Below are 288358 nucleotides of genomic sequence, written 5' to 3'. Positions count from 1 at the left end.
TCTGATTTCCAGCACCTGACCCTGCCTTGGCATTTGACTCCTGACTTGTGGCTTCCAACCCCTACCTGCTTCTGCAGCCCCCAGTTCCACATCTGACTCTACTCACTAGGCTGGCCTGGTGGACCATGATATTTAGTGTTTAGCTAACCTATGATTTTTTTCTTCCTGCACTCACCTTTTGAAGTTGTGTTTGGTAGATTTCCCTTGACTGTGAGGATAATAAGTGGTTACTCTATGAAAAAAATGTGCTCCTACTGACTGTAATGATGTAAGCATAAAATGAATTAGGAGAACTAAGCAATCTTTATTTATGGAGCAGTGGGCAAGCTCTGTAGTCCCTCAGGGAGCAGCTAGCTAGCAAGTTAGACAGATAAAGGGTCTATCTCCCACTGTCCAACTCCCTCAGTCTCCTGTTAGGGAGCCTCTCTAAATTATAACTTCTCTCATTACACTGATGTTTGTGGTCTTTGCCCTTTATACTTTTTCTCTTAGAATTCATACTGCTGCATAGTTTCTGTTTAGCTTTACCCATATAGGCTGCTTACAGACATAAAAAAATGGCTCTTTAATTTAACTTTGACATGCTCCTGCATCGAGGCTAGCACATGCCCAGAAAAGGCATTGTGTTAGTTTGACCTGACTTGCCCAACATCTGAATGGATTCGGTGCTTCAGTGGGGCTTTTTGGCACTGAATGGCTGATTGATTCAATCAGCTATTAGATAAAGGTGCCAAAAAGCCCCGCTGAAGCATGAGATCTATATAGATGTGGCAGAGCTGGGTCGAACTAACATGCTTATTATTCCAGTAAAGCATGTTTGTTTGTTTTTTCATGACTGTCAGCAGCCATAATTACCAGAAGGACATGTGAGATATTGAGTCAGGTATACTGTATTTTTGGGAAAGGCACATGTAGGATTCATGGATTTGGATGAGTTTGTTGTGGGAGGTGTTGCTTGTAGTAGCAGTGGCGATGTGTTTACAGATTCAGCCTTTATTGTTAAGATAGATTATGTCCCGTTTGATATCTACTGAACAGTAGGAAGCTTGCTTCCAATGATAAGTTGGGCAAGGTCAGGGGGTTGTTTGAAAGCCTGGAATGGAGAGGCTGGAAATTATTTTTCTCAAGGTCTGGTATTTGTCAAGTATATGTTGCAGTTATTTGACACTTCTAATCAGTTACAGTGTGGGCTGGTAGATGACTATCAAGGGTGTTTAATCACCTTTTTTTTTTAATTGCAAGAGGTTACTGAAGGGTATATTCTGTATTGAACTATGCATTCTTGAATAGACTGCATAATCCAATGCTCAGAGTGTCAGATGTTCTTCCCAAAAAAATCCTTGAAAATTTTAAAATCATCATGAGATACTTTATCTATTACTTTATCTAAGAAGGATGAAGATGGGTCCTTCATTATAGTATCAAGATCAGCTAGAAGAAATTAAGAAGTTTCTTGGGCATATCAGCAAAGATCACCCCTGTCTCCTTTTGTCACTCATGCAATCTTGCTCCCTAGAATGAGCTACTTCATTTATTGTACCTACTTACTGGTCCATTTATTGTATAGGACCTAACTGGAGAGGAAGATCTAGGTCACTTAATTTGGGGGGGTGGGGAGAAGCAAGAATGAAGGCATGCTCCTAAAGCATTCAATAGGGAGAATGCCCAATAAAGTTAGAGAGAAAGGCTAAAGGGATGAGATTAAGGTGCTGAGGCCAAAGGAAAGGAATCCTAGAAAGCCTCAGATACCAAATGGTCAGGAAACCAGGAGCCTAGTTGTTCCTGGAGCCCCAACTCAGGGAATGTCTGTTCAGTAGACTGCATCAGAACCAAAGACACTAAGTAGTGCAGACTGGGAAAAACAAGGCAGTCAAGCTTGGCAGGTTTCCCTACAGGATGCTGTAAACCACAATTCAGGGACAGTCCATCTGGAAGCCTGTGCCATAGCTGAGGAGCTTAAAAGAATGGGGAATCCTGGTTCTGAGGTTCTGAAGTAGTGGGAGCCCTTGTAGCCGTATTTCTGAGAGAGTCCCCTCTGTTGGCCTGCGCCATGGCTGGGAACACAATGAGTTCTACCAAGGGAGGTGGGGAGTGGGGCCTCAAATAATCTATAAAGGGGCCTCAAATACTCTACCCTGCCTTCTGACTAACAGGGTTAACTATCTTTCTCTGCCCACAAATCTTTCCAACCTGCTATAAGGGCTGTTAAGAAACTCAGTGTCTGGTAACATAGGTTTTCAGCAATCCATATGGTAGACTGCAGGTAAGCCAGCAGGGAGCCAAGCTGGCTTCTTTCAAGATGTCATTAAAATTCACTCTTTTTGATTTCCAAACTTTCTAATGGGAAAATGTAATCATAAGTCACAGATTTGCCAACATCAATAAGGTTTATGATACTGGTAGGTCCAGGATATTGCTGCCATTGAATTTTGCCAGTCCTAAATTTTGATGCTCAAATTTAGCACTTTCGAAGTTAAGATAGGTAAAGAATAGGCCCCTCCAGTCTACCCAAGGCAATTGGGCCTTTGGCTTGTGGTTTGGAAGAGTTAGTGGATCCATAAATATGTTTGATCACTTTCACTTCAAAAAATATTGGGGTTGTGTTCACCCTAAAGCAGAGTTCAGATTTTTCATGTCTTGCCTCAGTAGAAGATTCACTGCCAATCTGGCTAGCGTGCAACTCAGCTCATAGGATTAAGGGTGCCTGATTAGAAACACAGCAGGCCCTTCTTTGGTACCAATAACTGGGTCCCTGTGGCATATAGCAGGTTACCCCAGGTGGGATAGAGGAGGCTGGGACCAGCATTGGGCTGGCCCCAGCAGCCTTACCTGGGGGTCCTGGGTCTCCTGGAGATGTACCAGCAGCGATCCTGCCATGCAGAGCCTGGCCAGCAGCCAGAGTATGGGTCCAGCTGGCCAGGCTCCTGTTTTGGGCACAGCACACTCCTCCCGTGTGTGCCAGTCTGCTGTTGGGGGGGGGGGGGGGGTTGCACATTTTTTTTTACCTTGGGAACTCCTGGGGTCGACTGTGCCCTCCCCAGCACTGCTACTTTGCAGTGTGGAGAACAGCTGAATGTGTGATACATAGCACCGCAGACACACCTACACTCGTCTGGACAAGGTCATTGAATTTTTTCTTGATGCTATGGACACCGAGAAAATAGAAAGGCAAATCAGGGCCACTTTTCTTGGAAGGCATGGACAAGGAGAATGTAGGTATCCCCTACAGACACGGCTGGACAAAAAAAAAGTTCCATCTTCACTCTTAAGCTTTCTTACATTGTAAATGCTATCCATACAGGCAAATATTCAAATAAATGTCTGGCATTCTTGCTACCCTGAAGTTGGAGCTTACTCCAGTTCATTTTAAATACAGAGTAGTTCTAGTTCAAACAGCTGGATCAGTCCCAAAACTGCAGGGGCACCAGAAAGCACTACGTTTTGTAACTCACAAGGACATTTGCACTAAAAAATCTTATTTCAGTAATGTCTATTTGTTTGTAGCAATATGCTTGATTGTCAATAGTTGTGTTGGCTTGAATAGCTATTAAAGAGTTTCAAATTGCTTACCTGTATTATGCCATTTCCAAATAGAATGACTAGTATCTATACATGATTTATTCCATAACTGTCAGTCACAGGAAGCAATTTAATGTTGTTGTTGTTCTCCAATTAAGCTGTATTGCAGTATTTTGACACAGAATATGATATCATGTAATGTATCTAGATACTTTGAGTCACAAATAACAAATTAAGGTGCTACTACAAAAGAATAAAATTCAGGAAGAACAATGCCAGGAGGCACACATTTCTATAAGCCTATACCAAGACCTCTCAAATTGTATTTTATCCACCAAAACATTAGGATTTTGGAAAAGGAAGTCATTAAGATAGTTGTGGATACATTTGTTACTCATTTTTCTTACAGGAAACTACATACAGTAGGAAGAAAAAATGACCTTTTAGTAGGATTCTATAAAATATTTCCAAAACTCATTTTGTGGTTGAGACATTAAAGCAACTTTGCTTTTATGAAAGAGCCAACTGAAAGTTTTCTAATATGGCTGGGAGATAGTTTATTATGAAAAAAATGCAAACATGTTGATTGCTGACCATATAGCAGAACAGGAAATATTGAAAAAATATGATCATGGACTGCAACTGGATAATAATCACTATCTGGAGCTTGAGCCAGCTTGCTAACTTTTTTCCCCCCATAAATTAATTGGAAGTTAGAAGGCAAAATTTAATTCAATTTGATCGTTTTATGGCAAACTGTCATTGCTTCTTATGTGTCACCAAACTTAACCAAAGTGCCCTTTAGGTGAACACTCCCCAGTAAGTTACTTGCCTGGGCTCCAAGAGAAATGAGTGAATCACATTATAAGATGACCTGTTTGGATCATGAAATGTTTTCAGGTTATTTTTAAAAATATTTAAATGGAATCCTGGGTTCACCTTCCCAACTACTTTATCTTACTTATTGTGCCTTTCTTCCTCCAACCCAACATTGTCCACCTTCCTCCCTTCCTAACCAATTCAACCCAGTAATACCTCTTAGCTCAACAGTGATTCGTGTCCCCAAAAATATTCATTTCAAAGAGCCTTTTCCTTCTTTCCCAAACTAGTACCCTCATGCCTTGACTCCCTGAGACACTCTCCACCTGCCAACCCAGTCTTTTTAGCAAATTTTTTCAACAGTATTTTGACTTTGTTGGAAACTGCCTCCGAGGAAAGGATGGATTTTATGTAATACTCTGGGTACAGGATTTAAGGATCTACAAAGGAAAAGATACAATACCTATATCACCTTTTCAAAAACTTAATCCCAAGTATGTTAAACTAGTCCCATATCCATGGTATTTTATTTAAAACAGTCATACAAAAGAGAATTTTAAACAAATTATTTATTTATTTGATGTGTATGCCACCCCTCCCAACGAAGGCTCTGTGTAGCTTACAAAAAGAGACCAGAATAACTTGTATAGAAAGAGCATGGACAAGAGAACAAAACAACATAAGTATTAACATAAAACAGAACCCCTGTAAACAATATCCTAGCTTAGGATGCCTGCCCAAATAGGACTAAATGCCTGCCCAAATAGGAAGATCTTAAAGATGCCCAAGCTTAGGTTCTGGCAGGCCGTGAGGACAGGCGTTCCAGAGCTGAGGAGTGACTGCTGAGAACAACCTCCCACGTGTTTTCACCCAGCAGACTTGGTGTACTGATGATACTTGCAGGAGGTTGCTCTCAATAGTCCTAAGTGTCTGGATTTTTCATTGTATCTTAAATATTTGCCCAGGGAGGCACTTAAATATTGTCTTATCTTTACATACACAGGCTGTCCCACTGCAATCACTCAGGTGCTTACAAGGTTAAGTGCATGCTAAAAGCTTTCCCTGTATAAGGCTCTGACAGTTCTTTAGAAGAAAAGATTAATCTCATTTGTATTCATTATAAAACATAATTATGTCTTGCATACTAAGGTAGTTACTGATTCCCAAAAAGGGAAATGGAAGACTTTTTTGACAATATCAGCAGGAAAAAAATGCATTAAAATCTATTGTCAAAGAAGGCAAAATTATTTTAAATACAAGGTATATGTTTATTTGAATTTTCATAACAGTTAAAAGACCAACAGAAGTATCATGGAAAACAGTGCTATTATTTTTAATTGCTTAGTTAAGAGTTGAAAATCATAACTGAATCTCATTTTCTCTACTCAGCCTTTAAAACTAAGAGAAAAAAATACTCTTATGTCTTCTTTCAAGACTTAACAGAGAGCATTTTAAGTTTGGTCAGTGGAAGACTGATGAACAAATGCATAAGTTTGAGTTAAAAATAAAATGGGAAAAAGAAGAGTAAAAATATAGAGCAGCAAGGAAGAAACTTGAAAAAATATGATCATCTAATCAGGCTGGGTCCTGGTCTTGGGTGTCAGTCCAACAAACGTTTCATCAGTTCAAGATATTGATATTTATTTAAAACGAAATAGGATAAAACTAATCAGGATATCTTGTTGTCCAGCGAACAAGGTTTTTTAAACTGTCAGTTAGAAAAAAGACTTAAACTCTGTAGCATAGTGATGGCTTGGAGAATTCTCCCTGGCCGCAGGAGGTCCCCAGGCTTTGGTGGTGGAAGCTGGTGAGCCTTAGAGGTGATCCTAAACTACTGTGGTGTCCAAGGAGTTTGCAGCTTACATTGGGATGAAGCAGTCCTAATTTAGCCAACTGAAGATGTATTCCAAGTTTTATCTAACCTGACTGGGCTGGTTTGGGGTAGCACTGCAACCTAGAGCTATCTGGAATGGCCCTGACTGTGGCTTCCTAAACACGGTCTTGCTCTCTTCTGCTTTACTCCCTGCCTCAGCACATCTCCTACATTATGGGTTTGTAACAGTGCCTGCTTAGCACATCTTAACAAAGCTATACAATGCCTACACCCAAATCTTTCTCCAGGCAGAGAGCATTTCAGAGCCAGCAGTGTTCAGGACCTGTAGCATAAGAAAGAATTTCTTTCTATAAGTTCTAAGCATTTAGCTAAAGGCATTTGGGAAATGTAGGTGAATTAAAGAAAAAAGTTATTTCAAATGCCACCAGTTAAATATCTTCCACTTGAATCTGTAAATTTCTGCACTTCCTCCACTGCGTAAAAGCCCTGTTTTGTTGATAAGAGCAAATATCCATTTCACTGAAGATGAAGGAAAACATGTCAGCTGTTCTGAATCAGGGCCATTTCTGTACAAAGACATCAGAGGACATGGGTAGCTAAGAAATGCTCATAAGAAAGTAAAAAAATCTGAAGTGACAGATGCATTTTTGTTCATACTTCATTCATCCTCATATATTTGAAATGGAAGACTTCAAATTGGACAGTCCCATTACTAATAATGATTTCTCCATTCATGCCTCATTATATTAGTGTGACCAGTCATTAGCATGGTATATGACAACCTGAGACAGATGAATGAATTAAATTTGGCTTTAAGAATTCATACCTTTACAAACATGAGTGACTGGTGCCTCCTGAATCTTGGGGGGCAACCTCAGAAGCTGCTGATGGCAGCGGTCCTGTCGGGGGGGGGGGGGGGGGGGATCAGCCCTACCAACAGCATCAGTGTCAGCCGTCAGGGGGGCACTCTCCCCATCAGGGGGGCACATGCACCCCCTACTAGTCACCTATGTATACAAATATTTTTTTTTTTAAGTAATTTATTTTAAGGAGTCTTTCTAATCCATCTGGACAGTATTTGTATTTAAATTTAGTAGATGGTAAATAAAATGTGGCTGGACAGCATATGCTTTTAAAATGCACTACTGCACCAGTATAGTGTGTCCTTGATAATTCAGGAAAATGTAATGAGAGAATGATAAACAGGACTACAGATAAGAAAGTGAGCTGAACTGTTTGGTCCCTGTCACATGATATATGTGGTGGTGACATGCATCTGTCAAATGTCAAGGTTTAGTACCCACCACCATCACCTGCAATTATCAGTATTTAATTTTTTTAACTGCCAAAGATGGTGACAACATGTCAAAAATTAAAAGAAAACAAAATAAAAATCCTTGCTTTCTCTTTTTCTACATTCCTTCAAGCAACTGCTACTGAGCTTTTAGTTCCATGAAGTTATTAGGAGTGACATGCAATTTCATTCATTCTTGCACTGAATTCTTTTTTTTTTATCAATCTGCCATAGAGGGTAAGCAGGTGTCTAGTCTAAGTGGAATTGCAAGAGTCAACTCACAGAAGATTTCTGAAATGTGTTTTATATAATCTCATGCTTTACCTTGACCTACACTGTCTAGATAATGGTCACACAGTAAATTCTGTCTCCTTGTCATAGTAAACAGGCCTCACCTGAAAATTAGAAGTGTCATAATATTTCAGGATTCCCCCCCAAAATTGCTCTCTGTGCAACCAGTCCTTATGCAATCAAAATTCTCATTGCCATCAATGGGAGAGTTGCTTAAATACTTCAGGATTATTCCTTTTTTAACTGCTACAGGGCATGTCTACATGAGACATTAGAAGCACAGTAGACCAATTCTACTGCACATTAGTGCATCATGTCAAAAACCATGCTAATGCACAGTAGAATTAGTCTACTGCACATTAGCATCACTTAAAATACATGTGCTGGTGCTACTGCATGGTAGCACCAATTACAACGCTTTACGATAGTACTCGTTATTACAGGTACTAAAATTAATGTGCCATAATTACAGCACATAAATGCACATGTAGATGTGCCCATATAAATGTTCCTCAGGATACCTCACAGACCTTGTCACTCTGCCCCCCAAATCCCCACCTGGTACACATGCATTTATTCCAACAAACAATCTTCTACCACTGCTCTTATCTCATACAATCTGGTTTGTCTTGAAGTAAGAACTTCTTTTATATCTCAGAACTTTGGAACCGCCTACCTATCTATTTCTGTCTCATCGTCTCTCTGTGGCAGAACTATCAATCTCAGGTCAATGGAGATCTGGCAATTTATACTATCTGAGGATTTATCTCTTCTCAGATATATTCAGAGAATGTAATATTTTGCCTATAATTCTGTTGTTATTTTTCATCTAATATTATAAAGCATTTTGGTACAAAATAGGAAAACCATAGTCACAAACACCTAATGAAATTTACCATCAAGTTCCTCAAGGAACTAGCCAACGTAATCTCTGAACCATAATGATTAAATCCAAGTATTTGTGAAGGACAGCAGAGGATTGAAGAATAGAAGACATAGTTTTATATTCTAAAAAAGGATGATATGAGGAATTGTAAACCAGTTAGCTTAACTCTAAAAAAAATCTTTGAAAAGATTTTTGAAAATCTTTGCGGAGAAGATCCCTAAACTCCTCCAGCCCACTGACCACTATCCCATTCTCCTTATCCATGTGAGCAGCAATGACATGGCTCAGAGCACTTCCATCCAGGTCATGAGGCGCTACAGGGATTTGGGAGCAGGGCTTAAGGGTCTGGGGGTGCAGGTGGTGTTTTCTTCAATCCTCCCTGTCTCGGGCTACAGGCTGAAGAGGGAGAGGAGGATCCGGGTAGTTAACCAAAGACTGCAACTCTGGTGTCATCAGGAAGGCTTTGGCTTCCATGACCACAGTCTGCTCTTTGGTGAGAGAGGCAGCGAGCTGCTGGGAAGTGACACCCTCCACCTCTTTCTGCTGGGGAGAAGGTTCTTCTCAGCCAGACTGGCTGACCTGCTCCACCGGGCTTTAAACTAAGCCCCCCGGGGGATGGGGGGACTACCACCACTGCTGGCCCACTGTGCAACCCTTGCAAAGCTAGCAGGCCAAGGCATTTAAGGGAACCCACCCCTGCCTTAGCCCTGGAACAATCTGTATGCAAGGCAAGGGCCCCCAAGGGGACACTTGCGTGCCTATACACAAATGCCAGGAGCTTTGGGAATGAACAGGAGGAACTTGTCCTCCTGCTAAATGCAAAAAACTATGATGTCATAGGGATAACGGAGACCTGGTGGGACTCCACCCATGATTGGGCCACAGGTATAGACAGCTATACCCTGTACAGGAGAGATCAAGTGGATAAAAGGGGCAGGATGTAGCTCTCTATGTCAAGGAAAGCTACGCGTCCCTGCAAGCCAACATTGGCACCCACGGTGGATGACTTCAGAACCTCTGGGTTAAAATCCATGGGGAACATGGCACAGGGGATACTATGGTGGAAGTCTACTACGGACCCCCTACCCAGGGTCAAGACCTTGATCAGGAGTTTGCCAGGGAATTGGCTGAGGCCGCACGCTCTTGGTGCATGATTGTCATGGGAGACTTTAACTACCCAGACATCTCATGGGAGGAGCGCTCAGTCAAATCCGAGCGATTGCAAAGCTTTCTCTCATGTGTGGATGACCTCTATCTGATACAGAAAGTCTATGGGCTGACGAGAGGTAAAGCACTGCTCATCCTCGTACTGGCAACTGGGGATGACCTAATCAGTGACCTAACAATCAAAGGGAAGCTGGGTGACAGTGACCACAAGCTGATCACCTTCACCATCTGCCATAAAGCTGGCAAGTCAGTCAGTAATACAGAAGTCCTTGACTTCAGGAAAGCTAACTTTGACAAGCTAAGGAGGCTTGTCAGTGAGGCCCTAAAGGGCCACAACCCAAAGGGAAGGGGAGTTCAGGACAAGTGGTTGATCCTCAAGGGAGCAATCCTGAATGCGCAAGCAAAGTCCATCCTGTCTCAGAGGAAAGGCAGCAAAAGGGCACAGCAGCCCCCTTGGCTCTCCAGGGAACTGGAAGACCTCCTGCATCTTAAAAGGAAGACCTACAAAAGATGGAGGGCTGGAATCACCACCAAGGATGAATTCTCTGCTCTGGTCTGGACCTTCAGAGGGAAACAGGAAAGCCAAGGCTGTAATGGAACTCCAGCTAGCTACAAATATCAAGGATAATAGAAAGTCCCTTTTTAGATATATAGGGAGCTGGAGGAAAAGCAAGGGCAACGTTGGACCCCTGCTAAACCAGATGGGACAACAGACAACCAATGCCCATGAAAAAGCAAACTTGCTAAATGGGTACTTTGCATCAGTTTTTCACCAGTCCCATGGGACGCCCCTGCCCACTGTGGTACAGGGAGGTCAGGGTGAGAGAGATTCCTTATCCTCCATTGAAGCTGACTTCATGAAGGAATACCTTGACAGGCTGGATACCTTCAAGTCAGCCAGCCCTGACAGTTTACACCCAAGGGTACTCAAGGAGCTAGCAAGCATCATAGCTCAGCCCCTGGCATGGATCTTCGAGAACTCCTGGTGCTCTGGTGAAGTGCCCGAAGATTGGAAGAAGGCCAATGTCATGCCAATCTTCAAGAAAGGGAGGAATGTAGATTCAGCAAACTACAGGCCCATCAGCCTCACCTCTATCCTGGGGAAGGTCTTGGAAAATACTATGAAAGAGGCCATCCTTAACAGACAAGCTGACGGCAATACCCTGAGGGATACCCAGCATGGGTTTGTTGTGGGTAGGTCTTGCTTGACCAATCTCATTTCCTTTATGACCAGATGACCTATCACCTGGACAAGGGAGAAGAGATTGATGTCATATATCTTGAATTTTAAAAAGCTTTCTATCTGGTATCCCATGATCACCTCTTGGCAAAACTGGCTAACTGCAGCCTCAAACTCACCATGATCTGCTGGCTGGGGAATTGGCTCCATGATCGGACCCAGAGGGTGGTGGTTGGTGGAAGCCAATCGTCTTGGTGCACGGTCACCAATGGGGTCCCTCAAGGCTCTGTCCTAGGGCCTATACTGTTTAACATCTTCATCAATGATGTGGACATTGGTGTCAGAAGAGTACTGGCCAAGTTTGCCTATGACACCATACTCTGGGGTAAAGCGTCCACACCTGAAGACAGGTGGGTGATCCAGGCAGTTCTTGACAGGCTCATGAAATGGGCAGATGAGAACCTGATGGTGTTCAACACCAAAAAATGTAAGGTTCTCCACCTTGGGAGGAAAAACCTGCAGCATGCTTATAGGCTTAGCAGTGCTACACTGGTTACCACTAAAAATGAAAGGGACTTGGGGGTCATGATTGACCACAAGATGAACATGAGCCTTCAATGTGATGCTGCAGCTAGTAAAGCGAGCAAAATGCTGGCTTGCATCCATAGATGCTTCTCAAGCAAATCCCAGGACGTCATTCTGCCATTGTACTTGGCCTTGGTGAAGCCACAGCTGGAGTACTGCATCCAGTTTTGGGCTGCAGAATTCAAAAAGGATGTAGAGAAGCTTGAGAGAGTGCAAAGGAGAGCCATGTGCATGATCAGAGGTCAGAAAAACAGACCTTACGATGAGAGGCTGAGAGCCATGGGACTCTTCAGCCTAGTAAAGCGCAGACTCAGGGATGATCTGATGGCCACCTATATGTTTATCAGGGGTGCTCATCAGGATCTGGGGGAACGTATGTTCACCAGAGTGCCCCAAGGGATGACAAGATCGAACAGTCACAAACTCCTCCGCAACCGGTTCAGGCTGGACATAAGGAAGAACTTCTTTACTGTCCGAGCCCCCAAGGTTTGGAATAGACTGCCACCGGAGGCAGTTCAAGCACCCACTTTGAACGCCTTCAAGACACATTTGGGTGCTTATCTTGCTGGGATCCTATGATCCCTGCTGACTTTGGAGTACTGTGTCCAGTACTGGGTGCTGCACTTTAAAAAGTATGTGGCCAGCCTGGAGAGAGTTCAGAGGAGGGCCACCCTTTTGGTGAGAGGGCAGCAGGACAGGCCCTATGAGGAAAGACTGAGGGACCTGAACCTGTTCAGCCTCGGCAAAAGGAGGCTGAGGGGGGACCTGGTGGCTGCCTACGAACTCATCAGGGGAGATCATCAGCAAATAGGAAGAGCCCTTTTCTCCCCAGCACCACCTGGGGTGATGAGGAACAACGGTAATAAGCTGATGGAGAATAGATTTAAGTTAGCGATCAGGAGGCAATATTTTACAGTTAGGGTGGCCAGAATCTGGAACCAACTTCCCAGGGAAGTGGTCCTCGCCCCTACCTTGGGTAAATTCAAAAAGATGTTAGATGATCACCTGTCTGGGGTCTTGTGAACCCAGCATTCATTCCTGCCTGTGGCAGGGGTTCAGGCTAGATGATCTGTTCAGGTCTCTCCTGACCCTAGCTACTATGAAACTATGACTTCCTGCCCATGAGGAGGGGGCTGGACTCAATGATCCCCCGGAATCCCTTCCAGCCCAAATGTCTATGATATCTATGAAAATTAATTAGGCAATCAATTTGTAAATAGCTAGAAGGCAATGATAAAAAAAAAATTAAAAATCAGTATTAATCTGTCATGAACAAATCACACATTTTTTCTGACAGGGTGACCACCCTAGTGAATAAGAAGGAAGCAGGAGATGTGCTGTATTTTGACTTCAGTAAAATTTTCTATACACCCCGCATGATAGTCTCATAAGCAAGTACCATCAGGTGAGATAACAGGTACAACCCAGATATGGAGATCAGGGTTCAGGGACCAAAGGGCGACAATACTAAGAGTCCAGAAGCTGAAGCTGAGGGTCGCAATGCCAGGTATCAATCTAAGTCCGTATCACATGGGGGATTAAGATAGGTCTATAGTCAAGGCCAAGCCAGAACGTTGGAGCTAGAGAAATCGGAACACACAGGAGGGGAATCAAGAACAAAGTAATGGAATCCAAGGCAATGGGCAAACTGGGAACAAGTCACAGGGGTCAAAGGCAGGGGAGTGAAACAGGAACAAGGCAGGAGGGTTCAAGGCAGAGGTGAGACAGGAGTAAGGTAGTAGGCTTCCAAATAGCAGGGTTACAAACATTGTTGCTAGGCCAAAGCCTAGGGCAAGTGGGAGGGTTTTTATAGCTCTCACATCTAGGGTTTGGGAGTCCCCTGAATACCATGGCTCCTCATTGGGACTCTCACAGGAAGGCCCAGACTGGGCTGGTTTCAAAAACAGCTCTCAGAGAGTAATTATTCCCTGCCTCCCTGCAAGTGATTCTCAGCCAAACAGTGAGGATATCTTACATAGGGTTTTACAGGGTTGGTCCTGCACACAGTACATGCCTACACGTGAGTTCTACCGTGGAGTTGACTAATTAGCTCTGCATCTACTTGTGTGATGGTATTAGGGCACAGTAAATTAATTAACTCTGGTGAATGCCTGTGTAGTCAGTGACAAGGCTGGCTGGGACACTAAGAGGGTGCTAAAGTGCAGGGGCTGCCTGCTGCCTAGCCCCACACTTTAGCATCCTCATGCCCCTGCCAGCCCCTCTGCCACCTGATGGCGCCACCACCCAGGGCTGATGCCAAAAGCCTGTTGCCAGTCCAGGGCTGCTCTACCCCAGCTCAAAGTGCTGCTCTCCTGGGCACATGTGCTCTCCTGGGCACCTGAGAGCAGCTGGCTCCATCTGAAACAGCTCCACAGTTTATTGCTGCGTATTAATATCACACATAGATACACCCAGTTTCAGTTTCAGTTAATATTTTCACTGCCTGATGGAATAAAGTTTTTGTTTATAAAATCTGCAGATGACACCAGCTGGAGCAGAGGACCCTGCAAGCATTTTAGAGGACAGGATAGGATCAGTATTCAAAATATGAGCTTTTGTAGGCAACAACCACAACCTACTTTATCAGATACTACGAATGGACATATCAGGTGCATCCCTATAAGCATGCACATGTGGTTTGCAGCTCCTCAAGGTAGTTTGAGGCACCACAAACTGCACACAGCACATGTGCACCCGTTTGACACTGGGAGATACTAGTATTAAAAAAAAGTCACTGAAAAAAGCAGTGTGGTGCACATGACATCAGTTTGTGCCACCAGAAAGGGAGCCTGGCTAACCAGAGCCAGGATCTGACTGCCAGCCAGGCTGTGAGTGGCCAGATCACTGCCACTGCTGCCCCAGGGGCTCCCAGGATCCCCGGTAAGGCTGCTGGGGCCAGCACAAGTGCTGGGCTCAGCTTTCCCTACCCGACCTAGGGACAATTTGCCCTGCACCAACCCCACAAATGTGTGCCACGGCTATTTTTGCTGTGGCAAGCACATGCCCCTGCTTATGGGAATGTGCCCATAAAGGAGTAATCAAATGCACAAATACAAAATGGGTAATGTCTAGCTAGGCAGAACAATGATAGATACAAATCTGGAGATTACAGTGGATCACAAACTAAATCTAAGTAAACAAAGATGCTGTTGAAACAAATCCCAAATTTTATTCTGGGGTATATTAATGGAAATGTCATATGTAAGGCCTGGGAGGTAATTTTTCCACAGTGCTTGGTGTAGACAAATCTTTAGCTAGAATACTTTGTCCAGTTCTGGTCACTTTAAGAAAGATATCAGTATAGTAGAAGACTGATTAAGTTTGTGAGTCACATTCATCCCACATGGAATCTCCTTTACTATGGTATATTGTTTTTCATTAAATGGATATATAAATTAAAACATATTATCTTTGTTGCGCTTTCCAAGAAGACTAAAGAATGTTTGGTGGAGTGGTTTTAATTAAAACGTGAGTTTCTGTTAAAATCTTATTATTTCCTTTAAATATAAGAAAATGTAGGAAAATTAAGTGGAGAAGGTTAAGGAGCAGGAACAGCAACAATGACATATTTCTATATTAAGTAAAAGTACAGTGAATTTCACATGAATGGATTTTAATTTTAATGTTGTTTATGGTTTTTAAAAGCAGTGCAAGAAATACCTGCAAGATGCGGCAAGAAAAGAGAAAAACTGAAATTAAAAGATCTGCAAAAGCTGATGAAAACACAAGTTAAACATTAATGCCAAAGTCTGATATTTGTCAGGTGAGATTACAAGGAAACTAATTTTCTGAGTTTGTGAAAGTGTGCTTCTTTGTGACTATAAGGGGGCTGTTTGAGTGAACAAATCTAGAGAGAGACTACGTTTTACAAAAAAATGGGAGGAAAAGCTACATAGATTAAAATGTAAACATCTAAGTTTTTACAAAAAGAAAGACGTGCCGTGATCTTTTGCTTCTAATCGTTTTCTAAAAATAAAAAGAACAGAAAAGAAAACATGACTAGAATACTGTGATATCTCTGCATAGATATAGGTCTAAACCTACCCACTCAATGCAGAATTTTTTTTGAAGGCCTAATAACCATTCTACTGACCAATACTTCAACAGGAGAGGTAAGAGAATTGTACTAGAAAATAAGCCAAGACTTTTCAACTTTAGAAAGAGTGCCTAGTTCAGAGATGAGGTAAATCAGAATTGTCCCATTGACTACACAATAGAGAGGCAATCGGAGAGCTTTGACCAGGGACCTCACTACCCATTCGCTCAGTTAAGCAAGGACCTAGTGTCAAAGCAAACTCCCATTTCTGCCACTAAGGCAAATTAATGTCCTTCTGCTAACAGAAAGGCTTCTGTGAAAGTCAGGGAATTCAGAAATGAAGACTGTCAGGGCCCTGCTACAGAACCCAGGGCTATGGGGCCCCATTAAACATAGCCATCAGCAGCACAGGAATGAGCAAGAGCCATTTACCCCATGACTGACCACGCTGCTGAGCCCACCAACGCAGCCACTAATTCCACCACTGCAGTTGCTTCCCCCACAGCTGCCTGGCTTAAATCCAGATCAGAAAGTCCTGTATTAGTGGATAAAGCAAGGTCCAAAAACCAAAAGCACGGGAATAACTGAGATTGATCATCCACTCCTCCCAGAGAGGAAGACTGAGGGATTCCTATTATCAACTAAAACTCATTCAAAAGATAGGGAAAAAAAACATTGTTTCTAAATATGCCCTTTATCTGACACAAGGAATACATTTTTCCCAATAACATTCAAGTTCATTCAGACATTTCTTTTCAGTTGAATAAAAGATTTAATTTGAAATTATATATTTTGTTTCAGTCTTGGTGTTATGTTTTACTTTCACTTAGGTAACTAGATTTAAGTAACTGCAGCCACAAAATTACTTTTGAAAATGAAGGGCCAAAATACTTTATTTAGAAAATGTCAAAATGTAATGTTTTGACTTTTCCAGATTTTTATCAATTTTTGAGGGAGATTTTACCAGAGTCAATCCAAATGCACAAATTGTTTCAGGCAACCTAAAATCACATTTTTTGGTGAATAAATTATTCAGGCAAAATATTTCACCCAGGTCTAGTGATAGTATGTTATTGTTGACATTGTTACTGTAGTCATTGTCATTCTCTGCATTTATTAATTTTGCTTAACACATAATTTGGAAAACTTTGCACAGAATCAATGGTCTGCTATAGCATAACAGGCCCGTGGTCAAACTAGACTGTCTTTCTAGTCCATCTAACTTGTTTCTAAATAGGGATGGCCAGGCACATTAAAAGAGAACTTAAATTTCTCTTCATTTCCATAATGCAATTGTTTGCCTTTTTTCCATACAAATTATTTGAAGCAACAAGCATAATAAAAGCAACACAAAATGCCAACATAGTTAATCATTCCAAATAAGCTAAGTCAAGTGCATCACATTCTTAAATGTAGATGTGGGTTCACAAAAGCATTTTCACAGTCTTACAATGTGTTTTTTCCTTAAGCAAATTTAAATGTTTAGTAATGTGAACCCTTGGAGATTATATATCAGGAAAGGTCATGACAGAATACAATGCACACTTCCACAATGTGCTCACACAGAACCTTTCACCTAGAGATATACTTCAACAGGAAATACAAGAAATTTTTCGGTACATTTCATATAGAAATCATCACTTCAATAACTACAGCATATCAAAGAACTGCCTAAACAATTTCCTTTTTCTGATAATAGAAATGCTACCGAACTGAAAAAAAATGCATATGTAGGTCATTAATGGTACCTTTAATCTTTCATGTTTTTAAAAGGGTTTTATTTTCCTCTTGAAAACAGACAGGTCAAAAATATTAGACATGGCTGTTAGAACCCAGCAAGTTTTTAAAAAGCACTCTTAAAACCAAGTATAAAAAGTCTTCCGTGGGGGTGGCTCACCACTTCCTGTGGCTGCCATGCAGGAACTCATTTAGCTGAGAACAGAAAAACAAGAGCTATGCGAAACACCAAAAAAATTAGTCATTAGAGATAATTTGGGGTCAGTGTTTTATTGACACTACTTATTAGAGGCAAGACGCACATTATCAGATCATCATGCAAGAGGCTCCCTACAGACATTCATTTTATTAATTGTGCTTTTAGTGTCTTTTTTTTCTTTCGCTTATTATTGCATTTGGATTGTTTCTGGTTTAAGTTAGCAATTTTCTTGGTTTCCAAAAAAAAAAATTATACTTTAAGAGAAAGAGCATTTAAATAAATAAAAAACCAAACCTTTGAAAATGACTTGCTTCTGAATAGATAGACTAGAGATTAGAAAAAATAGTTCATGTTTAAAATAAAGAAAACCACCTACAAAAATATTTGTCCTAACCAAAATCTAACCTTCCCACTTTATATGCTGTGGTTAATATTTTAGTGTCTATTTGGTTATTTTTAAATCTTTATACTTCCTGGTAAGTAAAAGTCTTTTAGCATTTCTTTACCAGTACTAACAGACATCACATGGTCATGTGAGTCTCAAGAGTTGCATAAAAAGGCTTGGCTTTTAATACATTTTATAGTCTGTGGCTGTGTCTACATGAGACACTGACTGCACAGTAACCTGAGACTACTGTGCATTAGCGTCACTTGGAAGAAACCGTGACATGACACTACTGCTCAGTAGTCTTGGCCTACTGTGCAGTCAACATCACAAAAATGTTGTTTGTTGGCACTGCTGTGCACTAACTTGGGTTACCGCATAGCCGTTCAGTGCTTGTTTATACAAGTTCTAAATGACTGTGCAGTAATGACTGCACAGCCACCATCTTGTGTAGACACAGCCTGTAAAAGCTAAGTGTTGATGGATAAATCACAATAAATCATTGCTTCATAATGAGATTAGCATTAGCCTATGTGGTATTTGGACAGTTCATCGAAAAGTTGCTAAATGTTAAGTGTCAGCAAAAGCCTGTACAGTCTGTACTAGTCAATTTCTGTAGAAACTGTCATGGGGGATGAGTGCTGGCAATGTTTATCGGTAGAGTTCCCACTGTCTGTTTTGCAGTTTCTGTGGAGATGAATGAGCGAAGAAATCTCCAAATGATTCTTTTCCCCACCAGAGCTGGGCCAGAGCTGGGCCCCTGACTGTCCTGGGTCCCTATACTAAAATCTAAGATAAAGCTTTTTATTCCTTGTGATGACTGGTAGGGCCTCATCTTCTGAGTCTAGGTATGAGAACATGGGTAAAATCCTCCCATATTTTATGCTTTTTGGGCCTCAGCCTTTTCGTGTTCTATTTCCTAAGTGGAAAAAAATCTACCTGCTATGATTAAACCAAAATGTCAGTCCAATAAATAAGTGCCACAAAACCTCAAATCTGGTACATGGATCCTGCTTTTCCTTTAAATTCAGTGATTTATAATTATAAAAAAAAAATGAGTTTAGATAGAAAGACTTGAAAAAGAAAGTTAATTGCTTTATTTTTGCTGCCTTTAAGGACGTGGCAAATATATTTTTAATTGGCAGCTTAGAGGCATTTCTTTGTTTACTTCTGATTTCATTTGTTCATGACGAATGACTTTGAAAAGTCATGGAGGATATGAGTATCTCTGTATATATTTGAAAATTTGTGGATGCAAATTATACTCATATGCATCCAAGTCTTGGGTCTTAGCTATTTTCCTGAAAATATATGCATCAATTTTCCAGGATTACCACCATGCAGTTCTTCAGGTTCTGTTCTATTTATATGTGTTCACACACTAGGAATCTTCAGTGCAAATTTTTGGATGGAAATTTGTAATAATCCAGGCACATGCTGCAAACTGATACAGATTTCAAATATAGCACAAGAGAGATTAAAAGGATACACTTTCAAAGCAGTGCACAGCATATAAAAGTGCTTGCATTCTGTAAACATATACAAAAGTTATGCACACACCCCTTGCAGACTGCTTTGAAAATTCAGCTCTTAAGAGTACTTTTCATCACCTGTCTAGGTTCATTTCTAGTTTATAGCTAGCAATATTCACAGAACGTCTGAAAAGAAGTCCCCCCTTGCCGCTGAATTTTAGCACTTGATCTAGCAGTAGAAACCACATTGTTTCCGCTTCTTACACGGGGACATGAATAGAATAACCTATGTCTTTTTTTTTTTTTTTGTCTCCTGTGGTGGAAGCTAAATTCAAATGTTTCCAAACAGCCTTAGAGTTATCTATCCTGTATTTAGATTTGAATTGTTCATCCTTCCTAAAGAGTGTTTTGTAAATTGTGATAGGATAAGCTCTTTCTGATCACAAATCCTTTAAGAAACATATTACATTTCCTTTTCAATGACTGCAATTTGTTATAGCAGCAAGAAGTGTGTCTATGAATATTTACTTACTAGAATTTTATATAACTTAAAAATTCTATTTTACTAGCAATTTACTGGCACAGCACACAGCACTGCTCATATTGGAACTATAAAGTTTAGACTTACAATGCTGCAATAATGTTTTTATGTGATAACTTTAAGTGTACTCCCGAGTGCATAAGCAGCAGCCTAATCCACAACCTTTTTTCTGTGAAAAGGCCAGTGCTTTACCTACTGTGACCTCATCTTAACACTGCAAAGCTACGTAGAGACAAAAGACAACGTGTGGTTGTCAACTGGCAATATGCATACCCCTTTTTAAGCAGGGGTACTTAAAAAGGTCCTAGAGGGTACTCAGATCTAATGTGGCCAATAAATGTCATGTGCGTGTGCACAGCTGCAGCGCAGCACACAGGTGGCCAGGAGAACAGCCAGGTCCAGCTGATAAGTATGTTGTGAAGGAAGGGGCTGGAGGAGGGGTGATAGAGCAGTTCGAGGCCCCAGCAGTGGGGGATGGAATGGGGCTGGGGCAGAGGCTGCCCACCCAGGGCAGGGAACTGGACTGAGCTGCACAGGGAGTGGCTCCTAGCACTGCATGCACCCTGAGAGGGCATGGGGGGCTGTCACAGAGCACTGAGGTGCCCTGTGCCTAAAGAGGGGGAAAGACTGCTAGGGAAGGAGCCCTAACAGTGATTAGGGAGCACAGCTGTGGGTTGCTGGGGCAACCAATGAAGGCCAGCTGACCAGAAGGGGCCGGGCCTGGCTCTTATAAAGCCCAGGAGCTGAGGCCAGAGAGAGTTCCCTGCCAGCAGCCAGAGAGGCAGGAGCCTGGAGTAATGGTGCGGGTAGAAGCCTAACAGCAGGTACTGCTTGACTGGAGTTGACCAATGTTGTTGTAGCCAGGCGGTTTATGTTTGAATTATAGCCAGGAGGCTCAAGTTTGTGTTTGCTGTTTGTTAAGACCGGTGGTTTGGGTGAGGCTATAAGGGGTTGGAGGAGGCCTCATAGGAGACCCACAGTAGCATGGGGATCCCGGTGCCAGTAAGGGCACAGGTTATGGGGTGCTTAGACCCCAGCCCCAGAGAGGGGCATTTGAAGAGCCCAACTGTGAGCCCCAGAAAGGGGCCATTTTATTGAGAAGCCCAAGTTTGGGCACTGGGAGCCCCTGATAGGGGGCCGCATTTATTAGGAAGCCCAAGTGTGGGCACAGTGAGCCCCAGGAAGGGGGCAACATTGAAAAGCCCAAGTGTGGGTGCAGAGAGCCCCAGAGAAGAGGGGCAGCACTTTTAAGAAGCCCAAGTTGGGCATGGCGAGCCCAGGAGGGGGGTTGCATGACTGGGAAGCCCAAGTTGGGCACAGCGAGCCCCAGATAGGGGCCAGTATTATTGAGAAGCCCAAGTTGGGCACGGCGAGCCCCAGAAAGGGAGCAGCAAAGGAAGGAAGGCCTGGGGAGAACAGTAAGGGGCTGACTAGTGTCGAGACAATGGTGATTACATCGGCGAGGTTTGGACTGCGGTGTAGGGGAGGAAACGGGGACGCAGATATCGCCCCCTAGTGGTGGGGCAGACTAAGGGCAGCCTCCCGCTGATTAAAACTAATTATTCAATTAAGATCAAAGGCATGGCAGGCGAGACAAGGGGGGTGGTTGCCCCAGAGACAGGTGTGTGGGCCAAATTGAGGGCGGCCCAGCGAGACGACCTGTCACAGGGGCATGTGTGTGGATCTGCATGGGGCAGGGCAGGATGCCACTGTGGGCTGGTGACGGGGCTGCACCAGGCTCTTCCCAGCAGGGGCTGAGCTGGGCTGCACTCTGGCTGGGCAGCAGCAGTGCTGGGAGGGGGCTATGGGAGGGGCTGCAGCCACCCCAAAATTCATTGTTGCCCCCTAGATTGGCCCCTCCCAGCACTGCCACCACCCGCCTCCAGCACAGCCTGGCCTAGCCCCCACCAAGAACAGCTCAGCGCCAGTCCCCGCTCACAGCGACAGCCTGACCCACCCCACCCTGCATGCAGATCCAGGGGCACATGCCCCCCATGCCCACCCTGGGGTGTGTACAGTGGTGGGAGACAGGGCAGAGCATGGGACAGAGCCATGGCTCATCCGGGGGTGGAGGGAGTGGAGGGGGTGGCAGCTCCTGCCACTATGTGTACCCCGGAGGGTACTGGGGAGGGGCATGTGCCCCCAAGTCTGCACAGGACAGGGTGGGATGCCGCTGCAGGCTGGGGCCAGTGCTGCACCAGGCTTTTCCCAGTGGGGGCTGAGCCATGCTGTGCTTGGGGCTGGTGGTGGTGGTGCTGGGAGGGAGGTGGAGGGGGGCTGCAGCCACTCCAGAATTCACTGTAGCCCCCCCCCATAGCCCTCTCCTAGCACCACCACTGCCTGCAGTGAGCACAAAGCAGCCCAGCCCCTGCCAAGAACACCTTGGCGCCAGCCCCAGCCCACAGTGGCATCCTGCCCTCCTGTGTAGAAATCCGGGGGCACGTGCACCGTGCCCTTCCAGGGGTACACATAGCTGCGGGACCCACCCCCCCGTGCATCCTGTGCCCCGCCTTGATTGGGCAGCCCCTGCCCCTGCTCCAGCCCCACTCCCTCTCCCACTGCTGGGCCAGCCCGCCCTCACCCCATGGGAAGATCCAGGGGCACATGCCCCCATGTCCTCCTGGGGTGTATGCAGCGGTGGGAGCCACCATCCCCCTCCCCATGCCCCCGGACAAGCTTCTTGTGGCTCTGTCCTGCACTGTGTCCTGGCTGTGCAGCCCCAGCCCCACTCCCTCCCTCACCACAGAGGCCTTGATTTGCTACCCCGCCTTAAAAACAAGATAAAAAATAGAAAGGGGTACCTGAGTTGGATCTTTGAGAGAGAAGGGGTACATGTGTTAAAACAGGTTGGAAACCCCTAGTCTAGACCATTAGTAGCTTCAGATTAAAAATCCTTAGTTTCACGTCTGTGATGTAACTGCATAGCAACCCAGGTATAACTTTCACTTCACACATTCGGCACATGACCCAAACAGGTCCAGTTCATTTTCCAAGGATATTTAATTAATTCATATCTAGCAACTACTACTTTTGTTCTTTACAAAGATTCAAAAGGTTGTGTTTGTTATTTTAACTGAGATTTTTTTGTAGTTGTTTATCTTTTGACAAGTTATATCAAGTTATATGTTGTTTTGTGCAATCAAAAGGTTCAGTATGTATGTATGGTTCTACAGCATGAGAAAGACGGAGACTAGGGAGTGTACACAAAAGAACAATAAAATCAAGCATTGATGAACTCATCCTACTAAAACAAGAACTTTTCTTGTTTTCATAGTTAGGCAGTTGTGGTTCTTATCAAACGCTACAGTGGAAATGCTAAAATTCAAACTAAATGGAAGCAGAAAGAACATGAAAGGCTTTCCTCAAGAGATTTCCTGGCTGGTTTTGTAGACTGAAGAATTTAATTGGCCAAATTTTCCCCTGATTTTCCAACCTGACTCAAGCATCACATAGCATTTGCTCATCACATTTAAAAAAAAATACTGATGCCCAAATCCTCAAAGGTGTTTTACTTCAAAAGGAATTAAGTACCTAATACCTTTGAGGATCTGGATGAGTGATTAGTTTTTGCAGCAAACTATTCATTCAACAGATTTAGCTTCTTTCTTGAGGAATATGTTTGCAGATCATAACGACCTAAAAATGTACTGATTGTTTAAAATGTCTTAGTATTTAAAAGTAACCATTGGTGGTGCACTGATTGCATGTATCTGAAACTGAAACATTATCTGTTGAGGGCCACATAAGTATCATACATTCTTTTTCTTAACTGACCTGAAGAACACAGACCACATCCAGAATGAATATTTGTATGAGAACGATATTTTCCATGAATGTTTATGCATCTCATTTTGAAATGTGTTCTCCTCAAATACTGGTGACAATAAAGCTGTTTCAACTGTTTGAGGGTGCAAGCATGAGCAAAGCAAAGTATTTAGAAAAACAAATGAATATTCTGAGGATTCCCCAGCTGGATTTCTCTAGTTCTTTAATGTGCGACTGGGTATCAAATCCCACACAATGTGTAATGGGATAGGAGTTAAAATCCCTTTCCATATGTAGGGAAGGAAAAAGTTCACTTCCACTAAGTTTTTCTCAGCTGCCAGGGAAGGATGCCTTGTCTTTAAGATAAGAAGGTAATTGTTCAAGAGACAGCCCAGCAATAGAATACTATCTTCAAACTAGTATAATAATTTATAATTAACATGACACAATATAATTAGTGAAAGGAGACTGTTTCCCATCTGCTATTTATGGGTGGTTATAGACATGCTCTGAGAAGCAGCGGAGGGGTGGGAGGAGTTAATTAGCAAGCTGTGATAATTAAAAGCACCTGAGCATCACTTGTATCAGTGTCTCCACGCTGTAAAATGGCAGCGGGGCACTTTAAACTAAAGCTCATTTGATGAGCTTTAGTTCAAAGTGCCCAGCCACCATTTTTTACTGTGAGGACATTGCTACACATGATGCTGGAACCTGCTGGAGTGCATTAATTTCCACACTCTAGCAGACTCAATTAATCGAGTCTGCTCCAACATGCTGGATTTACAGCACATTGGAACAGCCTTCCTGCACATGCATGTGTCCTACATGTTTTATTTCCTAGAATTCTGGCTGAACTCCCTAGAGATTTGGCTAGGTTTGCACAGAGATCTTTTCTGAGGCTGGACAGCTTGTTCAAGACAAAAAATATCTGGACTTGCTTACATACAGAAATAACCATGACACTTTCTCTCTCAGGCCACTAGCATGTTACATTTGTTGTGTGTTATTATGTGAATATTGCATAACAAATCATAACACACCAACTGGCCACGCACAAATTATTGCAGGATATTTCTACACCACAGAAATTTGCTATTTCAATGAGAAACTTCTTTATGGCTGATCTGCCATTTTTCTCCTGGGTTAAACTGGTTCAATCTCTGGCATATTACAACTGTCACATGATACTTAACATAGAATATGCAACAAATATAACATCTTCCAGGGGGCTTATTTTGACCTGACTCAAATGTGTGAAGTGGAAACAACAGTCCACCAGAGAAGATAATGTCACTAAGACAAGCATTAAGAGAAGCTGGTGAGATTAAATGTACCAAAGTCTCTAAGAAAATAGAAGACTCAGGGGCTGCTTACAGATGTGGTGGAAAAAAACAGTCTTTTACTTTCAGCTCTGCTGAAAGGTGGGGCTTTTTGGCACTTTTATCTAATAGAATAAATCAGCTACTAGATAAAAGCATCAAAAAGCCCTGCTGAAGCATGTGGTCTATACAGATGCTGGGGAACCAAGTCAAATTGATGCGATTCTGCTTCCAGTAAAGCATTGGGGTTTTTTGTTTTTCAAGTCTATCAGGAGCCAATGTGATTCACTTATAATTGACATGTAAATATTTTCAAGGTAGCTATGATGGTTATATAACAACTCAAGTTTTTAATCTTTATGTTGAAGTAAAAATCCCAGGATTCAGTGTTACAGATGAAAGGCTGTGGAAGATTAACTACATTTGAGTACTGCAAGAAAGAGGATTATAATATGTTGGATTAATGGGGTATATTTGAAGATTGAGGCCAGGTATAGACATTACGCTTTTAATGGTATAAGTGATTGGAAATGAATCTATACCCATAACAGAACAGAAGTTCAGCACACATGACTGGTTTAAAAATGGTGGAACCCAGTCAAAGATTTGCCCCTCTCACCAAAAGGCAAATGTGTATTCTGTTCTCTACTGATCTAAACTATGCTGTTTACAGAAAACTGAGTAACTTAGATTGATTCTGCCTCAGGCTTTTTAAATGTCTGTACCTAGCCTGAGATATAATGGAAAAGCTCTATTAAGACAATGAAGAATGAGCAGATTTTATACCTCTTGCACTACGGCCACTTGCCTTGCTTTTATCACAAGAAAGACCTCAATATTTAACTGTCATGCTGCCCATTTATCTAGCTTTGTTAGGTCCTACTGAAGTCCCTCACAGTTGTCTCTAGTCTTAATTATTGCCATCTCAGTCTGTGCCTCTTTTTTTTTTTCCCAGATAATTAAACCAACAATAGTCTTAGTACAAGATACAGAGGTTCCCCAAAATTAAACTATCAAAATTTGCAATTTATTCCCATTCTTTACTTGTTGACCTTGAACCAGTTTCTAAGATGTAGTAGTACGTTACTAGTCACAGGGCACATCTACACGAGATGCTTACTGCGTATTAGCCTAATAACACTGCACAGTAGCATGGTGATTAAAAACCATGCTAATAGCCTACTGTGCAGTGTTATTAGGCTAATGCCCAGTAAGCATCACAAAATAACCAGGCACCAGCACTACTGCACAGTAACTCTAGTTACTGTGCATTTATTTAGTACTTTATTAAGCAAGTACTAAACTAAATGTGTAGTATCTAAGGCATGGTAATGAACATGCAGATGTACCCACATTTTACTTTAATGTATAGATTTACTTTATTCACTATAAAGAGCCAGCTTTACTATTGATTTTATTTTTTAAATTATTCCAGCAGGCAAACTGTGCTAAGGTTTTATTTGAAAATATACAATCATTGACTCTTTAAGCCAGGACAACAAAGTCCCTAGTGATAATAGTGTATTTAATGTAAATATGATGCATAGTTTTCACAAAAAAAAAAGTGGTCAATGACTAAGGTTTTTAGTCTAAATATGTCCTAATGTAGGAAAGCAGAATGCTGTTCTTTTATTCTCCTCCAGCTCTGTTTTCTACCATTTACTAACCTTTCACAGGAAATTAATTTGACTTTAAGGTAACCTTCCTACCACAACATGAATAAACTTTAAAACATGAATAAACTTTAAAATTATTTGGAACTTAAGTCTCCATTATTTTATACTACTGATAAAAATGGAGATGGAATTTAACTTAATTCCTTTATTAATTTATCTAAAATAAGATAAATCTGTAAATAACTGTAAGAGGGCCCAGCTAGGACCCTCTTCTTTTGCCAAATTAATTAACCTGCTTTGTGGTTCCTTTGGGGTATCGATCTCTAAAATAAAATTTAAAAATTGGATTCATATTGGAATGAAATACAGTTATTCCGAAAACAATGCTATCCACAAGACAATTATGTGGACAATTCCCAAATGCAAACTAGAGATCACTTGAATGCTTCATGTTGGAAACTGTCAAAAACATTGAAATTTTGAAACGGATCGCACAGCAATGCATCCATAAAAATAACATCATACGGTGTTATATTTATATCCTTAATACAGCTCCAGTAGAACATGTTTTGTTCACTCCACTTATAATGATCTTTAAGTTATTACTGATTCAGCCCACAAGCCCTTGACATAGACTAATTTAACAGAAAGAAATGACAGATTTCATTTGTGATATTGTAAGAGTGTGAATATGGTTTTGAACAGTGAAGCAACTATTTATATGTTTGAGCTTCTTTCCTACTTCTAAGCAGGCAATATTAAAAGGGGGAATATGTCCAATGAAACGTTTCTTTTAATTACATTTTGCAAGAATAGATCCTTGTGATGGTACCTTAGTTTCTGCCTCATAAACAGTACTAGTATCACAGCTACAGTGCAATATATTATATTATATCCAAATTTTGAAGAGTGATTATTTTGCTTTTCATAATTAGGGGGGGGAGGATTCCTTGCAATCCAAATCCTATTTACTTTAGCCATGGAAAAATTTCTGTCACATATAACCAACCTTGAGCTAGCAGATACAACTTTAGAAAATATTTTTAACTAAAAAAGGAGTATTTTTTTCAGACATGCCAATTAAAAATCTAAATTATTTTGCCTCCCCAATTTACCAAATACCTTGAAACAAATATTCTGTAAAACTAAGGAGCTATGTATAACTTTGAAATGACACTTTTCCCCACACAGAAAGAGTTCCCCAGTTCATGTCAATAAAAGCGACAGAGGAGTCAATTAACAGCAGCACTTCTTTGCGTACACTGTCACTGGAATCAACAGATGAAGTGGGCTGTAGCCTACAAAAGCTTGTGCCCCTCTGAACAAATTAGTCTGTAAGGTGCCACACTGACCTGTCTTCTGTAAGGCCTAAGTAATTATTACTGGAAGGTTTTCCCTTTGTAATGTTCTCCCAGAATGAGGTCCTAATCTGGAAACATAATGGAAGAAGAGGAATCTGAGATTTTGAACTGCAAGTAGTTTCTTTAGTTATTACTGGAGCTGCATTAAGGATATAAATATAACACTGTATGATGTTATTTTTAAGGATGCATTGCTGTATGATCAGAGTTTCAAAATTTAAATATTTTTGACAGTTTCCAATATGAAGCAATCAAGTGATCTCAAGTTTGCATTTGGGAATTGTGGACTATATACTGTGGCCTGTGTTTCTGAAAACTGTGAGGTTAAACACCTAAATCCAGATGTAGGAAATGATCTGATTTTTCAGAGATACTACATATCTATCAGTCCTATTTTGGTGAATGAATATTATTATTTTATATGCCTTTGCTTTTCTAATGTTGCTTGGTGGGAGTGGAGCGGAGTGGAGCGTCACATCACAGAAGCCACCATCAGAACTGATTAGTAAGTATCAAAGATTAATAAAAACATAATGACACAGATTGGAAGTAGATGATATCTGAAATAAGAAGAAAAACAGTGAGCTCTTGAATAAAGTGATACTGAGAAAAATGTCCAAAACACTCCTTCACCATTTGAGAAATGTTTAGTATCTGTAGACTTTTTTTCTAGTTGATCACAGAAGATAATTCCAAAACGATTTGTCTTTGAAGTAGAATAGTGAGCTGTGATAAATCCATGACTTGTTTTGGCACAACTGCATTCAAGCACCATCTACAAGATGTGAATAAATACCAAATTACAACTAGTTCCCAGTCCTTGCAAACCACTGCTAGTGTAAATTAATGTCAATGTACTGCATCTACTCACTGTCTCTTTCTTTTACTGCTTCATTGAACAAAGTGATAAAAATGTAGGCCTGCTGTATGGCTGACAGGAAGTAAAGAATATGCATCAGCACTGATGCCCATTATATTCCAGCTCAAATCTATGTCTCAGTTCAGGAGATGTAAATTACTCAAATTTGAGAACAAAGAAGAGTTGTAATTCTGGATCAAACTCATGTCCTGTTCCAAAGGAAGGTTGTTATAATGAGTCAGAGAGACATGACCTATTCATTATTTTTATTTTACCATTCCCCCATTCTACTCTCAACTTCAAACAAAACAAAACTGGCTTCTTGTTGGATTACCGGAGTACAGAGCTTGGCCTACCTACTGAATCAGAATCCTTCCCACACCCTCATATGTTTGTCAGGACACAAACAAGGCTCTGCCCACCCTGCTTACTCTGAACTATTTTTTGCGTGTCCTCTCTTACTGAAATCCTACTTCATTACTAGATCAAGGTGTAGTAGAATTAAAGCTTCAAATCCCACCCCTTTCCCACCCTCCTTCCATCCCCTCCTCCACTTCTCCTTGGTGCCTGATCTAGTTTAAAGTTCCATTTGACGCAATCTGGAGATTTGTAAGTATGGACCAGAATTAAGTTACAAACAGCAACTTAAGCTAAGAACAGGGTGAAGAAGACATACCCTATGTTGTTACCTATAATAATTACCTCTCTAGGCAATGTTCATCAGGAAGATTTCTTCAGGCAGCCCTTTTTGTGGGGGATGTTATATCATAAGCAAATGTCATCTACACTGACATTTACCAGAAAAATAAATAACAAAACCACAGATCAGGATTTTGTTAATTAAGCCTTTATCCCATAGTTCTTCAACAAATCTCCCACAGAAAACACCCAAAGTTACTGGTTTACAATTAAGAAGAGAGTGGTCTTAGAAGCAAAATGCTAAATCAAATGAAATCCTATAGAAAAATATGGACTTTACAATTCAGTCAGATATTTTAGAATTGTCTTTATTTCATATTATACGAACTTCCTAATGAAAATCGAGACATTACAATTTTAGAAAGTATAGTTGGAAGGTATGAAATAGAAATCATAAGATTTAAGGAATTGTAGGACTATTATGGTTCAGAATAGTGTTGCTTAATAATACATCCAATAGACTACTGTGTGTTTCATTCAGTCTGAGAAGGCAAAAAGGGCAAATGAGTTAAAGGCAATATGTTTGTGTGTCACAACAAGTGAAAAACCGAAGCAGAATCCCAATAAATATAGCACAAAAAGAGTAAACCAAGCAGATGACAAGCCTGCAGTGGAGATGACATTGAATATGAGGAATGAAGACTAGCAGAATAATCCAGAAAGCAATCCAAGGCTGCATGTCATTCATGTGACAAATATAAAGACAATCCTTCTTCTTTTATTTCTAGAGAAAATGAAAGTAAGTTAAAGAAGATTCAATGCAGAAGATGGCACTGCATACCAATGAGGATGATAGTATTCCTGAATATCCTTACTTTTTTAAAATAGAAATATTTCTATTGCTTTTCCTTCATCAAAAGAGGTAAAAGAGATGCTTTGCTTTCAATTTTTTACTAGTTTCTATCTCAAACAAAGAATTATCTGTTCTGAACCCAGACAGCTCTTTGGTGACAAACACAGACACATGAGTTGATTCACTCTCACCCACAGGAACATTTTCTCATTTGCTGTAATGTGACATTTAATGTTCAAGAGAGCTCACCCACCAAAACACAAAGTCTCAGAGACAAATGTTCTTCTGAAATGAAGTTCTCAACACCCATGAGTAGAACGTGTCAATATATGACACCAGGAAGGAATCATATTATCCTTCCCTAAAAATCTGAGTGTCAAATCCAAAAAAAACACTGAAGTTAATTAATAGACTCTCATTCATTTCAGTGGGTTTTGTATCAGGCTCTAAATGACTAAGGCTGAGATACAGAGATGACCAATATTGTTGCTACAAACATTTCATTTATTAACATCATGTCAAAAATTGAAGATTTAAATTTAGCTACTCCACATGGGTTTTTTTGTTTTTTATGCAAAACATATGCCTGGAAGTGAAATCTGAAATTCAGATCATTAAAGAGGGAAGGTAGGTGAAAAATTGATGCTGTTGCTATGCATCATTTTGTTGGTTCAATTTAATTTACATTTGTACTATATTGCTTAGTGTCATTGCTGTGCATTTTATATTGTAGTTGTAAAATCCTAATACATAGATTTGAAGAAAAAAGAAAAGAACCTATCATCAAAACATCACATCAAAAGACAGGATACTACCTATAAATTGCCACTAGCAATGAAGGAGAAGAGAAAGCTTAGATTAGAGTGAATGACAGATTTATTTTAAGTACGATTTTAACATGTTCCCTGAAAAATGAGACAGAAAACATTTGTCACCACACCAGGGAAAGGCCAATTCCAACATGAAGCACTATCAGGTGGAAATCTGATGTCTGGTAGTAGTCACTTGTACATTGTAAAATTTGAATGTCACAAATAAGTTTGAACTGCAATCTGAAGCTCTTTAAAGCTTGTGTAAATGACATGTCAATTCTAATGTGCCACTGTTGGGTGAGAGACCAAAACAAAATGATACAACCAATTACTACCTGATGTAGTACAAGAAGATACTTTTAAAATAAGATAAAATCAGTATGGAAAATGTCATGATTTGCATTAGGAAGTCTGTATAATATGAAATAAAGAAAACCTCATTTAAACTCATTTCTTTCTTAGTGGCTTTTAAATTACTTTATTATTTTAACACAGACTTTCTGCTCTATGTTGCAGAATTCCATATTCATTCCTTCTATATAAATGATTCTATATGACGTGGATTTTGTACGATGATTTATAATGGTTGAAGAAGACTCTTAATCTGCAGATGCTCTTAAAGAGTCACAAAATTAACAGGTTTTTAAGAGTCTCTTACTATTTTTATATTGGTTTAACTCATTTGCTTTATGCTAATATTTAAGCTTTTCAGTTCTACTACAAACCCAGTTCACTTGGACTGCAAGGCCTTTGGCCCAGGTCACCTGTGTATTGTCAGAAATTTGAGGAACATTGTAATGTCATAAAATGATGGCATTTTTAGAGCACTCTCAGGTGAAGGCCTCATGTTGTTTCACACCTGCACAACTGTGACTTACCACTAGAGGGCTAGAGAACAGAGGAATGGACTGGAGCCCAGGGCATGTGTAGATGGAATGAGGGCCCTAAATTGAAGCAGTGGGTTTTTAAAAATACTGCTTCGATTTAGGGTCTTTAAGTGGGTGTGTGCAGGACATGGGGGGTTTATGTGCCTCTCCTGCGGTGGGGAGGAAAGGGCAAGCTGCCAGTGGGCAGAGCGGTCCCAGGGCTATGTGGGGGGAGGCTGGTGCTTCCCTCTATGGCTGTGGCGGCCCCCCCAGGCAGCATCAGCCTGCAGGTACCCAAGGGGGCACTGCAGCTACAGAAGGAAGCACCAGGCTCAGGAAGGCCGGCAGGCTCCAGGAAAAAAAAAAAAGATTGTCATTTTTTTTCTTGGGCAGAGCTTGCTTTCCCAGGCTGCTGCCAGGCTGCCTGCATAGGCTTCCTGCAGAACCCCTGAGCTGCATGGAGCCTGGTGCTTCACTCTGCAGCTGTAGGGAAGCAAACTAAAACTCTTCAAATGAGTTTTACTTTGCTGTACCCCAAGTCATTTAAAGCACATTATGCCACCGAATTTGCTACAGTGGCTGGAATTAATATGCCGCAAACACCATCACAATTAAAGTGGTGCAAAAGTATTTAATCCACTTTAAAAAGTATTGTGCACACATGCCCCTCAATTTGTCTACACACGGCCCCAGATTCTATTCCTCCCCTCTGGTGGAAGAGGAATAGGAAAGGTAGCATGTTACTGGGAGGAAGACTAACCTGCATGGGGTATTTTCTCCCTCCACATTGAGCAGGAAGCCAGCCAGAGCAGAGGGTAGAAGGGAAGAAATCTTGAAAAACTGTGTTAAGTGAGGTGTGGGAGGGGAAAATAAAGAAAAAGAAGTGAAAAAAAGATCTTAAAAAATTGAAAGGATTAAAATCTTGCATGGCGACAACCCCCATCTTGCTGGGGTCGTCTGATCCCAGCAGTCTTTCCTGCCCAAGTGCAGGGGGGCTAGACTGGATGATCTGTAAGGTCCCTTCCAGCCCCTAAAAACTATCAAACTATGAAACCACGTGTCTCAGGGAATTGGGTTTGGGTAGGAGTAGGGAGTGGGGTTACGGGCAGCAGGGGCTATGCTGGCTAGAAGCGGGGAGCTGTTCTGGCCTGAGTGGTGAGACCCTAGGGCTGGGAAAAGCATACTTTCCCTGGCTCTGGGGTCTTGCAGTGTTAAGCCATTCTCAGCAAGTCAGCCTGAGCACAGAGCCCCAGAGAAGTAGCCTCTCTGGTGCCTTGTGCTTAGGCTGAAAATCACCTGGCCACTCTGCTTTCAGCCTGGAGTACCTGGGGTTCACCAGAGGACAGAGCCCCAGAGAAGAAACCTGAAATTGAGCTTTCTGTAGCCATAGCATGCAACTGTGGGAAGCAGGCTTCCTGACTCCATGGTCTCTCTACAATTAAGCTCAGAGAAATTGCTCTGAGCAGGAAGTGGGGATAGGTGGGGAACCACTAGAGTTTTGGGAGGTTGGAAGGGGTAGAGCAGCTGGGTGCTATGCATGCTGGGATGCTGGAGGAATGAAAGTAAAGTATTTTACCTCCCTGACCATTCAAACAATACCTTGGAATAGCATAAGTAAAATGTTTCCAAGATAAACCTCCTTTGCGCGGCTTATCTTTAAAACGTGTAGAGGGTACTTATGATGGTTTAACACACATTAACTAATAGCTGCTCTCATTTTAAGTGCCTTTATGCTGGTTTTAAGGTAACCTGTGCCAGGCCCCTAACTGACTTCTTTTTTGACATTCTAGTAACTGAGCCCATTGAATTTAACCTAGATAGGCCTTTATTCAGCAAGGTATATAAGCACATTACCTTTTTATTAGGATTCATTTGCACAGTGCACAACAGTGTTTGTACATGTTGAAAATATAATTCTGTATATTAGAATGTGTGTGTTGAAAATATAATTCACAAATCGTATTTCGCTTAAGAATATTTTTTATCAAGATCTGGAAAATGACTGAATTTAGCAAAGACAGGTCTGTCTAATTTATTTTCATAGATTTCATAGACATTAGGGCTGGAAGGGACCTCGGAAGATCATCGAGTCCAGCCCCCCGCCCAAAGGGCAGGAAGTCAACTGGGGTCATAGGATCCCAGCAAGATAAGCATCCAGTTTCATCTTGAAGGTGTTCAATGAAGGCGCTTGAACAACCTCCGGCGGCAGGCTGTTCCAGACCTTGGGGGCTCGGACAGTAAAGAAATTCTTCCTTATGTCCAGCCTGAAACGATCTTGTAGTAGTTTGTGACCATTCGACCTCGTCATCCCTTGGGGTGCTCTGGTGAACAAACGTTCCCCCAGATACTGGTGGTCACCCCTGATAAACTTGTAGGTGGCCATCACATCACCCCTGAGCCTGCGCTTTTCCAGGCTAAAGAGCCCCAGGGCTCTCAGCCTGTCATCGTAGGGTCTGCTTTCCTGACCTCTGATCATGCGCGCGGCTCTTCTCTGGACTCTCTCAAGCTTCTCCGCATCCTTTTTGAATTGTGGAGCCCAAAACTGGATGCAGTACTCCAGCTGCGGCCTCACTAAGGCTGAGTACAGGGGGAGAATGACGTCCCGGGATTTGCTTGAGAAGCATCTATGGATGCAAGCCAGCGTTTTGGTCACTTTACTAGCCTCAGCATCGCATTGCAGGCTCATGTTCATCTTGTGGTCAATGATGACCCCCAAGTCTCTTTCTTCCATAGTGCTAGCCAACATAGCACTGCCGAGCCTATAAGGATGCTGCAGGTTTTTTTTCCCAAGGTGGAGAACCTTGCATTTATCAGCATTGAACACCATCAGATTCTCGTCCTCCCACTTGCTGAGCCTGTCCAGGTCAGCCTGGATCATCCACCTGTCTTCTGGTGTGGATGCTTTGCCCCAAAGTTTGGTGTCATCTGTGAACTTGGCTAGTCCGCTTCTGATTCCAGTGTCCACATCATTAATGAAGATGTTGAACAGTATTGGTCCAAGGACAGAGCCCTGGGGGACCCCACTGGTCACAAGACACCACGATGAGTGACTTCCATCAATTACTACCCTCTGGGTCCGACCCCGGAGCCAATTTTCCAGCCAGTGGATCGTGGAGGACCCAAGGCGACAATTGGCCAGTTTCTCCAAGAGACGATCATGGGACACCAGTTTAGCTAATTTTTTTTAACTTTAGCATGTAAAATAAACAATAATTCTAAATAGTATAAAGCATGAACATCAAATTAAACCAGTAATAAGGTAACTGGAGCAAAGATGGTTAAATACTTGTAATTTTTTTAAAGCCTACCTGAAGGTATCTGTTTAAATTTTTATCATTCACTTTCAGTATATAAAATAGTTGCTGTCAGAACCCACTGACTAAATGCCTCTGGCACAGTGGAAAGTCCCAGCACAGCAAAAAGCCCCGCCAAGTCCAACGGCTGCAATCGTTAAAGTTTCAACAAGTCCTCATGACTGGCTGACCATGCGCGCCACCCATTGGCCGGTTACAAATTAATCCCACTTGGCAACTAGTAATTGGCTTACTAGCTATATAAAAGTAAAAGCAGTTTCCGCCCTCATTGGAGAACTCCGCACGCATCTCGGAGTAAACTTGGCAGACTGATCACCCACCAACAACTCCCTGTCACCAACTTTCCTGACGTACCCCTTCCCTGGTACCACGATAAGCCGATTGCGAACGTCTCATCTCGTCTCGCCTCGATACCCTCTCGCGTTCCAGAGAGCACTCGCTACGTTTGTAACTGCAACCAAAGTCAGCTTTCTGCCTGCGCTGCGTGCATCAGCGGAGTAAGTAAACAATCTATTTTTACCAATACGCATCTGTGCCTAATTCCGCTCCATTCACTGAAGTACCCACCTGGCACTCCGGGCTACCGGCCATAGCCCGGCAAGTCGGCCGGCCACCACAGTTGCCTCCAAAAAGAGAAACATTTTGTGAGTGAACCCTCAGAACAATGCATAATTCAAATATCTTGAGATTAGATTTCATATTTTTATCAGTGACCTGGAAGAAAACATAAAATCATTACTGATAAAATATGCAGACAACAAAGTTTTGGGGGCTGGTAAATAATGAACAGGTCACTGATACAGCCAAATGTGTATAACAATTTGGGAAACAAGAAACTGCTCATTTCAATATAGTCAAATATAAGCTTAGACCTCTAGGAACAACATATATATCTGCATGATGGGATATCCTATCCTGGGACCAGGCGCTCTGAAAAAGGCATGGTGGTTCTAGTGGCTAACCAAGTCAACATGACCTGTGGCAGTGCATAGTGTAGGGGCAGCAGCTAGAGGTTTGCTATTGCTGATGAACATATCACCTCCTTTTTTTTTTTTTTTTGGTTTGTTTTTTTTTTGGCTGACATTTAAGCATTGGTTTTCAGCAGCAAATTAATGAGATGACATTTCTCCCAGCAGCAGGAAACCACCAGTTGCTGCTCCTGCATGCTGCCACTGCTCTGCCCTCCCCATTGCTGGAGCCAGAGCTGGAGCTGCTGCCTAAAAAGAGGTGGTTTGGAGGGAAGGAACAAGGTACAGGAACATGAAGCACACTTTAGCTGCATTTTGGTGCCTGTGGTTTAATGCCCTGCTTGCTCACCTATATGCTAATGGTGTTCCCAACTCATCAAGAAAGATGTTAAAATTGGAGCAGATTCACAGAAGAATCGCAAGAATTAGAAAACTACAAAAAAAAAAAACCTCAGAGCCAAACAAAATGCTAAGGGTGTAGCTGTTAATACTTTGTAAGTACTGTATTTAGCTCTGAAGCAGAAACTTGGTAATAGAAGGAACTTTAATCTAGCAGACTAAGACCTAAGATCCAGTAGCTGACGTTAGACAACTTCGTACTAGAAGGCAATGTGAGTGACTAACTGTTGAAATTGTCATGACCCAAAGGTCTGATTTTTTTTGTGTGTGCTTCGGCACTAAGAATTATCCCCGTGGGTATACCGCTTCGTTGCACGGAGGAGTTCTGCTGCGCAGAGAACCCGCATGCAGGGAAGTTTTCCCGCCACTTTGCAGCGATCTTTGCAGGGTGCATTTCCTTTGCAGCACAGAAATGCACGGTGCAAAGTTTTCCCGCTCGTCGTATGCAAATTCATGCCCCGCAATTGGCTAGTTCTAAATTATTCACACGTGGCGGCTAGCGATTGGCCTGCTAGCCGTATAAGAGGCTTGAGCAGTTTCCGCCCAAGCCGAAGAGGACTCCGCATCCATCTCGTGGGGACTCTGGGTGTGCGCGGCAGGGTAATAGAAACCCTGTGTGTCGCTCAGAGGAGTTTGGCGGCCTGATCCACCGCCCACCTCTTCCCGTCTTCGAACGGAGCCTACTATAAGACGTAACGACGAGTTTAATGTGCGCTTGTCCTGGACATCTGGAGTTTGTCTGCGTGGAGCCTAGCAACCTCCATGTGATTGTTCATGTTCTGTCTGCGTGGAGCCTTGCAACCTTCACGTGTGTTCGTGTTTTTTGTTGTAACCGCAACTCAAGCAAGTTCTCAGCCTACACCACGACCATCTCGGTGTAAGTAAAATAATCTTAAAATCAACCGTTACGTGTCTGTGCCTAATTCTAGCTCGGCGCCCGCCTTCTCAGATCCGGCCTGCCCGGGCTGCTGGCCACAGCCCGCGTGCAGAGCGACGAAAGCGACCCGGGGTCAGACCCGGGGCACAAATGGTGACGAGAGATGGGATCGGGATCACCGCGACCCATGATGGGATCGGGATCACCGCGACCCATGATGGGATCGGGATCACCGCGACCCATGATGGGATCGGGATCACCGCAACCCATGATGGGATCGGGATCACCGTGGCACATGCTGATGGGATTAGGAGTGGGCTCGCTAGAGTTAGAATTAGTTGAGAACTGCCCTTGGAGAAGTGGGAGATGCAGCGTAGCAAGCGTCGGAGAATTGGAGGCGCACCTCGCGTACCACCAGGCGGGCAGAACGGGCCAGAGATGTGTCCGTGGACACCTTTCGTTAAGGGGAGAAGAGGGAACTCCAGAAGTCGGAGCCCTGGAAGGGAAAGAGATATATCTTCACCCCGCGGTGTTCGGGTGTATCATGGGCAATGAGCGGGTCCTGTATAGGCCCCTCGAGGCTGTGACCCTTGCCGAAGTCGACCCGGCGAGCGCAGTAAGCCCGACCCCCACCCGGGAGTGTGTCCGTTGCTCACGGTGTGCCCGAGAGATGGGAGAGACGATGCCAATCGGCTGGTTTTCCCCGTGTATGGTGGTGCCTAGACTGAGGGGTCGTGAGCATCCGTCCGAGCTCCGCGAAGACCCGGAGACGGAGGACCACGCTGTAAATGAGAGAATGGTCCTACGGTGCGACAAGGGGGGAAAACTGAATGCAGCCTTTCAAACTATGGCTGATTTAATGACTGAAACTTTAAGTTTAAAGACCCAGCTGCATATGGCCATTCGAGCGGTCGGAGAAGCGGCTGAGAAAGGGGATCTTGAAAAGCCCCAACAAGATGGCGCCGAGCAGAGGGAAGACAGCGTGAAGGAGCCGGAAGTGAGGGATGGAGCTTCGGGAGAGCCCGCGAGGGTTTGGCCGGTAACTCCGCCCAGCGACGCAGCGTCGGTTCTGCCGACCACGCCCCTTTGCCGAAGGGAGGGGGAGTCAAGCGGAGGAGTGCATCCGCCCCTCCCGCCTGAGACAGCAACGACTCCCACTGTAACAATGACTGCAGCTCCGACAGAAACAGCAACAGCAACGACAACTCATGAGGAAACTGATCAGCCTGCAGTATCAAGCAGCCCAGTCATCGGTCCGCAGAGTGCAGTTCAAGCTACCACCTATTACGCTCGATCCAGAGCCGAACTGCAGAATTTGTGTAGGGAATCCAGGATCCGATCCGACGAAACTCTGGCTGTGTGGTTGGGACGTCTGGTCGTGGAACTTGGGTCCGACCTCCTGGACCAGGAAGAAGCGAGCTTCTTGGTGAGACAAGCTTCATGGAGTAGGGGACATGTCACCGACATCGACATGGTGGCGTTTAGCGTCCACTGGCCTATTCCGATTCCAGCGCTTGTGGCAGAAGTGATTGAACAGAAGGCCCACGCATGGCACGACGGACGACCAGAGCACACTGGTGCAGAACAGCTTGTACTGGCTATTATCGGAGTTTCGTACTGCACCTGGAACCCAAGAGAATGCACGTTGGGACTAACACCGCTCCAACGAATGCGACCGTGGCCTCATCGTCACCTGCGAGACCCTGGAACCATTCCAGTGACCCTCGACAGCATAGATAGTTGTCTTAAAGTTTACAGGCAAAGAAACATCGTGGTTCTGCGAATTGTGCTGAACCCACTGGTCGATCATCCTGTGACTAGTCTCCTTCATCAGTTGTCAAGACTGCGCGTCCTAATGGAGCCAAGACTATCCAGTGATCGGGAGTGTCAACGCCCGACTGAGACTGAGGCTCAGAACACGAAACACCGCGAATCTGAGCGTCCAGTATTACACCAGAGAACACAGGAGGAAAGATATATGTTTGGATACCTCCTGCAGCGTTCTGGACTTAATAAGAGACAGCTTCGGATTTTAGGAGACGCGGGACAATGGCAGCTAGCCTACGAGTTAGGTTTTCATTATCTAGAAGAAGGTGATGATGACTCATCGACGATTTCGTCGAGTTGCTGAGTTGGGAAAAGAAAGAGAGCTGTCTAGTATAAAATCGTGTTTATGTATTTGTATTTAATAGTACTGATAAGTTTAATTGACTGCATTATCATGCGGTCCTGTGTGATTTTATAGATAGTATTGAATAACCATTTTAAGAGAGTTCTTTTACAGATCTGGGATTCGGAGTGCGTGGTGGAGAGAGGCCCCGAGAGGGACAACATCACCGAGAGGAACGAAGGCCTGACGCGCGATTCCACCATGACGCCCACCGAAGTCATGATCGTTCAGTTTTTTGTTATGAATGTGATTTTATGTATATGTGTGTGTGCCAGCTATTATTTGATTTGATCCCTTGAGGACGAACTTTTATTGTCGACTGATTTTGTTTTTGCTCGTTTAGTTTCGCGAACCATTGACAGAGCTATGAATAACCCGGATGATAGGTTTGAAGTATAATTCTATTGTGCCTTCAGCAAGGGGGGATGTCATGACCCAAAGGTCTGATTTTTTTTGTGTGTGCTTCGGCACTAAGAATTATCCCCGTGGGTATACAGCTTCGTTGCACGGAGGAGTTCTGCTGCGCAGAGAACCCGCGTGCAGGGAAGTGTTCCCGCCACTTTGCAGCGATCTTTGCAGGGTGCATTTCCTTTGCAGCACAGAAATGCACAGTGCAAAGGTTTCCCGCTCGTCGTATGCAAATTCGTGCCCCGCAATTGGCTAGTTCTAAATTATTCACACGTGGTGGCTAGCGATTGGCCTGCTAGCCGTATAAGAGGCTTGAGCAGTTTCCGCCCAAGCCGAAGAGGACTCTGCATCCATCTCGTGGGGACTCTGGGTGTGCGCGGCAGGGTAATAGAAACCCTGTGTGTCGCTCAGAGGAGTTTGGCGGCCTGATCCAACGCCCACCTCTTCCCGTCTTCGAACGGAGCCTACTATAAGATGTAACGACGAGTTTAATGCGCGCTTGTCCTGGACATCTGGAGTTTGTCTGCGTGGAGCCTAGCAACCTCCACGTGATTGTTCATGTTCTGTCTGCGTGGAGCCTTGCAACCTCCACGTGTGTTCGTGTTTTTTGTTGTAACCGCAACTCAAGCAAGTTCTCAGCCTATACCACGACCATCTCGGTGTAAGTAAAATAATCTTAAAATCAACTGTTACGTGTCTGTGCCTAATTCTAGCTCGGCGCCCGCCCTCTCCGATCCGGCCTGCCCGGGCTGCTGGCCACAGCCTGCGTGCAGAGCGACGAAAGCGACCCGGGGTCAGACCCGGCGCGCACAGAAATAACTTTGTAAAGGTTGTGGTAAATTCTCCAGCACTGGAAATTTTAGACCTGAAGCCAGAATTAATGCAGGTCCTATGGTCCGTGTTATTCAGCAGGGAAATACAATCCTAATGGTTCTTTCTGTTCTTAAAATCTATGCAGGTGGAACTAAACAGCAACTGTGCACCAAAATGAACTCTCACATAAAAATATAGACTACGAATACCAGTGGGAGCAGATTTTCACAGAACAGCCACTCCCTTCCTGACCCCAGTATCCTTGTGCTCACAGGAAATCTACAAAACACCTTTAAAAGGTGAATTTGGGAACAACAATTCATAAGGGGGCTGGACACTAGGAATCAAGGACTGAAAACTGATACTGATGTTATGTCATACCTGATTCCTGAAATTCTGCCTTCACACTGCAAGTGACACTGACCCGCCTCCCTTTTGATAAGTCTTAATCCTCCATTAATGAGGCTTCTTTTCTTCTGCTACTTGTTTGTCTACTACCCCTGGAAATGTCTCTCCTTTCACAGCCCTACCCACTGTTTTAAAATATTTCTGTGCCTGTTTCTTTCATTGGACCTAATGAAGGATGCCTTGCATTTGAAAGCTTGTCTAACTTTAGCCCAACCATGCAGTTGGTCCAGTGAAAAATACAACCCACAAAAATCCTGACCTCTCTCATAAATAAGCTATGAATTTATAAGAATCCCTGAAAGGAAGTTCTCAGAGTCACAGTAATCACTATGCTGCGGGGTATTGGTTCATCTACCTAAGCACCCAGGTGGCCCCATCAACTCAGTATCTCTTTTGAACATAAACTGAGGGTACTATTACAGGTTACCTTTAAAACATTTTAATATTATGTTGTCATAAAGCTAGAATATTTTCCTAGCAGTCACAGGTTAACAATGCCATCTCAGATTTGCATAATTCTGATTTGCCGCTAAAGGGTCTGGAAAGCAGGAGCATAAACAGAAGCCATGACTCTATCCCTCCTCTGGTGTGGGGCAGGAGGGGGAAGGTGACATGTAGCTTGGAGGCAGAGAAACCACCATGGAGGATGTGGCTTCTTCACTTTGTGGCCAGAAGGAGACAGCTGGAGCTGTGGGTGAGGGGGAAAAAATGTGTGGGGAAATAAACCTCTTTGAAGTGAATGGGCTGGGGTGAGAAGTAGAGAGAAAGGAGTGATTATTTATTTTTATTTTTTTAAGGGGCCAAAATCCTGCACATGTTTCATTGAACTGCGATTGGGATTGGTGTTGGCTTAGGGCCAGCACCACCTCCTTCATCAGTAGAGTTCAAGAAGGTTGAAAGTTTGCCCATGGATCACAGAAGTGGGAAGGGCTGGGAATAGTGCCTCCTGGGTTGCTGTGGAGGAATGAAAATAGAGTATTTTTAGCTCACTCGAGCAGACTAACAATACCCTGGAATGACCTGGGTAAAATGAATCAAACATAAATAACCCTCACCTGAGGTGGCATAACTCTAAAATGTTTAGAGGGTACTTATCCCAGGCTAACACCCTTTAACACCCTTTAACTCAGAGGCGGGCAATTATTTTGGGCAGAGGGCCACTTACCAAGTTCTGGGAAGCTGTCGAGGGCTGCATGGGTAGCCCCGCCCCTTGACAGTTGCCCCGCCCCTGGTCGCCATTTTGGGACCAGAAGTCCGACCTCCTAGCCCCTGACCTTTGCCATTGGAAGTCCCTCTCCTTGCCCTGGAAGTACTCCTTTTGGGAGGAAGGGTGCTGTGATCTGGAAACAGTGAAAAATGTATATATATATGTACACACACACATCTACTATAACCTATTTTAATTTTATTTAAAAATATTTATCTATTGATTTCTGTGTTTACAAAAAGTGTATCTAGAGGTGGCTGCATAATAGCTTAAAATACAGTCCTACTGTGTGTTTTGTGTGGGCAGCAAGCGGGTATAAGAGGCAGTGTGTGTGTGTGTGTGTGTGTGTGTGTGTGTGCGCGGGGTGTGGTAGCTAGGTGTGTGCTGAGAGAGAGAGCCAGGGCCAGGCTGCCAGTTCCATAGCGTGCAGCTCTAACACATTGCATGCGAGCCGCACACGATGCAGCCAGGCAGACCCCATGCCCAGGCTCTGCTTCTACAACCCCACCCTGGGTCTCTGCCAGTCCCAGGGCACTTGCACAGGCTCCGTGTTTCTGCCTGCCACCACCATTCTCTACATTCCCTCCTGCAGGCTTGCCCACTGCTCCTTGCAGCCCCCCACTTCCTGCACTGCTCCCCATGGCCCGTGCCAGGGCCCACCACCTGCTGCAGCCCTGCTGTGACTCCGCCACCTGCCACAACCCCACCACTCACTGTGGCTCCACCATCTGCTGGAGCGCCCCACGGCTCTGCTGCCCACTGAGGCCCAGTGCACCTACGCCGCCACCCACGGGAGCTCTGCTGCCCACTGGGTCTTGCCTTGGCCTGGCCGCGGCTCTGCCACGCACCAGGGCCCGCCTGCTGCTGTGGCTCTGCTGCCTGCCCACTGGGGCCTGGCTGCGGCTCTGCTGCCTGCAGGGGCCTGCTGTGGCCCCACTGCCCACTGGGGCTCTGCTGCCTACTGGGTCCCACTGTGACTCTGCTGCCCACTGACTTCCACCGCTTTCTGGGGCCCAGCTATAGCTCTGCCACCCACTGTAACCCCACCAACTTTCGGGGCTCTGCTGCCCACTGCAGCATCACCACCCTCTGGGGCCCTGCCGCGGCTCCACCACCTGCCGGGGCCCACTGTGCTGCCTGCTGAGGCCTGCCATGGCTCCACTGCCTGCTGGGGCTCCACTGCCTGCTGCGCACCACATGGGTCCTGCTGCTCCCCGCTGCTCCCCACAGCCCCCCTGCCACCATGCTGCTCCATGCAGCTCCCACCGCTCCCTACAGCCACCACTTTCAGTCAATCTAACCCTATTTTCCACTCAGATGGAGGGAGGGGAAACAGCTCCAGGGGCAGGGAGCCAGAAGCCACAGAGGCTTCTGGTTGGGGGCTGAGGGCGGGAAGGGGGTGGGGGCTGGGTGGAGCCAGGCTAGCCTTGTTGCTCAGCCACAGGCTCCTGCTGGGTCCTGCTGCTACTGGCCACATGTTATCTTTGACAGGCAGCCATGGGCAAATATAAATTAATTTTCTAATTTTTTTTTTAAGGCCCTGCAGGCCAGATAGAATGGGCTGGTGGGCCGGATCTGGGCCATGGGCCATATTTTGGCCACCCCTGCTTTAACAGGTGAATGCTCCTGTTTTAAGTGTTTTTATCATGGTTTAAAGGTGACCTATAACACCATCCTAACTTCTAACTTTCCACACATGACTAGAATAGACAATTTAGGGAATCCAGAGAAAGAAGATTCTTTCTCCTTGACTCTTTTCCACCCAATGTAGTCCTAGTTTCTGCTCTGAGGACAGTAGGTATCATGATGACAAGCTATTTAAATCAAAGCTGCATATACTGTCAATGTTGCATTATCTCTTTGTGTTGTTTGTGACAATATGCTATAATGCCAGTCCCAATGGAGAATTTTGTATGAATACGTACAACGACCTATAAAAATTAGGTCATCTTCCATTCAGATGAAATGAGCTCACCATGGCATAATTGCCTTTCCTTTATAAATTAAAACTGGTAACAATTTTAAATAAACCAGTTTGTTTTAGATCATGCCAAGAAAAAAATGACATTGTAGCAAAATCTCTTAAAATGCCAGCAATATATGTATAATGTCACTTTTCATAATGCTTATGAGGATGAGATAATTTTTCTGGAGCATTCATGATTTCATCCCTTTAAATGAGAGATCATCATTTTTTAATTCCTAAATGAACAAACGTTAGTAGAAAGGTGACACACATGAATTCTCTGTAGCTCCTGCTTTTAAGCCACTATTTAATTCATGGCTTTGCTATTATTCTTGTCTACTTGCATTTCCTCATAGCATTCCATTTCATTAATAATAGAAAAATCTCCACTCTTAATATACTTCATTTTTATGCAGTAAAGTTCTTGTGGTTGACATTCCTTAATGTCCTTTACACAGTTGTTTCTATTTACATATTTTAAGCCACTGAAGCCTAACGTAATGCATGCTGGAAGATTTAAAAAGATACTATCAGTTTAGGCTCTAATCTCTCAATATGACTTTCAGATTCTTATCAGCCTTTTTGTGGCAAGTCTACATTACCTCCATGCTACACCCAAGAGCACTGCTATTAAATGAGACAATAAAGCCACCCTAGAGTAGCAGTGAGTACATGTCCAGCATTGCTTTTCAGTCCTCTGACTTGGGAGTATTTCCAGTCCTGTTCCAAGGCTACCACCTTGCTTCATATCCTGGATTTGGCACCTGTGCAGACTAGGGTTCAGGAGGAGACAGACACTGGGAAAACAGGGCACAGCAGGGTTAGATCCTCCCCCTACCCCCTTAAGTGGCACCAGCTAGATCAGTGATTCTCAACATTTTTAGCTTCAAGGCCTTTCCCCATATCTTCTTTGAATTTAGATCTATTTGAAAATTACACACACCCCTTTTTGTGTGTAGGAGTGAAGCATATCACCAATTTTAATCCAGCAAAAGAGTTTGCCACAGGTAACAAAAGTCTGGGAAACACTAGGCTATACACACAAGGCAGCACAACACAGAGCTATGCTGGGACACCCCGTGTTAGCACTGCTCATATTAGTTCCAGAACTAGAAGTACTAGAGGCATGCTAATGAGGTGCTGTGCATGGGCCAAACATGCACCACAGGAGTCACTGTGCACAGAGATATTGCAGCATATCTCAAGATGGTGCTACCTGTATTATGGAGACATAACCTTACAGTCAAAACAGACTAGACTGGCAAAGGGTGAGGGGAGAAACAAAGACTCAGAGTGTTGGAAGTCATTTCTTCAAGGTCACAGTAGATCATCAGAAAAGCCAAGAACAGCTTTTCTGAGGTTTCCTGTCTATAGATCTAATGCTTTCTGTTGGATTATAATGCTCCTCTCTGTTTCTGCTGATCAGAACAGTAGTACTTTGTGCTCACTTTGCATTGTTGTAAATAATTACACTATGTGCAGGGCAACATATGCTACGGCCAGAGAATCCATAAAAATATCCCTTATATTAGCCTTAACAGTCAGTGAGAAGCAGATTCCTAATTCTTGTCAGCTCAGTCTCTTTTAACACCTTTGCCTAGGATGATGACCTTAAATGTAGGACTGTCCTAATATTCATTCACTTAAAGGCAATATTCTAAGTACTAAACAATAGCATAACTAGAAGGGAGAAAGCAAGGCATCAGATTCTCCCCTGAAAACTCCCCCTGCAGGAGTCTTTTCCACAGCAGGCACATCCCTGTGCCCAGTAATTTATTAGTAGAGGGAGGGAAGATGTGACTAGGGTGAGCAGAATAGCCCCCTCCCATCCTGTCTTTGCCACAGGAGGTGCAGCCCCATACCCCATGGCCATTGGATCCTGGCAGATACAGCCTCAGACCCAGTAGCATATCTGGGAGGGGTGAATGGGGCACCAGGAGCTGCTGCAGCTGATGTGCAGCATATTTATGCCCCGATACAACAACTTATTATCCGGGTGGATGCTACTGCACCCAGAGGGTGCAAGGTCTGCCCAGAACCCCTGGTTTCATGAAGCTCCAGAGCCCAAAGAATGAGGTACACTGCTATTTATCTCCCCTGTAGTGATGGAAGTTATAATTTAGAAAGGCTCTTTAACAGGAGACTGAGAGAATTGGGAAATGGGAAATGGTCCATCAAGAAGCAGGTACCTAGGGAATTAGTAAGACAAACAAAGGGTCTGCAGATGTTGCCCACTGCTCCTTGGCTCTTCTCATTGATTGTATGCCTATATTTATTGAACCTGGGGCTCTGAAGACCCATGAAAGCAACCTGGGCTCTGGGCAATCCTTACCCTGATCAGCTGATGAGCTCAGAGCTTACTGATAATGTGGATAGGATTTCCAACTATCTATATGAACAGTCAGTAAAATTCAGGCTAAAAATGCCTGCCCATTAAGTCAATAAATAAATGTAAACACTCCATAAAACAATTAAACAATGACTGCTTTATGACTGCTTCACAAGAAGTTGGACAGCCAGCACATCATTGATGCACAGTCAGCAGACAAGCACTACCTGGTGTCCGATCAGAAGTGCAGTACCCTTCGGGAAGTCTTCTCTCAGTGCTTTGTAGACTCCTCCCCCTCCAAACACGTGCTGCTGCTGCTCCCCATCCTGTTGTATTGTAATGCTTCCTGTCACAGATAAGCTTCTTTGTGGGTCTGTGCTGGGATGGGGGAAACAGAACTGGTGGCGATAAGGCTGGGCTGTGGGTTAGGGGGTGGCATGGTGTGAGGTACTGTTGGCGGCAGGGTGTGGGGTGAGTAGGGGACTCCTGTTGTGAGGGCATCAGGGTATAAAACCATTGCTGCAGTCATACAAAGCTGCCAATCAATGGTCTTTTTTAATGACAGGAAAAACATGTGTCAGGAAAAATAGTTACCTATCAGTAAAGGCTTTTCAGATTGCTGGTAAAAAAATGTCTTGGAACAGCAACCCTGCAGGCAGAGCTCTAGTAGGAGTGTGCATTGACTTGGCAGTGAGCTCAGAGCTCACTGCACAGGAGGGCCACTGCCAAAGTGAAGGTCTGCACCTCTCTGCCCCATTCCTAGGTTGGCTACTGCATGATGCCACAGCAGGAGCCACAGCAGTAGCAGCTATTGCCAGAATGTGGATTTGGAACATTCCCCTTCCCTCCTCCCAATTTTCCAGTGGTCATCAGACTTTTCTTCCCTCCCCACCACTCCAGGATGCTAAAGGAGCTCACTACAGCTCTGGTACTAAACATTTATTTCTGTTGGAGTAGCCCAGATTCATTATATCATTTATAAGTATTGGTGACTCTTAAGCAATGAGCTATAAGGATCTGTGGCAGAGTAAAGTTTATTACCATTGATTCACAGGTGTGAATAACAAGTAATAGAGTGTTTCCATACTGTTCCACCTAATGTTTTCCTCTGCCATGATATCCACAAAGAATAGCTTTTTGAAAGACTTCAAAAAAAATGGACAAGTAAAACTAATGAAACCTGTGATGTATGGCCTTGATTTTTTTTTTTTTAGATAATCTTCTACTATATAACGCTTTCTCACCTTACATGATATTTCTTTAGCAGATTTTAAGAAGAGAACTATTATTTTTTAACCCAATGCAGCCACAAAATATTAAGTTTGCAGAATGAGAATGGTGAAAGCCGCCACTGCTGATCTTCTTTCATATAGCCAAGGGACACATCCATTTGGTTTATTGTTTTTGTTGGTTCCTCACTTGGAAAAGTGCAGTCTTATTTGTTCTGTTACTAGTACTTTGTAGATTCAAACTACATGAGTTATTGCCCATGATATACTCAGGGATATTGGCATTATGTTATACAATTAGCTCATGCATCCAAGTGGGTAAAATAAGCTGCAACCATATTTCAAGTCCAATCTGAAGTTCCAAATGAGATGGTGTTAGTTGGCAAATAGCTGGAATGTGTCAGATGGATCTCAGAAGGAGTTCAGGCCTGACATGATAAGTGATATAATTTACAATCCACAGGATGGAGGTTGAAAATTTCCCATGCGGAATGTGTATGCACTGAACTCTAAGTCTCTCTTTCTGCTACTTTAGAAATTTTAAGAGGTTTGAAAACAAACAGCAGAGTTTCTCCTATCCAGCTTCACACAGAGATTTCTTCATTAGGATATGAAGATACATTATACCAAAATACCCAAAAAGCAGGGTAAATTAGCCTGTGTTGCTGCATCTGCACTGCCTTTGATACCCAAACTAGCTTTTTTCTAAACCTAGCTCAGATATCTCTCCACTGCTGTCAACTGCACCTACAGTGTAAACAGACCCTACTGATCTTTCCTACAGATCTTCATTGCCTGGACAACATTTCTAATCCAAAACCCACTATTCATTTCAGTGGGTTTTGGATTAGGCCTCAGATGGTGAGAAGAAATCATGGTGACATATAGATCTACCAAGTACCAGTTAAATTCTAACCCTTGTCAGAAATAATAATATTATCTAAATGTAACTGCTAGCATTGGCGATGCATAGAGGGTGCACGCAGGTGCACGTGCACCCCCTGAGATTGGCCGTGCAACCTCTGGAAGCACCAGCTGCGAAACCAGAAGTGCCACCAGAAGTGCACTTCTAGTTTCGCCAGTTTTGCCACTGGCTCAGCAATCAGCCGCTGGGTAATTGTGCCAGAGTTTATTCAGTTGCATTAATTACACATGTAGACACGCCCAATAGTTCAAGTAGCACATTTTCTTCATCTTTTTTTTTTTTTTTTTGAAGGCGAGGTATGTGTATGGAACAGAGATGCAGAGAGAGATAAAGATTGCTTCTGTGGTAAACATACCACAGGTGTCATAACATGATGGAAATCACATTCTGAAACCCTTAATGACAGCGATATTCTGAATTACTTTTAAAAAGGAAGTGGTTATTTTTGTATGGGAGGGATAGGATACCAAGTGTCAGATGACATTTCTTGAATGCATTTGCAGAGTCATTTAGCATTGCCAGAGTGGCACGGTTTTCTCAAAACTGCCACTACAGGAGATCCTGAGTTAGTATAAGGCTGCTTTAGGCAAGCCCCTTCTAGCACAAGGGCTTGTTGAGGGCAATTGGAGGCAGAAAGGAGGAACTGCAAGGGCAGAAGGGATTACAAGAAAGTTGCACAGACTCACTGTTCAAAGCAACCTGACATAGGACAGTCTCTGGCTGGTCTGGATATCCAGCAAAGCAAAGAGGTGAAAAAGTAGCTTTTTTGTCTAACTCCATCAGCTGCATCAAGGGGTTCAACATAGCCAAGGATTTATTTCTGAGACGGTAATCATAATCCCCATTTCAGATCCACACTCCCTCTTTAAAGTAACTTGAGTAACATGAATTAAGGATGAGGAAGCTGTCACTTTACCAAGAAGAATTGGCCTGTTATAATGACAGATGATGCCAGATTCCAGGCAAAAAACTGATTTATCTAAATTGAAACTGGAACAGCAGAAATGGTACTGGGAACAGAGTCCACCTTTTTTTACTAATGTCTCCTGAGTTCTGTGACTTCATGGTTACAGAAGTCTTTCACTGCTGCTTGGAGTAGCACAGGTGGCCAGAGCTAAATAACTCAGGGTAAGAGGGGCTGGTGGGAGTGTGGTGGGGGAGTGTCTGGCAGGTCTGTGGAGGGGGTTTCCACAACAGGGTTGCTCAGTCCAGAAAGGGGAGGTAGACAGAAGGCTAAAATTAGCCTGGTCAGGGTTGGGGAGGTAGGAATAGCACAGTCATGGGGCTCATGCACATGAATGTGTATAGGTATTCACAAGACTGGATTTACCCATTTTAGAGCAGGTTAATCCAGGTCAATCTAAAGTTAGTTCACCTCTGACGTATATTAACTTTCTACTGGGCACACCATTTTTAGAACAATGTAAGCCCTGTGAATGCCTGTACACTTGGCCATTTAGATCGACCTAATTTGATTAGGTCGATCTAAATGTAATGTTTGCATGTATCCTTACCAATTACATTGCAGAATTCAGTTGGGCTGAAGGCTTGCTGTAGACCATCTAGCACATAGAATTGGAAAATGACAGCTGTTTCAGTTGAACCATTCTGAAATGCACGGGACTTTGGAGAATATAAAAAGACAACCATAATGAGTGACTTTGTGCTATGTGGACACCTGAATATTCTCTCACTAAACGCAATGTCAAGACCCCCATAATTACAGGTTTTATGTTACAGCACATTAATACCTTACCTCTTCCCAAGAACAGAGCAAAGCTTAGTTCAATGCTGATCAACTCTCTTTCATTACATATGGCTTTTGATAAAGAAAATACTTTGGATCTGTAAATAAAATACGTAAATTAGCAGGGTAGTTCAAACACTGTGTGTAAACTGGGGAATATTCCAAAGATGGACCACAATGCTGCCTCTCATTATTGTATAGTACAAACAAAAAACTATAGGGAAAGGCATTAAGGTTGCAAATTCAAGTCCTCAGAAGCTAAGAAATGCCAGAATTAAGGCTCCCTGCGCAACTTAAATTGCACCCCTACAATCCTTGGGAATTTCTGTAGTGTATCAACGGCAGGTCTGCAAGAGAATCTGTCCCCACTTCAGTCTGCTCTAGAGCCAGAAGTTTGTATGTGAGGCTACTCTTGACTCATCCCTGGCACCTACTCACAGGCCTATTGGAGATAGAGAGCTCAGGAGTAGATACTGAGAATAATTCCAAAATAGTCTCATGAGTGAACTTCTGCCCCAGGGAGCAAGGAAAAGATTCAGGTAGGTGAACAATGCTCAGTCCCATCCTCCCTGACATCTATCATTGTCATAGTATAGACAAGCTCTTTGTTTGTATGCATTATGAGTCAACCTAAATTCAGAATTACCTTTTTTTTCTCTTCTCGGAAGAGCTTTGCTTTATTCAGTTGATAGGATGAGTGATTCTCATTGAGTGAGCAGCAATTCATTATTTTTTTCTTTTTGCTGGTCTGTGGATGGTACTTTTGCCTTACTTATTACATACCTCTCAAAACATAATTACTAACTTTCGCATAGGCTTTTTGATGGCTCACTCACTCCCATATGTCATTTTTTCACCAGTGTTAACTAATTTGAATACTTAAACAGAAATACCTAAGACCTGATTTTTCAGAGTACTTAGCATTAGACATAGCACTTAATATGCTCAAAGCACAGGAAGTGAATTTAGGTACCACTGTGAGCGCTAGTAACTTCTGCAGATGTGGTCCCAGGTGTCAAATAAGATACAAAGAAAATGAGAAGCATACAATTAGTGCTCATCTGTTAAAAGTTTAGTATAATTAACTTGCCCAGCATCACACAGAGCACATGAATTAAGGTGTATTTTCTAACGTGCATTAAATTTAGTACCTTCAATAGCCCAGTCCCTAGCACGGATCTCTGCAAACTCCTAGTGCTCTGGTGAAGCGCCCGAAGATTGGAAGAAGGCCAATGCGGTGCCTATCTTCAAGAACAGGAGGAAAGTGGATCCGGCAAACTACAGGCTCATCAGCCTGACCTCTATCCTGGGCAAGGTCCTGGAAAAGATTATCAAAGAGGCCATCCTCAACAGACTAGCTGACGGCAATATCCTGAGGAATACCCAGCATGGGTTTGTTGCGGGTAGGTCATGCTTGACCAATCTCATTTCCTTCTATGACCAGGTGACCTATCACCAGGGCAAGGGAGAGGAGATTGATGTCATATATCTTGACTTCAAAAAAGCCTTCGATCTGGTATCCCATAATCACCTCTTGGCAAAACTGGCCAACTGCAGCCTTGGAACCACCACGATCTGTTGGCTGGAGAATTAGCTGAAAAAATGCAAGGTTCTCCACCTTGGGAGGAAAAACCTGCAGCATGTCTATAGGCTCAGCAGTGCTACTCTGTCTAGCACTACGGATGAAAGGACTTGGGGGTCATGATTGACCACAAGATGAACATGAGCCTTCAATGTGATGCTGTGGCTAGTAAAGTGAGCAAAACACTGGCTTGCCACCATAGATGCTTCTCAAGTAAATCCTGGGATGTCATTCTCCCATTGTACTCGGCCTTGGTGAGGCTGCAGCTGGAGTATTGTGTCCAGTTTTGGGCTTCACAATTGAAAAAGGATGTGGAGAAGCTTGAGAGAGTCTAGTGTAGAGCCACGCACATGATCAGAGGTCAGTAAAACAGACCTTATGATGAGAGGCTGAGAGCTATGGGGCTCCTTAGCCTAGAAAAGCGCAGGTTCAGGGGTGATCTGATGGCCACCTATACGTTTATCAGGGGTGTTTTCCATGATCTGGGGGAACGATTGTTCACCAGAGCACCCCAAGGGATAACAAGGCCGAATGGTTATAAACTCCAGCAAGACTGTTTCAGGCTGGACATGAGGAAGAATTTCTTTACTGTCCAAGCCCCCAAGGTTTGGAATAGCCTGCCATTGGAGGTGGTTCAAGCACCCACATTGAACCCCTTCAAGAGAAATTTGGCTGTTCATCTTGCTGAGATCCTATGACCTCAGCTGACTTCCTGCCCCTTGGGCAGGGGGCTGGACTCAATGTTTTCCGAGGTCCCTTCCAGCCCTAATGTCTATAAAATCTATGAATCAATGAAAGAAATGCATGTTAGATTGCCTTAATGTGCAGTAATGAATGTGCACAGTTTTTAAGTGACACTGAATGTGCAGTAGCCTATATTACTGCACATTAGTGTAATTGCACTTTGTTTTATGTGACACTTTAATACATAGTAAAAGAAGCTACTGCATGTTAAAGCACACATGTAGATGTGCCCACAGAGTCTTTTTGACAAAGGGATAGAATCCAGTTCCTGAACACAGCATGTAACTATTTTAACTAAAACCATTACTTCCCTTCCTGCAGTCCATTCTCTTGTTCATCCCATCTTTTCCAACTGCAGTCATTCCACTTCACAACTCAGATTTATTCCCAGAGCACTAGCCACCTTTGTACTAACTGGCAGATAAGCACCAATTTTTACAAGCATCCAATAGCAAACTTTATACCACAAACTCCTCCAACTGTGCCAGAAATTATCCATATATCGTTTATATGGTTCAGGAATAGAAAAGAATTATATGATCATAATTTAATCCTCATGACATGTGGAAGATTAGACACATTTGTAGTGATTTACAAGGTGAAAATCAGAAATTTTGTATTAGTGTTAAGGAACATAGCATAACGTGATAATACTTTTGGTTTTGTGACTATTTGACAGAATGTCATTTGTGTTATCAGTATAAATACTTGTGTAGCAATTGTTCTGATATGTTATTATTTATGTTTACATTCCTGTTTATTTTATACCTCTCTTTCAAAAAATAAGGAAGACAGTTTGACAGACCTAGATGTCAGCAAAGAATCTTCTGAGAACACAGAATGTCTTGTGTGATTTGACATCTGGATTTTATGAAGGTCAGTAGTTCATGGAGATGCAGTCATGGATGGTAACTGAAGCCCCTCTGCTGTGAAACAGACAAGAATCTGAGTAAAAACATGTGTTCCTTCTACTAGAAAGGGACTAAATGAAAAATAGATTTTTTTTCTAACATTGGCATTCAATTTGTCTTCTTTATATTTATTTTAGTTGATATTTTTGCTTAAATAACACCTTTAAAATTATGAAAATAGTAATTACAAAATAAGGATTTTATAAATTAGTATTCTAAGTGTCTGTCTCTGGCAAGTAAGAGTAAGGAAACTGAAAGCTGATCAAAAATCTATGATCAAATCCTCAATGAACTACCAAACATAGCAGTTCATTAGTATATGAATTAATGCAATTAGTATAAATTGTAAATGTGATTATCACCTCCTTCTACCTAAGAAAAATTAGAAAAAAGCTTCTCCTTGATTTACAGGTTTCACAAAAGGGCTTGATTTTAACTTCATTCATATTTCTCTCTGTGTGTATGTTATTCCTTGTACAAACGTTTCAAGCACTGATACCAGACCAGACAGCTTGTCATGCAGGAGTGTTATGCAGCTTAATTTTACTTACTTATCTTTATATGGTACACCTAAAGTACCTATCATTTCAGTAGTTAAATACTACTGTACCTCGGTATCTAATGCTAGAACACTTGTAAAATGCATCAAAACAAGAAGAAATGTGGTACTGAAGTGGAAAGTATTGTAGCACTCTATTGCCTGCCTGTATAAGAACAGACAAGGTCCTTTGGGTAAATCCAATATCTTTTATTAGACCAACTCAAATAGTTGGAAAAATTCTTCTTAGCAAGCTTTTGGGCACAGACACCCTTCGTCAGGCTGAGGAAGTGTCTGCAGATGGTCTGTGATATTACGAATGCAAGAAAACCCACCAGTTAAAATGTAAATTGAGGTGGTCAGTAGGTGAGAGACAAGTTGGGGGTGGGGGAAGTATTTTAACTGGCTGGCATAAGTTCTGGCCTCTGGTTGCTTTAACACTCCATCCAGGAAGAGCACAGACCATCTGCATACACTTCCTCAGCCTGATGAAGGGTGTTTGTACCCAAAAGCTTGCTAAGAAGAATTTCTCCAACTACTTGAGTTGATCTAATAAAAGATATTGGATTTACCCAAAAAACTATGTCTACCTATGTCCTTAGACCAACATAGCTACAACCTACACCCTTGGTGCATGTATAAGAGGTATTACCTGAACAGTCAGCTCACAGGTCTTTCAAAGGGCAACTTTGAGCACACTTACAGAAAAGGAAATAAGCATTTGAAAAATAAGTCCATAGTTGTTACAGTTTTTTTCCTCATTTATAACAGGATCATATATAAAGACATAAGTTATGGGCAAGGTGCTAAATGAGAGCATTTGCATGATACTTAGAGCCAGTCATATAACTCAGCAGCAAGAATGTTTCTCATACTACATCATACAATACTACAGTTGTGACAAGCGATAACAGAGATAACAGATTAAAAAGGAAAGCAAACCAATGAAAAGGGCTTTCACCTCCGTTTTCTTGTGCAGAGACCGGGACTCCCCCACCGTGTTTCAAGACGGACTCAAGGGGAGCGCGTCAGGACCTAAGGTTGAGGAGGACTGGGTTAGAGTGCTTCTGGAGGGGCTGGACATGTTCAAGTCAGCAGGTCCAGATGCTCTCCACCTCAGGGTGTTGAGGGAGCTAGCAGGGATTATTGCTGGGCCCTTGGCATGGCTTTATGAGCGCTGATGGTGCTCGGGCCAGGTGCCAGATGATTGGAAGATAGCCAACGTGGTCCCCATCTTTAAGAAAGGGAGGAGGGAGGACCCGGGCAACTATAGGCCCGTCACTCTTACCTCAATCCTGGGGAAACTCTTTGAGAAGATCATCAAGGAGCACATATGTGATGGGCTGGCATCGGGGATGATGCTCAGGGACAACCAGCACGGTTTCATTAGGGGCAGGTCATGTCAGACCAACCTGATTGCCTTTTACAATCAGGTCACAAAAGCATTGGCTGCAGGTGTCGCCATGGATGTAGTCTTTCTGGACTTCAGCAAGGCATTTGACACTGTCTCCCACCCCATCCTCATTAAAAAACTAGGTGGCTGTGGCATCGATGCCTACAGTCAGATGGATTGCTAATTGGCTGAAGGGTCGTATTCAGACGGTGATGGTGGACGGGTCATATTCAACCTGGGGGGAAGTGGGCAGTGGGGTTCCCCAGGGCTCGGTCCTTGGGCTCGCACTGTTCAATTTCTTTATCAGGGATTTGGATGATGGGGTGAAAAGCAACCTGTTCAAATTTGCTGATGATACCAAAATTTGGGGTGAGGTGGACACGCTAGTAGGGAGGGAAAGACTGCAGAAACACCTGGATAGGTTGCAGGGGTGGGCTAACAAAAACAGGATGCGTTTCAATACGGAGAAGTGCAGGGTGCTGCACTTGGGCAGTAGTAACCGGCAGCACACTTATAAGATGGGAAACTCCCTTCTTGAGAGCACGGAGGCAGAAAGGGATCTTGGAGTCATCATTGACTCCAAGATGAACATGGGCCGACTATGTGAGGTCATGGTTGGCAGGGCTAACCGGACCCTATGTGCATCCACAGGTGCATCTCAAGTAGGGCCAAGGAGGTGATCCTCCCCCTCTATGCGACACTGGTCAGGCCACAGCTGGAGTACTGCGTCCAGTTCTGGGCACCCCACTACAAGAAGGATGTGGACAACATTGAGAGGGTCCAGAGGAAGGCCACCCACTTGATCCGGGGACAGCAGGGCAGACCCTACAATGAGAGACTATGGGACCTGAACCTGTTCAGCCTTCACAAGAGAAGGCTGAGGGGGGACCTTGTGACAATCTATAAACTCACTAGGGGGGACCAGAAGGGTTTGGGGGAGACCTTGTTTCCCCTAGCACCCCCCGGGATAACAAGGAATAACGACCACAAGTTGTTGGAAAGTAGGTTTAGATTAGACATCCGTAGGAACTACTTCACAGTTAGGGCAGCTAGGATCTGGAACCGACTTCCAAAGGAAGTGGTGCTAGCTCCTACCCTGGGGGTCTTTAAGAATCAGCTTGATGCCTACCTTGCTGGGGTCACTTGAGCCCAGTTTCCCTCCTGCCCAGGCAGGGGGTCAGACTTGAAGATCTACAAGGTCCCTTCCGACCCTACTTCTATGATTCTATGAAAACCACATTGGAATGTTCTGTCCTGCATCACTGTATTTGCCCATAACATTTGAAACAATCAAACATTTTGAATTAATAGTTGTCAACACAACCAGGGGTATAAGGACTTTAAAAGGGTTTGTAGGGAAAGGAAGTATGTTTGTGCTTTTTTTGAAATGGTGAAAGGTTGGTTTATTTTTAAGCTCTTTCCTATCTTTCCACTCTGACCTCAACCCCAGAAAAATCAAGAGAAAGAGAATTTTCCACCTAAGAGTACAAAGAACCTTGTCCACCTAAGAGTAGAGAGCTATGAGTGAAATTTGACCACCAGCCATTAGGCCAGTGTGAAGCGGCTAGTATTCGCTTTGGATTCGGATTCAGCCAAGTTGGGGGATAGTGATTCAGTGATTCGATTCACTATCCCAAATCAATTTGTCCAAATTTGATTTGGATATTCAGCCACTGCCGAATCAGCTGAATCTCTGAATCGAACAGGCCCCATCCCATGTCCGCTTTCCCAGCCCTATTAGTGGCTGCTCCGCCCGGCCCCAGCATATCGGCACTGGAAAAAAAAAATAGCCTGCACTCACTGGCTCCTGCCAGGCAGGGAGGGCCATCCCCACTGCCCCCTACTGCTCCACACTGCCATGAGCCCTGAGAAGCCCAGAAGCTGCTGCAGAAGCTGGTGAGTGCGGGACTTTTTTTTTTTTTAAGTGCCAGGACCCTGGGGCTAGGCAAGGCAGCCATTGATGGGACTAGGAGAACGGATGGGGGTCAGGGGGGCTGGAGGAGAATGCAAGAGATGGAGTCTGGCAGGGGTCCCCCCCATGGTCCCCTCCCCCCTGCTCTAGCCTCCCCCCCGCCCCCCCCACACACACATACTTACCAGCATGGAATCCAGGTCCAGCTCCTTGCTGGATAATAACAGCTTCTTTGGTGTGCTTGTCAGCAAAAAGAGATTTATAACTGTGACACTAACTAGAAATGAAACTTAGCCTTCTGTGCTGTACATAAATCATTATAATTGGTCAGAGTAAAAAAGAGGAGTAGCCCTATCATAACACCCTAGCGAAAACTGCTATATAATTGGCGATTCTAATTAAATTTATGACGTGGCGAAAAGCAATTGGCTATTATACAAATAAAACCCACATACACTTCCGCAAAGAGGAAGAAGAAGGGGGACCTCCGTACGCACCTTGGAGACCTCTGAACATACGTGTCAGAATAACTGGCAATTTGATCACTTGTCAGTGCCCCCCACCGTCTCAACCCAATCTCAGACATAAATCAACGACCTGCCGGCCCGACCTTTTCTGCCCGACCACCGAACTCTTATGCAGACCGACCTACGAACCCTAAGCTGTAACTAACCAAGTATCTCTAACCTCCACTATTCACCACCTTGATGGTGTGATTAAACAATCTTGCTTTGCAACCGATAAGCGTCTGCCTAATTAATTCCACTCCAAGCGTCACAAGTACCTACCTGACAGCTTCTAAGGTCCCCCCCCCCCCCCCCCCCGGCTGCAGTGCAAGGCAGCGACACATAAAATTCAGTGCTTTTGTTTGTTTTTCTGAAACCTCTGATACTTGGGAGACTGAACATGTTTTCCTTTCTAAGTGAACTCCAATTCTTTTTCTTTGGTTCTTAAAGAAACAAATCAAGGGAAGTCAAGACCTCATTTCTCTGAAGTGAAATTCTGGGTAAAACACTTGCTGTGGGAAATAAATGTTTCCAGCTTTCTTTCTACATCAAAAAGAACCAAAAGGAGACAAATACTTTTTTCCCTGTTTTCAGATCATCTTTAAAGTGAACAGATAGATTGACCAAGTCAATGCAATGCCATGCAATATTAAGTGAGCAAATAAAGCTATTTTTTAAATCACTGCATTCAGCAACCAAAAATACCATTTCAAAATGCACAGGTCTGAAGCAGCCTTACCTGTTTGTTCAGTATAAGGTTTTAATAGATAAGTTATCCAATAAGGAATGACAATAATCTGATCTTGTGGTACAAAAAGCATGTGCAGTATAAATAAGCATGGCAGGATTTGATTTTTATTGATAGCCATCAATAAACATCAATTTCACCCAACACTCACAGACTGATGGAAAAATATTTCCACTGGTAATCATTGAAATTTACATAAAGGAGATGTAAAAAACCCCCCTCAAATCTGGGACAGGGGGCACAGTGCACACACACACACACACACACACACCAGTTGCTGCTGGAGCTGGAGGCCATGCCAATAAGTCTGTTCTGGGAGAGCGGGGCTAAAGGTAGCAGTGAGGAGCTCAGTGCCACCAGCTGCTCACTCTGCCCAGGTCCCAGCCTGGTCCAGGCCCTGCATGACTGAGGCAGGGGCCAAACTCCCATGAAAGCCTGTCCAGCCCAGCCTGCCCTGGCCCCTGTGTGATTGGGGCAAGGGCCAAACTCCTGCAGAGGCCGGGCTGGGCCGGGCTTCATGGAAATTTGGCCCCTGCCTTAGCTGGGACCTGGGCAGAGTGAAGGCCAGTGGCACCGGGCTCCCCAGCACCACCAGCCCTGCCCCCCAAACTGTCCCTCCCAGCACAGCCTTACTGGCACAGCCCCCAACTCCTGCAATGGCCACTACCTATGTGTGCATGTGTGCGTGTGTATGCTAAATCAATAACAATCAAAAACCACTCTTAATTTTGCACAACCCTGAAAATTTCAATTAATAAAGATGGAAAAAATGCTTAAAAATAAACATTGATTTTAGCTGTCAGAATAAAAAAAAAATCAAATTTTGCCTAGCCTAAGCATATGCAAATGATGCTAAAAGGGAAGAGTGAACAGAAAAGAAGAATAAGTTTAAAAACAGTTATGTGAAAGATGGTATATAGGTTCCCTCTTGCAAGCCATTAAAAAACTGAATGATTCTGGTGAAGAAAAGGGATAAAGTAGAAAATAAAATTAGTAAGATATTACATGAAAAAAGTTTTATTTGATTATATAGCAAGTATGAATGAAAACTATGAATAATGTTATTGAAAGACTGAATCTTTCCTAACAACTGCAATGATGATATAAGATAGTTACAGAGAAGGGAACAAGAGTAGACAATAATTCCAGTGGCATGTCAAAGGTGGACATCTGAAAAAGGTGTTATATCAGAGAAGATAATGAATCCTATGTCAAGAAGAAATATTTAATAAATATCTTACAATTAGTTACTATACAAAGGCCTCGTATCAACATTTTTTAAAATGAATTGTGTATAGCAGTTACCAATTCCTTCTCTATTTTATTTGTTCATTAGGACTATGGAAGCATATACTGGCAAGTGCATGACTGGGAAATTCAGGAAGTGCCATGAAAACTCTTTTTTTGAGCACTTAAAGTGACAGTATTTTTAAAATCTAAGCATTTCTGGAGTACGGATAAGCTGTCTTCACTTTTGTGGTTTACACAAATCCTGTCTTTTCCTTGGCATAGAGAATTAATTTCCCTACTTAGTGTTGAAGCTGCGATGTTTGTTGCCTCTGTAAGAAATTATCTACACTGAAACATCTTCTTAAAATATTGTGCACAAGAAAGGAAACAGCTATACTGAAAACTTGGTTGTAGTATAGCAAGAGACTAAAGAGAAACAGATGTAAAATATTCTTTCTTCTTTCCCTGAAATGCCTGGTTTCTTGAGAGAGAACCAGTGAAAGTTAGATTATACCCCAGAAGGCTAGAAAACAGCTTCCAAATGGAAGCTAGTCACCAAAGATTGTGCAAAGATTCAAGGAGATGCATATTAACTTCTGAAGAGTCGCACGTGGCTCTAGGAGCTACAGGTTGGCCACCCCTGGCCTAGAACCTGTGGTCTCAGTCTGCCTGACACAACTCATCCTGGCCTGCCATCTCTCTGGCTGACAATTCAGTTTGAGCAAGCTGGCCAGAAACCTCCAACTGGCTCTAGTCATCTGCCTGCTCCTTGACACTGGAGTGACTGGCCAAGGTCAGCTGACCCATCATCCCTTCTCATATAAATCCTTGACCCAGAAAAGGAAGTGTCTGGGCACCAGGACTTTGACTCATACCCTAGTTGCTATGCCCTTGACTTAAGTCTCTATTGGCTTGCTGACAGATCCCTTGGCTACTGTCCTGGCTCGCCCTTGGACTCCATGTTCCACTAGAACCTTCAGCCTCTTAATCCAACTGCTGGCTTGATCTCCTGGATGAATGACCCAACTTGCTTTCTGACTCTGCTTGCTGCCCAACCTTCTGGCTTCCTGAGCTGACTTCAGAGACTGACCTTCCAACTTCCTGACCCGACACATACCTAGATTCCATTCACTCTTCCTGACTCAGGGTGATCCCTTATCCCCTGTATGGCCCCCAACCTGGCCGTCCATGATCTAGCACAGTGTTTTTCAACCTGTAGGTTGCTAAGCAAAAGTGGGTCACAAGAATATATGACAGGGTTGCAAAAACTTTAGAAATGGATGTACAAACTTTAAAAATAGATTCTCCTTTAAAGGAGAAAAATGTGGGAAACCAGGAGTTTTTCCTTGCACGCTGGCAGAGTTCCAATTTTAGCCCCCCATGGCCCCATGTAGCCCCCCCATGCCCCACACATCCACCCCCTGCCCCACACACTGGGGGGGGCAGGGGGCAGTGGATCAGGAGTGAGGGGCACCAACAGGGCCAGGGGGCTGTTTTCCCCCTTGTATTTAGATGTTATGGTGTTAAAAGATATTAACAAGTCTAACAGGTCTATAAACCAGGAGATCCTGAATTCTTCAGTAACACCACAGTTACTCATCCAGAAGTCTGTGAATGACAGTGTTTACATGAATATGTTAATTGACACAGAATTGGTGACTACTAAAATCTTCACAAATGCTTGCCTTTTGTAAGACACAAAGAACTAGTGTTTATAATATATGACATGAAGATCATAGGAGTTGCATTCATTAAACTAAACCTTTGAAACACAGATGTTTCTTTTTTCTTGTATTTTCCTGTACAACACTATGATTTGGGCTCTCTTTCTTCATCCTATTCTTTTGTTCTGATGCAAATTTAGGGCAATTTGCCATGTGTACAGAATACTGGGTGGCATATTACCAGAAGTTTGTGTTCTTTGAGTAAGAGGCACATTGAGCTTGATTTTTCATAAAAATGTCAGAGACACAATTATACATGCAGAGGTCACATGCAGTTGGGTGACATGAGGTTTCTTCGACTGTGTGCACAATCGGGCATTCTTATCAGCTGATCATAACCATGAAAGATATAAATGATCATTTAGGTATATATTTATTCATTTGTGCACACATATTTGAATTCCTAATTATATAGCTAACTTATTTAAATCTGGGTCCATTATTCCACTTCTGTGGCTTCAGCTGTTTGGAGGTTAAGATATCAAATTTGAAATCTGGCTTGATTCTTAATCAGAGCAAAAATTGAACCTATCTAAATTATCTATCTTTCTTTAAAATCATGCTGGGTTTGTCAAATATTTTATTTTGACAGACCTTTTGGTTAGTATTTTCTTGTATTGTATTCATAATAAAAAATCAAAATTGTCACTATTAAAATGTCAAGATGGGATGAAATATTGTTCTGTCAAAGCTGCTCCAAGCAAGATTAATATGATTTATAATCTACTATATCCAGCAGAGTATAAATGTGATGACACGCTCTTTAAAGTTACTCAGCATACACAGATTTGCTAAAATCAGATATCAGATTGGGGTGACCCTTTCAAATTAAATGGAGTTGCACCAATGATAATGAGAATAGAATTTGCCCCTTATATGTTGTGTAAGTGTTAAGTTCCTGATCTGAAAAAAGATATTTTCTCATGTCAGCTTTGGTATGGTACTGTCTATATGTTATCACAGAATGAACAGAATAGTTCTCCAGAGTCTGTACAGTTGAACCACAGGTCACAGGTGACGTGGCCACAGGTGATGACCTGGTGAGGGGACTCCAGGTTCTTGACCACCTGGGCGACAGTGATCATTGCCTGCTGGAATTCACCATACAGCGCAGGGTGACAAGGGCCTGCAGTAAGGCAGTAGCCCTTGACTTCGAGAGGGCCAACTTCAATGAGTTGAGGAGATTGGTAGAAGAGGCACTAGGGTCCTGGAGAGTAGGGGAACTGGGTGCCCAAGATAAGTGGTCGTTCCTTAAGGAGACGATACTCAGAGCCCAAGGGGTAACAATCCCAATTAAAATCAAAGGGGGCAAGAGTGCTCAAAAGCCCCCCTGGCTCACCAAGGGCATTCAGGAATGCCTGATTGCCAAAAAGGAGGCATACACCCAAAAGAAGGGAGGGGCTATCACCAAAGAGGAGTATACCTCCATCGTTCTGGTCTGTAGGGGAGCTGTTAGGAAAGCTAAGGCAGATACGGAACTAGGGCTAGCATCAAGGATCAAGGACAACAAAAAGTCATTTTTTAAATACTTAGGGAATATGAAGAAGGCACTGGGTAATGTGGGGCCCCTGCAGGATATGCTAGGCAATCTGGTGGTTGCACCAGTGAAAAAAGCAGACCTTTTTAACAATTTCTTTGCCTCCATTTTCTTGTGCTGGGACTGGGACTCCCCCACCGAGATTTGGGATGGACTCAGGAGAGACTCCACCAGGCTTAGGGTCAGGAAGAACCGAGTTAGAGAACTTCTGGAGGGGCTGGACGTGTTCAAATCAGCAGGTCCAGATGCTCTTCATCCCAGGGTGTTGAGGGAATTAGCAGGGGTTATTGTAGGATCCCTGGCACAGCTTTACAAGCACTCGTAGTGCTCTGGCCAGGTGCTGGATGACTGGAAGAGGGCCAATGTGGTCCTCATCTTAAAAAAAGGGAAGAGGGAGGACCTGGAAAACTATAGGCCCATTAGTCTTAATTTGATCCTGGTGAAGCTCTTTGAGAAGATTATTGTGGCAGAGCACAGGGTGTCTCTGCCACTTTAAGGGCCTGGAGCTGGCAGCCTCCAGGTGCCTGATTAGGGCAGCCATTTTGGGGCTTATATAAACCCGGCAGTTTGGCTGCAGGAGGTCAGGCAGCAACATTGTCTGGCTGTAGGGCTGCTGTGAATGACCCAGAGGTAAGGGGGAGCTGCAAGGGGTTGGCAGGAGGCTCCTGGTCCTGGGCATGACCTGAAACTGCACCCTGCTGGGAGTGGGTGGTCTGGTGGGGCTCTCAGTGGCGCGGGAGCCCCCAGGAAATGCCAGGCCAGTTATCACCCCGGTGAAAGGTGAGTCGGGGCGCCTTAACCCCTAGCTCCCACCACCACCGGGTGGGTGACCCCTGAGTGTTATGAGGGCCGAGAGGGCCAGTGTTTGTGAGGGGCCCAGAGAGGGCGGACCCCGAGAGTGGGAGTAAGGTGGGCGAGGTGCCGCGGTTGCTCCTAGGAGGAAGGGAGTAGTGGCACGGTGAGGCCTAGTGTTAGTGAGTGGCTAGAGAGACCCAGCCCGAAGGGGAGAGTCCCCTTGGCTGGCCCATGCTGGGGCCAGGACCAGTGAGGGTCAAAAGGGCCGGGGGCCCACCGCGAGGGACGCCCAAGAGCCGGGGGCCTGGGGTGCCAGCTGGCCTTGAGGTGGGCCAGGGCTAGGTAGCCGAAGGTTCCGGGGGAACCACACCCAAGAGGGGAACAAGGCTTTGGGAGGGTGAGGTAGCCCAGATGACGGCGGAGTGGCTGCCTGAGCAGAGAAGACCATAGTGGGGTCTTGCATAGAAGATTCTGGGGCCCAGTGCGGGGGCCCGGTGAGGAAGAACACCGTGATGCCATCTGCGAGGCTTGGGCTGCGGTATTAGGGGAGGTCGGAGCCGCAGAGCGCCCCTGGGCATCGGGGCAGTCGAAGGGCAGCCTCCCGCTTAATTATCATCTTAATTGAACTAATTATCATCAAAGGCGTGGCGGGCGAGATGAGCGGGCAGTTGCCCAGAGACAGGCGGGTGGGCCACGAAGAGCTCGGCCCTGAGTAGGCCTGCTGTCACGGTGACAGGCGGGCGGGCCACAGAGTTCGGCCCCGGGAGATCCCCCTGTCACAATTATCAAGGAGCACATCTGTGAAGGGCCAGCAGCAGGGATGATGCTCAGGGGCAACCAGCATCGATTCATTAGGGGCAGGTCCTGTCAGACCAACCTGATTGCCTTCTATGATCAGGTCACAAAATCATTGGATGCAGGTGTCGCGGTGGATGTAGTCTTTCTGGACTTCAGAAAGGCCATTGACACTGTTTCCCACACCAGTCTCATTAAAAAGCTAGGTGACTGTGGCATTGATGCCTACACAGTCAGATGGATAGCAAATTGGCTGAGGGGCCGCACTCAGAGTGGTGGTGGACAGGTCATATTTGACCTGGAGGGATGTGAGCAGTGGAGTCCCCCAGGGCTCGGTCCTTGGGCCCGCACTGTTCAATTTCTTTATTAGTGACTTGGATAAGGGGGTGAAAAGCACCCTGTTTAAATTCATGGATGACACCAAGATTTGGGATGAGGTAGGCACGCTAGAAGGGAGGTACATGATACAGCTGGACCTGGACAGGTTACAAGGGTGGGCAAATGAGAATAGGATGGAAGTCAATACTGACAAGTTCAGGCTGCTGCACTTGGGCAGTAAGAACCAGCAGCATACTTACAGGCTGGGGAACTCCCTTCTCATCAGCACAGAGGCAGAAAAGGATCTTGGAGTCACTATCAATTCCAAGATGAACATGGGCTGCCAATGCGAGGACATGGTCAGTAGGGCTAACCGCACCTTGTCGTGCATCCACAGATGCATCACAAGCAGGGCTAAGGAGGTGAACCTCCCACTCTATGCGACACTGGTCAGGCCACAGTTGGAGTACTACATCCAGTTCTGGGTACCACACTTCAGGAGGGATGTGGCCAGCATTGAGAGGGTCCAAAGGAGGGCCACTCACATGATCTGGGGACAGCAGGGCAGACCCTATGAGGTGAGGCTACAGGACCTTAATCTGTTCAGCCTTCACAAGAGAAGGCTGAGAGGGGACCTGGTGGCTGTCTATAAACTTACTAGGGGGATCAGTGGGGAATGGAGGAGACCTTGTTCCCCTGAGTGCCTCCCTGGGTAACAAGAATAACGGCCATAAGTTGTTAGAGAGCAGGTTCAGACTGGACATTAGAAGGCACTACTTCACAGTCAGGGTGGCTAGGATCTGGAACCAACTTCCAAGGGAAGTGGTGCTGGCTTCTACCTTGGGGGTCTTTAAGAGGAGGCTTGATGATTACCTAGCTTGGGTCATTTGAGCCCAGTTTTCTTTCCTGCCCAGGGCAGGGAGTCGGACTAGAAGATCTGCAAGGTCCCTTCCAACCCTGTATCTATGAATCTATGAAGCTGATGAACCTTGCAACTGCTGTGTATGCAGTGAGGTACCAAAGGAGAAGGAGATAAAAGGCCTGCAGCAGTGTTGACAGAGTGCTCTTGTCCCTAGCCCCCATACTTCTCATTGACTTTCACCAGTTCCCCAAACATTTCCTTCTGTGTTCTCTCTCTCTCTCTCTGTTTAACATTTGGCAGTGTTAATGGGAGTCTTTGTGGGCCTGGATGTTAGATGTTCTAATCTTGTAAATTAAAGAATAGTAGCAAGCAGCATTTTCCTTTGTTCAGTATCCCCAGTAGTTAATATAAAAACTTTTTTACTTCACAATTTTGGGATACCTTCTTTGGCACCTCTTCCCAGTCATGAGAGACTTTAGAGATAAGTTCTTTTCCAACTTTCTTAAGGACCCTACCTAGCCATAGAGATTGTTACTAGAGGGTAGCTGTCTGACTATACATGGTACAGGGCATGCTGTGCTGTTGCTGTATTATATTTCATTTCATGCTAGGGAGATTGCATGGGGCTGGAGGCCAGAGGATCAGGTTTCAAATGAACAAAATAATCAGGGTGTTACATGGAGGTTCTTGCAGAGGCCAGGCTAGTGCACTTCAGCAGGCAGGCCTAACACTGGAAGATATGCTATGTTATGTGTAATGAAACAGCATAGAAACTACCTATTTACAAAGGCTACAGGTCACCCACCAAAATACACATAGCTGTTATCCATCAGAACAGTACTTTCTGACGTGCTGCATGGTTGGAATGGCATGTTCATGAACTTTGCGAGGTCAGAGCTTTACTAGAGCACCTTCTATATTTAAATTCCATTTTATGACCCCAGTGGACATGCTCAGAGTTCTATGTACTGTTAATACTGTTTTGCAATGAGTTTTAGTCTCTTGGGAGTTAGCAGTAAATTGAGCTGTATGATGCGTTGCCTACATGTGGTTTGCATATTGTTGCACTGTGGCTTTTCTTAGCAGCTTAAGAAAATGCTTTGACAAAACTTTCATTGATAAAAAAATAACCATTCTAAGATTTATGTTAATAAATTAATCAACTTGCTAAGGTTTAACAGATAAAAAACACCTTGATGTTATTTGTACTAATAACACTAATCATACTAATGTCAGTCTCTCTGTTCAGCCTCCACAAGAGAAGGGTGAGGGAGGATCTTGTGGCCATTTACAAAGTAGTCAGAGGGGACCAGTAGGCACTGGGGGAGTCTCTGTTCCCCCGAGCACCACCAGGAATGATTAGAAATAACAGTTACAAGCTGGCAGAGGGTAGATTCAGGCTAGACATCAGGAGACACTACTTCACTGTCAGGGCGGCTAGGATCTGGAACCAACTTCCAAGAGAAATGGTGCTGGCTCCTACCCTGGGGGTCTTTCAGAGGAGGCTAGATGAACACCTTGTCGGGTTCGTTTGACCCCAGTACTTTTACCTGCCATGGCAGGGGGTCGGACTTGGTGATCTGCTCAAGTCCCTTCCGACCCTACCAACTATGAAACACAAATTATACAAAATGTTTTCTTAACAGCCTGCGATGATGAACTGAATTAATTTCCTGTGTGGTCAAAATGCAAGATGTACTTTGTATTAAAACTTTAGAAAGCTTGATTCTCAGTAAACACATATCTATAATAAGATGTCCCTTTCTGAGTGTGGCATAGTAGAGAGATAAGTATGTGGTATGGTGGGAGGCATGAAGAAACTAACAAGCCAAGTATGATGGAGTAAGAATCTGGCCTGACTATGATAGAGTTGCACTTTGAGCACAGGGTTGGAAACTGTGGGGGAAAAGGTATCCGGACAGAAAAAGGGGGCAATGTTAAGACTGGCATTTCAGAACAGGTTTAATAGTTTCTAGGGTCAGAAGGGACCTGAACAGATCATCAAGTCCAACCCCCTGCCCTGGGCAAGAACGAGTGTTAAGATCGTAATACCCCAGCCAGATATCTATCCAACCTCTTCTTGAAGACCCCCAAGGTAGGGGAGAGCCCCACTTCCCTTCGGAGCCCCATTCCAGAGCCTGACATCCCTAACCATAAAGTAATGCCTCCTGATATCAAGCCTGATCCTGCTCTCAATCAATCTGTGGCTGTTTTTTCCTTGTTATCCCAGGTGGTGCCTGGGGCAACAGAACCTCACCTATTTGCCTCTGGTCCCCCCTGGTATGTTTATAGACAGCCACCAGACCCCCTCTCAGTCTTCTCTTGTGGAGACTGAATAGATTCAGGCCCTTTAGTCTATCTTTGTAGGGCCTGGCCTGATGTCCCCTGACCATGTGAGTGGCCCTCCTCTAGACCTTCTCAAGGTTAGCCACATCCCTCTTGAAGTGCGGCGCCCAGAACTGGACGCAGTCCTCCAACTGCAGCCTGACCAACGCCGCATAGAGGGGAAGGATCACCTCCCTGGACCTGCTTGTGATGCATCTGTAGATGCATGACAAGGTGAGGTTAGCCTTACTGACCACTTCCTTGCATTGACGGCACATGTCCATCCTGGAGCGGCTCATGTCCATCCTAGGATAGCCAGGATGGGATAGCCCTAGCATACTTGACACCTGTGACCACTATTTTAAGCACTTGGAGAATGGCTATAACTCAATAGGAAAAACAGATCTTAGAAAAGGCACTAGGTCATGACCAGCCAAGAAGGTAACAGTACTAGAAATAAAGATCAGTTGTATATCTCAGGAAGTAATACTAACAGCTTATAATAAAAACAAAGATAATGGTGCTTACTGATCTCCTGTGCAGTGTTGCTGGCAGCCTGCATGTTCTTAGAAACAGTAGGCTGACCAGCAATAATGATACAGAGTTGGGTGCCCAAATCTGTTGGTACAAGTTCTTACAACAGAAGAAGTCATGGCTGTCAGGTTTCTCTGGAAGGAAGTAGTCAATCCAGCATTCTGAGTTGAACTCACACTCTGAGTCCTTTTGTCCACAGGCTGTGTCCAAAACCACCTGTGGGTTCTATAGCAGTGGTTCTCAAACTTTTTAGATTCAAAGCACCCCTCACAAAATTCCAGCTCTTAGCTTTCATTCATTTTTGACTACAGAAAAAATAATAAAGCAATTCTTCCATTGCAAAGAACTCAGAAATACCACAACAGGACACATTGGTTTTGATATTATAGCTTTCCATTTGAGATCGTTAGGTTTTTCTTGTGAATAAGGTGTAAGTGTTTGCACACCTAACAATACCAATACTGCAAACACCCTATGACACCCTTTAAAAGATTACATGGCATCCCAAGTTACCATGGCACTGTGGTTGAGAATCACTGGTCTATGGTGGCATCTTGCACTAAAGTCCTACCAGCTGTTCATAATAGGGACAAGTGCCCATACTGCTAGGGGTCTTTTGTCTTTATGCCTCCAGTAAGCTACTTTTAAATCCTTGGTTTTAATCTTGGCCCTTCACATTGTTTGTTTGTGGGTGGGGAGGAGCCAAAGGAAGGAACAAAAATTTAAAGCATAGACAGTAAGCTCACAAAGGCTATGCGCATGTGAAGACATGGGTTCCTTCCTTAGCTAGCTCCAGTCCCAATAAGAAGCTACACTTGAGCCTTTGGGTGAGGTTAGTCTGCTTGAACTTATTTCCTTTTGATGTTGCTGACTCTTCACCTTGCATAAACTTCAACCGCACCCAAGTTCCCTTTATTCCAGTGGTTTTAAATTGTGTTTTGCAGATCCCTGGATTTCCATGATAGGTCATCAGGGGTTCCACAAAGAGATTGGGAGTAATGGTGGAGCAGGCTGGGAGGCGGTACACTGTCATAGCTGGGCTAGGTTGCCAGGCTCCATGTCAGCTCTCACATGTCAGCTCACAGAGCCAGGGGTAGGGGTTCTGTGGCACAAGAAGTGATACAAAAAGGTTTCATGACTTTTTTTTTTTTTTTTTTTTTTAGGAAGTTTGAAAACCACTGCTTTATTCTATAGAGGGAAAGTACCTTGTGGCTTTGTGCAACTCTGTTCCAAATAAACACAGTATTTTCTTTTAATCAATCCCTGAAGGAAAACCCTTGATTTCTACCAGAGATGTACCCATTGCCCCCTGAAGACACCATCAACCACCTAAAACACCAAATCCAATTCACCTTAAATTCACAAAGCACTGTTTTCAGAGGTCATTTAATTTCCCTTAAATTTAATCTCCTGTCCTCAAAAAAGCAGTCTTTTATAGCAACTGTATCAGTGCATGTTCTTGCTGATGGCTGATGTTCTTCCTCCACATTTTGAATTGTTAACCCTTTTTCTGCTTTAATAGTTATAAGGAATACACATAATTTCATATAACCTTGGTGGCTCTTAAATGTAAACACTGTGATTGTGCCCTTTACTTGTGCATCGAATTTAGGAAGAGATTCCTGAATCCCCTCTTTGCCCACATAGAGCCAAACACATGTTAAGAGAAACAGATTTTAAACTCTCAGCAGACCGCATCTTGATCTCCAATATAATACAGACCATACAATTTATTATAATTTACTTTCTTTTTAACAGGAATTAATCTCTTTTTTGGGAGGGAGAAGGAAAGGGTGAGGGTGTTGGGGGGAGGGGAGGGAAGCAGAGGCAGGGACAGATGGACAAATTCTCAATGATGAAGAGTCTACTGCTGCTCTTGGTAAATTATTTACACTCACTATTACCCCTACAAAATGATTTGGGTTCTCAAACTTTTTGTATAGCAATCATTCTTTATTTGAAACAGCCTAAAAGTTATATTTAAAATGTATTTACCACAGCACCAGGAAGGTTCAGTGGTCTGCCCACAGGAAACAGTTTTCAAGATAGAAACTGTAGTTTTCAGCATTCATATGAAAGCTGTATGACTAATGTATTTGATGCACTAATACTGTTTTTCATACTTATACACACATCAATGCAAAACTGTTGCTTTAGTGACAATTCATATTATTTACAAATGGTGTTATGTCACTAAGTTGCAAGCACATTGGTGGAAGCTGAATGCAGCAAACAAACTAACTGTATAACGGGTGCATCTTGGCAAAACGTCAGAAATCTTAGATTAAATACAAATTGTGCTTGGAACTTACAATATAAATGTCAAATATAATTAACTTTATTTTTAAATGTGATACAGCTAACTGCTGTTAAAATAATTTGCTGCATGTACCAGATGCTATATATCAGATGCTCTTTGAATATCTATCTCTAATCAGTAAGAGTGTTGTTGTGTTGAGCCATATATAGTAGACTTTTACATTTTTAAACTAAATACCTTCAGCACTGATTTCACTATTGTCATTAGTTCTTTAGGGATCTCTCATTAAAAGTCAAAAGTGTTAGTGCATTGGTAAAATGATAGTTGGTGTTTTCATTATAATATCTCTTGTTAGCATAGGCTTGGCAATTTATCTACTATGAAGGCAGTTCTTACATAAATCCTACAGGGTTTTTTTTTTGTTTACTCTGGTTTAAGTCATGCTACACAGCAGATATCTGGATCACTGGGTCCCAATTCTGAAGTTTGCTACCACATGTTTTTTCCATGGAATCCATACTCGGTGAGTGTGTCTGCACAAGATGCTGACTGTGTAGTAGCCAAACATACTGCACAGTAGTGCATCACAGCATAGACAGCACTAATACACTACTGCATAGTATTATTAGGCTACTGTGCAGTAGTGTCACCTAAAAGACATTCGCTGGTACTACTGCACAATAACTCTGGTTAAGGCACATTTATTTAGTACTTGCTAATACAAGTACTAAATAAATATGCAGTAATGATTGTGCAGCAGCGTGTCATATAGGTGCACCCTGTGAGTCATATGGGAAAATCTTTAATACCAAGACAATATTCAACCCAAAGTTAAACTGTAGTTGAGGCCAGAAATATTTATTTATAAATAAGAAATATAACATTAATAAGGAACATTCTACTAATAGATTTTAGGATCAGCAAGGACCTTAGTTTGACCACCTACATTAAACAGCCATAGAATTTCACCAAGTAATTCCGGCATCTGGTGCACTACACTGTTTCTTAACTAAATTGTACTGAGGTCCCTGCTTTCTAAAAAGAAATACAATCATAAGTCGATCTTATCATGCCAGCTGAATAAGGATTTTCTCACTAGTACCAGTCCTCCTTAGCCTTCCTAACAGCCCCCCTACAGTCTCGAGCTGTGGAGGTGTAATCCTCCTTGGTGATGGCCCCTCCCTTCCACTGGGTGTACACCTCCTTTTTAGCTTTCAGACAATCCTGAATGTCTTTGGTGAGCCACGGGGGCTTTTGATCCTTGACTGGAAGGATCCATGAGAACACAACCTGAGCCCCAGACCCACTCACCCTTGCACCCAGAGCCCTGTAGCCATTTTTTATATGCTCAGGGTCTCCCTTGGCAGTGTCACTGGTGCTCACATGGATGAGCAGCATGGGGTAGTAGTCATAGGGCTGGATAAGCCCCTGTGAGCCCCTCAGTTCTGGGGTCTGGTCAAGCAGCAGACTTCCCGAGTTAATAGGTCAAGTCAGCAGATGGCTCCCTCTCTCCCCCTCAGAACGGAGTCTCCAACCATCACCACCACCTGTCGCTTCATCTTGGTGGTGGTCATCTCGATCCCTCCCACTGTGGTGAGGCCTGGCCTGTCCTTCTCCACCAATGGAACGTGCTCCTTCCTCTCGGCTGCTGGGACTGCATATCTGTTCTCCAGATGAACCACTGTACGTGGAGGTGAAGATCTGTGCTTGCTGCCAGAAGTCACAAGCCTCCAGCTTTCACCCTCTTGGGTGTCCATGCCCTCTCTTTTCTCTAGCACTGCCTTTGGCATTTCTTCCTCCACATTCCTAGAGGTCTCCTCCAGCATCAAATTGATGAACTTTTTATGGAAAAGGATGCTTCAGAGCCTCGCCACCTCCTCCTGTAGGTCTTTTGCCTGTTCCCTGAGAGACACCACCAGGGGGCATCACTAATACCACAGGCACTCCCTAATCTGGCCATCACTGGAAGGAACCTGCAAGCTGCCGTCCCCACACCGCCAAACCTGGACCTGGGTGGAAGCATTGATGGTGAGCGGTCCTGCCTGGACAGAAACCACACAGGTGCAAGCAGATGCAGTGGCAGTGGCTCTGGCATTACAATGTCTTCCATTCATTTCCCTGGATCTCTTAATCTGCCTTCTCTCTCTTAGTCCTTTTCATCCAAGCACACCTTCCCCAGCAAACTTGCCTAGAAGCTGGCCTATTTATTGTTCGTTGGCCCCACAGGGTTCCTGTTTTTCCTGCTTCCTGATGCCAAGCTGAAAAAGGGGTGGGGGTGGCCAGGAACTGGCCTGTGAACTGCCTGCAAACTGCTTACCCTGTTTGCAGCCCCCTGTTCACTGTCTCCCTGATCACTGGCCATGATCATAAAACTCTTCCTGAAAAATAGAATTATTACATACTGTTAAAAGACTTGTGTACAGTTTTATTTGCCCACATATCTGTCTGCCAGAATTTCCCAATTTACTACAGAAGCTCCAAGACATTTAAGTCATTGCAACTAACAGCTACCAGCCTGAAAGCTGAGTTCTTAAAATGAACACAAATGATACGCTTCTGTAACCTTAATAGTATATCTACACTCTGATTAACATTTTCTAACTGAACATCATGACGAATTACCACATTTTGAAACAGCTGAAAGCCAGTCTTCCACACAAAGGCCAAAATTATCTTCTGTGATCCTTCTGTGATTCTCATGACAGGTTTCTATTGATTCGCAAAACAAATACTGTAAATAGCATGACAGCAATTATGTTTTCATCTTTTAAATGTTTTCCTCCCCTTTACTTGTTGTAGGAGCACACAAACATGCAAGGGGAAACAGAGTAGCTAATATTGCAGAGGTTTATACCCATGTGTAGCTTTGTCCATCAACAGTTCCAATGAAGTCAATGGGACTGAATGTAGGTCTACTGTCATTCATTAGCATAAATCTTCAAAGGAGTTTTTTATCAGCAAATCATATTATATATACATTTCTGTCAAATTCATAAAGTAAAAATAAGTTCACTACAACTGTTTCAATTACAATTTTCAGAGAGAAGTGTTATTTCTATATTGTATTTTATCTACATTTTTGGCTCGTAAGATGGAAATAATTAAAAAATGCAAAAGCAGCTTTATAAAACTGGGACGGTTACTATTGTTAAAAAAAAAATAAATTCCATATGTCCATAAAGAGAATAATTCCAAGCAATGTGCATTCAGTATGGGATCCATACTGGGTTTCATACTCATCCATGTTGGTCCTGCAAACGATAAATTCTATGCACAGACTATTTTCACTGACAAATACATACAATGTTCTGTAAATAAACTGCAAGAAAGACACTACCTAAAATTCCACAGAATGGGACAAAAAAAATGGAAATTAAAGGATTTAGGGATAAGACTTACTGGGTTTAGTTTTCCTGGGCACCACGTTTACATGTGCACCTGGGTGGCAGGGGCCCCAGGGGTCAGCATGCCAGCTCAGGGCTGCTCTGACCCATCTCAACATGCTGTGGAGGGTCTGGCTTGGGACAAGGGTGCTCCAGTGTGGGGCTAGCTGGCAAGCAACCCCCATGCCCCAGCCAGCCCCATCTGCATCTACACGTGCATTGCTGTGCAGTGGGGCTGTGCAAAGCACCACCGTTTCGTTTTGACTTCTGTTTCACTGTTTTGATGGGACAGTATTTCATTTCACGTTTCATTTTGTTTCGAGGCACTGTTCTGTTTCATTTTGTCGAAACTGTGTCGCTATTTTGACACTGTTTTCACGTTTCACCCTCAGGCTATAATGGGGAAGCATAAAACTGCCTATAACTTTGACATTTTTTGGCAGAATTGGATGAAAACAGCAGGGATGGTAGACTCTTCTGTGGGCATGAAGCCTGCCAAGTGTCAAGGAGATAGGTGCAGGGGTTTCTGGGAAACTACACCTCAAGCTGCTGACAAGCAAAACTTGTGACATGTGTGACTGTGTGTGTGTGTGTGTGTGTGTGTGTGTGTTAAGGTTCGCCCTCACTGGTGTTGAAGCCTCTACATGACATGGTAGTGTGCCCCAATGAGGTCTCCTCCTCCCCTACAGCCTCAGTCCAGTCCACCACTTTAAATGACAACAGGTAATAACTTAGTCAGCAGCACAGTAGCACCAGCAGCATCTCAGGCAGTCAAACAGCCACAGTCAATATCAGGGCAGTCCTTCCTCCCTCTTCCCCCACCTCCCTGTACTTTCTGTTTCAGTGCAGGCAAGCCCAGCTTCAGCTTCGAAACTCAAAACGTTTCAAAACTTTCAAAATGTTTCGACTGCCTCCATTTTGTTTTGAGGCTGTTTCGAAGCTCTTTGTTTAATTTTGATGTTGCTGTTTTGAGCTTGAAATGAGTCGAAACAACATCAAAACAAAACAGCCAGTGAAATTTTGCACAGCCCTACTATGCACTAAAGAACTCAGCCATAGGATAGTACTTGTATTTACAAGTACTAACTTATGGTGGAATAAATTAGTTTCCTGAGGCATAATAGGACCACATGTGTAGAAGCAGTGATTTTACTGTACAACTAATTAGGCATCTCTGCAATAAATGTCTTGTATAGATGCACTCACTAAATATTAATATAGAGCCTGATCAAGCAACACTGAAGTCAATAGATATTTTGCTACTGATTTAAATAGAAGTAGGATCAGGTTCCTAATGATCAAGTAAAATATGCGTAGTGTAAAATGAAAAATAGAACTATTATGTACTACAGTTACTCAATCTATATGTCAAATAGGATTTGGATGAAGGCAAATATATAATACAAGAAAAATCATATGGTGTAGTAAATGGTGGACATTTTTTTCAAAGTAAAATAAATGTTCCTAAATGCACCTTTGTTTTCAGTTTATTGCTATGATTTGACTCTTTCTCCAAGATTTTTCTTTGGGAAAAATACACCATCTGCCTAGTTAGTCTGTTTTCTTGGTAGGTTGCCCATTTAAGATCTTCTCATATCTGCTTTATTTCAAGTAATATAGTCATTAGGGACAGTCACATCTGCCATGCAGTATTATTTGAAAAGAAGTATTCTCTTGCTACCTTCTGTGCACTGAGATAATATACTGTCACCTTCATGACTGATAATTAATCTCTCTCCCCTAACATTTATCTTCCTTCATCAACATCACACTTATGGCTAAGGGGAGATAGGTGCCTATAAGTACCCTCAAGGCTTTTGAAATTTGTAGTCATCTGAAGCAGGGGGGCAGGGGAATTATATCATGGTCATTAAAGAGTTGTATATTTTCTAAGTTATATACAAAGGATATAGAGGACTTTTTTTTACTAATGGAATTCAGAGCTGCTTAGCTGTAGCCACAGCAATAGAATACACAGGAAGTCACATAGTTGTTCACATACTGTGGTATTTTGATGCAGTAAGGTTTTGCATTCTGTCAAGATAAATATGCTTTTAACAATATAAACATTAACAGATAAATTTCTAAGATCCTTAGTCTGGACTTGGTAATAATGATTCCTTACTTTCTTGTTTTTATAGATTTAAAAGACCTTCAAAAATAGAACGTTGTTGTTGTAGCTTAAAAATAGCTTCTCATGAAGAATTTATTTCCTCTGGTACTGTATTTTATACTACCTGAGTAGACTACTCAGACACATGGCATTATACTCATGTGTAGGGCAACCACATGTACAGGAGTGGCCAGGACAGTCCCAGATTTTGCAGGCCATCAGGGTGTCCCAAGCATTAGTGTAAACTGAAGCAAAAGTCCCAGATTTGGCTGCTACAGTCAGATGCCTGCAGTGCCCAGCTAGGCTCCTGATAAATAGAGGCTGGAGGTGGGAAGGGGTGGGGAGGGGGGCAAGCTGGACACTGCTCCTCCTGCTTGGGGTGGGGGATCAGCCAAGGTGAGATGGGCCAGGGGAGGAGCTGGGGCTGGAGCTTGGGCACTGTGCAAGCGAGCCAGGATAGTCACCCACTGTCAAGGCCTGGGCTGCACATGTTGGCTCCAGGCAGCTGATGGCAACAGGGAGGAGGGGCCACTCCCAACCAGATCTAGCCTGTCTACACAGGGAATGGAGCTCAGCTCTGGGCCTCTGTGCTGTCATGCCCCCACTGCCATCTGGGCTCCTGGGAGCTGTGCACTCAAGCAGGGTGTGCACGCACATGTTGGCACACCCTCCTTGGGAGCCACAGGGTAAGGGTGTGTGTCCATTTGTGTGTGTGTGCTGTCCTGACCAGCCCCACTCCTGGGAACTGTGCCAAGGCTGTGTGCACACGTGTGTGTGTGTGTGTGTGTGTGTGTGTGTGTCCACCATGTTTTCCTGCCTGGCCCTGCTCCTGGGAGCCATGCAGCGAGGTGGGGGGCAGTGCACATGTGCACATGCTGTCCTAATTTGCCCTGCCATCGCGGCTTCCAGGAGCCATGGGATTGGTGGTGGGTGGGGAGTGTGTATGAACACACACATGTGCTGTCCCGCCTCACTTCTGGGAGCTGCAGGGTCGGGGCTGTGTGTGCGCATATGTGTGCATGCATGCCATCCCCTCCAGCCCTGCTCCTAGGATGGTGGGTGGGTGGGTGGGTGGGTGTGTGTGTGTGTGTGTACACGCATGCCATGCTTTTCCACCTGGACCCACTCCTGGGGGCCCCCCGTCCTAGATTTCCCTGAAATTATTATGGTATGGTCACCCTACTCATTTTCTCCTACTCTGGAGAAAAGTAACTGGACTAATACTAAAACTGTAACAGAATGAAAAATATTCCACAAATATTCAGTTTTTTAAAAGTTTAAAAGTAAAGTAGGAGTGATTAAATATGACAACACATATATCAGCATAAATATTTTACACTAAAAGAAAGAAAAGGTTAGAAATTCTATGGTCTAATATTTTTTTCTGCATAAGAAAGATTGGTTACACTAAGCTCTGGGTGTTGTTAACTTGACAAGACAGAAAAAAATGTATATCTTCCAAGGCCAGTTCTCAAGAAAAGTGAAGCCAAACTAGCTTTGAACAACATACAGTTGGTGTGAAATGATAATAAATGTAGCAGGAACAATATCAACCATAACCAAGAACTCAACCTTTCAGAAAACTAAAAAAAAAACTGATTAAAAAAAAATGGAAGTAACAAACATACTGAGTGAAATTCTAGCCCCATTGAGGTCAGTCATATAAAAATATTTGTCAGAAAAGGAGGGTTTTGATACCCACTCCAGCACAAATCTGTAATCCAGGCTCAGAGAAGAGTCATATCAAGATTGCACACCAAACTTCAATTTCTGTATGTTCATCAGAGATAAGGATTTGCCATATTAATTGAGGGTATATAATAAGGAAGTTGAGTCCCACATTCCTTGTGAATAGCAGCAAATTTGTGAAGTATATGCTTTTAGGAAGTGGGTATACCTCTGGTATGGAAGCTACAGGCAAGGAAGACAAAAAAAAAAGACCCATTCCACTGGGTGGAAAACTCTTAAAAGAAAGGGGCATGTTGGAAAACAAAGAGAGAAACAGATAAAGCAAACGGAAAAAACAGAAAAACTTTAACACCTTTACATTTTGATTTAAGAGCTGAAGTAGATCACTTTGCTATGGAGCCAAAAGGAAAACAAAGAAATCATGAATTTTCACCTTTAATGACTTATCCCACATATTTAGTAAGTGTTTAGATATATTCTTCATCTTCGCTTTGTATTTGAAATGAAAGTAGAAATGACTAGAAATGGAAGTATTACATTAATATTATGTCCTTTATGGACTTGAATTTCTATACCTCTTTGATTCAATATATATGTAATCATCTTATTATTACTGTATTTTAAAGAATTACAGTCTCTTCAACTAAAAACCAGTTTATACAAGCTATTAATTGAAAAATCAACCAGTAGGAATATGATTAACAAAAATGGGGAAAAGTTCAGAATTTAGCAGAGGTTATTTTTCATATTGCAAAAATATTCTAGAAAAATTAAACCAACATCTGGAATTTAGTTAACTGGCATCTCAAAATTTGTGAGATTTGAAAATCAGGAAAACCAGAGTTGAAAATTGGGTCATCAGTGTGCATATTCTGAGATTGGTTATGAACAAAACTTTCTACTTTGTAGCACAAAAATATTAGGGTAGAGAGAGCTAGGTATATAGCTCATAAATGGCAGTTAGCCAAATAGTCTCACAATAACCACATTGCAGAAGAACATTGCTTTATTCAGGCGAAGGAAAGACATAAAGCTATAGCAATTATGTATATATCAATGCTTAGATTCCTGTATCCATTATGTCGCCTTTCTTTCTCTGGCAATGTGCAGGGACTGTAAAGGAACCACATTAAATCCCAGGTGTATTCCCTCAGTAATGGAACAATTGGAGTTGGCACGCATATCTGTATAGTGTGATCACACATGGCAGCTAGAATCCTGGGGGACCAGTATGATAGGAGGAGAAGTGGGGGTTTCTATATATGCTCCTGGGTGGTAATTTGATTTCCTCATCAATCCATCATGTAGCTGCATGACTGAAAACCCTCTCTTGTTGTTACTTTGGTTGTTTAAACCCTAGAATCTGAAAAAAGTCTTAGCAAATGTAGTACCATTGGGAATATAAGAAGATTCCATGCTCTCCTGCAGAACAAAAAAGCTGAATCATACTTCACCCTTCCTTGCTTAAGTGGCAGTTGTGTTGAGTTGTTGGATTCTACTTACGCTTGCAAGCTACATTTGTGCTGTGCTTCCTGTCTGAGCTCAGAAAGTTTCTCTATGGATACATACGCTGTAAGGCAGATGAGAATCACTTGGGAATGTATGAAACCCCATGTAAGTCCCAAAACTTTATAGAATCATAGAAAATTAGGGTTGGAAGGAACTTCAGGTGGTCACCTAGTTCAGCCCCCTGTTCAAAGCAGGACCATCCCCAACTGGATCATCCCAGCAAAGGCTTTGTCTAACCAGGTCTTAAAAACTTTAAAGGATGAAGATTCCACCACCTCCCCGGGTAACCTGCTCCAGTGTTTTACTACCCTCCTAGTCAGAAAGTGTTTCCTAATATATAACCTAAACTTCCCTTGCTGCAACTTGAGACCATTACTCCATCTTCTGTCATTTACTACCACTGAGAACAGTTTAGCTCCAGCCTCTTTGGAACCACCCTTCAGGTAACAGAAGGCTGTTCTTAGATTTCCACGCCCCCCGCCCCAGTCTTTTCTTCTTCAGACTAAATTAGCCCAGTTCCCTCAGCCTCTCCTCCTAAGTCATGTGCCACAACTCCCTCACCATTTTTGTTGCTCTCTACTAGACTTTCTCCAATTTGCCCACATCCTTTCTTGTAGTTGGCGGAAATGGGGCCTTGGGGTGGGGACTGGACACAGTACTCCAGATAATGGCCTCACCAGTGCTGAATACAGGGGAAGGGCAGGCAAGGTTCTTTAGGTGAATCTGATATCTTTTATTAGACCAACTTAAATAGATGGAAAAAAAAATTTAAGCAAGCTTTTGGGTTTAAAAACCCTTTGTCAAGCTGAGGAAGTTTCTGTAGTTGGTGTGTGGATGGAATGAAAAGTAAAGAAGCCAGAGGCTGGGCTGGTATGCATACAAGATAGGCAGTCAGTGAAGATGTAAATTGAGGAGTCAGTGGGTGAGAGACAGGTTGGGTGAGGGGGAGAGAAGGGGGGTGAAGAGTGGAGAGGTACCTGGGGAGTCAGATGTCAGGCAGGTGTGTCATAAATCCAATGTCTATATTTAGTCCATGATTTTTAGTATCCAGGGGGTGAAGAAGAGTTCATAGTCTCATCTCTCAGAAGTGTTTTGTAAGTTCCCTTTCAGGATTAGAACTGAGAGATTGGAGAGAGTGGTTTTCTTGTGAGGAGAAGAATCACATCCTTCAATCTGCTGGCAATGTTCCTACTAACGCAGTCCAGTATGCTGTTAGCCTTCTTTGCAACAAGGACATGCTGTTGGTTCATATTCAGCTTATTGTCCACTGTAACCCCTAGGTTCCTTTCTGCAGAGCTGCTGCCCATCCACTAAGTTCCTAGCCTGTACGGGTGCATGGGATTGTTCTGCCCTAAGTGTAAGACTTTGCACTTTCCCTGATGAATTGCAGAAACACCTGGCCCTCGACCTCAGTGGAGCAGAAACTATTCAACTGATGTTTATCCACTTTGTCCAATGTGTATTAAATGCAAGGTGAAGAAAATCCACCAGGAAAGCAGAAGCTAAAATATTTGGCCCCTCCTTGTCAGGGTATATCTGTCTTATTGAACTACCTTCTTTTTAATTTGCTTTCCTTTTGGTCCTAGCAGACTAGCTTCAAGAGTAGGGCTACAAAGTACCCTAGGCAATGTTCAGCCCATGGCCTAGAAATAAGAGTTATTTGCTTGAAAATGGGAGACTGCAGACTCTATGACTTCATGAGTGAAGGTGAGATCTAGAACTTGGGTCATCACATTCTCTGGAAAAATACCTAACTATGAGGTTATTGGGTTAAAAGGTAACATATGACTTGTACACTGAGTTTTCGCCACTGCTTTATGCAATACCAATACCTAGTATTAAACAGCTACAAGGTTTCATAGTTTCATAGTTGGTAGGGTTTCATAGTTGGAAGGGACCTGAGCAGATCATCAAGTCCAACCCCCTGCCATGGCAGGAAAAAGTACTGGGGTCAAACGACCCCAGCAAGGTGTTCGTCTGACCTCCTCTTAAAGACCCCCCAGGGTAGGAGCCAGCACCACTTCGCTTGGAAGTTGGCTCCAGGTCCTAGCCACCCTGACTGAAGTAGCGCCTCCTGATGTCTAGTCTGAATCTACCCTCTGCCAGCTTGTGACTTATTTCTAGTCACTCCTGGTAGTGCTCGGGGGAACAGGGACTCCCTCAATGCCTGCTGGTGTCCTCTGACTAGTTTGTCACAAGCCACTAGATCCCCCCCCTCAGCCTTCTCTTGTGAAGGCTGAACAGGTTCAGGTTCCTTAGCCTCTCCTCACAGGGCCTGACCTGCTGCCCCCTGATCATGTGGGTGGCCCTCCTCTGGACCCTCTTGATGCTGTCCACATCCCTCCAGAAGTGCGGCATCCAAAACTGGATGCAGTCCTCCAACTGTGGCCTGACCAGTGCCGCATAGAGGGGGAGGATCACCTCCTTGGACCTGCTCGAGATGCTTATAAGGTGTTATAAGATAGTAATTAATTCTTATAATACCCTGTGAAATTCACATTAGTATGCTTAGAAAGTTAAGTGATTTGCCCAAAGCTACCCTGGTTAATGATAGATTCAGGATGAGATCTCATGTGTTCTTAGTCCTTTATTCAGTTCATCAGAACATACTACCACACTCATCTAACCTTCATACACTCATGCAAATTCCAAATACTTAGTGAGAATAACCTATATAAACCAGTCTTAAAAAGCTTTATCAGAATGGACCAATTTATGTTATTGGGGTTTCTAAAAGGCACTGAAATCCATTATGGATCATAAGAAGGTGGACTGGAAGAGACCTCATGAGATCACGTAGGCCAGCCCCCTGCTCAACGCAGGATCCTCCCTGAGTAGACCATCCCAGCTAAGTGTTTGTCCAATTCAGCAGTTCACAAACCCTGACAGATTGTGCACCACCAATTTACAACCTTAAGTACCACCAGCAAATGTTTCAGTTTAACCTTAAGTGCCAACAGCAAATTTTTGTCATAGTCATTATAATAAATCTGTTAATGCGTACCACTGACAGGGTGTCTGCATACCACTGGTGGTATGTGTACCACAGATTGGGAACCACTGATGCTCTTGAAACTTCCAAGGATGAAGATTTTACAGTTTCTCTAGATAACCCGTTCCAATGCCTGACTACCCTCATAGTCAGAAAGTTCCTCTTAATCTCCAACCTAAATTTTCCCTGCTGAGGCCATTGCTCCCAGTGCTGTTTTCTATAGCCACAGAGCAAAATCCATCTCCATCTTGTCTTTAATTACCCGTTAGGTATTTGAAGGCCGTTATCAAACGCACCTGAGTCTTTTCTTCTGCAGAGTATATAACCCTGGTTCTTTCAGTCTTTCCTCATACATCATGCTTCTCAGGCTCCTCATCATGTTTTTCTGTGCTGCACTCTTTCCAAACTGTCCACATCCTTCTTGAATTGTGCGACCCAGAACTAGACACAGTAGTCCAGGTGAGGCCTCACCAGTGCTGAGCAGATGGGAAGAATTACTTTCCTTGATTTGTAAATGACATGCCTGTTAATACAACCCAGCATACTTTTGGCTGCTTTTTTTTTTTTTTGCAACAAGAGCACACTTTGGTTCATATTCAGTTTATGGACTACGGTAATTGCCTGGTCCTTCTCTGCAGTACTAGCCTAGCCAGTAATTCCCTGGTCTGTATTTGTGCATGCAATTGTTCTGTCCCAAGTGTAGGGGTTCTTATTGATTGTGGACCATATTTCCATTCTATTCAAGTAATTGTGGGTCCTAGCCCTATGATGCAGCGTATAGCTCCATCCAACACCACCCATTGGAGGACATTGCTTTAAATTATAAACTATTTGCAATTAGGACATGATCCTCATACTATTTCTAAAGGGCTTAGTATACTTTTGACACTGTTTGTAGAATAATAATGTTCTTCTGGCTAAGTACAGATAGTCAAAAAGCCTGAGGCTGAATCAATTCCATTTTTTGCAGATTAGTCTAAGCTGCATAGATCAAACCAATAAGCAAGTGAACAGACATTCGCTTTTGATTCCAGAAATGCAGCCACATGCCTGCAGTGGCTCAGGCCAGAAGCTAGGGGGTGCTAGAGCAGACAGCTTGGGCCAAAGGTGACCCCCCCCACCTGCAAGGGGGACAGGGGTTGTGGGGGAGGCGCAAAGCATCCTGGGATGCTGGGTGATTGAGTTAACTTGAATCTGGAGGGGATCTAGGACGTAAGTTCAATAAACCAGTGAAGTCTGATACTACAGCTATTCGGGTTTATCTTAAATCAGTTTCGGCCATTTTGAAAGCAGTTTATGTGCGCAGAACTTCTGTCATGTTACAGATTTGAACTGGTTTCACATCACTTATGTAAGTTTATGAGTAATTTGTGTCCCTAGTCATAATGGTCAAGTCTATAATAAGCTAAGCCCACTTCTGTTTGTTTTTATCTGAACTAATCAGTCATGGGAAAAGTTTATGAAAAATATAACTAGTTAAAGTTAAAAGTTAGCAGCCTTTAAAATTAACTTGAGTTAAGTTAAAAGTTAAATATTTCTACTTTCAGCTGGTTAAAAGGTAAGTTAAAAAGAGAGTAACTAATTAAGTTGATTCATGAGAAATGTGTGGAACATGGTGAATTGCCTTTTAGCATCATTTTCATTTTCAAATGCAATGAGTGGGTTTCTTTTCCATAAGCCCACAGAAGTGCACTAATTTACTCAGAACTCACCCTGCTTTACCTGCAAACAATGTTATACTTGTCATACAGTTTTCAGAATAACAATTTACCAATACCTATGTAATGCTAGAACTTTCTCACCCTCTCCATGTGAAGTACTTTGTAGAAGTCAATGCATCATATAGGTATACCAAAATAACAGAAAGGAGATATTCAAAGCCAGATAACAAATGAAAGCTGTTTCCACAGACAACCTCTGTTGCTACAATTTTTATTGCTCAAAAGGTAACAAAAGGGTATGAAATACATCTGAATTAGAAATAATGAAAGTGTCTGAAAATCAAAATTAGGCTCAAATGAGAAAAAGAATGTTCAGTTGCATAGCAAAACTGTTTAAACATGCTTATTGAACTTCAGCAAAAGCTTCAAAACGTACATCTGACAATTTTCCTTTTCTGTCTTGCAAAACTAAGCCCCCACTACTAAACAATCACTCTACAGGGGTAGATGAGGGAATGCTTGTGTTATAACAGATGAGTAGTTTTTTCATAGTAGGTGACATCTCAGATAAGTTTCTCACAGATGAGAAGTAATGCTCAACTTCTTGGGCCCTGGGCTGCTGGTTCTAATCTTCATTAAAACTAAAAAAAGTCATCATCTGCTTCACCCTCACTATTCGCTCCCACTCTTACTGGGATCAATGTCTCTGCTTGCTTGTGCTTGTTCCCTCCTGCAGCCAACTGGCTGCCCTGTTGACTTCTGCAAATGCACAGAAAAATGCCAGCATGAACTAAGGAACTCTGAGACTTACAGTTCTTAAGAGACCATATTTCATAGGAAGGCATCCTACTCTCTCTCTCTCTCTCTCAAACAAGAAGTCCTAGAGTTTCAATAAAGAACTATCATTCCATTTAAGTCCTAGGAGTAGCTGTCAGAAAAAACTCTGGGAAAGCCAGATTTCAATTTTTTTAACTTTTAACTTATACTTTAAAAAAAGTTAAAGTTAACCTTTTTTTTAACAAGTTAAAGTTAAAAGTTGACAGCTGAAAAATTTAACTAGTTACAGTTAAAAATTAGCCATTTCTTTAATTTTTTAACTAGTTAATTAACTAGTTAATTCCCATGGCTGGAACAGATCATTAAAAAGAAAGACCAGAACTGACAACAGCAATAAATGTGATATAACATATTTTATATGGAATAGACATGCATGTTCTATACAGAAAATATTTCCTTCTTTCTACAGATTATTCAAATATAACTAAAGCATGTTGAAATGAGAACAGCAGTAGTTTTCTGTCACGTGAAATTTCAATGTGGCCATGGGGAAGGGCCATTAGAACTACTGGCCACCAATGAAAGCTCCTATAGATTTTCAAACATTCCAGACTTGCCCAGGAGTCCACCTTGTAGACTTGCTTCAGCACAGGTCTACATGCATTCATCAATGAATTTAAGCGACCGCATGAGGAACAAACTTGGGAAAGGGTAAGGAAGGAACGAACCTTCTGCAGTTGTGTCCAGGATATTCAATAAAAAGGTATTTTTGCAGATGTATGGCAGATGTCCAGAAAATATGGTTCCATTTGGTAGACTTGGTTTGCTTTTGATGATGACGACAATGATTATGTTTTCTCCCCAGGTACGAAGCTCATTTCTGTAATTATGAAAGTGTGGGTAATGGACCCTAAATGGTAGATTTCTATTGTTGGAAAATCTAACCAGAGTAGAAACATGGGGATGAAAGCACCAGCAAGGCCAAGGGGTTTAAACAAATTCTGTCCACAATATGTCCCCTTGGTACAGTGCTCATTCAGAGCAGGTTCGAGGACTGATGGAGCAACATACTGACATTAGCTCACTGTTCTACATGGGCCATACTTCTTGGTGTGGCTAATTAGCGCAGGCACCATGCTAATTCAGCCAGACCACTTCTATAGCTTTTATTGTTTGGGTATCTCTGCCAGTCTGCTGCATGGGTAGGTCAGACCTGGGAGAGTGGCATGGTTTGCCACATTAGAGAAGCACTGATTTAGCAAGCCTCACAGGAAGCCTCTTGTGGAGACCACATCAAAATTTGCATTTGCCCTCCCCATGCAAAACCCATGAGCTGTGCAGCCCTCCCCTGGACTGAATTCTCAGCACAGCACCCTTATTATGTCCCTAAGTTATCAGAAGAGGAGAATCTCAAAGAAGAGAGTCCTACAAATATTTATAGTGCATTAAAGTATCTAGGAATGACACTCCTACAAACACAACAACAGTGGATTTAAATAATTACATTTGAAAATCTGAGAGGGAAAATGAACAGTAAATAGAAACCCACAGAGAGACAATTGCAAGAAGATTATTTGAAATTACATGTACAATAATGGAACGTGTAACTATGGAAATTAGACTTGTAAAGGACTGCTACCGAGGCTGAAATTTTTTAAACACAAAAACAGCAGGACACACACGTTATAATCCTATAAATTCAGGACTGGAGCCAAATTCTGCTTTCATTTACACTGGCACAAATCCAGAGTAAATCCTGAGATTTTAATGGTGCAACAAGGAGAAGAATTTTGCTTTTGGAAGGAAAGATAAGAGAGTTCAGTGCAGCAGATAAAACGATGTTGGCTGGAGAGCTGTGGAAGGAGTATCAATTTGTTTCAGTTGCCTCAGGAGAAATTCACTTAATACTTTTGGGTAATGCAAAGCTTTGAAAACCTGAATGTTTAGATGCCTTTTAAGAACACTTGAGACACATGCAAGTGTCAAGGTGCTACTATTTGTCAGCTATTTTAATATTGCAAGTCAAAAGGTATCTACACACTATTTTGCCTGGAAATAGGTTTGTCACATTGGTCCTGATCTTGGAAGTACTTACATCTGTACACAGCTTAACTCATGAATAGTTCTACTGCATTCAATGGAATTCCTGGAGAACATAAAATTAAGTTTGGGAGTTAGTGGCTGAGGCTCAGAGCAATAAGTGAACAAAAGGATACATTTTTTTCAGACCGGTACCAAGGGAAAAGCTATTATTAATTAGGATAGTTGTGCATGCACCTCTCAGAGCACTGTGAGGACTACGATCCTGTCAGTCAAAAACCCACCACAACCTTGCTGTCGCTTTATGCATATTATGTTTACAGCAGGTATAGACCCTTTTGTGATATTTGCAGAAGAAAAAAGGAGTTGAACTTAACAAGCATTCATTTCCCCCAGGGGAGCACAGCTCCTCAACCTCAGTACTAGTTTGCTATTTGGTAGGCATGTCTACATGAGATGCTACTGTGCAGTGGTTACTGCGCATTTATTTAGTACTCATATAATCAAGTACTAAATAAGAGCATTTATACACATCCTTTTTTTCCAGTGATATGCCAGAGATCTGCTGCTTTTCCCAATGCTGACGCACATTTTGCTGCTCATACAATTGTATGCGTCACAGCGCTAGGCGCTTGCCCAGCGTTGCGATGCATGCATGCTTAAAAGTGCCCTAAATGTGCAGCAATGGGAGTTACTGTGTAGTAGTACCAGTGAACATCTGTGATGCTACTGTGCAGTAGCCTAATAATACTGCACTGTAGCATATTAGCATTGTTGGCACTGTGATGTGCTACTGTGCAGTATGATTTGACTACTGCACAGCCAGCGTCTCATGTAGCTGTGCCCACTGCCTGCCTCTACACAAGCTCTTTAGTGCAGGGTAGAGTAATTAGCTGTGGAGTAAAGCATCACCGTCTACAGGTGTGAGGGTAGCAGGCTGCAGTAAACTAATTTATGCTGTTCTAAAATAGTACTATCCAGGAATGTACTATCTTACACCAGGGTAATTCACTCTGATTAAGCACATGTAACCAGGGGCAAGAACTGCACCCTGCCAGGCCAGCTTGCTGGGGGCCAGGCTGCTGCCTGTCACCCTGCCAGAGGCTCTGCACTTCCAGCACCCCTCAGGAACCCAGAGCTGATGCCCTTCAGCACCCTGCTAGCGTGGGCCTGCTCTGCCATGCCTCAATGTGCTGCTGTCCTGGGCACACATGCAGACACTATACCCAGGAGTAGTTTACTCCAGCTCAAACTGCTCCGGAGTTTATTGCTTTGCATTAATTGCAGGTCTAGAGCACCCAGAGGGAACAGAACTACAGCCTGAAATGCAGAGGAAACAGCTGAATCCTACTAATTTGGGGCCTCAAAAAAACAACCTGGGGGCAAGCTGGATCTAGGGCAACCCAAATCCCAATTCAAAGGCACTTAAGAAACACGAGAGTCTGCCAGACCCAGTCAGAGTTTAGCCTCAGAAACCTCCCCCGCCGCCCCGCCTCTTCTCAGCCCTGCCAGGTGTGGACGCGCCCCCCAGGCCATGCTGCTGCGACGAGGGCGCAGCCCGGCCGGACACAAAGGGGCTGAGCCCGGATCCAGCCGCGCCTGGCGCGGGAGGGGACGGGGCTCGCGGCTCAGCTGTGCCGGCCCCACTCCTGGGGACTCCCCTGGCGCACTGCCCCTCTGCGGACGGGGGGAGCAGAGAGGCTCCAGGCAGAGCTGCCCCCACCCCAGCGCTGCGGGCGGCAGCGGAAGCCAGCGGCAGAGCGGGAGCCAGCGGCAGCGGCGACCGCTCGGCCTCGCCTCACGAGCCGCAGCGCATGCGCAGTCCGCCAGGGCTGCCGCCCCCTCCCCTCCCCTCCCCTCCCCCGCTGCGGTCCCGGAGCTGTGCTCGCTGCGGGCGGGCGGGGCGGGGCGGGGCCGGGCCGCTCTCTCCCGGCCGCTGGGGCAGGAGGCGGAGGCAGAGGCAGCCGCGCCGGGGCCCTGCGGAGCGGCGCTGCCCCCAGCCGGCCCGGGAAGCTGCCCCCGCCAGTCCCGGCTGCGGCTCGGCTCGGCTCGGCGCGGGGCGGGGCGGGGCGGGGCGGGGGTCGGCCCCTTTGTCACCTCCTCCCCGCGCGGCCGAGGGGGAGGGGGCGAGGCTCACCATGATGGCGGCCGAGGCTGGGGGTGAGGAGGGCGGCTCGGCTCCCGCCGCCGGGACACCCGCCGCCGCCGCCGAGCCGGGCCACTGCGCTGCCCCGTGCCGGGCCCGCCCGCCGGGCTCTCCCGCCTCCTTCCCCGCGCCCCCGGGACTTGCCCCGCCGCCGGCCGCCGGCCACGAGATGCCCAGGGCGGCGCCCCCCGCCCCGGAGACGGCAGCCGCCGGGCCGGGCTCCGGCTTCCCGCCGCTGCCACCGCCGCCGCCGCTGGGCGCCGCGGACGAGGGCGACTCGCTGGACGGGCCCGAGTACGAGGAGGAGGAGGTGGCCATCCCGCTCACCGCGCCCCCCACCAACCAGTGAGTGCCGCCCGCCCGGGGGAAGTGCGTGGCAGCGCCCGCGCCGGGTTGCAAGTTTTGCCCCCCCTCCGCGCCCGGATCCCGGGGAAATCCGCGGTCCCGGCGCCAACAATGGGCCCGCGGGGTGCGGGAGCCGGCCGCGCCCGGCCACGAGGGACGCCCGTCCCAGCCGCGGGCGGGATGAGCTCTCGGGAAGTTCCTCCTCTTCCCAGGGTTTTTGGGCCGAGCAGCTCCCTGCCTCTATGCGCCTCGGCAGAGCTGGGTGCTCCCGGGACAAAGCTCCGATGTGGCCGAATGGCTCTTTCGTGACACCCCCCCCCCCCCCTTTTTTTTTTTTCTTAAACAAAAAAGAAAATCTGCGGGTGACTTTAGTTTTCCTGAAGCAGGTGGGTGGCCTGCTGTCCTGCTTGGGGTCCCCCCCCCTGCAGCCAGTCTTCCTGGGGGCTTTAAAGGCAGGTAATAATGTGTAGCTTTTCAGCACTTGGAGGCAATTTTTTTGTAAATGAAGGCTTCTGTAGCCTGGCTGATTTGGAAGAAGTTCATATGCAGTTAGGTCATTTTTGAAAAGAACTGGGCTTCAGTAAAAAAAAAAACAACCCCAACCTCCTCCCTGCCCTCTAACCTGCCCCCCCCCTCCCAAAAACCAACCCCAAACAAGTGGTGGTTTGTAGTAGGATTTCACTATGTTTGCCTTTTCATTAGCTTACCATGGATTCCTTCAGTGCTGATGACATAAAGGACATCCCGGACAGTTGTTACAGGTGTCACTTATGTTCGATTTCCCGCTGCCTGTGTGCTTACACTTGGACATACAGTCAGAACTCGAAACGGGCACACAGGCAAAAAGCTTCTGGGTGTACTAATAACTTATCTGTAGGGCAACAGCTACCTTGGGGCACACAATGCCCTACAGAAAGACAAGTCTTTCAGGGACTGAAATAGTAAAGTTGGTATTTGGGTATATAAATGGATGCCTAAGTTAGGGTGAAGCCTCATATATCAGATGCATTAGAGGGGCAAGATGTAAAATGGGAATGCAGATTTGCAATGGCAAGTATTATTTAGATGGGTTCTGGCTGGATTTCTTATCCTGTGTGTTAATGGGATCTGGGAAGTGGTTTGGTTTCAGTGTTGTGTGTTATGTTCTCACAGTAGTTCAGTGTAAAATTCTTCTTGCATGTTTATGGGCTTTCATATTTTTAAAAGCTTTTTCCCATCCCCATTACTCCCCACTTCCCTGTCAAATGAGTGCAAAAAGGCACCCCCTTACTGATGTTGTTTTGTCTAGAAATAACATAATGTTTTCATAGCCTTAAAAAAAAATTACCTATTCATAGTCTGTTTTTCTTGCTAGCTCTGTAAGACTGTGTGTACTTTTGGGAGGGTTCGTGTCTAATGTTAATACAAAGTGGGGAAGGTGCTCCATCTCTTCAGAGGCAGCTTAAACTTTCCATGTTGCGAGTTTCTTCTTCCCAAGCTCAGGATGATAGCAGAGCTGCTGTACAAAAAAGGAGGGCAAAGATATGTTTTCACACACAGCTCTTTAACCTTTCCAGTCATCCTTGATTATGTTTTCTGTTTTTTATGACTCGATTCCTAAGAATAACGTCCTTAATGAAATAGAGACTGTTCAAATGTTTATGAAAAGCTATCCTATTCCTCAGACAGATCAAAATGTGAAGGAACAGGAGGGACAAAAAATGAGGGGAAATAGAGGCACTGGCAGGTGAGGTGACTTATGCAAGAGGACATAGCAAGTTAGTGACAGAGGTCTTGATTTCCTTTCCACAAGACCAAACTTCCTCTCTTCTGCTGCAAGAACTAAATATTGCATACTTCTCACATGGATGCCCAACAGATCTGTAACAATGGTTGATTGGGTGATTGTTTAGGTCAGTGACTACTCATGTTTCTAAATACATTTTATTGTGACTTATAAATGTGAATACTTTTTAAAATTCCGGTTGGAACACCAAATGTATATGCTAGCAGCGCAATTTTTATGCAAAGCCTTACATACTTTTAAACTACTTCAAAACAGTGAAGTGTCTGGCTTTTTATAAATGGATCTTATTGGAGGACTACAATAGCCACAATCTTGCCGTCTTTAAGCGCATACTTCAGTTGCATTCTTTTGTTAGATTACTCACATGATTAAAGCAAAGCATGTGGCCCTGATCTTTGCAGGATCAGGGCCAACATGTTGGGGTAGAAATGTTTAAGGTACTCGAAACATTTCTTTAAAGTATAAAAAAGGGATAGCTATTGAAAATGGGATAAATTTCCAGAGAGGTATTTCAGGAGTGATACCTGCCTCTGAATCTAACTTCATAATCATATTCCTGTTGTGTTTATTTTTTCCTGCTGCTGTGAGTGACTTGCAAGCTTGATTGTACAGGGGAAACCAGTGACACTGACATTTCACTAAAGAAATGGGCCAGACAAAAACTTTTTTGATTTGTTTCTGATTTTTTTTCAGTGTTTAGCTGCTTAAGTTTAACAGTAACTTTTATCCTTTCCATTTTGTTCTTTTTTTGTTTTGCAAGTGTTCTTCCCTGCAGTTTAATCGCTCATTTTTTTGAGTATGCGTCTTTGTTCTGACTCATGTATGTCAGACTATACGACTAGCCCTTACAAGACTGGTGTTTAGCATGTTCCTGAAGACATTTTAAATCATAAGGTTATAAGTAAACAATGTCTTGCATAGTGGCTACCTTCTTAAACTGTGACATTTAAGGGAGAAGACAATCTATATTCTTTTACAGCAGTAATAATAAAGCAGGACCAGTATGAGGTCTAAATTACCGTTCTTTTACACTTTGCCTTTTAAATTATGACTTTACCGACATAATGACCCTCTAGTTTAAAGATGACTGTGGGGTCTTCCCTTTTCCACTTCTCTTCAGATTAATTTAGATGCTTTTGCAGTGCAGTGTACTTTCTATATAATTCACTTATGGGGTCATACCAACAAAATGTAATTTTTTAATTCCTTAACTACAAATATTCTGCATACATATGAGAGGTTGGAGGTGTTTTCCATGCTGAACCTGTTTGGCCATATTTACCCCAGACTGTGAAGGGAGAGACGAAGAGGAGGAAAAGGCAGTAGATCTTTCATATCCCAAAGGCTTCTAAGTACTCTCTTTCCACTCCCTTTTATAAGCATCTTAGTTGACCTTTGAATTAGGTGGAGCTGGCAGCCTGCTTATTCAGGGACTACCACAAGGGGCACTGCAGCCCATGGTTGGAGCTTCTGGTTATTGAACCTTACAATGAGTCTACTCTGAAAATTAATGTGTGTTAGCATTCCTGGACTTCATATTAGAGTTATTTTTTTCCTCATTTTGTATATGAAAGATGACTGTCTTAACTCCTAGTCTGGAGTAGAAAACTATGCCTGAAATCTAAAAGCCAGATGTGTTCTTCCCAGTTTGTACATGGTTACTAGTAAATACTCTCTAAGGTACATTTTTAGTTTTCAGATCTACCAGGCACTATGAAGCTAGGTGTTAGAGTGGGAGGGAAGTACAAGCCTTACACTTCCTATCAAGCTATAAATGTACTCTGCTAGGAATCAGGCTGTGTTGGAAGCTGCAAGTATTCCTTGCACTTGGAGAAATAGGGAATATGGTTCTTTCAGCTTTCTTGGCTGTTAGAAACAGGAAAGTCTCTCTTATCATGCTGAAGGATTGGGTTAATGTCACAGCTTCCTTTGCTTTCTTACCATAGCCAGAGTGGGCATGTCCAGATGAGCCTGCACATACCTCTTGCCATGTCTCAAAGCCATTTGAGACGTGTCAAGATAGCCGGGAACAAAAAAATGTTCTCTGCACTGCATATTTGCAGCATGGACTCTAAAGTTGATACCTGAATATTCAGGTATCAAAAAAGCCCAAACAAAACCCGCAGACAAAACATGGGGCAGGGTACGGTCCAGATCCATGCCCTGAGGCAACTGGAGGCTGGGATCCTCTAAAGAGACACTTTGGTACCTGGCCAGAGCATCTCTATGGCTGCTGGTTGACCTGGTGCTGCAGCATGGAGCAGTACGGGCTGCAGCGACCTGGACCCGGGCCCTGTCCCCAGGTAAGTAGGGACTGGAGCCAGGGCTGTGTGGGTGCAGGGGACTGGGGGAGGGGACCTGCTTGGGAGGGTGGGTCCCTCACCTGCCCCCTGCAGGGCTCACAGCCCCCCCTCCTGGGGCTATAGCTCCCCTGCAGGGCCCACAGCTCACTCCCGCAGTAGCTGTTGGGGCGCTTAGGGCCCTCCTGGCACCCTGCTCCCCCCACCAGTGCAGGACAGTGCTGCTCGGCCCGGGCTGTCTGGCACCCGGGGCTGTGCGCTGCATCATGCGGGCCCAGCACGGCTTTAAGTGGTTCTGCGCCACTTGAGCTGTCACCCGGGGCCCTGTGCCACTCGTGGGGACTGTATGTTGCACCGGGCTGGGTCCTGCCTGCGTTGAGAACATCTAGGTGATAGCCAGGCGGTGGCGCACATGACCACTAGTGCTGCACAAAGGCCAGCTGTGCAGCCACAGCCTCCTGGCAGCTGGCCCATAGGTGCAGATGGCTCTGTTGCAGCCATGCAGTCCCTGCCTGGGTCTGGCAGGCTTGCAGCCTTGGGACCACATGCTGTCCTAGGTGGCGGCAGGTTGTAGCCAGGCAGCAGCCCCCACTGCCAGTGGGTGGAGGGAACTCTGTTAGGGCTGCTTCAGGAGTCCAGCTGGCACAAGGGGTAGTGTCCCCAGATACTTATTGGCTGGGAAGCTCCTGAGACCAAGTAGCCCTGAGCTGCTTGCCAGGGTAGCTTTTAATACTGCTGGGGCCAGCACAGGTGCTGGCCCCAGGCTCTAGCTTCCCATGCCTGTAGATCTGGGAAGAATTGGGCAGGGTTATTTTGCCCCAAGTGACATAGCTTGCCACACACCAAAATGCACATCTGGGCACATGCAATGAGGCAAAAATCCCCAGCTCAAATTTGTGCTGGTCCTGTTTGAGCTGCTGCAAGCATATGTACCTGCATGGGCAGATGTGCCAAGTGAGATTAACTTTAGCCTTGTAGGTTTCAGTATTTTTTGCTCTAGAATTTTTAATAGAAAATATGTACCGTCCTTTATTACTGGATGGTGGGAACAGGGTGTTTAGAAAAGAAAACTGCCTTTCCTCTTTTCCTTCCTCACAATGTCCTACCACTGCCTTCTAGTCCCTGTCCCTTAATTTTTTTCTTTTTTCTTTAAATTTATGAAGGACTGATCTCTAGTCTAATACTGAGTCTTGTGAAAATCACAAGAACTGTTTCATATGGTCAGTTCCTTACTAAAATAAAAACAAATGTAAAATAAATGAAATCTAAAATAATCTTGTTAGGTTTATGGTGTTTCTTTTAACTGTGTCAGTGGCATTGGCAGCAGAAATTGCAGTATTTTCCAAGAAATTTTCATTTTCATATGGTACATTTTGTAAGCAGTGACCATAAAAGATGCTTATATCAAACTGAATTGGGGAGACAAAAGTTTTGGAATATAATTGCTTGTCATAATACTGGGTTCAAATAATTCTCCAAATTGAGGAACCATGGCAATTTTTAGTATCTAATTTATGTTTAATATTAGACAAGAAAGATAAAACATTAGAATGCACAGCATAGGAGAATGTTATTAAATCAAAAGACATTGGCTATATTAATTGGCACAGTATGAATATTTTGGGCAGATCTCATGATTTGTGTGTGCGTGTGCAGAGCAGTATCATGAAACTATTTATTTGTCACTTGATTCACTGCAACAGAAATGAGATGTTAACTACTTAGTGTTTAACACGGCTATTCTGCTATTTAAAACATTCTGTCAGCAAAACAATGCGATGCCAGTTACATTTTCTAAGGTGCTAATTACATTTGCAGTTCACCCTTGAAAAATGTAAGAACGAAAGTCAGTCTAAAAATAAAAAGAATTCAGCATTTGATTGTCTGAAAATCTGCAGGTTTTTGTTTAAAGAATAAACATTTAACATCAGTGAAGTGGCACTTGATCTTAACTGTGAATGGAGACTTATTTAAAAAACTCCTGAATTCCTGTTTTGTATTTTAAAGCATTCTTACATAATATATACACCCAGAATTTAACAATTTAATCTGTTAGCTATATCCTTTTGAGCAGCCCAGTGTGTCATGTCTTTAGGCCTCCCTTTGTTTCAGCCTCCCTCTCTTTCTTTCTCTGTAAACCAGGTGCGTTCTCCTCAGTTGCCCATGGAAGCCCTGCTCATACGTACATCTGTTCCTACTTCCTTCTTGCCTTGGGAAAGTTTTCAAAATTCTTTCATCCCATCTGTATAGATTTCCTTTTATCTCCTCCTTTGCTGTTTATCTCACTGGTGTAGTGAGGTTTGGGGGAAAAGTTCTTGATTTACAATATTTCCATCCCAGATTAGCAACATGAAACCAAATCCCATCATTTTTCTTGTTGTTCAACTATATGAGCAAGAACTGTGAAACTTAACTGCATGCTTGCCTACTCTTATTTTCCATGTACTTGGAATTGCTCTTCATAAATATTGGATTCTTTTTGTGCAAAACATCTGCTCTGCAAATTCTATACTAGAAGAGGGCTCATTGTTCTTCCAGAGCTCTGTTTTTAAAATGAGTTGTATTGAGGATTGTTACTGGGAGCATGTCATACTTAGACTTGTCAGGTTAGTTCTCACTGGTCAATCTGTTACCAGAGACTTCGGAAGAAGGTAGAAGTTTCCATGAAGTGGCTGGTTATGGAATAATTTATTGGGGAAATATATATATTTTAGTCCCTGTTAGTGTTTTTCTTTATGCACCAAGGCCTAAACACGTCTCTCTTGATCTGATATTAGTATCTAGTATTATATATTTGTATTAATATGTTTAAGGAGCTTCTTGTAGAGATTTTTGAAGTTCGCATAAATTTCTCCTTCCAGTTTAGGGAGCCTTTTCTGAACTTTTGTAGCTGAATTCAACAGGGTTTGATTTCTGCTATAGAAGAGATGGATGCATTCAAACCATTCCTGCAACAGATGCATTAATGGCAAATAAGTTGTAAAGTTCTGTTACTCCATGGTTCAATAATGACTTCTGTAGCTTACAAAGCCTAGTCTACACTGTTTTTTGTGCCAGTATCTCTCTGTTTTTTACTCAGGAAAAAGCTGGTAGTGAGATGACACCTTTATACAGATATCAGACTGCATCACATAGCTTATTCCCATTCCCTTTGACTAGGTTGGATAGAGTGGTATAAAACATCTCTGACTACATCCACGCTGTTTTAGTCTCATTAATATATTGTGGAACAGTTTTGCTGGAGAACCTAAAATCTTCAGGCCTGCTGATGATTAGGACTTTTATGGTTATCTGGCTAAATTTTCTTTTCCCTGACAATAGCTAGTTACTTTTGCATTTTGTTTTCTGTGTCCAGTTTCCTTGAAAGTTAACTGCTTTCTTTGTGAAGCATTTTCCAAAAAAACCATAAGGAAGTTGGCAACGGCTCTTTATCTGGATTTCAAATTAACCAGCCATGTCTGCCAAACTGTTTTCCATATACTTTGGCAAAGCAGTTTTTTCTTCAAAAGTTCAATCAGCAAGCTTATTTTAGGTGTTCCTCTCCTGGTCTTTTTTATTTTATTACTATTTTGTGTTAATACCAAAAGTTATTTAAGGTAACTGTGGGTAAGGTTGGCCAGAGCTTAAGCCTCATGCCTACTTTGTAGGGAGACAGCCTGCTCTCTCCTTTTCATACTGTACCTCCTTAATAGTCATTACATTATCACTTGTATGCTTAGCCACTGCTTGGTTCTCGCATCTTATTAAGGGTGGTTAGTAAGCCTTATTGCTGGTAGCACTCTTAGTCTTTTTCTGGGCTGCAAATAACAAAGCACTGACAGCAATTAAGATAGACTAGAAAGATGAAACTGCCCATCCCATAGACCAGTAAGTCGTCTTCTTGCTAAACAAGTCTAGAGTATGCATCTTAAAATGTGTGCCCAAGCACAAATAATTAAGTGATAACAGGTTCAGTGGCTTACACCCTAGATTTACAGAGCCATCTTATGAGTAGCATTCCATATACTTATGAAGTAAGAGGTTGTTGCTATTTAAGGACCTGAAAACCAATTAGTTCTCTTCCTCTGTCCCTATCTGTTAGGGAATAAATCATGCTTAAACGACTCTTCAAAATTCTTCACCATCCATTGAATCTTAGGGATGTGTGGTCTAATGGAAACCATTGCCAAATTTTTACTTCCCCTCCTTAGTTCTCTATCAGAGATTTACTTCTTCCAGGTAGCTGCCAAGACAAGATTGCTCTACCTTCCTAATCGTGGTTGTAATCAAATGAACAGTGATTTTTTTTTTTTCTTCTGTGAACAGTGGATGTGTCTGTCTTTTCATCCCAAAAGAGGGAATTAGTTTTCTTTCACTTTCTACTCAGAAAACATATTACTGAATTAAAAAGTAACTTTTGGCCAGCATCCTTAGGATATATATAATCACTTACCTACATTCCAGAACTTGTTTGAATTTTTTTACTTGACTTCTTTAGCTGTCTCTCCATGCTGAGAGGTTAGTTACTCTGTTTCAAGCAGCTCTTACCAGTTCACAGATGCTGTCTTTTATACTTTCTGAAGCTTTACATATGGTCAGGTAGTGAGTAATACTTTTTCTTACCATGTATAAATTAATTATTTTGATAGCTGCTCTAGAAACATATACATTATTTGGACTCTGTTGAAAACACAATTATTGACTTCTTAAAAACTTTCTTACGTAGTGTGTCACAATAATGTCCAAGTTTCACAAATATTCATGAATGTTATATTTATACCTTGCAGTGGTCTTTTTCCTTCTTTCTCTTCCCTCAGCTCCCAAGTATATTTTTCTTTTTACTTCTTTCTTGAGCTAAAGCTGTTTCCTCTGTGATTCTAGGGCACTAAGGGAGTTGCTCTTGTCTTCTTTCTCCTCACTTTATAGCTCATACTTTAAGCCAATATTAGCTGCAGGAAAAGAAAGTGTGGAAAATTTTGTGTGCAGCTCCATATCCCTGAGATAGAGTACTCCAAGCAGAGTCAGAATTTTTGCTGAAAACTTTTTCTGATGACCATAAGCAAAACCACATCTTTTTCAGAAGCTCATAACTTGACCAGATGTGTTTGGTTTTCTCCATGGGACAGCAAAAGGTTATGGAGATTTAAAAAAAAAAAAAAAAAAAAAAGAGAGAAAAGACCATTCCCATCACATTTCAAGTCCTGTTCTAAAGCATAAGTGCTGTAACTTCTTCATAGATACAGACAAACACCTGCAACAAGTTAACAGGGACTTCTTGAATGTCAGTTGCTCTGCAACAACTGTCCTCTTTTAAGTTATGGGAAGCAATAGCTAAACTGAAGTAGCTTAGGCCTTAATGCTTGAGTAGTGTTCTGCATTCTCGATTTTTTTTTTTTGTTTAAAAAAAAAAAAAAATCCAGGAATTTTTCAGGGTTTATATTGGAAACAAAAAGTGGGATAAAATCAGGATTAAAGGAAGAAGGGGGAAAAATCAGTTTAAATTGGGGGGGGGGGGGATTTGGCGGTGAGGGGGGGAGGAAGGCTGGGATGAGGGAAGGGGCAGGGGAGGGGTGCAGCGGAGCCTGTCTGCTGCTCCCAGGCCTGCAGCAGGGAGCGAAGGGGGAGCTGTGGGTAGGTGGGAAGGGGAGGCATGGGTATTGCCCCCCGTGAGGTCTGTGGGCTGGGGGACTGTGCCGGTAGTGGCACCAGGCTCTTTGTGGTGCTCTGGGCAGCCAGCGGCCTGGTTTTGTCCTGCACGCAGATCGGGGGGCCTGCATCCCTCGGGGAGAGCCCAGCACAGCTCCATATACCTCCTAAGAGACACAGGCCCCCGGATTTGTGCACAGGACAAAAGCAGGCTGCCGTCCACGCAGAGTGCTGGGAAGATCCTGATGCCACCACCAGCCCCAGCCTGCAGTGGCAGCTGGCCCTTATTGTGCGCACAGATCTGGGGGCATGTGCCCCCTGGGAAGAGCCCAGCACAGTCCCCCAGCCTGCAGCCCTCTTGGGATGTGCATAGCAACAAGAGCCTTGCCCTGCACCCACTGACAGGTCCACTCGATGGCTTTGGCTGTGGCCCTGCCTGGGCACTGGGAGCTATGATCCCGGCGGGGGGCGGTGGGGGGTGCAAGCAGGACAGCCCAGCCTCAGTCCCTGCAGTGGGCATTGCATCTGGCTACTCCGCAGGGCTGGAGTTGCTGCCTGGGGGTGTAAAGCTCCCAGCTCTGACCCCGGGAAGGGTGGATGGTGCTGGGGTTGGGTCATCCCCACCCCTGCATCCAGCCATGTGCCACTCCCCCATCCGCCCAAACCCCAGGGCAGCCGGCAGCAGGCTGCTGCAGCAGCGGGGAGGGGGCGAAAGTGCCGGAAGAAAGGCAGGCCAAGATGCCATGTGTTTCCTGCTACTGAAATTCCAGTTAATAGTTTTCCAGTTAATAAAATCCTGGATAACAGGGATTAATCCTCAATAACAGGTGTTAATGTATTTGTGAATGCTGCTTGTTTTGCTGGGCAACCACTGTTTCTCACGGAGGAACCGATTGGTGACTTTGTGCGGGAGTACTGTCTAGCAGCAAAAACTCTTCCTAATGCAGGCAACCTCACTCTTAAGTACCTCAGAAAATAATGAATCTCTAGTATCTAAAGTGTTTGAAAGAGTTAATGGAAATGTGGTGTCTAGTTTGATTTTTGATGAATCCCCTGATGCTTTGGACTGCCTGATTCTCTGGTTTTTGTTTTCATTTTTTGATTTCAAAGCCAAAAATTCAGAATATTTTTGTGCTGATGTGACATTCATTCCATTTACCGTGACAGCCCAAGCATCCATGCAGCAAGTAAATGCAATGTTAGAGATGTATCAACTGATTTGGGAAAATGTGGCCACCACTAACACGGATTCTGCCTTCTGTATGGCTTAATTTTTCAGGGGAGATAAAACTCAATCACAGACCGAAGTTATTACGAGTTACTTTTCCCGCTTATTTAATTCATGTTGCATTATCATCAGCCACAGCTTTTGAAGAAATGAGAGAAATGAAATTTCTCGTTGTTGGATTTGGGGCTTTTTTCAAGCATGCAAACAAGCTGAAGGCTTTGTTTTATAAAGTGCGAGACAGTTGCAAACTTGACTACCGATTATCAACTCCTGCTGTGCCACATCAGTGGATGAGTTTTTACCTGGCGGCATGTCATATAAATAAGGCATGCACTATGCTAATGCATCTTTTAGATCACCCTGAGTTGTCAGTGCTAAAGCAGAAACTCTAAAGAAACAGGCAAATAAACTCAGTGACCACCAGATTCTGTGTACCAAGGTCATATGATGTTATTGTTGAGAACTTGGATTCACTGTCTTTTTCAATGCAAAAAGCACTGGAGTTCTCCCCTTCTGCAGCCAACACAACATTTTCTAATACAGAAGTTCACCACATACTGATAATGAAAATATCATATAAATTGAACACAAAAGCTGCAACAGAAATGTATGGCGACAAAACACAACTGTTTATTGAAGTCCTGATCTTGGAATATGAAAGAACCAAAACAAGCTTTCAAAGACTTAAACACTATCCTCTGCGAAAAATGGCAGGCAACTTGTAACACGTAATTTGAACCCAGAAGTGTTTGGCACCACAGATTCTTTTTGGAATGTCATCCAGGTGTTGAACCCCTTCCTCAAGGTGAATTTTGCAGCAGACTACAACCGCATGTCAGAGTGTTTCAACCACTTGCCACCAAAGATGAAATTTTGCATCTTAAAAGTGGATACACTACCTACATGAACATGTCTGTCAGTGACGATGTGGAACTGGATGTGCTGGCTTTGTGGAATACCCACCAAGACGCACTTCCCAACTTTAGTAAAGTTGCACAATGAGCTTTGAGTGTACCCCCTGGATCAGTGGATGCAGAATGCTTATTTTCAAAACTGGACTACGTTCAAGAGAGCAAGAGGCTCAACATGAGTGAGGATACCCTTAAGAAAACCATGCGATCCTATGCAAACCAGAATTTCTGGAAAAATTACTAGTTTCGATGAGACACAAAAATTACATTTGTATGTAAAAAGTTTAGCCTAAACTTACTGTTCTTTGCTTTCTCTAATAATTAAAAATCAGTTTATGAAAACCTGATTTTTTTTACACAAAAAACTTAAGAAAAATAAATATTGTTGGACAAAAGTTGGTCTTTTTTTTTTCTTTTTTTAAATCCTTGTTCATGAATACTACCATAGGGAGTTACGACAGTAGGATGATGGTACTTCTGGTGAGTACAACTGTTTCTTGCTGTAATACAAATGTAAAAACCGTTAAACGTGTATGAATTGTCAGCATACTAAAATGTATACAGGTTTCACTTGACTTATGCGGGTTCTGCATGGGCCATTCGTGCCAGTTAACAGGGATTTGAACTGAAAAACAGGTGTAAATCATTTAAAAAACTGAATGACTTAAAAAAAAAAAATTGGGGAATTTATCAGTGAAAATCAGTAAAAACTGAGCATGTGGAACACTATGCATGAAGGCTGAGCACTACAGTTCATCTTTCACTTACTTCCACATAAGAGTTGGCACATGGATAATTACTAGTGATTAATTGATGCACAGTATGCGCTTGCCATTTGTTAACTTGCCGAAATCAGGTTGTGCATAGCCAGTGAAACAGTTGTAGGAGTTTTAAAAGCAAAAATGACAGGTTTTTTGCCTTTTTAAAAATGACTAAATCATTTTTGGTAAAGCTTTCAGGAAAAAAAAAATTGTCCCAAGGGAGGCATTTGGCATAGAGAAATTCAGACCAGAAGGCTAAAGTTTGACAAAATTACAAGTAACAGCAGGGGAGCAGGGTGGGGAAAGAGGTTTGTAATGGGAAGTTTGAGCAACCACAAATATAGACAGAGCTACCTTCTTTGCCTGTAATTATACAACAAAATATGATCTATTATATATTCTGTGTCTTTCCCCCCAAAACCAGCTGGGGAAAACTGAAGTGTGTAATATATGTAAGGAAAAGGGATTATGGTTTTAGAAACTTGTAGGGGGAGGGGACGGGTGGTAGCATTCATCGTTGTGGCTCCCAGAATCATGAGAATACTGCTGCATCCCCCTTCCCCACCATGCTCTGTATCTTGCTGGCGTATGGGACTGGTTTGTGGCTGGACCCAGGACATGGAGTTTAACCTGGCACATAGCCCTGGACCTGGCATGCTGGGTCAGACTGGGCCAGGAGTCGTGTGCTGAGTTGAACCCGGTGTGCTGAGTTCTGGACAGTGGGCTGGCTCAAGGGCTGCATACTGGTCTGTTTCCAGTGCAGCTGGCTCCAGAGCCACATGCTGCATCTAGAGCTAGCTTGTGGGCTTGGACCTGGCATGCCACATCTGGGCCCATATGTCAGGTTTGGACTTCGCATACCGGGTCAAATGCAGCACATAGCTCTGGTGCCAGTGCACCGGATCAGATGCAGCATGTGGCCCTGGAGCTGGCATGTTGAGTAAGTTTGTGGGCCACATCCAGTGAATGGGGCTGGCAACAGACTGGAAGCAGTCTCTGCTCCGTAGCTGCTGCCACTCAGTTACCTTGAAGAGCTCTTTTTTTTTCTACTGGCTCCCCTTCAAAATCAAGATGAGTACTATATATGGGGGCATACTATATGTGAGAAGAGGCGGTATCAAGAGCTGAAATGTAGAGCTTCCATATTACCTGTTCTCTCTTCTAGGATCAGAGGGTGAAGGTGGACATGACTGCCAGAATTTCATTTGCTTCAAAAGTTGACATACGGAATCTCCACATTTGCAGAAGAGCATTGGCACTGTTTCTTTAAGGGCAGTTCTGCATGCTTCAGAAATCAGTAAAGATAATGAATCTTTACCTTTGGGCACAAGGCTGAAACCATCTATTCATATTAGGATGTTTCTTGGCATTCATATGAATGCTTTTGCAGGTTTTTGTTTTCTCAACTTCTGAGCTTGGCTCATTTCCTGAGGATAGCTTGTAATTAAATCTTCAGCACTTCCCAGCTACCAGAACGAGTATATTGGGAGAAAGCAAATAAATGAAAAGGGACATTTCCTTCCTATTTTAGTCCTTTAGATCATGATGTCCTAGAGAAATGAAATACAGTGATTACTGATCTTTTATTCTCTGTACACTGAGCATGTGTTAAGCTGTAAAGCTGTATTGTTTTGTTCGGGGTTTTATGGTACTGATTTTCAGGGTAGTTTATTTTCTTCTACCTGTTCTGTGTATGCTTTCCTTGGTATATGTTTATAGTGCTTCTCTTGAAAGGGGATGTGGATGTTATATGCATTGGAAGACTAACCCTGAGGTTATGCGATGCACTTTTTAAGAACAGTTTAGAACACTGTCTTTTGTGCTGTGTAGTTAGGAAACCATGAGGCACCTGTGGAACTATAGAGTAATGTTCGGGGTTTGAGAATGATTAAAAATTACAAGTTAGGACAGTAGTTCTCAACCAGGGTGCCTTGGGATCCTTTCAAGGGTGCCACATGTTGTTAGTACTATTAGATGTGCAAACATGATTCACAGGATAAACACATATATATAGTTGGAGTGAGTGAGCGGGCATCCATCATAGTGGGCCCTTCCAGGTCAACACTGAGGCAGTTGTAGCCGTACCTTAAATTACAATGCAGTTAAACAAAAATTTCTGGAAGGTGTACAATTCTCCATGTTCAAGGGATCAAGTAACAGTCTAATGGGGTTCAAAAGAAGTTTTATCTCTGCAGATAAGATATTGCATAACTTTCTGTTGTAGGGTTTCTTGCACAGTTCTTTATAGGACCTGATGAAGCTTGCTGTCACCAAGAGGATATTAGACAGGGGAATTACGTGATGCAGGATTTATGTACAGGCACTCCTCACTTAATGACCGAGTTCCATTCCTGCAACTAGGTCGTTAAGCGAATTGCTCGATAAGCGAGGAGCCGCCCCTTGATACTGCGTGCCTTGGCTTGAGACGCCGCGCTGTCGTTTCCACGACCAAAGTTCTCGTACTTACGACCAGTTCTCGCTGGTCGTAAGTCTGCGCGGTCGTTAAACAGGTAGGTCGTTAAGTGAGGAGTACCTGTATTGGTATGTTCCTTTTGAATTAAGGTATAGTACAGGGAATGGGAAATAGCTAAATCGATTGTAGTATCACAAATAGACTAGTTTCTATCATAGCTTGTTAAGTAAATACTGGAAACTAAACAGTAGTATGAGAGAGAACTAAGCCAAGAACTGGAAGTCAGTAGAACACTAAAACTACTCGCAGAGCAGCAACCTACTTGGCCGCTATGCAGGAGAGTGGAAATGGGTCTAAAACTGGCTTTTATGATAACACTTGCCTGGTGGGAAGTGACCACTGGCAAAGTAGCACTTAAAAAAAATTACGGACAGCTGTGAGATTTTACCTTTTTTCTTTCTGTGTGGGCCTTGCAGTTGTCATAGTGCATTTCTCCCCATGAGTTGAGGCTGCTGCATTGTATTCTGTATCTTAAAGCTATTCAGGAATTACAGCTGGTGCAGTCTGAGCCTGCTTATTAAGCCTTATTTGTATGATTATTTGTATGGTCATTAAAAATCTTTGTCTGCCTTGTCTTTTAAGATGTTAATTTTTTACATAAAGCTTTAAATAGATCTCCCTAAAAATCAATCTCAATCTCATCTCCCCCTCCCTTCCCCTTCCCCCCCCCCCCCTTTCTCCTCACTTCTTTTCTGGTCATGAGAAAATGGTATTGGCTAGGACTGATTCTGGTATTATGGCCTCTGGCATTTGTTTTGGAGTCCATTAACTTGTATTGTGCTTACTTTTGTGCTGTGTTTACTTTTGCAAAGGCAGGTTGGCAGGTTCTTAGTGTATACTTAAGTTTGTAAATGATGAACCAAGCACTGGATAGCTAGCTAGCAAACACAGGGACAGCCTAGAGTAATGGCAGAGCAGATTACTGTAGAGAAGCTGCTTCTGAGTTGGCAGGGCCAAACGAGATGCATCCTAGGGTACTGAAGGAATTGGTTATCATGTTTGAGACCTCATGGAGGTCAGCTAAGGTCTTAGATGACTGGGAAAGGGCAAATATAGTGCTCATCTTTAAAAAGGGAAGGAGGAGAATCCAGGAAACTACAGACCAGTCTGCTGACTTTGATACCCAGAAAGATATGGAGCAGGTCTTCCATTGTGAAGCACCTAGAGGAGAACAAGGTGATTGGGAACAGACAGCATGGACTTGCCAAGAGCAAGTCATGCCAGGCCAATGATAAAGTGACAGGCTCTGTTGCCAAGGGGAGAGCAGTGGATGTAGTATAACTTGACTTTAGCAAGGCTTTTGACAGTCTCTCTTGATATTCTCATTAACAAGCTAAGGAAATACAGACTAGATGAAAGTACTGTAAAACGGATATGTAACTGGTTGGATTATTATGCTCAGTGAATAGTCCTCAATGTTGTCATGTTTAGCTGGGAGGAGGTTTCAAGTGGGGTTCCCCTGGATCTAGTATTGTTTAATATCTTGGATTGTGTGCACACTTAGCAAATTTGCAGGTAACACTAAATTGGATAGAATTGCAGACAGTCTGGAAGGGAGAGAGAGGATCTAGAATGATCTGAATAGACTGAAGAAATGGTCCACAACCAATCAGATGAGATTCAATAAAGACAAGTGCAAAGTCCTGCACTTGGGACGGAATAGTTACATGCACAAATACAGCCTGGGGAATGATTGGCTAGGTTGCAGTACTGCAGAGACGGGTTACAGTGGACCATAACCTGAATACAAGCCAACATTGTGCTCTTGCAAAAAATAAAAATAAAAAAAAAGCCACCAGCATGCTGGGTTATATTAATAGAAGTGTCACTTGAAACTCAAGGGAAGTGATTCTTCTGCTCCTATTCAGCACTGGCGTGGCCTCACTGGAGTACTTTGTTCAGTTTAGGGTGCCACACTTCCAGGAAGATGTGGACAGTTTGGAAAGAGTCCAGCACAAAAATGATTAGTGGCCTGGGAAGCAAGACTCATGAGGAGAGACTGAAAGAACTAGGGTTTTGTAGTCTGGAGAAGAAAGGATTGAGAAGAGGGGGAGTGGGATTTGATAAGAATCTTCAAATACCCGATGGGCAATGGCATTAGAGGGGACAGGACTAGGAACAATGGCCTTAAGTTGCAGCAGGGGACATTTAGGATGGAGATTAGAAGGAACTTTTTGACGACAAGGGTGGTCAAGTATTGGAACAGGATACCTGGAGAAATTGTGGAATCTACATCCTTGGAAATTTTCAAGAGCTGGGGTGGTCTAGTCAGGGATGATGATCCTGTCTTGAGTAGGGGCCTGGATTAGATGACATTGTATGGTCTCTTCCAGCCCTGCTTTCCTAGATATTCTATTCTTTATACCCTGTTAAAATCCAAATACTTTTTTCCTTTCCTAGATTTGCCATTATAAATGTTAGCAGCAGTATGAGTTTCCCCTCTACTTTTAAAAATATCATGACTTGATTGATCATCATCACTTTGAGTAGGCAAGATTGAGCTGATTTCTGCACGTACTTTTCAGTTAAAATGTGTATGATGATATATAATGATAACACGTGTCATTGCTTTTGTAAAAGTATATCGGAGTACTTCCATACATAACTTTTCATCTGATGTGTTTAGAAAAGATTTTGAACACTGTGTGTCACTTTGAATTCAGTTTATTGCCTTGCTTTCTTAAAACAATAATGATGCATTATGAACCAGTAATTTCTTCAGCTAACCCACAGATTGAAAGACGGGAGGGGGATTAAAAATTATGGTTAACTGTTTGGCTGTATATCCTTTATGCAATGAGTCACTACTGTATAATGGTAAAACTGCACTTTCTCTGAAAGGAGAATACAGCTATTTCCCGAAAAGCATTTTTGCTTACTATATATAATGATATCTTAAAGGCTTATACTTCAGTGTGTATCCTGTTTTCTAAAGATGCTTGCTATCTACAGGGGTTTCCTGAGGATATTCACTTGAACTGTTTTCTGCCACCATCTCTGAATATATACTACTATTATGGTCTCTTTCCTATCTGTTGTAGTTGCATAAAGCAAATGCTGGATCTTATTTTTATAGTTATTCAGGTTATACACATGCCATGCTGAAAAAATACAAGATGATATATTGGCTATTAGGACATTAAACGCAATCAATTCATACATTTTTCTGTTTTGAATTTATACTATTCCAAACTAAACAATTATTTGTCAGTTATTTATCACATGTTTCACGTGGGAGTAATCGCCTACTATTCTGAATGCAATAAAATAAAGTTAGATGAGAGAGGACAAGTAGATCCTGTTCATTGTCAGAGGACATAATCTGCAGTACATGGAATATACACATATGCCTATTATTGACAAGACAATTTTTTTTTTTTTCAATTTGGTTATAAAAGCTTACTCTGCTTACTAAATCTTGATTTACCCTGAATGTATTTTATAGTATTGCTTATTCACAATCTGGAAAACCTGCTCTCTTGTGCATATATTTGAAGACTGTTTTCTTTATAGCCAGATTTGTCTGTCACTTTTATTTTTACTAAACACATTGAGCCATTTGCATCTTCAAGTTTTTCCCATTTTGAAGGGAAGGGGGGAGTCTCTTACCTGTCTATTTGTAACCTAATTTGCATGAGTTGCATTAGAATATTCCTTCGGGATTGTGGGGTGGGAAATGAAATAGACAGAATTTTAATGATTTTTTCCAAGGAGGTTTTGAGGTATACTTTAAAATAACTTCTTTATGAATTTCATGGATTATTGAAGTAAAGCACATTTATGATCAATTTGCAAAAGTTTTCCATTGGGGCAAGCAGAATTGGGATCAGAGCCCAGGATTTCCAGTACAGTTCTCAAGTCTAGCTGTTGACTGGAAATGATACAGAAACTGCAGTGACTTTAAATTATTTCATTTTTGTCATTAGTTAGCAAGCTTTTTAAAGCAGGGCTCGGCAGCGTTTTTGGGCAGAATGCCAAAAACACCCATAACCTCACTTTGTAAGTGTTCGTGTGCCAGGGACAGATGGCAGGGGAATCATGAGGGGCCTGATCTGTGTTGTGGCAGCGCAGCCCTGGCCTCTTCCCTGAGGCGTGTGCGCCAAGCAAAATGCCTTAGCATGCCACACTCTGGCATGTATGCCTAGGGTTGACTACCCATATTTAAAGGTTGTTGGAAGGAAAAATGCACCTTATTTGTCTCTTTCCTTCTGTTCTGATCGCTACCTTTACTGAATAACCAGCTACCTTTTTACCTCCTGGGGTGACTAGTTCCCCAGTTATGTAATTTTACAACTTCCTTCATCTGGGGTGGTAGGCTGGATTTGTGTACCTGTGTCCTCTTAAAGGGTCTGCTGCCCTTGTGACAAAGCCTAAAGCAGTGGTTCTCAACTGAGGTGCTGCAAGACTACCACAGGGTGCCACAGTGCAGGTGTTGCCACCAGTGGCAGCCAGATAAAACTGCCCCACACCACAGGGTTGTGGCACATGCTTACTCTTGCATTAAAGTTCTCTGATAACCCTAAAGCAAGGAGAAGAGCCAGCTCATGCTATAGTCCCTCCTGGAAATGGGCATGCAGGACAGCTGTTCTGTATGCCTTTGTTTTTGGGAGATGCTGTGCAGGGTTGGACCACGAAGGCCTGCAGCACCAGCCACCTCTCCTACCTGCTTTAGGGTTATCAAAGAACCCTACTGTAGGAGGAGTGTGTGAATGTGCTACAGCCCTTGCTGGTTTGGTTGGGCAGGAAGTGCACAGGGAAGCTGGTAGTTTTAGTTGGTTGAGAGCCACTGAGGTGTAAGTTGACTGCACTAGTGGTTCTCAACTGGGGAATGCCACCACATTCAGAAAAGTTGTGGAGGGAGGGGTGCTGTGATTCTCAAAAGAATGAAACCCACCGGTCCAAAGGGTTCATTTTGTTGTCTTATCTGGTTTTGCTGGAATACTTTTTGATGGTTCTTAGGACGTACATTGTGATATTTCACTTTATTCCAAGGGGCAGGAGGTTTTCAAATGGAGCATCTTTTCTTCAGTCAGAAAGTTCTTCCTAATCCCCAATCTGACTACTAAGGGTCAAGCTTTGGAATAGGTTAGATAGATTGTGGATAGAGGTGCACTGCTATATTGACTGCTTATCAGCTCAGCACCAGTAAAAGAGAAATTTTCATTATTGGCTATTGGCTTTTTTTGGCTGTTGTAGCTGATAATGTTCTCCGATACTTATGCCTTCTGGCTGGGGCTCCCAGATGCCAGGGTTCTTCTTGCCTGTGGGGCTCCCAGATGCCAGGGTTCCTCTTGCCTATGGGGCTGGTACCCCCAGAAGCCTGGGTTTTCTGCCACGAGCCAGGTTGACCTCAGATACAACACCCCCACTCCTCACCGGTAGGCTGGAGTGGAGCAGCTGCCATGGTGTCCTGGGTGCTGGTGTGCTGAGGTATGGGCTGCAGGCTGGGGCCAGGGCAGGAGCTGTAAAAGACGCTGAATGCCACAGATGTGACTGGGGCGGGCAGAGCTGAGCTCCACAGCCCAGCACAGCATGACTTAACCTGCAATGCCCAGGGATCTGTTCCTCAGGGGCTGGGGACAAAGTTTGGCAGGGGTCAAGGCAGCTCCTCCCCCCTGTTGTGTGCAGTAGAGTCCTTCTCCTGGCCCCTCAGCCCAGCTGGGTCCTGCCCTTCCCAGGACTGGGTCCATTTGGTCCCATGGTCCTGCCCTGGGCAGAGGGAAGAGAATGGGGAGCCTGGCCCAGAGACCAACTAGTCCTGGGCAGCCAGGCAGGCTCAGGCAGCTGCCCCCAAGCTGGTGTTGAAGGGCAGGGGCTGAAGAGCTCTGCACAACCTGTTGCAAGCACTGCTAGGCTAGTCCCACCTGCTGCAACTGGCACGGGCACTTTTACATGTGTTCCAGGAGTGGAGGGATGGCACTTTAGAGCTGCTGTAATTGAAGTGCCACTGTTTGTCTTATATCAGTGTCCCCATGCTTAAAAATGGAGTTAAATATACTAAATATAGGTTATCAGATTGGTATTGGCCAATATGGCTGGTTAATAATCAGCTATTGGTATTGGCCAAGAAAATCCTTATCAGTGCACCCCTAATTGTGGAATCTCTGTCCTTGGAAGTTTTCAAGAGCAGGTTACACAAACACTTAGCTGGGATGTCTAGTAAGGGACAGCCCTGCCTTGAGCAGGCGGCTAGACTAGATAACCTCATGAGGCCCCTTCCAGCCCTACTTTCCTATGATCCATAGTTCTGTTTATTTAAAAAGTAAAAAAAAGGGGGGGGAAAAAATTTACTCACTGTCTTTATAAATAGGATCCATATATAGTAGCATTTTCAGTAAGGTTGAGATGGTATATACCAAGACAAATGAATAATTGAAACCATGCTGAAAAGAGTTCTTAAATAAAGCAGTTCACTTTAAACATGGTTGCAAGAAATTGGCTTTTATAAAATAACCAAGCTACTAAAATAATCACATTTTAAAAATAATTAACCTTTTAAAGTAATAATAGAAAGACGAGTAACTCTTTGCCGGGCTGATGGAAACTTGGAGTTTAAAATTTGTTTGATAGCTATATTTAACATTTTAAAACCTCCACAATAACTCCGTGTTCCTAATGTAAGCATACTTCACTCGCTCATGCGTGTATGTGCTTTATCTTCCCCCTCCCCTTTATATTTGTTTTTAATTCTAAAGCCATTTCTCTCATACCTCTCTTTTCCAGATGGTATCATGGAAAACTTGACAGAACCATTGCAGAAGAACGTCTTAGGCAAGCAGGAAAGCCTGGTTGTTACCTTATTCGAGAGAGTGACCGAAGGCCAGGGTCATTTGTGCTTTCATTCCTTAGTAAAACAAATGTGGTCAATCACTTTAGGTGAGTACTCGGTGTTGTTTTCCTTGAAAATTGGTAAGCGTAAGTGTTCTCTCCTTCTCCCAGCAGTGCCTGATGGACCTGGTTCTTTGCCACAGCCCAGCTCACTGCCCCCCTCCTCTCCCCAGTTGGTGATGTTACTTCTTGTGAGTAACCACCCTTCAGGGTGATGTCCAGTTCCTGATAGTGTCAGTGGGCCTACAAGTGCACCTCCCCAGCCTATATCAACTGGGCCAAAAGCAATATATTTGTTCTAGGCTGATGTTCACTCCCCAGACCTGCCTAAGGGCCTGTCTTGGTACTGTGATAGTTTCAAAGCCGTGGGCCTTTTCAAAACCTTGCTGACCTATCTAGCAAAGAACTCAGAAGGCTTTGGTGGGGGGGTTGACGCACAGGTACAGCAGTGGTGCTGGTACTTGCCCACTCTCTCCTACTGTGGCTGGGCCCTGTTCATCAACAACCTAGCAGGTGCTACTCTGTGGCATCGTGGACCCACTGGTAACTCCGCTCAGAAGCCTCCAAAAGCTCCTTGTGGTACAAACAGGATTACTGGTGGGTCCATGATCAGTTCCTGTTGGGCCAGGCCAAGGTGGTGTCCCTGAATAGCCACAGAATCCAGGTCTCAGAGGCTGGCTCTGACAACTCTCTTCAACTCTTCCACTTCTTGGTCTGGATGCACAATGCATTCGAGTTTAGAGGCTTCATTTTGCAATAATGTGGACCAGTTTGTGTTGCATTAGGCCACCAAGGGGACATTCTGCAGGGTGGAAGATGGACAGTCTTAAATGTGGAACCACATGCAGGGTGGAAGGTGGGGATGGTTAAAAGGGGGTTTCTGTCTCTGGTGATACTGCGTTTTTGTTGCTGACAAGCGTTTCACACTTGGCCCTTGGGAGTGCTGCATATTTATACATTTTTTTTTTTTTTAAACCTTTATTATAAAAATTTATTAAAGTCAAAAAGCCTCCCTGGTGTACAGGTTCACTCGCTCATGCGTGTATGTGCTTTATCTTCCCCCTCCCCTTTATATTTGTTTTGAGTGTCTTACAGTATATAAAAGAAAACCTAAATGTATGTATTATAATTCATCTGAATGATCAGTTTTAAGTTGTTCTGAATATCTGTTTCTCAAGGTTGTATTTTGCTGTTGTTTACCTGCATTTACTTAATTACTTTAAAATAAATATACTACTTTAGAACACTCTTTTATATCTCTTTCTGCTGAACAAATTGAACAGAGAAGCTTGAGGAAACCTACAGAGCTTCAGAGTGAGAACTTGCTGACAGTTAATTCCTTTAAATTATTTTGAATAAGCTTACAACTAACAGTATGCAAGTCTCTTATTTGTTAGATTCACTTTTAAGTGGATTAATTTGCATCTGTTGCCTGCCAAAAACTGCAGTTCAAAGGCCATAGTATATGTATGGATGTCTGCATTTTATCCTTTGTGTTCAGGAAAAAAATGGAGAAGAATACAGTTTTTAAAGTTTGTATGTATTTTAATAACTTCAGGAATTGCTGAAACCATTCAGTGCTTTTGTTGCTCTTAGTACAAATAATCTTTTGCCCATTCTCTTAAGTTGTCACTAATGTTAATTTAGTTATTCCCATGTGGTTTTAAGTTTAAGAAAGCTGCCTTTGGCACGGATAAGAATTTTTTCTCCATTCTCCTGGATCCCCATACAGTTATTCAGTCTTCACAAAAAAAAGGTATCTTTGGAATGGGATCTCTTCAGTCTAGCAGCTATCAAAGTGGCAAGAAAGGAATTCCACTGCAAATTATATAGGATACAACTGAATTTTAAACTTTGGGAAGTGACTTGGGCAAGTTCTAATCTGTCAAGTTTGAAGCAGCACCACAGCTGGATGTAACAGTCTTATGAGGAAAAATGCTTTTGGTTTTTGTAGGGTTCAAGTTGTTCAGGTCAAGCAGAAACAAGTACACAAGCAATGTATTCGATATTTAATGTAGAGCAGCAGAGACCAATCCTTTTGGCAGGCATGCCACACTTGAGCCACACACCTTCCCTGAGTGCCACTCTGATATCCTTCCTTTGCTCAATGTATTGTTCAACTTTCTGCTTCTAGCCCTGTTCTTTTCGCTTGATTGTCTGCTTTGCTTCCTGCTTCCTTCCCTGTGCTCCCTGCCTGATCTGTTACTTTGTTTTCTGGCTCTGCCCTATCTGTTGTGTGCCACACACACAAGCTACCCGTGCCACAGATTGGTCACCTCTATCAAAAGTTTGTCTAGTTCTCTTCAGATCCTGGTGTGCTGGGGTCTGTAAGAGTTGTAAGTCCTATGGATCCTTTATATTTACAGCCAGAGTTTTAAAGAGTGTGGTATCTAGAACTTCTTTCTTAGTTTGATCAGGCTCTTGGTAGCAGAAAGCCTTCTATATGGAGATTGTCAGTTCCTTGAAGACTTAGGAGTGCTTTTAGTTTGATTTGTTGAGACCTGAGGAAGAGAATTCTTTAGATAAGGCAGTATTGAGAATGTAGTACAAAAATCTTTCAGCTTTTGAGTGCAGTTTTCCAAATTCTCAATGCGCACATCAGGGAGAGAAAGGACTGGTATTAATACTCTACATTATTTTCTTCTTGACTTCTTTCATGTCAATACACTAAGACAGGGATTTCAAAATCGAGTGGCACTGTGGTCTGGATGAGAGGTGCGGCGCTTGTCTGTGGGCTGGACCAGGCACATATGCCAGATCCAGCATGCAGGGCTGGTCTAGCATGGACACCATGGCCAGGGACAGACATTACACATAAACCCGTTTAAGTGATCAGAAACTGGTTTAAACCTGTAACAGAAAGACATACAGTGTACATAAACCAGTTTGAAAATGGCTGAAACCAGTTTGAGATCAACCTAGTTGAATGTCGTGTCAGACTTAATTGATTTGGCTCAAAATGGTTTATGCACTGTCTGTCCCAGACCCTTTGCTGGTTTGAGTTAAATTGGAGACCCCCAGCATGCTCTCTGGGCTGGGCTCTCTGCTCCTCAGCCCAAGCAGGGACTGGCAGGGGCAGGGGTCTGGCCAAAGAGGGGTTTAATTCCCCTCCCAGTGCCACCAGCAGGGACCTGAGCCTGATCTGCCTGTACTCCCCCTTTGCTGTTACAGCAGGGGGGCACCATGGCCCCTGAGGCACAGAGGGGGGCAGGGAGCAGAGTTAGTTTCCCCTCTACTCTGGCAGTACTATTTGCCACCCACTGGCAGCCAGGTGGCTCCCTGCCCGGAATAGGCCTCTGGCTGTCCCCTGGCCAGAGGCCGGAGGAATAACCCTGCCCATGCCTTCCTCCCCCCCAGGGCCCTGCCTGGCTGTGCCCCCTCCCTGCCACTGTGGCGGGTAGGGAAGAGCCCTTACTGGGGGCAGCAGCCCTTGTCACACTGTTGGGGAGAGCGAGCTCCTTCCCAACAAGGGGCTGTGCTGTGGGCTTAGGCTGCACGCGGCAGTGCCGGGGTGTGGAGCGGACCAGAGCCTTGTAAGCCCCTGCAGCGCTGCTGCGCTCCAAAGCCGCTCTGTCAGCCCCACAGCACAGCCCTGCTGGGAGCAAACCTAATTTGTTATACCGGTCCAAATCTGTTATAGCTAGCTTCCATATTTGTAAGATTTATCTAACAAGAGAGTTAAACCTGAATCTTAAAGCCCAATTCTCTGGTGTCTTAAACTGCTTTCAGAGGTGCAATTGTACTAGATCAAGTGCACCGATGTCAAGAGGAACTATATTGAAGGATAAACAAAGGGTAAATAGATCAGTATTTTTCTTTCTTGGGTCTAACCCTTTCTGATTAGGATAACTGTACTCGTACAGTATCATATTGCTAGGGTATGTTCACCATGTTCATAATCACTGTTTTTCCTTCCTTTCTTTTTTTAAAGGTTGCCTTTTCCAGGCACATGCACACACAAATAGTACTGTGAAAGAATGTAAGCATTCCATGTATTAATGCTGATAGGAGAATGTAATCTATTTTGACACTGCAGCTACTTTTGATACCACTAGTTTTGCATTCGTGGGCAGTTTAGCTAGCAAAAACTGAAAATTCTCTTGTATGGCAATCAGCATGTGCAGTGCTTAAGAAACATCACTCCAATTTCCATTACAACATATACATAGTTAAGCTTTGACCTTCTTTCTTAATGTTTTACTTTATGGGGTTTAGGTTAAAATTTTAACACGTTTAATTTAATTCCTTTAGTAATCAAAACGCATTAATTAGATTACATGTAAATAATAACAACCAATGGAAGCTTTAGTAATGTTTAATAACTTTTTTTGTCAAAATGTTTAGGCATTTCTGGGAAGTTGCCTTTATCTTTTCATCCGTTAGCACACTCTAAATTAAATCCAAAGTCGTGTAAAACAGAAAATGGTTTGTTTTGACAGCTTTAATGTACTCTTGCCATTCACTAAAAATCTAATGGGCTAAATCATTTTAAGAAAGAAATGAGATGTTCTTTAGTCTTGGAGCTCTGCAGGTATGCAATCAACAATGTAGCTTTTCCATAATAATGAAATATTTAGACATTTCTGTGTCATAAATTTGTTAAATCAGCTTGTAATTCAGAGTTTTCATTTTATAGGAAGATATCCCATTAGATTATCAAATCTAGTTCTCAGATGTAAGCTTTCTCTCTCAAGAGCATTTTAGTTTGATATTTTGACTGTTTTAAATTGAAATGTTCCACATCTTAGAGCTCCTAATTCACTGCTTCTCAGAAAACTTTCTGATGGTTATCTTGATGTCTGCTTTTAATTCCATCACTTTCCTTTAGGTAATTACATCTGTTCTGAACATTTTTTAGTGTTAAATATTTTTAAAGTTATTTTGCTATGCCACCCACAAATCTTTAAATATAGTTCGGGTAAGATGTGTATACTTCTGTTTCAACATGTATTTTTTTTTAGAAGTCTATTCTGTTAGGTGTAAACTTGAAAATTATGTTTTCAAAAATGAATATAGCAGTTTTCTACTTTTACGTAAGCTATTTGTGTAGTTTTGTAGAAGATTTTTTTTCTATTAAATCTTGTTTCTTTACCTAACAGGATTATTGCCATGTGTGGAGATTATTATATTGGTGGACGACGCTTTTCTTCACTCTCAGACCTTATAGGTTATTATAGTCATGTGTCTTGTTTGCTTAAGGGGGAGAAATTACTTTTTCCTGTAGCACCTCCAGAGGCAAGTAATAACTTTTAAAGGTTATAATTTTTTAATAACACTTATCTTTGTAGTGATACAAATTATTTTCTACTAGGAGGGAAAAATTGTTGTAGTCAGTCTCCTAACTTTATGGTAACATTTTCACTATATAGCAAATTATAAGGACCAGTAAGATAGATGCTCTTTTTTATGAAAAAAGCTTGTAGATCTTAAGTGTTTTTTTTTCTCTTAATTACAACATAAGGTACTGTGGCTATCTCTAAACGCTAGATAAAGAAGAAATAAGAGAATTTATATATATATAGCCAGAAAGAGGTAAGACAGCCCATTATAGAATAGTAAAATTAATATGAAAATTTAGAGAAAATGGAATAGAATTGCTCCATGATACTTAGCAGAGTTTTCATATAATCTAGTTTAAATGTAAAAAACTGAGTTTCTGAAAATTTAAGCTCCTTCTGAAGTTTCTCTGGAACCATCAAAAGAGGGTTCCAGAAAAAGGCACCCAAAATCAATGTTCGGTTTTGAAAATGTCATGAATAGAAATCTCAAAGTGGGGTGGGAAGTCTTACCTATGCAGATGTATTTGAAGGGCATAGGCTAAGCTTGTCTTTTCATGGGATTTGCCTTTATTGGTAACTTAAGCGTAGACCCCATAATTATCAGTGTAAATTAATTAAAACGTCAGGATTCTAATATAATAAATATCTAGTTAGAAACTAGGGCTAAAATCAAATGGCAGTCTTTAGCTAATTGTGTACATCATCCATTTCTATCTCTTATCAATCTTGAGTTACAGAAACTTAAAACAGTAAGGGGTAAATGACACAATTTTAACAGTCCTATACCTCAGGCTGGCTTAATGTTGGAGGCCATTGGAGAGAGATAATTACATCTTTTTTTCTCCCTCTTCCTCTAAATTATAGCCAGTGGAAGACAGAAGGAGAGTTCGAGCCATTCTGCCATACACTAAAGTGCCAGACACAGACGAAATAAGGTATGCTTTATTAATGGGTAAAAGCATTTGAGTTACCCCTAGATTATTATAAATACTAACAAGTAGTTTTAATATAGCTTTTAATAACTAGACAGTTTTCATTTATATGCGACTTTTCCTGCAAGTCAAAATATTAGGGTTTATTTATCAAATGTAAAGATAATAGTATTAAATTCAGGGTTCTTAATGATTAATGCTAACCATGAAGGCATATATAATTATAAGGGGGAGCTATTTGTTTTAGTTCTCTTGAAATTCATTGTAACCTAATGAAACCATTTAACTTTGAAGGCAAATTTCTTCAAGCTTGAGAGTTGTCCCATAGGTAAATGGGGATGTCTGGGTATAGGTGTGATAAGTTTGACAAAAATGTTTGTGTTTTTTGGGTGGGCAGGAAGGTGAGGATGGTAAGGGCAGTGTGTTAGTGGATGAAATAAGTGAAGAATAATTTTGTTCAAGATAATGGGAAGTTGAAATAACCACAGAATGGATTGTGACATTGTAGAAAATTGTTTTTTATGAGAGTCCCTCATTGAGGCATTGGAGTCAGTAGCTAACTATGATTCTTATTTTCAGAAAGCAAGTATGCCAATTCTGACTGCTCAATGGAGATAGTGATCTGTCTGCGGCACCACAAACCTCAAATCCAGGCATTTCCTGAGCTGCTACCTTGCAGTGTGTGTGGGGGCTGACCCAGGAGATCCTGGGGTCAAAAAAAACCTGCGTGGAAAAAAGGCGGAGCAGCACGCTTGGCAACATTGTGCTGCTCAAAACTGGAGTCTGACTGGCCAGAGCCATGCTTGGGCTCCTGGCCAGACTTCCTGACATGGCTGCAGCCCTGGGAGGCCCCCAGGACCCCAGATGAGGCTGCTGGGACTAGCATAGTTGCTGGCCCCAGCCTCCCCTACCTACCTGGAGTAACCTGCTGCACATGCCAGAGCAGGTGACATAGGCATTCCCTGGGGACAAGTAGCAGTGGCACAGGGTGGGCTGCTGCTACTCATCCGTGAGAAAACGAACATTTGCACTCGTCTGGATGTGTCCAATGAGATGATTGAGTCATCATATCAAATATAGTCCCTTAGATAAGTTTAAGATTGCATTTTTGGGTCCTTCCTTAAAATAAGAGACGTTGTTGACAGGATTTATGAGGGGATGACACGATCCAGGACTGTTTTATCACTGCTGTATAGAAATGTGGTGACTTTTGTCCCTTGTTGGCGTCTCAGGAGAATCCTGGAAATTTAAACAGGGAATGTGGTTGGGAGTAAGAAAAAAGCATGACCTTAAATAAAGTGGAGAGTGTAACCAGCCCATTTCCTTAACTTCTGGAACTTTCTAATATATTTATTTATAGAGTCACTTGTTTTGTTTTAGATGATTTTCAGTTAGAAAAAACAGGAAAAAATTGTTCAGTGCTACAGTGTTTGGTCTATAGATAGACAAGTAGGCAGTTTAGCAGGGACAGGGAACAACCATTGAATTAGCTGTAGAAAGAAAATGCAACAAATAGTCCAGAAGGAAGGAATATATGCTGTTTGCCTAGTTTCATGGTACTTTTTTTTTTTTTAATGTTGCTGCTTTCCAAAATAAAAATGGGAAGGATCTACAAGTTTGTTGTCTAGGCTTGATTATTTCGAAGTCATAGGCAGGGACTTTTGGAGGAGTGACAACTGTACCAAGATGAGACTGTTGATAGTAATACTGCCTCTGATACCTAGAGTAAATGGTACGAGAACTGGAGTTAAAATAATCTTTCAAGTTTCCAGTGCAGTTTCCCATATCTGGTTTAACACACGCAGGGCACGTTATGAGAATCTTTTTCTTCTTTGAGAGAAATTTAATTTTCTTAGCCAGATTGATAGGAGGAGGCAGAAAAGAAGAAAATTTAGTAGTGTTGCAAATAAAGCCTTGTATGTCAGGTAAAGGAGGATAGAAAAAGTCATGGGTTAATGTGGGGACCTTAATTGCTATATATAATTTACATGGGTTGTACTAATGAATCTATTTGGACACCACACTAGAGAAAGCTAAAGACACTTTCTTTTGCATAGTGGCAGTTCTTATTTCCTTTAATGTACTCCAATTTGGCAGAAGTCTTATGGTTGAAGAGGCCTTGTAAAGACCAAGTCCTAGTAGTTTTTAATATCTTAGGATATCTCCAGCGTGGAACTAGCCTATTAAATCTGGTACCTTGTCTGCCCTAGACTTTGAAGAGCTGCTTACAAAATAGCTGTTTCTAACATAACTGGCATTAAAGTTCTTGGAATTCTCCAGTTTGAAAGTCTGAAGCTGAAAATATGTGATCCAAGTGCAAAATTAAAAGGATATTCTTGTAATAGAGACTAAGTATAATAGAGACTAAGTATAATGATGCATCTCATCAATCTGTTATTCTTAGATGGCATAAATGTAACCTTTTAAAATATTTATACTTACATTTGGAAGAGTTTTTTTTAGGTATATACCTATTGGATAAACCTAAGCACTGCATAGTTAATGTTTACTATGCCCTTGGTAAGGGGGCTTAAGGAAGTACAATCACCTTCCTGATTCAGAGTATGTATATAGTCCAGAAGTTTATCTCCTTTCTGGCATGTTTCCTGTGCAAAAACTGAGAAATTTCTAGTGTCATACATGTCCCCCCTCTTCCAAAAATATCAGCTGGCCTATTAAAGGTGTTTGAAAATTTAGGTACACACAAATCTAGTGAGAAGTATGCAACAGGCACTTATACCATAACATGTGTGATATAAAGGCTGGAATGGTAGCAAATATAATCTATTTTTTCATGCTCAAGTCATTTTAAAAAAATTGTTAAAATGATGTTCAGTAACTCATCTTGATAGCAGTTCTGGTTTAATCATACTGTAACTCTCTTTAGTTTCCTTAAAGGAGACATGTTTATTGTCCACAATGAACTGGAAGACGGCTGGATGTGGGTTACAAATCTACGGACAGATGAACAAGGCCTTATTGTAGAGGACCTAGTGGAAGAAGTGGTAAGTTTAATTTAAAATACATAAATTTGTCCCTAAATATGGGTTCCCTAAGCACATAAATAATCAAGAAAGAAATGCAAAACTCTAGAACTGTTGGTTCAGAGATGATACCTTTTATTGGACCAACTAAGAAATTGCAAAAAAACCCATCTTTTTCTGCTAATACACCCCTAAATAACCAAGGGGCATAGTATTTATTCTGCCAGACTTTAGATTTTGTTTTAAATTGGAATAACTCATTCTTGATGCATCAAAATATAGCTTCTCTTTGAGTCTAGTTTCTGCCAAATTGTCTCTTGGCAAACAAGTTAATCCTTGAGATATAGTTGTCTGTCTGTCTGTCTGTCTGTCTGTCTGTCTGTCTGTCTGTCTGTCTGTCTGTCTGTCTGTCTGTCTGTCTGTCTGTCTGTCTGTCTGTCTGTCTGTCGATACTGTGGTACCAAATCTCTCTCTCTCCCCCTTCCCCTTCTGCCCCCTCCCTCCTTCCTTCTCTTTTTCAATATAGATAGATATATATATAGGTGCCTGGCATTGTAAATGTGTTCATAGACAGTTCTCTAAACTCAGGCAGTCCAAGCAATAGAAGAGCATCTGTCAGTCATTTTTATTGTATTGTGGTATTATTTGGTACCACAGTACCACTCCTTTTGAAAGATGCAAGCTTATCAAGTGTTTAAAAAGGGTCAGTTTTCCCCCTGCTCCGAACTCCAGTTTGGGACAGTTTGTCAAGGGAGTATTTCAAATGGAGAGTGAATTGCCATTTTCTAATTAAACACCAGCCTATTCTAGCCTTAGCATTAGTTAGGGCTCTGAAGTTGACTTGAAGGGACCAGCTGCCAATGGAGAATTGTCTAACTGAAACTCCCTTGGACTACTGTCAGCTTGGCCTCGTTACTAAGGGTGTACCAATAGAGATTTTTTGGGCTGATGGCCGATTTTTAGCAAGCTGTATTGGCCAATACTGATCCAATTCTGATATGCAGCTGGACAGCATGGAGAGCAGCATCTGGCTGGCAAGTCTGTTGTGAGGGGAGAAAAGGGGCATGGGGGGGTGCAGATAGAGGCCCCCACGGTGAGGGAGGAAATGGTGCTGGGGCAGGCACTGCACAACTAGGGTGGAGTGTGGGACCGGGGTGGCTCCTGCTGCTGCACACACACTGGGAGGGCATGGGGGTCATGTGCCCCCAGATCTGTGTGCGGGGTGAGGGCGGGCTGCCACTGCAGGCTGGGACCAGGCTCCTGTCAGTGGGGGGCCTGGGCCAGGCTGTGATCAGGGCAGGCAGCAGTGGTGCTGGGAGAGGGCTACTGGGGGGACTGCAGCCACCCCAAATTCGCAGTAGCCCAGCCCAGCAATGTCCCTGGCTTCAGCTCACAACGGCAGTCCACCCTCACCCCATTTGCAGACCCAGGACTGTGTGCCCCCCCCCACGCCCTCCCAGGGAGTGTACAGCTGTGGGAGCCGCCCCCTCTCTCCCCCGGCTCCCCAGACAAGCTGCTTACAGCTCCGTCCTGTGCCCTGCCCCTGGCTATGCAGCACCTGCCCCAGCACCACTCCCTCCTTTACCACAGGGGTCTTGATCTGGTTCCCCCCCGTCCCTTCACTCACAACAGACTTACCAGCTGGACCCCACTGCTCACCATGCTGCCGTGCTGTGCTCTTCGCCACCTGCGTGCTGCACTGTGGCTGTGTGCATGCATAGGGCGTTTATTGGCCACATTATCGGCCACACCAGCCAAAATAAGCCAATTGCCAATACTGTCACTTTTCCTTATATCAGTGCCAATCTGATATGGGACCAATGCATCGGTTTACCTCTAGTTACGTAACTTCTCTCTTTTGTCTATCTCATTTGCCAGTAAGTAAATTTTACTGCCCTGCCAGCTTGACGCTACTCAGCAGCTGAGTGGCACCAAGCAAATTGATTGTATTGAAAATTCTGGGCTGTGGACTTTTGCTTCAAGGTCAGCAGTTCAGATAGATCTCAGATAAGTAGGTTTTTTTGGTTATGTGATGTTGCTTAATTTCCAGTTGCTAGTTAGCAGATATCTACTTTGCCAAAACTAATTGCCCTACCTTCAACATCAGGAATTGGTGTCAGCGGGTGTCCAGAACATGGGCATGGATACTGAACGGTGTTCTCCTTGTTAAGAGAGTTAAATAAGCCTTACATTTGTAGTCTGATGGGGAAAAACGTGTGATGCTTCTGCTATTGTTTTTGTTCTGGATTTTTCCCCCCTGTGGATAAATATATTTCAGTCTACAGAACTGTCGGTCTGGCAATCTTTTGCGAGTATTATATCAATGCAAATAAGTAATTGATAAGGACAATTAATTTCTCATGTATAATTTTTGTGGAGTACCTTTTTGTAATATTAATGCAAAGGATGAAAAGTTTGTTGCAGCCTCCTATTGTGATTTATTTAAGTGACGGCGCATATAATCTGACCTGAGGAAGCTGATAGCCTGCATTGTGCTAGCCAAGCCATGTCTCCACTGCTTGCATCATCTCTTGTTCTCCCAAGGTAGATGCAATACATATACTATGATTTTTAATATAGTTGATGCAGCACATTTAATTTTTAGGAGACTGTTTTAGAGTGAAGGCACAGTCTGCCAGAAGTAAGCCATTGTTATAGATGTGCGACAGTGGCAGATGGTGGAACTGTGCTTGGGTGACTTTATGCAGTGGACTGTTGCAAAATCTGCTTAGTGTGAGTTTACCAGTTTTACAGAAGATGTCTGCACTGGTTTAACTCTACCAGTGTAGCTAAACTAATCCAAATTTATTTTATAAAGCAAAACTCTTTAATAAACACAACAATAAATTTCCTGTGATTATAAGAAATGTTGCCCTATCTTCTTTTTTTCTTAAGTTTAGCCATACCCTTTTGCTGTCTCTATGTATCAGATGGTCAGTTTTCTTCCTAGAGCTGTGTAATAGCCATGTTAGCTGAAGAAGGGTCAATTTCAAAGTACTGTAATTCTTAAAGCATTTTTCATCCATACAGATAATCTAAATTTAGAAAATAGACTGCATGACAGTGATTACATGATTCGTTACTTCATGAACTTAGTGTGTGAATTCTCTTATTAGGGACGAGAAGAAGACCCGCATGAAGGCAAAATGTAAGCATTTTAATTTTGTTCTTAAATATATATTGTGGAATGACTAATTTGAAACTTCAGTCTTGAAGCAGCCTGCCTTTTGGAAAGCCAAATCTAATAGTTCTTTCTGGATTTAAGATTTTTTTGTATATTCTTTGCTAAGGATGACATTCTCTGTAAAGAAGTTTTGTGTCTTTAAATGGCACTTACACTTCTTATTAGTTCGTGTTATGGTGGATGAACCTGTATGAGCCCTGTGGAAATGGGTGAAAATCACTCCAAAAACTCATTAGGGATTATCATTTGAACATAGAAGTTGACATACTAGAGCAAATCTTTTACTTAAATCCCCTTCAAATTCTTTTGGTCTTGGAAAGAGAACAATTTCCATCACTAGAAAAATATGGTTTTGAATTTTCTAGCCTGGTACTTTAATTGCATTTGAGTAGGGTTAGTTTCTTAGTTAGTTTCTTGTGATGACGATTAGCATTATAGCAATTGGGTTTCTTTTTTAAATTACTTGTTCATTTAACAGTTATAGGTAAAAATCAAAAAAGTCAAGTAATCTATTTTTATCAAGAATCTTAAACCTATTGTGGCAAAAATTGTGTATTCTGTCATACAAAGAACCACTCAGAGGGACAACTAAATTTTGCAGCAACATTTTCAAATACTTAGTTCCTTTGATTAGCTTCGGGATCATTTGTCACTATTGCAAGTGCTGTGGCCTGGAGCATCACCAGATTTAATATTTGAAAGGCTAATGCTTAAAGGCATTTCTAGTTGTCTTAGGAGATGAGAAGGAATTGCTGTTGTGAGGTTGTAGCTGTTTGAACTCTGCTGGCAGTTCTTTTAGCCATTTTGTCTTTAATGCTTCAGTACTTTCAGGGGTGTAGCTTGTAGTTTCAGCATCTTTATTTATAGAGATAATCCCATTCACCTATACCGTTCATGGAAGGTGCCTCAAGCCTTGCCACCTTCAGGTGACATATCTGATGCTCATGCTGTCTATAGGTTTCTTTTGAAAAGGATTCCAGTAACAACAGGCTGTCCATTTAAAAGATGACCTGGAAAGGAAAATACCAATAAAGTTTATTTTATTTTTATCAAACTCTCTTTAGAGAGAGAACAAATATACAAGAATTGTTTTTATTAGCATTAGGGACCTTGTCTATGCACAGACAAATTTTTCCGCCTCCTTACATGAGTGCTAGAAACGCTGTATGCGTAGAAAAGGGTAGGTTTTGAGAACCTACCCTTGTTTGACCCACAAAAAGTCAGTACCCTTCTCCATGTGGGTTTTCTGTATACCCACATGTTGTCAGTTTCAGAACTCTGGATAAAGGCACTTGGATTTGTTGTGATGCTGTTTTGCCATACACAAGGCTGTACAGATTAGGTAGCAATTATGGAATTGTTCTGAAGTTCTTCTGTAGCTTGCTTCATGATGCTTTCTCTAACTTTCGGGGAAAATCACAATGCCAATTCAGCCATGGACCAGTCCACTTTCATGCATCTTATTACAAATTTTTAGTTTCACTTGCATGTAACTTTAGATGTTTAAGTATTATCAAAGAGCTGTATCATTGAGTAGCATACTTTTGTGGGTGACTTGATCTATTTAGGTCTTTAAATAGAGATTAATTCATAGCAGCAATCATCACAGAAACAAAAAAGAGCTCCAACAATCTTGCTTATTACACTCTTTTTTTTCTTAAGATGGTTCCATGGGAAGATCTCCAAACAAGAAGCTTACAGTTTGCTGATGACAGGTACTTGTCTTTATTGATGGGGTTAGGATTTTAAGGTGTTTGGAGTAGGGTTATCTGTGAACAGCATTCAGCAGAAGGAACTCAAGATCCTGACTAGGGACTTTGGTGGCTGGTACAATAAATGCATGTTAAATGATCTAAATATTAGGATTGCTATTTATTAATATTTTAAAACAGTTACGCTATCAGATGCTGTTGATTTTATACTTTGTGTGACTGTGAATCAGTATTCTTGCTAATTAATACATTTGATAATTGCTTAAGAAAAGCAATTACTGAGTAGCTCAAATAATGGGGAAAACAGCTATTGTTTCCCAAATTGAGAGAATTATTTAAACATTTTAGGATTTCTCTTTTAGATGACAATTGTTACATTTCTTTTGAACTTAAAACATCAGGCTTTCTGATGCACTTAATGGAGGAATATAAAAACAATAAAATAAATTTTCAAGTAATATTTACCAGTATTTGAATATTCTTTTCAGTTGGTCAAGTGTGCAGTTTTCTTTTGAGGCCTTCAGATAATACACCTGGTGATTATTCACTTTATTTTCGGACCAATGAAAATATTCAGCGTTTCAAAATTTGCCCAACTCCAAACAATCAGTTTATGATGGGAGGCAGATACTATAACAGGTAAGTTGTAGACAGTTATTAACACTTCATATGTTTTTTGTGTGTGTGTGTGTGTGTGTGTGTGTGTATATATATATATATATATATATATATATATATATATATATATATATATATATATATATATATATATAGGAAGAAAAACTAAATTTAATCTGTCATTTGATTATGTACTAGTAGGCTTCTAACAATATGCAAGAAATAATTTTAAGAATTTAATCTTAATTCTCTAATGGGTATGTGAAAGGAGTGAACAGTTCTAAAAATGTTTTTAACCCTTAACAAAACAGTTGTTGTTTGTTCTAAGTATCTGACTCTTTCTTTCATAAACTAGTTTCTTGAGATTACAGATTGTGGATCATGCATGATTTAAAATTTAAGAAGAGTCTGTTGGAACAGTTGGAACAGAGGTTCTCATACCTATTGACCAGATTTATTTTTCCTTTCTATAATGTCTTTGGAGAAAAAAAATACATTACTAACAGAAGTGGAGTGTTTTATAAAAATAAGAAAATAACTTCATGGTAACAACAACTTGCTCATATTAAACTATATTCAGTCAAGAAGGGCAAATCAGAGTGAGGTAACTTAAAGTGAATCTGTTTTTGCTGTTTGTTTGAACAGGAGAGTGGTAATATATTCTGTACAAAAAACAAGAAGATGGTAAAATAGCTATATTTTCCTTTCATGATGATGCTCTGACCTGTGCCTTTCCCCATATAAATGCATCTTATTTTCAGGGTCCAAAAAGTCACAAGAATGTTAGGATTTCTGTATTTCAGCACCTATTTTTTTTCTTTTTTAGTGGTGACTAGCTTAGATCCTTCTTCCAATGGAGAGTTCTAGAGCCCATAGACTGAAGTATTTGCCAGGTTCAGAACCAAGGCATTCTTCTTCATCCCAACCTAGAATTTCTTTCCCTTCCAGCTTGGCTTCTGAATCGGTAGAGATCCAGCAGCTTGTGTGTCTAAGCAAGTATGAAGTTTTCCTAGCTGAAAAGTTCAGTGGATGGTCATATGATTTCAAATGGAAGATGGTATAAGGCTAAGCAGTTGGATCCTTTTGCATATCCCATACTTGAATATCTTCTACATGAGTCAGTCAGGCATTCAGACATCCTTTGTGAAAATTAAGCTAGCTACAATTTCAGCCTTTCATGAAGGTAATGAGGCATGCTTTTGGCCGTTTTGAAGCATTCCGTAGGTGAGGCTGCTTATCTGCACAGTGTTGAAGTGCCACAAATTTGAACAACTCTGGGATTTGGAGCCCTTCAAATGTACATCTGTCTATGGCCTTAATATGGAGAAGAGAAGACTTGAGGGGTGATTTATTAACACTTATAGGATTGTTCTAAAAAGGTTGTTGATCTGATATTCTCTGTGTTTAGGATAGGATAAGAAGTAACAGTCTTAAATTACACCAAGGAAATTTAGATTGGATTTTAGGAAGATCTTTCCAGCTAGGAGAGTGTTTAAGCACTGGAACAGATTACTTGGAGAGATTGTGGAATCTCCATTGCTGGAAGTATTTAATTGCAGGTTGGACAAACCCATGTCTGGGATGATCTGCCCTGAGCAGGAATGTTAGACTAGATGATTGTCTAAGGTTCCTTCCAGTCATATTTTTCTATGATACTATAAAAATAGAAATGGAGGAGACTAGAAACAAACCATAGTGAGGAGAATTTATCAAATTAGGCCTTGAGATTTGGTACAGTTCATTACTTAGTGAAGTGGGAGCCAACTTTTTTGGGAGGCATGCCATACATTAAACCTGATGCCTTCCCTGAGCACCACTTGGATCCCCTTCCCCTGCCTGATCTGCTGCTTTGCCTTCTGCCTCCTGCCCAGTGCTTGCTACCTGCTTTGTACCCGCACTCCCTATCTGCCACATACTGTACACGGAGGCTGCCCATCCCACTTGTGGCATGGGCATCTCAGGTTGACTTATGGAATAATGAGCGAGTACCTTTGTGCTCTTAGCCCTACTCCCTACCAAAATAAAACTGCTCTCTGTCTCCACATTTTAAGCAGATGCCTGTTCGCTGCATTTTTAACTGAGACACAAGGAGCGGTGACACTTGAATAACAGTTTACTATCAAATTATGGTTGGAAACAGTTTATTTTTATTTGGTCTGATGGATTAATAATGTTATTTGATAGAAGGGTATTAAGTCTGTAGTTCCAATTTAATAACTGAACTATTTCTTGTAAAATACTGGCTCTACAAGTATCAGGTTGGGTTGAGTAGTCCTTTTTTGGTGCTGATCCATTGCAGAAGACTTCTTTATCCCATGGTACAAATAGCAATCTAACATTAAAATTTATCAGGTATACTTCAATCTTTGGTGTGGTCACCAGGTCTTCGACATCACTTTTTTTAGCACTCTATTTTGTGCATTTCGGTTAATTTTTATCAGTTAATTACTGATTTAATTCTGTGAGCTTAACTAGTATTTTTTTCCAATAAATTCAGGTATCAGTAACATGCTAATCTGATTCCAGCTGGAGAAGCAGCTTTCATAACAGAAAATAGATGGTACGACATAATTTAGCAGTACTAGGGCAGAGAAGGGCAGGGTTCTTTGAAGACCATGGCAGGTGGTGGGGGGAGCTTTAATCCATGCTAAGTAATCTGATGGGAATCTCTAAGTATGAAGTATATTGCATAATTTGTTCCATTAATTCTTGAATTATTAAACATTCTATACTAAATGAAGACACTAAAGGCCATATCCTACTTCAGCTATTAGGTGACAAAGTACAGTCTTATTCCATGATTCTTAAGTCTGTAAAAAATCATTAATCCATCTATTTTGTTATATGCTTTGCCTTAAAACTGTCACAAAAAGCAGCAAAGAGGAGGTGGTTCCATCCACCTTTTGCATTAGCAGTTTTTCAGGGACCAGAGCAAGGTGGCATAGAATCGCACTTAGTGGGTGCATCTACACATGTACTTTACTGTGGAGCAGACTAATTAGTAAAGCATCACAGTAAAGCGTCGCAGTCTACACGTGTACCAGTATTCGGGTTTAGTAAATTAACTCAGTCATAAGATAGTGTGGTCTGGGACAGTACTATCTTACAGCAGAGTAATTATGTGCGATCAAATGCATATTTAGATGGTGACAGGGTGGCTGGGGCATGAGGGTGCTAAAATGGTGGGGGGGGTCTGCCTTCCACTTATTCCAATATTCTGTTACCCTCACTCTCATTATAGTAGTTGAATTCAGCAGAAATTATGTATAGTTACAGCTGAGAAACTGATTATAATGTATGGCTTGTTTGACTGGTGTATTTTCACACTTCTGTATTAAGTGAGCAAATATATTGTCTTTCCTACTTTAAATTATAGTTTTTATTTTCAGGTTGTGTATAATAAAAGAATTAGTTAAGGATCATTATATACTGTTCATATTCCAATGTAAATCAAGTACCTTTTGATGGTAATTCTACAGAAATAAGTGGAAGGAACTCCAAAGGAATGCCCTTTAGTTTGTATATATCGCCACTTCTCAATCCTAGGTACTTCAAAATGTAATTTCAATTTAGCTCCATCTAGTAATTAGAATGCAACCTTTCCTTGTTGAAGAGTTCTAGTGATAAAGTATTTAATTTAATATGATAGCTCAGTGACTTCTAACTATAATCTGCATAATCTGCGTTACAGACGTCTTCTATTTCCTATTCCCACCCTCCTAAAAAGAAATTGCTTTGCACAGTGAAGTGTCTCCCATTCCTCTTCCCTTGTTATGGTGAGACTTGGAAAATTATTGCTAATAAAATAATTTGCAGCCTGGCTGGAGAGCTGGGAATGTACTTGCCCTTACTTGAATATAAAAAATTCTGTCCTCAATGTCCATATATCATTTAGCATTTTGAGCATCTCACTAAACTCACTAAAAATATTTTAGAATGCATACATTCTTTATTATTGATATATTTTAAATTTTTGCTGACTTGTAGTTTGTTATTGAATTCTAATGAATACAAATGAATTCTTATCCTTAGCATTTTATAAAAGTATTTCTTTATAAATGTAATGTCTAATATTACTGTATTTTCTTCTATATAACATTGTCCCCTAAATATCATATGCCCCCACTTTTTGAAAGGCAGAATCAAGGAAAAATACTTTCCCCAGTTATGGCTGCATAGAGCAGAGTCAGAACATAACCTTCAGTTGATTCAATCACCCTTTCCTGCATAAGTAAAGCTGAGTTCCTGCCTGCTGGGGCTTTGATTTTGAAAAGAGCTAACGAGGTGGAGCTAATGAAGCTATGAAATAGAGACCAGGAACAGTTAGCAGACAGCAAAACTCCCCTAAAAACACTTGTTTGATTAGTGGAACATCAAGACCATTAAAAAAAGAGAGAGAGCCTTAACACCTGTAGAGTAAAGATCAATGAGCTATTAAGTCAATCTTCTTCCACTTCGTGAACAGTAATATCACAGCTCCTGTACAGTGGAGCGGGACTCAAATTTGGGTGTTCTCAAACTTGGACAGAAAATCAGCTGCTTTGCATAATAAATGTACTCCAGTTTGGCTGGTGGGAGAGAGGGGCTGATTTGGGGGGAAAAGATGTGTGTTGTGTGTGAGAAAATATGGTATTCCACGTTGGAGTGAGGAGAAACCCCTTATTCAGATTAAAAACATTTTTTTTTTTAATTTGCACAGTATTGCTGACATCATTGAACACTACAGAAAGGAACAGATTGTTGAAGGATATTACCTTAAAGACCCTGTCCCGATGCAGGTGAGACCTTTTATGCTCTGAAGAACATATATGTTTAAAGACTTCATTTGATATCAAATAGAATTATAATTTACTTGGAATATTTATTTCGAATGGCAAAGGCAATAAATAGTAAAGTCCTAGTAAAGAGAGAATGAATATTTTCTCTGATACTATTTACTGCCAGACATCCAAAACAGCTATGCCAAAAGGAGAAAAAAACCCAAACATGGGATATTTTCACTGCTTTTTTTTCCCTCTACTGTTCTAGCCTCATTTCTTATCAGTGAATTTATATTTGTTCCTTTGTTCCACTGCATGAGATACTGGACTGTATAGGGCTTTCTCATCATCCTTACTTCATAATAACTGATATGCTTGGTATTTTTTTGCCCTCATTTCTCTAGTTAAAGACTTTTTTATTTATTTTTCTATTTTTGTCTGATTTGTCTGTATGAATGGTATAAACCCATTTGTTCTTTTGTCAGTCTTTATTAAGTTATTGTATTTGCCCAAATCGAAGATGGCTTTGAATTTGACCTCCCTCCCCAAATTAGATTCTGCTCATTGAAAACTATAAATCTGTTATCATTTTCCATGTATAGAATTTAATTATTGGAGGATCATTTTAAATGTGTGCTCCTCACCATGGTGGTGGGAAAAAGCAGACCCCCATACCTTTCACTTGCTGCTCCCCCCACCCCTCCCACCTGTCTCTTCATTTACCCCAGATCTGTTACTGCTACTAGAGCCACCGTGTGCTCTGTGCCCTTGACCAGAGCCAGGGCTGCCTTACAGGGTAAGTGGGGGTGGGGAGGAGTCAGGCAGCAGCCATCTGCCCTAGGCTGGTATTTGAATCTAAGATGGGGTTTCTTTCCCCTCATGTTTAATGAGGGAAAAACCTCCATCTTCAATGTGAGTAAATATGGTAATTCTCCCTTTCTTTTGGTTTGGTCTCCTTTATATATTTTTTGAAATTAGGCATTCCAGTTTTTGGCCTTCATGGAGCTAAGCTAAAGAACACAAGTTCTTTTAGTATTATTTTAAAGTAGCCCTTCTGTTCATCTGTTGCAATTTGAATTCATCTGTCTTCAACATGAGCAACCAGAATTTAGTCGCTGAAAGTAGTAGTAGTAGTCATTGGCAGTGGTGGTGCTGTTCAAGGCACTGGTAAGGCCTCACCTAGAATACTGTGTAGAATTCTGGACTCGCATGTTCAAGACAAATGAATTCAAATGCATTCTATTAGTAGTAATAATGATATTTATATTTTTATTTACCCTATCCAGAAAGGTTTGGGGCTTGCCTGTAATATTTTCCTATAACTAATGGAAATACCATATTTGATTCATGCTGGAATAAATTTTGCCTTTTTATGACTATGTTGCATTGGATAATGGGATCATAGGTCATCTAGTCCAGCCTCTGGCTCAAGGCAGAATCACCCCTGACTAAACTGCCTCAGCCAAGTTACTTAACCTGCTCTTGAAAAACTTCTAAGGATGAAGATTCTAGAGTTACTCTAGATAGCCTCTTTCAATACTTGACTGCTCTCATACTCAACCTTCTTCCTAATCTCCAACCTAAATTAACCCTGCTTCAGTTTGAGGATGTTGCTTCTAGTCCTAGTAGCTCATAGTCCACTTCCTAGTCTATTGGTAACTTCTGGTGATTAATATACAATGGTGTTGATTCTCTGCTGTTTCTAGCTCATCACAAAAATTTTTATTAGTCCCTTTGTCGGTAACCTGGTTCTCCATTTTTTAAAAATTTGTCTTTATTATCAGTTTTCTAGGTCATCCGGTATGATATTCTAATGCTGCTTGTGTTTCCCACTTTGTTGCATGCAGATTTCATTTGTTCGTTCTTATTTTTATGCCAAGACCATTAATGAAAATATTTAACAAGGTTAGTCATAAGATCAGCCCTTAGAAATTTCCACAAATAATCTGCCCCCTGCCTGATAGTGTGCCCTCAGAGTAGTCTATGATTGTCTCCCAATTAGTTAGTTCCTTGCCCATATTATAATTTTTGCACTAATCCCCATATTCTCCATTTTAGCCTACATTTTCCTATTGGCTTTACTAAACATGGACTAACCTGCCACATTTCCAATGTCTAAGCAAATTGCATCAGAGAAATACTGTATGTTAATATAGCACAATCTGCCTTCAGTAAAGTAGTTTTTAATCCCATTTTTAATTATCTCCACATCTTTATTATTCTTCTCTTCAAAATTTATTATAATACCGTACATACTGTTGACATCAGAGTAATGGGCCTATAGTTGGCAAGTCAACTTTTTCCCTTCCTTTAAATATATGTACTGTATTTTTTTATGTTTTTCACTGCTACAATATTGACTCTAACTTAACTCTTTTTTTCTTACCATACCTCTGATTGTCATCTGTCCAGTTTATTCCAAAATTTGGAAAGGAGAATTCCTGATCTTTCTGAGTAGAGTTAATTCATGTCTTTTTTGCATTTATTTCCACCTCAGTTATGATTATTTTCAAACACTTATAACCATTAGCCTTTCAGCTTTTGCTGCTCAATTGAATTTCAAAAACCTTTTGGAAAAATAATCATTTAGTTTTTTATCAGTATATAGATTATCTTTAGTCTTTCCCCTTCCTAATTGCATGGCTATCCAGCTTCTTTTTTTTCTTTTCTCTCCTTTGTATGGTTAAATCTTTTTACTATTTTGATTTCTTTTCAGTGTTGTATTTTGACTTGAGAAAAGCTGGGCTCTTGGGAATTTTTGATCCTTACATTCTTGACCTGAAAAGCACAGATTTTGTTGTTTATCAGTATTTCTTTCTGTTTCTTGTACATTGTTTCCTTATTCTTAATATCCTTTTTGAGGTTTAATTCATCCAGCATGAATGAGTGCAACTTTGAGTGAAGGAGAAATAGCCCTGTTTTTAAACAGACATAGTACAGAGAGGACGTGCGTAAGTTTCCTCATGTGCCTCAGTCAGTACACTTTTATTCTGACCTGTGCCACACTTGCTTTTCTTGTTGTTGGGCTGCTTACTAGTTCTCCCTGAAATATTAAGGCTCCACTGGCATCAGTAAACCGTAAGCAGCAGTAACTAGAAATGTTACTAAGGTTATACAGAATGGTTCTCTCAGATATTAACACTAGATAAAATAACTATGCATCTATTTTTTGTTTCTTTACTCATATTCTTTATTCAGAAGACCATATATAGAAGATGTTTATTTTTCAGTAGGCAGAAACAGACCACCTCCATTGTGCATCATAATTAACAGATAACAAATAATCTAAGATAATCAGTTGCAATATTGCAAATCAGAGGAAGAAGTTAGAGGCATCATAAAAACTTATTCGTCTTTTTATGACATTGCATCAAAGAATTAGGAAGAGTTTTTAAAATAAAGGGGTTTTTTTATAAATAATTCCAGTTTCAATATAATAGAGAATCTGTGAAATTGTTTAATAGTATTTTAAAACTACAAAATGTTGATAGATGTGATTTATTTTCTTTTTTTACCAGCATCAAGAACAAGTACTTAATGATACAGTGGACGGAAAAGAAATCTACAATACTATTCGCCGGAAAACAAAGGATGCTTTTTATAAAAATATTGTCAAAAAAGGCTATCTTCTGAAAAAAAGTAAGAGCTTTCTTTTAAAAGTTTTCCTTTAAATACTTAACTCCTATTTTAATTGTTTGTTCTGTAAATGTCTAATGCAAGTTAATTAATCAGAAGCTTTATCATTATGATAGATATAATTAAACTTGAGAAATCACTTAAGTTACAAAACTACATAAAATTTGCCTACTTGTTGGAGAACCTACTGTACTGATTTTACTTTTATATAGATATTTTCAAGAGAAACATCATTTGGAAGATAGAGAGATTTTCCACGAAAGTCAGCCCTCAAAGCCGAGAAACATCATTTGGAAAATATAGATATTTAAGTGATTTTTCTATTTTTCAGGCAAAGGAAAGCGGTGGAAGAACTTGTATTTTATTTTAGAGGGAAATGATGCCCAGCTTATTTATTTTGAAAGTGAAAAAAGAGCCACAAAACCCAAAGGATTAATAGATCTCAGTGTGTGTTCTGTCTATGGAGTACATGACAGTCTGTTTGGCAGGTATGATAATACCTTTCTTATCCGTGCAGTTGAACACTGTTTAACTTATTTTAGGCATACACCTATATTTATTTTCATGCATTCCGTTAAACTCATTTAAGGAAAATAGTAATTACGTTGGAAATTTAAAATTCGTGTCAGTTTATAGCATGAAATAATGGACAAAAATTACTTAGGTTTTTTTTATTAATATATTTGCTCTGCTTTTGAGTACATTGTTTGTCCCATCCCTTATAAATGGAAGTCACCTTTGAATAAGTAAGTTTTTCCATATTTTAAAACTTTGCTGAGAAATCAGTCACTTTTCAGTTTTTCAAAGAAACACATGCTCCCTTGTTCATTTATCCATTGGTTAGGTTCAGTTGGTCAGAAACATTTTCACAATTGAAATTCCATCAATTTCAAGTATGGAAGCACTTTGATATTAGAGGAGCATGGAAATTAATTCATATAAGCAAACATGGATAGCAATCCTTTTGGTGGAGAGATTAAAAAACAACCAGCCTTCCCTCTGTTTAATTTCCTAGATTCATAGGGACCTACCAAATTCACAGTTTCTTGGGTTTCACAGATTTCTGGCATTGCCCACAAAATCCAGGCAATGCCTGTGAAATCCATGGGGTATGGGGGAGTACGGAAACTTAAAATGCTGGCTTCCCAGGGGAAGCCAACAGTTTTCAGTGCACTGTGGCAGCCTGCTGGTCAGGGAAGGGGCGAGAAGGGCTGCTTGCCTGAAGAGCTGCTGGTAAGATGGGTACTGTCCCTCACCATTGATTGGCTTTGAGGACTGCCTTTCATGTGGTCCAGCCCCTCTTCACCAATTGGCAGCAAGGGGCGGAGCTTAATGACAGACAGGCCTCACAGCCAGTCAGTGGTGAGGAGCAGAGCCACATGACAGGCAGCCCTCATAGGCAACCAGCGGTGAGGGGTGGGGCCACTGGGGCCTCGGCCAATTCCAGGCATGGGGGCCTATTGTGCTCCACCTACAAAATGAATGCCCATGCTTGCATTCTGCCCGTGAAATTGGGCGGCGGCCCCTGCAAATTAGGTAAGTCCCTAATAATACAAAGCAGAGAGGTACTATTAAGACCCTATTTAGCACATCCATCTTGAAGTATTCGTGTTCAAAAGCTACCATTAATAGGAGTTGTGGTGATTTGTCGGTAATAAGTGAATTCAGTTGTTTAACTTCTAGACAGAATTTGTACATAGCTAAAAATACTTCTCAACACCTTTATGTTCATTGGGAATTAAAAAAAATGTTTTCAGGACCCTGTGATAAAACAATGAATTAGAGTAAATACTTATCCAGCTCTTTTTTTTTTTTTTTTTAAATGTAAGGGATTTCATTGTGACATGAATGGAAAACCACTACAATCAAATGGATTATTTTTCATTATTTTTTAAATCCTAGTCAAGACTTGTAGAATAAATAGAATACCCATGATTGAAAAACAGAAAAGAACAGTCTGGGGAAAGTCCAATATTAATATTTATTGGCCAGGAGGAGGACAAAATCTTAGTGAGTTCTCTGTGGCGAAACTGCGAAACCTTGAAGTCAGTCGTCCTTAAGTAGATATTTCTGGCTACTTCACTCATTTAAGGTGCAGTTTACTCATGCATTTACACCAGGGGCAGGCAGTTATTTTGGGCAGGCCTGGGTGGGCCTTGCTACTGGGTCCTGCTGCTGGCTTCCCCTGGGTCCTACTACCCTTGGCTCCTGTCATGTTTGACAGGCAACAAGGAGCGAAAAAATATTAATATTATAATTTTTTTAGGGGCCCTGTGGATCAGGTAGAATGGCCTGGCAGGCTGGATCTGGCCCCTGGGCCGTATTTTGCCTGCCTCTGACATAGACACTGCCACTGGCTGGCTTTGTCCTTTCCCTAACTACATGCTCATCTGGTGAATATTCAGTTATATACCTTATTTCCTGACACTTTAGACTTCAGTTATAAATGGAGCATGGTCATTTGACCACATATTGGCTATACTGTGTGATTTATTTGTTTGGGTTTTTTTGTATGTTGGGGGTGCATTCTTACTCTAAATTGAACGCATGCCTTAAATGAAAACTTAAGTCTATCTAAAAGATATTAGATCACTGTGACAAAAGAAATAGTGTAAATAGAGAAGATATTTGAAGTGTATCTGAGGCTGTAGAAATTGTACAGTACTGTATGTGAGAATTAGTATATGACAGTATATAAAAATTGTGTTAATGTCACAGCAGTAGAATTAAAGTTGTGTATGTTGCAATCTAGCTTTTATTGCCTTAAAGCAATTTCCTGGGTATTTTGAAAGAAAAAAAAATTATGTGGAACTATTTGGTGATCCCATGCACCTTTAAAACATCTGTCAGTAATGTTCAAGATTGGGGAACCTTAGCACGTTGCTTTTACTTTTCAAGATATCATCTTTACTGTGCTTAGCATTATATAACTAAGTCAAGCATACCCACAGTTCAGCCTTTGTTATTAAATGTTTTTGTAACATAATAGTTTTACCAAACATGGATGAAGTATGGTTTATTCCCAAATGCTCATAATTCAGTTGCATCAGTTTTCACCAGAACACTCTAAAGAGATTTTTTTTCTCAAAAACTTCCCATCACAATTCATTTTCCTGTTCCTGTTCACTTCAACACTGCAAAAAGGGTTATTGTTTTAAAAAATAATGTTTCATTTTAATTCTTTATATTCAAACAGCTGAACTGTGATGGCTCAGACTTTCCAAAAATATTTGGATTTTGGCAAAGATCAACAAGAAAAACAGATGGTGAGGCATATGAAGATGTTAATGTCCATTACTAAAACTCTTGTTTATGTTTTTTTAAAGGCCAAACTGTTTTCAGATAGTAGTTCAGCACTTTAGTGAAGAGCATTACATCTTTTACTTTGCAGGAGAAACTCCAGAACAAGCCCAGGTGAGAGCCTTTGTTATAAAATACTATGATTTTTTTTTTTGTCTGTTTTGATGCGAATGAAATAAAGGTTTGCTGTGAGAAAAATATGTGCCACAAGTAGACAGTTACCAGTATAAAGCTTTCAAGCCTTGTGCACTTCAGCTACTTATCCAACCTACTGTAGCCTTTCAGCTCAGTAAATCACCTGTGTTTGGTGGGGAAAGCTTTCTTTCCATATACTTCATGTATTTGGGGTGGATAGCAGTTCTTTTGAACTTTACGGAGAAATATTAACCCTAGGATACTGGGGTATGTTATTTTTCCTTTGGTTTCCCAGTGTTGCAAGCCATCTCAGTGAAAATAAGAAAGTAGAGGCTCTGAAAGAAGGCCCAGTTTCTGATTTTTTGGGGAGGGGGGGGCTTTTCGGAGTAAATGCTAACGAGTCAGGAAGGAAACCCTCTTAGAGCAAAAGGAGGAAGAAGAAATGACAGGCAAAAAAGCTCTTAATCCACTTCTCAAAATACAGGAGGAGTATTAATTTTTCCCTGCAGCGTCCTGTACATTTTGCCCTGCAGTGCAACTCTCCATGTACTAGGACAGTGATTCTTAATCAGGATGCCATCAGGTGCTGGTCAAGATTAACAATGTTAGGTGTGCACACTTAAACATGAATTGCAAGGTAAATTCATAGTATTAAAATAGGAAATTCATAATGTCAAAAACATTTTGAGTTCTTTTACAACAGAAGAATTTTGTTGTTGTTTTTCTGTAGGTAAAAAAAGAGTAAAAACTTAAGACCTGCTGGCATTTTCTGAGGGGTGCCTTGAATCTAACAAGGTTGAGAACCACTTGACTAGAACTTCTACAGCTAATAGTCTTGAAGTACTACATGGTTCTTTTGTTAGATTCCCCTCTTCTTCCACTGTATTTAAAATTTTAAAAGTTAGTGTGCAACTCCTTGGGGGTCATGTGGCAGTTTTATTTATTGTACTGTTTTCACTTATTCTGTTTCTTACAGAAGGCCTGCTCAGTCTAAAAAAGCAGCAAATTCACAAAACAAAATAAAGAAAAAGTGACTTAAATATTAATGAAGTGCAGAACAAGCTTAGTACTTTTTATAAAGACTTTTTTTGCTAACGGTACTTTAGAATGAGCTGCCTTGTTCAGAAAGTTCTTCATTGTAAGTTAGTGTTATGTGACACATTCATCCAGTGTCTTGCTAGTCAGAGGTCCATTTTCTTGTCAAAAATTGACTGACCAGTATAGCATATTTTAGCATAGGGTAAATGACCACATTTGTTAGGTCACTTGTTTGCAACCCCAGACTCTGATAATGTATCTGTATCAGGACTTGTGCCTTAATGTCATTTTTAAAAAATTACTCTTGAGAACACTAGTGATACCCATGTAAGTCCCAAAATTCAGGAAATGTTATAATTAAGCTTTTACCTATAGGAGTTACTCTGTCTCTCTTTGTGAAGACCAAATTCTCTTATTAGGTTTATGCAATCTAATGGACTTTCATGACTTTACAGCAGTATAAAATTGAGAATAGCATTTGTCACGTAGCCTCTAAGTACAATACCACATGCTGCTTCTCTAAAATGATATACAATTATACAGTATTTTCTATAAGCTTGGATACATTTTACATGATCTTGTAATACTCTAGTATTGAATTTATTAGAATATACAGTATTATATTATCAATTAGAATATGTAAAAGTGATTTTATATAAAAATACACATTGATTAAGCTAAATAATTATGCAGAGCTCTGCCTTATTCCCTTGACACATGTAATGTAACCCACTTCTGGGTAAAAGTTGCTAAATGTCGTACTATTTGTAATGTGCATATGGAAAATCCAGTTTCTAAAGACCTCATTTGAACAAATTGAATCTATAAGAACTTCATCTAAAACCATGGAGACTTATCAAATAAAAATTGATTTTTTTTTTTTTTTTGCAAAACTTCAGCTTTTAACCCCTCTTTTACCCTATCACTCTTTTAATGATATAGTAACTGTTTAGGAATGAAGTCTTGAGCTTCTAGAGAGAGTATAATTTTATAGACTTCCAATGTTTTGACATTGCATCTATTGTCTGAGCCTTTTAAGTTATAACAGAATCATTCCTCTAAATTTCTTTACTGTATTTTCAAAAACAACTAGAGTACGAATTTTTGAATTGAAACAGAAGTGAAGTGGTTGAAGTAAGGTCCTCTGCATAGACTTTATACTGATTTAAATTTTCTGAGTCTCTTTTCTTTTTTTAAACCATGTAAGTTTTAAACAGGTGTCAGTGGAAGCTACTACCCCCTAAAACTCTTAAATGGCAAAAATTCTGCCCCTTAAAAATAAGAGTCTGGAAATACAAAGAAATGTAATCCCTTATTTAACATCATATGGTCTTTTATCTGCTTGTTTCCATCCCACTCATTTCATACCAATTCCCCAAAACTTAACTGCCCCTGAAATCTGAAAAAAAATGTAAGCAAGTTAAACTGTTAGGAGATTAATGTAATAATACAAAAATGATATTGGTTTCTGATTTCATAAAACTTATCAAATAGCTGTAACCTGTAGTGCTCGATGTTTTGGCTCTGCAGGCCAGTTGAGTGGCTTGGGACCCATCTTGGGGCTGGATCAGACCCTAAGGGCTGGATTACCCCTTTTTGCCCCTGTGTATTGGAATTTAGGTCCCAGAGAGGCCTATATTAGGTACCAGATCCAGCACACAGGGCCTGGGGCTCCCGTAGGTCTGGAGGTTTGGCAGTTGGGGAGCAGTGCAGCCTCCTCCCTGCCCGCCAAATTTCCGGACCCACGGGGAACCGTGCAGACTGGATGACAGGGCACTGTGGGCCGGATCTAGCCCATAGGCTGGAGGTTGAGACTCCTGCTGTAAACTAATTGTGTATAAATACAATAGTAATTCTTTCCTTTAAATAAAGAGTTGGCATTTCAATAAAAGTATTGAGTTGGCATTTCAATAAAAGTATTTTTCTGTGAACCTATATGTTTCAGTAAGGGCATAGACCTAGATAGTATTTGCAGTTGTTTAAATATAAGTTAAAACTGAAGCAGACTTGCATAAGCTTGTTTAAAAAGGTTTAAATCTTCCTGAAATGGTTCAAAAGTATTTTAAAATGGGACTTCTGGAAAATCAAGTACAGTAAAAGCTGTGTTAACTGACACTTTATTAGCCAGAAAACTTTATTAACTGGCATTCGAGTGATGCGGCAAAAGCGAAACTGGAAGTACCACTTCCAGGGGACTTCCCGTTTCGCCACCACGAGCTGAGTTTTTCGCCACTTTTTCGGCCCATGACCCAGGGTAAAGCAGCCTGCGCAGGGCCCCCTCCTTGTCCCCTGGCACACTGACACCAGGGAGTGCACCAGATGGTGTACATTTGATTAGCTGGAATATTTGATTGACTGGCATCCCCCATTCCCAGGGGATGCCAGATAACAGAGCTTTTACTGTACTATTTTGGACCATTTTTGTATGTGAACACTAAGTGTTCTGTGGCACTGGTCTGGTTGGTCCTCCAGGTATCCTCACTGCGTTGTTCCTCACTCTCCAGTACATTGCTGTAATTGACTTCTTGGGCATGCACCTATAACTCTACTGGCCCCTTTTTTTCCTTTTGTTTATACTTATTGTCAGCAAGCTCCTTTGCACTGCTTGTTCAGTAAAAGCTATCTTTCAGACAACCAGCTGTGTCCTTACTCCCTGTTCAACTATTCTCACTCCCTACTTCTTGCCTCATCATGCCCCTGTAGCTCTAGGAGCCCAAAAGAATGGGTCCAAGCGCTGCCTTGTCCTCTCCAGTCCTCCTTCCCTTAAGTCAGGCAAACACACCACAGTCTTTGGTTGCTTTCAGGCTTTTGAAGTTTATTTATCTCATGTTTAGGAAAATGTCCCTAATCACAGGTCAGCTACTCCCTAGGTCCCTCAAATTGTAGGTTCAAACACTATCTCCAGTTGCCCATTACGAGCGTCCCCTTCCTGGTGTCAGAGCCCAAGCACTTCATACTATTGTGAACACACCTTACTGTGTGTGGAACCCTGGTTGAAGTGGTAATTCTTTAGTACTGTGTCATTTTTGGCACTTATGCATAGGTAGCAGTTCTGTTTTCTGATAGCATGTGTATATGCACCCCACATGCAGGCTGAACATGTGCAGTAGGCCACTTGCTGGCCAGACATATCCCCACCCCTTGTGGATACATACTGGCATCTGCAGCCCAAATGTAGGTGGTCCAAATCCTAGGATTAATGTGGGAGCGGCCCTCGCGTGTTTTAACTCCAATAACAGAGCTATTAGGGGATTTGTCTTGGAAGCTGGATATCTAGGTCTCCCTTGCCTGGGGTGGGAGCGAAGGTTTGAACCACCATCTTTCTGAGATCCTACTATAGTGCGCCAAACACCATGCCACAGGTCGGGTACTAGCCAAATCCTCTCTGGTGCTCCTTTTGAATGTGACCCCATGTGCAACTGAGAATGGCAGACGTGGGGACAAGAGAGAAAGTGAGGTGTGGCTTAGTGAGATGGTTACTCCCTTGGAATGATGGGATGCCTGAGTTCTAAGCTGAGCTGTGCTCTTGGTGAAGCAGAAACTGCTGCACTGCAGTGTTCTCCATCTGTTCTTTGTAATGCCTAATAGGTAAACAACTGCACCTATTAAATATAAGGTGCAGTGGCTCAACTTTCAAAGGAGTGCCAGAGAGAGACCTGGATAGCTTGCCTGTGGTCTGGAGGCTAGACTGCTGTACAAGGAAATCATAAAGATAAAATGCGGAAACCTGGGTCTCTGGCTTCCTAAGCAAGTTCTGTAGCCACACAGTATTGGGATTGAAGACAGCATGGGCTCTTTTTTTTTTTCTGTGTCTTATACTCAGGTGCACATTACATTGTTGTTTATACACAGGGTTTTACTTCTGGGAAACAGAACCTTTACGTAAGTGCCGAAATGCCACTTTCTTGACTTAAAAATTGCCATTTAGATCAGGGGCTGACAACCTGTGGCCCACTAAAGTCACTAGTGGCATTTGGGGGGGGGGGGGGCAGGGAAATCAGTATTTTGGGCTAAAATCAATGAACTATGGAAAAATTAGGCTATAATGTGAATTGTTCTGCAAGTTGGACTTCCAAGTCCCTTTTAGCATTGAAAAGTTACGAATTTTAATGCTGCTGTTATGATGGTTGATGAAGAAAAATGATACCAAAATGTGTGCTTACTCTAGTTACAATCCAAGTAAACAAGCAAACTAACACTTAACGGTAACACATTTTATTTGCTTCCAGGATTGATAGGGTAGCAATCTAGTACCTCCACTCCTCTTTATGATGTGTGTGTGTGTGTGTGTATATATATATATATATATATATATATAGTGTTGGTGAATTTGACTTATTTAATTTGCCCTGGAAAAGGCAGTTTTTAAAACTAAGAAATGTGGGTTTTTTTTCTTTTTAGTAATTGTCCACTTTTTGTATTGGGAAGAACGGATACAACATAAAGAATATTCATTTTTAGAAAAATACTTAATGAAATTCCATCAGCCTTGTATAAGTTTCCTTTTCCAGGCTTAATCACAAAGGCTACAGCATTATGAAAGACAGACAAATGATAGTTAAGTTGGACAGACTTCCTGTGGAGTCCTAGTCTAAAAGCTTTTTGTCCTATTATGGAGTATTTAAAAGATATTATAACATTTTAAAAGACCTTATTTAAAAGATTGTATTCTCCAACTTGTTTGCTTGAGAAAAGTTTAAAAGAATGTTGTGGCTGAATCTTACGGCATTGCTTTATTCTAATATAGCTTCTGCCTATTGTGTGCGTCATTATGTTGAACACACAGGATAATCAAGTGGGGTAAAATTTTTGGATACATTTGAAACTTTTATAGGAGTGTTGTGACTAACATGATATAGCCTACTAATGCAGGTTGAATGCTTGTTAGCCTGAAGCTTAACTATCAGCTGTACTAAAGCTCTGTGCGTATTGAGCAGATATGAGAGGGAGACTCTGACACATTTTCCACCTTCTGCTGTCCTGTCTGGGAACCAAACTGATCCCAGCTCAGCTTAGCACTTAGAAGCCTGAAATCTGCTTTGACTCTTGCTGTGTTCCAGTAGCCTGTCATGAGTTATCGTGCTGAGGAGAACTGACTTCTCTAGTAATACAGTTTCCAGGGAAATCAGGAATATAAGACATACAGCTTGGTTTGTAGCTTTGTACACAACCTGTTAATTCTACTGTACAAAAGGAAACCTTACATAAAGGACAACTTTATGGTTTCCTGAGCAGCTAGAAGGGGGATTAAAGATGCCACCTTTAATCTTTCTTCATACCCGTTTGTTTTGTTTTTTGCTAAATTTGCACCTAGAAATGAGTCAAAAATACTTCAGCAGTGGGGGTGGGGAGAATGGAGCATTAAGTAGCGTGATTTACTCAGAAATAACCAAGTCTCGCTTCATTGTATATACTATATGTAGTTTAAAACAATATCATTAGGGTGGAAAATTGGTAAAGGTCACACTGTATTAGTAATACTTGATGTTTCTAGAAAAAAATCCTCTGTTTGCAGAGACCAATAATCAGTTCCACTGAATAAGGAATAACATTGTTTTCTATCCTTTAGAATTCTACATAACATTTATAAAGAAAAAGTCTAGAAATATTGATTGAGATGTTTAAAAAGTTAAAGATTTTGAAAAGGTTGTATCTATCATACAGTATGTAATATGAGACTTGTTTTAGTTTAAACCACTGTTGTGTGTCTTTTATAGGACTGGATGAAAGCTCTGCAAATGTTTTGCAATTTACGAAAAACCAGTCCAGGGACATCCAATAAACGTCTGCGTCAGGTAAAATTGTTATGGATATTTTTCAGAGTTCTGAAAGTTTATTAAGCTGAAAACTTTACTCTGAAACCTTCTTAAACACTGAATATATATTTTATAGGTTTAAACTTCCTGAATAAATTGCATCACAAGAACTGGTTGCAGCATAGAATAAGACTCTCATGTGGGCATGTTTTAGATCCATTGCTAGGCATCGCTTTCTGGGTACCTAAAACAATTGATTCAAAATTTCAGAAGTGACCGGGTACTTTTGTAAATGTTACTAGCTTTGTTTGCCATTTGCTGTTAAAAGTTAAGTTTTCTGCTACATGCCACCAATTCTTCTGTTTCATTGGACTTCAGGGCAGATAGACTTTGAACCAGGATATCTTGGCATTTCTCTTTTCATCTTCAATTTATTTGTCATTTAATTAGAACTGTCATAGGCCAAAATTGGCTCAAAGCTAGAAGACTAATAGGAATAAATGGATACAGTAAATGCTCATTAATTCACCAGTCTAAAGGGGATCTAAATTGTAGCAAATTATGCAACAGGACTAATTATCAGAAATTGATGATTGGCCAGTGAGGGGAATTGGAGGAGCAGCAGGAAATTAAAATATATCCCTTAGGAAAATTAACTAGAGTCTACTGTGACTTTTTTCATGGAAGATTGACACTGAGATATCATAAGGTTTTTCCATACTTGGATTGATATTGTTTTAAGATACTATAACAATTTGCTTTAAAGAGATGAGGCTTGAGGTATGCAATACAATACTTCTTTTTTTAAAGAGAATGTTAATTTAATTTTTGAAGATCCTAATTCTAACAAGTGGGCAGCGTGATGACAAATCAAATTCAAGGCTGTCAAAAATAATATAACGTACAATGGAAGTATAAGTTGAACTACTCATATACTTTAGTGAGCTCTAAAACGGTAACAATTTGGGGACGGGGGGAGAGACATGGCCATCATTATTTGGTAGCAGTCAAAAAACAAAAATGATGGATATTAGGATACATAGAGGAATAGGGAAAACACTGAAAATGCTACGTTATTTTGTATAGCAGCTTACTCTCACTTAGACCACTATGTTTTACTTTTAATCACCTTGTCTCAAAAAGGTTAAAGGATAAAGCAGAAAAAGATGGGGTTTCAAGATGGGAGATAATAATGTCTGAAGTAAAAGTTTCATACAGTGTTTAAAAAGGATGGGAGTGTTTTTAGAGAGGAGAAAATTAAAAGGACATGATAAAGGTTTGCAAAATAACAAATGATGTAGATATAATAGATCAGGCACTTAATTACTGTAAAAAAAACCAAATTAATGAGTTTAAAAGGCAGCAGATTTTAAAACCGAGAGAGAAATGTGTTTATATAGCAAATCAGTTAAGTTATGGGACTGTGGTCTACATACGATCATTGAAGGCATTAGTGAATGCTTGGTCCATGGCATAAGTTGGCCTCTAACTGGGGAGGGCCTAGGGGAAGGAACTTTTCTGTTAGCTGCTTGTTCCATGACTTCCCTTCAAATGTTTCTTGAACCTCTCTCTGAAGCTGCTGTTCCCAATTCAAATGAAACTACTTGCTTTCTGTGTTTATTGTCTAAACTAATTCCCGTGGCTTATTTGTTAAACAAACAAACAAACAAAATTGTATCTTTTCTGTAGGTCAGCAGTCTTATTTTACATGTGGAAGAAGCTCATACGCTCCCAGTCAAACACTTCACCAATCCTTATTGCAATATTTACCTGAACAGTGTCCAGGTAGCAAAAACGCATATCAGGGAAGGCCAGAACCCCGTATGGTCAGAGGAATTTGTCTTTGAGTAAGTCTGGCTCTTTTTGAATTACTGAGTTTCATTTTAAATTTGCATGTGAATTTGAATTGCATTTAAAACATAATGGTTCCTTAATATGAACATCCTGTTTAGGAACCTTTGAATTTTCATGTCTGTCTTCTTTAAATTACCAGTTGTCTAAGGTCTATCCTTTTCAGTTATAAATGCAGGGCAGTTCATGGGCAAAATTTTCAGTTGTCTTAAGTTTTTGTGTTACTATAACTAAGTGCATATTTATGGCTGCTAGTTAACTCTGGATGGTGAAATTAAGATCTAGAAAAAAAGCAATTGAACACTTAGCAAATAATTTTAAAATACCACACGCACAGTATTAATCACAATTTTTCCAATTGTTTCCTTCAGTGACCTTTCATCTGATATCAACAGATTTGAGATAAGTCTTAGTAACAAAACAAAGAAAAGCAAAGATCCAGATATATGTAAGTCTTTTCTCATATAAGTATGTCTTTATATTACAGAAAGCCAAAAGAGTTGTGTCCTTCTCCAAACCCTTTCCACAATTTGTCAGTTTTGACAAAACTGTTCAACAATATGCATTTCTCTAATGGCTGTTGACAACTTCTCTATCAGAATATTTATGCTGATATTCTTATAAGTTTCTTACTAGCATATTTTAAATGATTTAGGAATCGGCAAGTGTTCCCACATTAACTGCAATTAAACTGGACAGTAGCTTGATCAAAATGATATTTTGTATCCTCTGTGTTTCCTCAAATCTATCACAGAATAACCTTTCTTATAGTTTGCTGCCTACCAAAAAAGCAAGAAAAAATAGTTGATCTTATCCTGATCTTCAAAACAAAAAACTAGGTGTCATTTAGATTAACTTCCGTTTATTTTTCTCATCTCTCCAAACCTGGTAGTATGGTGAATTGCTTAGTTCTCTAAAGCATTTTGCTATTTCTAGTGGAACAAAGAGAATAACAGGTGACTTGAAAAGGAGAGAGATCTTTCGGGAAAGCTGAGAAAGTAGGTGCTTTAGGCCAGTGGCAGATATTAATGTAATCTCATGATTGGGACCTGAGTTGTTTTATGCCTGATCCCCAAAATAGCATGTGCTGCCAATGCCAGACATGCATAACAAAATGCACGGTTTTTGAGATGAGCATAAATTTCTCAGAACACTGTTGTGCAGCTAGATATCGGGGAGCTCCCCAGTCCTTAGGTGATTGCCCCATGGCCCTTTAAAAATTGTGCAGAGTTGAGGATTGGGGAGCTCTGTGATCTGTAGCTGTTTGTGCTGTTTGAAGGTCCTCATTGCCTTTTCAAGTTGCTGGTGTGTGGGGAACTGATTCTTCACTGCTAGGTTTCACTGGTGTGCCTTTCAGTGGACAGGAGGCAGCTGTGTCCTGGGTACAGGTTCAGTATCTGGGGCTGCCCCCCCACCCCCCCAATCATAGGATTAGGTATGGGGCAGCTATGTCCTAGGCACAGGGGTTGCACCCTCTTCAGTTCCAGAGATCTGTTGATTTTGGCAAGGGGCAGCTGTGTCCTAGCCCCTGGGGACCTCCCCCAACCAATCCCAACGTTCAGCTGATTGTTGGGTTTGTAGGGGGGAAGCAGCAAGTCTAGGATATATGCCACACCCAGTGCCATGTGTTCTTTGTCTGCTGTCCTCACCTGCTATTTCTCTGTATGCTGTTCACTGCCTTCACTTATTTTCTGGGAGTCAATGCAAACCACTCTTAAAAAGTTGCACTGAGTTTATTTCTGTTTGGGTATGTTCAAATCAATGCTTCCCACAGTCTTCATATCTGCTTCACTGAACAAAAAGGTTTGTTTTCTGCAGAACTAGCTTTCTGCTGTGCAGAAAACACAAGCATCTCCTTTGGTCCTGTTCCCCACACTTTCAATTCTTACCAGCATTTTAACCTTACCTTTGCACTGCCTTGAGTAATTGGAAATAGCAATAGAAAATCTCTGTGTTGGCAGTAGGACATCCTCAGGTGAACATAGGGGATGATCCTTTATGACCTGAATCTCACCTGCCATAATTCAGGTTCTGGAGGAATTTCTTTGTCTCTTTTATTGGGGCTTTAGTCTGTTGTCCATGGTTGTGTTGTTGACAGATTGTTGTTAGCTTCAATATTACCCCCTGTATTAAGATAAGAAACTATTTGTGGCAAAGCCTTGATGTGAAGTCATATTATTCTGCCTCAAATGAATTATCTGCTCCAGAGTTTATATCATCTGCTCTTCTTCTGGAAAGCATAATTTGTTTACTGACCTTTTCCTTCTCCATGTTTCTTGTGACAAAGATTAGTTTTAATAGTGACTGAGAGATGGCTTCTATTTCAGTAGCCCATTCAAACCAAATTATTTATTATTTAGACCAAAGCCTTGAAATTTAGCTGAGGGAAATTTGAGGTCTTTTTAGTAATCTCCATCTTTTTAGGGTAAAGAGAATATATTAACTGGAGGAAAATGGATAATCCTTACCTAAGACAGAATGCTTAGCACGCTTTCTTGTTTCCTGGTGGGTGGACTCTTTCATAGTATAACATAATGGTACTTTTATTGTAGGATGGAAAATAGGGGATTATACCTCAAAATTAACAAGTAAGAATTTTTCACTCATTTAAACTCTGTTAAGCCTTCAGAAGTATGTGATCTGATGTGCTAGCAGTGTAGAATTATAATTCTTTTTATTCAGATCAATAATGGTGACACATACACTAAAATGAAATGTGTTTAATACTAGTATCATCCTTCCTAAGAATAACTTATGCAGGACTGTTTTGTTTTTTTCCAAGTGTTTATGCGCTGCCAGTTAAACCGGTTACAAAAAGGACACGCAACAGATGAATGGTTTCAGCTCAGTTCTCACATACCATTAAAAGGCATTGAACCAGGATCTTTGCGAGTTCGAGCACGATATTCAATGGAGAAAATCATGCCAGAAGAGGAGTACAGTGAATTTAAAGAGGTATGTACTTTGACAGTTTAAAAAAATCACTAATTTAAAAAGTATTAATGCCCTGCCTACTTGATTTATTAATGTCACTTGAGGATTGATCTTGTTTGGCCTTTTAAAACAGAATATGTGTTACACCTCTTTTATGAACTTAACATGCTACTCACCAAGCAATACATAAAGAAATCTTAATAGCAATAAACTCCTGTTAATTTTTCTGAAGCAGTGGTGCTAGGAGAATTCTTAATGTTGAGAGAGAGAATTTTTCTTTTTTAGCTTATACTACAGAAGGAGCTGCATGTAGTTTACGCCTTATCAAATGTATGTGGACAGGACCGAACACTATTGGCCAGCATTTTACTGAGAATTTTTCTTCACGAAAAACTTGAGTCATTGCTCTTACGAACACTAAATGATAGGGAAATCAGCATGGAAGGTACAGTACAAATGTCTACATGCTATATGTAGTTTTCCTAAAATGTCCTTGAAAATTTGTAATTGAAAGACAGTGTGTATCCCCCTTTCCACCCCTTTTGAATACACATGCTACTAGGAGCTTAATTCTTGCTTCTGGTTGCTCGTTTCCTCTTCTCTGTCCTTTTGAAATGATGGTTGTATATTTGTTCAGATGAAGCTACAACCCTATTTCGTGCTACCACACTTGCAAGCACCCTTATGGAGCAGTATATGAAAGCTACAGCAACGCGTTTTGTTCATCATGCGCTGAAAGACTCTATTTTAAAGATAATGGAAAGCAAGCAGTCATGTGAGGTGGGAACTTTGATATATATATACTTTCTGTAATGCTTTAATTTGTGAAAGAAAAGGTTATACAGCAGTTCAGTTCCATATTTTGTATCGTTTATTAGCTTTAAGATAATATATTAACTTTTCTGAAAATAAATTTTCATTACTTTAAAAATGCCATGGATTAGAAGTTCAAAGTAAAATTCTTTGAATTTGATAAAGACTGTCTAGAACTTAATACAAAAATATACATAGCTCTGTTTCTAATGTACATTTTAAAGAAATCTGTTATGAAAATTGAATCATGATAGCCAGTTGGTAAATTTCTTTCATAGTCCTTCATTAGATTGCATATGCCCAAAAGGATAACTGATTCAAAGACTATAGAGCTACAATTACTGGAGATATTTTCTTTTTTTAAATGTCAGGGGATCAATTCACGATTTGCTTATTATTATTATTATTATTATTATTATTATTATTACTAGGGACCTCCACAAGTCGAGGAGGGCAGGTATAACCAATTTCTTGGGCAGATTGTGGGGCCAGCCACCATTTTAATGGGCTTATCACAGCACCCTCTCCTCCCCACCCCCACACACGTACCCCTCTGGCTGAGGGGCTCCCAATGGCCCTACCCCTCACCACTGATTGGTTGAAGGCTGTCTGTCATATAGCCGTGCCCATCATCTCTGACTGGCCGAGAGGGTCCATCATGCAGCCCCGCCTTCGCTGCTGGTTGGTGAAGAAGGGTGGGGGCTGCATGATAGGCAACCCTCAGCCAATCAGTAACGAGTGGTGGGGGTGGCCACCATGTTGGTTGCTCCCCATCCCTTGCTCCCCTGGCCATGCAGCCACCAGGTCACAGCAGTCGCATGTACCGTTGGCTCCCCTTGGGGAGCCAGTATTTTAATTTTAGTAAGTTGTTTGTTTTGTTTTACCCCCCACTAATTTCACAGACACTGCTCAATCTCACTGACAATGCCTAATTTTGCAGTTTCCACAAAATCGCAAATTTCATGGTCCCTAATTTATTATCGGTAGGCTTAATTATTATTTCACCTGTATTACTGCTAGTTTATTTTAGAGGGATGGAGAATCTCAGAAGCCTAAATTGTAAGTAATATAAAACACCAAGCACTTGTAACAGTCTAAGAATGACTTGTTCTGTTAAAATATGCTCCTCTGCTTTTGTTTCCCCACTGCTACTGAAGCTAGCGTGGGGCATGCTCCACAACTTGAGGCTCATGTTCTGTTGCTCACTTCACTATTGTTTTCAAGACATCTACAGAATACAATTTGAATGTAATGTTTAATAAATCTTGCAGCTGCATAAACATGTTCAATATTTTGGAAAAGGAACTTTTACTTAACTTGCTGTGTTTTTCTTTTATTAGCTAAATCCCTCAAAGTTAGAAAAAAATGAAGATGTGAACACTAACTTAACACATCTGCTGAGTATACTTTCAGAATTAGTGGAGAAAATATTCATGGCTGCAGAGATATTGCCTCCGTAAGTTAGTGGTTTTTTGTTCAGATTCTATTCAGAAATTCCCTTTTTTCATAAGTGATGTTTTCCTACAAAAAATGCCCTCTGCTGTTGTTGTTAGGGCTGTATGGATGCTTAAGATGCATCTATATAATGGGGGAAAAACAAAAGTCTATATGCAAAGGATTGAATTCTCTTTTGCACATATGCCTTCTGACAGCATATGCATAAAATGGCATTTCAACAGGGATGGTTCTTCCTCTCTGAACAAAGTATACTACAATCCTGACTATTAGAAAAAACGCCAGAGCAGTAAAACTAAGTGGGGAAAATTGTCAAATAGCTCAGCTCCTTACAACTTTTCTCCTGGCTTCTCCCATTGAAAAGGGAACATGGTATCACTTTGTAGTAAGACTGTATTGAGCCTCATGAGTCCATCAGGCTCAATGTTGAGAATTTAAGTGGGGTTGTATATTTTTGGTCTTTTAATACTGGTAATATAAAAATGTGATAGTCCCAGCACAAGTTGCATTTAAAATCTGAAATTTTGTATTTCTCCTTTCATTGTCTATACTTGAATCTTCACTGTGGAGTGTGCATATGCCACAAGCAGGTCTGGCTTGGAGACTTTTAGCCCCTAGCAGTACTTGTAGTGTGTCCTTTGTTTCTATTTCTCCTCATGCTCTGTGCCTAGGGTTAAAATATGTGGTGTTTGCTTCCTGTGCTTCATATCATCTTAACTACTTTGGTTGAAGAAGTCTGCTGGTTTGTGCTCAGTGTAGCCTGCAAATCTGATTTGGAGTCCTTCATTCAAAGAGTTTCTGCCTTTCTCTCTCTCTCTTGCTTTTTTAGCAAAACAGTACAAATAAATTCTTTTAGTTGGGCCTACCTTCTTTGTTAGGGACGATACAGCTTTGTATCTCAGTCTCCCTCCTACCTTGGAGTCATTATTTTTAGGATATTGCACCGCTCTGTTCTTTTTCTTTTTCTAGTTTCTGTCCTCTTTTTGTTTTCTTCTTGTTTGAGAGAACATATGCCCCGGACAATTGACTCCGGCTTATCCCTGCTCACTGGGATTTAAATTGATGTCCATCTTGCAACAGTGCCAGTTTCATATCTTACAGGCAATTCAAATGTTAATACTATCTTTCTGACCTTCTGAAAGGATTCATTCAGTGTATAGGAAGGAGTGCTTTTATTTTCTCATCTTATGCTGGCCTGTGATTGTTTTGACGGTTGCATCTATTAGGCTGGAGAACGTTTACTGATGACCTTCAGGCACAGGGTGTCAGTGCCCAAGGAGATAAGGCTGTATCGCTATGCCGGAAGTCAAAGCCATTCATTCAGAGAGTGTACTGAATGCAAGCGACTTTGTGTACATATTATGATGGACAATACTGATGTGATGTTTTCTGTCAAGAAGCAGGACAGTGGAACAGATCTTTCCCTTTAAGCAGCCCACCTAAAACACTTGAGTACATTTGCCGTCAAATACACATAGGTTGTACAGATTGTTGGCCTCCAGAACAGAAGAACAAACTGTCCCAGAGATTCAAGTTCCTACATTGGAAGTGGGAGGTCAAGGACTTTGTTTTCTAATTTTATTTTATTTTTTATAGACTGAGGTTGTCTAAAATATGTATGGATGTCAACAATATTCAGTCCTACTTCAGGGGAACCTCTGCTTGGGATCCCTCTCTAGTGTCGTCTGTACTCTGGGATGCTCCTTGTTTCCCTCTGTCTGCCCATGTCCTGATTCTTCAGGTACTCTGCGAAGTGTCAGGCAAGATTTGACTCCAAATTTCTTTCAGACCCCTGCATGTCCAAGACAGTTCTGGCTTCAGCATTTTATGCTAGCAACATGTGAGAAAACATGTTGCCTCTGGTTCTTGACCTTCTCACTCAGGACAAAGGAAGATTGCTTCATCCCATCCCAAATCTTACAGCTTTAGGGCTTTTTTTGGCTCTTGGAGATTAAGTAGAAATGCTCTGTCCAATTCAGAGGCATCCTTATTCACAAAAGAAAAGTTCATTTAGTGGAGTTCTGTCTGGCCAAGTGGAACGCATTCTTGACCTCTGGTGCCAGGTAAGAACTCTTTTCCTGGAGAGTTCCCAATTCCTATGGGAATCTAAACATTTGAATCCTACAGTACCTGCTAGGATTCAGATGTTTGGTCTTATCTGTCAGTTTAGTCAAAGGGCAACTTCTGGCCTTCGTGGCTTACAGTTCTTCAGTTCCAAGAATTATAGAAAAGTAGAGCCAGAAGGGACCTCTGGAGTTTGTCTAGTCCAATCCCTTGCTCAAGGCAGGATCAACCCTATCTAAAACATCTCATGGAAGAATGTGTCTAACATAACCAGCTGTATTGCACAACTAAAAAGCATATTGCCTAAAGATGCCAAAAGCACCTTAACCTGCTGGGGTAAAGCAAGGGGATGAAAGTTGTTCCACCACTGCAAGAGTTGTTAAAATGCACCTTAAAGATCCAGGAGGTTGGTGGGGAGGGGGGGAAGGCGTGTCATCCTCCAGTACAGAGGAAGTAAAAAACCCACTCAGTCTGTAACAACGTGATCATGGGTACAATTACTTCCTGATCCCAAAGGTTGGGGACCTGTCTGACCCTGAGTAGAGGGGCAAGACCCTCCAACCAGGAACCTGTAGGTTAAAGTCCCAGCAGGAGCATTGTGATACCTCGGTCAAAAATCTCCAGCCTTAGCAAAAAAAACCCCTTAATCTGACCCCTGTAGCAACACAAAGAGAAGAAATTCCTTCCCAGCCCCATATGGCAACTGGCAAAGGTCAGAAGCCTGGTAAAACCAAACACCTGTTGTTCTGCACTGCAACCTGGGGGGATAGCAAGCATAACTCCATATATCGTATAGTCTGAGTTCCAAGTGTTCACTCTGAGATGGTTTCTGAGAACCAAGAAAAGAGCCAGTCCTGCCATAATTAAATATATATAAATTTGAATATTAAAATCAATAATGGAATACAATAAAGATGTAAGTGATTAAACAGTACAGAAAAGATATATCAAGCAAATAATTAAAACTTATAAAATGCACATTTATCTAAATTCTAAACACAACAATTTTATCAGTATTTGACAGCAATTTACTCTTAAAATTTCTAATTCCTAAAGTCTTTAAAAACTTCTAACAGATGGCCAGCCCTTTAGGGAAAGGACCATCTTACCTAGGTTTCAAAAGTAAAGTTGCTAAATAGCATTAGCTAGGTACTCTAACAGTTGGGTAATTCAGTAAGAACTGTAGTTCAAAACTGAAAAGCAAAAATTCCGAAGTGGACACAGATTTTTATATTTTATTGTTTGGCTAAAATGTGTAAAAGCTTACTAGGTAAGGTAAATAAAATATAAATGTTCCTAATAGATACAACTCTAATAATATTTATCTGCCTATTCTTATTCATTATATAAGCTTTACCTTGTCTAAAATTGGACCACTAAATGTACTTGAGGTGACCTTGCAACATTTTACCCAGTTTTTCTCAATCCATCTTTCTTGGGTTTTCTAACAGGGTTCATACCTTGTGACATTCTCTCATCTGAGCTTTTCTCTTGCCTGTTCTTTGCTTGACCAAACTAAGCCAGACAAATATAAGCAACTCTTTACAATTCTGTCCTTAAACGGCTAAAGGCCTGTTATAGTCTACACAAGTCAGAACTCTAGTTTCTGTGTCCCCTCTATAAATTTATCCTATCTTCTTTCATAACTAAGCCAGTTGTGGAGCTTTGGTTAATTCTGCTGCTAAGCATGGTCCTCCCCAATGTCTGCCTGCTCTGGGCTGCAGAGCTGTTCTTATGATTTCCTGGCAATCCATGGGGGTGGGTAAGAGGCAAGGGCTTCTAACTGTTGCTCTTTATGGAGAATGTGCATAGCTACTCCTAGATCATCTCTTCAGTGCTTATCCAATCTCTTCTTGATAACTGCCTATGATGGAGAGTCCATAACTTCCCTAGGCCATTTATTGCACTGACTCACAAAAGTAAAGACCATTTTTCCTTAAACTTTGCTGCAACTTCAAGCCATTGGTGTAACTCCTGCTCAGTTGAAAAAAGATGTTCTCTATCTTCATGGTAGCTTTTCAGATATTTGAAGACTTCAATCATATCCCCCCCTTGTCTTCTCTGTAGGCTGAACATACCTTTCAACCTTTTCTTTGTGGCTTGCCTTTCTTGCCATTTATAATTTTTTGTCACCTGCTTCTGGACCCTCTCAAATTTTCCATGTTCTTTAAAAATGTGGAACCTAAAACTGCACACAATCTAAATGAGGCCTAACCAGCTCTTAGTAGAGGTGCTATTACCCGCTGCGCCTTGTACCTAATTATCCTATTGATGCTCCTGTTGATGCAGCACAAAAAACATTTACTTCTTTTGCAGTTGCATCACACTGCAGACTGATTGAGTCTGTGATCCACTAAGACTCCTATATCCTTCTCTGCAGGGCTGCCGTCCAGCCAGTTGTCATACAAGCTCTACATACTTGTATGGCAGTCTTGAGATTCTGTAAGGGCCTGACCAAGGTAAATCAGATCCACAACAAGATCTGAATGTGGTTCTTCTGTGTCTGATAGGGGTGTGTGAAATGGGCCATATTTGATTCGGATTTGGCCTGAGTCGGGGACAGTGATTTGATTTGTTGATTCTGATTGCTGTCCCTGATTAAATTCTGCTGAATCTGAAGATTCAGTGCTGATTCAGAGAATCAGCAATTCAGCCACGGACACAGCTTTAAATTGTTTTTTCTATATACCTCAAGGTACCAGGTGCAGCTCGTGAATGCTGTGATGGTGGGGTGGATGGAGCGTCCCACAGGAGTGGGGAGGGGGCCCCACACACCCCACAGTGGACCCAGAAGTGGACTGGAAGTGCTTCTGGGTCTTCTGCCGAGCATGCTGGGGACCTCCTCGTGCTCCTGTGGGACGCTCCATCCGCCCCACCATCTCAGCATTCACAAGTCGCCTGATACCTTGAGGTATGTAGAAAAAGCATTTAAAGCTGTCTGTGCCTGAATCATCGAATCTTTCCGAATCTATTGGGAGGGTTCCGATTCAATTCAGAGAGATTAAAGGGTCTCTTGATTCGATTCGGCTATTCAGCCACTGAATCGGGCTGAATCTCCGCCGAATCGAATTGGGGACTGAAGCTTCGCACAGCCCTAGTGTCTGATGGGACTGGGAACCCACGAGAGCATGTGTTCTTTTTAACTATGCAAGAGAAAACCTTCAGAAATGCAAGAGAAAACCTTCAGAAAGTCTCCACAATTGTGTTTTGACTGGTAGATCCAAGGGCTCAGTGTTATTTGCTCAAAGATTTCCAGTAATTGGAATTCTTTAAGAAGTTATCCATGTGTACATATCATCCTGACTTTCTCCTCCTCTTCCTCTGAGTTAGATGCAACATTAAACTCCAACATATGAAAGGCAACTGAAAAGTAGGAAGGACATATCATCCTTTATCACCTTGGCATGGAGCATGAGAGGGAAGGCTGGGGCATGTTCTGCTGGTACTTCTAACACGATAGTCTTCAAGCTCGAATGTTTGTGGTACATTCATACGCTACAGTAAGAGAGTCCATATGTGCAACATATGTTAAAGAATTCCAGTCGCCAATAAATAATTTCTCTTCCCAGGTTCCTATGTGGTTTAAATTGTGAAGTGCATATCTGTATTTGTTAGCATTCTGTGATGGTTCTCCCTTCTTCCGTCAATTTGTTAGTTTATGTCATTACTAGCTTTTGATATAATCAAAACTCTGTGTTTATCAATGGCCATCTACCATAAAAGCTGTGTTGGTGACTCTTTCAGCTGTTGCCTTGTGCTATGTACCTCTTCCAGGGTTGGTAACAGGCATTGTATTCCTGCAAATTTCATGCAACTGCTGGCAGTATTTGCCTGAAAAATCCCACCATGATTTTTGAACACCTATCTGGGTCCCATACACTCAATGAAACGTTTCACTGTATCAGGTTTAAGAATTGCAGAAGAGACCAGTTGAGAATATAAAATACAGGCTCTAATTAAACATTTTTTGTAAAAGAAGACACTGATAGCCATAATACAAATGTCAATGAAATATCTATGCACTATGCAAACAAATGTACTTTTCTGTTGGTGAAAGACTCTGCTCTTTCTTGTAACAGTATGTAAGATTTCTTACTGTGATGAGATAGTTAACTGTATTATTTTGACAGGACATTAAGATACATTTATGGATGTTTGCAGAAGTCTGTCCAAAACAAGTGGCCAACCAATACCACTATGAGAACTAGAGTTGTTAGGTAAGTTGCTTGCCATTTCATATATATCTTGTAAGGATAAGTACAGACAGTCAAAAAGCTGGAGGCTGAATCGACTTAATCTTCACACGTTAGTCTAAGCAACATAGATTGACCCAATAACCAAGTGAACAGACATTCAGTTTTGATTTTGGAAATGCAGCCACATGACTGCAGTGGCCCAGGCTAGAAGCTCGGGGGTGGTGTGTCCTACAGTTTGCCTCCTGCTTGACTGGAGCAGGCAGCTTGAGCTAAGGCTAGCCTACCTACCCTGCAGTGGTGGGATGGGGTTTGTGGAGGAGGTGCAAAGCATTGCGGGATGCTGTGAGACTATGACTTAACTTGAATCTGAAAGGGATCTGGAACAGAAGTTCAATAAACCAATTTAACCTAAGTTAGTTAAGTCTGATACTACATCCATCCAGGTTTATCTTAAACCAGTTTCATTTTGAAAGAGGTTTATGTGCACTGAACTTCTGTGGTATTACAGATTTGAAACTGGTTTCTGATCACTTATACTAGCGTATGTGTAATTTCTGTTTATTGCCTAAAAGTCTGTAAGTTTTATTTCAGATATGACATGATGACTTACAGTACTAAGAAGTTACACCACACAGAATATTGTGTGTAAGAAAACAAAACAAAACTCCCCTTACTGTATATAAGCACAAGTTCTAGATGAAATCATTGGAATTCCCCACGTGCAGTATTCCTGTTAGTAGATACAGAGTTGCTTACTCCACTTCCATTGAAGACTGTCTGTATGTTAGACTCTGTCTCACTTACCGTACAAGAAGAGCATGCATGTGGACAGTATCTGCAGAGTAGTTGTGAATTTGTAAGCACATCCTTGTTTACTGTGTGGTAACTTGTTCATTAGTCATAGTATTACCGTACTTTCACTAACCAACCAAAAATGTAATGGGAGAAGGTCTTAAGTATACTAAAAAGATGTTTTGTATTGCAAAGGAGCAATGTATGTTTACCATCTTCCGGCTCCTGAGGCAGTTCTCAGAGACCATAAAAGCTAAAGAGGCGGTAGTCATGGGGGACCTAAACTACCCGGACATCTGCTGGGAGACACAGATGGCAAAGTCCCACCGCTCACACAGGTTTCTAACCTGTGTACAGGACCTCCACCTGACACAGGAGGTACACGGTCCCACTAGGGGGAATGCCATACTGGACCTGGTATTGGCAACGGGGGATGACATGGTAGGAGACCTACAGATGGGTAGCCATCTGGGGGACAGTGATCACCTAATAATAGAATTCACCATAAGACGTCGAGTGGGTAAGGTAACTAGTAGGGTGAAACTGCTAGACTTTAGGAAAGCTGATTTCAATGAACTCAGGCGATTAGTCAAGGATGCACTGCAGAGTAGGAGTTTTGAAGTGATGGGAGCCCAAGAAGGGTGGCTGTGCCTTAAGGAAACAATCCTTTGGGCACAAAGTAAGATGATCCCCGTGCGAGGTAAAAGAGGGAAAGGGGCCAGGAGGTTTCCCTGGCTGACCACAGAAATCCAGGGCAGCCTAAGGGCCAAAAGGGGAGCACGTGAAAAGTGGAAACAGGGTAAGATCACCAAAGACGAATATACCTCCTGTGCTCGTGCTTGTAGGGAGGAATTTAGACGGGCCAAAGCTACCATGGAGCTGAGGATGGCATCCCAAGTAAAAGACAACAAGAAATTGTTTTTTAGATATATAGGGAGTAAAAGGAAGGCCCAGGGAGGAATAGGACCCCTGCTAAATGGACAGAAACAATTGGTGACAGACAGGGAGAACAAGGCTGAACTCCTCAACGAGTTCTTTGCCTCAGTGTTCCTAAGCAAGGGGCACGACAAGTCTCTCGCTGGGGTTGTAGAGAGGCAGCAGCCAAGGTGCCAGACTTCCATGCGTAGACCCTGAGATGGTGCATAGTCACTTGGAAGAACTGGATGCCTTTAAGTCGGCAGGCCCGGATGAGCTCCATCCGAGGGTGCTGAAGGCACTGGCCAACATCATTGCAGAGCCACTGGCGGGAATATTTAAACGCTCGTGGCGGACAGGCCAAGTCCCGGAGGACTGGAAAAGGGCCAATGTGGTCCCCATTTTCAAGAAGGGGAGGAAGGAGGATCCGGGGAACTATAGGCCAGTCAGCCTCACCTCCATCCTTGGCAAAGTCTTTGAAAAAATTATCAAGGCTCACATTTGCAAGAGCCCAGCAGGACAAATTATGCTGAGGGGAAACCAGCACGGGTTCGTGGCAGGCAGATCGTGCCTGACCAATCTAGTCTCTTTTTATGACCAGGTTACGAAATGTCTGGACACAGGAGGAGGGGTGGATGTTGTATACTTAGACTTCAGGAAGGCCTTCGATACGGTATCCCACCCCATACTGGTGAACAAGTTAAGAGGCTGTGACTTGGATGACTACACAGTCTGGTGGGTGGCGAATTGGCTAGAGGGTCGCACCCAGAGAGTTGTGGTGGATGGGTCAGTCTCGACCTGGAAGGGTGTGGGCAGTGGGGTCCCGCAGGGCTTGGTCCTTGGACCGATACTCTTTAATGTCTTCATCAGCGACTTGGACGAGGGAGTGAAATGTACTCTGTCCAAATTTGCAGATGACACAAAGCTATGGGGAGAAGTGGACACACCGGAGGGCAGGGAACAGCTGCAGGCAGACCTGGATAGGTTGGACAAGTGGGCAGAAAACAACAGAATGCAGTTCAACAAGGAGAAATGCAAACTGCTGTACCTAGGGAGGAAAAATGTCCAGCACACCTACAGCCTAGGAAATGACCTGCTGGGTGGCACGGAAGTGGAAAGGGATCTTGGAGTCCTAGTGGACTCCAAGATGAACATGAGACAGCAGTGTGACGAAGCCATCAGAAAAGCTAATGGCAGTTTATCGTGCATCAGCAGATGCATGACAAATAGGTCCAAGGAGGTGATACTTCCCCTCTATCGGGCACTGGTCAGACCGCAGTTGGAGTACTGCGTGCAATTCTGGGCACTGCACTTCAAGAGGGATGCGGATAACCTGGAGAGGGTCCAGAGAAGGGCCGCTCATATGGTTAAGGGCCTGCAGACCAAGCCCTACGAGGAGAGGCTAGAGAAACGACCTTTTCAGCCTCCGCAAGAGAAGGTTGAGAGGTGACCTTGTGGCTGCCTATAAGTTCATCACGGGGGCACAGAAGGGAATTGGCGAAGTTTTATTCACCAAGGCCCCCCGGGGGTTACAAGAAATAATGGCCACAAGCTAGCAGAGAGCAGATTTAGATTGAACATTAGGAAGAACTTCTTCACAGTTCGAGTGGCCAAGGTCTGGAACGGGCTCCCAAGGGAGGTGGTGCTCTCTCCTACCCTGGGGGTCTTCAAGAGGAGGTTAGATAGGCATCTAGCTGGGGTCATCTAGACCCAGCACTCTTTCCTGCATATGCAGGGGGTCGGACTCGATGATCTATTGAGGTCCCTTCCGACCCTAACATCTATGAATCTATGAATTTGAAGAAAACTACAGCAGCTGATTGTAGCACAGAAAAGATTCTCCTTTGCTAGATACTGGATGCAAAGCTGCTAATCTCTACCATTTTTATAGAGATACCATATTTTCTCACATACACCTTCACCTTTCCATCCTCTTCCCTTCCCCCTTCTCCCCCCCCAGAAAAAAAAATTGGGGTACATATTTTAAGTGGAGAAGCTGTTTTCTTTGCTGGAAAGGAAGCAACATTGTACATGCTGTGCAGGTGCCAAGATGACTGCCAAGACAGTGGAGTCCTGTGTTAACCATCTCAGAGCTGTTGGCTTAGCACTGTAGCTTATGCCTGAAGCAGCAAGTGAACTACGAATAGTCTTGATGATGCTTTTGATGTGGAAACAACAATTTATTTACAGGAACTTCTATAAAGAACTACTTGCAGTATTTACAGAGTTAAGTCTTACTACTGCCTTTGCATGGGTCTGGAGTGTAACTGTGTGTGAGATTAATTCCTCCTGGGAATATGGATGCCACATTTTCTGGACACTCTTGGGGTACAACCTAGGTGAGGCAGCTGGAACCAGAAACTTCCTGGTGCCGTATTTTCTGGATACTCTGTTCCCACGAGGACTTACTCTGTGTTACAGAGTCAGCCATGACTCTGGACATTTTTTTTTCTTCTCTACATTCTTCCTTCTGAAACAAGGTGGGCTTTTTATTTGGGGGTATATTGCAGTTGAGAAAATATAGAAAGTGCATGCAAGTGTTGATTAGAAGCTGTTCTGTTTTCTAGTTTAATACTTAAGACTGAAAGAGTGCCTCTTCACTGCTGCATCATTTAGAATTTAAGTTGAAGAAATGGATAGCAGGGCAGAAAGTAGACGGAGAAAGGCTTTCAGTGCTGTATTGCTACATCAAGAACCGAGCTTGGAAATGCAGCTCAGCTTCTAGTTGGAAGATATACTGATCCAGCTACTTTAGAGGAACTTAACTATTTGCTTGTAATTTTTTAAAAAAAGAAGCTAACTGGCATAGATAACAGCAGAAACGTTCCGAGTGGCTGAAAATTCAAATGGGAAAGTCCTTTTCTTTTAGATAATTTACTTCAATAAGCATCGTATAATAGAGAAAATAGGAACATAACCTTAGCATTTTTGTTCGCTACTGTTACTTTGCTTGATCAATTGACTTTTGAGCTGCAAAGTGGAGATGGGAGGATCACCTCAATATGAATGGTTATCTGATGAGAGTTTTGCCTAGTGGTTTCTTCTACCCTTTAAACAAGAGCATATGATTTAGAAGCAGAGATGCCTAGAAGAAGGACCTATATGGTCCTTAAAATTTTATATCACAGAACTCTACCCTTCAACAGCCTGATCAATTTTAGTGCTGAGTTATAGCCAGACTATTTAGTTTTGGATAACCAGGCTATTATGCCAAAAGTGCCATGTGTTGTTTTCATCATGAGGATGTGAGAGCATAGGGTGGCATAGTGGAAGAATAAGTGGCATTAAAGGTAATACCATGTATTAAAGGTAAAACCATAGTAAGAGGTTAAATGACCACATTCTCTGTGTTCAAGGTAAGTTACATGTCTGTCTCAGAGTCTATTTCCACAGTCTTGAAGCTTAAATGGTCATATGGGTTTTACATTAAATACTAGAATTTTGTTATTGAATAAAACGTTTTCCTTCCTTTTTCAGTGGCTTTGTTTTTCTCCGACTGATTTGTCCTGCCATCCTGAATCCAAGGATGTTTAATATCATCTCAGGTGATTATGCATTCCAGAATCTGAATATAAGTACAGTAAATGGAATAGGTTGTAGTTGCCTCATACTCACCAGATCCATTGGTCTGAGTTATAGACTTAGCAAACATGCTTCAACAGGAAAGATAAAGAGTACTTGTTTCTGGTTTATACCACATGCACCACAGTGTTTTAATGACAGATCTGTAAATTCTAGTAGGTTACAACAACTTTTATTTTTGCCTTCAGATAATACATTAGTTAAATATTAAATGCCAAAGTCTTATTTAAAGTTGCCCACTTGGACTTCATGCCCTTCTCAAATGGGGAAAGTCCCTGAATTTTAAACCTTTGAAAGCTAGAACTTAAAAGTTAAGTTTATATGCTATCCTCAGAACACAGCCTTAACTCTGTTCCTTGTTGCTGACAGTAATTACTGAAAATGGTTGAAAAGGATTACTGTAAAAAACAGATGCAGGGAAGAGTTAAGAAAATATGCCATTGTTTGTTGTGTTCTACAGTTTTGAATTAAATTTAACTGCTTGCTGTTTGATGTATAGTTGTAATGAATGGTGGAGATATCAAGTATGCTTGATTTCAGCACTTAATTTTGGAACTTATGTCTGTTTAGGTATACAAGGGTGATGTCTTACTCTGAGGATAGTCAGCCATGTGGTGATAATACAGACAGATCTCTATGGCTAATGGAGATATACCCGGATACATACCAAAATAGCTTGTTCAGAATAAGAATTCTGGATAATACTCCATGCCCTTTGCTCTGATTGCAGTGGCAATTTACTGCATGCTGCGCTGTGCAAACCTTCTCATAATCCTTTCCATTCCCTATGCTAGCAGTCTTTTGGTTGCAAGCCATACTATCCCATTCTCCTTTTGTCTTGCACTGAAAACAAATATGAAAATATTAGGAACAGACCACATTGGTAAGGGAAAGATATAGCTAGACACTGAACCAAAATCATGTAGCAGCTTGCTTTAGTCTTGATCGTGCTTTGTTTTAATTCTTTGGAGAACATGTTTACATGATTATTTCATCTCCCTTCTATTTATTCAATGCTAATATTCTTGACAGTACTTCTAAGGAAAAATCTGTATGTGGATTTGGGAGGCTTTAAAAAATAGAAATTTTGGGTCTCAGGATGAAACTTACAAAAAGTGCCCTACCACAGTGTAATAAACATGCACAAGACAGGTCTTTGGAAAAAAACTGCTCAGAATAGGATGCAAATTAATAGTAAATGGATGCAGCTGGAGTTCAGTGATTGTATTATATCCAGCCAGTTACAAGTGTCTGAAAACCGTTTTGTGTTAGTAAAGTTTAAAGTCGATAAAAAATTGATAGTAGATAAAAAAACTTGATTTTGACATTTTGTTCTTAAAAATGGTACCTCAGGAATACCTTTTTCAAATGTCCTCACATTTGTTCCTACCCAACATTCTTGTAATGAACTGCAACTTTTATGACTTTTTGAGTAAATGTTAGAGCATTTAAATAGTCCACTTTTAAACCGAAAGCAATGCTCTCCCTAACTAATAAAGAGTGGCCCCTGGCATATAGTGATCTAGTACCAGCAGCATATTCAGTGTCCTCTACTGCTGGTAATGGGTAGGGGCCTACTCAGTTCACAATTTCATGGAAGTTGCGAAATCAGGCATTGTCCACGAACTTGGACAATGTCTGTGAAATTTGCAGAGGGAGAGCCGGGGAGAACTAAACACAAAAGTCCTCGTGGCTACTGTGGCCCAGCTGCACAGCCTGAGGGGTGGAGCTGATGGTGCAAAGGGGAGTAGCCAAGATGGCAGCTGCCCTCCACCCCTCACCACTGATTGGCTGAGAGGTCTGCCCATCATGTGACCCCACCCCTCTTGGCCAGTCAGCAGAGGGATGGGGCTGCATGGTGGACAGCCCTTGACCAGTCAGTGGAAAGGGACAGGGCCACTGGGACCCCTTGGCCAATCAGAGGCATCAGGGGGACTGCCAGAATAAGCCTGTGAAAATGGTGACCAGCCCATGATTGGCCCGTGAATTTGACTGTCTGCCTCCTTGATTTTGGTAGGTAGCAGTGGGATAGGCATAAGGAAATCTTGACGGCTTGTTATAGAGATTGTCTTATAAGAATGTTTGCCTGTGTAATATACACCAGTTTACCACATACATTCAAATAAAAACTAGTGAATTTATGTTCCTCTTCCATTAGAAGGAAATGGCAGGACTTGTTAATTTCAACTTAGTAGTCAAATGTGCATGATCATTAGTATGTGTATAATGAAAGGAAAGAGATGTAGCCTTAATTCTCATTCAGTATATTTTTAAATTGAAATATTAGATTAATTTAGAGTAGCATGCTGCTGTAATTAATGCATTTCAGTATTTTTGTAGAAAGATTTTTTTTTTAAAGTTAATTCACAAAAACTCAGACTTCCCAGTAATCACATTCCTTTTTCATGCACATGAAGAGTATATTCACTGTTTTAGGAAATTTGATATGTGAATTTGTATGTCCTTCTGAATGCCCTTTCTTTTGAATTTCATAATATCTTTAATTTAATTTAACCATCAGACTCTCAATATGCCTGAAGAAGGGTTGTTCGTGCCTGAAAACTTGCAAAGAACAATTTTTCCAACTGTTTACCCAAAGAACCTTGTCGTCTTAATTAAAAAAAAACAGACTTTACCAATTGTCATAAGTTTTCTCCTGAATCATTACTTTGTTTATAATGACTGTGTGACTGTTGAATATATTTTTTTGCTGTTGTTTCTACTGTAGTTTTAGATTAAATTGGTTGCATTAAATCACTATATTTCAGATTCCCCTTCCCCTACTGCTGCAAGAACACTGACGCTGGTCGCCAAGTCTGTGCAGAACTTAGCAAATTTGGTTGAGTTTGGAGCTAAGGTGAATAAGTATATTTAAATAGAATTATATAGTTAAGGAATGCTAAATCTTTATCATGTAATGTACATTACAACATTTGTAAGTTTTCATTTGATGAGTCATATTGTAATGTGTAAAGTCATTCTGTCAATATGACCTAACATCATAACTAAATTATAAAATGTTTTAGAGGTACAAGACTCCTTTTTCCTCCTCCCCCAAAAAACAGATGAGTGCCCTTTATGATTTCAAATGTGGATAAATTCTTATTTTTCTGCAGTTACTAGCTCCCATTTGCAGAGGAAAAGAAAGCTTAGAAATACATGAAAATTCTCTTTTGTCCTTGTGCCAAGGCTAAAATATCCATTACAATGAGTGAGTCAGTTTACTTGGAGCTTGGGGGCAGGACCAGACCTGTCTGTCACTTCTAATAGAGGAATGTCTTGTTTGCTGAAATTCCTTCCAGCTGAGAACATTTCTAGTCTGAATAATCTGGTTTATATTTTCAGTACTTTTCTGAGATGTATATTGTACTATATGCTTTGGGTTGGGGAGGCAAACAGCTACATCTTATTGCAGACTATGGGATTGGATCGTTGTGCATACATAGACACTCTCCCTACACTCCAATGATTGGCTGTTATTTTCTTTGGGAATTAAATCTGTGCTGGTTGTTTGAATTCAAAGTACAATACTTTAACAGATTGAAAGTATAAACCTATCCCCAGATTCATTGTGGCTAGTGCTGTAAAGAATGGGATGAGGCTACAATAACATGATCTGTGACCTTGTATCTTTAATGACTATTAACAGGCTTTGTTTAAAAAAAAAAAAAAAAAGAAAAGAAAAAAAAGGCAAAAGAAAACTTTCTTGTTTTGAACACTCCAATAACATGATGTAGGGACTTACGCTTTAGCTTAGCCCATGGGCCGGATCTGGCTTGCCAGATGATTCTATCCGGCCCACAGGGCCCCTCCATGAGCCAAAAGAATAATCATGGGCCCTAGCCCTTGGCTGCCTCTCCGAAAGCCAGTGCCTCCATGCAGGAAGTACAGCTCTGGTTACTAAGCAGCCAGCCCTGATTCCAGCCTAGCCTGACCTGCCCCTAGCCCCAAGGTTGGGGGTGCTAGAGATGAGAAGCTTCTGCCTGGCAGAGGCTTTTGCCCAGCAACCCTATAACTGTTTTCCAGCCCTCCCTCCCTGTGAGCACAGAAATTCAGGTAAGGGACCCTTGGTGGGGAGCATGGGAGCTGTGCACTTTGGGCCATGTGGGGCTGGTCGCTCTGGGGACTTGCACGCTCCAGGGACTCCAAGGACCCCTCCCACACTTCCCCACACCCCGCCAGACACTCACAGCCACTCCCCCAACCCACACCTGAAATACACCTCCCTATCCTTCCCTTGACACACACAGTATATCAGAGTAAAACTGTTTTGAGCTCTAATGCAATCATCTCTATATACACTATGCAAATGTACATAAATCAGGACAAAATTTTTTAAAATCAAAAATGTTATAGTAGATTTATTTATTTAGTATATGACTTGGTTTTTTTGGGTTTTTTCTGATTCCAAGATGGCACTCCTCTCCCCCTGCCTCCCAAAAGGAGTACCTCTGGGGCAAGGGAAGGGACTTCAGGTGGCAAAGGTCAAGGGTTAGGGGTGGGACTTCCAGTCTTAAAATGGCAACCAGGGAGTGGGGTGGGGCAGGGCAGGGGCTAACTTTGCAGCCCTTGACAGATAACCAAAACTTGTTAAGCAGCCCTCGGGCCAAAATAATTGCCCACCCCTGGCTTAGACACTTAAACAACTACAGCAAGACTCTTGGAGGAACTCAAGGTTATATTTGACTTATTGGCCATAATTTAATTATGGTCATTGCTTAGGCAGGTAGAGCCAAATAAATTCCATTAATCCTTTTTACAAGCTGTGACAGGTAATATTCATCCATAAATCCATTTTTAACCTATCCAGTGCTGGATGGAGTACTGTCTTTGTTGGTTAGAGCACCAGAAGGTCCTGTGCTAAGTACTCAGGCCCAAGAGTCTGGCCTCTTCAGTCAAGAAAGGCATAAGTAACATCACTACTTGCACTCTCCTTCCTGCTTTTATATGGTTCTAAGAAACAGTAGAAAGAGCAGGAAGGCACTTAGCTAAGATGTTATCCAGCCTTGTAAGAGTCCATGGTCCACCACATCTTGGATAATAGAGGGACCTTGGGGAACTTCAGTGGTGTTTCATGGTACAAAACAGTCAATCACCAGACTACCAAACTCAGTTGTGGTATTTCTTAGGGCAGTTTCTTCCATTTGGTCTGCCTTGCCTTTTTCCATAGACAGTGCATGCAGAGATCAGAAACGTAACTGCAACCACAGAAGGCATCTGTTGTTATTCCAGAGACCATGATTTTCCTTGGATGAATCTAAAAAGTTCTAGAACAACGATTTCAGCTTTCACTCTGTACAGAGTCCTAATGAGAACAGTTGTTTCCAAAAAAGGAAAGAATGTCATTCCTCATAAAACAAGTATTTATACCGTTAAGATCCTAGGAAAGACTTTTTAAGCGCTTGCCAGATAAAATGTCAATAACTGATTTGGCCTGCTATTCCCATACAAAGTAATATATTGTCTCCAGATATTAAAGTAGAAAGTGAAATTAAGCCTCCATTAAAAAAGTATTGAGATTTTGGAGTGAGCCCTGATCTGTTTGTTCTCTTGCCTGACGGAAGAGGAAGAAAGGTGGAACAGAATGCATTGGTAGCTCTGACATGATGGTTGAAAATATCCTGGCATTTCCATGGATTGCTTAAGAGTGGAAAGAGGACAATTGTAATTCTTAATTAGGTGTTGAGCACCTTATCTGGACAGCATCCATTGATTACATTTTTATCAGAACGACTGATAGCTATTTGCTTTCAAATTGAGACACCAATTGGTCTTCCAGACTTTAGGCAAGCTTTTTGGAAGTCCTAGAAATAGCTCAAAGAGGCTACTGACTTCAGTTCTCATTTGGAGAGTGGCTTTTCTCCTGTTTACTTCAGGTGCTGCTTCATATTGCTGTACAGCTGGTATTCCTTTCTGTTTGGGGTTGATTGGAGTCAGGATTGAGAGTCTACTTTTCCAAGGTCTTAGAATATCAACAATTTTGTGAAGTTTTCCATTGCATCGCTAAGAGATCAGAGCCGCTTTGCCTGATGGCCTGATTTCAAAGACCCTTTTATACATGAGGAAGAAATAACACTGAAAAATAATTTGAAATTTAACTGTTATTAAAAGGAAAAGACCAAATATTAGGCCCCTAATCTTAAAGTGCATTCCAGTAATATTGCAATTGTGTGCACATTTGTCTTAAATATGCTCAAAATTAAATTCTAAGTGTGTACCATAGCCAGTGTACACGTATAAGGAAACATGTATAAGTCCACCTAGAGCAGCATCTCCAAACCTGTGGCTCGTGACCTAAAAGTGGGTTGCAAAAATATATGAAAGGGTCGTGAACAAACTTTAAAAATGGATTCTTCTTTAAAGGCAAAAAATATGGGAAGCCACAGGTTCCCCCCTTCAGGCTGGCAGGGTTCCTGGTACAAAAAAGGCTGAGAGTCACTGACCTAGAGTATCCACCCTGAGGAAGAACCAGAAATAGAATGAGAGATACTAGCTATTGCATTATATAGTAGGTAGATGTGATTACTAAATTGATATCTATTACAATGCTGCTTTTTTAAATTTTAGGAGCCGTACATGGAGGGGGTAAATCCATTCATCAAGAGCAACAAACATCGCATGATCATGTTCTTAGATGAACTTGGGGTAAGAGTACGTGGGGAAGTTAGATGCATATGTAGGAAACATATGACAGACGAGTAACTTAATCTTAAAGGACCTCATTAACTGGCTCTTAAATCCAGCAACTTCTGCCTCATCTCAGATACCCCTATTTAGTGAGCATCTTAGCTTACAATTTACCTGTTACAGTCTTGGTGTTGATAGAAAGAAATATTGGTGATCTTAATGTGACATGTGATATGCACTGTACTCATGCCAGCCTGCGTGCAGTAGAATGGCATTACAGATATGAATGGAATCAAACAATTCTTATTTTTCTGCAAAACAGAAAACCACACTTCAAAAGAGAATAGTGGCTCATACCAGTAGACTCATACTTGCTTACTCAGTGGGTCTAGGAGAGATTGGCAAGTCTGATCCCCAAAAAAATAAAACTTGAATTCTAAGTTACTACGGTAGTTTTGAGGTACTGTATATTATTTTTAGGTTAATTTTTTTTTATATTCCACTTCAAGTTAAACAGGGTAAATTACCATCAGAATATATGCAACTGTTGTAACAGAAAAGGAGTTGCATATAATATACTACTTTTCTAAACTATGATTCTCTCAGGCTAGGTACAGGCATTCAAAAAGCCCGAGGCAGAATCGATCAAACCTAGGCAGGGTTGTTTAGATTGGATCAGGAGCAAGTGAAATGCACATCCGCCCTTTGGTGGGGGTGGGGCATGCAGATACCTTCACTGGTTGAGGCCAGAAGGTAGGAGGCGCTCCCACACACCTCCCAGCATGACCTCTCTCTCCAGCTGTCAGTGGCAGTGGAGGGGGCCATGCACCCCGCAAGCTGTGCTTGCTCGGGCCTGGGCAGACTGGGGCCAGGCCTCCATGGTAGGGGCCTCTGTTCTCCCCCAGTTGCCTGGCTCAGTTGACAAAGCAAGAGCCATAGGAGCTGTGTGGGGCTGTCAGCCAAACTGGACAGCCTTGCAGGGAGAGACATGAAGGGGATGGAGCCACCTCTCTACATGGGCCCCCCTACCCCCTCATCTGTGCTTATTTGAATCTCGGGAGGCTGAGGCCAGGCCTGAGGGGCCTTCATACTTCCACCCCACCCGTGCTTCTCTGCTTCTGCTGGCTCCATCCAGGCCCTGTGACAGCTCAGGGGCTGCCTGGCACACAAACAGAGCAGACAAGTGCAGTTGAGGTTGCATGTAGCCCTCCAGGGCAGAGGGGAGCAGGGCCTCCAAAGGCACCTGGGATGCTGGGAGACTACAGCCTCAGTTGAGTCCAGAAGTTCGTTAAACCAGTTAAGTCTGATACTATAACCATTCAGGTCTTAGACCAGATTCTGCCATTTTTAAATCAGTTTGTGTGCTGAACTTCTGTTCTGTTACAGGTTTAAACTGGTTTCCAGTTGCTTATAACGGTGTATGTATAATGTCTGTACCCATCCACAGTGTCAAAGGTTTGATTTGGGAAAGCAAAAATTTAAGCTGCCCAAGTTCTTCGTAGTATAAGTGTCTTTTCCTGAGTTGAAGCCTAAATAATGAACCTAGTAAGGTATCTTAGATTATTCATGATACACAGTACATTGAAATTGCTGCTTACAAAAGGATGCATTATTAGGTGACTATCATCTTATTCCAGTTAGGGGCAACCAGCTGCCTTTAATTGTCCCTATCTAAATACTTTGATCCTCTGATTTTAATTTTTTAAAATGTACATATTCACTTGTAATTGCACATAATGTTAACATGATTCGTGTACATCTTGTCCATTACTGTAGTCATTAACTTGACAGTTAAGTTCTGCTTTCCCATTTTTGCTGTTGAGATATCCAAATATAGAAAAAAATATGAATGAATACATATTATTTGCCTTCAGGGAAGGAGGAGGAAAATATCTCTCATAGTATATCTTGCTGGTCAAATCAAAGTGGGAGCAACAACATAGATAACAGCTAGGCTGTTGTCCTAGCTAGAAGAGAAAATAATATGTTAGCGATCTATAACACCGGAACATCCATATTAAGGCCAGGAAATGCAAAATAGAAGTATTCTGTAACAACTTGCTTTTGTAATTGTTTAGTCTTTTGTAAAAGCAAAATATTACTAGTGAAGGAAGAGGAACCATGGGTGGAAGACTTGTTTGACTTGGTCAGAGATTGTGGATAGAAGACTTGTTTGACTAAGAATATTATGCTGCATATTATGTTGTAACTATTTTCAACATCAGTAGTGTCAAACTTCACAATTTTATAGTTTTCTGAGAAGGGTAAGGTGATTTTGCTTTTTCTACTGCATGAATAGCAATTCTAAATGTGTCTTTTTTATAATTCTTGTTAAAGAATGTACCTGAACTGCCAGACACTATAGAACATTCTAGAACTGACATGTCTCGTGATCTAGCAGCCTTGCACGAGATTTGTGTGGCACATTCAGATGAGCTTCGGACACTCAGTAATGAGCGAGGTGTAATGCAGGTAAGAGTTGCTGTAGAAAATATGTAGTCTTAAAAGATTATTGTTTTTGGTTCTCAGTCCTAATTTAAGTATTGCTTATTTGATGATTTTAGCATGGCTGTAGTAAGGACAAATATTTTCAAATAGGAACATTTCATTAGTACAGCGGGGGTGAGGCAGGTAGATGCAAGTACATATTTCTTGGTTTTTAATTTCTCGTGATTGAATGTTTTTACAACAGAGCCTGAAGCCATTTGAAGTGCCTAGAAGAGGCCTGTGTCCTAGAATATTTCCCATGTGCTATGTTTTAATGGTTCTGGTGTGGGATCTAGATTTTTCTTAGATGGACTAGTGAATTTCTTGGTTTTGTTACCTTTCAACCACTACTTCATTTCTGCTTTTTGAAGTGCATTCAGTTTGGAAACAGCATTAGCAAGATTTTCTGGTCTACTAAGAGAATCATCTCTTGGGCTTCAAACCATGTTCTGCTTAGGGCTTTTTGTTGCACATTATTTTTAGGAAGCTCCTGGAGCTCTTAACCCCTGGATTGTCTACATATTAACACTTGCAACTAGTTTTAAGCACACTTTAGGCAGCTCTAAGGCAGGTATATCTCTGATATGTGTTACCAGTGGTTGAATTGACAAGGTAGGATTTGTAAATTTTTCATAACCAGGGTAATGTTACGTAGCCATAGATTAGGGGCCAGGTTTGTTTGGTTTTTAGTCTACTTAAATTAATGTAGTTCAAAATAGGTGTCAGACAGACTAAGGATTGTTTTTGAGAAATTTTGAAATATTTAACAGTTATGCAGGCAGTATTTTCTCTTTGATGTTTTTGTATTGGTCTAACTGAAGTTCAGATCGTTATTAAGATAAATTCTCTAAACCTCTGCTTGTTATGGAGGAAGGAAAAGATGTGACAGTTAAGAATTACAGTGAGGTAGTTTAAATATAAATCAGTTCTAAATCTTACAGGCCACTTTCTGATTTAGTAAACTCAGGACTAAACTGTGAACAATCAGTAAGTAAAAAGCTGGACCTTCTAAGCATAATCTGCGTGCATTCAGTTGTGTCCGGTAATTTCAGTGACCAAGTCAAGTTTTTATTGATCATTTTAAGTTCCTCTTAGCCTTTGTGGAGTCAACACAAGGAAAAGGTAAACTGTATTCTGATCCTTCTGCATTAGATTATCTTTCAACTGCCCAGTTAAATTCTACCTCTGATATAACTAAAAGAATTTTAAGCTTGCAGATCCTGTGCTGTTTAATTCATGTAAGAAGGAAGCAACTCAACTTGAGTTCCAGTTCCCAGGCTGGGGTGGCAAGAGTAGTCATTTCTGAATTTAAAAAAAATTAAATGTACTACCCTTGGTACTGTCACTGAGACAAACATTCTTTAGAATCATGCATGTAAGAAATCAGACCAATTCTATTATTCAAGTAAATGATGTAATAGCACTCATGCATACTAATGTGAAACTGCATACATAGTTACAATTGAAAGATGTGTGAAAGATTGGTTTTCCAATATAAATTTTCCCTAATTGTTTATGCATAATTTTATTAATTTTGACTTTCTTTCTGCAGCATGTTCTTAAGAAGCTTCTGGCTATTACAGAACTGCTTCAACAAAAACAGAATCAGTATTCAGTGTCTAATAACGTCAGGTAGCAGCTTTCTACCTAAAATTCTGCATGGATCCAGCATGCCCAATATGGGAACACACACCAATATCACTTCCTTCTTGCTCTTGCCAAAAATAGCACACCTTTTTCACATTCCCAGTGATGTGTGAACTATGCAAAAAGAAAACAAAGATTCTGTTGGTTAATGATTGTACCAGCAGCTTTTTAAGCTATCTGTGCAGGATGTTTTGCACTTTTTTCCACTTGGAACCAATTTTCACAACCTCTGAGCCTTGGTGTACAGATCACCTTTGACAAAGAAAATGCTGTGACTGTCTTGAACTTTGAAAGTTATTTTCAACACTTCCAATTGCCAAAGTTTTGCTGCCTGTTGGAAAAGAATTCTAGTCAACTGACAAGGAAAGGAACTCATTATTTTGACAGCTAAGTATAACTGGATAACATTTCTTACTGTAATTTCTGACTGGTTACAATTATGACTTTGACTGTTCAACCACTTTTAATATGTATTTACAGTTTCCAGAGTTTGACATTATGGTAGGAACAATCTTTGCTGTACACTTTTTATACCATGCTGTTTCTCTTGCTGGAATCATGTTGAAAGACAGTATGTAGAATGAGTCTGGTTGGCTTTATTTTTTAATGTACCACTGATTTACTCTGAATAATTCTTCCATCCAGGATTGTATATCCAGATAAATCATAATGCTTTTGTAAAATGTTTACAACAGTAAATAATTTTGAATTGAATAAATTTATTGATCATTGTATCAGACATGCATGCATTCATTAAACCATTTTATAAAGTATAGAGTGATTGGTTTTTTTGTGCAATATGTCTGCCACAATTTTTTTCATAATGGTTGGATATTATTTTAAACATTCCAAAAATTAGATTTGGGAGCAAAAATTGTGCTAGTTAGGGTCTTTATGAAAAATTGAGTAACTAACTCTGTTTGCTGACTTTAGTGGTCTGCTTATGCATACAAACTTAATGATCTGCCTTGAAAATATTCATGCTTTCCAACCTCACCTTAATTTTTACCATTCATCTGTGGCAACTGTTGCATACTGTGATGAAGTGATAATTTGAGAGAAACTTCTAGGGCTTGTTTCCTGTGGTAGGTAACATGAAACTTCATGTAGCCGGGGCAGAGTTATACCTGTATAAATGTTTCTCGTATTCAGATGTACAAATGTTTCCCATATACCATATTTCTTGTATACAACATGCATCTCTTTCCCCAAAAAACAGCTGTTGGAAATTTTGGAGTGTGCATTGTTTGCAAGAAAATACGTTTAGGGCAGTTTCTGCCTCTTAAAGCGAAAGTAAAGCTGCATGTGATTCTTCAGGAGCAGAACAGTGAGCAGGTTCTATTCCCTATCTGCTACTATTCAGGTATTACAAAGAAATAATGTTTTTTCTTCAGTCTGTCTTTAAAGCCTAAGGTGTGGATCATATCCCAGGCTGTGTTGTGAAAGAGAGAGTACAGCAAAGTACTAAATAATACTTAAAATAAAAAAGTGACTTTCAGCACTCATTTAAGTCTTATCACTTCACTAAAAATAAAGACCAGGTTGCTTGATTTTGAGATCTACTAACTGACATGCTGTGAATCAGAAATAGTCTGTTATAACACCATTTATGCAAACACACATGGCAGTTATTGCCAATGGAAGTGTTGGTATGTCAGAACTGTAGGGAGAGAAGCTGGTGAGGAAACATCAGGCTGGATTGATGAACCTTAGCAATTGAACACCCTTGATTTGAAATTAGTGATTGTAATTGACTTTTCCATTTTAGTACTTATTTTCAAAAGAAAGGTATACTCTATAATCAGTTGATAAAACACTGCGTAAGATGTTTTAGAAAGGTTTAGAAATGACCTTGCTTTGGGCCAGGAGTTGGACTAAATGATGTCCTGAGGTCCCTTCCAGCCCTACTTTTCTATAATTCTGTTAAAATAAGTAAATTGGTATTTTTGGTGCATCTTTTTGCTACCTAGGGTGGGTATAATATAACTATGCATTTAAGAAATTAAAGCTTTAACTTTTTTCAGATTTTACCTTTTACTGTTAGAAAATGGTGGATTATACATTGCTGATTTTTACTGAGTAATTTCTCAAATATAAGACCACCCTGATTACAAGACAAGTCCCCAGTAATTAGATTCTGTATATGGAACATTTATAAATGTTATCGTTTTCCAGATATAGAATCTAATTATTGAGGGCCTTTCTTAAATTTGTCCCCTTCCCACTGCTACAGCAGGGACAATAAATCTGGGGGTCAGGTAGCACCTTCCTTAGTGTCAGACCCTACTTTTTATGAGCACGTGGAAGTGAGAAGAAAATGTCAAGATTGCTTTTTATTCAAATAAACATGACTGTATTGATTTGTATATTATACCAACAGAATTAATGCATTTTACCTTTTTTTGAAACTGCTGCAAGTTCTAGCCCAGGTACTTCATAAACACACTTTTAAGCAGCACTTTAGCACCTTATACTTACATATAGTACAAACTATGCATATTGGTCCAAAGTCAAAAGACTCATAATTTACCATATTGTTCAGTGGGCTGGGCTCCAGCAGCATTTCAAATCAGGTTGACTCAACAGCTCAGCACTGTGTACTTGGATACCCCCACAAACAATCCATGTGTTAAAAAGCCCCCCCATATCCCCTTTATGACTGGAAACAGGTGTTATTGTCACGAGTCCTGGGATCCTCCAAAAAATTATATGCAGAAAAGGCATAGGGCAACCTGGTCTGGCTTAACCTCATGGGTGGAAGGAAGTTATGTTAATCATATGCAACAGATGAGGGGACAAACTGTTTGGGGCCCTGTTTGGTGATGTTTGCCAGGCATTAAAGACTGGTGAAGAAACAGGACTCTGGAAATGGGAAAAAAAGGTGCAGCTCAGCTGTGGGAGTGAAGATGAAGTCTAAATGTATTCAGTGACTCACCATGACTTGAAAAACAGTGCTTTTTTCAGCATTTCAAAGATAGGTAAAGTATTTAATGTAAATGTAAGACTTTTTTTCTCTGGCTAAGTCAGGTGGGGGATTTGAGTAAATACAGTTATTTTCATGATTTGTCAAGTTGCTTTAAAGAAAAGTATGACAACATCTAAGTGTGTCCCAATGTTGGTGATGCCTTTGTCAGGTTCTGGCACACAATAGCACATTCCCTGAGTCCCCCACAAGGTCAGGCTCTTAATCCAGTATGTTGTCCGTTGTGCTGTATTTCTAAAACTTGATACCTCAAAAGTTAAATGGCTTTTCCTTGGTGATTTCTTGATATAGAAAAGCATACAGGCTGTAACCTCTTAGAAGCTCATGGATCCAGCCTATTGAAGAAATTTCTAAATTTCTAAAATTGTAGGCTTTACAAATATAGTATTAATGTTGGATTCATTTTCAGTGAGTTTATTTAAAAAAAAAATATATAAAAATTATTAAACCTGCAACTGATGACAGCCACAGTAGTAGAGGGTTGGGGTGGCACTATTATGCACATCCAATAATTGTTGACCAGTTCTTCATATCATAGAATGATGTGGTTCCCTTTCCATATTGGAAATGAAAGGAAATAAAGCAGCCTAAGGTAAAATTAAGATAGTGAAATTTGACATTTGACATTTTCTGGTTGTAAACTTCTTTGATAAATTTGTCAACTAGCTCTACTGTACATAAGCTTCCCTACACAGATGAAAATTGTCAGATGGATTGAATTTGGAAAGCAAGAATAAATTTTGAAGTTAAACTTTACATGCATATTAACAATGAGAATTCCTCCTTCAGTGTGGATGCCCACACCTACCAAACAAGTCAGGGGGGGAAGGGGGAACAATTTATTTAGTATTCAGGGTTGAACCGGAGCAAAGTCACTGCTAAATCAATTGTAACTTGGGTGTGTTTTGGTAGGTGAAGCTTAGAGGAAGGAGCAGGTGGAGAGTTAAGGATAGAACTAGTGGGTAGATTTAAAGGAAGAGGTAGGTGGTAGCTGATGAAAACTTGTAGATATGAATTAGATACACCTCATCTTATGCTTATAACCACAGAATTAAGTGCAAGGAAGCCATTTGGTGGTGTAAGAAAAAGAAACGGTTGCAGAAAAGATGCAGCCCAAAACATATATCAAAAGGTGTTACACAAATTGCCAGTTGCTCAAATCATGAGCGAGACTTTATGATAGGGGGATAAGGCAAGGTGCCACACGTATTGATTACAGGAGTTAGACATAGAGGTTCAAGCACACTGTTCATACAAACACACACAAATCATCATACATATTACACACAGGCATACACATACACAAAACAACCATTTCATCCACACACCAGATATCGTTACCAGCAATCGTTGTTCACCCTGGGCTTATTGAGTAGACGATGATTTGAAGATAACAGCTGCAGCGGGGTGAACAGATGCATCTGTGCTCCAATGAAACAGCAGAGAAAGAGACTCACCCAACTTAACATTTTCAAAGTGTTCTTTTATAGGGATAGGCATCCTTTGTTTCAGTGCTTTGGGGTTTTTCCATACCCAGCTTGTTTTTGCGGTTGTTCTTTTGTCTTCAGCTTATCTTAGCCTTAAGAGTGTTTTTTGTTGCCCATCTGGCAGAACTTCTTCTTCTGTTATCTCCTTTGTGCCTCTAAGCTTCAAAGGGATTCTTCAGCCACTAGTTAGTTAGTGGTTGGTTACTTATATTTGGTGCCTTGTTGCTTACATAAACAGTTGAATCTCTATGCCATTCTCTCACCATTCACCCTTTACACACACTCATACAGAAGCGAATGAACTTTCCATAGCCTTTATATCAAGCAGAAGGATACAAAAAGGAGTTTTCAAGTTGCTTACAGGACAAGACTAACATGGTTATGTTTCACTATTATTACACTCTATGTTAACATCAGCTACATTAGGTCAGTTCATGCTACAAAGGCCTTTAGATAAAATGGTAACAAAAATGATTGGATTCAGCCCTTATCTAGCTGTAGCTAGCATCAGATGAGATTGAGTCTTAAAGAGGCTGGCTAGCCTATAGGAAAAAAAGTTGAGTATCTATCTCCCTTTAAGTAGTTCCCATGGAAGAAGGCAGAATACAGCCAGGAAGTCTGCCACAGCTGTCCAACTTGAGTGGCAAAAGGTGGCAGAACCCTCAGCCACACACCATGTAGACCACACTAACCCCAGGCCCTGTGCTGTGCTATACTGCGCACAATCCCCTACACTATCCTTGTGTTCTGCACTCAGCTACACAGTGCAGGAGGGACCTGTATAGTGCAGATGCCCTGCTGTATCTATCATTCCTGTGCTTTGCAAAGTTCCTGGGTCCTTCTGAGCCCACCCAGCTGGGTCCTCCTTTGGCCTCACCCTCAGAAGCAGGAGCTGGATAAGAGAGGGGAAGCCCAGACATCTTCATGGTGAATATTCCAAAACTGTTTTACCAACATTTTATCATACCAGCCAGCTGAGTCACAGGAATCCTGGGGAGTTGACAGGTACCTGCTGTGCTTAACAGTTAAGAAATGGAAGGTCTGCCACCCAAAGCAACTACTACCCCCCACAGTTTGTTTGCCATCAGAGAAACAGAAGTTTGCTCTAACAAGACAACCATCTTAACTGAGTCTATCAAGAGCTGCCCAGTGTACCTAATTTAAGATTAGCCTGAAAGTCTCCTTCAAGAAATTATTTGCTGTTTTAAAGCTTCCATAAGGGCACTGGGGGAGTAGTGGAACAGTAAAGGAGATTTTTTGAAACATTGCTTTTGAATCATTTCACGCCGCTTAAGCAAAGCATTGTTCTAATAGCAGACTTTACTGTGATTAATCAACTGCTTATGCCATATTTTTTATGAGGATAATGTGGAACTTGAAGGCCCACTCAATAGAGATACTCTTTAGTGAGCCTATAGTCTACTATTAGCACTCTACACCTTTTCTGATGCAAAACTTTACTGTGCGTGGTAAAAACTTGCAGCATAAGTAAGCTAAAGCCTAAAAAAAGTATGCCTGGGGGTTATGCAGACTGATATTCTTAAAGGATGAAGTTTAAATGATTGCATATACTGGATTTTACACTGCTGCTGCTAGCTGAAACAAACTAAATACCATGTCAAAACCCACTTGATTTCAGACAAGACAATCAGATCCATCTGCAAACTGTTACCTTAGTACCTCTGAAATGAAAAGTAATTTTCAGTTTTCTAAGTGGGGAGGCCTGAAAGGCAGTCCTTGCCTGCCCCCAGGTACTTGGCTCCCTGCCCCCCAACCTCGAAGCTCAATGTTTCTGGCCTCTTTGTACTTGCACCTGATGGGCAAAGAATGGTAGCTTTCCTCAACCATCAGAAGGCTACCAAAGATGCATACAGGTCTTCCCACTGCTTAAAAAGTATAGAAGTTCTCTTTGTAACATTTACAGTTGATAGAAGTACTTCTCCAACAGTAGAAAGTCTTAACTTGTAAACCTTTTAAAAACAGTTGATGGGTAAAGATTTAAAAGCTAGATCAGTATAGAATGCTGTGCATCATAGGCAACTGATGGGGGAGGGGGGCATGTCCCCCCCCCTCTGAGATTGGCCAACCACTCCTGTAGGCAGTCACTGCTTGCCCTGATGTCACCACCCACATATTATGCTCCCCCACCCGTCTCAGGAGGTATTTGTCACCCATGCTGTGTATAGTTTAAACCTAGAGATAGACATATGAACAAGACATCTGCTGATAAGGGTCTTCTGAAAGAGCTTGCTATCATGTCCATAATGACTGCCAAAGACAACATTTTCAGGCAAGTCCAAATCTGCATCTCACTGGAATAGTATATAGGCAAGCATCACAGGACATCTAACTACAGAGTTAGATACTTCTGACTGAGAGAATCTATATAGTTATCCCCTAGGAATAAAGAACGTGGTTTTATTCATACTTTGATCTGAAAGGAAAAAAATATGGTCAGGCAATTTAGTAATGTTTTAAATTTAAAAAAAAGTAATCCTTTTATTATTACAAAGTACTTAAACACATTTAAATTTCACTATAAATAGGAAAAGTGCAAGATAGTATTGGCTGATAGTGAAAGTCTTTACAAATAAGACTTCACTTGGAGTAGATGACAATGAATTCTTGAAATTCTTCTAGTGGTGTTCACTGTCATTACAGAGTATCCACAAGATCATCATCAGTCCATTCTTCCTAAAATGAAAGAGAGGAAAGGGGGGTAATTCAAGCTGACTTAGTTATGTATGCTTTGTTGTAAACAACAAAAAATCTCAGCAGTGCAGCACAGGTTATATATTGCATCTCTGGATGCAGATGTAATTAGCAAATAGCTCAACTTGCAAGCACATACTGTTACAAAAATGCTATGTGAAAACAACCTGTATTTAACTAAAACAATTTACTTACCATTTTTCTTTAACATAATTTAAGAAGCTAGAAGTAAATTCACAGTTATGCTGACAGCTTCAGAAATGTATACAACTCAATCCTGTCACAAAGTGGAATTCTACTATTGTACTGGAACTATACTGTGTAGACTAGGGGTGACCATCCTGTAGAACAGGTGGTCTGTGTGTGTACTACACAGCAGATCAGGAAAAGGACAGCCAGCAGATAGGGCAAGAAGCAGGGAAGGAGATCAGAGTGATACTTGGGGATGGAGCAGGGCTTATTTGTAGTACACCTGCCAAAACACATTGATCCCCACTGGTGTAGACTATAGTTATACAGGAATGAGTTCTGAGAAAGTAGAATCCACACACTGCTATACTGAAGTGCTAAGAGCACAGATCAGAACCTACCCATAAACCATAAGTACTATATAGTATGTCATGCACATTTTTGGTAGCCTTTGGATTGCTACCATCTGACCTTTCAATTCTACCTATAAATGCTAAAGCAATGGTCACTTCCTGTCATGAAAATATTTAAGTTAACTACATCAAAATTATTAATTAGGCAATACACTCAAATCTTTCTCCCTTGTCACTTTACTGTTGTAAACTCGAAGGGTCATCAGTTAGTGTGTTAACCTCTGAAGTACAGAGCCATGCTTAATAACTACTGAAACAATTTGGAAACTCCCTACCAATAAAAATTGATTTTAGATAAAAACTGTTACCTGAATGAGTATACACAGTACACATCTACTATTTACATAAAAGATTTAGAGCATCTTCAAAGGCACTGAAGGGATCGCTTTGTGCATGTAGGTTGTAAAAATTAATTGAGCCCACTTTGCCTTTTATATCCAGCAGGAGAATATGCTGGGTACAGGTGTAACCCCAGAAAACCCTGCTGGCCAAAATAATCTGACTTGACACTCATGGAGTAGATCAGGGGTAGAAAATTATTTCAGCTGGAGGGCCACTTAATGAGTTTTGGCAAGCTGTAAAGGGCCCACACACACAAAATCTGTCAGATTTCATTTTAACAAATTATAGCTAAACAAATCATATATTAGATGTTTGATTTTTAGTATAACATTTTTATTTCAAAAAATATTTTGTCCTGATTTATGGGGGGCTTTTGACTAGCATATATAGAGGTGATTGCATAATAGCTCAAAATAAAGTCTTACTCTTGTATATTGTGGGTGGGGGAGGAGGGGGGAGGACAGGATATGGGTGGGCACCTGCAGGCAGGCAGAGTAGATGCAAGGTGGCTGGCAGCTGGATCTGAAGTCTTGTGTGCTGGGGCAGGAGCCTCCAGGCTGCAGCTTTCCTCCTGCCTGGCTGGGCACCTGCTGCCCAGAATACATCTCTACCTTACCTGCTGACCAGAGCAGCAGAGCTGGGGCAGGAGGAGGAGCTGCTGGAGGTGAAGGGGAGCTGAGCAATACCTAGGCTGCTGAGGCAGCAGCCCCACCAGAATGCTGCACATGCTGACTGGTGCTGTCTGGTAGGTGGGGCAGGTATACATGGGAGTGTAGTGTGAGCTGTCCCAGGCAGGACTTGGCCCCAGGCCAAGCACTACAGGGGCAGCTGTGGGTCAGATGTAATCAAATCACAGGCACCCACCTGCAAGCCAGATCCAACTCACAGGCTGTATTTTGCCCACCCCTGGAGTAGAGGGGCATAAGTATAAAGTTGTTCAAAAAAGATTCTCCCTGTACCTAAAATGTTGGTTGGCCTTCTAGGGTACATTCATACTATTTTTTAAAACTGAAGCTTATCTATGGTTTAAGAGGCTGGTAACAGACCACAAACCCACAGACCATTATATCAAGGTCTACAAGACCAGCAATCATCTCAAGCAGATAAGAGCTTTTTTATCTACAGCCATGCCCTCAGATACCACCACATCTGCTTGGAGGAGAACTCATACCTCTGCATGCCCAGAGCCAGCCCCTACCAAGCCCTGCAAATAAAGGGGAGACAGGAGAAGAGGTCAGGGAGAGGAAGGGAGGGGGGAAGGGACAAGTAGCTGCCAGACAGCTGCAGGGCCTGGTGAGGACTGGATCCAGATAAACGTGGGACAGTCTGGGTTCGGAAGGGGGCAAGCCAAGCACCAGATAGGGCAGGCACGGAGCAGACATGCAGTCCCCTTAGAGGCACCCCTAGTCACCAGCCCTCTAGCAGCAGGTCTTAGCAGTGCACATTAGAGATGATATTAACTCCAAACATGAGACTAACTAGTGCTAATAGTGATCAACATTAAATACACACTAACATTCCTTACAATTAGCACCTGCTAACGTTAACATGTAATCTTATTCTTTTACATGTTAAGTGGTGAGGAGTCCAATATTGGGCACTTACACTGACCTAAATTAAAACCACCACCAATCCTGACTGGGGTCAGTTCAACACTTAAGACTAACATAATCAGAGGGGACAGGGCACCCAGATCATTGCTGCTGTTGTGTGGAACTTCTCGTGTTACATACAGTACCATGAGTCTAATATTGAGCACTTTATAAAGATCTTGAGCTAATAGTTCAGTAATTTTCTGTCCCAGAAAGGTCATTTTTCAAGTCTGTTACATAAATTAGATGCCATTGTTCTGCTTCCTCATCCAGTGTATATTTGCTTCTTCCACTTAGACTAATAAGGGCAAAAGTTAATATATTTATCTTGTAAAAAGGAAAACAGTGAGACAGGAAGAAGCGGGAATGGATAGAAAGTTAGTTAGAAGGCATATCTACTCTTACTCCAGATATCAAGCCTCTAAAAAATTAAAGTTTGAAACTGTAATTTCAATTGGGATATTTACTTGGAATAAAGGCTCCTGGATATATGCAGTGTGAACATTTATTACAGTACCAGTGGAGAGAAAGTATTACTTTTCAACATTCTTGTTAGCTATTTGTGAACCAGAAAATGTAACATCTGTGTACAAAACAAACCCCCAAGCAAATACTAACCTCATCCATTTTTGGTTTTTTCGTAATACATTCATCATCCTCATAACCTTTCCTCTTCTTTCTACACAAAAAAGAATGAACTATACATGTGATGTTCAGTCATTTCAAAGCAACATCTGCGCATCTACCATCCTTTCATTTGACATTAAGTTGGATTTCTATTACATGTTTTCCTTTTAGTTAGGAATGTAGGTCGTTTCACTAGTATTGAGTTTGCTTTCACTTTGCTTCAGGGTAGCAAGGCAAAGTATTACCTTCTGCATGAAACAGCACTTGTACTTAAAAAAAAAAAACAACACTTCAAGAAAAATTAGTATAATACTTTATACAACCTTTAATCAAGTGATCTTGAAGCCCTTCATAAACAGATTCTTGCTACATCCGTTAGAAAGGTAAATATTAATATCTAATTTACAGACTTTTTAACTGATATACTCAAATAACTTGCACGAGATGCTATATAAAGTCAGGTATATCTATATGGCACAATACAGTGCCATTCATATACAAGAGCTAATTATGATCAAGTCTGCATCCTTACTAGGAAAAGTATTGCCATATTAGCCTAGCTGAGAAACTATACTGTTAGTTGATGCTCAAGCTGGGATATCAAAGCTATCTCTGGTATCTCTACACAGCACTATTTTACGTTGTATAGATATGTCTCAGTGGCCGCACTGAAGAGAAAACCCTGATGGCCCAACTGTGCTTCACCACCATTAAACTAATATTTTTAAATGTTGTGGTGCAAGTTAGCGCAAATGGTAGTTTAGCAGAACTGGTAAGCACCATCCAGAAGCATTAGGCTTACAAAAAGCAGCAGAAAATATTTACTAGCTCTCTCACCCAGTTCTTCACAGAAGAGGTTAAATGTACTTAGACTGAAAATTACCTAAACTATGAAGTAAGATTAGCTTTAATTTTCAGTTAATTAAGCAAGTAAGGATTAACATTTTAAAATAGTAATTTAAAGACAAAAAATCCTTTCTTAATGCTGAAAGGATCCTGGTGCAAATGTTGGAGAGGCCAACTAGGGGCCATGCTCTTCCTGACTTGCTGATCACAAACATGGAAGATTTGGTGGGTAATGTAGAAGTGGATGGCAACTTGGGCAGCAGCGACCATGAGATGATTGAGTTTGGATTCCTGAGGAAAGGAAGGAGAGCAGCAGGGTAAGGACCCTGGACTTAAAAAAAAGCATACTTTGACTCACTCAGGGAACTGATGGGCAGGGTCCTCTGGGAAGCCAGTCTGAAGGGGAAAGGAGTCTAGGAAAGCTGGCTTTACAGAAACCTTTAAAGAAACCTTACTGACACAGAAACAAACCACCCTGATGCACAGGAAGACTAGCAAGTATGGCAGAAGACTAGCTTGGCTTAGCAGAAAACCCTTCAGTGAGATAAGATACAAGGAAGCCTTCAAGAAGTGGACAAATGATTAGGGAGGAACATATGTATTGCTCAGGCATGCAGAAATGAAAATCAGAAAGGCCAAAGTGCAACTGGAGTTGCAGCTAGCAAAGGACATGAAGGCTAACAAGAAAGGTTTCTACAAGTATGTCAGCAACAAGAGGAAGATCAGGGAAAGTGTGTCCCTTACTGAATGGGGGAGGCAACTTAGTGACATATGATGTGGAAAAGGCTGAAGTATGCAGTGCCTTTAACTTGGCTGTCACAAACAAGGTCAGCTCCCAAACTACTGTACCCAGCAGCACAGTTTTGGGAGGAGGTGAGCATCTGACAGGGGCAAAAGAACAGGTTAGGGACTATTTAGAAGAGCTGGAGCCATACAAGCCTGTATGTGATGTACTCGGGGGTGCTGAGGGAGTTGGCCAGTGTGACTGCAGATCCGCTGGCCATTATCTTTGAAAACTTTTGGTGATTGGAGGATGTTCCAGGTGACCTGAAAAGAGCAAATATAGTGCCCATCTTTAAGAAACGGAAGGAGGAGGATCTGCATAACTACAGACCACTCAGTGTCAACTCAGTCCTTGAAGAAATCATAGAGTAGGTTCTCATCTAAGCACTTGCAGAAGACAGTGAGCATAAATTCATCAAAGGCAAGTCATGCTTGACCAACCTGATTGCCTTCTATGAGTTGACTGGCTCTGTGGATGGGGGAGAGCAGTGGATGTGATATACCTTGACTTTAGCAAGGCATTTGATACAATCTCCAACAACATTCTCACAAGCAAGCTAAGGAAGTACGGGTTGGACGCGTGGATTATAAGGTGGATAGAAAGCTGGCTCCATCTTTGGGCTTAACAGGCAGTGATCAATGATCAACAGGTAGTTGGCAACCGGTATCAAGCAGAGTACCTCAGTCACTGGTGACACATCAGGGAGGCATGTGGGGCACATATCCCCACAGATTTATGTGCTGAAAATGGTGCACATGGCATGGGGCTACAGCCTGGTTGGAGCTAGTGGGGTTGGTGGTGGTGGCGGCATCAGTAAGAGGACGGGGCAGCACCTTAGCTAAACCCAACATCCAGCAGCAGTGGGGGCAGCAGCATGGAGTTGTACCCCCAAATAGCAGCACTTATGCATCACCTATTGCCTTAGGGGATGATCCCAAGACCAGTTTTGTTTAATATGTTCATCAACAACCTAGAAGAGGGGACAAAGTGCCCCCCTGCAAGTCCACAAATGACACCAAGCTGGGAGAAGCAGTAGATACATTGGAGGGTAGGTCTCAGATTCGGAGAGACCTAGACAAATTGAAGTATTGGAACAAAAGAAATCTTAAGAGTTTCAATAAGGAAAGGTGTAAAGTCCTGCACTTAGGATGGAACAAATCCAACGTACCAGTACAGGCTGAAGACTGACTGGCTAAGCAGCAGCTCTGCAGAAATGTACCTTGGGGTTGCAGTAGACAATAAGCTGAATATGGGGCAACCATGTGCCCTTGCTGTGAATAAGGGTAATGGCATACTGGGCTGCATTAGTAAGAGCGTTGCCAGCAGACTGAGGAAAGTGATTCTTCTCCTCTATTTAGTACTGGTGAGGCCACATCCCCCACTACAGAAAGGATGTGGAAAAATTGGAGAGTTGGATGGCAATTAAAACAGTTATGGGGCTGGGGCACATGACTTGAAGAAAGGCTCAGGGAACTGGGCTTATTTAGTCTAGAGAAGAGAAGACCAAGAAGGAATTTAAACAGCAGCCTTCACCTATCTGAAGGTTGGTTAACAAAGAGGATGGAGCTAGAACAGTGGTCTTCAACCTTTTTTCATTTGCAAACCCCTAAGAAGTTTGAAGGGAGGTACAGAGCCCTCTGAATTGTAAGCATGGGTAGTCATGTACTTTGGTTGATCATAGTAATGTTTTTCACACCCCTTAGACATAGTTTGCAGACTCCCAGAGGTCTGCAAACCACAGGTTGAAATCCACTAAGCTAAGACTGTTCTCAGTGGTGGCAGATGACAGAACAAGGAGGAATGCTGTTAAGTTGCAGTAAAGGAAGTTGAGGTTAGATACGAGGAAAAACTTTCTTCCTAGGAGGGCAATAAAGCACTGGAACAGGTTACCTAGACAGGTTGTGGAATTTCCATCCCTGAAGGTTTTTAAGACCTGGCTAGATAAAACCTTGGTTGGGATGATCTAGCTGGGGGTGGTCCTGCTCTGAGCAGGGGGTTCAACTGGATGGCCTTGTGAGATCCCATCCAGCCCTAGTTGTCTATGGTTCTACTTACGAGTTTGCATAAAGTTCTGAACTGTGGCATTTCTCTAACTTCTGTTTTAGAGCAGCAACATCTTCAGGCTTAGGTGGCTCATATTTCTTTATTAGATTTTTCATGCCTGTAATAGTAATATCAAACATTTTCAAATCATTAATTTAGCAACAATTAGCTACTGAATTCTCACAGCACTTTCCCCATGAACTATATCAGCTTATTCCCAGGGAGCCTGTGGTAGTTTAGAACCTCAAGAGTACTAGCCTGTCACCCTTGAGCTCAGTCTAGAAGACCAGGTACTCTGTACTATGCTCAATATATTAATCAGTTTCTCTGAGAAATCTAGCCAAACCAGAAGTTTCTGAAGAATCCAAAATGGCAGTCATTACTTACCTTAAAAAGAAAAAAAACAAACAGAAGTATCCATTTTAAAAAAAAAACTAACTTTGATATCACTGCTATAGCTACACTGCAATGTGCTGAAAACATTTTAATTAGATTAAATCCTTGCATTTGTCTAGCAAGTATTAGGATACTTGAAAAGTACTTTTTCTTTTAACGGATTCATAAATAAAATCTCAGCTTAGAAAATTTGCCACATAACATTCTTTAGAGAACTCAAGATTACATGTGTAAGAGTCTAAACTGTCATCTTACATCAGAGGATTTATTTTAAGTAGTGTCAAAATATAGGGTAAGCTTACAGCAAAGAACTAAACTTAAAACTAGTTGTTAGCATCATGATTCTGGATTTCCTCAAGGCTACGTGATAATGCAGAGTTAGCATTACTGTACTAGTGAGCATCAGGATATGCTGATATGTTTTACTATCAGCACTATGCAGCACATCTTACAAACAGAGATCAAGTCTCAATCTTTTTAAAATAAAACTTATTTTGTCAAATTTGCAGTAAGCATAAAAGGAAAACCAGACAACCACTACCAATTTTCTATACCACTATAAAGTCTGTTTTTGATATTTTCAAGTATCCTAGCTTAAGGGAAGTTTGTCCACAGAAATTATGATGGACAGCATAATATTTGGGGAAACATTCAACTTGCAAAGAAATAAGCAGTTTTTGCTTTTATTTCTTTACAGTACAATGGCAGCTTGAATAATTCTAATTTTAAGAGCTGGGGAATGACAAATGAGTTACCTTACTTTTAAATCAGAAATGTAAAAATTTGGCCTAGAAGATGCTAGTAACTGGAAAAAAAAATAAACCACTGAAATAATTACAAGAGGCAAGACACTAGAAATACAATAACTGAAAGATTTGATTCACTATTAATCTGTTTAATACTCTAATTTTAATAATAAAACATTTTGGAGAACTAAATCCTTAGATTTTCATACCCTGTTCCTTTTATTAAGGCCTGACAGCTAACAATACAGGAAAACCTAGCTAGTTCAATAGCAGACAGTTCAAAGTATTGGATATTTCAAAGCTGTTGTCACTCCCCAAACGAAAAGATAGGTTTTTGTAAGCATTACAATATGGATAATTTGATATGCAGCTATTTGAAATTCGAAGCCGTTGTCTGGTCCCTTGGATCAGGAAAAACATGTGAATTTGAAACTCAGCAGATCAAAAAAATACGGACTTTGACAGCCCTAGTTCACCCACTTACAAACTTTACTGACTGATAAGAACTAAGTGAGAAGTTATCCCAATGACTAAATTAAGCAGATGTCATGGTCCTGTATGTAGCACAAGGAGTTCCTAATCTTGAAACACAGCAACAATCTAGGGGCCCATTTCTCCTCTGATTAGGTCAATCTAAGTGGCAATCTGTCCCACCAACCCCCTCTACCCCCTGCAAATCTCACTAAATCCCTCCAAGGACCCACCTCCCCCGATCCCACGAAACTACCACCAATCCCAACTGATGGCAGTTTGGCATGATCAGGGATGACACGTCAGTTCACCACTTAGATTGACCTAATTGGAGGGAAAAAGCCCCTTAGATCATTGCTGCTGTTGTGTGGAACAACTCGTGCTACATACAGTACCATGAAATTTACTTAATTAGCATCACTGAAATAACTCATTTTGTTTTTACCAGTTAGTTAAATCAGCACATGAGTGAACTAAGTCGGTATGTACCCATAGGTAATTTGGATACATGTAAAATCACTATGGTTACATTGATTTCAAAGTCCGTATTTTTTTTGGACCCCTGCATTTCAAAATAATGAGGTTTTCCTGTATGAACACACACACAGAGCAAGTTTTCAAATAGCAGAGGTGTTAACATTACTTCATAAACAGCAAGAAGAGATTAAGAGAAATAAACCAAACTTAGAGCCCCTTTTAAGCCATTTAGAAATCACAAAGTAGGGAAAAATAATCCAAGAGTAGCTTTAATATAAACCAAAAAAATCTTTGCAGCTAACAAGTCATTTAGCTTAGAAAATGTACCCTCTAGTGGCATAAGGAATGATCTGCAGGCTTCTAAAACTCAACCCCAAATTGGAAAATGGTAGGAAATAGTGTTACTACTTTTTAAATGAGGAAAAATTAGGGGAGGAGGGGGAATGTATACATTTCACCCAACACTGTAAAATTACAGCAGCATTCTCTGGTACCAGAAAACAGTGCTCTCACTTTTAAGGGCTGTGTTCAATCAGCAGTATGATACACTGAGTCTCTTTAGGTTATATTACTTTTAACCTTGTGTTTTGTTAGCTATATTTATATATTTATATTTTTCAGGTATTAATTAATTTTCCAGGTTCTCTGTTCTTCCTGTAATCATTTTTAAAATGAAGGATAACAGCACACTGTGTTTTTCCAACAGGGTGCTACATGTTTGCATGTAACAGAAGTCTTCTGCAAAATCCCTACTTCAGTTACGCAGCCTGGGCTGGAGGGAAGGGGTCAGGGTCAGGGTGAGGGGAGAAGAAGGCGAGAGCATGCTCTCAGGACAGTGTTTACTTACATTTCATTCCATCTAGTAGCTTGGATAGAGAAGATCTGTTTTCTTTCAGCATAAGACTTTCTGATAAATAACTAAAAAAAGCATGAAAACGTAAGTCTAAAGTTGCCAAGCGAGTGACAATGTTTTAAACTTATTATGGTTAACACAACTGAACAAATACTTCAGTTACCTGAATAAGAGCTAACTCTGAACGCCATGGAGAAGATCTAATTGTTTTAATCAAACTGCCAGTCATGACTAGGAATATGCATTTACCATTCTAAAGCTATCAGAATCTGATCATTTGCTCTTGTATGCTTTTTCTAATCCTTGCAAATCACAGGGTATGAGTGACAAAGGGTACTTAGTATGTGCTACTTTTAAATTCTCACTTCGTGCATTTATTTATAACAAAGTACAAAACATTAAACACATGAACCACAACATAATCTTGGTTCAGAGTGGTAACCTTTGAGTTGGGAACACTTTTCGGCTCCAGCAGTTTCCTCTTGTTCAAGCTTCCAACAAAGCACTGCTTCAGAGACAAAAATTCCTGACCCCACACAAATAAAAGCATGGTTCAGACTTCTACTAAGCTGTACTTGAACACCATGCATTACCAGTTATCTGTATCTGTAATTCTTTCTTTCCCTTAGTCCTTCTACTGATGAGCTACAACACATGTAGATCATAATCATAAAAAAAAAACACAACTCACAAGCAAAGCTATTTTCATAGATTTCACAGACATTAGGGCTGGAAGGGACCTCGGAAGATCAACGAATCCAGCCGCCTGCCCCAGGGGTAGGAAGTCGGAAAGAGTCATAGGATCCCAGCAAGATCAACATACAAATATTTCTTGAAGGCATTCAAAGTAGGTGCTTAAACCACCTCTGGCAGCAGTCTATTCCAGGCCCTGGGGGCTCGGACAATAAAGCGAACTTAAATATGTTTTGCTTTATTAAATTAACACTCAATCCAAAAGGCAGTATGCTTCCAAAGTTGCGCTAGTTTTTAGCCTAAAATAAATCTCTCATAATACTACACTTGGAGAGGTCAGTGTAGATGGAGGGTGAAATATTACTAGCCTACTCTGCAGGTGTCCTAACTAAAACAGCGATACATGTTATAGTCATATTGGTCCACAGGCAAAAGGAATCAGAACTCTTGGCAGAGGTGATATCTTTTATTAGACCAACCAGATATTTACAAAATAAATTCTTTATTTATTTACCTCAAAATTGTGCCCAAAAGCTTGTAAACTGTTCTAGCTTTGTCTAGTTTACACAAAATGAACTCTTCCAACCAGAAGATCTTACAACACCTTCAGCTCTCCTGTGAAATTTGAATTTTCATTTCCACCTAGGAGAAATTTTACAATCTTTGCATTCTCTTATGCCTGAAGAAGGGTGTGTACACCCAAAAGCTTGCACATAAAGACATTTTTTTGCAACTATTTAGTTGGTCTAATAAAACATATCACCTCTGCCATGCATTTCAATTCCTACCTAAAAAAAAACAAACAAACAAACAAACAAAAAAAACTTTTTAAGCGTATCTTTATATTAGCCACTCTCTCAAAAGGGTAAAATAAGTTATCCTACAACAGGGAATCAAGGTCAGACAGTGGAACAGTGCAAACAATTTAGGACCTTCCAGCCCTGTTAGTATTACTATAAGCCATGGATAAGAGAAAAAGAAAAACCTCTCAAATTTATGACTTCATAAAGCACATTTAAAAAACAAAAATAGTTAGATCTGCTTAGGGTAGACCCAGTCTGGCCTATGCATACAGCAAAGATAAGGTTCAGAGTTTTAAAAAAATGCAAACCTTTCTGGATATACATTCCACATATTAACACTCTCCTAGGTCTTACCTTAAAAGCATGACCCCTCTAAAGCTTGAAGAAGCACAAATTAAACATTCAGATACGCATCAAGACGTTTCAAGTGTAAGCATTTTTTTCAATTGCTGGGCTAGGTGGAATAAATGCATATCCCACAACCAGGCTATTTTTTTTTCAGTCACTCTTAAACTGCTCATTTCAGCTAACTTCAGAAATTCACTCTGGTCATCCAAAGAGTGAAAAAATAGCAAGAGCACTATTTCTCAAGTTATGAAGGATTAAAAACAGGGTCCTAGCAAAACGCACTTCAATTTTTAGTTACAGTGATGCCTGTCTGCAACCATTAATATAAAGCAATCTAAATTCATAAGACAAGGTTAAAAGGCATTGAGGCATAAAACTGAAACAAGGTTGTCACACAGGAAGTATCCAGAGTAACCAAACTGGTTATGTATTTCTGAAAATAAATACATACTATGCATACATACATACATGCTTTTAAAGTTCCCAATTTAAAGACAGTCAAAAACATCTGACATCCCTAAACCAACAGTGGTTGAAGCCAGGGAGGGCACGACAGCAGGTGGATTATATCAGACACGCCCTGTAAATATGCTGTCTCTCTAAAGGATCTACTGTTTGTCACCATTGAAGACAAGAAAATAATAGGAAGGGGGAGACAGGCAGGCAAGGTGGTGATGCTGTTCATGCTGCAATAGAGGTAAGATGCATCTCTAGTACAGCCCTCCTACCAAGGAAATAAGCTAGCAGAAAAAGGGCGAGAAAAACAGTTTCCTGGGCTAGATGACCACTGATCTGACCCAGCATGGCACTCATGTTCTTAATTTGTTTTAAATATTTCTACAATTAAAATTTATCCCCCTAAAGCATTAAAACTTGTCTTGGATCCAAGTTTTTAAAGTAATAACGAGAGAGAGCCCTTGCAACTCTCAGTTGACAGGGAAAGTCTGGAAGGAAGAGTTCTACCAACTATACTCCCAGTGTCAAGTGGGAAATTGATCAGCCAAACAATGCCAGTACTTTAAAGATGATTTTAAAGCACTTAGCCAGTTTTCACTAGTCCATTTCCATGGAAATGGAAGCTGAAATAATAGCCAGATAAGCTGGTTGGAGATTTTGCAAGTTTTAGCTGCTTCTGCTAGCTAAGAGAAGTGCCATTTTCTAAAGAGTACTTAAGATTTCAGAATCAATAAAGCTATTAAAGTGCTTCTTGAGGTGCTCTGTACCTTCAGTTCCCATTAAAAGCACTGGAAAGAAAGGACGTGCAGAACCCTGCAGGACTGAATTGAAAGTCTTTAGTGTTTTAAATGGGGAATACGAAATCAGGTTGGAAGAAGCAGAAGCCTCAGAGGAATACAAAAGCCAGACACCAATTACCCATATAGTCCAACATCTTGTTTCCAACAGCAGAGGAAAAACACAGTAATGATACTTCACAATACTGAAATGCAGCTGGTCAAGTGCCTCCTTTCAGAGTCTTTATCTGTTAACTGTGCAATAAATCCATACTTACCCACCTACATAAAGGGTTCTAACACCTGGAACAAAAGTTAATCCAAGGAACAAATTAGTCTTTTAAAACCATCCTTGCTTAAAAAAATAAAATTCTACCTTTCCATATTAATTCTTGCCCTGGAGGCACTGGATAATATGGCAGTGAGAGCTATCTGTGAAGGGGTAAACAGGAGGTAGGCATCTGTCAAAGCTACTCGATTGAGAAAGTCATCAGCTGTTTTCCTCAAAACTTCTGGGTTTTCTAACACTGGATAACGAGTCTGGAAAACAAACATTCAGTCATTACTTCTGCTTTTAGTATTGTTATATGATCTTTCCAAGTGAAAAACTGTTCTTAATCTTCTAGTATAAAATTAAGCAACACGTAATTTAAAAAATATATATTTTGGGGGGAAAAAAAGAGGCTGAAAGATCATACAATTTTTTCTTAAAAAGCTCTCCTAAAATACTTAGTGACCATATCTAAAACCCTGTGATTTTTTTTTCATTTATTGATTTAAAAAAACAAAACACACTGGTATTTAACACTTTAGGCTTTTTCCTTGTTGACGGATCATCAGGGATCCAGGTTTTCCATTTGCTGTGGAAAAATGCAGATTTCTTCCTGCGACAGACAGAAACACAGATCTTTTCTTTCAAAGTAGAAAAATCACAGATTTCTCCTTTAAAGGACAAAAATGCAGGAAACTATAGCTTTTTCCCTTGCAAGCTGGGAGCAGGATGGCATGCATATGGCAGCCAGGCAGGGTGGTGAAGAGCAGCTCCCTCCAAGTAAATCCATGGGGTGGGGGCAGACAAGAAAGGGCACAGGAGACATGGTAGGGGGAAAAGCACATGTCCCCCAACATTTCTGTGCCCACAGTGTGGCATGGGGCTGCAGCCAGGCCAGACCAGCTACAGGAAGCAGCTGCCTTGGGAGTGAGGGGCAGGGTGAGGGCACCTGCATATCAGAGCTGCTAAGTGCTACAAAGCAGCTGGATTTGCATCCTGGTGAGGAAAGGGGGGAGGCAGGAGGAGCTCTGATTTTCTATAATAAAAAAACAAAATATATAGGCATTCAGAACAAATTTTATTATAATGCTTGAGGCTCTGGTAGGCTTCTAAGTTGCTTTAAAGTTGTGAAGATATCAATAAAACATTGTGTTCAACTGATTTTATTTATTTATTTAATACATATATATTAGTGGTGTTTCATTTTCGCCCTGGAAAAATGCAGATTTTGAAGTTTTTAATCAGAAAATTTGGGATTTTTTTTTTTTTTTTAAATCAAAGAATTTGCAATTTTTAAACAGAGAAAAATCAGGATCTTTCCAGATCATCATGCAAAGCTCCTCTTTCCAATCTGGCATACTCTAACTTACCACATTTACTCACATACCACATGCACTTTCTTCCTAATAATCAGCCTTCCAAAAACGGGGGTGCATACCATAAGCAGGGAAGCTGATTTTCTACCCAGAACAGAAGCACAGAAACACTGTGGAGACTAACAGGGGCAGATGCGAGGTAAGTGGGAGAAGAGGGGCAAGGAGAGGAGTATTCAGTGCAGTCACACTCCACTTCGTTCCTGCTTCACCTAAAGTTTAAAACCAACTGCCTGACAGCAACTGCCTGACAGCTTGTCTATTCAGGAAGCCCTGAAGTCAACTGACTCATTAATTACCTAATTCTTACTAAGGCTCTTCACTCCACGTATGTTAACAACCCTTCTCTTTTTTTAATAGTCTTCATGTTCTACTGATCAAGATAGTCTCTCTTCAGCAACTTTGCTGTCAGACTCCTGGTCTCTCCTCTTACTTCACATCCCTACAGACTGTTTTTTAACTCTTTTCAAAATCCTAGATCCATCCACGGAGTCCATTCTGGCCATTTTGGCTAAGCAGCAGATAGCTGCTGGCAATTCAGCTGCAAAAAGGTTATAAATGCAACTTTTCCCAAGCAGGAAAGGGAAGGTGAACTAACTGAAGTTTAGACTTTAACCCTGCTCCATGAAGTCATAATGTGAGAAAAAAATCTCTCTCTCTTCATTCTACCTTTCCAAAACAAGGTACATGTCTTATCTGAGGGCATAAGGTACATGAGAAAATACAGTATTAAAAAAATTAAGCAAACTGCATTCTTTTGATTCAGAGGTCACGCATGTGACCAGTTTTCTTTCCTTAAAACTGTTAGCAGTTAAACAGCCTCACTAGAAGAGTGACCCACTCCTAGACCAGGCCCCTGTGAAATAATGTTTCAAAATTTTGCAAGTATTAAGTGGCATTCTAAAAAGTTCAGCAAACTTCTTATTCTAAAACACAGCCATACATTTATGTAACAACACATTTTTCTACATAAGGAGAAATTAAAGAATTACCTTCAAATCAATTAAAAACCCCTCAAATGGTCTGTATGGGTTGTGTACTATAAGATGGAAGTTCAGCTGCTGAATGAGTAGTAGTTCGTATTCCAAGATTTGTTCAAGTGCCTTCTCTTGCCCTATAGGGCTCTCCCGCAGGTTACCAACAAACTGTGCACTAGACACATTGAATTCATCTACTTTACATGCCAAGAACACACATGTTAACCTTGAAAAAGAAGCATCATAAATAAAATTTAGTTTTGGGGCATCTGTCTTCATAAAGTTCCTGTTCACAAAACCCGTGTTCCCTATTTTGAAACGATAGCATTCTCAATACAATAAACAATTTCCACTCGGAATACAGTAAGAACTCTTCAACAGTTGTATTTGAATAATATAAAGATTTGGGACCCTTCTATTCTCAAAGACTCTGAGGCTTTGCAAGTTACTGGATATGGCAGCACTGATAAAAACTACGAATAAGATTCAAAATGTGCTGACTACTTACATTATTATTCGAGGGTGATACTCCATCACTGAATTATTGAGGTAAAAACGCTTAAAGTACATGCAAGCTGTTCCCTAAATTTAAAAAATAAGGCCTATTTAGGTAGTTTACAAACAAATATGCCACATGAAATGTACGCGCTGAAAAAGACACCGAGCACCCAGCGTTCCACGACTCCAAGGCGAGATGCCCCTGCCCATCTGGCCCACAGGTGTGGGGCTGGATTGAGCCCCATGGACCTCCCTTCCCCATCATATCTGACCAGACCTGGTCCTGCTCCAGCCATGCAGGAGGGGCACAGCCTGGCCTTGACCCCACTGTGCAGGGCTTGAAAATTCAGCACCACCAGAGATGTGGCCACTAATTGCCCCTGCTCCCCGCCACCGCAGTGCTGACCGGTGGACAGCCCCATGGGCTGGATTCAGGTCCCACAGACCTCCTCCTCTCCCATCCCCATACCTGACCAGGCCAGGCCCCAGTCCAGCTGTGCATGGCCTAGCCTCCGCCTAGCTGTGCCGGAGAAATGGCCACATCCATCACCCCGGCTCCCTGCCACCATGGCCCTGACCTGCCAGGAGCCCTGTGGGCTGGATTTGGGCCCCACTGACTTTCCCCCTCCCTCATCCTACCTGACCAGGCCTGGCCCGATCCAACCGGGCAAGCTCGGGAATCCCGCAGCGGGGGAGAGGGGGCCGCATTCATTGCCCTGCTCCCTGCTGCTGGGAAAAGCCCCACGGGCTGGGCCTTGAGCAGCCCCCAGTCGGTACCAAGCTGCAAGCCCCGCCCCGAGCAGGGGCAATGGCCCCGGGCCACTCACCACCACGGAGCGCGGCATGGCGGGCTTGAAGGCGGCGCAGAAGTCCAGCAGCCGCTTCTCGTAGTACTTGCACAGCACCAGCTCCTCAGCCGTCTCCAGCGGCGGCGGGGGGTCGCTCGGCGGCACCTGCGGCAGAGCGCAACTCGCAGCAGTTCCGGGCCCCCCGCCCGGCCCGGCCCGGCGCTGCCCCCTCTCCGCCCCTGGTACCTTGCCCCCCGCCGCCGCCCGGCAGCGGCATCTTCGGTTGGCATCGGCGCGGCAGCGGCTCAGCTCGTCCTCGCCGCGGAAGGTCCAGTGCCGCCGCTGCGTGCTGCTGTGGTACATCGCGGCCTCCGCTCCCAGCGCGCCCCGCGCCGCCTACATCTCCCAGCGCGCCCCGCCGCCCGCAGGCAGTCCTGGCATGCCCCGTGCGCCCGGCAGGTCGTGAGGGGGTGGGGCGTGGCGTTTCCTGGCATGCCGTGCGGCAACGGCGTGTGCGCGGGGCATGCTGGAAGTTGTAGCTTCCTCCAACGGGTGGGGGGGGGACGACTCTAGGTGATCACCGTGGCTCCCGACCCTCAGGGCGGGCTCCCAGCAGCGTGTGCAGACGCACCCACCCCGAGTTAAAATGGCAGGGGCCTGAGCGAGGTGCAGGGAGCTAGGCTGCGCCAAGCACCTGCGCTGAGGAGCGGTGCGATCGGTCCCTTCCGAAAAACTAGGAGCAGGCTCGTCCCCCCCTCCTTCTGCCATGGTCCACACTCCCTCTCCCTGTGCAACGCAAAGAGGTGCTTGCCCAACCGTGGCGGCTTCTGCGTGGCCACTGGAAGGGTGAAATCCCAGCTCCATTACGTGCCACAAAACGTGGATCGGTTTCCTTGGTGTTGGGGTCTCACCTGGGCAATTAAAAACCCCAGGTACCTCCAGCGGACAAGATGGTTTCCAACCCTCATGGCCGCATGCAGAGGAGTGCAGCCAAGCGGTCGGTGTGTGGCCACACAGACCTTCTGTGGCGCCACATGCTGCACGTGCAGGCATTCCTCGCACTGCAGGGGCAGGGAGGGTTCACCCCAGGGTCAGAAAAACCAGCACGGAAAAAAACCGGGGCAGTGCACGTGGCAGCAGTGTGCACTGCCCAAAACCAGAGCCTGGCCTGCCAGAGCCACGCTCCAGCTGCCTACCAGGATCCCAGCTGCAGCAGTGCCATGGGACCCCAGGTAAGGCTGGTGGGGCCAGCGCAGCTGCCAGCCCCTCCCCGACCTGTGGGTAACCTGCCACATGCTTGGCACAGGCGTTCCACCACTGCTGCTCGTCCCCAGGGAGACAAACACCCACGCTCACCTGGACGTGGCCTGTGAGCGTAAGACAAGAAACCCATGGTTCCTAGGGTTTGTCTCTTACTCTTGAATCTTGACTTTGAAATTACAGGGGCTAAAAGAGGAACTCGAGTTCTAAGTGGTTTTTCCTGTCATGACCTGAGTCTTGGCCAAAGCTTTAAGAACTGCAGTAATTGTCACAAGAGCTGCTGGCAATGTCAAATCCATCTTTTGACTGTGCTGCCTTGGCGCTCACTGCTCAGGCCTGAAGGAGAATGTCTGGCATTTGAAAGTTTGTCTAATGCTATCCCAACGACACAGTCCAATAGAAGATATTGCCTCAAGACATCCTTGCCTCCACCTTTGAACACTCACATAGAAGAGTCCAAACTTCATTTTTTGTTATTTCCCATCCCCCCGAACTCCCCACCTCTCCCCTAGGATCTTGAGGAAGAAACTGGGTTGTATTCATGTGATACTTATTTTATGGAGATTTTAGCTTGTGAAGTTCAGCTTTCTGTTGTTCTAATTTTACAACGCATAGATTTTTATGTGATAAATCTGTATTAAAAAGCAAAAATAACAAAAATATATTTTTCTGTTTTAGTAGATTTTATTTTGCACAATTCAATGAAGTCAAGGAGAAGAACTGGGAAGAGCCACCAGGCAAGTGAAACGAAAAGGTTGGGATAATCCTATGGATATGCCAGGTGCAGTGGGAGCATAAGAAGCAAAAGATGACAGTATACAAGGAGAAAAATGACACTTCTCCAGCCAGGTAAATACTAACTTCTGAAAGACATCAAGAGAAAAGGGGAGGGGCAGAATAAAAGGAAATGACAACACTAAGCACAATAAGCCTCCTTGGGCCAGCACAGTTTCCCGCTCCAGCCTCCCCTAATCCACCTAGGGCAACCTGCCACACGCCAGAGCACGCTTGACACAGGTGTTCCCCAGGGACAAGTAGCTGTGGCTTCTTGTCCTTGGGGAAGCAAACATCTGTGCTTGTCTGGATGCGGCCTAAAAAGGAAAAAAAATCAGAGTTCCAGATTCTGATATCTTGCCTCATGCTAATTAGCAACATTCTTCACAATTAGCCACAGTTCCATGGCACTTCTTATGAATTAAGTTACTCTTCAGGGTAGGCAGTGGAATCAGGATCTAGCCCAGAGAAAGCTAATGGAGAACACAAAAGAAAAAGCAAAACAAATACAGAGTCTGCAAATACAAGCTCCTTAATTAATGAATTGTATTTTACCATACGTGATAGGACATAAAGAACATTAATACTCTTAGACTGTAGACATGACACAATTTCTAATCAAGTACTCTAGACAAGAAGATTCTTCAAAGTAAATGTATTCCTTAGTAAGAAGCAAACACACATCATCTGATCTCGCAAGCTAGCTGCCTACAGCAGGTGCTATTTCAGTGCCTGTCCACTAGGTGGTGATGCAGTTGGTTTGCATTTAGCAACGGGCTAACCAGGGCTGAAACCCATTAGGGAGCCAGACACACCACTTCTTCCCCCGCCCAACCCCCCCCCCTTCCCCCCCCCCCCCGCACAGAGGTAGTTAGCTGTGTTACTCTGAAGTCAGGCGGAAGGCAGGGTAGATTTTTACCTTACAGAGATTTATACAGTCATTTTCTCATAAATCAAAATTACTGTGCATTTTAAGGAGTAACTTTACCCTAGCTTCAAGTGATTTGATACATAACAGGGCTTTATGTTGCATTTCTACTTCATTCTACTCTACATAGGTAGTAAATGTGTCATGTGTCTGTTTTCTTAAACAGACCACACATTTTGAAAAATAGTAAGTTGGGTGATCTTTTTCTGGAATTTACCGAAGAAAATTGTAGAAAAGAGAGATATTGCAATCCTCTAACCTATGCCCATAGTTGCACTCAGGTTGGATTTTTTTTATTTAAAAAAATCCTGTATCACAGACCTGATGCTACAAGATGCTGCATATCCACTGAGTATTTCTAGATTTTCATAGATTTCATAGACATTAGGGCCAGAAGGGACCTCGGAAGATCATCAAGTCCAGCCCCCTGCCTCTGGGGCAGGAAGTATAGATTGACCTCACTGCCTTTCAATAGCTCTTCATGGCCCAGTGCCTTCAGTAGAACCTCAGCTTCCACTGGTGTCACAAAGACATTCAACACATAATAAAATCAAGTCCTTTGATAGTTTCACTTTTGCTAGAGAGACACACAGCTCCTACTATCAGTCACAGATTCCTGTTTTTTAAAGTTTTAAAAATATCATTACATGTGCTGATGTCAAAAGAAATTCCCTCATTTCAAATAAATATCACAGTTTAGTTTTCATTTATGTTAGGTATAAAATCCTATAATTCATCAACATCAAGCAATAATCAAGTTAGCCAAAAATGAGGAGGAGGCAAGGAATCATTTATGTTACACTAAACGAAATCAATCTCAGTGAATTTTCACAGAAACATACAAAAAGAAAGCGTTCTCTAGTGGGCATCTAGACTCTACTCCTGCATCATGTCAGGGTTGATATTATTATTGCTAAATCATACCCCATAAATTGATGGATAGTCTATCCATGAATATCTCCATGAAAGTGATTTAACGGCTTGTCTTAGAGATTTGTTCTGTTGCTGCACCAGTCTTACAGTTGCTATTTTCCCGGATAATTAACATATATTTTTCCTATTGTTGTTTATTTTAATGTCTTTTTTTTTGTTCTCCGATTAGTGAAGCTAATTGGTATGTATTGGTAGACACTTATGTTTCTGTTAGGTCTCTTCTAGATTGAGCCTTTCTACTGCTAAGAATATTTCTTCATAGGTCTTATTTTCCAAACCTATTTTCCTGCTTTTGTTGCTTTCATATAAATCATTTCCATTGATTAACATCAAAGCTTAAGGTAGTTTCTGATGGTCTAACGTTAGGAAAATGCTCACTCTTGAAACTAAATAGAAAGCAGCTGCCAGTAACTCTGTAGTCAGAAGTTGTCATTTCTCTGTATCAAAATACATCCATTTTTTTTTTAATTCTTAATCATTTGGTACAACAAAATGTGATCTCATTTTCTGAATCATAAATGTGTATCCATTTCAGCATCTGTTTGCCTAATTTGATCATGGAATTACTATAATTAAATATATAGTCATGGGAAAAGTATACATAAATAGCAAATCAATTTACTGAGAGAACACTGTGTCACAAATAAATACTCTGTCAGAATATCAGCATTGTTTTGGCAATGGGATACAATAATAATTTTGCATCTCTATTTCCATCTGAGATTTCAAAAATACTTTCCAGTCTCACAACCTTTTTGTAAAGTATTATTGATACTACTTCTGAAAGGACAAACAGGTACAGAGATGATAATGCACGTACTTTTCAAAAGTGTCTATTCACTTTGGGTGTCTTTATTTTACCAATTAGAAACACAGGATATTATTTTTTTCAGAGATCACCAGGAATTGTACTACCTGGCAGTGTACCTTGGACAGTGCATCTAAAAATCACATTCAGGGTTCCTTATTGTAATCAAAGTAGAAACAGTGACGGAGTGCTGTTAGCTTACTTCCCCCCCACCCCCCTCCCCCACCATGGGCAGGCTCCACCGGTCAAAAAAAAAATGGTGAGGGACCTGATTCTTTTTTTTTCTGGCGCAGCCAGCCCATCTCTCATGCGGCCAGGGAATGAGCTGCCAGTGGCCCCTGAGCTGTGGGGGGCCCCAGTCCTTCCCTCCACAGTGGCAGTGCCCACCCCCCTGGGTGGCACCCGCCCACTAGCAACACACCTGGGTGGCCCCAGGAGGTGCTGCCACTTTGGTGGGAAGGACTGGGCCTTCCCTCAGCTCGGGCTGCATGACCTGACAGCAGCTCGCACAGGCAGGCTCCACTGAGGGGGGGAAAAAAAAGCAGCAAGGGATCTGATTCTTTTTCTTTTTTCTCTGGTCTCCTGCAGCCAGGGGGTGAGCTGTTGCCAGGCCGAGTGGCTCCTGAGCTACGGGGGGTGGGCCCTGGTCCTTCCCTTCCCAGGGCTGCCCAGGCAGGGTGCTAGCTGTGCAGGTGCTGCCTCAGCTTGCAGGTAGCACCAGCCTGATCCAACTCTTCCCAGAACCCATGTGGGAAGCAGCGCCAGGTGGGCTTTCAGCACACGGGCTTGGGGAAGAGTTGGATCTGGTGGGTGCTGCCGGCAAGCTGGGGCAGCACTTGCACAGCTAACACCCTACCCAGGCGGCCCCAACAGCTGCTGCTGCTGCTGTGGAGGGAAGGACTAGGGCCCCCCCATAACTCAGGGGCCATCCACCACCCCCCCAGCTATGGGAGAGGCAGGCAGGCTCTGTTGGAAAAAAAGAGAAAAAAGCAGGCCCCTTGCCACCTTTTTTTTCCCCCTCAGTGGAGCCTGCCTACACAAGCTGCTGCCAGGTTGCGCAGCCCCTGATCTTTTGGGGGGCAGGGGGGTGGCGGTGCTTCCCTCTGCAATGGCAATGCCCCCTGGGGCCTTCTGAGCAGGGTCCTAGCTGCATGAATGCTGCCCCAGCTCACAGGCAGCACTCACCAGATCCAACAGTGCACAGGGTGCTGGAAGCCTGGGCAGGCTTGGGCTTGGTGGGCTTCCAGCGCCCCATGCACTGTCCCCGCCACTTTCCTGCTGCCTGGGACTACCTGGGAGTGGGCTGGCTTGCCCCTGGAGCCTTGCAGGAAGGTGGCAGCAGGGCGGTTGGATGTGTTGGTAGCCAAAGGTGGCAGGGACAGTGCAAGGGGCACTGGAAGCCCACCAAGCCCAAGCTTCCTCAAGGCTATCCAAACTTCCAGCGCCCCGTGCACCATCCCTGCCACCTTCTCCAGCTGCCAGGCATGTACATGTGCACAATTTCTTTTATCCACAATGGAACAATTTGTCCCGATCAAACTAAAATACATCAGAGATGGTCTAAGTTGCCACACACAAATTTTTACACAAAAAATAATCTTGTATGTGTATATGGTGACACCATTACATTTGACAAATGATGATTTCTCGTCACTTTTTGTCATGTGTACATGGTCCCACCATCATGTGTAAAAGCGCCTTGTAACAGACGCCCCTAATGTGAAACGGTGGGTCACAATTGAAACCCCACAAAGTTAAAAACCCACTGTTTCAGTTTAAGGGAATAACTCCCTTCCCCCCCCCCATGTGTACAAGCACCCAAGAAGATTTAGAAGCCAGTTTTGACAATTTGGTCAAAAGCAGTTTGCCCAGCATTCCATTGTAAGTCTGAGACAGAGCCAGGCATAGAACCAAAAAACTCTAGTTCCTAATTACAATACCTCCTGTGATCTGCTTATCTGTAATAAACAGACTAAGGCAGTGGTTCTTAACCTTTTTAGACTCCATACTTTTTCTAAATTTAGTGGTACCCTGGTTGAGAAACACTGCTCTAGATATATAGGATTGTTCTGGAATCATCTTTAGTGTAAACAAAATTATAACTATAAGTCAGGAGAAACAGAGATTAGCATTCTAAAAACTATGCTCAAAATGTCCCAGCTTGCTGAATATTAAAGAATATATATATCAGAAACAATATCTGAAAAAAATGGGCTGAATTTCTAAATATTTTCTTAAAAGGTACATATAACTGTAACATCATGAGACCAGAGACTTTCATATGGAAAAATCAGAATGTCTGTAATGTATAAAACAAATGGGAAACAAAATTTACTTTAAGAGAGGGGGCGGGAAAAGGAAGACTAATAAAAGAGTCAAAAGGCACTTTAATCGGGGGTACAAAGAATCACCTGAGGTGAGGAACCGAAGGCGCAGACATAAGTGCAGCTCCCCAGTCTAACTCATGACACTTCACAGAAAGCTCCATGAATTAGACCAATCCTCCAAACCTGACAGACATTAGGGTTAGGGACAGAAGTTATACATAAACCAGTTTGAGTAATCAAAAACTGGTTTAAACCTGTAACAGAACAGAAGTTCATTGCACATAAACCAGTTTCAAAATGGCTAAAACTGATTTAAGATAAGCCTGATTGAATGTAGTATCAGACTTAACTGATTTGGGTCAAACTAGTTTATGAAAATTCTGTCCCAGACCCCTTCCTAGTTTAAGTTAAATGAGAGTCCCCCAGCATCCCAGCATGCTTTCCAGCCCTGGGCTAGACTGTACTGTCTGCTCCAGGTCGTGCAGATTCAGCCCAGCGACCTCTGCCCGCGCCGGAGTTCCAGTTCCGGTTCCAGTTCCCCAACCCCTTCCACCCACTCCGCCCACTTGACGCAATGAGCAATCCATGCAGGCAGGCAGAGCGGGTGGAAGGCAGCCAAGAGTTGGAGCCAGATCTCCATGCACTGGGCCGAAGCTTCCCCTCCTCCAACTCCCCCTCTCCCCACTGCCCGGAGCAGTGTAGTAGGGACAGGAGTGGGAGAAGGCAGAGCCACTGGAGGCGAGGGGAAGCTGCGTACTGGCTGGGCCCAGCAGGGCTGTTCTGCTTCGCTCACCTCCAGCTGCAGTTCCTGCTCCTGCCAAACCGTGCAGCGCTGTTCCAGGAAGGTGGAAGCTTGAGCCAAGCGGCTTCTGCCCAGTGCATGGAGCTCCAGCACCTTCCACCTGTTCCACCCACCTGTAGGGGCTGCTCGTCACGCCAGGCTGACAGAGCAGGTAGAAGGTGCCTGGGAGCTGGAGCCAGAGCTCCATGCGTTGGGCAAAAGCCACCAGGTTCAAGCTTCCCACCTGTCCACCCAGAGTGGCACGACAGGGGCTGGGGCTGTTGTGGCAGCGGCAGCTGGAGGCGAGCGGGGTAAAACAGCTCTGCCAGCCCCAGCCAGCACACAACTTGTGGTGTGGCTGCAGCCATTGGGTGCTGCACAAGGGGGTACAGCAGTAGCTGCCAGGCTCTGGGCCCAGCGACGCCTCTGAGCCAGCCCAGGTAGCCTGCTGCCTGGTCAGCTGCTACCCATGCTGCTGGGCCCAGCTGTCATGGAGTCGCAACTGGCTGAGAAGGGCCCTGCCCTTTAGGCCTGGCCCAGCACAGCCCCACCTCCATGAATCAAAAATGAATGCCTTTCCACTTGCAAATCTGTTCAATCTATAAAGGTTAGAGTAACCTGAAAAGATTGAATCAGTTCAACCTCAGGCTTTTTGAATGTCTGCCCCTAGCCTTCTGATTCAAGTAATAGTGTCACTTGGTTAATGCGATTTTATTTGCCAAAAAAAACAAAAAATTAAGCACTGATTTGCTGACATATGCTTTAGTACAGTGATTCTCAACAAGTTGTTGTGCCATGCCTCTTAAAAACAGAGGCATGCAGGGTAATTCTGCCAATGACATGTCAGTGCTAGTGCTCTGACATCCTTGAAAGTATTCTGCAGCACTGGGGTGTCACAACAGCTTGGTTGAGAACCACTGGTCTAGGGTTATAGACAAGTGATCAAACTGCAGCAAGCTAAAAAGAGGGCAGGGACTTACTATGGAGCAGCTGACATTCAGTAACTGTCCATGTCCCTGCTCTTACCTAATAGCAAATTAAAGCTAAACCACTTACTTACTATGGGTAAGCTCTGTGTTTAGCTTTTGTTCACTTATGGGCAAGAGCAAGTAGGAAAACAGTTACCATGTGTCAACTGCTATGCACCTTTTAATTCTCTTCTAATGCATTTTACAAGATGTATTATCTTCAATTTGAATGTTTGTCCCTAGCCTTGAGATACTCTCCTCATCAATTCAAGATGTTTTTTAAAAAAAATAACATTAACTTGTTCTAATTTTTGTAACACAAGCAACACAGTCTATTTAAAATTTTATCATCCACAATTATATTAATATACAAAGTGCAGAGCAGATATAAATGTGGTTTATTATATGAATCGGACAGGCACTACGAGTACTGAAAATTAAACTTGAAACTGAAATCTAAAACTGAAAAGTACAACAACTTAATTATGGACTGCAGAACTGCTTGTTGGGCAAATTGTTCAGAGGAAAGGGAATTAGAAATGCAGTGTTAATTTTACTAGTAGTATCATCTTATTTTCATAACTAGCTGTAAAAGTTATTAATCAATTGCTCTAGCCAATCAAGCATAAAAGTTTGCAGACTATGAAGATGTTTTATTTTGCCATTAAGAATCACGTTAGAATATTTGCTCAGAATTATGCGAGTAGTGAAATAGCAGAGCAAACTTGTGAGATAATAAAAATTATCCAACTGCTCAGGCCTTTGAAAATGTGGTACCTGAATTATTTCCCATCCAACAGGGAATAAAAGTTTTGCTAAGCTGTTTCCTAGGAAAATTGCCTTGAGTTATAAATACATTCCAGATATCTAGGGCTGTATGTCCCTCTGGCCAGGGAACTATGCAACCATTTGTGGATTTAGTCTACAGAAGCAGAAAGAAATAGGTGGTAAGAAGTGGAGTATGCTCCCATCAGATTCACCTGCACAGAATTTGTGAGTAGAACAGTATTTCACCTAGATCATCCTGTGACAGAAGATAGCAGAACAGTAGGAGTTTGACAGGGAACTGCATCAGGATCTGATCTGAGAAGGGGAAAGTCAGCTCAGTAATTGGAGGTGAAATGGATTGGAAGGAGAGCCAAAGGTTTTAAAGTTTGGGTAGAAAGAGAAATGTGGCCTTCTGATAAATGGCACTGTTATGCATGGATCCCCCCTGAAAGAGAAAGATGCGTTTCAAATGCTATGGAGAGTGACAAGACCAAGATTTTTCCTTTGGCTGGCCAGAAAACTCAAGTGCCTTACAGGTGGAGATTGTAGCCCTCCATTCCCAGCCATTCACCCTTGTTGGCCTTGATCTGAATTTATGTTCGTTTTTTGTTTTTTTTTTTTGTGTCTCTCAGCATCGTGGATGATAAGACCTGTGATGTGGGACTCAACAATTGCTCTATTTTTTCTTTGTCAAATTAAAATAATCATGATAGCTGGTATTCTTCTGGTAGCTGGGAAGTATTTCTCCTAATAAAGGCTAGGGCTGAGTGAATAGCCCATTATTTAGATTCAGAATAAAAACTCTCATTGCCTTCGGTGTGAGCCAGATTGGATTCTGACTGTCTGTTGATAATGTTTCCCCACTCTTAGATCTCAAGAACCTTACACTCTATAAAACAGCTTTATGCATTTTCCCAGTCTTCATTACAGTAAGATTCACATGTAACTGTGCTCTTGGTAGTGCTGTTGTTGCCATGGTTATGTCTTCAACATATTTCTCAACAGGATTTTTCCCCCAGTAATATGTAAGAAAGGATAAAGTTGTTTTTGCTCAAGAGGCTGTAGAGGATGAAGAGGTAGGTATGAAGGAAGGTAATGTGGTTTCTATTTCTTGCCTACAGAACATATTGAATAAAGTGCTTCTGCTTTTTTGCTTAAATATTCAGTTCTGTTGCTCAAATTACAATTTACATAAGACTATGCAACATACAAAGCCTGATTACTAAAACCTAACAGTTCCCCATGTGGTCTTAGTGTCAGTCTTGGTATGAGGAAACTACTGATTCCAAAACCACAATTCAGCATCCTGACAGTGAGAAGACATGGGCTATGCCACTGACTGGCTGGTTAACCTTAGTCACATCACTCCTCTTTTGTGAAAAGAGGATAATGAGGGTTTCCTCATAAGCATATTGAAATAAAAAGATGAAACGTGCAGTAGGCAAGCTTCTATCTAGATGATACAGAACAATGCAAATAGACCAAAGGAAAGGTATGTTTACAGTTCCTAAAGTACCCATACATAGAGCCATCCTTTCACTGTTAGATGGGAGAACGCGCAGCAGTGTTAATGTTATGTGTATTTTAATACCGTATGGAAGCTCAGAAGAGTTATTTTTCCAAACAGTTGTCATTGATTCTGCATTACCTGTAGAGATGCTTCAAAGATACCTATCATCCTGGAATCTAAGGATCTGATCCTGCTCACACTGAAGTCAGTAGCTTGACTTCAGCAGTGTGGGACCATGCAATGAATGCAGATTCTAGCTTATGCCATGTGGCAAGCAAAGATAACAGTTTAGTCTTAGGGAAAAAGTAGAGAGAGGTGCTGATGAAAGTTGTTGATGTTCTTTTTCTGGAGCCTCAAGAAAGAACACCCTGAGACTTTTAACAGAATCTATTACAACAGTCCACATTAAAGTGATTTTATTTTTGCCTTGGTATTGTATATTTAATGCTTCTGAGAACTGTAAGATGCTGGAGTTCCGAATTTAACATTCTGTTAAAACTGCACGTTATAGACCTAAGTACTCGTTTCAACAGAAAATTATTACAGTAATATATATAGTGTGTGTAAAACTATCTCAGGGTGGTATATATTCTACCTTGGCATGTCTAAAAATTAATTGCTTTTAAACTGAATAAGCCATTAAACCCAGATCCTTGCCACTTTTGTTTCAACTAAGTAGTGGCTGCCTTTGTGGATAGATCCACTGATATCAGTAGAATTTCCATACAGTAAGATCCTACTCAGTGTTATTGCCTTGCAACAGGTTTTGGAAACATAAAGCCTACTGACTGGATCTGGGTTGTGTAGCCCATGGATCCAATCCACGGAGCTGCAGGACTTTGCATGTGCTTGTGTCTGTGTCTGTGCCCACTTGGGCTGAGCGGCAAGGAGCTGTTCCAAAGCCAGGGAGCTGAAAGGTGTGCCTGCGCTGCTGCAGCTTCTCCCCACTTCCTTCTTCTCTTTTTCCTCCTCCCATTGCTCCCCAGTTGCAATGTGAGCACAGCTTCCAGCAGAGGTGGGGTTGGGAAGAGGGTGGAGAGTAGCTGCGCTGAGGCCAAGGAGCTGGAAGCTGCTTCCATGCTGTTACAACTCCTCCCCACTCCTGTCCCCCTGCCCCCCTCAGCCCGGCCTCAGCATACCATACTGCATCTAGGATGTGCAGGGGTGGGAGAAGTAGCAGTGGTGCAGGCCCAGCTCCCAGCTGCATGGGTCCAGATGGGGCACAGTTCTAATTCAGCCATATTGCACATACAAAACAAAGACATTATCACTAGAAGCATATACAATATTAGATTACTACGTAGGTGCAAAGGGCCCAAAATATAGTTTTTAATTTCCTAAATGTTGTCTCTTTAAAGTCTCAGCCACTGTATTACATTAACAAAGGTTTTTTTCACATTTAATATGATAAAACTCTTGTGGTATTTTAATATTTTGTTTCATTGATACATTAATGAAATTAATTAGGGGCTTCAGTTACTGGTTGAAGTTGTGTTTAGGTTCACAAAGTCATTGCTGTATCAGTTCACATTTGCAAGGGTTTCTGTGCAGCCATGAGGCATTGAAACACACTTTAAAGAAAGCTAGATGTTGGAAAATCTGACTATGATATAGATACGTGAAATAGGCTACATGCATCCTACCTAAAAAATTCAGATTTTATTTAAACCCCTCAAATACCAACTTGAGAAATATTGTTAGTGACAGCCACAATACCAGTGATTAGTAGTAGTACATGTTTAGATAAGACAGACCTATATTATTACTGTAAATTAGCCTCAGCCACAGGGTTCAGATCCTGATTCTAGTAGCCTAACTAAGGGGAGACATCTAGGGCAGCAGTCTTGGGTGCTGACTTGGAGCAGAGGGGGTGGGGGTGGCATGCATATAAATAACAGCCCCACTGCTGCCAGGAGCTATTGCTGCCCCATTTGTTGCCACTGCCTAGGGCGTAGAACTACCCTGTTATGCCTCTGTTGGATTCAGACTTTCCCCAAATTCACAGTAGTTAGATATGAGGTTCTGGTTCAGCTCATTATAGAGAAAAAGGCCTGTGGCATAGAAGCATTTGGATCCAGGGCTGTAGCTGAGGCCCATTTCAAATTGTTACATAATTGTACAGTGCCCTGAGACATGAAGGATGTTATACAAAGATAGGATGTTTTTACTACAGATCTGATTTTTGACAATTCTGTTACTCTGCTAGGTGCAGTCTGCAGAGCTCCATAAATCTTCAATCTCCTGCTCTCAGAAATAAAAATACACAAAATTAAACAATATATAACTTTATGTGCTTTTTGCTATGGCAATTTAAGAAGCCTTTATATTTGGACGCACAGTATGTGAAAGTGCGGTGTACCAATTTCATCCTTTCCCCTGTCCTTATGCCATGCTGTGATGTTGTCTCTCTAAGAGCCAATGATAATGGAAAGTGAGATAGACACGCTGCACACAAGGATTACCAAGGAAGCGGTTACCCTAGCAACAATAACCATGTGAAAGCAGACAGAACTACTTCTGCACTGCTTGTATGGGTTTTTTCCCCTCTAGTCTAAATAGCACAGATAAAGGAATTGGATGCTATGCATCTGATTCTGAATCTTTTGCAGCCGATGGAATTACAGCAAGGCAGAGAAGTTCAAAGCATTTGAAAATTTGACAAATGGGCAAATAGCCTTTTATATATTAATAAGGGCTCTCAAAGAAGTCTCTTTTTCCTATTAGAATGTCATTGCCTTAGCCATTTGGGTGAGACAAAGTGGACTGAGAGGCAGGGTTGAGCATTTATTATCTCCACAAAAGTGAGAGCATGACAGAGACATCAGCCATAGTAGTTTTAAATTTATTATGAAGGACAGCAATTTTTTATACCTTTAAATAAAAAAAAAGTGTTCTTGCAGGTATGAGAAACCCTTTTCACCACTGTAACAATGGAAAAGCCTACAGGGCATTCCACTGTCTGGTACGAGAGCTCTTTTCCAAAAGACATGGAGAAGAACTCAGACAAACCAGCTTTTTGATTTCTTAGTGCTTTCAAGTAGTTTATTATGTTAGCAAACTCCTCCTTTTAACCCATATGGAAGCAGTTTACAATACAGGAAGACAAGAGATATCTGTGAAAGGCAGAAAATACTGGTTAGTAAGTGAAAATAAACTTCTAAATTGCCTTTGCATTCTGCATATCCCACTCTACACTGTGTTGCTTACTCATCAGTGTTCCGCAGGTATTTTAGAGGGAAGCATGGTGTAGGCCCCCTCCTAACCATCTTTCTTCTGGTCCTTTGCATAAAAAAAACCAGGAATTCTCCCTAGTGCTTAGGAAGTGGCTGTTGTACCAGTTGTGCAGCTGGCATCACTCCATTTTTCCTCCTTCCTTTGCAGCTCTTTGATAGATGAAGTGTATTTTGTCAGTACAGCATGATGGCACCTCCTGTCAGGAAGCAAAGGAGACAAAATAACTGACTTTTAATGCTACTCTTTTTTTCCTTTTTTTTAACAACAAGGATTATATCCTTCATAGCCTCACCTTTTTCCTTTATTTTCCTATGAAGAAAAAAGAAAAGAAAAGGGAACATAGAGTTATTAAAGGAGAAATGGATAAGAATTGAAGAAAAGAGATACATTTAGTCCTTGCAGCTGCTACTCTGAGATAGACAGGGCCCAAACTTGGGCTAGTGGGGAGCAAGCTGCTCTCTTCTTTCTGCCTAGTCTTAAGCATTCTTTATCTTAGATGTTCCATTCACGTGGCTTGCTCCAGGTGCTTCACACGAAGATGCAGTTTTATATAATGATTACCCCACATGCCAATGCTGTGTGTCTACAGCATAGCCAAATTAGCAGCTCTCACCAGCTTTATGGTTCCAGAAAACATAATCTAAAAAGTTGCCCTGTTTTGGTCTGACCCTGGGCTTATTGCACTTTTGGTATCTTTCTTCCAGTTGATTCTTTCACTATGTCATGGTTGACAGGAAACTATTTCCCTTCTTTCCCTATTGATAGAACATGTTGGAACAGACCATTAAAACTACTAACTTTAGAAGAAGTGTGAGACTTTTTCATCAAAAACTGATTATTAATCTCTCACTGTAGCAAACCATGCAGAGTACTAGAAGTAGCTATGCTGGAAGAGATCTAAAGAATGCTGACAAATTAAATTTCCAGAAGAGGTTTTGTCACTCAAGTTTGACTAAGCTATAAATACTTTCTAAAAGAAATTCTTAAGAACAGAGAGTATAAGAATGCCCAGTTTTATAAGATTTCAGATGAATATATACAAAATCTAATGCACATTATACTTTTACTAGCAAATTGCCCATCAACAACAGCAACTTTCTTGATGGCGACTTTCTTCATGGCATTGTGCATCTAATTGTCTTCTCACAGTGGCATTTTCTTGGAACTAATTTGCATGACTTTCTTGATTACATTGTGTATTTAATTGTCTTCTCACAGCGGCCTCCTCTTGCGATTCATTTGCACGGTGTTCTTGATGGCATTGTGCATCTAATTGTCTTCTCATAGTAGCCTCTTCTTGGAACTCATTTGCATGGGTCTCTTGATGTTTCCTCAAGTCCAATCACCTTCTTCATGTAGCTTGGTCCTCAGGGCTTAGTCTGTTTGTCTGTGTGTCTGTCTGCCCATAATGCTCTTCAAGGGCACCAAGAGCTCAGTGTGGCAGGGAGGGCAGAGGGAGGGGCCAGCTGTGGAAAAGCGGGAGCCGGGCTCCCAGCTACTGTGAGACTACTTTCTTGATGGTGCTGTGCATCTAATTGTCTTCTCCCAGTAGCCAGGAGCCCAGCTCCCACTTTTCCTCAGCTGGCCCCTCACTCTGACCTCCCCACTGCACTGGACTCCCAGTGCCCTTAAAGAGCGTTATGGACAGACAGATGGACTAGGCCCTTTATACATAGATATTGTTATACTTGTATCACACTATTCGTGATCTATATCTGTGCTTTAGACAGTAGGACATAAGGTAACAACTTTTTAAAGGGTTCATTGATTATCTTCACAAGGAAACTTGGCAACCAGGTGATCCAGCTAAGGAAATGTGGAAAACTGAAACAGTAGCTTTATGGCATGCTGTTCTCTCCATTCTATCTTATAAAAGCCCTTCTGTTGGGATGCAGCTGTTCCTTAGGTTAGATGGAACTGAAACTGTGAATTGTGACCTTAACAACACAGTAGTGTCCCACTGCAACTCCAATAGGATTTTCTTGCATTTCTGAAAGTTAACTATAGTAATATTCTCTTCCATATTTTGCCATTATCCAATGCTATATCCTCTTACATCTTTTTTGTGGGAGTGGAGGGATTTGAGGGATAGGGAAGTGTTAGGGGCAAACAGTGTAGGGCTTTTTGGCTTCAAAATGGATGTTCTGGGTTTCAAAGATGACTCCAGGTGTCCTGGGTTTTCCTTCAGCTTTTGGGAGCTGATTCTGCTCAGACTAGATATACTATGGGGGAGAGATCTACACCACTCACAACCAGATAATTAGGAGAAAATAACATTAGGTAAATATCAAATGGTTTCCAAGAGAACTTTTCTGTTTCTGTGGACATCCCTGCAAAAAGGATTGCTTTCAATATAGAGTAATTGCCTTGTAAGCTTATCAGGCGTTCTATTGCTACTCTGGAGGATAGTATTATATTGGAGTTTATTTGTTTTCTTCTCTCTATTATGCAATCAATAATAGTGATTAAAAAAAAATTCTAAGTTCTCACATGTTCTGAAAAGTTAGTATCAAGTGTATTATCCCATTTTTCCTAGAACTGGCCTGTGGGGAACTGGCTGGTCACATAGAACTGGTTCTCTTTGTTCTATTTAATTAAAAAACAGGTTAAAACAATTATTCTGATTGTCACAGTCATAATGTGTGATCAAAAAAGGGGAGTAATTGCAGTGGAAGGTAAGGTGGTTCATGAGACCATCTCTCTAATGGGTGTAATCCACAGCATGAAAAATGTGAGGACCATTTCCTTAGGGACAGCAACAAAATCCAAGGAATTGTTGAGGAAAAATCTAGAAAGAATTTATCTTTCTCCCTGACATACACATCTGGTAGCATGACCCTTTGAGTCACATCAGAAAATATATGGAAACCTTAAGGTTATTTATTTATTTATTTGAGAGAGAAGTAAGAATTCTTGTGAGTGATATATTTTATTGGACCAACTGTGTGGTTGGGACAGACATAGGCAAGCTTTCAGGTATCATAGTACACTTCTTCAGGCCTCTGTTTATTTATTTACTTGCTCGCCATATTTACCCAAATACAAGATGACTTTAGCTGGATTAGCTGCATGCCCTCACCCCTGCTACACCCAGGCTTGAGGCTGAAACCAGAGCTGAGACACTGAGTGCCCTGGGCTGGTACTCAAGTCTAAAATGAGGGGGTCTTTTCCCTATGGTGACTGGGAGGAAAGTCTGTTCTTGGATTTGAGTAAATACAGTATTTATTTGATTTATATGCCATCTTTCCCAAAAAGGGTCATGGAAGGCTACAATAAGAGTACAGAATAACTTATACAACAGGAGTGTAATAAGAGAACAGAACAACTTAAACAAGAACTAGAAAATCCACATAAAAGAGAGACCCCTGAAACAGTAACTCAGCCTGCCTTTATTTGCTAAATGCCTGCCCAAATAGGAAGTCTTATAGCACTCTCCTGGGTCTCTAGAGGTTGTTACAAAGCTGACAAGAAATTGCTGAGATGTAGAACGTCTATTTAAGTGTCTAACTTCCATGAAACTGGAGTTATGCATTGAAATACCTCTGAGGGTTTGGATATCAGTGCTGCAGACAGAAAATTGGGGTAATATACTTTCTAAAAGTTCTTTAAAAGAAAAAAATATTTGAATTTCATCCAATGAATTTACTCTTTTCCTTAGGTATCAGTTTCTTCAAATGTACTCTTTATTCATATTTGTTGGATTTTTTATATTTTTCACTCTGGATTTATTGCAAACAATTCTTTGCAAGTATTTATTGCCATCTCTTTAAGATGAGTTAAATAATTGCAATTAGCTAGTAAATCGTGGTATTATTTCTGACTGACATAAGGAAATAAATAGGCACTTATTGTGTGAATGCTTATGCACATAAATAACAAATCAAATTCCATAAAAGAGATACAAACACAGACACAGCAAATCCATTCTTTAAGAAATTAAGAATGCATATTTGTAGTTTTTTAGAGTATTTTCCCTTCTCTAATCAGTTTTACACTAAGTGGCAATACAAAAATAGGAACACGAGTGTATTTGTGTATGATCTGGGTGTAGAGCTCACCTGCATCATTTCGTTATCATTCCAACTTGCCGTGTCATAGAAAGCAGAGAGAGAAGTTCTGAGAATTAGTAGAAAGACAGTTTCCCTGTGAACTTACGTATCTGAAATGCCTTTCTTGATAGTTTGCCCCAGAGTGCATCTGTGACAATGTTCTGATGAGGTACATTTTGTTTCTTTTCCAGTAATTTTTGGTGGGTTACATATTGCTGAGTGATGAGCCACGTTCCTCCATTCTTAATGGAGATTCAGATATTTTATTTCTGAATGGAACCCATTTTCCCTTTGATGATGACGATATTATTGGACTCATTGTCCCCTTGATTATTAGAATTGTCTGAACAAGAACACCGGATTCAAACACGCTTGAACCTCTGGCTACTTCACAACCACGTTTCATGACTCATTGCTGTGACGTTCTGAAAGATTCTGAACGGCTGAAACTCCTGAAATGCTGCCTCTAAAGATCCTAAACCTCTTGTGCTGTTTCTTTTTTCTCTCCTTTAATATAATTTTGGTGGGGGAAATTGAAAACACACTTTCTAAGCATCCAATAGATATACAATATTTTTAGTAGCTATTCCTTTATATATATGCTAAAGAAGAAGGTTACATCTTAAGAAAATATTCCTTGTCATACTCTTAGCTTGAGAGGATTTCCTGTTTCAAAGCTTATCAGTTTGCTTCAGTGTGGAAAATATAAGTCATAATATGTTTTCCTTTAAATAAACAAGTTGAACTTTCCCATCTCCAGGTAGCAGAAATATTTTTTTGTGGCTTTGCAACTAATGGAGCCAGCAATGTAAAGAGCACAGGTACCAAAATGGACATGCTTGACTATAGTAGGTTGTAATCTAATGTTTAGAATAATAATCACAGGACTTACAGGCTCTGACTTCTATGTGTATGGTCTCCAGTTTCATAACACACTTTTGTACTTGTAAAAATAGCATGATATATTCTTGTAATAAGAGATCACAATATTATTCTGCTAAACATGCACTTTATGGATAGCTTTTTTGAAAGGAAAGGTTTTTAATAAGTCCTCTGTGTGAGAAAATTTCCCTGTAAAAGTGAGACTAATGAAGGTAGGCTTTTTTTCTATTCATTCAAGAAATATTCCAGAGCTGATCAGTTCTAGGTGAGAGTTGCCAGTTCTGATAAGATATTTCTTAGTTTTTGCTTACAAAGCATCACTTATCAAAATATCATGGCATGTTTCAAACTCTCCGTGCAATGAGGTCGTAGGGAAATGACTTGAAAGAAATTGTAAAAGGGACCCTAAGGGGAGAAAAATTATGGGTAGCATATTGAAGCCACTCCAAAAGCGGTAGGGATGTTGAGCCATCCTTTACATGAGAGAACTTAATTGGTTCAAGTAGCGCTTCATCTCAATTATGGTTCAGAGTCCGTTCTCATTTTTGTTTACAAAAAAATTCACATTGCTGCATCAAAGGCTAGAAGTGGCAGGAATCTTTTGTAGAGATATTCACAATGGCACGGCGGTCTTCATGCTACTAGTGAAGACCACTGTGGTACTAGTGAAAGCAGTCAAAGGAAAATGATGATGACAGAAAACTCACACTGCTGAAAATCTTTTTTTTTTCTCACACTAATAAATGTTGTTCTTTTCTCCAAAAGAAAAATGAACTGCAGTGTTCATACAGATCCATTGCTTTGCAGTCTGCTCTTGGGCATTTTGTTTTCAATAAATTAAAATGTAAATCATGCATCAAGTTTATTTTTGCTCTGCATTGTTTTTAAAATAGTAAATGCTTTTGGAAGAAGAACAGTGTCACCCAGTTTACCCAAAAAGGTTTGGAACTGGCTTCAAACCTTGTGTACCAATTGAGGCTTCTCTTTGGCTATTTGGCTATTCCCTTAAAGATTCATTCCCATGTATTCCTTTTAGGATTACTGAGGACTGAGCTTCACTTAAACTGGAGTTGGATTTTGTGGACAATCCAGACAAAATCCATTTACCAATATAAATTGATTTTTTTTTTTGATCACTTAAGCTTATCCCACCCAGACCTCAAAACCTGATCCTAAAATGTACAATCTAATCCTAAAATTGATCAACTCTTATGGAACTTGCAAGCATGCATCAAGTGTAGGTCTTCAGTTTAACCTAATCACAAGATCTCTTTCTTGGAAGCCCCTTTTCTGTTAAAAAGTCCATCCAAGGAGGATATTCAGATCTGGCTAACTTCATGGTGTGCTTACGCCCATATATATCGAAGCTCACACTGAACTTTGTAGAGCATACCCTAGATCATGAAGCACATGAAAATAATGAAAGAGTGTATAGACAGACAGATGAACAGACAGACAGACAGAGACAGCCTCATTGGTCCATCCTAATTGTTCTTTTTAAGCATTATTCAGCCATTACATATATGTAAAATAGAGCTTTTAAGAGCAGAGCAGCATTTTTGCCTTGTTACCCAGGGTGACTGTAAAATTATGCCACAAAAATAGTTAGTCTTTGAGTGCTGGGAGCATCTTCCCTGTCCATAACTGTCATTTACTGTTCATAACATGCCATTAAGAGCTGTTATTGTATTAGCTGAAGTACTATACAGCTTGCGTGCATAGCATGCCGAAAGCATCCAGCAATAAAACATGTAAATGTACATCTGTCAGGTAGCTTCCTTTCCTCTTATAGGGGTTACAGAAATAGTATTTCTGTCTCTCTGTATTACAGGCCCTACCTCATATTGCTATAGAAATCACCTGAGATTTCTGCCTACTTGAGCTTCTCCACTAGCTATAGGAATTCTTTTAATGCAGCAATTATACTTAAGCCCCAGATTCTACTATATTTGTATTTTTGCCAGTCGGCCACAACTAAAAAGATCTTTTTTAAAGAGGAGGAATATGGGATATACTTAATAAAATAAGACTATACATGTTATATAGCATCTTACATCCAAGGACCTAATAATTATTCATTAATTAGTTAGGCATTACAACACTCAGGAAAGGCAGGTAAACATGAACAGAATGTATGAAATGCATCACCATCCAGGAACTTGTCACTCAATGGTGTATTTATTAGCCATATTGGTAGAACTAGGTATCCCTACCTTAGAACGTAGGTTTCAATCACTTCATAGAATCTTAGAATTATAGAGAAGTAGGGCTGGAAGGGATCTCCAGAGGTCATCTAGTCCTACCCCTCTGCCTGAGGCAGGATTATCCCTATCCAAACCATCCTAGACAAATCCATTGTCTAACCTCTTACATAGTCAATCCTGACACAAAACCTAAGACCTAACACTCCAACCTGCCACTGGTAAAGCAGGGGACCACAGTGTTAGGGTAGCTTGTCATATTTTATGCTTTAAAGTTGCACCTGCTTATAGGGTGGTGAAATATAGTATTGTTTAAACTTTTTTTATATTGAGCCTTATTTAATCATTGCATAAGTTTTGTATAGCCTCATTATTATCTGGACTTTTTATGTTGTTTATCAGCTGGCCTTGAGTTGTTTTTCCTAGAGGTCATAGTGCTTATAATATTGTATTTTTTCTTTTTTATCATGTGAGAAGGTCTTCTAACATAACATAGCAATAGCCTTGTTACCAACTCAAATTAACTGAACTTGGCAATAACTGGCTGAATCAGAGTGACAAACGATTGGCTATGTTAATGAAAGGTGATAAGAGAGACCAATGGACAATGCCCAAAGTAAGACAGTGGAAAAAGACCAAATTAAGAGGTATGCTCGTGATGCGTCTGTTGAACAAAGGAATATGCTGACAGGATAAAATATGGACAATATGCTGACTGCAGAGAGACCAGACCAAAAGCAAAGAGTCATTGAAGGAGTGAAGTTGAAGAAAAGCAAAAAAAGGGGCAGCAAGAAAGTTAAGTGTGTCATCATCATAAGTCCAGCCTTCAACACCTGTCTGGACCGTCCCAGCCAATGACACACCCTTTGCTTTCAGGAACTGAGTGGCCATCTTTTTTGTTGGGCAAAGTAACATCTGGGATCAGGTGAGATTATTGTACTGAATGTTTTTCTCTCTCTGAATATAGAAACTGCTAAGATAATATTTATTGTACTAATAAAGTTAGACTGATTTTAGGACACTGAGTTGACTGTGTTTGTATTTCATGTTCTATTTAAGGGTTAATTGTGTTTTAACAATCCTAAACACCATGGTGAGCAGTGGTGCTAACAATGTGTCCATTTGTTCTAGTGCCAACATAATCCATAAGCCTAAATAGCTTCTTTATCCTTGGTATACTTATAGAGAGCAATCATATCTTCTTGCTGCCCTCATTTTACTGGTTAAACATTTGTAGTTTAATTTCTTAAGTTTTTCCCTCCATTCCCTTGATCATCCTACTAGCCTTTCTCTGTACCTGTTCCAGTTTAAATAAGTCATGGATGGCCAGAACTGTAAGCAGTGTTACAGATGAGGCTTCACCTTATAGTATGGCACTAATATTTCCTTATCCTTTTTGAAAACACCTTGCCTACTATATCCAAAGATCACACTTGACTTTTTTATGACAGTGTAGCACCTGTGGCTTACAGATATACTGTGATTGGCTAGTGTACTACACATGAGCAGAGAGAGGTAGTTAGCTGTTAGGCTGAAGTCAGGTAGAAGGCAGGGTAGATTTGCACCTTGTAGGTTAACTAAATCAGACAGGTATAACATAAGCTTTCATAAGCAGAGGGCTTACTTCATCAGCATCTGTAAACTTACCTAAAGTTAACTTCTTCTGATAAAGTATGTGATAACGTAAACCTTCTGCTTACAAAAATGTATGCTATACATCTGATTTCCTGAGTCTATAAAGTGCAAATCTACTCTGCCAGATGCACTATAGCCATGCCTACCTGCTAAATTTACTATGCCAATAGATCAATTGCTTTGCACACCCCATGTTGCTCCACTCAGATTGCTTTTTAATCTGGAAATAGTATAGCCAAGTCTATGGTGCAGTCCCTGTAGGCTTATTAGTTTGGGGGGGCAAGCTAATTATTAGGCCTGCGCAAAGCAGAAAGTATTTGCTTCGAATTTGGATTGAGAGGGATATTGATTCGATTTGGTGATTCAAATCACTGTCCCTATTCAATTCAGCCAAATCTGAATCCAAAGATATTCAGCTCCTAATCTTATTCGGCCATAGATTATACAGGCAAGCAGTGCCAGCAGCAGCAGCTGTGGGCAACCCAGTTAGAACCACAGTTTGTCTGACTGCTCCCTCAGCTGCCCCCCCATGGCGAGGCAGGCAGTGCTGGCAGCCCTGGGAGAAGCTGCGGGGGCTGGGGTGAATGATCAGGGAGCTGGGGGATCAAACTGGGAACTGGGGAATCAAACCAGGAGCTAGGAGGAAGCCCCCGTTCATTCCCTTGAGTCCCTCCCCCCGGCTTCTCCTGGGGCTGCCAGCTCACGCTGCAGCTTGTCCAGCTGCTCCCCCAGCTGCCCCTGCACCCGGGCAAGACAGGCAGTGCTGGCAGCCCCAGAAGAAGCCGCGGGGGCTGGGGGGAATGATTGGGAGCTGGGGGTATCGAATTGGGCACTGGAGAATCAAATCGGGAGCTGTACTAATTACTAGTTCCTACTAGTTTAGTGAACTTTGCACTAGTAGGTCACATCCACAAACTGCATGCATGTTAAACTGTGTGCAGTACCCCTAATTTGCAGCATGAGGCAAAATTTGATATCTGGTAGGAAAAAAAAGTAGGAAAAAAGCAGGGCAACGCCCATGAAAATAGCATGTGGCAGGACAAATGCAGAGACAGGTGAGCAGGCAGGCCAGGGCTGCCTACTCCCCCAGCTCCACATGTTGCAGAGCCCCCAAGCTGAGGCACTCTCTGCTGTCGCCAAGTGCTGCTCCCTGACTGGGGGCTGCTTGCCACCTAGCTCTGCACTAAGGCAACCTGTGCCCCAGCCAGTCGTTCCCCTCCTGCTCCCTGGCCAGAAGCTGGGAGGAGCAGGGCATGGCCTGCAACAACAGGCACATACAGGGGTATGCACTGCAACACATAGAAGTGGCACAATTTTGTGGCTGTAAATTTAATCTCTTTTATATTACTCCAGTTTTTGAGGTAATCCAGTTCTTCCTGTGTGATATTCTGATCCTCCTCACTAGTTACACTGTCTTGTAACTTTGTATGCTGAAAAAAATGTCATTAGCACCCTTATATTTTGCGCCAAGGTTACTTAAGAAAATATTAAATGTCAATCTCAAGACTGATCCATGAGAAACTCCACTAGTAACATCACCCACATTTCATTAATACCACAACTATTGTCATCTTCATTTTATCTATCGTACTGTTTTGGTACTAATTCCCATCTTTTCTAGTTTTACTAATTGTTTCCCATATATATATATGGCACCATATTAAATCCTTTACTAAAATTGAGAGATACTTTCCCTTGATTAGAAAATATATTATCAAAGGAAAATATCAGCTTACTCTGGTATGTCTTTGTAAAATTTGTGTTTCATTTTTTTCCAGTTTCCATTTAATTCTAAAACTTTCTTGCAATATTTGTTCTAAAATCTTGCATACCACTGAGATCAGACTAATGATCAGATTGCTGCAAAAATTACTTCCCCCCTATTTTTCTTATATATTGGTATTGCATTTTCTATTCTCTAATCACAATGTGCCACCTCGAGTTCAATAGATTTATTAAAAATTCTTGCCTCCAGACCAGTATTTTCACAGGCTTGAAGAATTCTAGGATTATCTTGTTCCCCCTATTTTAAACTCTGTATCTCTGAAGATTTCCTACAGTTTTGTTCCTATTAGTTGACTAAACTAACTTGGAAGTGACATTCAGGCTTGTAACTTAAGATCAGACAAATACAAATGTTTGATATAGTGCAAATCATGTATCACTGCTACATGATAGAATATTTCAAATTGTAGTCATATCACCATGTAGAATGTGCCACACTATTATCATAAAATGTAGCAAACTGGATAGATTTGATAAATAAGATTCTTTTTTCATTGGGCGATCCAATATACTAATATTCAGTGTCAAAGTATAATATTGTTGTGAATTATCATTGTTGTTGTTAGTAGTAGTAGTAGTAAGAGTAAGTACTTACATGATGATACTTCTCAACAGCCACAGTTGAGGTAGATAATGCATAAACACAGAAAGAAGACAATCCCTGTTCAGATCAATTTGCAGTGTAAAAAGTTTGAATAAATGCACTAGAGAGACTCACATGGTTAATCCCTAGAGTTGTAAATACTTCACATTTGACATTCAGGCTTTTGTTCTACGGGTTTTCTTATCTCAAGGTCAAGTCGGTGTGTAACTAGTATGAAACTGCAGGCATGCAGCTGTACCAGGGCACATATTACAGAAGAGAAAATACACAAGGAAATTAAGATATATATTAACAGCAGTACAAGCTATCCTGAAAGACATTTTAATGTTAGAAAACATGACTGATGCTTAGAATAAACTGGAATATATTGTAACCCATTATATTACCTCAAAATCTCATGTTTTTCTCACTGACAATCATCATATTTTAAACTCCGCCTACTTTTCTTCTTCCCAGAAATAAATACCTTACTGAACTTGGCCATCCATATGAAGGAAATTGGCTATAGTCAAGTCAGCCGGATATTTTAATTAAGCCTAACAAAATTAGGCAAAAACCAAAATGGGATATGGTCTCCTACCTCCCTTAAGGTCCTTTAAAAATCCAAAATGCATTGCCTTAACAAAGAGATGGTAATGCTTTTCCATACACAAAGAGTTTATTCATGTATCTTTCATTTCATCACATCTAAATATGGCAATTGACCTTGAAAGACCTTAAAACACTAAAGGGTGAGACAGAGAAAATGTCATGATCCCCATGTAGATGCATATACCACAATAGGCATGTTCCTTTGTAGTGATTATGATGTCCAACTTTAGAAAATAATTCTTAGTATGCCACAAATTAAATAAGAAAGGAGGCAAATTGTTATATGACAAATTCTTCGTCTGTATTTAAGTACTGTTTCTTTTAAATTTGTAGCAGAAGCCAGGGAAAAAAATTCTAGGGAGAAGCTCTGCAGTGAAAAAAAAGGGAGATTAGCAAAAAAACTATTTTCCTTATTCTAATAAAATGTTATAAAATATTCTTTACCATTTTCACACAAAATTTTCCCAGTGAGATTTCCCTTTGCTTCTATAATAACAGTTCAGGCTTAAGATTTTCTAGCTTGGTATCGCCTCTATTTCCTGCTCAGGAGGATTTCCACATTCTGCCTGAGTATTTCCATATCCAACAGGGTCCTGCAGCTGTGGAGGTAAACTAGGCACCAGAGTGGAAAATCTGACTGTCTAGACGTTACTGCCAAGGCTCCAATTGAGTTTAGTAGGACCAAGACCTCACCAATAAGGTTTCTGCAACTCATAAGCAGGTCATTATTTGTATTTTGATCCAGCTTCTGAATTCAAAAGCAAAACTCCTGTTGACTTCAGTGGGCACATTTACATATGCATTTACTCCAGCCTAGATTTACTGCTCAGTAAGCGACTGTACAGTAAGAGTTCTTGGGTAGGTGTGTACACATGTAGGGACTAGGCAGGGCAGAAAATTTGCTGCCAGGTCCCTGCAGCCTTCAATGCACCCCTGTGGCCTCTGGGAGGAGCTCCAGGCTCTGGCTGCAGCTGCCAGCAGCCTGGCCACCTTCTTTAAAAGGCAGACCCACTCTCTGCTTTCTGGCAGCCTCTTCCTTTGCTCAGGAGCAGCACAGGAAGTGCAGAGGCAGCACATGGCACCTTTATCTGCCTACACAGTCTCCCTGTGCAATGGCTGCCCCAGCCCCTGACCCTGGCATCAATGAACAGCATCCCGGGCTCCTGCTGACTGTTGTGATCACCCTGCTGGCCCGCAACACTGACCAATGGCTGGCCCACAGCCGTCTCACCTCCCTCAGCTCCCCCATGACCAGCCACCGCCTGCCCACCTGCAGCACACTGTCCAAGGACCACCGCCTGCGGTGCAGCTGCCCCCACCAGAGATGCCAACAGGGGCTGCAGGATGCCACTGCTGGGGCTGCTGTCACCCGCCTGGGCCTCCAGCCCCGCTGCCTCTGGGCCCATCATGCCAGCCAGCACTGGTGGCACCACCTTGTCCAGCAGACCTGGGATGACGAACAGTGGGTAGACGCCATCCGTATGACCAGGCCACCTTCTGGGACCTGCTTCACCAGCTGCAGCCCCACCTGGAGTGCCAGCACACTGACATGCCCTTGGCCGTCCCCACTGACACCCACCTAGCCCTGGCACTGATGAAGATGGCCACGCCCACCAGCCTCCAGTATACGGGACACCTATTCAGTATGGGCAAGGCTCTTCTCGCCCCATGGGGTCTGGCCATATTACAGCCACTGGGGATTCCACTCCGTAGTTCTGCAGGCCATGGTGGACCACTGTGGGGCCTTCACCCATGTGAGTGCCAGCTGGGTGGGCAGCACACAATGCCCACGTGTTCAGGAACTCCAGTCTGGTGGGACTGGTGTAAAGCAGGCACTTCATGCCAGGGTTGCTGAAACTGCAGCTGGGTGCTGTGGCCATCCCATGCCTGATCACTGGGGACCCTGCTTCCTTGCTCCTGCCCTGGCTGATGAGGCCCTACACTGGTCACCTGGACCCTTTCCAGGCCCACTTCAACTGGTGTCTGGGCTGGACCCACACCTTAGTAAAGTGCACCTTCAGCCATTCAAGGGCCATTGACTGTCCCTCACCACCTTAATGTTGCTGAGGAGAACCTCCCCTGGGTCATCATTGCAGCCTGTGCACTGCTTCATGTCTGCGAGGCCCAGGGAGAACTGTTTCATGAGGCATGGGCGGAGGAGGCACAATGGGCAGAGGCAGCTTGGCAGCAGAAACACCTCCTGTGGCACCAGCAACAGCAGTGGGTTCCCCACACCAAGGCGCCAGCAGTGGCAGGCATGCATGAGACTGCCAGCCTCAATACAGCATCCAAAGTCCAACAGTCATTGTCCGCAGCCTCTATGGCCTAGCCCAGGATCCTATTTTGATCTGCTACCACTCCATGGCCAGGAGCTCAGCCTGGAATACCTCTGCTCCCAAATGCTGTCCTCTGCCTGCTACCTCTGCTCCCAGGCCAAGTCCTCCTGCTGCCAGGAACATGTATCATACACCTTTTCCTCGGCCACTGCCACCAACCGCTGGAGGAGGGTCCTGTCCTGTGTGTGCCTCTGGAACAGCCAGCATATTTAGAGGGCCCCAGTGGTAGGCATCATTGTTCCTGAGCCTGCATCACCGCTGGCCACTCCGGACTCTCTCCCATGTCCAATTGCTGGGCCTGAAGAGCCAGGAGACAGAAGCCTTTTGTGAGACTTTCCAACATTTCAGAGATTAGATACTCTGCACCAAGGGTCATGCACTGCCCGGCCTCAAATCAGAGGTTGGAGGTGCAGGGGTGCCCAGGTTCCATGGTAAGTCAGCCAGGCAAGCCTGGGCCCAGGTGGCTGCCAGCCAAGCCCCCCATTTCTGCGTGCTCCCCTGGGGCCAGTGGCCTGCTAGGTGCTGGTCACAGGCAGCCTGCGTCCCCTGACCTGTTTCCAGAGTGGGACAGGCCAGACTCCTGGCAGCACCTGCTGCCACAGCTCCAGACTCCACTGCCCCCACCGTCTTCCCCACTGCAGGCCAAATGCTCTGCTGTGTTGCTGCACAGCCCACAGTGCCTGGGCTCAGGGCATGTGGGGCATCCAGACAACTGGGATGAAGGACTTGCCACACCCGTGCCCTCCCCACTAGAGGCCTCTCTGAGGCGGTGCCCTGGGGCCAGCGTGCCCCCCTCCCCCACACTGCTGCTGTGCCCCAATTGTGCCCATGCTGTGCATGCCCCAGCCAGTGCACGATGAGCTGTTTGTGCAAGCTAAGAGGTACATAACCCACTTTGCCCTGCTGCTGCTTTTCTTTATGGTGCCCCGGCTGCACCTGGTATGGGACCATGAGCTATGACAGTGTGGGGGCAAACCTGGGCTACCCCACAACCTCTATCACCACCTGGAGGGCTACCTGTGGCAGCGCTCAGGGAGGTCATCATCAATGACACCTTCCTCAGGGTGTGAAAGGCCTGCGGCCACCCAGCTGCAGGTGGTACTGTGTCCCACCTCTCTCCATGTTGTGGCAGGGGAACCTGAGGTCAGGGGAGTGTGGACAGGCCAGGCAAGGAAAGGGGGCCCAGGCAGGGGTGACGGCCAGGGCAGGGGTGGGGAGGGTCCTCCCCCAAAGCGGGGCTTACCACGTGACTAGGGTTGGTGAGCATGGTAGCTCAGCATGGTTCTCCCCATCAGCGATGGTATCCAGCTGTGCCCAATGTCCTGGTCCCACAGGGCTCAGTGTGCAGGTGCCCGGCTGGGGGGACTCTGCCATGGAGGAGCTGGCACTGCTGACAACTGGTAGTGACATGGCCAGCTGTTCCTCATGGCAGGATCTGGGGCTATGCAGCTGTCAAGGCAAGGCTCCCTGAGCTGCTGGTGGACTGCGCAGCTGGAGAGCTGGGTGGGACAGGACACTGAACACCCGAGGGTCCCTCCTCCTGTCAATGAAGGGGTAAGGGTGGAGCAGGGGCTTGGGCATGCCATCTGTGCTGGTGAAGACTGCATGGTTGCAGCCTGGGTCCTGGGGTGCCAAAATGCAGGGCAGCTGCTGCATAAAGGGCATGGTTTTGTGGGCACAGCTGGACCGACGATTGTGGTTGGTCACGGCCATCCACTATGCGCACAAAGACTTGACCTTTATGAAGCACTGCTACGCCAACCGGAACTGCCTACACTCCTGCATCCTACTCAACCAGGCTCCATAAATGTGGGCACTGAAGCACTCGCCCTGCTCAAATTGGTGCAACACCTCTGCATTGCCCCAGAGCGCCACAAAGTCACCAGTCTCCTCCTGACTCCAGTTGGTGTCCTGGGTAGAGGGCATGGGTGTGCGTACGCAGGTGGTGCTGGGCCTGGTGAAGAGGAAGAGGCCATCGTGGGTCCTGCATCAGCTCTCTGGTCCCCCACGCAGTTCTCCCAATGTTGTCGGCCCTTGGCAGCTGCCAGCAGTGCCCTGCACAGGGGCATGGCATGGGACTAGCAGCCATGTGGCAGAGGCTATGCTCCTCAGCACTGGCACAGGGCAGACTGCTGGGGGTCTGCAGCAGGCAGGTGGCCCTGGTCCTGCTGCCAGAAGCAGCCCGTAGGCAACTCTATGGTGCTGATAGGCTGGCCCAGGGGCTGCAACAGCCTGCAGCAAATTTCTGCAACCATCTGGCTTGACAGCAGTGCCCTGGCAGCCCCAAGGCTGTGCAGGGTCAAGCAGCAGTGCAGGGCTCCAGAGAAGTAGGCACAGCTCAGCTGTGGCCTACCAAGGGGACACACAGAATCTGCAGTGATGTATGCCCCAAATTGCAAAATGGCTGCAGACTTGTTATAGCCTGCAGGCAGGGGCTGCCAGTGAGGCAGCCCACCCCTGGAGCAGGAGAGGCTCCCAGCCTGGTGCCCTGGTGATGGCTTCAGGTTTGCCCCCTATTGGCTGGGCAGACCCAGCAGCAGATTTGTTACTGGGTTGTGTCTACATGTTTGATACTGTGCAGTAATTAATCATGATTTAGTTTGCTACCTGCATTTGCACAAGTGATGCACAAGTGCTGGGTGCCCTAAACAACAGACAAGCTTCTTAGAAACTGTTTATACTGCTACATCCTAGAAGGTGCATACATTGCACACTGCACTGTAATGCAGAGGTAGTTAGTACAGAGCTCCATGCTGCTGCAGTAGGACTGCTTCAAGGACTGAGGCTAGTTGTTTAAAGCCAGCTTGTGTATCTCTACACTGCACACTGCAGCATAAACATAGTCTGACCAGCACAAAGGATAACTGGAGCACTGAATCTTTCTGTGTGTGCAGTCCACTCTAGTATCAACCAGCTGAAGTGTTGTGCTTTTTAGGCACAAATAAATCCAAGACCTCAGCTTTGGTGTTGTATCTCTAATTTACCTCCAAGATGACACAAACAGCAAACAACAGATTCTGACCTTGTGTGGAATTTAACACATTTGTGTTATGGGGAAAAAAATTGTACAAGACTAACTTAAAGCCTCTACTGTTTGATGTATTTCTTTCACTCTGTGTTTACAAATGAATATTTGGAGGGGAAAAAGATCCCAGTGTTCTTCTATACAAATCTCACAGATAGCAACTGAACTGTAGAATATTTTTATTTGAAAACCCATGAAACAGCTTTACTATATAGAGGTTAATACTACTTTATAATATAAAACTCTGTGCAACCTTGGAACTTCCATAGGTATTTCACTCCTTTTCATTTTATTGTATGTCCTACAACTACTTTGTATTGTACAGTCTGCAACTCAGCAGGGAGAAAAGAGAAAAGCAGCAGCTAGTGGCTTTTACCCTTGAATAGAGAGAAAGGTAATGTACTGTATGTAGATGGGTGGCAGTGGCACCAGGTGCTTGATCTCAGGAACTTACCTTCAGCAAGATTTCTGCATAGAAAACTTACTGCATGACAGAATTAAGTATGAAAAAATAAACAAACCATGCAAAATAATACAAAAGTAAAACATCCTTCATATGCACAATAAAGATTAAAGTTTCCAAAAGAAACTCATGGGCTAAACACAGATAGTCAAAAAGCCCAAGGCTGAATCCATTCAGTCTTTGCAGGTTAGTCTAAACTGCAGAAATTAAACTGACTAACAAGTGAACAGACATTTACTTTTTGCAACCACATGCCTGCAGTGACACAAACCAGGCGCCAGGGGTTGCTAGAGCATGGCTCTCTGGTACATAGCCAGCTTCCTTTTCCTGCTGCCCCTGAGGTCTCGGGGATTTGTAGTCCAGAATCACAGCAGGAGGACTCTGCAAGGTTGCTTATCGTTTCATCTTCCTGCTTGCAGGTGCCTCTGGGATGTGTAGGCCACAGTTGCAGCCTGCAGTAAGTTTAGCAGGGCAGGGCAGGATAGAACAGCTGTCTGCTTGGGGGAAGGGGGATCTAAGGGAGTCCCTGCCTCCCCCTAACCTTCCACCCCCCACAACCCTTCTCTGCTGCAGCAAATAGCACAGCCCAGCACAGGCTGGAAAGCATGCTGGGATGGTGGGGGACTGTGATTTAACTTGAACCAGGAAGGGATCAGGGATAGAAGTTTCATAAACTGGTTTGACCCAAATCAGTTAAGTTTGATAGTACTTTCAACCAGGTTATCTTAAACCAATTCCAGCCATTTTGAAACTGGTATACGTGCACTGAGCTTCTGTTCTGTTACAGGTTTAAACCAGTTTCTGATGATTTAAACCAGTTTATGTGTAACTTCTGTCCCTAGCCATGGAGGGCAAGCAGATAGACATACATCCTTTGCTCCAACTGAAATGCAAGGCACATGTAAAGCAGGAATCACTGAGTAGATCAAATATGCTTACCCCTAAGGCTATGCTATGGCCACTCAGCTGTCCTTGGAAATCTCCAGAGATTGTTGCTGAGAAACTGGGAGGTATGTTGTGATGTCTGGTCACCAGTTCCCTACTAGGGAGGAGTATAACATCATCTACTCTGGCACATCATAGCATGCATTACCTGGAAGCAGCCTGTACATTTGTATAATAACTAAGTACTTCAAATTAAAGCAGGGTTTAAATCACTTCACTGATATGCCTGCTCATACCCCAAGTTTGCCCTCTTCAGCATACACACTACAGCCAGATGACATTTTCTCATATCATACCCTCTATGTTGAAACATTATTTTAACAAGGGTTAAAAGGAAATTTAGTATAAGCTTTTGTGAGGTCTCTAGTTTCAATGTGTAGGACTAATGGTACACATAGGTCGGTTGCTGGCATGGGAAGGGTGACACTGCAGAATCTCCCAATCTACTGGCAGGTAGCTCGCAGTGACAGATGGCTCATAATGTAGCACGGTTGTGATTAAATTGATAAGTCCATATAACACGATCTCTTATGAACCTGATTTTAACTGCCTCACTAGTTTTCCGTTGCTTGCTTTCTCAGAAATCTCATGTGTTGTGAATTCAGAGCATTTTTGTATCTTTTTATTGTGGTTTTGCCAATTTTGAAAAAAAAAATAATTTAGCACTGAAAAATCATGGAGGCAGGGGAGTGAAAAAAATAGCATCAGTAGTAAAAAAAAAAAAAATTAAAAATTAATTGAACTAGATCATCTTTGAAGTTAAGCCATCTATCCTCATGAAGGCCTTGCAATGCTCCTGTTTTCTTTAAAACCTGCTTTTTGGACCTAAATTAAGCCAGCGAGAATTTTGCAGTTGACTAAAATCAGGTACTGTCCTTTGCGGTGTCTGTTCAAGGACATCTTTTTGAAAGGGGAAAGATTCTGTTTATGTTGTTATTTCTATAGGGTTCTTTGTGCCTGCTTGCTTTGGTTTATTCATGTGATTATTCTTATTTTTCAAAGAAAGTTCACAAATTGCTTTCATCCGTTTTCTTTTTTTATTCAGTCAACTATTTAAAAATTTCCCCTGCTCTCCAACACTATCACTTATAACGATCTACACTAAAAACAATTATTTCCTTTAAAACACCAGCACAATACAACAGCAATATATTCTGAGAAATAACTCATACTCTCACCATGTCTTTAAATGATTTGAAATTAATAACAATGTCATATCAATATCAGTGATCAGTCAGGTTCTTCTGGTCTTGTATTACATGTGGTGGTACACACTTTATTATATTATGGTAGTGTTGGAGTGATGCTGTAGCTGTGATGGTCAAGGAGATGTGCGAGAGGTAAGGATTTCTGTGGGTGATACCTCTTATTTGACCAGCTGCACGGTTGGGAAAAATTTAAACAAGGTTTCAGGTAGAAGGTGCCCTTCCTCAAGTCTGAGAAAACAACAAGTACAGCTTGAACTAAGCAGTTGCTGAAGCAATGGTTCGTGTTAAACTCCAAGCCTGCTTTTTGGGGGAGGCCTGCAAAAATATATTTGTTTTCCTCATGAAGATAACCAGCTCTGGTCCATTATGAATAAACCATTAATCATAATATAGACTGGGGCTTTGAGGCAAGGCTTAGATGACATTGTAATTCACTCTAACTGCCACTTATATGGTCAGAGGCCTGCAGGCAAGGCCCTACAAGGAGAGACAGGGACCTAGATCTCTTCAACCTTTGCAAAAGAAGGCTGAGAGGTGATCTTGAGGCTGCCTATAAATTCATCAGGGGAGGGCAGCAGGGAATAGGAGTGCTCTATTTACTAGGGCACCCCGTAGAGTAACTAGGAACAATGGCCACAAAGTGACAGAGAACAGATTTAAGTTGGACATTAGAAAGAACTTCTTCACAGTAAGGGTTGCCAGAATCTGGAACGGGCTTCCAGGGGAGGTGGTGCTCTCCCCTACCTTGGGGGTCTTCAAGAGGAGACTGGACAAGCACCTGGCTGGGGTCATCTGACCCCAGCTCTCTTTCCTTCCCAGGGCAGGGGGTCAGACTCGATGACCTACTAATGTCCCTTCCAACCCTAACATCTGTGAATCTATGAAATTTGTTTTATACCCAAATGTGCAAAGAGCTTTTAAGGTCCTGCCTTCATACTGCTGACAACATGCGTGATTTTAATCTATAGTGGGATTACTTTACACCCTCCTGATAATATAAAATGATGTTGAAATGGAAATAAATTGTATTTGCATTCACTTTAAGGCCTCTTTTCACTGCCAATGCAGGGCAAAGGCCCCTAGAAAATCAGACCCTATATCAGGGGTCAGCAGTGTTTTTGAGCCAAGTGCCAAAACCCCCCACAACCTGGACTTGGAAGATGTTGGCGTGCCAGGGGTGGATGACAGGGGAGCCATGAGGGTTCAGTCCCAGCCCTTTTCATGCCATGCTTCATGAGGCATGCAAGCAGCTGCTGCCAGCAAGGAGCAGGGCTGGGGTTCTGTACCCCGGTCCTTGTGGCTGCCTGTTGCAAGCACCCCAGGCTCTGGGAAGCCTCCTGCCACCCAGCACGGAGCCTGGGTTGCTCACAGCAGGCGGCAGGCAGGCTGCAAACAACTGCGGCAGTGTCCAGAGCCCCAGCCTGGCTCCATGGCAGTGGCAGGGAATGGGCTAGGGTTGCACTGATCCAAGCCCCTTCCCTGCCTTGTGCCCCAAGGTGCACATGAAGCTGCAGCTGGCCACAGAAGGAATCCTAATCTCAGTGCACCAGTTGCAGCTTCCCAGCTGCCTGCCACATCTGGCCCAGGCTCTAGGCAGCTGCTGCCTGCCGCAGAGCCCAGGATGCTCAAAGCAGGGCTTGAAGCCTCCCTGCCACCTGTTGCAAGCAGCCTGGACTCCAGGGCCAGCGGTGACTACCTAGAGTCCAAGTTGGCTGTGGTGTGCTGAGCAAAATGGCCTCACGTGCCCTATATTTTCTGACCAGCTATATAAATGTCTGTTATTTGGCAGCTGTTTAATCATGAGGGATGGGATAAAATTGGGAATAAGAAAAAAATTATAGAGATCTGAATTTGAAATCAAAAGGCTATTATTGTTTGTGTATTTAATCAAGTTTTATCTTCTTGCAAAATCGAAAGATTTGTTTCTTCTTCTGTCTCTCCACAGACAGAAAAATGTCTGTGGTTTGGGGTATGGGTTATTGGTAAATTGGTGCCTGAGTGAGTTTGTTGTTAACTGGAATTTCATAAATTGTCTGATGCTTCTTTTATTGTGTGGGAAAAGCACTTTATCTCTAAACCGATGAAGGACTTATGAGCACTCTCACTATCTTCTGCCCTGACTGCAAAGCTTTTTGGTGCATGCACAGAACAGGGAGATAAGATTTTGTGAAAGGAGGAATTTACTTTCTAAAATGGACTTGCTGAAGAAAACTGAGCTCTTGTGGCACTGAAGAGATTCTGGCAATTGTGTGTTGTCAAAAATCAGCGGCAACAGGTTATATCTCTGATAGGCACATTACAAAATATGTTGCGACCTAAAAGCAAAAGTATGCAAAGTATCGCTTAACTAAATTCAACATCGCTCTAATTTTTCACATTTAATTCTGGATTTGAAAATGAACATTTAAAAAATATTATGTTAGTCTTCCAATTTCATCTCTGAAGAAAATGGGAAATAATTACCCTGGATGCTAAAGCTGTTGCAGCCTTCAAAGACATGCAAAAATAGTCCATCTTTTGTCATGTTGTGAAAAAATATTGTGTTGCTACCAAGAATAAAACATAATCTAATGAACATGCTGAGTTGTGAAATATGCAACTAAAATTCTGTAGAACAAAATAGTTTCACACAAATATCTTTCAAATCAAACATCAGCTATATTGCCTACCAACCTATCAGAGTTGCTTTGAGTGAGTGATTTAAGTGCTACTACTTTGTTAGCGAAATGTGACACAAAAGATTTTCCTTCAATGTATATATAAATGAACGTGTCCATGCCTGAAACCCTTTGGTTTGTTTTCCATGAACAATCATAGAAGTAGTTGGATTGAAATAATCATTGACACTATCAAAGAGCTCCCACCCCATGTTGTGGTCCTGTCTCTCATGTGGAGAAGTGTTGGCTGGGTTCTCCATCCTGTACAGAGCCAAGGTATGGGCAATTCAAGTTACTGTCTATGGCTAAGGTCCAGAGCTAAGCCAAAGGTCAGTATTCGGAGTCAGCAGTCAGGACACAAGCTGAGGACCAGGAGTCAAAAACAGGAACAAAGAGGGCATGGAATAATATCGCCCTGGGCTTCAATATGGACAAATCCAAAGCAATTGCCAATTGCTGCTGTAATTATGCCAGGATTGCTGTTTTCAGTAGCCAGTCCTACACGGTGACTAAACCCTTACTTACCTCAGGTTAACTATGAAGACTGGTTGTCTAGCTGATGTTTTCTTGGCTTCAGCTGGAGCAGGTTCTGGCCCATGGTTGCTGCCCACTAGCTCTGAAATTGTGACACCTCTACTTCATGGAAAAGGAAGGTGGCAAAAAACCCATCCTGACCCCCAAAACCAGTCTGGTTACATGGTTATGTCAGTGACCCAGTCTGCCTGCATTTGTCTCCTGTGTGATATTTTGATGAGGCTTGTGTATGGAAACAACTCTTTATTATTTACAGGAACTTATGTGCTTAGCTATTTACAGTAAGAAGTAAGTTTTTATTACTGTGCATGCAAGGGTCTTATAGTTGACCTGTTCCTATTGTACCATCCATAAGTTCCTGATGACTTCACCAGGCTGTCTCCTGGGATGCCACACTTCCTGGGCACTTTGTGTCCAGGAGGACTTGCTCTATGTTACGTTGTCCCCTTTTTATAAAATCCTAACTAAACTAATAATAATATATTAAGAAATCAACTATCAAATTCTCAAATGAACATGTCTATGTAATTTCTTTGGCTGCTTCACCAGTCTTCCTGCTTTACTGTATTGCAGGCCTTGTTTGTCTAGGTCCTGGGCAGTATTTGAATGTTCAGTTGCCAGGTCAGGTTCTAGGTCAACTTGTAAATTAGTTTCAATGAGTGTTTCTATTCTTATTTCACTCATATCATCTTCATAGTCAGGGATTTTGAGCAGATGGCTGTGATTCCTTCTTAATATTTGTCCTTCGTATATAATCATGGAGTATGATTGTGGTGACTCCTCTTTGATTACTTTAGCTTTAAGTGGCCAAATTCACACTGAATCTCTTTTTTTAACAATGGACCGCATGGGTATGATTTTGCCCCTTTGTTGTGATTCTATATCTGATTAGAACAGAGAAGATTGGAAAAGTACAATCTCAGACTTCTTTGTCGCCCTTTGTTTTAGACCCGTGTCTGGTAGTGGAGTTTTTATATTCCTGTTGTGGAGAAGTTCTGCAGGTAAATTCCCATACAGAGTAGTGCAGCTCTGTAGATGAGTAGTGCCAAATATGGATCTCCTTCCTTCCTTCATTGCATTATAAGCAGGTTCTTCATAATGCACACTTCATATTCTTTTAATCCATCACCTTGAGGGTATCTGGGACTGGATGACTCATGGCAAAAATCATACATTTGAGCAGTCTGGAAAATTCTTGAACCATTGTCAGTAATTACAGTTCCTGGAATTCCATGGCATGCCAATATAGATTTTATATGCCTGACAACTGTTGTTGCTGTGGTATTGTCAAGCATCACTACTTCTGAGAAATTGATGTAATAGTCCATTATCAAATAGTAAGGTGGCCATGTCTTCCCAAACTGAACAGATCAATTCCTACTTTGTCCCATGGAATAGCAGGTTCCCTATGGGGCACTGGTTCTTTTTCCTGGACATCCCTGGACTTCTGCCATGATTCATACCCCCTTAAAAGGTCTTTGAGTTCACTATTCATCTGGGGCCAAAAGAAAACATCTCTATTTCTGCTTCTTGATTTGGTTATTCCCCAATGCCCTTCATGTATTCGTTCCAAAAATTTATTTCTTGTCACAGCAGGATAGTAGAGCAGTAAGATAAGGAATTTCGCTCCAAGGAGTTTAAAGAATTTTCAGAACAAATGAGACACAAATTGTTATATACAATTGGCAGACCATGCAATCAGAAGATATGTTCTAAAAATAAGTGAGCTCTTTTCTTGGACAGAGGGGAGTGTCTGAGGGGGAATGAAGGAAGTCTGCTTCAAGAGGAGGTCAACTATGATTAACATTACAGAGAAAATGTGAGAGCAGAGCAGGCTGGCAATAAAAACTAGGAATAAGATGGACCCAAGTTGCAATGAATAAGGTGATAGTTGAGGAGTCTGAGTGACTTTGAATGAGGATGCTTGGTTGTGGCCCAGAGGTGACGAGCATGCATATATTTCTTAATATAATCATAAGGTCTTAGTCTCTTAAAAGTCCCACACTATAATGTTCTAATTCTTAAACTGACCAAAATGCTTAGTGAACTGTTAGCTGTGATAGTCTCATCATTTCTAGTCAAACTGTAAGAGGCAATAGGTAAAATCCCACTGAATGCCCTGCCATTGGGATGGGAAGGTAGTATTTAGTAGATATATGTTCAGAAGATAGTAAGAAAAGGAGCATGCCATGTGTTACAGGGGAAGCAAAAACCCCATTGGTCCTTGCCCATATGACTGAGGGGAAAAATCTGTCCTGATTCCAAATTTGGCATTCAGTATGAAAAAGCTAGACCCTTGAGCAAGGCACTTTTGGGTTTTCTAAATAGAGGCAGGAGCATTCCCATACCGGAAACATGCAAATCAGCCAAAAACCTTTAGCTGTAGCCAATGTCCCAGTCCTTTAAAAGAAACTGGGGACAAAGTTCAGACATCAGTGTCATTCATGAAGAGGAAGAAAATCCTTCTTTTTGCCCCCTACTGGCAACCAACAAATGCCTTGAAGCATGGGGTTACCAGGCATCTACCACACTACAAGAGAGTTACCTCTACACCTCAATAAGGTGTCTGAATATAAATTACTTCATATGTCACACAGACTGATTGTTAAGTCAGCACTTCCTATCCTTTTATTCCATTTGTTCTGTACACTTATTGAGTTTGATCTTAAAGCAATTCAGTTCTTCTCTCCCCACTATTTGGCTTAGAATAGTGCTCCAAAACTTCACTCTTCTAACAGGTATTTTCTAATTTCCAGCCTAAATTAAGTTGTAGAATCACAGAACCACAGAAAAGCAGGGCTGGAAGGGATCTCTGGAGGTTCTTTAGTCTAATGCCTTCTCAAAGCAGGATCCTCCCTATCCTAACCATCCCATACAAGTCCTTGTATAACCTAACCAAACTGTACCCATTTTGTAGCCATTTCATTTTGTTCTGGTGTGTTTTCAGCTTAAAAAGCTCTTCTCTTCTCCCATATTCACTCCACGAATGTGCTTGTAAAGGGTAATTAATTCTCCTCAATTTCCGTTTTGTTAAGCTAAAAAAGCCAACCTCCTTTAATCTTCTTCCATAAGAAAAGGTTTCCTTTCCCTTAATGATTTTAATGACTTTTCTTTGAAGCCACTCCAATTTGATTAATAATTTCTGAAAAGTGATGACCCAAATGGCATGCAGTATTCTAAAATGGGGTCAAACTTTAGGCCCTGTACAAGTAACTTCTTGTCTCTGATGGATGTATCCTGCCTAATATCCCAGGTTTGCATTAGCCTTTTTTCACAGCTGTGTTGCACTGGCAGCTCAGGGTCATTCTATGATTGACCAATGTGCCCAAGTCTTAATTTTTCTCCAGTCTATCTGCTCTCCTGTCTTTCCCATTGATTAGAGCCAAGGTCCAACCCAGAAATCCCAAACAAGCCAATGGTCTGAAGCCCAGAGTCAAAGATAAGGAGCACAAATAGGCAAGGCAGCAGTCATCCACAATAGTGTGAGGTCAGTGTCAGGTTAGTCACTTCAAGTGTGCTTACATAAGGGAAACAGGAATCAGGTAGCACATAGACAACTTGACATACCCCAAGTAGGACAATCAGGCTAGACAAGGATTACTGCTAGAATAGGCTGCGAAAGTGAGAGGTAATTCTTGTGAACATTTTCACAATAATTTCTACCTTTCTATTTGTCAATATTTGAAACTACCAGTGAAGTAAATTTCTAAATACTTCAAAATATTTGACCAGGTCTAATATGGTTTAGCTACTTTGAAGTCTTTGATTTCTGTATACAACATCTTTACATTTCTAAGGATATGTCTACTCTGTTACTACTACAGTGGCTTCAGTGTAGTTTAGACATACCCAGTCTAGTTTTAAACTAACTTGCTTCAGAGCCGTTATGGCTAGGTACAGACATTCAAAAAGGCTGATGCAGAATCAAGTTGTCTGGTTTTCTGTAAGCAGCGTAGTTTAGATTGATAGTGAACAGAACACACGTTTACCCTTTGGCGGGGTGGGGGGAAACAAGAGGGACAGCAAATCTTAGACTGTGTTCTGCCCTTTTTAAAGCAGTCTATGTATGTCAAATTTCTGTTCCGTTATGGGTATAGACAGGTTTCTGATCACTTATAAGGGTAAAGGTGTAATGTTTTTACCTGGCTTACCAGTCTAGGCAGAACAACACCGTATTAAATGCAAAACCTATCTGAGAAGAGTGATTAGTACATGGGCAGTTAGCCTACGCTGAATTTTGTGCTGCCACAACTAGTTTAAATTTAGCTCAGGGAAGTCTACATAGATAGACCTACATATATATTACTTATATAAACAACATAGATGTGACCTAAGAGCAATCAATCCCTTCAAAGAGGTGACAACCATCATTTTGTTCTCAGTGCAGCAACAGGCTGCAATAGCATCCTTATCTAACCAAGCATATACACATACACACTGCAGTCTTTGATAGAAATTTCACTTTTTTTGGTTGATTTCCTTATATTTAAATATCAAGTTATTCACAACAAAAGTAAATGTTTATTTATGTTAAAAGGAACATAACCCTTAAATTTTATGTACCTTAGAAAGCAAGTGTGTGTTTATTAATAAATTTGCTGGATTTGAGAAATTGTATATAACCTGAAGAACAACCATATATGGAGATCGGAGTTGGGTGATCTAATTGTTTCTGTTTCTTTCATCTGCAGTTCTAAATTGGCCCTTCAGCACTGTAGAACCAAGGAGGAGATTACTTAGAGTAGAATAGTGTACCAGATCATACAGGATGAAAAGAGTTTGATTATTATCGGTGCGGGTATGGCATAAGGCCCGGAATAGAATAGAATTCAACAAATGAGGGGGAGACAGCTGTTTGGGTTAGGAGAGTAACTTCATTTTTTCTCAAGTACAGTTTTCTCCTCTTCTTTGTCTCCTGATTTTTATCAGTAGACAAAGCACAACTTATGATCTCTACAGCTATCACATAAATAAAAGCTGATTGTAGCATGAAATCATGATCTGTTGTTTGTTTGGTTTGGGGGGGGTGGGGGGGGGCTGTTCCTTTGTTTTGTTCTCTATCCAGTGAAAAATCTGGCGTGCCCTGATTGAAGAGAAGTTACTTTGTCACTCTCCTAGTTGCTGTGCCCAGGATCATGTCTCCAACTCATATTTTTGTAAATCACTGCCAGAATCAGTGCTTCTGATCTTCTAGAGCAGCTGCTTCATCTTCCATACCATTAGGCTGATATTTTACAGGGCAAAATTAATTTCTTCTCATTTTGCATTTGGTGAAATTGCATAGGATGACATTTGGCCAGGTTTCTCCAAGTGTTTAGTAGACTATGCAGCACTGTATGTAAAAGTATTAGTAGGTTTTAAGGCATAAGGAATTTTCTCAGGCACCTCCATATTAGACTATGAGAACAGTTTCTTCATAGCTTTGCCTGTAAGGCAAAGCTGTTTATTGTGTTGATGAATGTTAAGTAACAACAGAATGAATTCAGTATACGTATGGTTTACTCAGGACATAGGTCTAAGAGACTCATCCTTTTGCAGTGTATTTCACAACCTCCTCCCCCCAAATTTGGCAGTTTTATGGAAAATGTAGCCTGTTCCCCATAATAAGCTTAAAAAGAAGTCTCTTTAGCTTATCTAAGAAAGTACTGCCTTGTGATCGTGACGTTTCCATTCCTAATCCCATTTTTAAAAACTTTTAGACTTTACAGTGAATACATAACAGTTGCAACACTGCCTTTCATCTATAAGTGGCAGTGTTTGTTTGTTTGAGCTGGTAGAGCTTGCAGCAGGAATGCCTGATGTTTGTGAAGTCCTGTGTGTCACAGAGCTGTATTTCTAACAATACTATATGTAAATCAGCTATAGCTTCATGCCAATGAGAAGCACAATTTGCAGAATAATTATGGGCATTTTGCAACTATTCCATTTTTATATATATAGATTAGTTAATACACAATTGAGGAAGAACTGTTTATACATAAACTGTATTAATATGTTGAAGATATTAGCTTTACTTCATGGTTAGAAAGGCATTTTGAGCAAACTGTTGTGCATCCAGTGAATGGGTAATATACATAGTATATTAAATATATTGTCTATTTATTGAGAATATATGTTTTCTAATGTACATTACATCAATATGGTAGTTTATATCAATGTGATATAGAATATATTAAATAGCTTTGATACATGCCAAGATCTGGATTCAGACATCCTAGCCCTATTTAACTGTTTGGAGTTTGAGATCTGAATCTAACTTTTGTGGCTGGCTCCTTTTTCTACAAGCTCAACTTTACTTCAGGAGACTCGCATCTTCACTACAGAGTTAGCTCATATCGTACTTTGACCATTGTCCCTAACTCAATTCTTGTCCATACCCAAAACTCCTCTGCTCAAATGTGGTGATGCTTTCCACCTGTGTTGGTTTGCCTGTCAAGGGAGTCTAGGCTCAATTTGTTCGTTTCTAGCTCAAGTATTATTGCACCATGCTGCCACTCCACTCAACCTAGTTGATTAACATAGGAGATAACCTTCTCCTCAAGAAGTAAGACCTCTTAATTCATCATACCTCCAAATGGGCTAAATGAAATTTCTTTTTCTGAATATCCATAAAGCTTAGGTTGTTTGAAAATCTGGCGTATCTGGAGCAAATGAAAATATAGAATGTTATAAAGTTTTTCAGCAAAAATTTGAGCTAATTAGGTTACTCGCTAAAGAATATATATTCTACATGCATCTATGGGTTATTATATTCAGGAGAAAAAATTCCACATCTTTGTCCTTTCCCACAGCTCAACATGGTATTCTGGAAAGCTAAATATCCAGATTGTATCCTAGGATTCTAGAGCACAGATCTCTCTACCTCACAGTCAGTTGTACTCATCTCCCAAAAATCTCAGTATTAAGAGAAAGGTGCAGTTGCAGGAAACATCAACAGTACCCAGGAAAAAAATAATCATACAAGATGCCCCCTACCATTATAATATATTCAGTTACAGGCTCCTAGGACCACCACACCTAGTCAGTGACTTAGATCTCAAGTTTATTTATGACCTCATGAATGTTGAAAATTAGAGCTTTACTCTGGCACAGCACCCTTCTTGACTGTGTAAAATCCTGGAATAAGTAGTCATCCTACTTCCAGCCAGCTTCATGCAGAAGAACTTCCCCTGGAAAAACTGAACCTGAATATTTCAATTGTACCCAGCTTTTCTGTCAGTCAACAGAGAATAAAATAAAATAATTCAGTATTCTGTTAAACCTAGACTTTGGGACACTGAAACCTTTCCAACAAAACTTGCTGAGTTGACAACTGACATGGTAGTAAAGGTTCTAAGATTCATTTTTCTATAGGACTTTCAATACCCACAATGACAACAGAACATAATAGCCTAAAAGCTCTTGTCCCTGTGTCTCATTACAGATCTTTCACAAATGACCTCTGCACTGCAGACACTGATGGCTGCGCTATAGGCTAGATGTTAGAGCTACAAATAGATACTGGAAAAATTAGTCATACACTTATATTCTGACAGACCAGTATCTCTCCCAAATTCAAATCAAAAAGTGATTTCTGACCTCCTAAATTCCTGGGGGTCCAACTGAATTCCAGGACACCTTCAGCAAGAATTGCTTCCAGCTGAATAGCTCAGGACTTGAATATATAATAACAATATATGATCACACCCTGGCCATACCGTAAACACATCGACTTACCTATCACCTGCAGTGCTCCCACAGATTACCATAAATATCTGATGACCTATACTGGATGAAGCAAGAAGGACAGAGAACAGATCAGATGCAGGAAAATGCCAACAAAAGGATTTCCTAAAATCCTGTTTCACAGCCATTACAGAGGTGAAGAAATCTTTCTCTTTTCTGTCAGTACAAAGGCTAAATCTCACTCCTAAGAACTTTTCCAGGCTGTGAATTGCTTTGTGAATCACTAGGCTGCTTCCTCCCCACTCCAGAAGCCAGTGTGAGTACTTGTCAAGTTTTTTCTCTAAGAAGTTTGTTGTAAGCTGATGTGCCAAATCACCAGCTGAGGAAAATGAAGTTGTGCTCCCAAAACTGCACAGTTCTAGTTTTTGCCCAAGGCTTTTCTTTATTAACTTAGAAAATCAAGATGCAAGATAAAGAAACAAGAATCAGTATTCTTTTCCCCCATGGGTCTTGCCTTAGCCCTTGTCTCCAGGGCTTCAGTGGCTTCACAGCTTTTCCCCAAACGTCTTGGGTTTCCTACAGGTGTCTCTCTCTCTCTGTCTGGCCTACCATCCGAAAGAGGTGGACAACCTCTTCCTATGTCCTTCTCTTATCCTCAGTCCCTGTCTACTGGGGGTAGGTTCACTTTATATAAGGCTCCTCTAATTTGCTCACAATGATTCATGCCTTCATGGACACCTGCCTGGATTATTGCAGCTCACCTGAAGTGGTATAGTATGACACTATACCACTTAAGAAATCTTAGTTTAGTATAAAACAGTTATAGGAACTTGAACTGGTCAGGGATTTCTCAATGAAAAATGGTGCATCATCAAAACCAAAACTTCACATCTTTGTGTACATATGTGTGTGTGTAAAACCAATCTCTCTCAATTAAAATTTCATTGGGTAAGGTTTCTCTGGCAGAGATGGTATTTCTGGTTCAAATCAGAGATATAGCACAAGCCCTCTGGGGAGGTAAGATACACAGAGACCTACATTTGGTTTCTTGTATGCCACAGAAATACATTAACCAACAAGTTTTTTAAACAGGTTATGGAAAGACTTAACTTTTAAGTGGTATGAAGGGGGGGGGGTGGTGTTACCTATTATATTTGCCTGACATGAAAATAAAACAATTGCATCATAATAGCTTATATCAGTATCACTCAATATTGTAGAATTGTTATGTCTGTCTACATCTACCTTGCATTCTCTTTCTCTCTGCCAGCTCTCTGGAGCAGTGATTATTTAGATAGTCAGACAAAGTGTAACAAATCAAAGATCCTCTTCCAGAATAACCAACTGATTAGACACTTACATGGGAGACTACCAAACAAGTGCCTAGTCTGGCTATTTGGGGTTATCTCTGCTTTGCATGTTTTCCTCATTTTTATTTTTTTTAATTCTGAAAATTTTGAAAGGTCTTGGGACAGCAAAAAAATAAATAAATACAAAAATCGCAGGACAAGAAAATTGGTTCCTGACAAGCTCTAATGGTAGCTATGTAGGCAAATTAGATATGTAATTGTGCACCCATTTTCATGCAATCAATTGTGCCTTTGACTTTTTTGAAAATCAAGTAATATATTTCATGTAAAAACGAAAACAAGAATGATTGCAAATAATATAACAAATTAAAAATAACACAACAAAAATTGAAACTCATTAGAATCAAATCACTAAGAACTGTATACGATAGACATGGAAGCCTTTTAAAAACAATAACATGCTTGTACTGCAGAGGGCTGCAGAGTCGATGAAGAAGTGGCGAGCTCATTTGCATGAGTCCTCCTCCTCCTGTCATTCATAATGCCAGGCTGCAAATAATTCTTAACCCCTGTCTGCATCTGTGCTGTGAATACTCCCTTTTCCAAGTTTCTCCTGCCAAAAGATGGAGTATTTTCTTGTCTAGTAGCTGGCATGGATGGGTACAGAGAGGTACCTTGTCTTCCAAACGCCCATGTTTTCAGACAAGGGGATTAAGAGTTACTACTTTATGCTTTGAAACCTTCATCCTCTTCCTTTTAAATTTTACTAAGTTTCCAGGCAGGTGTACCTGCAGATCTACTCCTGTCAGATATAGATGTGTAACTCCCTTAACTGTAACACCATTGTGTCTCTCTAGTTCTTGTCTGACTGAGCCAGAAACTGTAAAGCTTTGTTTTATATTTACATATTTCCTCTGCAAAAAAAAAATGTTGAAAATATGTCTACCCACGAGCCAAAAAGATTCCTCAGTTTCCACCTGGGATATAATATATGACTTAAAAAAAAAAAAAAGGTGTAAAGGAGGTATATTTATAAACTATTAAGATATAGTCCAAGCAGGGTATTTTTAACATCACCATTTTACCTCAGATTCTGTCTTAGTATACACTTCCGCTTTCAGTAATTTACATAAACATACATAGTTTATGAATAATGCATAAGACTTATTTTAAATGCAGGGCTTCCAGCTCCCACAGTGCAGTAGTATACACAACAATTTGATTGGCTCTGCTCTGTTTTCATTACTGGCAATTTCTTGGAACACAAAAGAGGTTGAAAAGACTGACAGGAATGGACAGTATTTATTTTGTGAGAAATATTTGTTGCCTTTTCAAGGCAATTGTGTGCAAAGTTTTGCCTGTGATTGTTGTTCCCCATTTTTTTTTCTCCAGGGAGAATGCATTAAAAGGTCCATGATTGCTCTTTTGTAGATTCAGTCAGATCTGTGATTTTTTTTTTAAAGGATATTGCTGGATTTGTTTCTTATTTGCATAAACGTGAGCACAAGCTATAAATAAATAAAGAACCATCAGATTTCCTAAGGTCTCTTAATTAAAGTAACAGGGCAATCCCAAGGAAAAACTGGAGGTGAAATGATGAGAGATCTTGACATTCAGAAAATAAACTAACAAGTTCATAACATTTAGATTTTTTATAGTAAATTAAATGATTTCTAAAAAAGTACACGTATCTTCTGCATCAGGGTCATTTAAATGTTATTTCACCATATGTGTGTCCTTCTGACATAAAACTATGCCATATATATCTATAATAATACAGAACAATGTCTTAATTAAATGGCACGAACAGTAGGTTTTTTTTTTTCTTGGTCATTTGTGTCACCGTAATTATGAACATTAAAATATATACAAACCAGTGGCATAAATTCTCTAACTGCCTCTTCTCAAAACCAACTGTAGTTTACTATCAGAACTGTTGTATTTACAAAAATAATGCTGATTGGTTTTGATTTGACCAGAAATTTCCTGTATTACTGCTTTTTCATGTTCTTGAGCTTTTTAGGTAGTGGTGGGTTTGATCAGCTTGTAAAATGAAATGAACATCAATAGATCAGATCTGCAGTTTAAGTTGAAGTCAGCTCTAATATTGATCCATGTTTCCAAAAAGGGAAGGCTTTTGGAACATTTTCTGCTTATGATTGATCTGATAAGACTTTTGTAAACTATTTTTCAGTGTGCACTATTATTAGCAGCTACTAGGGGACATTTTTACAAATTGTTTTACCAGTTCTCCTTAACTGACTGTATAGGTAATTGGACCATGCAAAATTACTTCTCTTTAGCTGTGATGATTTTTTTAGAAGCTGAGTATATCACCCTTTCTCATTTGCTTCTGTTTTAATCATTCTCTGATTGAATTATTTCTTAACTGGTTACAGTACATGGCTATTTGTGTACAAAGCAAAACATTATACAATGTTAGGGTATTACATGTTTTTAGTTGGAATATCTGCAACTTTACTATACAATTATTATTTATTTAATCTCTAAGTCTGGTTAGTTGGAACAAGTAGACAAGGCAAGCCATAAGGTTGGAGACATTGTATTTTTCCCTGAATGTTTATGTGGAAGGTCAATTTAGCTCATCAATAAAATAAAATACTGCAGAGAAAATTCTATGCATATTTGCAATGGAGGGGAGCCTCTCCTACCTAACACCTAGCCTACGTAAGGCCAAACAAAATGTAGACCCCATTTTTTTTTCATACTCCCTTAGAGTTCATAGCAGCATTAGGAGGGCAGTGATGAGTGGGCAGAAGATGAGGGCATGGCTATGCCCTATCTGAACACCAGAAAAATATGCATTATGCAGATTTTTAGCTGACTTTCACAAAGAGATGTAGTACCAGGTGTGTAGTTTTTGAATACCAGGAATTCTGCAGAAATGATCATTTTTTAACAATTTGAGTTAATTTTTTGTGGGTGCTACTTTGAAAATAAATTGTATTTAAAATATGAGAAATTTTTAAAACTGGTTGAATTTTGCTTTTATAATTTTGGTGTGGGTGGATATTAATATTCCGGGGAAATGAAGAATGGGCCTAAATACAGAGAGAGAAGAAAAATCTGTTTTGGTTTTCTTAGCTCTTCACACAGCTACTGTAAATTTAATATAGTAGAATCCTCCTAATCAGGATGCTATGGCAGATGGCCTTTTGTCTCCATTGAGAGGAATACTTGATTAACTGAAGATGATATTTGAATAATAATGTTGCTCTTCAAGAAGATGCAGCACCCATCATGCCACTAGACAGAATCAGAGAGCCAGTTCCAAAGCGGGTGCAAGTCAGCATACTTCCATTTTGCACAGTTATAAAGGAACATGTCTACACTAAGAGTGACTGAATTTGGGCCTAAATCCTCAAAGGTATTTACATGGTCATTTCATACTTAGGCCCCTAATTGACCTTTTATGGCATGTCCACATTAAAGGCTTTGAGTGCATTACACTAAATCTACTGTGCATTAGTGTGGCAGGTGAAGCCAATACCCTAGCCAGTGTCAGAGGAAGCACTGTCATTGTTTGCTGCCAAGAGCATTCATGCAACTCAAGATAAAATGGAGCCAGAGGGACAAGAGCTGTTGAGTTTTTGCCCAATGACAATAACTTTGCCCAATAACTTCTTGACAGGAAGTCAGAGTTCTGGATTCTAGGCCCACTTTTTTCTAAGAGAATTCAAACTCGCATCTTTTTTTCTCCCAGCAGGATACCCTAACCATAAGGCTGTGTGCTAGACATGGGACAGTGTGGTGACAGAGAACATGCATCGCTCCTTCTGTTGATGGTGACTCAGTGGGTAGCTGAGAATGCAACATTTGTGAGGTCAGAAGGAGAACTGAAGCCTAATGGTTATGGCATTCCCTCAGTGGAGAAGTGTTGGGTTTTGGCTTCTGCTGCAGAGCTATTTTTTCTTTTTTTTAAATTAATGGGAAATGAAAAGTTAAGTTTACATCACCAATTCTAGCAGGAGGAACTATTAACCAAGAATTCCTCATCTAGGGGAATACCTCTTCCCTGATCTCCAGAGGGAATGTCTACATCCTTTATGAATCACTCCTGAAGTAGGCCCTGCCCATTCTTTCCCACTCCATGGGTGCATCTACATGAGACGCTGCTTGTGCAATAGCTGAAAAATAGTGCTTCACTGCACTGACAGTGCTAATATGCTACTGCACAGTATTATTAAGCTACTGTGCAGTAGTATCACTTAAAAGATGTTCTCCAGTGTTACTGCACAGTAACTCTGGTTACTGAACATTTATTTAGTACTTGCTAATACAAGTAGAGCACTCAGCAAGATCTGGTTGGTCATGAAGCTTCCTCACTTGCATTGAAGAGCTCTATCTGACTTGTGAAGTCTACAGGCCAACCAAGGGTAAGGCACTCCTGGTTCTGGCCACAGAGGATGGTCTTGTGAGCAACCTGAGGATCAAAGGGAAGCTAGGCAACAGTGACCATGAGACAATCACTTTCTCCATCCATCACAAGACAGGGAAATCAGTCAGCAGGGTAGAAATCCTTGATTTTAGGAAAGCTGACTTCAACATGCTTAGGAGATTGGTTAGTGAGGCCCCGTGGAACCATAGTCTGATGGGGAAGGGAGTCCAAGATGAACGGTCGTTCCTCAAGGATGCAATCCTCGGAGCACACAGGAAGTCCATTCCTACTCATAAGAAATGTAGCAAAATGGCTGGGAGACCCCCTTGGCTCAATAGGGAAGTCATGGAACTCCTGGAATTGAAAAGAGAACTTATAAGGGATGGAAGTCGGGAATTACCACCAAGGCAGAGTGCACAGCAATAGCTCGCATCTGTAGGGAGCAGGTTAGAAAAGCAAAGGCACAAACTGAATTCAAAAGGGCACCAGAACTTAAGAACAATAAAAAGTCCTTCTTTAGATATGTAGGAAGTCAGAGAAAAATTAAGGGAAATGTAGGACCCCTGCTGAACAAAATGGGACAGCTGATAACCGACACCCTGGAGAAAACCAAACTTCTGAACAAATACTTTGTGTTGATATTCCACAAGTCTAAGGGTGTTACCCTGCCTGTCACAAGATGATCAAGGTAGGGGTGATCACCCACACATAGTTGGCGAAGATCTAATGAGGGAACATCTGGAGAGGCTGGCTATCTACAAGTCAGCAGGACAAGCTGAACTACAGCCAAGAGTGCTGAAAGAAGTGGCTGAAATCATCACACAATCAATGGCAAGCTATTTGAGAAATTGTGGTGCTCGGGAGAGGTTCCAGAAGACTGGAAGAGGGCCAGTGTAGTGCCTATCTTCAAGAAAGGAAGGAAGGAGGACCCATGGAATTACAGGCCAATCAGTTTCACCTCAATCCCTAGAAAAGTCCTGGAAAGGAGTATCAAAGAATCCATTAATGATAGGCTAACTGAAGGCAGCATTCTAAATGATAGCCAATGTGGCTTCATTGCAGGCAGGTAATGCCTGATCAACCTCATTTCCTTCTATTATCAGGTAACACGCCACCTGGATAAGGGAGATGAGGTTGGTGTCATATACTTGGATTTCAGCAAGGCCTTCGACTTGGTCTCCCACAACATCCTCATGGTAAAATTGGGGAACTGCAACCTCAACAACTTAATGGTCCAGTGACCAGAAAACTAGCTCCAAGGCAGGACCCAGAGACTATTAATAGACGAAACTGAGTCAGCATGGTGTGTGGTGACTAGTGGTATCTCTCTGGGTTTAGTACTCAGACCAGTGCTTTTCAACATATTCATTAATGATTTGGATTTGTGTGTTAAAAGTGTAGTGGCAAAATTAGCAGATGACACCAAATTATGGGAGAGTGTGGTAATGATGGAGCATAGGCTGGGGATACAGGCTGACCTGGACAGGCTTACAAGGTGGGCAGATCAAAACTTGATGATATTTAACATGGAGAACTATAAAGTGCTCTATCTGGGTAGAAATAATCCACAACTCACTTATAGGCTTAGCAACCTGGGAGTTGTGATAGACCACAGAATGAATATGAGCCACCAATACAATGCCATAGCCAGCAAAGTGAAGAAGACACTGGCATGCATCTACCGATGCATCTCAAGCAAGACTAAGGATGATGTCATCCTCCCACTGTACTCGGCTTTGGTGAGGCTGCAGCTGGAGTACTGTATCCAGTTGTGGGTGCCGCACTTCAAGAAGGATGTGGAGAAGCTCGAGAAAGTCTAAAGAAGGGCTACGCCTATTAGAGGTCTGGAGAGCAGGCCATATGAGGAGAGGCTGAAAGCCTTGGGTCTGTTCATCCTGGAGAAGAGAAGACTTAGAGGGGACTTGGTGACAGCCTATAAGGATATAAGGGTCATACATCAGGGCCTGGGGGAGCATCTGTTTACCAAGGCACCCCAGGGGAAGACAAGGAATAACTGTCATAAATTGCTAGAGGATTGCTTTAGATTGGACATAAGGCAAAGCTTCTTTACGGTTCGAATGTCCTGGGTCTGGAACAGACTCCTCCAGAGGCGGTACAATCACCTACTCTGGAAATCTTCAAAAACCATCTGGATGCTTACCTTGCTAGGATCATCTGACCCCAGCAGTCTTTCCTGCCCAAGCACAGGGAGGCTGGACCTAATGATCTCGTCAGGTGTTTTCCAACCCCAAACATGTATGAATCATCTATGAATCTATGAAAGTACTAAATAAATGCGCAGTCATGACTTCACAGTAGCGTCTTGTGTAGACACACTCTGTGTACACCAAATCTAAGAAATGAAACGAAGTTGCTGCTTTAAGGTGTGTCAGCAAGCATGCCTGAGATGCATAGTGTAAGAGCAGCACTTGCTGTTCTGTCAAGGCTGTTCCAAAGCAGCTATTTTACCTCATTTTCAGGAGTTGGTACATATAAAGCATATTTTTCACAGAGATACTTTCAAGGGTTGTAAACATGCCAAAAGTCTTGCTCCTTCTTCTTTGTACCCTGGATTCATAGATTCATAGATGTTAGGGTCGGAAGGGACCTCAATAGATCATCGAGTCCGACCCCCTGCATAAGCAGGAAAGAGTGCTGGGTTCAGATGACCCCAGCTAGATACTCATCTAATCTCCTCTTGAAGACCCCCAGGGTAGGGGAGAGCACCACCTCCCTTGGGAGCCCGTTCCAGACCTTGGCCACTCGAACTGTGAAGAAGTTCTTCCTAATGTCCAGTCTAAATCTGCTCTCTGCTAGCTTGTGGCCATTGTTTCTTGTAACCCCCGGTGGCGCCTTGGTGAATAAATACTCACCAATTCCCTTCTGTGCCCCCGTGATGAACTTAAAGGCAGCCACAAGGTCGCCTCTCAACCTTCTTTTGCAGAGGCTGAAAAGGTCCAGTTTCTCTAGTCTCTCCTCGTAGGGCTTGGTCTGCAGGCCCTTGACCATACGAGTTGCCCTTCTCTGGACCCTCTCCAGGTTATCCGCATCCTTCTTGAAGTGTGGCGCCCAGAATTGCACGCAGTACTCCAACTGTGGTCTGACCAGCGCCCGATAGAGGGGAAGTATCACCTCCTTGGACCTATTTGTCATGCATCTACTGATGCATGATAAAGTGCCATTGGCTTTTCTGATGGCTTCGTCACACTGCCGACTCATGTTCATCTTGGAGTCCACTAGGACTCCAAGATCCCTTTCCACCTCTGTGCCACCCAGCAGGTCATTTCCTAGGCTGTAGGTGTGCTGGACATTTTTCCTCCCTAGGTGCAGCACTTTGCATTTCTCCTTGTTGAACTGCATCCTGTTGTTTTCTGCCCACTTGTCCAACCTATCCAGGTCTGCCTGCAGCTGTTCCCTGCCCTCCGGCGTGTCCACTTCTCCCCATAGCTTTGTGTCATCTACAAACTTGGACAGAGTACATTTGACTCCCTCGTCCAAGTCACTGATGAAGACATTAAAGAGTATCGGTCCAAGGACCGAGCCCTGCGGGACCCCACTGCCCGCACCCTTCCAGGTTGAGACCGACCCATCCACCACGACTCTCTGGGTGTGACCCTCTAGCCAATTTGCCACCCACCGGACTGTGTAGTCATCCACATCACAGCCTCTTAACTTGTTCACCAGTATGGAGTGGGATACTGTATCGAAGGCCTTCCTGAAGTCTAAGTATACGACATCCACCCCTCCTCCTGTGTCCAGGGGTTTCGTAACCTGGTCATAGAAAGAGACTAGATTGGTCAGGCACGATCTGCCCGCCACAAACCCGTGCTGGTTTCCCCTCAGCATAATTTGCCCTGCCGGGCTCTCACAAATGTGAGCCTTGATAATTTTTTCAAAGACTTTACCAAGGATGGAGGTGAGACTGACTGGCCTATAGTTGCCCGGGTCCTCCTTCCTCCCCTTTTTGAAAATGGGGACCACGTTAGTCCTTTTCCAGTCGTCCGGGACTTGGCCCGTGCGCCACGAGCGTTCGAATATTCCCGCCAGTGGCTCTGAAATGATGTCGGCCAGTGCCTTCAGCACCCTCGGATGGAGCTCATCCGGTCCTGCCGACTTAAAGGCATCCAGTTCTTCCAAGTGACTCTGCACCACCTCAGGATCTACGTATGGAAGTCTGGCGCCTTGCTGCTGCCTCTCTACAACCCCAGTGAGAGACTTGTCGTGCCCCTCACTTAGGAACACTGAGGCAAAGAACTCGTTGAGGAGTTCAGCCTTGTCCCCCCTGTCTGTCACCAATTGTTTCTGCCCATTTAGCAGTGGTCCTATTCCTCCCTGGGCCTTCCTTTTACTCCCAATATACCTAAAAAACAATTTCTTGTTGTCTTTTACTTGGGATGCCATCCTCAGCTCCATGGTAGCTTTGGCCTGTCTAACTGCTTCCCTACAAGCACGAGCAGAGGAGGTATATTCATCTTTAGTGATCTCACCTTGTTTCCACTTTTTATGTGGTCCCCTTTTGGCCCTTAGGCTGCCCTGGATTTCTCTGGTCAGCCATGGAAGCCTCCTGGCCCCTTTCCCTTTTTTGCCTTGCTTGGGGATCGTCTTGCTTTGTGCCCGAAGGATCGTTTCCTTAAGGCACAGCCACCCTTCTTGGGCTCCCATCCCTTCAAAACTCCTACTCTGCAGTGCGTCCTTGACTAATCGCCTGAGTGCATTGAGATCAGCTTTCCTGGAGTTCTGATGAATGTTACATTAGAGAGTCATGGTTTGCAAAACAGAAGTAATCTTGGTAGGTGATGCAGAAACACAGACTAGCTTCTCCCAGAGGAGTGCTCTCTTCACTGGGTCACAGAGTTACATCCACTGTTACTGGCTCCGCAGACTCATGAAGGTGGGCATTTCTCTGAGCAACTTAGATCCTGACATGTCAGAAGTACTCTTGCAAACCAGAGTAAGACATGTAAGCATTCAGACAATCCTCTCTGCTAATTGTTCCTATTTGGCTACCTGTAGGTTCTCCTCTTCAGTGACCTATTCATCTGAACCACCCTCGAAAGGCATCCATAATCACTGTATATACAGGGTCTCAAATATACAGCCTGTGGGCTGGATCTAGGCCATCGTGCTGCTCCATCCAGAACATGGGGTTCCCAGTGGGCTAGGGAATTTGAGGGTGAGTCTAATAGGAATGGCCAGGAACTTTGGGGGTGGAACTAGCAGAGGCAGGGCCTACCACAGATGGGGTATGGCCATGTCCAACGGAGCCTGATCAATGACAGGGGGTTTAGCAAGGCCTGTACTGACATAAGCACTGTAGCCCATAGCAGATGGGAATTAGAACCATGGAAAAGGCAAAAGGATGGAGCAGAGCTGCAACCTGATTGGTTATAAAATAATATTAAAGGAGCTGGGAAAAGTTTGTGGAGGGCATAGGAGGACAGAAAAGAGAGGTCTACCTCTTCAGTCAGGGTGTGTGATATGTGGACTTGTTTGCAGTTCCCAGGTTGCATTGTAGAGTGGAGGGTATCTGGTATTCCCAGTGTCTGCGCTTTTCTGGTTGCTGGGGCTGGAAAGGAATATTTTCTTGTTGCTGTAGATGTTGGGTTTGGTTATGGGGGGCTTTTTGCTTTTCTTTGTGTTGGATGAAGCCGAGGATGGAGATTTTGACCAGGGTGTACTGAAATTCCTTCAGGGACTTAAAATGACCCCAGAGGTTCCTACCTAGAATGTTTTGCTCCTTCTTTCAGCATCAGACTGATCAAGTCATTTGGGATCAGGAAGGAATTTTATCCCATGGTCATATTGGCATGGACCATGGGGATTTTTGCATGTGCCTGCAGTGGTGGCATCATTCTCCTCCTTGGATCTCATGCACATTTTAATGATGGCTTTCTGTCCTTGCAGTGGCAGGACATTGACAGTGCCCTCATCCCCCTGCTTTACCTGTGGCGAGTTAGAGTGTTTTTGATGTTTTGGGCATTGTTCCTGGTAGCTGTATAGGAGGGTCATCCATGATATTTTTAACAATATGTCTTCTCTAGAATGGTTTAGATAGTGACGAACCTGCCTTGAGTAGATTGTTGGACTAGATGACCTCCTGCGGTTCCTTCCAGCTGTACTTTCTCTAGGATTCTATGACTCTAAAAAGACAGCACCAACTTAATTATATGGATATACATATAAGTTCTAAGTATCCTCTTGGGACTAGAAGGTATCCCCAATAAGAGAAACCATTTCTATTAAGCAGTGATAATTGATAACAGATATTTAATTTAAATTGGATCCCTTTCCATCTAGTTGGCTGTCTAGCTCTGTATTTCAAACATATCAGTCACTATGGTATCTGTCAATAGCCTAGCTAGACAGTTTTCCTTATAAAGGATCTAATCTTAGGAGCTGTGGAACATCTGCAATCTGTACAGTTTCCTTCAGTTCCTATTGACTTAAATGACACTCAGTCATTTTATAAACAGAACTCAGGTTCTCTTAGGATTAACTCTTAACTGCATCAAGATCAAATTCACTTATGCTATACTCAATAATGATCTGTTATGTCTGTGTTTCATCTCTTCATGATATACATCAATCACAAAATGGAAAAATAAAATATTTCATTTTGATGTTTGATACCTAAAATACCCTTTTTTTTTTTCTTTTACATCTGAATACTTAGTCTTGAGGCTGCTTTCTATCCAGAATCAAAGTATTCAATGTATGTTGTTTAGCAGCTGTGTAGTGTTCTCATTGGTAGAATCCTGTTTCACTATACATACCGAAATGACATTTTTCCAAATATGTAACTGCTGGTTTTTGGAACTTATGCATAATTTGCAATCCTTTTCCATGTGCAGTGTGGACACGCATGTGTTCACATGGTTCTGAGCACACCCTGGTCAGGAAGGTATGTGAATATAACCCCTAAAATTGTGGTCTGGTATAAACCAGCAGAAAGAGGACCCTCTCAGATTTGAGCCTCCATAGGTAAGTAGCTCTTGAAGCTGAGTCACCTGTCTTGCCTTTAATATTCATTAGATTAAAAAGATGGAGAATAATGGGCAAGTTTCTGACCCATTGAATGCAAGAGGCTTGGCTAGAATCCAGAGCCACCTCCACTTCACTGGGTGTGTCTACGTATGTGCATATTAATACAAAGCAATACATTCTGATGCATATTGCACTGGAGTTTATTGCTCTTGGACACCTTGTTTACACGTGCACCTGGGAGAGCAGCATGTTGAGCCAGGTGACAGGGAGCCCAGGAGATCAGCCTGCCAGCCCAGGGCTACTCCAACACAGCTCAGTGTGCTGCAGAGGGGCTGGCTGGGGTACAAGGGTGCTGCAGTGTAGGGCTAGCTGACAGGTAGCCCCCGCACGGAAACACCCTCATGCCCCAGCCAGCCGGGTCAGCGTCTACATATATGCTGCTGCAGAGTTTGTTAGTTTACTCCAGCCTAATAGCCCTGTATGTGTAGACACCAAGATGTTTACTGCAGAGCTAATTAGTCTACTTCACAGTAAACAACTCACCTAGACATGTCCACTGACTCATATACCCACTAGTTTGCTCTTTTCCTTGGCTGCCCAGGGCGACAGCTTCAAAAAGAAGGCTGAAGCAAGGCCTGGATAATGCCAAACTTGCAGTTTATGTAGTTACACCACTGTGCTGGGAATGAGAGACATGCAGTTTCAAACCCCATCCGGGTGAAGAAGGCCAAGAATGTGGGTCTTCTGGGTAATAGTTGGGGCCATTAAACTACGGGGCTAGTAGTACTGCCCCCCACCATCTAACACCTGCTAGTCATGGCTTTTCATCAGGCAGATTTTCATGATTTATGCTTGCCCAGTCTACACATATATGGAACTGTAACCAGTGTGTAGGTACTGGATTAGGACTAGGATTGCAAACTGTGCATGAATGGCAAAGATAACAGTTATGTGTCTGGAAAATTTCCATTTGGGCTCATAAAGTAAAATAGGACTCTACCCAAAATGTCTCTGTGCATGTAAGTCTAATTTTGTAACAACTCCAAATTCTTCAGTGTTTGGATTTAGGAAAAAAGATTGTAGATTACTCTGGATGAACCAGGAGAGTTGAGAGGATCCTTCCCTGGAACAAACTTTTAGAGGAGACTAAGTCTCTCTCTAGAGTCTGACCATCTTCAGAATTTCCTGTGAAACTTTCCTCTGCCAGAAGGTGTTCTCATCATAGCACTAATCCCTAGTCCTAGCCATAAACCCCTGCTAACACCAGCACTGAAAGGAAATTAACAATACCAAAACAAACACAAAAATTGTAACAAAATCCCTTCCCCAAGCAGAGTTATTATCTTGAATTGGAAAAGTGCCTGGGAAAATCAACTGGGGACTTTGGTACTGATAGTAAAAGATATTCACATAATATGGTGATAATATTGTAACAGTATGCAGCCCTAATACAGCTAGATAGGTTGAATCCATTATACAGAAAGAAAACACTTTCAAAATTTGGATCCAGCTTAACATTAAAATATCTAAAGTTTGGAGTTCAACTCCAGATTTTTGCTTCAGTCCCAACATTAGCTAATATGAGGCACGAGACTAGCTACAGTGATTAAAATTTTCAGATTTAACAGAACCAGTGTAACCATATTTTAGTGCGTGCATACAGATGCATTGTTCACACCTTGAGAATCAAACCATGCATATATACCAGAATCAGTTTCACGGAAAAATATAATTAGAAGCACTGATGCATCTGCCAATCTTAAATATTTCTAAATACTTTTTTTTAATTGGAAGAAACTCCAGCTCCTGAGGCATTGTGCTAGAATCTTTCTATATGCATTTGAAGTCCCCATTGGAAATATTCATACCTTGAACAAAGTTTTTACTTATTTTGTTATTCTTGTTTGTTTCAGTCCTTGTTTGTCTCATTTTGGAAAATGAATAAAATAAAAATACATATATACATACACATATATATTTATGTTGCTAAGAAGACGCACTTTGATCACATGGTAAAAACACTCCAGAGAAACACAAGAATACATGTCAGTTGGTCAGTCTTATTCATGTGAGGAAGACTCCATTACTTGCTGTGAGCAAGAGAAAGGTTACCTGACCCAACTGGAGAGCATTAGCTTCTTCCTTCTGTTATGAAAAAATTGCTTTGCCACTTAGGTCAGGATCATGATGTAAATCTTAATGAAAGATTCTGAGATGTCTGAGTAAATCAAGCTGTTTGGCCACCTTGATGCTCTCTTAATCTATCTTCCTACCTCTCTCCCTCTCCTTTTTTATTTCTGACGTATGGTTTAGGGGGAGCACAGCTTTAGGCATAACCATTCCAGCCATCTTAGTCTTTCCTACTCCTGCGACTTTCAAAGAGTTGATATCTTGATTGTTATAATCGTTATCATTCTCTTTTCTTTACTGGAAGTAAAGTAAAATCTTCCACATTTTGAAAATGATTCCTATCACTCATATTTTAATCTTCTAGGGCCGAGTCCTTAAGTCCTTACTCAATCCTTAGTCAGTCAAAACTCTCATGGAAAACATTTGCCTGATTAGTAGATTTGCCTGATTAGGGACTGCAGAAATGGTTTCTCGGTAATTTTCAACATTCCAACCATTTTCATATCCTACAGGGAAAAAGACCTACACACATCAGTTTTCACATTCTGGTAGGTATTAAATACTGTGAGGGTTATATTATGCTGTAAGGGAGCTTTTTATTGCATTTTAAAATCCTTGGGATAGTTTTTCAGCTAACCTGAAACATTTTTACACTAACAGAGGACTTGTATGAGTTTTTCAGAGAGCTACAGAACATTTTTGCTATGCATAGTGTTGGAAAGAGGGGGCATTCCAGTGTTTTTGCACCCCATGACACCTTGCTACTCTGGTTAGTTTGGATGACTCCTGCCAATAAATGGGAACTAACTTCCAAACAGAAAAATCTACAAAGTACATAGATGGCTGAAAGTAATTCTTGAAAAAAGGTTTTACCATTCAGAGGAAGATAAAGTAATTCTTTAGTTATACTATCACTCTGATGTAGCCTTCATAATGGATCATGAGGTATCCAAGTGCCAGACAAGTCATGTCAGAAGTTGTACTGTTAGATGCACCTGATGCTGCATACAAGGGGTGAAGATGAATTCCCTAACCCCCAAAAGCTTTCTTTAAGATGTAGGGGTACATATATAGCCTTAACAAGTAGTCTACAAAGATGATCAACACAAACTTATGTAGGTTCAGGAGACTACATACCTTCAGAAAAGACTAATTAGAGGCAAAATGGGAGTATAAGAACCTTATCTCCAAGAGGCCCTTCTAAAGATAAAAGGAAATCCCAGAGTATCTGTATCCAAGAAGAAAGTGTTAGGGATATGCAGCCCAAATGTTTTGAATTCGTATTTTTTAATTAGTATTCAGATCTACAAAATAGACCAAAATTTGTATCATTCAAACACACAGAGTGAAACTACTTTAAAACTGAACAACCATTTTAAAACCACAATTTGCAGGTACATAACTGACAGCTAGAACCAGAGGGATTAATAAGCAATAAATATGTGCTTCTTGGAGGCATTTGCTATTTTGCCTAACAGGTAATATTAGCTAATATAAAGCTTGTAAGTTCGTAACCCGCAAATGTAACTTGTCTGTCATAAATTTAACCAAAATGATAAAACTAACTGTTTGTATTAATCGTGGAACTGACTGGGTCCCAAAGGCGAAGCTGTAGCTGCAAGATTAGCTGACCTAACGGTTTTTGTTCAGGGTTCAGCCTTGACGATGAAAACTGGACCCAACCACCTGGCACACCCAACACATTCCAGGAAAGCACGTCCCAAGAAAGCATATTCAGAGAAACCTAAAAAGGTTGGGTTTAGTAATGTCAATTTCAAACCTAAAGATGCTGTATTGTAATTTGCTTATTGGATAAACCCGAGTCTGGGTAGTAACCTTTTATGATAATTTTTAACATCTTTCAATCCCATAGGTTAACAGCTATAGGGCAAGATTGTGAGTGACTCTAAAGCCAACACATTAGCATAAGACTAGGTATAAAAAGCACGTGTGTCGGGTGACCAGCGGGAAAGAGGGAACAGAACGGTCATTGCTGTTCCAAGCCCGGACTCTGGACTCCCAGTGTGAGTGAGGATCGGATCCTAATCAAGGAGCTTCCCCGGTAATCCCTCCAACAGCATCAATTGGGGACGCCTGACTTCACTGGAATCATTTGGCACACACCTGGCATTGAGGAACTATCGATAAGTTGCCAACCCATGTCTGTCTGTCTGTCTGTTGTTTTAAACAGCCCAGTAGCTGATACCCTATCAGTGCCCAGTTGACCTGCGATAAAATTAATCCATCTATCTATTGTTATTATTTACTATTAGTTTTTTAATACTGCATTATCTGCTTATTGCATTTATCTTTCTGCTAACTGTTGTGTGTGTAAGCTATAATAAATTTGCCTTTGCTTCACTCCCAACTTTGCCTCCTCAATCTGAAACTAAACTGAACAGCCCAGTAGCTGATACCCTCGCAGCGCCCAGTTAGCCTGCAATAGAATTGATACACTCACAGTGCTCAGCTGGTCTGTAACATACTGTGCCCGCCTCTGCTTAACCAGGCGCTCTCGAGCTGCCTTCGCTCGGGCGGCCGTTCTAGCTTGCCCCGAGCCTACGAGAGGGCTCCGGGAGGTACCTCGGGTGGTGTCGGGAGGCCCCCTAATCTTGCCTGCCACGACTTCGGATGGAACCTCAGTGGTGGGGGTCTCCGTTAACACCACCTCCCGGGGTCGTTACGCCTTCGACGGGCACTCACGGGGCTCCAACCTCCCCTACACCCCGGCCAATCACCACCTGCTGCTACGGGTCTTCCTGTGGCCTTCCTTTGGCGACCCCGCCGCGTTTTCGTTCCTGTGTCTCCCAGTGGTCCCCACTCCGGGGACCCAAGCTTCCCAGGCTGAAATCTGCCTTGAAGGTCTCACCCCCCCTGACTCCCTGTTGCCCCTAGCCTATACTGACCCGAGGCCACCACAACACAAAACGAGAGAGCCTAAAGGAAAACAAACAACAAAATAAAAAGTCAAGCCCTTCTATCACGCCTAGCCCGGGATCTGACCCAGGTGCCCAAGCCCCACTGGGCGGGCTGCCCTGGCTCAAAGTCTGTCGGGTGGCTTAAGGCCACCGACTGCCCCGGGTGTCTACTCTCCGGGCCCGTGGCTCCCGCTCTCTGGGAGTCTCGTATCCGGCGTTCACTCCCTCGCTGGATCCACTGCCGGTTCCTCCGCCGGCCTGTCTGTCGGCTCTCTCGCCAGGTCCGCTGCCGGTTTCCTCACCGGCTACGCTGCCCGCTCCCTTACCGGAACCGTAGCCGGTGCCTTCTTTAGTCTTGCCGCCGACGTCGTCTCCACCTTCTCCATCGGCTCCTTTAAGAACACAGCTCTCGCTGCTGTAGCTGCAGCTTTCTTTGCTGGCTCCTTTAACGGCGCGGCTCTCGCTGCTGCAGCTACGGCTGCCGTTCTCACCGCCGCTGCCGACGCCGCTGCCGCTGTTGCTGCCGTTGCCATGACTTCCCCCGTCGGGCCAGGTACACGGGCCCCGTGGGTGCGGGTCCCGTTTTCGGGGTTCCCTGTGGGCTTTCCCCAGTTCCGGCCCTGCTCTGCTCCCGGGGCCGCCTTTTATTCCTGCTGGGTGGCGTCCCCTGCTGACGTCACCCGGCCCCAGCTGGATATAAGCATGGCTTACAAATCGCGCCGGCGGTTTTCCCACTCACGTGTCCCTGCTCCCTCCGGCTTCTGCGTGGGGTAAGTAAGTGTTTACTTCCCCCCTGGTTTTGCCCCGGGGTTTCCTTCTAACCCCGGTGTCCCTGGGACACATACATATTTGTACTGTGAGGTATTTTGGGGGAGTGCCTTATGCCATTTGAAGTGTCTAACAACTAAGCTGCATCTAGATATCAAGTGCCTGGATATCTCCACTGTAGAAGTTGTGCTTGCAAATAATTACAAGGTCGACCTGTGTCTGCATTTAATTGTGGCCATAACATATTGGATGTAAAAAGGGAAGTCCACTTCAGGTATATTTGAAAATAATGAGATCTTGCATATATATCTTCCACATCCCTAGTTGTCATTTTGTAATGAGCCAGAAAGACATACCAGTTGCTCATATTAAACAACCACTTTTCATTTCATTCCCAAGACCTTTTTATTTCATGATTTTAATTAGTTATCATTTGGTCATTTTCATGTAGTTATTTTATTTACTATTTGTAATCAATTGTTAATATCTGTTAATATACAACGTGGATTGGTAAAATCAGTTAAACAATGGTGTATTTGTTTTTAATGGTATTTAATTCAAATTAAATGGTTATGGAGAGGAAAAAAGATTCCAGACATTCCACTGTAAATATTAATATTACTAGTGTCATTTATCAGGTGACAGGGTACAATACTGAGAACAACAGTGTGAGATCAAAACCTCCAGTTCCCCAGCATACAAATATCTCTATTTTATGTAAAATATGCTTCTCCTTTTTCACTTAAAAGTTTGTAGTGTCCTTCAACATGATTACACACTTCCTTTTACCACCTGTACTATGTATAATGCAGCATATTGTTTCATTATTCCAGGATCAACCTGGCAAACCGATTGTGACTGCCAGTTTGTCCACACAGCAGCCCAAGGTGTGACTGCAGGTTGTGTAAGCATATACTCAGCCCCTTGGGCAGTTTTTTTTACTCCATGCTGAGCTCCATGCTGCTACAGCTATGGTGTTATAAGTTCCCAAGCTAGCTAGTTCTGACATGTATATACTACATTGCAGCTACAGTGACAACAGTGTAGATGTCTTCTTTCTCCCAGTTCCCTTACCCCAGGAGGAATGTACACTGTGTCAAATCTATGTCTGGCTCAATATACGCTCCCCAGCATGCCAGGGCTGTCACCTTGTGAGACAGAGCCATGGTTCTTATCATTTCCTAACTAACCCAAATGCTTTTCATGGGGAAAAAAGAGTTAAGTTTTATGCACAGTTCTTCCTTTCACCCACTTAATAAGGGTGCCATCACAAAGGGCACCTTATATCACCTTGTCTCTTGTGCAGATGATCACCAGTAGAGACCACAATCTGACCCTTAGTTAATGTTCTTAAAAATATCAATAATAAACATTTTACAAGAGCTAAGGATTGTTATTTAGGCATCAGTAGATGTATTCTCTTCTCAAGGTAATGGTGAATTTTAGGACAAGTTTCTGTGTTTGTACCCTTTTGCCATATCTATAGATACATCTGCACAACAAACCAAAGACATTGTGGGAACGTCTACACGTTCATTAATGTGCAGTAATTACTGCATATTTAGTTTAGCACTTGCTTAATAAAGTAGTAACTAAATGCACAGTAACTATAGTTACTGCTCAGTAGTGCACATTTTTTTAGTGACACTTATTATGCAGTAGCCTAATACTATTGTGCAGTAGCATATTAGCATGGTTTTTGCCCGGCACACTACTGCGCAGTGTTATTAGGCTACTGCACATTAAGCGTCTCATGTTGATGCGCCCAGTAGCATGCATTAGCAAATCTATGCCAGTTTACTCTAACAATAGCGGTGAAGACACATCAGCACATGTTTAGGCACATGCTGGCAACAGGATTTTATCCAGATTCTTTGGAAGGTTTGTATTATGGTTATTTGCACATGCTAAAGGCCAGTACTATTGTGCCTTCAATCCTATTGTGACCTATACTAGCTAGATTAAATTAGCCTGGATATAGTAGCAAACGCTATAATCATAGCTTCATTTTGCTGTACAGACATATTCTATGTATGAACATGACACACAATCATAACAGAACCTTTGGCTTTAAAATCTGTGCCCTTCTGGGAAAGGACTGCCTTCCAAACATCAATGTTTATGGATCACACTTTACATTTGCCCAGGAGCCTCGGCTGGGAACCCTGGAGTAATCCTCATCATTCCCATGCTTGCTGTTGTTTTGACCAAGGCTGATACAATTATTCACATTCTGTTTCTGCATAGCTTGTAGCAGACTGACACAAGGCTGTTTGTGAATTTATATCCTTATTGTCCTCATTTCAAGGCCCCGCCTACTGTGACCAGGGCTCCTTCTATTCATATGATAAAGAGAAAGCTGCAGCCACTTCATGTTATTATTGAGCCTATTAGTTTTCAGATGGTGCTCTTGTTGGCTGAGGCTGCTGTGGAAAAGAGAGCTTATTATAAAGAAGCAATTGCAGATTTTACATATTTTAAAAAACAGCAACTAATCTACAGAAAAGGTAAAAAAGAGTTTAAAATGAAGTTTTACAGTTGCTTTGGGCCACTGGAAATCTCAGTAGATAAATCTGACAGTTCAGAGTCTCCAGCCAGAGATTAGCAAAGAGCATGAAGCGGGATTAAGATGTGGAAAGCCTGTCACCTGCTGTGTTGCTGCAGGTCATGTCCAATATAATGCTGAAACTTTGGGATATAAACAAACTACGTCTGATCCTGTTAAAAATGCAAAACAGAAGCTCTATCATGAGTGCTGTGATCCTACTGTAATCCTACTTTCTTGGGCGGAGTGTAGCACAATTTAGAAAGAGCCCCTTGAAAATGTCATTATGGTCTATTTAATGAATTGCTAATTTGTTTGCCGTTTGCATGTTCTTAAGAAATTGCTGATGTGTTCAGGTTCCCTGTTTTCCTCAGCAAAAGTGAAATTTGTTGATTATGAAGGCCTGTAATAGCACCATCCAAGCAGAAAGCTAAAAGATTATATGTTAAATCAAGCCTCTGCATCGGCCTGTACTGTGCTTTCCAATATTTGTATCTTATTTCCTCATTCTTTGTACAGGAATGGGAAGTGGAATGTGTTTTCTTTCCACTTTATCTTTTTGTGGCAGGTGTCCTTGAGCTTCAAGAACTGCCCTTCCTGTGTACTATGTGAGATCTAGGAAGTCTCCCCTCATTGACACCTGTCCTTGACACAGTCAAACATAAAACTTTTTATTCAAAGCCATTACTTCCCCGCAAATCTAAGAAGCCTTCCTGCAAAGGTGTTTTCTTCCCCTACACACAATAGCAATCCTTTCTTCATTCCTCTTACCCACAATAATTTCCAGATAAAGGAGGAGGAAGATGACCGGGGTGAAACGAACACAGCTTGATCATTTGACTCTAGGTCTGGATAGGACAATGAATTTTGACTCATTGGTGAATTTTACTTACTCCTTGTTTAAAAGATTTAATGTATGAATGCAGCAGGGATTTGTGTCTCACACAGTGAAGCTATATATAAAATATGGCATATAAATCAAATATATGTGTGTGTGTGTGTGCATAATAGGTATAATTCAAAGGTGACGTTGTGATATAAGTGCTAGAAGAGAAAGAAAGATCCACTGGTTAAGAGCACCAGATGTTCTGCTAATCTTTGCACCATATTTTGGTTGCTGGCCTTCCACTCCTAAAATCAGCTCCCATTCTGTAACTGTCCATGGTTCTTCACAAAAATGCAATGTGCCTGAAAGAGCAGGGCAAGATTTCAGAGAAAGAAAGAGGAAACAACAAACCTGATTAGCAGGCTAGAAGAATTACATTTTGAGGTCTTGGTTTGCTAATATAGCTCTTCTGGTCTAACCTAGTGGGCAGTGGAGAGGGAGTTTACAAGTGTTTCCCACACTGTTTTTTTCAGGATTCAAAATGGCGGCACATTTCACTTATACCCCAAAAGGTGTATACCCAAAAAGGTGTGTATGTGTGTGTGTGTATATATATATATATCTCAAAACATATAACATGTTCTATTTCCCTGCCAGATGAAATCATACAATTTTTTAGATGTACTGTTAAAAATTATACCAAATGCATCTTTCTTTAAGCAAAGTATTAGTCTCTCTACTAGTGGCTAAAAAAGTTGAGAATCGCTCCATAAGGACACTTCTCAAGAGAGACAGATTGTACTTTTGAAAAAGCCAAAAAAGCCATCTGGATACCATGCAAAGATTTGCTGCAGTACAAAAAGAAAATCCCCATGAATCGCACACCATTAGTTAAGACATACCACCCTTCTCTGGACCCTACATGGAAAATCCTCAAACAATTGCAACCCGTACTAGAAGACCCACTTGTTAAAGAGATCTTTTCAGAACCACCCATCCTAGCATTTTAAACAAGAATCAAACCTCACTAACCTCATCACCAGAAGCAAACTCACTATGACCCAAACCATAAATAATGGATCCAGATTATGTCAAGAAATGCGAAACCTGCCAACACATCTCCACTATGCCTACAATAACCACATCCTACAACAAAACCATCACCTGGATCTTACACCTGCACCTCCAGAAATGGAATATATCTCATCCAGTGCACCACATTCTCTGATGGAAAATATGTAGGAGAAACCAAACAACAGCTGTGCACCAGAATGAACGCACACTGAAAATCCATCAAAGACAAAAATATCCAATTACTTATAGGTGCCCACTTCTCACAAGACAAACACTCCCTCTCTGATCTCTCAGTTCTAATCCTCAAAGGGAACTTACAAAACACCTTTTATAGACTACCCTGGCCGTGCACCAACCTTTGAGATGAGCCTCAGGATCTTTTGCAGCTAGCCCTCAGATGATGTCTTCCTCAGTTCCCACGCTTCCTCCTTTGAGGATGGGCATCCAGGGCTCCAACTAGACCCGGGAGGGTTGAGACACTTTGTCTTTGGAGGAGTCCCCTCTGATGCTCCAGGTATTCTCAGATGGATGCCGCCGATCGTTGCTACACTTCCATGTCACCCGGGATCTCCCATCAGGGCCTTTGTTTTCTGGGACCCAGTTAGGGAGCACTGAGTAAGCCCGCGCTAGGCAGAGAAAGGAAATAAGACAAAAAGAATGACAAAAAGAACCTCACCAACAACACAGGACAAGCAAACCAAGGGGAACCCAACAAGGAAGAAAAAAGGATCAGAAGAGAGAAAAAAAGAGAAGGTAAAGAGGAGGGGAAACCGTAGAGCCGCAGGCTTTTCTTTCCCCTGCCCCCACATCAAGTGCCCTAGGCGAGTGCGTCCCTTGGACTGGAGCCCACGCTTCCACCCCAGCCAGGGTCTTCTTTAGCTCCTGCCAGAACTGCCTCTAGCCCAGCATCTCTGCACCGGCTGACACTGATACAAGCTCTGATAGCTCCTGCTGCCACCATCGTGGGTCTCTCTGCTGGTTCCTCCAGCCCGCTCTGGTGTGGGTCACTCCTGGCACGAGGAGCTCTTGCAGCCCCTCCTGCCACAGCCACTTGTCTCCGCGTCTGCTCTTCGACTCCTTGCTGGTGTTGGAAGCCTCCAGTGCAGCGATACCTTGCCACTTCTCCTGCTCCCAGCGTTGCCGTTCCCGTGCTTTCGGGGCTGGCTTTTATCTTTGCTGGGCAGCGTCTCCAGTTGACATCACCCGGCTGCAGCTGTAGGTGGGCGCGGCTGACAAACCGCACTGGCGTCTCTCCCCAGCGTGCCCCGTTGCTTCTCCAGCATCCTGCAAGCAGTGAGTTTTCCCTTTTTTGTTTGTCTCTGGCTTCTCTGTGGGCATGGTTTTCTGCTCACCTATTCTTACATCCTTGGGACAGTAGAAATTATAAAGACAAAAGGTAAAGCATGGATGGGAGGGGAAAAAAAGCAGGGGGGAAAATGGCCAAATACTACAAAGGTAATAATACAAGGTAAAAAAGAGGCTCTCAATGAAAAAAGAAATAGTTGGAAATCAAGACGACAAAGGTCAGAAAAGTAGGGGAGGGGAAGGGAGAAAAGGTGGGGGAAAAGAATGTAAGAGGTCAGGTCTGGCAGGTACCTGGTGAATCAGATGTCAGGCAGGTTCTAATATGTCATAAATCCAATGTCTATATAGAGTCCATGATGTTTTGTATCCAGTAGATTTATGAAGTGAAGTTGGTAGGCTCGTCTACGAAAGATGTATTGTAAGTTTCCTTTGAGGATTAGACCTGAGAGATCAGAGAGGGAGTGATTGTCCTGTGAGAAGTGTGCCCCCACAGGTAGTGATAAATAGATTTGATAGATTTTTGGTATGCATTCATTCTGTTGCACAGTTGTTGTTTGGTTTCTTCTACATATTTTCCATCAAGGCATTTGGTACACTGGATGAGATATATAACATTTCTGGAGGCACAGGTGTAAGATCAAGGAATGGTGATGGTTCTGTTGTGGGAATTAGTAAATTGTGGGAGTGGTGGAGATGTGTTGGTAGGTTTTGCCTTTCTTGTCCTGGTATGGTCTGGATCCATTCGGTGTGTTTTGGGTCATAGGGAGTTTGCTTCTGGTGATGAGGTTAGCAAGGTTTTTTCTTCTATTATGTTATCTTCTTTTCTCCTATGTTATCTCCCATTCATAATTTTGATATTCATTATTCTAGTCATATGGGCCAAAGTTTTATCTACCAAAGGACTTTATTCTGCCAGATAATGAGTAGAGACCTGCCAAATTTACAATTTTGCAGATTTCATGGATTACATGAAATCTGGCATTATCCATGAAACTAGGGTAAATCCCCACAAAATCTGTGGGGGATAAAATCTTACAGAAAAGAGCGCAGAGGGAGCCAACAGTCCTTAGGATACTGCCACATTCTAGCAGGGTGAGGAAGGGGGAAAGCAGCAGGTGCCCACTCCACAGGTTGCAGGCAAGATGCTGCCATCCCCACTTCTCACTACTGATTGGCTGCAAGGGCTGGCTGTCCTGTGGCCCTGCTCCTCTCCACCAATTGACAGTGAGAGGTGGGGCTGGATAATGGAGAGCCCTTGCAGCCACTCAGTGGTGAGGGGTGGGGCCACTGGGGCCCCTTGGCCAATCAGATGTGAGGTGGGGCCCATCGCACTCCACCTGCAAAATGGCTGCTGAGGCCTGCATTCTCCCCATGAAATCAGGGGGAAGCCCCCATGAATTAGGTGGGTCCCTAGTGATGAGTGCTCCCTACTTGCCAAAATGAGAGTTGAAGGCACTTGGTACTTCACACAGGGGCACTCAGCATGTGGCATATCTCAGACCCTCCCCAACAATACACAGTCTGAGGGATCTTCACCAAAGAGCTGGCAAGTAAAAGAGTTTTATACTGAAATTAATATTTCTTTATTTAGTTTTTACTCAGCCCCTACTCAGACCACTTACACAAGCAACATGGTAATCAGATTGCCATCAACTATAGAAATTATGAAACAGAACTCTTTTGTCTGTGTAAACCAATGATTCCCAAAGGGCATGCTGCAAGAGCAATGGAAGTGTGCTATGAGATCCCTCTGTGTGAGGGGATAAATGCCCTCCTGACCCATCTGACATCCTGGGCTTGCCTCAGCTCCTGTGGTACCTACAGCTGTTCCTCTGGGGACTACTGCTGCTGCCTTCTCCTGTGCTTCCCCACCCCTGGGGCAGCCCTTGTTCCTGCCCCTCCCATGCTACCAGAAGCTTGCTACATTGTGAGCAGGCAAGCAAATGAGTGAATAGATGGAGCCACAATTCACAGCCTGACTCATTCCCTCTGCTCGTCTCATGGTCCCAAGCTGGCAGGAGGAACCATAGGGGTGCTTGCTGGTTTGTGAGACCCTGCAGGAGCAACCTCAGCAGTTGAGGTTGCCCTTACCTCCTGTGGTACAGACCAGTAGTTGGCAGGGGACAGTGGAAAGAGCAGGGCATAGCAGGGTCAGGTCCTGCCACTGCTGCCCTTAAGTGCCACCAGCTTTATCAGGCAAGCTTCTTTGGGTAGGTGTGATATCTTTTATTAGACCAACTGAGTTGCTGGAAAAAAGCTCTTTGCAAGCTCTTGTGCACAAGCACCCTTCTTCAGGCATAGGAAGCCTCTGCTGGTCTGAGATCTCCAAGTAATGAAAGAAGCTAAAAGTGTGACAGGAGGTCAGTAACAATGTAAATAGGTAGAAATTAGGAAACCAAAGGGTGGGGAAGGGGAAAATGGGGGAGAAATAATGCCAAAGGTAAGTATGGGAGACTCTGCTGTAGTTGGGTTCTCCAAGGTGGAAAAGAGGCAGTCTGTGAAAAAGTGAATAGCTGGAAATTAGGAAGACAAAGGGTAGAAAAGGAAGGGAGGGGAGAAAGGGAAGAAAGAAAACTGTAAATGGTAAAGTCAGGCAGGTACCTAGTGAATCAGATGTCAGGCAGGTTATAATGTGTCATAATCCAATGTCTATATTGAGTCCATGATTTTTTGTATCCAGGAGATTTATGAAGTGAAGTTTGTAGGCTTGTCTATGAAAGGTGTTTTGTAAGTTCCCTTTGAGGATTAGAACTGAGAGATCAGAGAGGGAGTGTTTGTCTTGTCTTTGCCATGTAGGGGAGGTTGGAGCCCCATGGACATCCACCAAGGGACGTGACAGTTCTGGAGGCATCCTCAGTGGGGACCCTTCCCCACTGAAGATCTATCCAAAGTTGTGGCAGATGAGTTCGGGGGCATCTCTGTATGTGATTGAGGAACCCTCTGGGGTTTACACGAAGCTACTTGGTGCTCAAGACCAGTTGCCTGTGCCAAGGTGGCACAAGAACGGATCAGTGAACAGAGACAGGCACGTCTACCCATTTACATTTTCACTGACATCCTGCCACACCTTTACCTTCTCTCATTCCTTGGAGATCTCAGAACATCAGAGACTCCCTATGCCTGAAGAAGAGTGACTGCGCCTGAAAACTTGCTAAGAGCTTTTTCCCAACTACTCAGTTGGTTTAATACAGGTACGGGCAATTATTTTGGGTGGAGGGCCACTTACTGAGTTTTGGCAAGCCATCAAGGGCTGCATGACAGGCAGCCAGGGGCAGAGAAATATTAATTTTCTAAAATTTTTAGGGGCCCTGCAGGACAGATAGAATGGCCTGGCAGGCCGCCTCTGGCCCGGGCTGCCTCTGGCCCGCAGGCTGCATTTTGCCCACCCCTGGCTAATAAAAGCTATTCCATCTACTCAAAGAATCTTGCCTGAGAAAAGAAGAGATATTTAAGAAATAGCCACTCAGTTCTCTGCTTTGTGGTGCCTTATACAAATCATTTCCATGTGTATAAAGTTCATAGAAAAGTAAAACTCTTTCATTTTGATCTGTTAACAGTTTATATTCACTTTACACATTGGCAGTGATTAGGCAAGGTTCAAAGCAGTGGAGAATCAAATCTAGCATGACTGCAATAATGCAACAAATGCCATTTCAAACTCTAAGCTACACTTTGTTGAAGCTACACAACATTTAACAATGTATATTAACATCTTATTTCAGTTCTCATTACTGTATTTTTCTAGTCCAGCATTATTTAAGTACTCTGCATTGTGTGGCTGTTGTTCTGTCACTGAGAATTTCCATGCTTTTAAAAGTCTAGCAGAGTCAATCTTGGCAAATATTCCAAAAGATACACTTGTTTACTATCCATCTCTCAGTTAAATAAATTTCCTGTTGAAACACGGAGAAAGAGACTACACTTTTCAGCTATTCTCCCTGTAATAAAATTAATTTTAAATTTTTTAATTGTATATTTTTTGTGCAACAAGTTTATCTTTATAATAGGGGTCCATAATGGTCCTAAGGAGTATTTCTATTGTCCTTACTGAGCTTTGTATCAGGTCATATATTGATTTTCAGTTGTATCAAAATTAGAAGTTATTAAATAAGTTTGAATGAAGACAGGTAGGAACTCAAACCCAGATGTTCAAAAGAATGTAGGCACCTAAGTAGGTACCTAACTGTCATCTAAGTGGTAGTTAGCCAATTTCTAGTAAATAGGAATTAGGGCACTTAATTACATTTGAGGATCTTGGCCTCCATCTTTTGGCTACTAAATAAGATGATATTCAGATACAGGACATGGGCAAGGTTAAAGAGAATCACAAAGAATATTTTCAAAGTTGTCTGAAACACTGGCTGAAACACTATTATGAATAAAGCCAGAAAAGGTTCACTGACTCTCCTATGGAAAGTCCTGACATCAGCAACTATTGTTGATATGCTTCCAAAGATAGCATCTAATGCAGGCACAATTTTTCTTTTGAATTGGTAGAGCGAGTCAATCTCTCTCCTACCTATGTAGTGTAACTAAAGTACACTGTAGTCCCATAATTTAACAGCTATTTGCTGTCAGCTATCAAAAAAAGCCTACATCCAGATTTCAAACGTAAGTATCTCAAACTTGGAAGGTGTTTTGACCCGCATCTTCAGATTCAGGTCAATCTTGTAGGTACTAATTCTAAACTAGATCAGAATCTCTGGGGTTGGATTCAAGCCTCTGGGTTTCCTGGATACTATTTTTCCACTCTGCCATTGTTCACCATAGACCCTGTTCTTTTCCCTATACTTTCGCCCTTCTTTTGGTCCATACAGATTCCATTTCTCTCATGTTAGTCTCTTACTAAAAAGATTCTTCTAGGCTTCCTCTTGAATGAATCTCAGAAGAAATCTTTTATAAAGTGACCTTCTCTTCTAACAGAAGCTCTTTTAAGAGAAGCCCAGGTCCAGCTGCCACCTACATCACCTCCCAGACCAGGCAATGATGGGCCTTCTGGGAAGCAGGATAAAAAGGTGAAGCAGGATAAAAAGACTAACTAAAAAACTATCAGGTACTGCCTGTCAATAAGACTAAGATCTAACAGGAGTAGCAATCTGCTGGAAGGTTTTCTAGTCACTAAGGAATGAGCTCTTTTTTGAGAGAACTGTTTGTGGAGATGCTGCAACTGCAACCAGTGTCCTTGCTATGTGATCCCAGACTGACTTCTTGTTGCTTCTTCATCATCCCACCTGTTTCATGTTCTGTGAAGAATTTGGTGCCATTATCTTTTAACATTTTTTATTATTACTTTATCCATTGTGCTTACGTTTGTTGACTTGCTGGGGACAGAACACATAGTCCTCTCTTTAATAGTCATTTAGATGTGCTCATCGTCTTTGACCCAATCTTCCATTGTTGATTGGATAGGTGTATTTGATAAGAAATTTCTTCCTGCCCTATTGAGACTTCCATTCTGCTGGGTGACTCTGCACAGCCAAAGCTGAAGTCAAAACCTGGACACTCTAGAATGAGCCTCAGCCATCAGTTGAGCATCAGCCTCTTATAAAAGAGATGGAAGAAATAAGGAATAGAGCAATACAAAGGGATAAAACAACACAAATACTCCTACCATCAGTGAAAATCCTAATGGAAAGCAACCATGTTTGAATAGGCCTAAAGGAAAGTCTTTTACACAAAGATTAAAGAAGATGACTATCCATTTGTACATGAAATGACATCATTTGGGTGAGCATAGTGATAATTAGCAGGCGCTACTCGGTTCACAATTTCACAAATTTCATGGAAACCACAAAATCCAGAATTGTCCATGAAATCAACTTAAACAAAAACTTACTAAAAATAAAATGCTGGTTTCACAGTGGGAGCCAATAGTCCTCACTGCTGCTGCAGCCTGGCCTCACAGGGAAAGGCTCTGGCTGGCAGGTCAGCATGAAGGACAGCAGACAAGATGGCAGCCACCCACTCATCCCTCTGCCCCCTGCCAGGGCCTCTCCACCAATCAGTGCTGAGGGGCGGGGATGGTAGAGCACATCCAGGAAATATCTACAGAATTTGTTTATGCTGTGACCAACCCATGAAAATTGTTTAGTCTTACTGTGATTTAAGTGGGTCCCTAGTAATGAGATGTCTAGATATTAGTACATGGTTGCACATGCAGTTTTTGTTTGTTCACAAATAGTTTTCAGAACTTGGCCCTGACTCTCGGAATTTGTGTTAAAGGAAGGAGATGTTTTCTCTTCAAATAATGTCCAGGGAGGTGTATCCTGCCATTTCGTGACCAATTATGGATAATGAAATAAAAAATTTCCCACACACCAGGTTACACTTCATAGAGAGCGGGGTTTTTAACTTGAAAGAACCAGGAAGAAAAGCAGTAATCATACTGAAAACACTGCAGCTGTTATAAAGGAGTATTATTACTAGTATAGTTAAATCTGCACTTTAAAATTTATTATTAACTTTAATCAGACTTACCCAAGCTCATAAGTCTAATGACTTTAGTGACCTTTAAAAAAAGGTCAGGATTGTTTGCCAGGTAGATTTTCTGCATTTGCAACATATGTAATTATCATAAAAATTATAAAGTCTGTAGATCCTCCTCATAGTGTGTGGAAGATTGTTCTTTTTCTTTTAATAATAATTGCTGAGACTGGTCATTTTTATGGATTTTGTCTGTTTTTATTTCATCTAGCTGTATTTTTTCTATAAGATTAATGATATTACCTTTTTGATAATTATTTTTTTTTTGCGAGCTGTGCATGATCAGGTTTTTTGTTTAAGATCAATTACAGAGCTGTATACTATAAAAACATAGGAATTGACATCTTGTATCTGATCGTGGTTCATTTATGTTCCATTTTAGCTGAGCACTTCAGTTGGGTACAAAGCATACATCTCATTTTCACCTCAGGAGCAGTCTTACTAGAGTTTTTAAATGCTCAGTTGATTCAGGGATCTAGTCCAGTGATCTAGCTTTGTTAGCTGTCAGCATGAGTGGCTGGTGCCTCCTGAATCTGGGGGGCACCCACAGAAACCCCCGATGGCGGCAGCCCTGTCAGGGTTGGCACCAGTCCTACTGACAACATCAGTGTCAGCCATCGGTGGGGGCACCGGTCCCATCAGGACAGCACTTGCACCCCCGTCCACCCTCTACCAGTCGCCTATGGCTGTCAGCAGAAGAAAGGTGCATTAAATGCTGTGATGTCACTACCTGCCCATCAGAAGTTTCTTCCTAAACCCAGAGGTCATGCCCCATAAGAGATGTGGTTCCCCTTTTAACATGAGAGTTTGTACCCCTTTTAGCTTTTTGTGGCCATGGATGTTCTTACTTCATACACGTGTGTGTGTGTGTGTTTGTACACATACACACACACACACACACACAGGTCACATCTACACGAGATATTGACCGAGCAATTGCTACTACACAGTCATTTAGTACTTGTACAAACAAGGTAGTTAATACAAGTACTAAATGAATGCACAGCAACCAGAGTTACTCCACAGTAGTGCCCAGGAACAGCTTTTTCATGATGCTGACTGAGCAATAGCCCAAAACTAGTGCATAGTAGTGTTGCATCACACTTCCTGCCATGCGATGCTCCTGTGCGATAGTCATGTGCTACTGCACAGTCAGAATCTCATGTAGATGCAGCCACTATATCTATCTATCTATCTATCTATCTATCTATCTATCTATCTATCTATCTACATAGATAGATATAGATATCTATATCTATCTATATACATAGATACATATATCTACATATATATATCTACATATATATCATATACATACATATATATATATATATATATATATATATATATGTATATATATGGAGGGTGTGTGTGTATGTGTTTATATGCAGGGTTTGAATTACAGGGGAGATGGGGGGGCTGAACTCCCTATAAGAGATAAGAGTCCCCCCTGTAAGGTTTGATTTTATTAGGGCATTGTGATGGGCAGCCCAATTTTTTTTTGGCAGACCCTCTCCCAAGAGTCAAAGTGTAATTCAAACCTTTGTGTGTTAATATATGGGGAAGGGGTGTCTGTCCCTTCTTTGAATCTTACTATGGTGTGTGTTTTACAAGTATCTAGTGGCATTAAGTTCTCCTAATTATTAAATGTATATGCTACATTTGGTTTTATCCTACTTAAATGTATTGCTGTTTAATTTAATCAGATGTCTCATTGTTAGGGTTGCCATGTTTTGCTGAGACCAGTCCCAGACACCCAGCCCCAAAATGTTATATTTATTTATGTATGCAATGCTAGTTGTATAAATGAGCAATTATCTAAAACAAAATTACAAACTTACCATGTTTATTGAATCAATTCTAGTACTGACTGTTATTGTAAAGAAATGCAGCCAACTTCTAACCTATCATTTCTTCTTAATAAATTCAAACCTCACATCAGCTGCAATCCCAGTGGAAGCCCAAATTCTAAAGATGTTCTGTGCTTTTATTTTGGAAACTGGTCACTACTTCATGAAGTTCCAGTTTCAAGACATTGGGCATCTAGGACAGGTGTCAAACCAGACTCTAGATAAAAGCTCCCAGTTCACAGATAATCCAGGTAAAAACCAGATATGTAGCAAATGTATTCATTGTTCATTTATAGTGAATGGAGAAAAAGACCTGTCTAATTTACTTCCTCTTTACCATTCATTATTGTACATCTATAATCGTGACCTCCCTCTCAACTAAGTTTTCTCTCTTTCTAGCCCTCCGGTCTCTCTAATCATTCTTGTTGCCCATCTTTGCATCTTCTGTTTCTGCAGTACCTTTTTCATTTGAGGCAGGGGAATCAGAAATTAAGATAGCGCTCCAAAGGAGATCGTGCCATTGCTGTATATAGAACAAAATGCTATGTGTATGCTGTTCATGGTAAAGAGTGATGAATAGACACACTGACCCAGGAAGCATTGTACCTCAGAGGGAAACAAAATAAAAATCAAATACCGCTACTATTTTCTTTAGAAAGAAAGCAAAGAAAGAAAGAGCACAGAGAAAACATTTCCCTGTCTATTTCACATAGTAGACCTGAGTTACAATCTGTCCCTAAGGAAAACACAGTTAAAATAGGTTATAAACCTTTTCACTGTAGGCCAGATTGTGTATCAGTGTAGCCCACCAGTGACTGGTATTTCTAGTGTGAGTGTTGGGAGGGGAAGGGTGGTGGATGACCTAAAACCATGCCTTGATTTATACTCTGGTCCTTCTTTCTTCCTTTGGCTCCCTAAGAAGTAATTATGGCTTGAGTGCTGCAAATTTGGCCTTTTACAGGACATACAATATAGTGAAGAGACACCTTTTCCTCCCTCCCTCCCCACCCCCATATCCCCACGTAAACACACGCAAGGGCTAGGCAGAGCATAGTTAAAAATGAGAGTAGCTGAGGAAACCAGCAAACAAGAAGCAGTTACATATGACTTCTAAGACCAATCACAGCCAAGCCATGCCATGTGAATATCTGCCGTGGCAATCATCCAGAAAGATGAACACGTCATGCCCAACTTTAGGAAATGTTATGCAGAAAATGTTTCTCCATATTTTTGAAAATATTAGATTTAAATCTAGTATGAAATGCTAGATTGTTGTGCCAGCTTTTCAAAAGTAGACAAAATTAATTAAAACAGACATGTATTTTCCATGCAACTCTAAATGCAAAACAAATAGTAGGGGCCTGATTCTCCTAATAGGCTGATTTTACCCAGTGTATGTCCATTAATTTCTGAAATGTTATTACTGTCAATGTGAGTGTTAGAAGTAAAAGTCTATAAGCTTGTAAAAATGGCACAGGTACAATGGACCTGATTCCCATGCATCATTTGCTTCTATCATATGACAGTCTGGGATCAATAGGAATATAAAATCTCAAATCATATTAAGTAGAGGAAAAATGCAACAGTGTTCTGGCTGTATAGATTCAAGGGGATTAAAAACATGCAAAACAGCCTTGGAGTGCAGGTCTCTCTGATCTTGCTCTGTGTATGAGCTGACAGTGTTCCCTTTGTCAAACTGTAAATAATCAACAGCAGTAGGAGGCTTCTGGCTTTTCAAACTTGAATAACAAATCATTTCCCAGATATACCACTAATAACAATGTTTTCTAGGATGTATAATTATTAGTGTGACTGGGAGGAAAAAAGAACACAAGCACAAACGTTTTTCTTTTTTAACTTAGAATAAACTGCTTAACTGTAGTCTCTCTCTTAGAGAAAGTCAGAATAGCTTCAGCCATCCCTCCCAATTACATGCTTAGCCAAACAGTCAATATCATAGAATTAAGTAATCATGCTTGCCTAAAAGTATTCACATATTTGTTTGTCTTTTTTTTAAACCATCATGAATTCAAGAAGACAGATTATGGGTGTTTTCATATTTGCACAGGATATTTTACTCAATTGTAAATGCTATACAATTATGGACTATTCTTCTAAGGATACTATAAATCTGCAAGTGTTCATCTTCTTTAGAATTCGAGTGCCAAACCACCAACATAGAAGTTGGTTAAAATTCACTAAAACGTATTTGTCCATCCCTAACTAGCATTATTTTAAATTCAAGTTTTAAAATCTTGCACTTTAAAAAATGTTTTCTTTTCTTAGAAATGTATGTTTTTCCTTTCCTTTAACCAAGTCAACTGCCTTTGCTCCCAAATAGAATGTATGCTTGCAATATAAAGTACCACTGTACTTGGAAAATGAAAAATGACGGACTGCCTAAAAATATATCAAGGCAAATTCAAAGTTTGGACTCATGATTCAATCTTGTTTATTTGTGAACTTACTCCAAGTTAAATTATAGTTTAAGATCAAATCATATTGTGTTTTGTCCATTACATTCTAGTTCTTGACTACGCAGATACAGGTTTGGTTGTTTTTTGTTGAGTAGCAAATTGAAAACAAGGTTAAGTGTGTTTAAATTCAATGACAAAGTAGCCAAACAAAAGTCCTGAGTCCTAATACCATTTAGACTAAGGAATAATTTAGTGTATACTAGGTGTGGTTCTGGAAAGAAAGATGTATAAATTGGCTAACAAGGAAAAGTAAAACTCTGATCACATTTGTGAACTAAGGGGCAATGTGAATTTAGCAGAAAGCACAAAGTTGTGCCGTTAAATGTAAGAAACTGCTCTAAATGCTTTTATGAAGTGTTATGAACACACAATTTTTCTAATATTTGAGCTGCACATGGTCAGGGGACGTTTTGCATTCAAGTGTGAACCCTGCTATTATATACATTAAAATTGGTCATAGTACCTATGTTCACACCGCTTTAAAAGAATAAACATATTTCAAAGATATGCTTTAAAGTCCAGAATAGTGATATCTTAATTTGCATCTGCCTATACCATAACTTCCAATAAATATGATTCTAACTTTATATTAGTACTTCATGTAATTTTTTTCACAACTTTTGAACTTCACACACAGATGTATTTCTATCCCATATCAGTGCTGTAATATCAAGAATTATTTGTGTATTTCAAAATGGAGGGACAAGAGTTTGGGGAAAACAGTTCCTATAAAGTACAACCATAAAAAGAATATCATTGATTCAAGTTGGGCTTATTTTCCAAATAGATGACATATCCCTAAAGTCATTAAAACTATTGCTCTCATGAGGAGTGTGCAAGGCTATGTTTTGGAAGCCATATGAACCTTCTGTATTATTTTGTCATTCCATATGAGAACAGTGACACTGGGGATTTTGCTTACAAAAATCGCTATCAAGGATAATCTATGCCACCTACTCTATAGAGAGGCTGTAGTTATATACATAAAGTATAATTCATGGGTTATAAAATCAATATATATATTTCTATCCTGCTGAATCAATATCACTCTACACCATGCTTTAGAATGTTTAATATGAGTATAATACAATGCCTTTTGTAGTATAGTATATCGGCATTTCTTTGGTCCCAATCACTGTTGAGCTAATTCCCTGCTAGGGAATACTACTCCCCAGGAGGTTGTAGTGAAGTAATTTAAGAAAACATATACTGGACCTGATTCTCCTCTCATCTGAACCTGTGTAACTTTAAAAATGTTATTCCAATTTACATCAGTCTAAATCAGAGCAGAATGAAACCCATTAGAGCTGAATGCTTGGACAATCAGTTCTCATAGTTCATGCTGTATTAACATATGCAACATTAACATATTTACTATAAACATGCAGGCACTAATTTAAAATATTGATTTGTACATGGGGAAAGTATAAACTCAGAAACCAAAATTTTAGGTGCATTTTAATGCAGGGCATGTAAATGCCCTATAACTTGAAAATGATTTGACTAATATTCTCATCAGTCTTTTTTGGTAATTTTCAATATAAACTAATTTTCTTAGCCAAACTTATTTTGGGTGTGTACGGTGAGGAGAGAATAATAGATAAAATATAGGAAAACTGTGTGCAGCCTGAACAGTGGAGAAAATCTAGTCAAGTGAACAAGAAGGAAAACTGGACAAGATCACTCTCAACACCACTGGCAAAATTTATATTGCAAGATGAATTGATATCCCAAAACCTTATGTATTCTAAAGTCATTATTGATTAATATATCTGAAATATTTTCCAGCCAGGAATAAATCATTTCAGAACTCTGTGGAAACCAAGTTAAAAGACTATTTTTTTTTATATCCAAAAGCAAGCTCCAAAAAAACAGTTTATTAAGAGATACAAATATGAAGCAATACTATTTCTATTCACTTACAGAATGACAGAATACATATTAAGGCTAAATTGCATAAATCCCCACTGTGCAGCAGGACCAACACTTGTGAAAGTGAATGATTAAAGTTACCTGAGATGATATTTTGGCATATAAAGCTTTCATTTTAGGTAGAGAGTAGCAGTGCCCATTGAAGTGATTGGGTCCAGAAAGAGATTTTGGAATTCAGACATTTCATATGCTAGTGTTTTACTGGCAGGTATACACCAGAAATAGTACATAATAAAAAGAAATACCAGTTCTAAAAATATCTATAGGTTAAGAATGTTTTGGTCAAATTGTAGATTTAAATATGCTTACATTACTTGAACAACCAAAGATTATTACATTTTTGCCTTCTAGTCTATTATGCTAGGGCACACCCCAATTATATGACACAGTATTTCAGTAGTCTGCTGCAATGGTAATTCACTGTAGTTCCTTCTTCAACCTGCCATGACTTTTCCCAGTATGGGTAATGGAGGTTTCAGTAGTTCTTCTTGGGCCCCAATTAAGCCCTTTCCTCCTGATGTGAAATACTCTATCGTACCTTTATTACCATGGACTCAAAACAATGCAAGGCAATTTAAAAAAAATACATTATATGGAGTGCTAGTTCAACAAAGAACCCAAGAATTACCTGGAACACAGAATTTACTGTTTGTACAAAAACTTTTGTAATCAAATTCAAATAAAAAGAGTGGAATTCCCTTTGGATTTAAACTATTACCAGTAAAATGAACCCCTAAGAGAAGATAATGTCATATCAAATTAAGAGCTGGTGTAAATAGGTGCAAATGGATCAAACCCATTCTAGGTTTGAGAAAATTATCCAGGAGCACATCTGTGAGGGACCAGCAGGGGAGATCATGCTTAGAGGGAACCAACATGGGTTCATTCGAGGCAGGTCCTGTCAGACCAACCTGGTGGCCTTCTACTACCAGGTCACAAAATCCTTGGACACAGGTGTTGTGGTGGACATAGTCTTTCTGGATTTTAGGAAGGCCTTCGACACTGTCTCTCACCCCATTCTCATTAAAATATTAGGCGACTGTGGTGTTGATGCCTACACAGTCAGATGGGTCGCAAATTGGCTGGAGGGCTGTACCCAGAGAGTGGTGGTGGACAGGTCTTTTTTGACCTCGAGGAATGTGGGCAGTGGGGTCCCCCAGGGCTTGATCCTCGGGCCCGCACTCTTCAACATCTTCATCAGTGACTTGGACGAGGGGGTGAAAAGCACCTTGTTCAAATTTGCGGAGGACACTAAGATGTGGGGAGAAGTAGGCATGCTGGAGGAGAGGGACAGGTTGCAACTAGATCTAGACAGGTTACAGGGGTGGGTGGATGAGAACAGGATGGGATTCAATATTGACAAGTGCAAGTTACTGTACCTGGGGAGGAAGAACCAGCAGCATACCTACATGCTGGGGAACTCTTTTCTAGTCAGCACAGAGGCAGAAAAGGATCTTGGTGTCATTATTGATTCCAAAATGAACATGGGCAGCCAATGTGGGGATGCAGTCAGGAAAGCAAACTGCACCTTGTCATGCATCCACAGATGCATCACGAGCAGGTCCAAGGAGGTGATACGCCCCCTCTATGCGACACTGGTCAGGCCACAGTTGAAGTACTGTGTCCAGTTCTGGGCGCCATACTTCAGGAGGGATGTGGACAGTATCAAGAGGGTCCAGAGGGGACCATTCGCATGATCAGGGGGCAGCAAGGCAGGCCTTATGAGGAGAGGCTACGGGACCTGAACCTGCTCAGCCTCCACAAGAGAAGTCTGAGAGGGGATTTGGTGGCCGTCTACAAACTGGCCAAGGGGGACCAGCAGGTAACGGGAGAGTCCCTGTTCCCCTGAGCACTACCGGGAGCAATGAGGAATAACTTCCATAAGTTGATAGAGAGTAGATTCAAGCTAGATATCAGGAGGCACTACTTCACAGTCAGGGCAGCTAGGATCTGGAACCAGCTTCCAAGGGAAGTGGTGCTCGCTCCTACCCTGGGGGCCTTCAAAAGGAGGCTAGATAATCACCTAGCTGGGGTTATTTGACCCAGCATTTTTTCCTGGCCATGGCAGGGGGTCTAACTTGATGATCTGCTCAGGTACCTTCCAACCCTACCAACTATGAAACTATAAGGTATCTGTAGGATGAAGACAGTGAAGGTATAACTGAGGTAGGTTTGGTCTTCTCTAGAACTTAGGCAATGAATTACCATTAACACTTCAATCTATATGAAAAAGAAATCTGTGGAAACTGAAATGATTAAAGCAATATGGATTTAGTTTTACATTTCATTGAACATATGGTACCTCCACCAACTCAGTACATTTAGCATCAGGTCAGGTCAGGTTCAACACCCTAACAGAAGAGAGAATGGCATCTACTGCAAAAATAATGTTCTCATTCTATCTTGCCACCCTGAGATCTTTGGCGGAGCAGCACTAGATAGGAATTTGGAGAAAATCAAGTGTCTTATAACTGTGCCTAAAAGGATACTGATGAACAGTATGAAGATATCCAGAATCTATATTTCTTTTGTTTGTATTTAAAAGGCAGATGGAGAAAGCAGAATTCAAAAGAATTAACCACCCCCCCACACACACAACAATAAATACTGTATTTGAAAGCACTTTATTTATGAACTTAAAGTATTAATTGCCAGTCATTCCTGGAAGTGTGTCAGGGGAAGATCTGGGTGGTGCAGTGGTCACTTGCAACCCTCTTTGATTCCTGGTTCACCCAAAGTTTAAAACCAACTATCTGGTGGTAGCAGCAGCATTTCTATTCAGGAAGCTGTGAAGGAGTTACTTGACTACATAGCTTATTAGTCATAGAATCATACAAAATTAGGGTTGGAAGGGACCTCTGGAAGTCATCTAGTCAAACCCCCTACTCAAAGCAGGACCATCTCCAACTACATCATCCCAGTCAAAGCTTTGTTTAGCCAGGGCTTGAAAACCTCCAAGGACGGAGATTTCACCACATCTCTGGGTAACCTGTTCCAGTGTTTTACTACCCACCTAGTGAGAAAATTCTTCTTAATATGTAACCTCAGCTTCCCTTGCTGCAACTTGAGACCGTTGCTCCTTGCTCTGTCATCTGCCACCACTGAGAACAGTTCAGCTCCATCCTCTTTTGAACTTCCCTTCAGGCAGTTAAAAGCTGTTATTAAATCCCCTCTCAGCCTTCTCTTCTCAAACTAAATAGGCCCAGTTCCCTCAGTCTTTCCTCATAAGTCAAGTGCCTCATGGATCAACAAACTTTAAAAAGGGATTATCTTTTAAAGAAGATAAACATGGGAAGCTGTGGCTTTTCCCTTGCAGGCTGGACTGCTTGGGATCTCCCATGCCCCACACACCCCAAACCTACACACTGGGGGGCTGGGGACTGGGAGCAGAGGGGAGGCAGGTTGGGAGTGAGGGGCACAGGGTCAGGACTGGCCATCGATGTTTACAAGTGGGTCCTGGTACAAAAAAGGTTGGGAACCACTGCTCTAGATATGGCCTCACCAGTGCTGAATAGAGGGGAATAATCGCTTCCCTTGACCTACTGGTAACACACCTACTAATGCAGCCCAGTATGCCGTTAGTCTTCTTGGCAACAAGGGCACAGTGCTGGCTCATATTCACTGGATTATCCACTGTAGCTCCCAGATCCTTTTCTGCAGAGCTGCTGCCCAGCCAGTCAGCCCCCAGACTGTACTGGTATAAAGGATTGTTCTGTCCTAAGTGCAGGACTTTGCACTTGTCCTTATTGAACCTCATAAGATTTCCTTTGGCCCAACCTTCCATTTTGTCTAGGTTACTCTGAATCCTAGCCATACCCTCCAGAGTATCTACTAGAGCCCACCCCCCAGCTTGGTGCCATCTGCAGACTTGCTGAGGGTGCACACTATGCCATCTTCCAGGTCACTGATCAAGACATTGAACAAAACCAGCCCCAGGACTGACTCCTGGGGCACTCCACTTGATACCAGCTGCCAACTAGACATCAAGCCATTGATTACTACCCTCTGAGCCTGATGCTCCAGCCAGTTTTCTGTCCACCTTACAGTCCATTGACCCAGCCCATACTTTCTTAGCTTGCCTATGAGAATGTTGTGGGAGACCGTATCAAAAGCCTTGCTAAAATCAAGGTCTACCACATATACTAGTTTTCCTGCATCCACAAAGCCAGTTATCTCATCATAGAAGGCAATCAGGTTGGTCAGGCATGACTTGCCCTTGGTGAATCCATGCCGACTGTTCTTAATCACCACCTTCTCCTCCAAGTGCTTAGAAATGGATTCCTTGAGGATCTGCTCCATGATTTTTCCAGGGACTGAGGTGAGGCTGACTGGTCTGTAGTTCCCCAGATCATCCTTTTTCCCTTTCTTAAATATGGACACTATGTTTGCCTTTCTCCAATCATCTGGGACCTCTCCTGATAGCCATGTGTTTTCAAAGATGATGGCCAGTGGCTCTGCAGTCTCATCAGCCAACTTCCTCAGCACCCTTGGGTGCATCCCATATGGCCCCATGGACTTGTATATGTCCAGGTTCTAAACCATCCCTAACCTGCTCTTTCTCCACTGTTGGCTGCTCACCTCCTCCCCAAACTGCTGCTCAGTGCCTTTGCCCGTGAAGACTCAGGCAAAAACAGCATGGAGTACTTCAGCCTTTTCTGCATCCTCTGTCACAAGGTTGCCTCCCACATTCAGTAAGGAACCCACACTTTCCCTGATCCTCCTCTAGCTACTGACATACTTGGAGAAACCCTTCTTGTTTTCCTTCACATACGTTGCTAGCTACAACTCCAGTTGTGCTTCGGTCTTCCTGACTTCATCCCTGCATGCCTGATCAATGCTCTTATATTCTTTCCTAGTTATTTGTCTAAGTTTCCACTTCTTATAAGCTTCCTTTTTGTGATTTAGTTTACTGAACAGTTCTGTGCTAAGCCAAGCTAGTCTTCTGCCATACTTGCTAGTCTTCCTGCACATCTGGGTGGTTTGTTTCTGCACCCTCAGTAAGGCTTCTTTAAAGTACAGCCAGCTCTCCTGGACTCCTCTCCCCCTCAGACTGGCTTCCCAGGGGATCCGGCCCATGAGTTCTCTTAGTGAGTCAAAGTCTGCTTTTTTGAAGTCCAGGATCCTTACTCTGCTGCTCTCCATCCTTCCTATCCTCAGGATCCTGAACGCAATCACCTTGTGGTCACTGCTGCAGAAGTTGCTATCCACTACTATATTCCCCACCAACTTATCTCTGTTTGTGAGCAGCAGGTCAAGAAGAGCACAGTCCCTAGTTGGCCGCTTCATGTTTGCACCAGGAAGTTGTCCCTAACACTCTCCAAAAACTTGCTGGATTGCCTATGCACTGCTGTATTGCCCTTGCAGCAGATGTCAGGGTGACTGAAGTCCCCATGAGAACCAGGGCCTGTGATTGAGAAATTTCCATTAGCTGTTTGAAGAAAGCCTCATCCACCACTTCCACCTGGTCTGGTGGTCTGTAGTAGATGCCCACTACAACATCACCCTTGTTGCTCTCCCCTCTAACCTTAATCCAGAGACTTTCAACAGGCCTATTTCCAGTTTCATACTGGAGCTCTGAGCATTCATATGACTCTTTTACATAAAGTGAAACTCCTTCTCCTCTTCTCCCCTGCCTGTCCTTCCTGAACAGTTTGTACCCTTCCATGACAGTTCTTCAGTATGTGAGCTATCCCACCAGGTCTCTGTTAATCTACTCTCTCATAAACTACTGGTTTCTTTTAGAACTCTTCATTGCACAGGTGTTAATGACCCTTTCTCCTTTTTAATTGTATTAATGTTCCACTAAACAAGGTATTCTTTCCTTTGCAATTCTGCTCTCTTAGTTCTGCCTTGTAATGTAACTCCAATTTCACAGCCTTGCACACTGTTTTTAACTCTAGCTAAAAACATAAACTCTGGTGTGGAAACATTAACTCCTTTGAACATTAACTCAGGTGTGGAAATAACTTTCAGTGAAGTATTGGATCCACTGTCATGGTGCTCAAGGTTTGATTTTGTTTTATGAAATAGGTGCATTTAATTCTAATTACTACAGGACTAAAGAAACAACATTTTTGATAGTTTTTGCTTAGCTTGTTCTGTATTTTAGTACGAAATGTGTGATATAGCAATTAATGCACATTCCAATAATGTCGTATTTGTTTTTGCTTTGATCTTCAATTGAATATTACAGCTCTAGGCCCTTAGCATATTAGTAAACCTTCTAGTTTCCTTTAACTTAAAGAAAAATATATATTGTTTTATATACAATGATGTACTACAGCATCTGTGCACCACTTTTCAAAATCCTACATCTGCCCATAGTGGGTATATTTTTTAATTGCAACAGAGTAATACTTTTACAGTAGAGGCTGATTATTTGATCAAAATTTATTTTCATTACAAGCCAAGGAAGGCCAGACGGGAAGAGAAATAGAGATCTGTGCTTTAAGTAGCAAAATGAGATGAAATGCAACCCAGTGTTTGAGAGATGAAGCTAGATATATCCATACTAGAAATGAGGTACATATGTTGAACAGTGGGTATAATTAACTAGTGGAACAACTTATGTAGGGATGTAGTGGAATTACCATTTTTTTTTAATATTTCAATCAAGAATGGTTATCTTTCTGAAATAAATACTATAGTTTAGCCAATAGTTATGGCTCAATGAAGAAATTAATGGATGAGTTTGGCCTGAGTTACCCAGGAGGTCAGACTAAATGATTACAATGGACCCAACTACCCTTAAATCCTGTTAATCCAATATTGCTGTTTTGTAGATATCATATAAATTAAAACTACTTAGATACTGTTCTGTTTGAAATGATGAGCTCTTAAGATTAGTGGGTGCTTTTCAATGAAAACATAAAATCACATTAAATTTTGAAGTAATCTGATTTTGTTGCCATGTTTGTTGAATTATATTTGTGGAACATTGAAAAGTAATCCTTAAAACATTTTTTTCTCTAAACCGTGAAATTGCTGTAGTTTCATAGATTTCATAGACATTAGGGCTGGAAGGCACCTTGTAAGATCATTGGGTCCAACCCCCTGCTCAAGGGGCAGGAAGTCAGCTAGGGTCAAAGGATCCCAGCAAGATAAGCATCCAAATATTTCTTAAAAGGGTCCAGAGTAGGTGCTTGCACCACCTCTGGGGGGAGTCTGTTCCAGGCCTTGGGGGCTCAGGCAGTTAAGAAGTTTTTCCTTATGTCCAGCCTAAAACAGTCTTCCAGCAGTTTGTGATGGTTGGACCTTATCATCCCTTGGGGCGCTCTGGTGAACAGGCATTCCCACAGATCCTGATGCACATGCCTTATGTACTTAGAGGCTGCTCCCAAGTCACCCCTGAGCCTGCGCTTCTCTATGCTGAAGAGTCCCATGGCTCGCCGCCTCTTTTCATAAGGCCTGTTCTCTTGCCCTATGATCATGTGCATGGCTCTCCTCTGGACTCTTTCAAGCTTCTCCATGTCCTTCCTAAATTGTGGAGCCCAGAATTGGGTGCAGTACTCCAGCTGTGGCCTCACCAAGGCCAAGTACAGTGGAGGGATGACATCCTGGGTCTTGCTCTAGATGTATCGATAGATGCAAACTAGAGTTTTGTTCGCTTTGCCAGCTGCGGCATCACATTGGTGGCTTATGTTCATCTTGTGGTCAATCATGACCCCTAAGTCTCTTTTGGTCATGGTGCTAGCAAGTGTAGCATTGCTGAGCCTGTAAGTGTGATGTGCGTTTTTTTTTTCCCCTGAGGTAGAGCACCTTGCATTTCT

The 288358-nt window shown here is 42.0% G+C and overlaps 2 protein-coding genes and 3 long non-coding RNA genes across 9 annotated transcripts; 2 read left to right on the top strand and 3 right to left on the bottom strand.

The window, feature by feature from the left end:
• Positions 1 to 85111: 85111 nt before the first annotated feature.
• On the bottom strand, positions 85112 to 89576 carry LOC109282137 (uncharacterized). Of its 2 annotated transcripts, XR_009461097.1 has the most exons (3): positions 89397 to 89576; positions 87729 to 87779; positions 85112 to 86513 (listed from the first exon to the last, which is right to left on the bottom strand). It is a non-coding gene; the product is annotated as an uncharacterized LOC109282137 (long non-coding RNA). The 2 variants fall into 2 exon arrangements; XR_002089016.2 differs by having other exon boundaries at positions 87729 to 89576.
• Positions 89577 to 89724: 148 nt separating this feature from the next.
• On the top strand, positions 89725 to 175546 carry RASA1 (RAS p21 protein activator 1). The gene is made up of 25 exons (XM_019483100.2): positions 89725 to 90164; positions 111972 to 112124; positions 117176 to 117311; positions 118220 to 118290; positions 121175 to 121292; positions 124388 to 124419; positions 126118 to 126170; positions 126656 to 126806; positions 131485 to 131563; positions 135064 to 135184; positions 135513 to 135669; positions 138508 to 138595; positions 145372 to 145449; positions 147100 to 147257; positions 147633 to 147709; positions 150044 to 150216; positions 150481 to 150640; positions 150833 to 150975; positions 152349 to 152464; positions 158658 to 158744; positions 163908 to 163975; positions 166781 to 166869; positions 170580 to 170657; positions 172977 to 173111; positions 174679 to 175546. The coding sequence occupies exons 1-25, from the start codon at positions 89812 to 89814 to the stop codon at positions 174760 to 174762; spliced, it is 2958 nt and encodes a 985-aa protein (XP_019338645.2). The 5' UTR covers positions 89725 to 89811; the 3' UTR covers positions 174763 to 175546.
• Positions 175547 to 181715: 6169 nt separating this feature from the next.
• On the bottom strand, positions 181716 to 199104 carry CCNH (cyclin H). 3 transcript variants are annotated; one of them, XM_014597277.3, is made up of 9 exons: positions 198964 to 199104; positions 198757 to 198882; positions 197940 to 198013; positions 197447 to 197657; positions 195187 to 195350; positions 191729 to 191799; positions 188804 to 188909; positions 185110 to 185170; positions 181716 to 181937 (listed from the first exon to the last, which is right to left on the bottom strand). In XM_014597277.3, the coding sequence occupies exons 1-9, from the start codon at positions 199078 to 199080 to the stop codon at positions 181899 to 181901; spliced, it is 969 nt and encodes a 322-aa protein (XP_014452763.1). In that variant the 5' UTR covers positions 199081 to 199104; the 3' UTR covers positions 181716 to 181898. The 3 variants fall into 3 exon arrangements, with proteins under 3 accessions (XP_014452763.1, XP_019338653.1, XP_019338660.1); XM_019483108.2 differs by having other exon boundaries at positions 198757 to 199104; XM_019483115.2 differs by lacking the exons at positions 198757 to 198882; positions 198964 to 199104 and adding an exon at positions 198569 to 198682.
• Positions 199105 to 199284: 180 nt separating this feature from the next.
• LOC109282143 (uncharacterized) lies at positions 199285 to 221165 on the top strand. 2 transcript variants are annotated; one of them, XR_009461099.1, is made up of 4 exons: positions 199285 to 199949; positions 200656 to 200826; positions 209270 to 209340; positions 217249 to 221165. It is a non-coding gene; the product is annotated as an uncharacterized LOC109282143 (long non-coding RNA). The 2 variants fall into 2 exon arrangements; XR_009461098.1 differs by lacking the exon at positions 209270 to 209340.
• On the bottom strand, positions 212616 to 224292 carry LOC109282142 (uncharacterized). Its single transcript, XR_002089024.2, has 3 exons — positions 224156 to 224292; positions 212982 to 213204; positions 212616 to 212887 (listed from the first exon to the last, which is right to left on the bottom strand). It is a non-coding gene; the product is annotated as an uncharacterized LOC109282142 (long non-coding RNA).
• Positions 224293 to 288358: the final 64066 nt, after the last annotated feature.

The sequence above is a fragment of the Alligator mississippiensis genome, chromosome 3 (assembly GCF_030867095.1).
Source record: "Alligator mississippiensis isolate rAllMis1 chromosome 3, rAllMis1, whole genome shotgun sequence".
Classification (NCBI taxonomy): Eukaryota; Metazoa; Chordata; order Crocodylia; family Alligatoridae; genus Alligator; species Alligator mississippiensis.
This window is presented reverse-complemented; position numbering and strand designations above follow the sequence as displayed.

Excerpts from the sequence above, each read along its gene's own strand:
- RASA1 (XM_019483100.2), top strand. The coding sequence starts at position 89,812 with ATGATGGCGGCCGAGGCTGGGGGTGAGGAGGGCGGCTCGGCTCCCGCC. Across the intron at positions 150,641-150,832 it reads TAGGGAAATCAGCATGGAAG|ATGAAGCTACAACCCTATTT; the intron begins GTACAGTACAAA and ends ATATTTGTTCAG. Across the intron at positions 158,745-163,907 it reads ATGAGAACTAGAGTTGTTAG|TGGCTTTGTTTTTCTCCGAC; the intron begins GTAAGTTGCTTG and ends TTCCTTTTTCAG.
- CCNH (XM_019483108.2), bottom strand. The coding sequence starts at position 199,080 with ATGTACCACAGCAGCACGCAGCGGCGGCACTGGACCTTCCGCGGCGAG. Across the intron at positions 195,351-197,446 it reads GGTTTTTAATTGATTTGAAG|ACTCGTTATCCAGTGTTAGA; the intron begins GTAATTCTTTAA and ends TTTGTTTTCCAG. Across the intron at positions 191,800-195,186 it reads GCAAGAATTAATATGGAAAG|TTATTTATCAGAAAGTCTTA; the intron begins GTAGAATTTTAT and ends TGCTTTTTTTAG.